We start from the raw sequence: 288,358 nt of genomic DNA on the forward strand, positions 1-288,358 counted from the left end.
GTGTGTCAGGTTGTCATAGCAACCTAAGCAGATATTAATGTCTCACTAAAAATAACATAAGCGATCAGATGTAACACTCAAGCATATGCTTGAGTGCATCACCAAATACTAACATATCTAATATCAAAATATAATTTAATAAAAACCTTTAAAACGTGTAAGCTCACTCAAACACTACTTTCTAATGACTGGACCGAAAGTTTGAACTGGCAAATTATAAACATGTGCATCCGTATCATGCCTATATATTATCTGTGGAACAATGGATATAGTGCATAAGTAAAAATTATCTAAATGCAGACCAAACACCCGATGATGCAAAAGATATGATGTAAAAGAGCTGGCTACAATAAATAATAACTGAACCTGCACCTACAAAGCTAAGACATTTACACTGTTGTAGAGATAATAATGCTGCACACCGGACAACTAAACTACAAACTACAAATTAATTCAACTAATTGCATTTTTTGTAAAGTAAGTGTAGTCGAAGTACATAAATAGAAAAGAATAAAACTGTCTAAACTAATTTTAAGAATGTTTAAACATTCTTTCTTTTCTATTTATGCTTTGATGTGCTTCGGCTTCACTTACATTATTTTTTTTTATTCGGTCCAACTGCCTGGGGTCAAACTGGTCGGGGGCGAATCGGCGGGGTCCAAACATCCTGTACCCATAGGAGAGACCCAGTGATTATTAATCTCTTGGATTACCACCTGAATAACATTTGTCCATCTCTTTTGCATTGTCTGCCTAACCATTTTCGACTCACTAGTTAGCCCATTGTGTTTCCTATCTATATATGATGATTAGTCAGGTTGATGTACCACATCTAACTTTTATACAATTTCTCATATTCTTGTAATTCTCATCAGATTTCTTTTATCCATAGCTCTCAACCTCTTAGCATGAAAAAACTGGACAAAACTAAAAATAATGAGGGGCCAAAGTACCATAAATAGGGGCACATTTTAAATACTCCTCTTATAATCTTAGAAGGTTACAAGAATAAAAGGTTTTGTGTTACCATGCATTTTCTGAAGGATATGAAGTCTGAAACTCAAATGCTTGTCATTATTTAGTGAATTCAATACCCACTGATTTGCCACAAATATCCAGAAAATCATAATTTTGTGAGGAACAGACCAAAAATATGAAGCAAAAATCTGGACAGTTGAGAGATATGCACCTGCTCTGATGTTAATTGCTGTGAGATCATTACTTATCTACTGAGGTATTTGACAAACTATGCCATTGTTATGTCGACTAAGTATGAGTCTATTACCTACTGGTCAGAGAGCTGGAAATGCTTTGCTGTTCCTGCAGCAGCCAAGAAATACTTGTGAAAAATGAGGTTACTTATGTAGGAGAGCTTATTACCTCCTATTCTCAGCTGTTTTTGTTTATTTGTTTTTTAAACTTGTGCTCCATTTTTAACTTCTGCCTTTTAAACACAATATTTTATTTTTCTTTAAGGTAGGTAGACTTGACCAGTTGTTCTTAGGTTATAACCTTATTACACAAAGAAAAAATGGAAATAATTATTGTGGTTTGAAGAGAACATACAGGAAACAGAGTAATAGATGTAAAAGTAATGCATAGTTTAGTATTAAAAACAATGAATTAATGCAATCACAAATTCAGTAATAGTAGTTGAGATACATCTTGATCAAGAAACTGAAGTCCTCCACTATATACAGCTAAACATCACATTTGCCAGGTGATAAGTGATCAGACTGGACTTAGAAGAAGGAGGCCATCTCCATATATTTAATAGTGTTCTATAGTTTGGGGACCACAGTAGGAGAAGGGTTTGGTGAAACATGTTAGTTTATAATTAAAGACAAGTAATCTCCGTTTTACACTGTTTTGTTTTATAATTAAAGACTAGCAAAATGAAAGGACTGGATATAGAAGAGAGACAGCACATGTTGAAGTTAAAGTTTTGCATTTGAGAAAATAGCCCAGGATTGGATAGTGCTCCAAATAACATTTTGTAGAGAAATGAGGTAGAGGTTGTGTTAGGTGTTAGCTCTATCAACTCTAGATAAAACTTTAGCAAAGGTAACACAAAGATACTCTGAACAAGGAGTCTGTACCATAGACCACATACAAGAGGGCTTGAATTCTGTTGCCGCTGGTATAAGAATCAGAAGTTATAAGTGGGTTACCCCACTATATGAAATAATGCACCTTTTTTGATGGTGCTAATGACTTTATGAGTTAGCAGATGTGTACTTTTGTGGTAGGCTGCCAACTCAGCCATAAATTCAGTTTCTGTGATGTCAGTATGTGTTTCAAAAGTATTTATGCTGTCAATGTGAAGACAACTATTTATAGATGAGGCTGTATTAAAGAGATGCAACTGATATGCTTGGCAGTACTGATGATTATAACTTTGTTGTTTTTTGTTTTTTTTTAAGTTAAGGCTATGTCCCATGGAAATGAACCAATTGTTGATTGCTCTGAGGTGGCCAGTAGGAAATGATGCATCAGAGGCCCATGTTGTCAAGGCATCAATGAACACAAGCAGAGGTAAGTTAAGAATGCTAATGCTGAAGGCATTTAAAAAAAGCAGAACAAAACCCAACAGGTTAAAGACAGCCCTAAACAAATCCTAATTAACCTGCTGTGAGTAGAAGCTGCCACTCAGTCCTTTGAGAAGCAAGGTATCTGTTAAAGTATTATGTCTCTTTCTAAAGCTATGATGAAAAGTTTCGGAGGCTGCATTTGTTTAAATGGGAGGTAAGATGTGATGGGATATGTCAATCTAGAATTGTGGACAATGGGGAGAGGGTGGATGGGATGGGAAAATGAGAGAAGTAACAGCTCCACCCTAGTTATGTGGGGTAATTACTGTACATGATTTCCACTTATCTGGGAACTGTTAACTTAATTATCTGCCCAAGTGACAGTGAAGAGAGGATGGCACAGGATTTTGGGAACTTTCGAATAAAGCTGTCACAGCCTTCAACCTTATAGTTGCAGCATTACATACTATTGTTTCATTCAAAAAATTGAGCATTAAGGAGCAAATGGCCAGATTACATGGTGTGTTGTCTTTTGCATTTGATTTTATTTCAGACATATCACATCTCTAGTGGTTGGCATGTTAACCAGGTAAGCCCACAGAATATACAGTTCATTTCAGGTGGGACCTGGGAGCAGTATCTGGTTAAGTGACTTGTACTATTCATGAGCATAGCATAGCATAGTATCTTACTTGGTACACATTGTTTTTAAAGCTTGTCCTAAATTAAAAATAATTTAAAAAAATCCTCATTTAGTACTGGTTTACACTTTACATTGCAAGGATGCTGGACAATAAAAATCTGATATTTTTTTCTGTACATCAGCCTAGGAATGTGTATAAAGCTATTAAGTGCAGTGCAGTCTTCTGCCTAGTGGAAACTGATGATAATAATATTAGAGTTTTTGAAATTAGGGTCTAATATTCTAGTTTGCCCATAACCTATATGATTAAACTTGCATTTTGCAGGGAGTATCTCATGCATAATGGAAGGATGTCAATTTCCTCTTTCGGCTTTTCCCAGTTAGGGGTTAGATCACCTGTCCACTCATGATTGGCAGTGGAGTTTTATGGTGTTGAGTTGCCAGCCCGGCACCCAACCTTCCACAGAAGGCACACACATGCACACACTCACACCTAGGGCCAATTTAGAGTGTTCAATCCACCTATAGCATGTCTTTGGGATGAAACCGGAGCACCCGGAGGAAACCCACGAGACCACAGGGAGGACATGCAGACTCCACACAGAAGGCACCCCAGCCGAGGATTGAACCAGAGAACCTCTTGCTGTGAGGCGGCAACACTAACAGCTGCACCACTGCGGCCGCCCAGAAGGATGTCACCTTAATACCTGGATTTAAGAAAGGATCTTATGTGAAATGAAACAATTACTTAATATCAATTTTTGTTTCAGTCTTATTTATTTAATGGTTTATTAACTTAAAAAAACAAAGAGAACAGTAAAGTAATATAAATTCAAAGCAGTAAGTATTTACATAGACCAAAGTATACACTAACTCTGAATATTATAGCAATTAAGTATGACTGTGTATCATTAAAAATAAAAACATAATCATATTTCCACCATAGTCAAGAAATCCTACCTGGTTTAGTTAATTTCCAGGAGAATATCTTCAAGATCCAAACACATCATCCTGACACTGTCTTTTTCTCTTATCAAACCCATCAATGAATGCAAGCCCCTTTTGGTTAAGTATAAATTGAAGCAATAATTGCTCTACTAGAAAGGCCCAAAAGATACCTTACCAAGAAAATTAAAGGCCACTAATCCTTCAACTATCCCACTAAATTATGACAAATCTCCTCATACTCAGTAGCCTACATGCTGCTCCAAGGTGACTTGTGTCTCAAACTTTATGCCATAAAAGACTGAGCTCCTGTTTCTTTGCATACCAGTAGCTCTATAAACACCAGCAACAGAGACATAAATCTACACCAACAAATGAACAAGACTTACTGGATAGAGAGGTTTTTAATTCTACGTGTTCCCAGCCAGTGGAATAATTACCACGTTGACTACCTTTAAAGATAGTCTTGAGGACTGGATGGGTGGATGCAAATTTACACCAAGACTGTCATGTACAACCCTGCTCATTTGGGAAGTTAGCATTAATAAATGCTTGAAAAGTGTGGAACAACCTTTTAGGTCTAGCTGCTTAAAGGTGTGTATGACTGGGCATCTAATGGTCCTCGTGATCACTTGCCTAGTTTTTTTTCCATGTTTTATCATTTGATGACTGCTGCAGTAGCCTTAGCTATATGGATTATATCCTGCATACAATATAACAGCCAGTCAGCTTCCAGAGCTTAAAGGTATCATCCACATTCCCAAAATGTTGGCAGCTCAAGCAGAGCTGAAAATAATCAGTGGTTTGGATGACAATGCCTTCAGAGCAAAAGAGTGCCACTATTACTGCTTCTGAGGATCAGCGGTCAGCTAACATTTCTCTGTTGCTAGGCAGATACATTCCCTTCATGGAAAAAACTTTCTGCATTAATACATTTTAACAGAAACAGAAACAGAAACTTAACATTTTCTGTAAAAGTAATTATTTTAAGCAAGGAAAAAGTATTTTATTGGACTGTCAACTGACTTTCAGTCCTTTTTTACAATGAAGTGAGACTTTTTACTTTTGTGTAAATAAGTTGTTAAAATTAGTTTTTTTTTCTGCTTAAATCTACTGTTAAATTATATTTGGTGACTGGGGTATATATGCTGAGCTTTTCTCAGTGCTTTTTGGTTGAAAAAAAAGACCTTTTTGTTATAGAGGAACATTCAGTAAAACAGGTAATTCTTACCAGGGTTTCAGGCTTCCTTTTCGGCTTCACCAAAAAAACAACTTACCAGTTCATCAGCTCTTCCTTTTTCTAGTCACAAAAAGAGGAAAAATTCTAGGTAGCCTCTGCCCCTTCAGCTAGCTATAAATTTGTCTCATTTGTGGGTGGGTAACTCTGCTGTGGCCATTACTGGTTTCTCAGACTATCTTCTGCCTTGGCTCCCTCTGGTGTAGTCCTTCAGCCATCATGAATGGGGGGTTAGGTACATCCTCTGTGGCTTTTGTAGTCCCCTTGGTGGGCAAGGAAGCATCACTTTTGTCTGTCTTAGAAGAAAGGGCAGGGAAATGCCTCCACTGAATGCATACCCCCTGCATGAAGTATCTAACAGGACTCAATCTGTTGTATGGAAATTTCTGTTAAAAAGAATCAGAAATTAAAATTAATCTTCACCTGTCTCTGTTATATTTATTGGGCTTAGTTCACGCACTTGATCTTTCTTATTCTGGTTTTACTAGTAAGAGAAAAATAAATTAATGTTCTGAAACTTCTCAGTATATGGAACAGAAGATAATTTTGAAGAGACAACTTCTGCCTTCTCAACTGAAATGACTCAGTTGAGAGTATTTCTTCTATTAGTTCCCTAGAAGACTTTTTTCAGAAACCATATCCAGAGTAAACCAATTGTTTTAATGGGAATATAGTGATATTTCAGTGTCCTGGAAAAATACTATTATGTATTACAACTGGAATTTCCTGAACCCACTCATGTTCCTCCAGCTTTGGAGGCTGTTTTAATTACAGCCTGTAACTTGCCTGACAGCCAGCCTGTTGCCCCTAAGAAAGCAAATAGATTGTATAAAGTTTTTCAGTCTCACAAATTCTTATTTTCTAGTCCCAGATCTCACCCTGCAATGATTTCCTTGGTAAATCCTGCTGCTGCTAAACATCTGGTAAATCCTAAGCCTTACCCCTCTAATAAGGATGGGAAAGCTTTTGATAGATTTCAGTAAAAAGTGTATACTTCTGTCACACTTATTTTTAAAATTCTTAATTGTCAAGCTCACATGTTAACGTTTTTGCTTGATAATATGACCAAACATTAAAATCACCTTTCCCTCTTTATTGCTTCTGTGATTCAAGTGACTAAGCACTCTTTGAAGTGTGTGCATGAGTCAGCTGATGCCTCTTGTAGAGTGACTCTACCTGAGGAAGTTCAAGCAAAAATGATTAATTCTCCTTTAAGATACACAGGTTTTTATGTCATCTGCTGCTGAGGTCCTGAAAAAGTGTGATGAGAAAGGGAAACTGATTCAGGGAGTTACTCAGATTTTTCAGCCTTTCACAAAATTTATTAAAGGTTTCACTCTACAGCTTTTATAAAAAGCAAAATAAGCAGATGCAGCAAGCTTCTGGCAAGGAGGCTATAAAAAGAGGAGCCCTCCAGAAACAAGGGCAGTCCAAAAGACTGGATGAATATCTGTAGAGTCCCTCCATCCTTCTCACACTGGCAAGGCTTTATATCTCCCCCAAAATCCATCTCTCCCCCATTCCCACCTTGGCAAGCCTTTAAATCTCCCCTAAAATCTGACTCTCCATCTATCTTTCGCTCTCTCTGGCAACTGATAATCTCAGACAAATGGTTTCCAAAAGTGATGCATCAGGGATACAGATGGCAGTGGAAGTCCCTTCTTCCTTTTCAGGGGATTCTTCCACATCCATCAGATCAAACTTTGTTTTTCCCTGTAGTCATTCAACATCTTCTGACTTGGGGGGGGGGGGTAACCGAAGATGACCTTCTTTCTCTGAAAGGAAAACATTTTTTATTCTAGAATGTTTCTGGTACCAAAGAAAGATGCCTCTTGGATACCATTCTTAGAGCTTTCTTTTTTTAAACAAGTTTGTGAAAGTACCAAAGTTCAAAATTATGTCTCTTCTGAAATTGTTACCCTGATTCCCCCTTTTACGTTTTTTGGTGGATACACGTTGACTTACTGACAGCAGTTTCTGTGAAAGCATATAGACTGAGAGGTTTCTGCAGAAACTAATCCCATCAAACCTTGCAGGCACACCTTTCTGCAAAGGGGCAACCCCTCCATGCTTCCTCCATGTGGAGGGACACCACCACACTCATTAATGTATATACATCAATTCCAAGGTCATACAACATTGTAGAAAGATGAAAACTCCACTGCTGCTCAAAGTAGTTTTGGTGAATAGCTCTCAATCTATCTACCTTCACTGAAACTAACTACTCTTGATGACTTGATATGAACCCATTTTAGAAACCCTAGATTGAAAAGATACTTAACACATTCCTATAGCCTTAGATTTCAGATGTTTGTTAAGGTTTTCTGTGTCTAGATTACAATTTCAGTTGTTTGCATTAGCCTTTGGGTTATCCACCTCTCCAATGGTATTTAAAAGTCTCTAGTCCCTTATAGCATATTGCAGACTGCAAAGTATCCACATTGTCCTCATTTAAATGACTTGCTATTCTTTGCAGAGTATTTTTCAAAGCGTCAGGAATATCTTACTTGGGTGAGGGATCACCTTCACAGACTGAGATTTCAAGAGAACAGACAAAAATCTTGTTTTCCTAGGGGTTATCCTAGATACCCAAGTTCAAAGAGTGTTTCTTTCACAGGAAAAAAAAGTAGATCTATCCATTCAATCCAAAACTTTCTCATGATACTAAGATTCATAGCATCTATGATTCTCATGATTTCAGTAGTCAGACTCCAGATGAGAAATATTCAATGGTACCTAAAACCTGTATGCTGTGGTTGCTACCCTTTGGTGGAGAGACCAGCTTCATCTGAATCCGCATCTCCCATTTTTTTTCCAGCTCCAGTACAGTCTGTAACTGCCTCAGACTTTGCTTGTTAAGAACAGACAAAAATCTTGTTTTCCTAGGGGGTATCCTAGATACCCAAGTTCAAAGAGTGTTTCTTTCACAGGAAAAAAAAGTAGATCTATCCATTCAATCCAAAACTTTCTCATGATACTAAGATTCATAGCATCTATGATTCTCATGATTTCAGTAGTCAGACTCCAGATGAGAAATATTCAATGGTACCTAAAACCTGTATGCTGTGGTTGCTACCCTTTGGTGGAGAGACCAGCTTCATCTGAATCCGCATCTCTCATTTTTTTTCCAGCTCCAGTACAGTCTGTAACTGCCTCAGACTTTGCTTGTTAAGTGGTGACTATGGGAGTAAAGGTACAGGATCTTTGGAACAAAAAGGACTGATGAAAACACATAAACGTGAAAGAGATGACAGTGATAAATGGTCTTAAATCTCTCTATTATCTGTGGTCCAATGGACCTTTAACAAGTGATTACAGACAACATCACAGTGAAGTGGCACATAAAACAAACAGCAGAGAAATCAGGTCTTACCCTCTGGACAGATTAGCCATGGCAGTCAGGAATAAAGCTTTTCAGCACAGTCTCACAATACAGGCATCTGACATCCATTCAGACAAAAATATTATGGCAGACAAACTGGGCAGGACAAAGGCAGACTCTCATATATGGAAACTGAATTGGGGATCTTCCAGGAATTTATCCAGCTGGAAGAAACACTTCAGATAGATAATATTGCCTCCATTCACAACAAACAAATGGCAAAATTCTACTCCAGAACTCCTTGCAAGTAGGCCCAGAAAAGAGATGCATTTTCATTTCCTCTGACAGGAATGTTTCCCTTTGCTTCTCTACCCTTTCCACTGATGTTCAGGGTCATTCTGAAAATGCAGAAGAATTCTCCAAAGATTGTTGCGGTGACTCCTTTTTGACCTTGGCAACAGTGGTTCTCCCTTATTTTGAAAATGGTAATTACCACAAGACCTCCTCACAGACTGCACTTTCTTACACAAGATGGGTTGTTTGATACTCAAACAACTTTAGTTAACTGCTTGGATGATAGAATTTTAATACCTTTTATGGGTTTCTTATTGAAATGCTGAGTGCCAACAACCCCCCCCCCCCGAAAACACAGAATCACTCTTCTCCTTTAAACTTCTTTTGCGGGGGGGAGGGCAAGCCACCCTGGACCCCCACACACCCAGAACTTATATATATCAACACCAAGATTGCTATACCTTGGAGGAAAGGTAATATTCCGAGAAATTGTATCTTGGACTTATATACAAGCCCATTCTTTCAGCCATTCAGTCACCATATTTCAGGACTCACTTAAGCGGGTCCCAACATTTCAAATTGTTACCCCTTTTAGACGCCTGTTTCCTGAGGATATGCAGCAGATATTAATGGAGGCAAAGAAGCTGCTATTAGGAAATCATATATTAGCAGACAGAAAAGATTTGTTAGTTGGTGCCAAAAAAGATCCAGGACCCTTTTAAGACTAGTATTTCTCTAGTTCTGCATTATTTGTTTGAGTTGTCATCCTCTGGCCTTTCTTATTCTGCTGTCAAGTGTTCATTTATTGGCTGTTTCAGCATGTCTGTCCAGGGTGCCTCACCTTCAGTGCATTCTCATGTTAAATGATTTTGAAAGAGGTGCTGTATACCCATCCTCCTAGACCACAGTTGTAACCTCATTCGGATCTTAGCTTTGAACAAGGCTGTCAGGCTGATTTGAGATTCATAACATAGAAACATTTTTTTTTCCCTAATTGCTCTTACTTTTGCTCTTGTTCTGGGTCAGACGTATCTCATTTTCTACAAGGATAGGGTTTCTTTGAGAACTAATCTGTTTTAAAATGGTATCTGAGTTTACTCTGAGACAAGCTATCCCTCTCACTCGCTTCTTTACAGAACCTAAAAATAAGGGAGAACTGATTCTTCATACTTTGGAAGTCCACAGACAACTCAGATATTATCTTGAAAGAACTAAAACTTGCAGAAACTTTGATCAGTTATTCATTTCTTATGAAGGTAAGAAAAAAGTACAACCTGTGTCAAAGCAGACTGTCACCAAACAGTTGCCTCATGCAATATATATGCATAGATTGTTGATATACCCACCACAACAGGGCAGTTCCAAGCAGGTCAAGGCACACTCTTACAGGATCTTGGCTTCATCAGTGGGTTTTTGGAAAGGGGGGTTCTAGAAGTAATCTAGAAGCAGCAGCTTGCTTCTTTGTACATACCTTTACAAAGCACTACAAACTAAATTTACAAAGCACTATAAACTGGATTCCTTTTCCAGGTCTAGAACAGGCTTTGCTAAGCCCATTGTCCAGGGGCTTTTGGACCTTCATCCTTCCTCCTCCTAATCATTTTAAGCTATGGTAATGTACCCATCTAACCTAGGCTACTGCAGCAGTGATCAAATAATAAACATAGTACAGATGTGTAAGTAAACTTCTCATAAGAGTAAATATTCAAATGATCACTGCTGCAGTAGCTGCTTTCTCCATCTCCCATATTTTTGTATATTTTTTTATTGCCACTGTGAATACTTTGTGTTTTATGTCCCTAACACTGACCTTTCTTAGGGCTTAGCCTACTTTTCTCAGTTGGTGTGAAAGTTCTGAAGGGCATGGCACCCAAATCGTTGATTTTTTTTTTCAGCTCTGCTGTAGCTGATAATGGCTTGGGCATATGAAGGTGCCCTTAAGTTGTGGAAGCTGCCTGGCTGTTATATCCTGGGTAGGATATAACCTATACAGCTACCGAAGCAGTGACCATTCAAACATTTACTGTTATGGTAAGTTTACTTAGTGTACACTTTTTTATTTTAATGTGACAATGGTATGAACTACCAGCATTTGATCTGCCAATATTAGGAACTGTCAGTATTTTGAGGGTCTGCATTTTGAACTGTTTGTTTGTTTGTGTCTTTCGGCTTTTTCCCGGTTAGGGGTCGCCACAGCGGAACTCCATTCCGCTAATGATTGGTAGTGGATTTTTACGTAGTATTTTGAAAAACCGGGATGGGAGGTTGGCATAATGGTTAAGGTGTTTACCTTGTAGACACAAGGTGCAGGGTTTGATTCTCACATGGGGTAATTGGCTAGGCTTAAAATGGCCCACAAGGGCAATTAGCCTAGTACTAAGCTATGAATCTATGAACCAATGCTATATATGTATATGTATGTATATATGTAGCACTTAAAGAAAGAGATCTCTAAATGTGTAATGCAGTATATCTTTAAGTATCTCTTAAGGCTGGAGTGCATGCGGGATGTCACGTGATAGCGTTTTGATTTCTTCAGTTTTTGCTATGTCAGTAAACAGGATAGTGACACACAGGCTGTCTCCTAGATATCTGTATCTGGTCATGCAGTGGTAAAGGAATACACTGTGAAACTAAGCTGAATCCACTATACTGGAAGCGTACAACAACATAGAAAGAGTAAGTTAAAACTCACCTCTAAATTATGCCTACTGGAAACAGAAATATGTGAGTCCTAGTAGTTTATACTTTAAGTTGCTAAAATATATGAGAAGTTTTTTTCAGCAAGAACTGGAAACTATCATTCTGTGGATTTTTTTTTGTCAGTCTTGCTAATCCAGTTATATATAATTTACATTTGACCTTGGCACCCTTTGCTAGATGTCTTTGTTGGAACACAAGATGTGTGACTGGGTAAGAAGTTGCTGTGTTTAGTAGCATTTTTCACATTTTTTAGCATTTAATAGTTTCGTGTCACACAAACTTTGGTCTGCAGGCAGTATTGCTGAAAACAAGCAGATACCGTGAGCTAAAGATGATACTCTTTTGGTGAAAGACTTCATTTCACTTACAGATACTTATGTTAACAGGTATTCATTTGAAAAGAAAAAGGAAATCCAGTTAGTTTGAGACAAAACATATATAACTCAGCTGATATTTCATACTTTCTTGCATACTATAAAGCTTTCATCTGTTCCGGAAAACAATTCCAGTACCATTTAATTCATACAAAGTTCATATTATTAGTTTAAATGGTGTATGAACAATCTATTACCACAATCCAGGACTATTTTTGTACAGTAAATGTTTAGCAGATTTAGCTTGTACTTCCTCTCATTGACTCATTCTCTGTCTGCAGTATGTTTTTGACTATAGTCACATACTGTTGTTGCATATTTATGATATTTAGGTAAAATGACAGTGTTGTGTTTTCGTATCATGGGACACCCTAACTTTCTACATGGATCCACAAATCTCTTTGGGTTTATAACAAAGACTTCCTGTAGAACTTCTGTTACTGCTCACAGACAGTATGTTCAGTTTTATATACTCTGTATGAATGGCTATAGGTTGCACTGGGCAAACCTTTCAGTGTTGGATGCTGGAGCATCTCTTCTGGAAACTGGAAACCATAAAAGTAGATCTGCACCCTGAAACTTTAAGTTTCATGAATAGACATGTTCATATAGTAGTATTGTGTAGTAGATATGAAGCAAATAGCTATAAGCCTTTACAGCAAGTCTCATTTAGAAAAAAAAATTAGATGTATGAAATTAGAGTCTCTCAGTATCTTAGAAATGTATTATTTTTGTAGGAGGTAAAGTCAGTCATAGTTTTGTAGTGTGAGGCTCCCCCTAGGGAGAAATTCAAAAATACTTGCTCGCTGTGTAAGTGACACACTCCGATGTAAGCCTGACCTGATTCCAAAGACTTTCAATGTAAATGACTTACTCTAGTGTAAGGCGTCTCTATACAGCAGGCTTATACAGTGAACAAGTCTTTGGAATGGGGTCAGGCTTATATTGGAATATGTCACATTGAGAGCAAGTGTTTTGAAATTGGACCCCTAATCTCATTGTAATCAAATTTGGGGTTGCTACATCTTCAGGATCAGGAGATATTTCTCTTTGCAGTGACATTTTTGAGGAAATAGCTTCTTCATAATGGTCAAAAACAGCTATTTTTTTTTTAAAGAGCAACATTTTGTTTTATATATTTTCATTTTTAAATACTATGCAATCCCTATGCATGGTACACTTGTTATTTCACCACAGATTCTTGGCACAGACGTTTTATAAGTACATGTTTATATAGTAATAAACTAGTTTTATGTCAGACAATTAGTGCTTACATTTAACTTTCATTAAGTTGCCATTGTTAATCCTGCAAATCCATGTGTTAGAAACAATTATTTTATCTAGTCATGATCCCCAGATTAATTTAACATTGCTCCATAAACATCACTGTACTATAAATCTTCTGACAAAAACACAATAGGTTGAGGTATTAGCTTGGTGGGAGCAGAACACAGTTTTTTTCTGAAAATCCGTTTGTGTCATCCATCAAATACTATAAGTGATTTATGGATGGCATATTTTTGCTATAGAGTGGCTCTCTGGAAAGACTACATGACTTTATTGATGATCTTGGGAACAGTACCACTTATTTAAAGTTTACTGTGACTTTTTCTAGAGAATCAGTAGATTGTTTTGGATGTCAATATTAGTAAAAATAGTAAAAGTGCAATTGTGACAAATTTGTATCATAAACCCTGTAGGAGAAACAATTTACTCCACAGATCTAGTACGCACCCTTCATATGTTTATAGGAATGTCTTGAAAACTCAGTTTATGAGGGCTTATAGGATTGTGAGTGATGAAACAGTCTTAAAGAAGACCTTTGATAATTTATGTGAAGAGATTTTAGAAAGAGGTTACAAGGCCAGTGAGATCAACAGAGTTAGATTTGAAGTTCAATCTAAGAGACAAAATGAAGCTAAGCCATACATTTATAATTCCTTCCCTGTTATGGTAAATGGTAGTATTAGTGATCGACAATCTAGTGTAGTACATGTCCCTTTAAAATACACAGAAGATGTGAGTAAGGTATGCAAAGTAATTAAAAGAAACTGGCCAATTTAATGACAATGAAAGGATAAAATCTGCTGCTGGTAGTAAACCGAGCTTCACTTTTAGAAATGAACAATCACTCAAGAGACAGCTCTGTTATAGAAGTTTATATACTCAATATAATCAGTGTGATGATATATGATGTAAAGGGTACTGTTGCCTGTGGGTCATGTAGATCTTGTTAGGAAACAAAAAGATAGGAACATTTAAATGTGGTACCTGTGCTCAGTACCCTTACATTTTGAATAGTGATTTGGTTCTTATTATGGGCAGGGATAGACACATAGAAACTAAAACATATTTATTTATTTTTATTTATTTTATTTTATTTTACATTTGTTAACCGGGAAAATTTAACTGGACTGGGTCCATTTTCAGTGGAGGCCCAGGGAGAAAAGAACGATAACAAATTACAAGAAGTACATGAAAACAGTCACATTTTCAAACTAGAATACAGAAGTTGAGATGATTAATAATAACCTGCTATGAGAGGACAAGTCAAAGAATTTACATAATAGGCTAAATCATAGATAGCTGAAATGGTTATGAGACTAAAATACTTGACATAGTAGATAAGGTGTAAATGAATCAAGGCCTATGTTGTGAGTTGGTTCAGTTGTGATTGGAGAAGTCTAGTGACAGTAGAACGTGAGTTACGTTATACATGGGCAGATCCAAGTTTCCAGGAGATGTGATTTAAGTATTTTTTGAATTGTATAACATTTGTGGTAGAGGTAATGGGGGGAGGTTGTTCCAGGCCTTAGCTATGATATGAGAGTAGAGAGATTTTCCTGCAGTGTTATTAGCCCTTGTGGTACAGAGAAGAGATTTAATGGTAGAGCAGAGGGGGCGAGTGGTAGAGTAGTGAGTGAGCAGTTGTTGTAGGGCAGGTGTTTTTTCACGGTTGATGAGGATATTAAATGCAGTAGTCAGCTGTTGGTAGGTGAATAATTGGGGTATTTCAAGCCATTTAAGATGTCTTAGTAGTTGGCAGTGATGGGTTCTGAATGTAGAGTTATTTGCAAATTTTGCAATTTTGTTACAGCATGATTCAATTTTATCAAGATTGTTTTTTCTAATGTGGGTTAATATTGGGGCTGCGTATGTAAGAGTAGACAGAAGGTTAGTTTGGGCTAAGGTGATTCTTGCTTTATCAGTGAGAAAATTCTTGTGCCTATAAAGAGCACCCATTTTTTGTGAACTTTTTGGATAGTTTGGGCTATGTGAACATCAAAGTAGAGTTTTTTGTCTATTTCTGCACAAGGAGTTTGGTATGGATTGAAGGAGTGATTGGAGTGCCATTTTTGGATGAGACAGAAAAGTTAGGGGAGTGGATTTGGATTTATTTGGAGTGAATAAAAGTAATTTGGTCTTGTTGGGGATAAGGATGAGCTGGATACCAGTAAAACAATTTTCAACAGCCGAGAAGGATTCTTGGACCAGTTGCTGTAGGGTAGAGAGAGATGGGGCTGCACAGATGAGTGTTGAGTGATCAGCGTACTGTACAAGAGTGGCTTGTTGTGTGGCAGTGTGCAGGTTATTTGTGAATATGGAGATGGAGAAGAGAAGTGGACCCAGTATTAAGCCTTAAGGTATGCCTATGGAATTGGGAAGTAGAAGAGATAGTACATCTTGCCATTGGACAGACTGCTGTCTATCACAGAGGTAGCTGTTAAAGCAGAATATGGTAGGGGAAGCAAAGGATAAGGATGTGAGGGCATCTGTGACACCATGTCAAATGCCTTAGAAAGGTCCAAGAAGGTAGCACATACAAAATTGTTATTGTTCCTATGGTGATTAATTTTATTTGAGAAAGAGAGAGGTGCAGTAATTGTACTGAGATGTGGACGAAAACCTTGTTGGGTGGAGGAAAGAAGATTATATGTGTTCATGTATTGCATGACTTGAAAATGAATACATTTTTTGAGGAGTTTAGATAATGGAGGAAGTATGGCTATTGGGCGGTAGTTGGAGTAATCATAGGAGTGGGCACCTTTATGTAGGGGTATGATGTAGGATGTTTTCCATATTTGAGGGACACAGGCTTCCTGAATGGGCCGGTTGATGAGGATTGAGACTGGATAAGCCAGTGAGTCAGCTGCCATTTTTAGAAAGGTAGCAGGTATACCATCTGCAGCTAAGGTGGTAGGTTTCAAGGTTAGGAGGAATTTTTTAATTTTAGTTGTTGGAACAGGTGAGAGAGTGAAGGGGTGTATAGTATTTAGTGTTGTGGTACAGTTACTTGGAGAATTCTCATTTTTACTTGTAGGTGTGGGATTTGTCTTGGATAACTGGGTGGATAGAGTCTGGATTGAGTTTATAAAATGATGATTAAATTGGGAAGCAATATCATACTTATCATTATTTGGGGAGGTGGGGGGCAGGGGTTGTTGTTTTACCAGGTTTTAAGAGGGAGTTGATGGAGTGCCAAAATTTTGGGGTTTTTTTTGAATGTTTGTTTTGGAGACTTAAAAAGTAGTTTTGTTTATCTAGTTTGGTCTGTTTTTTGGCTAGATTCCTAAGCTGTTTATAGTTTTGCATGGCTTGGTTAGAAATGTCTTTTTTCCATGCCTTCCAGGCTTTATCTCTAGATTTAAGTAGGGCTCTAGTATCCCTATGTAGTCATGAAGAGTAATTTGCTTTGGCCCTTATTTTCCTAATAGGAGTGACAGAATTGAGAACACTGATAAACATGTTGTTGAAGTAGTCAATTGCTTTGTCTAGACCTAGGGTTAGTAGATGTTTCCAATTGCATTGTTTTAAGATGTCATTTAGGCCCTGTTGGTCTACCTTATGGTCATCCCTGATCTGTCTGTAAATGATGGGGTTTGACTTCACGGTATGTTTCCTTAGAAGGAAGGTGGGGTGACGGTCACTTAGTCCATCTGGAAGGCATCCTGTCTGTTAGTTTTGTCTGGGGTTGTTCACTAGTGTGCAATCAATTATGGATTGTTTATGGCATTTGTTATCTGTTCTGGTGGGTTCACGAATAAGATGAGTAAATCCATAAGGGTTGATTTGGCTAGAGGGGTTAATGGAGCTACATGTTAACCAGTCTGTGTTTAGGTCCCCAGTACAATAGTTTCTTGTGGTAGGTTATGGTTAAGCCATTGAAGCATTTCTTCTGTAGTGGAGGAGTCATTACATGGAGGGATGTAACTGCAAAGAATGTTGATTTTTTTCACTGTTTAGGGTCAGGACAGAACCTAAGGTTTCAGCATTTTGAAATATGGGTATAGGGTTATGAAGGGGTTTGAGGTTAAGTGCGCTCTTAAAAAGAATAGTGATACCACCTCCTTTCCTGCCAGATCTAACCGCAGAACATTGTAACCTGGAGGGAGGATTTCTTTATTGAGGGTGTTGGGTTTTAACCAGGTCTCAGTTATGATTAGTATGTCAGGGGAGTATTGACTAATGAAGGCACGCAGGTTGGGGAGTTTGTTAGAGATACTTCTGGTATTTATGTTTATGATGAGTAAATCAGATTTTCCTTTATTAGCAAATACGTTGTGAAATGAAACACAAACGATTTGCCTCACACCCTCACACGGGACGAAACTAGCACAAAAATAACACACTAAACAGAAAAATTAAAAAACAAGGAAATAACCGCACAGTGGTGTAGAGGAGTTCAATGCTTTAATGGTGACTTTCATCTCTCAGTTTTAGGCTTCATCAGAGTCACAGAAAAAATACATCACTTCCTATATATATACACAAAAAAAATCTCCTGACATCACACTTGATGAGACTGAATCAGTTCATTCATAAATAAATGTATAAATAAACATTTGAATTCATATACTATGTTGTACATTCCATGAAAACATTGAATGTTAAATGCAATCAAACCAGTTAAAACAATATAACTATGAGCCAGCCACTGTACAAATGTATATGTTTGTAGCTTTCAATTTTAAAAGAGGGGCAATAGATATGTTGTCATTAATACCAGGAACATTTTTTTGTATTTAGTCTTAGTTGCCATTTGGTCTCTCTTAATTTCAGAACAACTTGAATGTTGCCACCCCTATTGTTTTTTTCTACTTTATCAATAATGAAAAATGAAAATCTCTTAAAATTATGGCATGCAGCCGAAAGCTGATAGAGGGCACTACTGGTCTTCCTATTCTTAGTATCTCTTACATGCTTGGCAATTCTATCCCTCAATTTGTGTATAGTTTTACCAACACAGAATGCCGAGCATGTAATGCAGGTTGCAATATAGACAACATTCATTGTTGTACACGTTCCTCTACCAGGGCACTCCAATGTGCGGGGATAACCATCCACCGCCACATATGGCCCATCGTTAATAAAGTTGCAGTGGTTACAAGAACCACACTTGTACATTCTAGAAACATGCCTGCTACCTTTAGACATCCCTTTTACTTCTAGGGCTTCTTTTATATTCCTACCTCTACTATAGACAACTATGGGTTTGTCCCCTAGTCTCTGTTTAAGTTCCATGTCAAAGATTTTGTCCCAAGCAGTGTTTAAAATGTTCACCAATCAGAGACAATCATGATTATATTTCAACACCATGACTTTGTTGTTTGACACATGAGTCTTCCTAGAATTAGTCATATCAGCCACTGAATGTAAAATTGGGAAATAAACTGTAGATCTTTTCATCCAGATCTCCTTGGGCTTGAGCAACAATTTGAGTGGGTAGCCTCTGTTCATAAACATCCCGATAAGTGTGTACATTTCCCTAGCAAAATCATCATTCTGGCTAATCAACCTAGATAGCCTACACATGTGGCCCTTCACAACTCCATGCTTTTGATGTGGGGGATGGCAACTTTCATAGTGTAAGAAATCATTGAAATAAGTTGGTTTCCTAAAAATAGTGGAAATCAACTTGCCATCCCTTTTCTTCAAGAGTATATCCAAATAGTCAATCTCACTGTTGTGGTATCTATGAGTGAAAAACAAAAAATCAGTACTAGTGTTCAAAACGAAGACAAACTCTTCGATTTCTTCCTCAGGTCTAGTCCACAAAATCAAAATATCATCCAAAAATCTTAGATATTTATTGAGTTTGGACATAAACCTGGATTTTAACACAATTTCCTTCTCCCATTCAAGCAAAACAACATTTGCAAATACTGGAGCGCATTTCGCACCCATTGCAACACCTATAGTTTGTCGATAGTATTCGCCTTCAAAAAATAGGAAATTACTATTCAGTACGATTTCCATCAACCTGGTTAAAAAATTAACCTTATCATTAGGGAGAATGCCTGATCCAAATAAACATTCCTCAAATGCATTCATCCATTTATCATGTGGGAGGACAGAAAACAAGTTGACCACATCAATAGCCAAAAAAAATCACATTGTTGACTGACGAAAGGTCATGTAACATCTCTAAACAATGCCAAGAATCTCTCATAATGTGATCTGTTGTGTTGATGATGGGCTTGATGTGATAGTTGATGTAAGCAGCCAGGGGTTCTGTCTTTGAATTCTAAAAAAAACATCATCTCTAGCATCTCTAGTATCAGAAATATTTCAAGAATTAGGTCTAACAAACTCATCTGTTACACAGTTAGGCATGTGAAATGAACCTAGATTAGGATGTATTTCTCCTGAAGTCAGAAGTATTGTAGTGATGTGTAAAATATGTTTTATTATGTGTGAAAGATTTATTATGAATATATGTGATGTCTTACAAGTGTAAGGATGAGGTGTCTGGGTCTTATTGGAGTGTGGTATAATGCTTTCCTTAAGTAATGTGGAGAAAATGGTGAAATATGTGTGAGTTTTCCTATGCGTTATAGTATGAGTAGTGTGATAGCTTGTAGCATGTAGGACTATGGAGGTGCTTATTGATGTGTCATAGGTTAAGGCAGTGAGGGTTAGTACGAGCAGTGGGAGGAAGACTAGCATTGTGAGGAGTGATTAAATAAGATACGTGTAATGTTAGATTGTAGAGGCAGGTGGGGTGTGGCCACAATTTGTACTATTGAGTGTTATTTAGGGGTTTAATTTGGAGGTGTGGTGTCAGGTAGGTAACTGGTTGGGGCTGGGGTCCGGTGACAGTGGGGGTGAATAAATGTAGATGCCGTGGGGGTGGGTGGAAACTGGGGGCAGGGTAGGGGAGTGGAGTGAGTCGAGAGAAGCAAGATGATCAGAGTGGGTTCAGCATGACCAGAGAACAGTCATGCAAGTTGATTAGGGTAAGTGAGACACAGTAAAAGTAAGCACTTTAACACACTTTCCTAGTTTTCTACAGCTGTTTGTAATAAAAGGACTAGGGAAGGTTCGTGCTATTTGGTAGCTAGTCCTGCGGTTCTCGTGCAGGCTGTAACAAGCACTAAAAGTCCTTATTAGGTAGGGTACTTGTAAATAGAATTATTAACCTTACATTTCTAGCTGAGAATTACTTGTTTTTTGTGAAAAAAAAACACTGTTATAACTGCCACAGGGTATCAACAATTGTAGCAGGCTTCTAGCATTGCAAGCCATTCACTGGATGGGCTGGGGAGGGTGGAATAAGGACCGACGAGTTAGTCCTTATATTTCTAACTGAGAAGTACTTGTTTTTGTGAAAAAAAACACTGTCATAGCTGCCACAGGGTATCAGCAATTGTAGTACCCTTCTAGCATTGAGAGCCCTTCACTGGGTGGGTTGGGTAGGGAGGAAAGAGGACCGATGAGTTAGTCCTAGGGAGGGAGAAGGAGAGGACAGATATCAGTTCAGAGTCTCTTGTGTTAAAAAAACCTACAGCATTGCAACATTTAGGCATTAGCCAAACAGTTGTATAGCAGAAAACAAATTAAATTAACACACTACAGGTCCGTGCATACATTAGTACATAGCATTGCATACATTTCTCAGTTCCACCTTAAACACATCTGCCTCATCCCTTTTAAGCTCTTTAACTCTGCATATAATAGGGAATACTGTTCGTCCAAAGTCTATAACATACAATTAGTCCTATGAGGCAGTATAGACAAAACACACATACCTAGGCTATGTTCTAGTAATTAGCCTTAGCCTCCATTATAAGCAGTTGCGGCATTAACGCTAAAGCACTATCATGCCCTTGTAATATTATGTACAAATATTCTGTACATTCTGTACAAGTTACATTAATGGCATACAGTCACTGGCACATTTAAGAATAAAGTAGAATAATTACAACAGGGTATTCTTACCGCTGCCAACGGGTCTGTAAGCACTAGCATGTTTGTTTTACAATGGCTAGAAATGGCGTGAAGTGAGGGTTTTTAAAACTTCAGCTTCAATTTCCTGGTTGCTAGGCAATATAATACAGTGACTATAGTGCCTGCTATCATGATGTTCTCGTCCCGACCACAGACTACAGCAGAGATAATCTGTTTGTGTTGGTCAGGGAAGAACAGTCATGCAGGTTGATTAGGCTAAGTGAGACACAGTAAAAGTAAGTACTTTAACACACTTTCCCAGTTTTCTACAGCTGTTTGTAATAAAAGGACTAGGGGAGGTTCGTGCTACTTGGTAGCTAGTGCTGCGGTTCCAGTGCAAGCTGTAACAAGCACTATAAGTCCTTATTAGGTAGAATACTTGTAAATAGAATTATTAACCTTACATTTCTAACTGAGAAGTACTTGCTTTTATGAAAAAAAACACTGTTATTGCTGCCGCCGGGTATCAGCAATTGTAGCAGCCTTCTAGCATTGTCCACCTTTCACTGGGTGGGCTGGGTAGGGAGGAAAGAGAACCAATGACTTAGTCGTCCTTATATTTCTAGCTAAGAAGTACTTGTTTTTGTGAAAAAAAAACACTGTTATTGCTGCCACAGGGTATCAGCAATTGTAGCAGCCTTCTAGCATTGCGAGCCTTTCACTTGGGGGGCTGGGTAGGGAGGAAAGAGGACCAATGAGTTATTCCTTACATTTCTAGCTGAGAAGTACTTGTTTTTGTGAAAAAAAACACTGTTATAGCTGCAGACGGGTATCAGCAATTGTAGTAGCTTTGTAGCATTGCGAGCCTTTCACTGGTTGGGCTGGGTAGGGAGGAGAGAGGACCGATGAGTAAGTCCTTATATTTCTAGCTGAGAAGTACTTGTTTTTGTGAAAAAAAACACTGTTATTGCTGCTACAGGGTATCAGCAATTGTAGCAGCCTTCTAGCATTGCGAGACTTTCACTGGATGGGCTGAGTAGGGAGGAATGAGGACCGACAAGTTAGTCCTTATATTTCTAGCTGAGAAGTACTTGTTTTTGTGAAAAAAAAAACACTGTTATAGCTGCCGCCAGGTATCAGCAATTGTAGTACCATTCTAGCATTGTGAGCCCTTCACTGGGTGGGCTGGGTAGGGAGGAAAGAGGACCGATGAGTTAGTCCTTATTTTTCTAGCTAAGAAGTACTTGTTTTTGTGAAAAAAAAAACACTGTTATAGCTGCCACAGGGTATCAGCAATTGTAGTACCCTTCTAGCATTGCGAGCCTTTCATTTAGTGGGCTGGGTAGGGAGGAAAGAGGACCGATGAGTTAGTCCTTATATTTCTAGCTGAGAAGTACTTGTTTTTGTGAAATAAAAACACTTATAGCTGCTGCAGGATATCAGCAATTGTAGCAGCCTTCTAGCATTGCGAGCCTTTCACTGGATGGGCTGGGTAGGGAGGAAAGAGGACCAATGAGTTAGTCCTTATATTTCTAGCTGAGAAGTACTTGTTTTTGTGAAAACAAACACTTATAGCTGCTGCAGGGTATCAGCAATTGTAGCAGCCTTCTAGCATTGCAATCCTTTCACTGGGTGGGCTGGGTAGGGAGGAAAGAGGTAATATGCTAATTATAACAGTCTGGGGGTGATTTATTTAGCTTTGTGTCAAGAATGTGATGCTTTCTATGTAGGGAAGACTGAGCATAGTCTTAATAAAAGGATATACAAACATTTGTACGATATTAGGACTAAGGAGGAAAGAAATACTTTATTATAAACACACCCTTAGTTGTATCCAAGCCAGTTATAGATTTTTCGTTCTGGTGGTAGTAGATCAAGATCTTAGGGCAGGACCATGGGAGATGAGGACTGAATACAGGGAGATTTATTGGCAATTAATATTGGAAGCCAATAGACCACCTGGTCTGAATGAAAATATTACCCGAGCAAAAGGAAAATATTGCCCGTATTAAAACTCAGAGTGACTAGGCTATGAATGCTTTATATATGTTTAATCGGATCGAACTACGCAGAGTTTTTTACTAGTTGTGGTATTATTCTGGTGCTTCTTTTATAATGTTTATGTTTCTGCACCTGAAGTGTTCCAAGTCTTAACTTGTTTTCATCCCCCTTATGTTCAAACACAGGATAATTACTTATTTTGCACATTTGCACTTTTTACACTAGATGGTGCTATTTATTAAGTTTTATACAAAATTTTATGTTGTTGAAATGAAATTTTATTTATTAAAGATTTTCACCATGTCTATATATATATATATATATATATATATATATATATATATATATATATATATATATATATATATATATATATATTTTTTTTTTTTTTATGCTCTGAGTTTGCATATTCTCTGTTTGAAATGCTTGGATACTTCAAGTTGGGGCTGACGATCTTTTTAAGTTAATGGATACGTATTTCCCCACAGTGTAAAGGTACTCTGTTTTATGTTTTTATTTTGTACAGTGACTTGGTGTCATGCTTTGTTTCATTTGCAGCTATTCCAGTTGATTTAATAGTTATGGAATTAATTGTTTTTAAGATTTCTTAATGTTTGTTTTGTCGACATTATTAATTTATATGACGTGAATGTTCAATTATCCAATCTATTTGGTGGGGTTTATGGGTATTTAAACCTGGGGGTTTTATGCTAATGTAATCTGATGAAGTCCTACTGTTGGGACGAAAATGAGTGATAAAGTTAATCCGTTAATATGGTCTTCATGTTTCATCAATAAACTTGTTGGTTTTAACTTGTACACCTCCTCGTTTTTCCTGGTACCTTCCAGTGCCTTTTTTGTAGATTTATAAATTTATAATTATCAGCTTCATTTTGTTCTGGTTTTAGATATGAATACAGCAGTCTGACACTTAAATTTGTAATGTCTAACAATGTATCCTCATCACTACTTCTAAGCCCCATATTGACAAAATCTACTACAAAAAATACACTTTTTACACCTTCCACATTCTATTTTATGTTTTCACAATGCATTATTCACATTGCATGTCTTAGCATAAAGATGTTCATAAATGCCACTTTTTTTACCACTCTATATGTCTTACCAACCTAGAACTCTTAACAATATGAGCATTGGACAAAATAAACTACATTGTTAGAGGAGCAATCACAATAACCACTATTGCCATTAGACTTTTTAGTAAAATGATAATAAATAGGTGGCCTATCAGCAGTGAAGCTACAGTGAGAACAACCGTAACATTTGATTGGGAGTTGGCATAATGGTTAAGATACTTGTTACTTCACTGACATGAGGAACAGGGTTTGATTCTCAGCTTTGAGGGAAAATGGCACAGAAGCTAGCCTAGTACTAACCTATGAACCTGCATTCTTCTTCTTGTTTCTACACTGCCCTGGACTGTGTTTTTAAATTAGGAAATCTTTGGTCTGCTCCCTAGTGGCAGTAGAGGGTCCAGGCCACTATTGAGCTGGGATACACTGTATTGAAACCTCCAAGTGCCTACTTGCTGTTGGCCAAAGGGCAAATGTGTTTGAACTTTGTTTCTGCCTGTATAAAGTCATTGCATTTGCGCAATATTGCTCATCATGCAGTGGCATTGGGCTGTGGATGGAGACACATAGAACTGAAAATTTTCATATACAGCCATCTCTCTAATATCCCAAATCCCTAGCTGTGCACTAAGCCTACATCCAGAAGGCCAGCTGCAGAGATAGCATGGAAGTGCAAGTCCATGGCTTTGGATCCTTGTTCATATCATACAGGGGGATAGTGCAAGGTAGGTTCACAGCTAACTAGCTTGGTTGCTGTAGGAGTGTAGATTACTAACAAGACTGTGTAGTGGCAAGCTCAAGAGCACGAAACTAGCTGCTTGGTGCATAAACTAGTTGCTTAGTGCACAGCTAAGGCTTAACAGTTGCAATCCTCCATTCATTAGGCATAATTTGGAGAGCATGCATGCTTGGATATTATCAGGACTTATCGATGCAGTGTTCTTGCCTTGGAGAGCACCTTGAGGACCTTTTCTATAGAAATGTTTGGGAAAGATTGGTGTTAGAATTTCCTAAGGAATATCTGGGGGAATAGGGGAGGTAGTTTGAATCAGGTGATTAGCTATATCTTCTGTTCTGTGTAGGTGGCATCATTTACAATTAATTCTGTACATTGCTGTGTGTTGCCTTTTGAGGTTTTGGACCTCGCTGAAGAAAGCCTTATGGTTGTCTTTTTTTTTTTTAGCATCTTTATTGAATTATCACTTGTGATATAGGCAAACTTAGATTTATATAAAAGTAATCAAACCATATTAACATGCAAACAATAACAAACATTATACATCACATATATTGTATACCATATAATCTAGGCAACATTACATAAATTATTCAGTTCCTGCCTTCTTTTAACCATATTTCTCCTTCAAAATATTCCCCACTCAGGTATTATAGAGTAGTTCTCTCAAATGGGCATAAACCCCCACGTCATCAGTTGGATAGCCAAATGGCTCACTGACAGGACTCATACTGTCAAAGTGGGTGAATTCACCTCTAGCAAGAAAGCAGTCACTAGTAGTGTGCCACAGCGTTCTGTGCTATGTCCTCTCCTATTTCAAATTTATTTCTAAATATATATGTGAGGCAGAGCACCTCGCTGGCCTTGTTCAAGAGAAATCTTGACCAATGGATGGGAGATCGCAGATATACCCCAGGGATTACCTCAGTGTCACTGCTCAACAGAGGCACAGCAAAATAATGGGTATAGTTCCCCATACTAAAGGGGTGGCGTAAGCCACAAAACTATGGGCTAGGCTTGTAAATGCCCTCGGGCAGATAGCCTAGTATGAACCTATGAACCTAAATCAAGGCCAACATAGATGGCCTTTGGCTGACCAAGTTTGCAGATGACTGCAAATTGGAGGCAGTCACTGAATCCCTGAATGATACTGATATACTGCAGAAAAGATTAACCCAGACAAATTATTAGTGCCAGAGCCATGGATTGAAACTAAATGCAAAAAAATGCATAATTATACCCTTTAGGAAAGCAAACAATCCAGCTAATTACAACATAGACAGCACCCCCCCCCCCCCCCAAGAATAGATCTAGTGGTAAGTGATCTAGGTACTCAGGTTGATAGTAATTTGAACTTCTACCAACATGTGTCCACAGTGGTGATGAAGTCCTTCTATGTGACACAGCTCATAAGCAGGAGCATGGCATCCAGATCAAAGGACATTATAATTCCATTGTACTCGGCCATCATCAAACCAGTAAATGAGTACAATGCACCCTTTTCCATGTACCTCACCAAACATCTGCAACAGCTGTAGCAACCCCAGAGATTTCTCACCAGAAAGATACAGGGTATAAAAAACAAGTCCTACATGGAAAAACTGAAAGCCCTATCTCTGTGTTCTGTCTCCTATAGACTACAAAGGGGTGATCTATGTCTGCCTACAGGGCAGTCTGTGATCTGGCCCTGATGGAAATGTTACACATTCATAAATCAAACTGCACATGGTCACTCATGTAAGGGATCTTAACCTAGCCTCTGATGTGAATAAATCATGTTGGAGAGATAGATGTCTCTCAGAGACTACCCCTTCTCTGGAACAAGTTTCCCATTCATGTGAAGTAAAGCTGTTCCCTGTCACTTTTCAAGCACAACCTTGATCAATGGATGGTAATCATATATTTATTCCTGGGGTGGTGACCATGTCCCTCATGGATAGAGGCAGTCTGTATTAGATAACATAGCATAGGTTTATTCCTCTGTGGCTTTTGTTCACCTAGCTATTGAAAATTGGGAAACTTGGGTTAAATATGGCTAGGCTTGTAAGGGATCTTGAGCTATTAGCCTAGCTATCTCCTATGAACCTGTGAGTCATGCATTAAAGAAACATTTCATTATTCAATGCAAGTGTGCTACTTGGTAATATAAACCTTGCATGTTGTGTTTCTGCATATGATGTACCTAATTAAAGCAAGTTTTCTGTTAACTACATATTTTGAATATTTGCTTATTAGTAAGTACCTAATGAAGTGAATTAGCTTAGCTAGTTTCATGCTGCAACTGTATATCTGCAACCATTTATTTGTTGCTTATTAGCAAATAGAGTTAAACTCGTATTACCTTAGGCACGATTGTTTTACAGCTATATATTATATTGTAAAATTTAATTCCTTTTCTAAAGCTTATCTGTATGCATACATGCTCCCATATGGATATATCTATTTATGCTGTTGTGTATTTTTTTATATGTTGAAGTTTTTCTCCTCAGGACACAACTGAAAATAGGAATCCCCCCAGATGGACTTTCCCAGTCAACAAATATAAAGGAAAATAAATAAATACATACATACATACATCAACAAATAAATAAACTGATGAGTAATAAATATAATCTCCCTTAATGATTGTTTGATATAATCTCCCTTAATGATTATTTGGATGATATTTTCATGGTAGATTTCTGATCCTCTCTTCACACCTTTGCAAAGCATAGGGTATGACATCTAGGTTCTGGTCTTCCTTCAGTGCCATGATGATTCACTGCATGTTCCCAAAATGCTCACACCTAGCCGGAGCTCTTCCAATTCAGATATAAAAGTGACAGGTACTCACCATAATGCTGATCTTTGGCTGCAAGATACAACCCACCCTCTTTCACCCTTCTAGAGCTTTTCTTCTTTTTTATTCTATGATTTTTTTTCTAAATTTTATTTTATATACTTTCACATGGTAAAGAGCTAGACATTTCTGAAAAGGCTACACGTCATGGAAATGTTAATGACAAACTTTACAGCCTTGAACATTTCAAATGCTGAGATGTCCTAATGCCAAAGTATTACTCATACAAGTCCTGGAACCAGAGCTTCTTTGCATAAATCAACAATTCAGGAATTGGCAGGAAAGAAATCTGCAGATGGACAGAAAGACTGTAGAAAAAAACTCACTTGTGCTTATAAATGGAGGTATTTGTGATTCCTTTAAAACACTATTTGAAGAATTTGAATCCTTGTTTTGAAGCATTAGCTCCATAGCTTTCAGTCTTAATTTTCCCTAAAGATTTCTGCTACGAATTCTTATTAAATGGTCTCTCAGTGTGATAAAATTCTACTACTATGCATCTAATGAGTTTTGACACCTTAAAGAATAGCGTCTGCTTGTTATGGGTAATCAAACCATATAGTATCTGGTTTAATTTTTCATCCTGTTAGCTATTATTAACTGGTAATTTACTAGTGCATTTGATTTATATTTGATGCACGAGATTTTCAACATGCTAATGTATTGCCACGAGGTTTGATTATTATGTCTCTTTTGAGAAGAAAAAAAATATATATGCTCTTGTTTGGAAAGTGGAACTACACAACCTGACAATATCACCATACATATAATAAACAAATAAAAATGCAGGTTAAGTAAGTATCACTAAATAAAACAAACAGCCTTCTAAAAAGTCACCCATTGATGATCAGCCAGGCTCAGATGGCCTTCATTTTAAATTACTTAAGTAATGCGGCACTTTTATATCAACTCAATTACAGCATCTCAGTGAGCTTGTTTCTTTAGCGCTGGAAGAGTGCAGTAAATCATCCCCCGTCCCAAACAGGATTAATCCCATAATATATATAATTGCTGGTTATTTTGAGGCATGGCTTTAACTAAATCAGACACACACCTATTTTATACTGATAAGTACACTCTGTTAGGGATAAACAGTTCAAGGAAAAATGAGTCACCTATACATACATGGTAAAACGTAAGCACACACACCTCTGAAGAAACTGCATGCCCAAATGTTCCTATGGAGTTTGTGTTTGTGGGGAAGCCTGTTTAGGTTACACATCACAGTGCAACATGAATTGCATGTAATATATGAACAGTAAGTTAAATTTAGCCTTTACTTTATTTTTGCTGGAAATAAAAATGAGCGATTACAAAAACTATATGTGTATGCTTTCCACTGTGCTCGTATATTTGTAGGCATAATCTTACTTTGCCGTGTCACGTGTGAGTGAGGTGTATGTAGCCCAGTTTCCAAACTTTATTAACTGCGTAATTGAGGAAAAGTATGCGTGAAAGTCCACAACGTTTTAAAAATAAAACAGAGCTACATGCATTAATAACTCAATATAATCATTGCAAGAAATAAAAACAGTCCAACTCAAAACTGTGCTTCACTAGTTAACATCATACTGTATAATACATTATTCTATGTCTGTTTATCTGACTAAAAAAAAAAAAAAAAGGTTTTTAACATTCAGAAAGAAAAAAAAGAACGATCTTAAGTGTGACTAGTAGACCTGTCCTGTTAGGTAGGATTTTTAAACACTGCGTTGAGTGTTATGTTCTGCGGGCAGTTTAAAGGTTCAGGGTCTACAAGCTAACAGAATCTGTGTCGCTGCTTGTGCGCGATATTCGGGGATATGGAGCACTGTTAGTACAGGTGGGCATAGGTGGGTACAAAGATTCAGAAAGTTTTTTTTTTTTATGTTATATCAATGTGTAGTTCATATTGGGTTTAGCACACAGGTTAAGAGATCTCACCCACCTGAATAAGACAAACTGAATACAGCTTTTATCACAGATTTAACTACTAAGAGCTTATTAGGATAAACATAACAAATTTCTTTTTTACAGTCTTATGTGACATGGAAGCATCCAGCGACATTGTTACCCACATATTTTTATATCTGGTTTTAGTTCTGTATATTGAATTTAAGTAGGGCGGTGCAGGGTGTAGCCGTTAGTATCGTTGCCTCACAGCAAGAGTTCGGCTGGATTGCTTTCTGTGCGAAGTATGCATGCCCTCCATACGTTCGCGTGGCTTTCCGCCAGGTGCTTCGGTTTCCTCCTACATTCCAAAGACATGCAGTAGTTATACTGAACACTCTAAATTGGCCCTAGGTGTGAGTGTTCGGACCTTGAGCCACCACCCCCAGCCCGTAAAACGAAACAACGAGCGCTGGAACGTGCTCGTTGTCCGATGTAGCACATGGTGCATTACCGCCGGAAAGACATATACTGGATTTAAATGATTTAGGCAAATTCAGGCTCAACTTGGAACATGTAAATATCCACAAATCACTAAGAACAAAATGCATACATAACATGAGGCAGGATAAGCGTGGCAGTAAAGTAAATTATATTACATGTTAGTGACAGCTAGTGTAATTTATGGGTAGTGTAGCCTTTTGATTACTGTTGGGATACATAAACTCTTACCTTTCCAACAGATTTGCCATGGGTGGTAAGCCTGAATAAGCCTTATTTCACAGGTTTCCATTAGGCAACAGGTGAGGACATTCTAAACTTTTGAGTCATCCAAGGAGAAATATCTTTTTTGTCCACCTTGAATTTACTTCCATGTGTTGATAGGGTTGCCACATTTTCATATGGCCATAGTGGGACATTTTCGGGACACACATCAGATTTTACAGGTCGACAAAAACCTACGGTCAGTACAAGGGATAGAACTTTCCTTTCTTGCCTAAATATAAGCTTATTATTGTAGCAGTTTAGTTGCTTATTCTGTTTCTTGTAACATGTAGGTATTTTAGATACAGAAAGAACTATTGTATGCAAGTATTACATTACATATGGGACATAATTATGTCTTACAATCTCAGGACATTTGCACGTTTAATATATTTGGTCAGGACAAAACCGCCCAAAGAGGGACTGTCCCTTATTATTTATTTATTTTACATTTGTTAACCGGGCTAGTCCAGCTGGATACATGTCCATTTTCAGTGGAGGCCCGAGGAGAAAAGCTCCGCTACAGTACTAAATAAACATATTAAAAAAGACTAGTATATTTTTAAAATATTTAGAATTAAGCTAAAGTAAAATGAAACATAAAAATGACCAAGGTATGATAGAGGAAACATGCAAATTGAAACTACTGCAGTTAAGTATGGGATAAAGCTACATTTCTAGCATGGACAGAGATTAAGTTAATGTTACATACACAGTTGCAATATAAGGAAGGTTAAAGAATAAGTTCTTTTTGTGAGTGAAAAAGAGCAGTCAAGCTAGGAAAGGAGGTAAATTTGCTAGAGTGAGGGAGTAAGAAGAAATGGGTTTAGAGGGAAAAGATAGTATGGGAATAAAGGAAAGGAAAAGAAAGAAGAAGAAAAAGGATTAGTCAGGGGTATGGCAAGAGCATAGCCAGTGGTTTGAAAGGAATAGTTTTAGGTTAGTTTTGAATAGTGGGAGAGATGTAAGGGAAGTAAGGTCATTTGGTAGTTGGTTCCATATTTTACCCACTGAGTTGGAAAATAAGGTGTCACCTGCTAAGTTTTTAGATGATGTAGTATGAATCAATATTTTGTTGGATGAGCGTAGGCTGCTCAGATTGTTGTAGGGCTTAATTAGGGTGGAGAGCATAGGAGTGTTATCGGGGTGGTAAAGGGCGTTGTGGGCAATAGTAAGTTGGTTAAATGTTATTAGTTGAGGTAGTTCTAGCCAGCCTAGTTTTTTTAGGTTTAGACAGTGGTGAGTCCTATATGGAGAGTTTTGGGCAAATCTGGCAATATTGTTATAGGCTGTGGATAGTTTGTTGAGATTATATTTGGAGAAATTAGTATAAATAGGGGAAGCATATAATAGGGTAGATATTAAGTGGGTTCTAGCTATAGTAGTTCTTGCTTCAGGAGTGAGGAAAGTTTTGATTCTGTAGAGAGAACCTAGTTTTCTGTTAGTAGATTTGATTGTAGCGTTTATGTGGTTATCAAATTTCAGTTGATTGTCAATTGTAATACCTAAGAGTTTGGTGGTAGGTTCTGGACTGATAAGGGTACCATTATTGGATGTAAGTGTGAAGTAAAGGGAGGGAGACAAATGAGTGGGTGTAAAAAGTAGGAGTTTGGTTTTCTTAGGGTTGAGGAGGAGACAATGGTTAGAGAACCAATGCTCAATAGTTGTGAAGGTCTTTTGTGTAATAGAATGAAGTTCAGATTGTGTTGAGGCAGAGCAGATAATGGTGGTGTCATCTGCATATTGAATGCAAGTTGATAGAGGGGTGGCTAGATGGAGGTTGTTAATAAAAATGGAGAACAGAAGAGGGCCTAGAATAGACCCCTGTGGAACCCCTATAGAGGTGGGAAGGAGGTCAGAGAGATGGTTATGCCAGAGCACGGCCTGTTTTCGGTTATCAAGGTAGGATGTGAACCAGTTTATGGCAGGACTGTCAAGAGAGAGAGATTTTAAACGATGGAGGAGCAGTTGATGATTGACCATGTCAAATGCTTTGGACAGGTCAACAAAGAATGCTGAGGAGAGAATATTTTTATTGCGGTTGATGTTGATAGAGTCAATGAAGGATAGTAAGGCTGTGGAAGTACTATGGAATGGCCGAAAGCCATGTTGACAGTTAGCTAGGAGGTTATGCTGTAATAAGTGATTTAGTAGCTGCTTGTGGATACATTTCTCCATTATTTTTGCAAGAGGGGATAGTAATGCTATAGGGCGGAAGTTGGAGTATTCCAGAGTGCAAAGTGGGACAGGTGGTAACCCTATGTGTTGAGAGCAGAACTGTGAATTGAGTTAATCTCAGGAGCCTGGGTTCCTGTTTAAACTGCAGTCTGCTTCCCATGAGTGGAGAGTCTTTAGCGGCATTTATAGATAGGGGTGTTCATAGGTTCATAGGTAGATACTAGGCTATCTGCCCTAGGGCATTTATAAGCCTAGCCAGAGTGTATTTGGCTTCTGCCTCCCTATTAGATTAGCCTACTGTGCCTCTGTAAAGTAGGTCACAGAAGGTACCCTTTTAAGATTAGTTTACTGTGCCACTGTCTAGCAGGGACACAGAAGAGATCCCAGGGGTGAATTTGCGATTTCCCATCCACGCGTCCAGATTTCGCTTGAAGAGGGTCAGCGAGTGGCTATGTCTAATATGAATTGGGATTCTATTCCAGAGTGAGGGGAGCCTCTGGGAAATGAATCTGTCCCTCCAACATGTCCTATTTATTTTTGTGCTGAGGTTTAGGTCCCTGGAGCGTGTAGCTCTAAGGGACTTGGATTTGTTGAGGTGGAGCATGTCCATTAAGTCTGGGTTTGACATGGCTTTGTACGTCAGGCATAGATCGCCTCTGAGTAGGCGGTAAGCAACTGAGTAGAGCTGGAGTTTCTTTAGTCGAGCTGCATAAGACATCTGTTTGTAGCCCATGATCCTCTTGGTGAGGTACTTTTGAGGTCTCTCCAGTTGCTGCAGGTGTCGGGTAAGGTACATCCCAAAAGGGGCATTGTATTCAATTATGGGCCTGATGAGTAACGAGTAGAGGGGCACAATGACCTCTCTTGATCTAGATGCGAACCTTTTCGTGATAAGGTGGGCAATATAGAAGGTCTTTCTAACCACTTTGGCAACGTGATTATAAAAGGAGAGATTACTATCTACGTTCGTCCCCAAAAATAATTACTTCTTCCGTACTTAATGGATTACCACCTATGTGGTAATTTGTGGGCACCTTGTTTTTCCCAAAGGGGGTGACTATGCACTTTTTAGCATTTAGCTTGAGGACGTGGCTCTGGCACCAAGCATCTGTCTCTGTGAGACCCTTTTGGAGGATGCTTGTGTCAGCTGGAGATTCGATTATGGCCCCCAGTTTGCAGTCATCTGCGAACTTTGTCAGCCATAATCCCTCCATGTTAGCCTGAACCTCAGAGAAGTATATACCAAAAAGAGAGGTCCCAGAACTGAGCCCTATGGGACGCCACTTGTAACTGGTTTGGATTCGGACATGGCACCTGCGAGTCTGACCATGTGGGTTCTATCTCTGAGCCAGTTTGCAACCCATCTTGTGATATAGGGGTTGATATTTAAGCTGGTAAGCTTATTTATGATGCCCGAGTGAGGTATTGTGTCGAAGGCTTTTGCGAGGTCCAGGTAGGCTGTGTGGGCTACCTTGCCCTCATCTATGGCTTTGGTAACTGTTTCAAAGATTTAAGAGGCAAGATCTTCCCTTAACAAAGCCAAATTGGGTAGGGTCCAGTGTCTGGAGGCTCCCAATATCTTTGTGTATGAGTTCCATGATAATACGCTCCATAGCTTTACAGACCAGACTAGTCAGGCTTATGGGGCGATAGTTTCCAGGGTCCGTTGTGGCACCACCTTTGTGGAGTGGGACCACTGTAGCTGTACACCATTCTTTGGGTACTTATCCTGTAGTAAGGCTAAGTTTGAACAGTGACTTAATGTGAGGGTTCAGTTCTTCTTGGAGCTCGTGTAAGACACAGCCTGGGACACCGTCCGGTCCCATAGATGCTGTGTTTTTTGCTTTGGAGAGGGCAGCTTTCACCTGTGCATCTGTGATGTCAGGGAGGTTACATTCAGTTGGGATAGGCATTTGCTCCTTTGGGGGGGAGGGGGGGAGAAGTTTGCACTGAATCTGTCTGCCAGGATGGTGGCTATGTCTGTAGGTTCGGTATATTTTGTACCGTTATGCAACAATTCAGAGCATATCTGGGAGTTTCCGCCCATGTTCCTGACATAACTAAAGAAGGCATTGTGATTATCTTTAGTGTCTAGGGCAATTTTTCTTTCGAAACTGGCCTTTGATGATTTTATGAGGGATCGAAGTTTCTTGCTAATACTGATCAGAGATGCCTTCCCTTTTTGGGATTTTGCTCTGTCATGTAGTAGCTTCCTCCTTCTGTTGTATAGCTTATTTATGGAGGGGTCCACCAGACCGGTCTCCTGTTTTTGGAGGAGTGAGTCTTGGTTTTATTTGGGATAGCACGATCCATGCATTCCTGCAGGTGCTCATAGAATGCATTTGTAAAGGATTCTGCGAATTGGGCTGTATTATCCTCTGGCCCAGGGGCTTTGAAGGATTCCACCTCAGTCTTGAGAAGTGCAAAGTTGGCTTTTGAGAAATTCTTTACAGTGATTTCCTTGGCTGGGGGTGGGGACGGGATATGGATGTCCAGGGAAATTTGTTTATGGTCTGATCTTACCAATGAGGGATTTATCTCAGGTGTGGAACATAGAGTCCCCATGTTGGTGATGACCAGTTCCAATATGTTGTTCCCTCTTGTGGGAGTGGTGACCAGTTGTTCCATTGCGTTAGAGTTTATAAATTCAAGGAACCGTTGGGCGAGGGTGTTTGGGCTTGAGTAGTTTTCCCAGTCAATGTTTGGGTAGTTGAAGTCACTCAATAACATAGTGTTTGGAGAGACCTTCATATTCTCCAGTGTTCTCAGGAATGCCAAGTGGGGTTCCTGTAATAGGGAGGGTGTTCTGTAGCAGGCTACAAACCGAAAGGCAGTTTTGCCCGCTGTTAGTTATATATAGATGGAGTATCTGGATTTTACTCAGAGGTATTGCAGCAGTGAAGTTGGTTTATTTTGGTTGCAGTGATATGAGCGGCACCAGTGACAGACCCAGCAGTTACTCAGATGGGGGATCTGTTATGACTTATGAAAAACAAATCATCACAGCAGAATCTATCTGGCTGCTGTCATAATATGAACTGCTCGTCTCACTATATTGTTACCCTTCTTATTCGAGTATTTATTTATATTTGTTTATGTACATTTGTTTACTAGAATAGGCTGACTGGGTCAGCAACATCAAATACATTTTTAGAGGAGGGCTGGGGAAAAAACCTCCATATCAATATAAAAAAGGCTAAATACGCAAAAGAGGAAAAAAGTTATAGTAATTTTCTTAATAAGGTAAAATAATACAAACTAAGCCTAACAAGTAGTATCAACAGCAGGAGATAATCCTACAGATTTACAATTGCAGTAATTGTTAGAATTGAATATACAAAGCAGATTTGTGTCAGAACAGGTTTAAACATTAGTCATGGTCATATACAGTTGCATAGTAGTATCACAGCACAGAACTAATAGTAGCTGCAATGCAGTACAGAGCATAAATAGGAGCAGACGAGAGGAATTCTCACTTAATAGCCAGATAGATTGTGTAGAGAGTAGATAAGGAGAAAAGGGCAAAACCTGATTTCTTGGAAACTGTAGAAGCTCTTTTATCTTCATTTCATTCTAGGCTGCTACCAACATCCATGACTTTAGTACATAGCTGATCGCTTACTATAGGGTTGCAGACTTTGAAACACAACTAGATAAAGTTCCTAGTGAGACTGCAGTTAAATCTGGACTGGTTTATTCCCCTAAATCCACTTCTGCTATCTGTGGAGTAACCAAAGAAGCCTTTTGCATTTCCGGGGGATTTTAGAACGATCTGACAATGTTTTAGAAGAATGTTAATCTGGAGAAGTTTTTTTTTTCAGCTGAATATGGCAATTGCTCCATATTCCAGCCCCCTCTTCATTTGCATCTCATTGTTACATATTTTTATTTTGACTTTGCTGTTGTCCATGAGCAATCTGGTTATTATCTAGCCTTTATGGCATGCTCTGTTGCCTAAGAAAATACCTGCTGTACTAATTGATTACTGTTGCATACTTAGTATTTCATACTAACAGTATGTTATCAAATTTAACTATGAAATACATTAGCATCCTAAATACTAAAACAAACATAAATGCTAGTGTTACTTATGTTCATATTTTGTTACCAGACAATTTGTTTGTTTGTGTCTTTCGGCTTTTCCCGGTTAGGGGTCGCCACAGCGGAACTCCGGTCCGCTAATGATTGGCAGTAGATTTTTACGTGCCGAGTTGCCAGCCCTGACGTACAACGTTCAACGAAGGTATGCCCAGTCATGCATGTCTCCACACAGAAGACGCTCTAGCTAAGAATCGAACAGGACAACGTCTTACTGTGAGGCGACAATGCTACCGCAGCACCACCACCGCAGACAATACACCATTTAAATTTTTTGAAACCTTTCTACTGCAGTCCCACTGGCACACCCAACTATTTACTCCTCTTGTCTGTATGGGATAGGGGAATAAGGTCTAATGTAAATTTGCAGTATTATTCTATCTATTTAACATAGTAAGATGTGAAGATAGTCAGGTATGTATTTTGCTTTACAGGCAGCAGTTGTTTGTTCCAGAGATGATTATTTAGGAGTAATACCTGTCATGCTAACAAGTCCTGTTTATGTTGCAATATAGATTTAGTTGCCTTGGTCCTATATTTGTGTTGCTCCTGCCAGCCTTGTGGGTCTGCAGTAGGTCAAGCAGGAGCAGGTCATTTACAACTTTGTAGGACAGGCATAAATCACACCATAAGAGTGTGCAGGAGAGAGTAAAAAGAGACAGGGTGTTTAGATGTTCTGAGTAACAAACAGATCTCATACCAGAGGATTTTTTTTTTTTTGATGAGGAACCTCTGGAGTTTTTCAAGTTGGCTTATTCTGTTAAGGCCTGATGAAAGATGCATAGAAGAGAGTGATGACCTATTTAGTCTAAGAGGAGGAGACGCCCTCAATAATCAGTTGGGAGAGTTATAAGTCTTTCCTAACAATAGTGGATACACAGTAGGCAGAAGAGAGTTAATTGTACATGAAGGTCCCTATGTCTGTAATGACTGTTTCTATTATAAAAGGGGCATCATATATGTGGTGGGCATGAGAGAGTTCCTGTTTGCCAAAGTGTATGATGCTACATTTTTTTTGGCATTCAGTTTTAGACTGTGATCCTGACATCACAGGATTGTTTGATTTGGGCTGTCTAATGGATCCTGGTGACTTCAAGGGAATTGATGATGGCTCCATGTTTGCAGTCATCAATGAACTCGGTCAGCCAGAGACCTTTAATGTCAGATTTGACATCAGATATATGATTCTGTTAGAGTTGGTGGTATACTATCAATTAACCACTTGGTAATCTGACGACTTACAAAAGGTTACATATTGAGTTTACGAGTCTGTCAATGATGCCAGATTGGAATGTAGTGTCAAAAGTGTTGGCTAAATTGAGGTGAGATGTATGCACAGTTACCCCCTAACTACTATTTCTGTGACTCTTTCAAAGAAATCAACTTGGTTTAGTTAGCATGACCTATCTTCTACAAAACCAAATTGTTCAGAGTCTAGGGACAAAGGTTCCCTAAGTCTCTGTTTATGAGGTCCAAAATGATGTTTTCCAGTTCTTGCAAATGATGCTGGTTAGCATGATAGGTGTATAGTTGCCAGGGTCCTTGTTGGGGTCTTCCTTGTGGAGGGAAACTACTACAGTTACTCTCCAGGCTTCCAGTACAAATCCAGTGAATAGGCTGCCATTGAATAATTTAAGGAAGATGTCTAATAGGGAGTATTTTATACTGACTAGAAAACAGCTCATTATGATGTCAGAACCCATATATCTATAAGTTTGGACTTGGACAGCACTTTCAATATTTCTGCAGAGGAACTGTTTGGAGTGGGGGTATAGACAGGATACCTTGGACTGGGAAGTTTAGAGGTAACAGAGTGTTAAGAAGGAGCTGAATTCTATCTGCAAGGATGTTAGCTATATCCTGATTGAATGGGTGATGCCATTAAAGATAAACTCAATATATTGCTGACCGTTATTTCTGAGCTACTTTGCAAAATTAAATAATGTCTTATGGTTATCATTGTTAGTTCATAATTAGCTCTGCAGGATTTGATCTTGTTCTTAAGTTCTTTGTTAATCCTTTTGAGATTACTTATAACATGCTGGGTTTTTGTACTTTTCTTTAAGGATATGAGCTTTTTCCTTTTATTTTAGAGTTTTCATACAATTCCTCCAGAAGGGTTTGCTTCTAAACTTACCATTGCATTGTTGGTTTGTAGGAACATTGGTCTCTATGCAGCAGTTGAGAGGGGACTGCAAATGTTGGATAAAAGCAACGGTACTTGTTGTAGGGTTATTAAAGTGTTCCAAATTATCATTGATCATGAGGAAATTGACCTTGGAGACATCTCTACAGAAGGTTGTGTTGATATTTGACCGTTATTGGGAATATATGATGAACAAAATATCTTGGTGATCTGACTTGACCAATGAAAATATGACACTGAGTGAAAAGCCGAAATGGACTGTGTGACAAGGAGATCAAGTATGACGGTGCTTTGAATTAGGGAGGGTACTGTTTGATCGAGGGGGTTTGCTAAGATAATCAAGGCAATGTTAAACATATTTATTTGTAGATGCCTAGGTGTATCGGTTTATGGAGGGTAGTTGAATTCTACTAATAAGATGGTGTTTGGGTTAATGGGGAGTGACTCTAGCTTAGTAAGATATATTTTATGTTTTGGGGGTATCACGGGCAGGGCTCTGCAGCTGGCCAGAATGTGGTATTATGTTTGTTTACTGATATTAGGATATGAAGGTGTTCAGGCCATTGTCCTTGTCAGGTAGTTTAGAGGCAATAGTGTTTTGGAATGCCTGTCCTTATCCTGGATGTAACTAATTTCTATCTATTGCTAGTTTAATTAAGTCACGGTCATACTGTGTCTGACACACACAGATGTTTTAACACTTTTTTATTTTGATTTAGGGTATATTACTGTTTAGGTAGATTTTAACATTTTTTTATATGGTGTTAGTAGCTTTTTAAATTTGACTACATGTTTTATTGGTTGTTACAGATCATGTAATTTAGGGAGGAAGTAAGGCTGCGTCCTACATGAGCTACAAAACAAAACTGGCACCACATCTGTGTGCCATGTTCAATCACAGCCTTACCTCAGGCTATATCCCTAATGAATGGCACACTGCTACAGTCATCCCACTCCATAAAGGGGGAGTAACTACAGATCCTGGGAACTATCGCCCCATTAGCCCGACAAGTCTGGTATGCAAAGCTATGTAGCACATCATTATGGACCTGCTTAACAAAGATATAGGCAATCTCCAAACTCTTGACCCCACACAATTTGGCTTTGTTATGGGGTGATCCTGCCTGCTGAACCTGGTCGACTTCTTCAAGGCAGTCACCAAGGCCGTGGATGAGGGTAAGGCAGTGGATACAGCCTACCTCGACATGGCCACGTCCTTTGATACCATTCCCCACTCAGGTATCATTGATAAACTCACCAAACAAGGCATCAGTCCTTACATTACAATGTGAGTTGCAAATTGGCTCACAGACAGGACCCACAGAGTGAAAGTTGCAGATTCCAAATCAGACTGTTGACCAGTCACGACTGGAGTCCCACAGGGCTCGGTCTTGGGCCTTCTCCTGTTTGGCGTCTACTTCTCAGACGTCCAGGCCAACACAGAAGGACTCTGGGTGACCAAGTTCGCTGATGACTGCAAGCTAGGAGTCATTATCAACTCCCCAAGTGATGCAGACATCCTACAAAAGGGCCTCTCTGAGACCAATGACTGGTGTCAGAACCATGCCTGAAGCTTAATGCCAAAAAATGCATTATCATCCCCTTTGGAAAAAACTCAATTCCCGCGAATTAACATGTTGATGGCAGCCCACAGAACATTGAAGGGACCATAAGAGATCTGGGCACCCAGGTCGACAGCCACCTCACCTTCGACCACCACATTGTCACTGTGGTCAGAAAGTCCTTCTATGTGGCACATCTTATAACCAAAAGTTTTGCATCTTGGAAGAAAGAGGTCATCATCCCTGTCTATTCATCCCTCATTAGACCAATCATCGAATATAACTCCCCGTTTGGCGTGTAGCTTACCAAACACCTACAACAGCTGGAGAGGCCACAAAACTACCTCACAAAAAGGATCCTAGGCCTTAAACACATGTCCTACATGGCCAGACTCAAGAAACTACAGCTGTTCTCTTATCGTCTACTTAGAGCTGATCTCTGCTTGACTTACAAAGCCATGTCCGACCCAGCCCTACTTGAAATACTACACCTAAAGGAATCCCAATCCCCCCGCGTCATACACTCCAGTGGTCACAACCTCATTACCACAGTTAACAGAACATGCTAAAGAGACAGGTTCATCTCCCAAAGACTGCCCATACTCTGGAATAAGCTTCCCATTTATGTCAAGCAGAGCACCTTGTTGGCCCTCTTTAAGAGAAATCTTGATGAGTGGATGGGTAACAGAAGGTTCACCCCGGGGATCACTTCAGTTGCCCTACTGGATAGGGGCACTGTGAACTAACATCAGGTGGCATGGTGCCTGGGCATTTATTTTTGGGTTAGGCTTGTAAAGGTTCCAGGGCCATTAGCCTTGTACACACCTATGAACCTATTCACCTGTGATTGTTATTCTTGAGAAGTCTTTGGATATACTCTTATGAAAGCGCTCAATAAACTTTTTGTTGTAATCCAGTGTTTTACTCTGTGTGCATTGACCGCTGATTTGGTTATGGGTGTTGTTTTTCAACAAGTTTACATTTTCAACACTGGTAAAACACACCACCACCATTGTTACTGCCATCTACACTTGCAGGTCTAGATGAGAGGTACTTAGAGAAATCAAAGAATAGTGGAGTACTGTCACTGCTGTGGAACCAGGTTTAAATGACAACACAAATATCCACATTGTTCATCGTTAGGAAGGCATAGATGGGAGGGCATGGTTTTATTTAGACTGGAGAACTCTTTCTATGGCTAACTCAGAAAAATGGTCTAGCTATTCTCAGTCTATAAACAACTCAGTTTCCAAAATGTAAGAAGAAAAAGAAGGATGGGATGAAGGAAGTGAGAACATGAAGGGAGAGGAGGCATGGGGATCTCTGTCTGTCATGAACAGATGTGGAGATTCTGATCCCAAGAGTAGAGATGTTACTTGATTGAACCATAAGGAGTTCAGCCAATTGGTACAGGAAAGTATCAGAAACCATAATGTCCTGGATGCCATCCTAATAAATGCAGAGGGTGCTATGGATATCCAGGTTAAGGTACCACCAACCAACACTGATCATGCCACTGGGTGGTTTGTGGAGCTTGGGGAAGAGCATGACTATTAAAGACAGTAAGTAGTGTGGGGTTTTAGAAGAGTGCATTATGTTATTGTGGGGGAAGGTGGTCAAGGATGAGTTAGTAGGAGGGAGCAAACTAAGGGAGTAATCAACATTTGGGAGTGGGACAGGCATGGAATATTCAGGACAGTGGCCAAGAGTGCAAGAAAGAGGCAGGCAAAAAACAAAGGCCAGTGTGGCTACATAGGAATTTGAGGCCAGCAATTAGGACAAAAGTCAGGAACTACAGGAAGCTGAAAGAAGGGGAAATAGAGAAAGGGTAGTAGAAGAAGACCAGTAAAATGGGCAAAAAAATATTTTAAGAGCAGCGACAGCCAAAGCTGAAAGGGAATTAGCAGAAGGGATCGAGAAGAGAAGCTGTGGGGTTTTAGGTGCAGCATAGATAAAAGTATTGGAGGGACAAATATGGTGAGGCCCAAGAAAGATGGGAGGGAGATCACAGAACACAGGGGAAAAGGCAGAGGGGTGTACTGCTGGGAGAGAAAAAGACCAGTATAGAGATGGAGGAGGTTCAGCAAAAACTAGCTGTGCTTAGGAAGGCTAAAGCACAAATACTAGATGGGCTGCCTATTACAGTTCCTAAGAACTCTAGTAGTTGTGTTGGCAGACTGCCTGAAGAACTTCAAGAGATCTCTGGCAAGTACAGAAGAATCTATAAGGACTGGAAGAGAGCAACTGTGATACTCTTGTACAGTGTAGAAGAGCAGAAAATCCAGGAAGCTATAGGCCTGTTAACTTAACAGTACTTAAATGAAAGGTCACAAGGAAGTTCTGAAGGAAAGGTTAGTAGCAGTTCTAGAGGGCAGCATTCTCCAGAACAGTAACGGACATGGGTAATGGACAGCAGAGCTGTCAGTCAGACATTATCCAGTTGTACTTTTATGAAGGGGTTGCAAGTAAAGTTGACTGTGGAGTACCAATAGACAATCTAACTGAACGTTGGAAAGGCCTTTGGTTCTGCAAAGGAAGCTGATAGGAAAGTCAGAGGGCTTGGAGACATGACCAAGAGTGAAGAACTGGGAGCTGCATGGTACACAGAGTGAGAGGGACAGTGCTGATACAAAGAAACGATTAGTGGAGTGTATAATGGGTCTGTCCCTGGCCCAGTATTCTTTACAGTGTTTGTTGCTAATGAGAACATGATCATCTCCTTTGCTGATGACCCAAAGAGCAGTGCAACATTGCTGGATGGGGCGAGACAAGTTTAGCAAAGGATTTAGAAAAAGTGACCAATTGTGCGGAAAGGTGGTAACTGATGTTTAGTGGAGACAGACAGACACATGTAGGCCACAACAACACTGCTGAAAAGTATCAACTGGGGGGAGTGTAACTGTTGCCAACAGAATTTATTTTATTTATTTATTTTATTTTATTTTACATTTGTTGACCGGGACTAGTCTAGCTGGATATATGTCCATTTTCAGTAGAGGCCCAGGGAGAAAAGCTCCAGTAATTATTACAAGGTTTAAGAAGGCATTACAATAGAAGTTATAACAAATTTAATGCTAACAGCAAACCAAAAAGTATATATATATATATATATATATATATATATATATATATATATATATATATATATATATATCTTTATATATATATATATTTTTTTTCCTGAAATGTGCAAATTACTGTCTTAAAACCAAAACATATCACGCTACTCATTACAATACAAAGAATCTAAAAACATAAGTTTTATAAGAAGATGATAAAGTGTAATGAGAGGTAAAGAAAAGCTTAAAAGGGTGTAGGGAGAAAATATAGGTAAAAAGAAAAGTAAAGAAAAGAAACAGAGTTAGTCTAGTTAGTGCAAGGACATAGCCAATTTTATTGAGGTACAGTTTAGATGCCTTTAAAAAGTGGGAGAGAAGTCAGAGGTGGGATATCTAAGGGTTGTTTATTCCATATTTTCCAACAAAGTTGGAGAACAGGCAGTCCCCTGCTGAGTTATAAGGTATGGTAGGGAAAAAAATAGGGAAGAAGACAAGAAAAGAAACAGAGTTAGTCTGGGTTACTACAGGGGCATAGCCATTTTTTATTGAAATACAGTTTTAGATTCCTTGTAAAAAGTGGGAGAGAAGTCAGAGATGAGATATCCGAGGGTAGTTTATTCCATATTTTTCCAACAGAGTTTGAGAACAGGCAGTCCCCTTCAGTGTTATTGGGTATGGTAGTTTTGATCAATAGTTTGTTTGAAGAGCATAGATGTTTCTGATTATAGTAAGGTGTGATGTGGCTAGAGAGTACTGGAGTTTTGGTGGGTTGGTACAGGGTTTTGTGGGCTATTATGAGTTGTTGAAGTTTGAGCTGATTAGGAAGTTCTAGCCAACCTAGTTGTTTTAGGTTCAGGCAGTGATGGGTTCTAAAAGGGGATCCTGTAGCAAATCTAGCAATATTATTGCAAGATGTTACTAGTTTATTGAGGTTTTTTTTTTGATAGATTGGTGTATATGGGGGAAGCATAGAGTAAGGTAGAGATTAGGTGAGTTCTGTCTAACGTGATTCTTGCAAGTGGAGTAAGAAAGGGTTTGATTCTGTATAGGGTTCCTATTTTTCTGTTCACTGATTTTATTGTAGTGTTGATATGATTGTCAAAGTTTAGATTGTTGTCTATTGTTATTCCTAATAATTTTGTGGTAGCGTCAGGAGAAATGATAGTACCGTTATTGGAAGTGATAGTGAAGTAAGAGGATGTGCTTTCGGGTTGGTGGGAAGAGAAGCAATTTAGTTTTTTTGGGGTGGAGTAATAGGCAGTGATGAGAGAACCATTGTTCTACAGTGTTAAAGGCTTTTTAGGTAAGAGACTGGAGTTCCATTTGAGAGGTAGATGTACAGATTATAGTAGAATCGTCTGCATATTGAATACAGATAGTATTTGGGATAGCTGATTGCAGGTCATTGATAAAGATGGAAAAAAGAAGTTGACCTAAGATGGAGCCTTGCGGCACCCCTAGAGAGATAGGAATATGGTCAGATAGTGAATTTTTCCAGAGTACCGCCTGCTGTCGGTTTTCTAGGTAAGATTTAAACCAAGTTATGGAAGGAGGATCAAGTGAAAGAGAATTCTGAATGTGCAGAAGTAGTTGGTGATTAGCCATGTCAAAGGCTTTAGATAAGTCGATGAAGAGAGCAGATGAAAGACTATTTTTGTTGCGATTAAAGTTGATGGAGTTTGTGAATGAGAGCAGTGCAGTGGTGGTACTGTGGGAAGGTCTAAAACCGTGCTGACAATTAGCAAGTAGGTTGTTTTGGAGAAAGTGGTTTAGTAGTTTATGGATACATTTTTCCATAATTTTAGCAATAGGGGATAGTAGTGTTATGGGACGATAGTTAGAGAAGTCACTGGAGTTTCCCCCTTTATGTAATGGGATGATATGAGATATCTTCCAGACTGAAGGGATAGTTCCTTCCTTTATAGATCTGTTTATCAGAATAGAAATGGGATAGGCAATGGCTTTAGCTCCTATTTGCAGGAACTCAGCAGGAAGTTTGAATGCAGAGGTGGTGGTAGGTTTAAGTTTTTGGAGCAAGGATGAGATAAAGGAAGTAGAAATTGGTAGTAAACGAAATGAGGGGGGTGGATTTACAGAAGATGGAAGTAGCTTAGAGGTATCAGGAGATAGGTGACTAGCAAGAGTTTGGATAGTATTTGTGAAGAAAGAATTGAAGGCATTAGCTGTTTGTGTGGGATTGTCAGGGTTAGAGTCTTGTGGGTTGGGTGTGATAGATTGGCCTGGGGATAGGAGATTATTAATGCTGGTCCAGAATTTTTTAGGTTCCTTGTTGGATGTTTGTTGTAGATGAAGGTAGTAGTTCTTTTTGTCTATTAGGATGGCTTTTTTTGTGCTGTTTCTACGTTCTCTAAAGATTTGACGGTCGGCCAAGTTCTTAGTGGTACGCCATTTTGCCCAGGATTTGTTTCTGATAATGATTTTTTGTCTAGTATTGTTGGTCAGCCATGGGGCTGGTTTGGCTTTGGTTCTGATAGTGCGAATTGGTACGTGCTGGTCTAGAATAGATAAGAATGTGGAGTTGAAGTATTGTACTGCATCATTAAGAGGGAGAAATTTTAGAGGAGACCAATTACATTGTTTTAGTTCTGTTTGAAAACGTTCTGAGTTAAATTGCTTTTTTGAACATAATGTTTTGAATGAGTTTGGAAAAATTATGTTGGTTTTATGTCTAATAATATATGTTAATGAGTGGTCACTTAGATCGTCTGGAAGGGAGCCAGTTTTCTAGGTTTGTTGGGGGGGTGTTAGTAAGTATCCAGTCTAAAATGGTGTCATTGTTATTGATTTTATTAGTTCTGGTAGGGCAGGTAATTAGTTGTGAGAAGCCATGTAGGTTTATGTGGGAGGTGGGGTTTGAATTATTACAGGAATTCCAATTAATATTTAGGTCACCTAAGATTAATGTTTCTTGTGGGAGATTAGTGGAGAGCCAACTAAGGATGCACTCAAGAGCATTAATGTTATTTCCTGGGGGAAGATATATACAAATTATATATATGGCTTTACTTTTGTTGACTTGAAGTTTAGAGCAAATTGTTTCTGCACTATTGACTAGGGGAAGGTTCAGATTTATAGTGCTGATTTGTAGTTGTGTTTTATAGAGAATTGCTACACCTCCTCCCTTTTTTGTTGAGCGGTCAAGTCTAATGATGTCATACCCAGGTGGGGTGATTTCATTGTCTTTGATGATAGGTTTTAGCCATGTTTCTGATAGGCATAGGATGTCGAATTGGTTGACATTTAGGAGGACATGGACTTGAGAAATTTTATTACAAATAGTACGTATGTTGAGATGAGCTATAGTGAGTGAGTTGGTAGATTTGGTAGGTAGTGCAGTCCTAGGTTTGTCATTGTTGAAGTTTCCTATGGTCTGGGTATGGTGTGGGCCAGGGTTTGGATGAATGAGCCAGAGTTAAGGGATCTGGGGTGCTGACACACCTAGAGAGGATAGTGGCAGTAATAAACAGAATGTCAGTATGTATCATTATTTTTTTGTGCTCTTGCCAAGCCAGAATTTCACAATACTGGAAATTTCCTACAGAGTTTGCTAAAGTTAGAAAGCAGGTTCATTTTGAAATTTAGTACTTTAAAACCTAGGGGCATGAATTTAGAAGTTAATCTTACAATATAACTTCATATTATGTATTCAACGTTTTCCTGGGTGTATTATTAGACGCAATCTTAGATGTTGTGTATTTAAATTTGTTATTTATGTATTCATGTATAGAATCTTGCACACAATTTTGCACTTTTTCATAGCATGTGTTTTTTTTATATATACACATGCTTCAGTTTATGTCTCTTTAAATTCTTTGGGTCAATTAAGGTGTTTGTCAATTATATTAATTGATATCTTAAAGTATATAAGGTGCAACAAGCATCAATGCATTTATTCCTTTGAAGGCATCTAGCCGAGGTACCAGAATAAAGTGTTGCAGCCTTCTCCAGTCTCTGTGTTGGTTTGTCTACATTCGTTCGTTGTTTGCTGTCTGGTTGGCTTTGTCAGTATGTATCCTCAGGTGGGTTGAGGGACCAGAAACAAAGAGGTACTAGTTTCATTCTAGAGTGTTTGATCTGTTCTGGAGGCCATATATGAGGGCATCAGGCAGTTTTAAGGAATCTGGAGGAAAGCTACCATTAAAAGATCCATGGGATGGGAGTTGGAAGAAATATGATCAGAGGCTAGAGTAGCTGGTGATCTTTTCACTTGAGATGAGAAGAGATGAGGGACATTATACTGGTGCATAAGATCATGTCAGGGAGTTGTGAAGGGGTCATTCAGAACAGGAGGGATAGAGTGAGCAGGAGAATTCACAGGCAGAAGATTGTAGGGACTAGTTACTCCATGGATCAATGAAAGTACTTTTTCACAGTGTGGTGTGGACATAAATAATGAACAGCCATAAGTGATGGGAGTAGAGAGAATCCAGAGATGCATTCAAGAGGTAATGAGACAGGTGGAGAAAGGGTAATGGGAAGGTAGAGATAGACGATATAATGTTAAGGCACTTAAAAGGGCAGACTAGATATGCTTATTTCTCATTCTGCCATTTACAAAATGTAATGTAATTTTACAAACTTTGCAACAGCTTATGTGTTTGTGGCATGAAAGATTAGTAAAGAGTCCTAGCAAAATGTCAAATTACTTATAAGAAGCTGTTTTTTTTCAGTACCACAGTCCTTTGGCATTTTGACATATCAATGTAACTTTATGTATGTATCTATCTATCGATATATATATATATATATATATATATATATATATATATATTTATTTCCAGTTTGATAACCGGGGATGTCCACTGGGCCCGAAAGCCCGTTTTCAGTGGAGGCCCGGGGAGAAAAGCTCCATATTACAAACACATTGCACACTTAAAGCTCCATATTACAAACACATTGCACACTTAAACAATTTACAAACAAGTAAAAATAAAATTTTTATACAATTGTATTGTTAGCCCAGCAAAAATACGCATACATATGAAATGCAAATGAAGTAAATCAGAAGAGAAGTGTGGGAAAAAGGAGGTGCACAGAAATAAAGGAGAAGAAATGCCAGGAGGAGGAAAAAAAAAAAAGAACAGTTAGACAAAGATTCCTTTTATGTTTGTGGTGAAAGATACATTTTATGGTAATGGTCAAATATACAGTTGCAAGAAGAGGCATTATAGGCAGTGGGGAAGTGAAGATATAAAAAGTATTTACATAGAGTTTATACAGGGGGGAAAATGATAAAGAAGTTGAGGGTGGGGAGCTGAAGAAAGAGTTGGAAGAAGAGGGGCAGGAGGGAGAATAATGAAAAGGGACGTAATAGGATCTGGGTAGGAAGTTTACAATTACATTTCCAGTTTTGGGAGAGGTGAGAATGAATTGTTCAGGGCTTGTAGTGATTCTTAGCAGGGGAGGGAGCAAGTTCCATTTCTTTGCTATAGTGTAAGAGAGTAGTAGGTGGCCAGGGGGTCGTTTAGGTTTGTGCACTGAAAGAAGATTTTGGTGGGCTGATCTTAGTGGCCTGAGAGGAGTGTAGAAAGGCAAGATATTAGATAGTGCAGGGCAAGCAGTGGGTTTAAAAATTAGTTTGTGGGCAGTAGTAAGTTGGAGGTAGTCAAGATGATTAGGGAGTTCTAGCCATTGAAGACTATGGAGGGAGAAGCAATGGTGTGTAGAATGAGTTGAGTTTTATATATATATATATATATATATATATATATATATATATATATATATATATATATATTGTACAAAATGGAGGGACAAAGCCCCAAAAATAAGGACAGATTTTAAATATTGCTCTTATAAACTTAGAAAGTTGATAGAATAACAGGATTTGTCTTGACATGCATTTTTCTGAAGAATATATCTGCAACTCAAATGTTGGCTATTATGTAGTGACTTTGATCCTCAGATCATCCCAGTGATTTGCTAGAAAACCACAGATTTTATGAGAAACTGACCAAAAGTATTAGGCAAAAATCTGGACATTCGAGAGGTATGATCTGTGTATATATTTGGCTACGCTAACTTGCATCCCGTTTCTAATTAGCTAGGTGCTTGTCTTACAGACAACCTTTTCAAGCTGCATCACGATGCCTTTTTCTGTTGGCAGATTACATAATCATGACCATAAGTGATGGTCTTTAGGCAAGCGTCCTCTGGCATCAAGTCACTCTGGAACATTAAGAAAAGCGAGGAGTTGACCACTGAACTTTATGGTACCCCAGAAACAATGATGCCTGGATGGCTGACGTGCTGCACCTGTCAAGAGAGACCTTGAACACAGTACCATTGTGGTGACCAGTTAGTGATTGCAGTACACTATCCCTGAGATGAAAATTCCAAAACTTGCTGGAAAGGAGGCATTAAATGACAAAATGGGGGGGGGGGGGCATGTGTAAAATTAGTAAACTACCCTGGTTGACTGGTCATGTATGGCTCCTATGATGGTAAACATGTCATTATCATACTAGTGCTGGACTGAACTCTAATGTTGTTCTTTGCTTGCGTTAGAAGGTGCTTAAATTATGTGGCTTACCAAATGTGTGTGTATGTTTGTGTGTGTGTGTCCGTGCGTGTGTGCAAGTGCCTGTGTGTGTGTTTGTGTGTGAAAGAGAGAGACAGTGAGAAACAGAACAAAGAAACTATTTCACTTACCAGAGCACCTCTAGGCTGACTGAAGGCTAATCTGTATTTTTTCCATATGTATTTTAATTAAAGCTTTTTTAACGTATAATCATGCAAATCAGGTCAATCACATCTCACTGTTTTTCAACACATTCCAAACATAACTTATGCTGATGTAACTGTCTTTTAACTTACATGACAAGAAAAAGGCTTCCCAAACCTGCTTGGACCTTGAACACCTAAAATAATAAAAATGGAAGTTGTAGGACAGCCACTGTAACATCTGCTGCTTATAGTGTTCCTTCATTTCGTAAAAGTAAGCATACAGAGAAAATTATTCAAAAATGATTTAATCCACACCTTCAGGGCATTAAATTGTCTGTGTCTGTAAACACCTGCACCACTTACTGCTGTGAAATGCTGTTCACCTAAACAGTGTCTCCACACAGCTTCTTTTGGACCCGATATCGCAAGTGCAACTCAGGCTTGCTCATACAGTCCAAATACAGTAAGCTGTCAGTTAACTGGCACCCGTGGGGATTGGTAGATGCTGGATAACTGTAGTTTCTGGTTAATTGAGAGTTACTATTAAAAATAGGCCTGACTAATACTATACCCTATACCATACCATACCATACCATACCATACCAGAAACACTGCATTGATTTAATTTCAATATTGAAATACAGTAATTAAAAGCCTGGCTGGGGGGAAACAGAAAGTGCAACACATGAAAACTGAATTGAATTGTTCATACTGTACTGTATGTCTTTGATATTTTTTGCTGGTTGCTTGATAGTGCCGGTTGCTTGAGTTCCACTTAACTGAGTGTTTATCGTAGCTGTTTTCTTCCTCATATATCCCTGCCAGATTATTCAGACAGGATTACTTCAATAGAACATCTCTTGAGGGTTTAGGATAGGAGATCACTCCACCTCAGACATGTATGGACACATGTCTTCAGTGCCTGATTCCCAGATGTCTGCACCCTTCTGTAGTTGTGGCCTACTGCTGCACCATTGTCTAGTAACTGGTACCTGGGATTCAGACACCTAAGGCTGTGGCTGTTGGAATCCTGGGTGTCACCGTGGCTCCACTTACTATATTTGGATTTAACTAAGGACAATTTGCCAAATGATATTTTTTCTTTATTAAATATTTAAAACCTCCTACACAGTTTACCTATGTATCTAGTAGATCTGAAGAGACCTGTAGGATGCCGTCCTCTTCTACTAGGAAGCTTACAGCTCCCTAGTAGGATTCCATTCTCCAGAATTGCACTAACTCCACAGCTCACCTCCTAGTGGAAACTTAAAATATTTTGGAGCATTTCTGTTACAGTATAGTGGTCGGACATACATTGTGCTTCATCAATACTTGTCAAAACCTAATATACTGGTACTATAACCCAACCAGGTGATCACACACTGACATATAAATATGGACTGTATTGGATAACTCATTCTGAGGTCCTTGCTGGCCTGGCCTGGAGGTCTCCAGGATCTGCAAAGAACCAAGGTGACTGAGATACTTTGCCTATATTTCATTATGTGTACAATTGAATTGTTAACTGTTTATTTCCTAATGCTGAAGAATCTGCTATAACTATCTTGTTTTCTTCTCTGTCATGCTGACTTAAACATTAAAATTATGAAATAAGGTATAGACTTTGAGTTTGATAGAGCGTTAAGGACATTATAATCATAGGTATATGTCACAAAGAGTCAGCGGTGGCTGTTTATCTGGAGCACAGAGTCAAGGTATCTGTGCTGTTTGTGACCCAGGTTCAGAAACAGACCCAGGAGCCTGGAGGGGTCAGCTGGGAGAAATACAGGGAAGTGGCTGATGGCCAGCTGTCCATCCCAGAATAAGAGGGAGGGATGCATTACCGCCTGCATGACCTCTGTTAGAGCCCAAGTACCTCACAGGCTAACTGTGGTTCATTGGAGAATTGTGGACCTTTAGTGCATATTATATGGGTGCATGCATTGTGCTTATTGACATCACTGCATATCATTTCCCAGGTTATGGTCTTTGACTAGCCATCTTCAATATGCTGGTTCCCTACAGTTGTCTAGATCACCAGGGTGAGTTCTCATTCCCTGGAACCTTATGACTTGGTTAGACATTCCATTCAGGCCCTCCCAATAACAAGTCAGGAGACCAGCGTGGTGAAGGGTAATGTGTGGGACTGTCCTGAAAGGAAGTGTTGGGGTTACTCAAGGGAAGGTCAGAGATTGTCAAGGGTAAAGCCAGAAATCAGCAGGTGAGAAACAGGGAAGCAATACATAAAATGAGCCAGAAGTAATCTTATTGAATATATAACATAAAGACATGGTTTGTGTGTATTCAAGTCACAAAGCAAGCAGCCATCTGTATTATTTGTGAAGAATAGTTATATGTAGGTGACTGAAGCTAGTTGTAGAGCTCTAGTATGGTGCCAAAGTATTTGTCTTATAAAATATCTGTACAAATTACAACAGGAAATAAAATATATTTTGCATATTTCTCAGTTGTAGACTTTTGACATGTATTCTGTAATGTTTGCAGCAACTTTAGTGCAGTCATACACATGCATGATATTTTTTAGTGACCTTTTGTAATGTTTATTTCATAACCCAAAAACCTCTGATGGACTATCTAATCTAGAGTAAAAGGCAGTCACCCTTCTTTCCAGAGCACTCTTCATGTAATGTTTGCAGCAACTTTAGTGCAGTCATACACATGCATGATATTTTTACAGTGACCTCTTGTAATGTTTATTTCATAACCCAAAAACCTCTGATGGACTATCTTATCTAGAGTAAAAGGCAGTCACCCTTCTTTCCAGAGCACTCTTTAAGCAGTTGTTAACTTGTAAATATTCTGCTGTAGACACAGAAAATAATCATTACTGAGTATGCATGTAAAATTAATTGCAACTTAACGGCTTATTGCTAAATTCTGTGAGAACTCCAACTGTCAATGTAGGATCCTTGTTCTTTAAGGTTTTACTGCAGATCACTGTTTATACTGTTAAACTGGTTTCTTGTATTTATTTTTCTACTCTGCTCCCCAGAGGATATTTTTGCTTATACAATGCACTCTAGGAGACGTGCAAATTAATTTCAGCACCAATGTATGAAGTGGGCAGTATTAACCGCCAACGGAGAATCCAAGTGGTCAACTTGATCATATAAAACCATACAACAGTGAATTTCACAGCAAAACGTTTATTTAGCACAGTGTGTATACAAACACACACACACACACACACACACACACACACACACACACACACACACACACACACACACACACACACACACACACACACACACACACACAGTAACTGGAAAAAAGTTAAGCACAATATCCAATTCATGCACCTTCCTGCCAAGAGCAGGACTTCATTAGAACTAACAACCTTCATTAACAATCCAAACATATACAAAAATAAGTTAATTAGTATAATACCATAACTGAAAAAAACTGGTTCGCCTAATTGTGTCCTATTAAAGTAAAACAAAACTAAATAGGCAGGTTGTTTAAATACAAAAAACTCCAGAATCTGGTTTTGGGAAGTGAAAATGTTGTGCCGGCAAGTGGAAAAGTTACATAGCAGAAGATTATATAACTTTGTATTTGTTTATTTGTATGTCTATTTTTACATTAGAATGGATTTTGAATTACTTTTTATGGATATGTTTTATTAAATAATTTAACATGCAATATAAATTACAAAAATTATTTGTAATATATAATTATATTGGTACTTATTTCTGTCTCAAGTGGGGAGTATTCCTGAAGATAGAGGGAAATTATGTCTTACATAATACTGTTTGTGTAGTAATAAATGCTTTGCACATTTTTTGCTTTCATGTGTGAAGACTGACTGTAGGTTCCTTGGAACACCTGTGAGGTAGTTTTGCATTCACTTGCCCCAATTCTAAATATGTTTGAACAGTGTGCTCAGCCTCTTCCACCTGGTCACCATGCACCTTATTTTCAGTTTAATATTATTGGGTATGCCTTTCCTCTGTCAATATTCGGTAAGAAATCCAAGTGTCATTACAGATTACCCATTGTCACTATATCCCTTTAACTTCTGCATGAAAAAAAATGAAACCCTGAAACGCTAATTCCATCTAAATTGCGGCTTTTCAGCGCTTCTGTGGATCCCTAGTGATATCTGCATTGCTTACTGTACTTATTTCCTTGTTTCACTTGAATGAAAGTTACTGTTTGTCGTTTTTGCATTTAAGTTACCTGTAGCACATTGCATTTAAGTTACCTGGCACTTGCTCACTAAAGCAATTATATAAGTCAGCACTAAAAAATTAAAAGCACTACACCCTCACAAACTCCCCTTGAGTACCTTGTTCCACATTGGCCCTTTTTTTCAATTATAAAGGAATTCCCAATACTATTCTAGCATGTCCAAAGGTCAGTTGTCAATCTCCTCTCCGGTCCAGCTGGTGAATCTGGGAATCTTGAGGCAATGTTACAACTGCCTCATGTACACAGACAATCCTCTCCTCCCAACAAATTCCAACACATGTGAGAGATGCAACCATATAGCCAAACTGGAGGCTAAGCTCTCTCAACTCAGTACTGGCGTAACCAGTCAGGAGGAAAAGGAAACCACACTCACTACAATTCCAGTCTCACATAGACCTACCACTACAGCAAACCAAACACATAAACACACAAAAACATACTCGGAGGCTCTAAATAAAAATCTGCCTAAGCAGCAGAGACCTCCAAAGCAGACACCCAAGCAACTGCTACCCCAAAACAAAACACGTGCAACACATAGCCCACAAAGCCAGTGTGCCGAACAGTCACAGCCCTTAAGGCTAAACAACACACCTGATACACTTGTAATAGGTGATTCTATCGTCAGGCACACTTGACGTCCCACTCACCAGGCTGAACAAGGAGAAGGTCACAGTGAGCTGCCTGGCGGGCGCTAGGATCCGCCACATAACACAAGCACTGAGGTCACTCCAAGGCAAGTACAAATATGACTCAGTCATTGTCCATGCTGGTGTGAATGACCTGAGACGTACCTCCCTGGACTACATGAAAAGAGACGTAGAGGAGCTCTCTGAGCATGTAGCCCAGGCCGGTATGACCCTGATCTTGAGTAGCATCTTACCCTCACCAAGAATGATGCCACAATATGAAGACAAGATGATCAATTTCAACAATTGGCTTAAGTATTGGTGTCATTCAAAGGGGATCCAATGCCTGCCAGCCTGGGATGACATGCTTGACAAGCCACGATGCTTCGCTAGGAACGGCTTGCACCTATCATCCCTGGGCTTTCGGATACTGGCAAAGGCTCTTGCTACCCCCATAGTGCCTTTTTTAGGCAAGGCTCAAAAGACAAACCCACCTCCATAGGTATTAACAAGGGATAAGAAACTAAGAGTAGTGCTACTCAACGCCAGAAGTGTAAACCTCAAGATGCATGCACTCGAAACTCTCCTTAGCATGGAGAACATCGATATCTGTGCAGTAACAGAAACCTGTTTCAAGGCTCCCGAGAGCACCCCAGCACTACCAGGTTATACCTCATACCATGCTTTTTGGCTCCAAAACTTGGACCGAACCACAAAAGGAGGGGGAGTATCAATAATCGTCAAAGATACCCACACCTCCAGGTTGGTGGCACAGCACGAAGCATCAGAGACTATCCATGTGCAACTAACAGTGGGTAAAACTGCCTTCCAGTTTATAGCCTGCTACAGACAACCCTCCCAAACCCAGGAACTCCACTCGGCCTTCCTGAGAACACTGGAAAATATGAAGGTCTCTCCAAACACCAATATATTGGGCGACTTCAACTACCCAAACATAGACTGGGAGCATTACTCTAGCTCCAACACCCTAGCCCAAAGGTTCCTAGAATTTATAAACTCAAATGCTATGGAACAACTTGTTACCACTCCCACAAGAGGGGAAAACATGCTGGACCTGATCATCACCAACATGGGGACTCTATGCTCCAGACCAGAAGTGTATCCCTCACTGGTAAGATCAGACCATAAACTAATCTCACTGGATATTCACATCCCGACCCCACCCCCTGCCCAGAAAACCACAGTGAAAAACTTCTCTAAAGCAAATTTCACACTCCTCAAAACCGAGGTGGAATCCTTCAAAGCCCTCGGGCCTGTGGAAAATACGCCCCAGACCGCAGAATCCTTTATAAACGCATTCTATGAACACCTTCAGGAATGCATGGATCATGCAATCCCAAATAAAACCAAGACCCAATCCTCCAAAGGCAGACGTCCTGTCTGGTGGACCCCAGCCATAAACAAACTATACAATAGAAGGAGGAAGCTACTACATGATAGAGCAAAGTCCCAAAAGGGAAGGCATCTCTGATCAGTATTAGCAAAAACTAAGGGCACTCATAAAATCGTCTAAGGCCAGCTTCGAGAGAAAAATTGCACAGGACACTAAGGATAATCACAAGGCTTTCTTTAGTTATGTTAGGAACCTGGGTGGGAATTCCCAGATATGCTCAGAATTAGTCCAAAATGACAAAAATACACCGAACCCACAGACATTGCCAACATCCTAGCTGACAGGTTCAGCGCAACCCCCCCCCCCACCAAAAGGGCAAATATCTATCCCAGCAGAGTGCTGCCCTCCTGACATCTCAGATGCTCAGGTAAGAGCCGCCCTCTCCAAAGCAAAAAACACAGCATCAATGGGACCAGACGGTGTCCCACGCTGCGTCCTACATGAACTCCAAGAAGAGCTAAACCCAAACATAAAACTACTGTTCAGTCTCAGCCTTACTACAGGATATGTACCCAAAGAGTGGCGTACAGCAACGGTGGTCTCTCTCCACAAAGGTGGTGCCTCAACGGATCCTGGAAACTATCGCCCCATAAGTCTGACTAGCTTGGTCTGCAAAGCTATGGAAAGGACCATCATGGACCTTATAAATAAAGATATTGGGGACCTACAGACACTGGATCCTACCCAGTTCGGCTTTGTTAAGGGCAGATCCTGCCTCTTAAACCTGGTCGCTTTCTTTGAAACAGTCACCAAGGCCATTGACGAGGGGAAGGTGGTCCACACAGCCTACCTGGACCTCGCAAAAGCCTTCGATACATTACCCCACTCGGGCATTATAGATAAGCTCACCAGCTTAAATATAAACCCCTATGTCACTAGATGGGTTGCAAACTGGCTCAAGGACAGAACCCACATGGTTGGAATTGCTGGAGCCATGTCAGACTCCAAACCAGTTACAAGTGGCGTCCCACAAGGCTCAGTCCTGGGACCTCTCTTGTTCGGTATATATTTCTCAGAGGTACAGGCCAACACGGAAGGACTGCGGCTGACCAAGTTCGCAGATGACTGCAAACTGGGCACCATAATCGACTCTCCAGCCGACACAAGCATCCTCCAAAAGGGCCTCATAGAAATAGACAACTGGTGCCAGAGCCATGGCCTCAAGCTAAATGCCAAAAAGTGTATAGCCATCCCCTTTGGCAAAAACAAAGTGCCCACAAATTGCCACATAGGTGGTAATCCATTAAGTACGGAAGAAGTAATTAGGGACCTGGGGATCCAAGTTGATAGCAATCTCTCATTTGACAACCACGTGCCCAAAGTGGTTAGAAAAACATTTTATATAGCCCACCTAATCATGAAGGGATTCACATCTAGATCAGGGGAGGTCATTGTGCCTCTTTACTCATCCCTCATCAGGCCCATAATTGAGTACAATGCCCCTTTTGGGATGTATCTTACCAGACACCTGCAGCAACTGGAAAGACCCCAAAAGTACCTCACCAAGAGGATCAAAGTGCTCAAACAGATGCCATATGCTGCCCGGTTAAAGAAACTCCAGCTCTACTCAGTGGCGTACCGCCTGCTCAGAGGCGATCTGTGCCTGACGTATAAAGCCATGTCCAACCTGGAATTAATGGACATGCTGCACCTCAGAAAATCCAAATCCCATCGAGCTATGCGCTCGAGAGACTTGAACCTCAGCACTGAAATAAATAGGACATGCTGGAGGGACAGATTCATAACCCAGAGGCTCCCTTCACTCTGGAATAAAATCCCAGTCCAGGTTAGGTAGAGTCCCTCATTGACTCTCTTCAAGAGGAATCTTGATGAGTGGATGGGGGATCGTAGGTTTACCCCGGGTATCACTTCTGTGTCACTGTTAGACAGAGGCACAGTATACTAACCTCGAAAAAGGGCATAGCAAAATTAATTTAAAATGGGTGGCTAAAGCCAAACACACTCTGGCTAGGCTTATAAATGCCCTAGGGCAGATAGCCTAGTATGAACCTATGAAAGGAAAGCCTTACTAATAAAATATCCCCTTATATTTTTTTTTAGTTACATTGCCCTGTTGTTATCCATCTCATCATTTTAGCTTCAAGAGAATCTAAAACAGAGCGAACATAGAATAAAAACAAGCATATGAGAGAGTAGAACTCTTACATTGATTTGAATTACAAGCACAGCTGTGCATGAAATAAATCTCACATATAATTATTATCGCTACTCTGTTGGTTTTCTCTGTGTTCATCTTCACAGCCAATTGGCATTCCATTGGATTACATTAGCATTAATCCTGGGCTCACTGTGTATGGGATGGTGTCAGATGTTTTTGCAAAGGTCAAGCCATGTGCTCTGACAGCTCCTTATCCATTTCAACTGCAACTGTGAAGATGACAAGTTTAAAGGCATGATCTAACTGCCATAAAACTATACTGGTTTATACTGAGGGAAAGTAAACTCTTCTTGTTCTTTTGAACCAGTTCCATCAATATTTTTACATAACCTCATAGATGATACAGGTAAGACTGCTGGATTGGCTGCGGATACTCCCTTAATGATAAAGATCACTGCACACACTGCAGTCTTCTGCCATGTATTGAAGACAAAGCATGTGAGGAGACATTTGTTAAGTAAGATTTTTTTATTCTGGGGGGGGGGGGGTGTTACAAAGGTTTACGTCATACTGGTGAGGAAACAATTTGGGATGTTTTTCTGACCCATAGAGCTGGTCTTTCTGACCTTATTTGATTATGAGTTGTAACCTATGGTGTCCCCACAGAGAGTGCATATGCAGCTGGTTATTGAAATGAATGATAAATTAACTCAGAAAGATACTGACAGTACCTAACAGTTCAGAACATACTGTACCATTGTGCAAAATGTATTTGAAATTTCTTTTTGCTTTAGTTTTCTTTTTAAGATGAAGGGAGACTTCTGTATTTTGAGTGCAGTGTTTTTTAATTATTCTAGAATTTGTTTATTTTAGAACTGTACCAATGAGGTGTGCTTTTGAACTCAAGAACCTGTTTGAATTTTATTGAGACATAGCAGATGATTCATGTATCAAGGGTGTACCTATATCTGTACCTGGAGGTAACCATTTGAAATGTCGGGACCCACTAGAGTGAGTCCCAAAACATGGAGACTGAATGGCCAAAAGATAGGTCTAGATGCCATTTCTCAGAATATTCCCTTTTCTCTGAGGTATAGTAATCTCGGAGTTGGTATATATAAGTTTGGGGTGTCCGGGGGGCTTGCCTCTCACATGGGCAGGTGTGCAGGTGGTTTTAAGGAGGAGAATAATTTTTAAGATTTAATCTTCTCCGGGTTTTCAGTCTTTTAGTCTTTTTTTTGCTTTTTGGCACTTGGCATTTTGAGTGCCAACATTTAATAGGGCCTTACCGATGTTTCTATAGCTATGTGTTTCTATTGCAATTCATATTAAAACTGCATGTCTAAATCATCACATGGGTAGTCAAGGAGATACATGTATGTGTAACTAACTATACTTCTCCAATTCATACTATCATTAATTGTCTTTAATTTAAACCAGATAAGCACACTTACAATTATTTATACTTACTTTTATACTTATTGTGGATGGAACTGCAGTTACCTAGTACTAAATATTGCCCGTTTTGTAGTCATTAAAGTAACTGAGTATACAAATAGGTAATCTTGTAGAGCAGACAGACAGGACATCTTATGTTTGCATTTACTGTATCAGTCTTTTAAGCATTTTATGTTTTACACACACACACACACACACACACACACACACACACACACACACACACACACACACACACACACACACACACACACACACACGTACATAAATGTATGTATGTAACACTTTTTTACATTCACTGGTAATGTAGCAATGTAATGAAACACATTATTTGGCCACACCCAATGATAATGTCTTACAGTTTGCCACATCTCTTGTGACATCATCATTTTGGCCACTTTGCTGTTCTAACTGGACATCAAAAGAGTGTCATTCCCAGATGGCTGGGTCTAAGCAAACTTAGAATATGTTAGATCATGCATGCAACAATCTTTCTTCTTGGATATTTGAAAGAGAAAGCATTTGGTAGATTTTTCAAGTGTTTATGTGATCACAGGATTCCAGTAAGCAATTGATAGCTAGATGCTTATAGTAAGTGCATAATACCTTATGCTGCTTGCTTACGGTTGCCACTTTTCCAAATGCATTATGGGGAGCCTATATTACTGAAACGTCAGCATTTCCGGACAAATTCCACCTTAAGTCAACACAAAAAAATGTTAAATTTTATTACAAAAAATAAGAGCCTCTGTTTGTAGAGATTTGTCTGTTGCTGTTGACATAATATATCAAGACATTTGAGATATGGGGGAATTCATAAAGGTCACCATGAGGTAACCTTTCTGAACTGATAGATAGCCCTACCACAGTGCTTTTCCTGTCTTTTCATTCACAAAGGTTACTCAAAGGGTACACATCTTACATACCTCATGGTAATACTTATGAATCCCCCTCCCCTGTAGTGTAATTTCCTACAGTATGTATAAGAAAGTACAACATATTTTCTTAAAAATATCAGTACGTTTGCAGTTTTCCATTCCCAGTTCAGTATGGTCTTGCAGAAAGTGTAACAGGTGGCAACCCTTTTCCAGTTTATTATAAGTTTGTTCAAAGCTGGAAGCAGAAAGTTCTTCATTTTAGTTATTGTAGGCAACTGCAGTAGCTATGCAACAAGTAAAAACTCTGTAGAAAGGATTGCTGGACTGCTCAAGCAGTGGGAAAAAGCTGAAGACAGTCCATAGAGCAGTGTGATAAAACAGTGGCAAAAGGATCAGTCATTCAAGCATAACCAGTCCTTTCAGTAACTTTCCATATCACATTGCAGTCAGAATTGATTTACTTAAACAGTCCTAAGAAAATTTACTCGGATGTAAACAGAGATGCCAGGAAGAGACTGTGGACTCATTATATTTGGAGGGTGAAGCCTGGAAAAAAGACCTAATGCTTAGTACTCGCTGAAATTAACAGTTCTTAACTAATGTACTTCACTGGCACCTGTTGGGGCATAAGTGTTATTTGGGCTATGAAGCAGGATAAATACATCTGTCTTCAATTATGTGGTAAAAAGAAATTCACTGTCAACTTTTGGGGGACATAAGTATTATTTGGACTTTGTATATTTGAAGCAGGATAAATACATATGTCTTCAGCCATGTGGTGAAAAGAGACAGTAAGTTCAAATAAACAGTTGAAGTTCTTCTACCTAAATATGGTAACTTAGTTTTAGCTGTTGCTTATTGGAGAAGAATGTCGAACGGCTGGATATTTAACTGAGTTTTCTTTTTGAGCAATGGGTCATCAAGATCATTTGTTTTAGATGAAAGTTAAGGGAATTTTGTTCCTTTTTCAAAATGTGTTTTATTCCTAGATGTCATCCTGTATGAAGAGTATCATGTTGTCTTGGATGATCACTGTCTGGGCTAAAAGACAGAATAAAAAGTCATCAGTAAGCAAACATAAAACTTATTTAAAGCTGTCCAATTCAGCTTTCTTAGTGAATGAGGGCAAAAGGGTTTAAGTCTGTGTGTCCTAGGTAAAAGAAAAAGAGTAAAGGGGACAAGACAGCCCTATCTTGTGCCTCTAGTGAGGGTAATGGATACAAACAATGCAATTCACAGTTTTAATCATGTCTTTGGTCTCTCTGTAAAGATTTGACAAAAGATGTATCACCTGTTTTGATACTTTAAACTTGGCCAAGACCTGATATTGACAAATCCATTGTGTGTGTGTGTGTGTGTGTGTGTGTGTGTGTGTGTGTGTGTGTGTGTGTAACCATGTATACAGCTTACCAACCTTCTGTGCATCTAAGTTAATAATCATGGGGTGTAACCATGTATACAGCTTACCAACCTTCTGTGCATCTAAGTTAATAATCATGGGGTGTAACCATGTATGCAGCTTACCAACCTTCTGTGCATCTAAGTTAATAATCATGGGGTGAGGGGTATTTAAGTCTGGAAGGCTAGGCTTTTGAATCAACTATAATGCCTTTATAATGTTATCCTGGGCATGTCTTTTTGATATAAATCTGTATTGATCATTGTTGATCAGTTTGAGAGATCCTAGATTTTCTTGTTTGTTTTTAACAATAATATGGGCCTAAACATCTGGGTTGCTTTGCTCTTTAATGTGTAACTAAATCAGAAATTATTTTCAGCACTGGTGAGGTCCCTTATCAGTCAGGACCTCATGTATAACCCACTGAATTGGGAAGGGTTTGACAGAGCTCTAAAAGCCGGTTATCTGATCCTGGGGCCGGGGGTTTTCTCCACAGGGCCCCTGTGAATTGCTTTCTTTATATTCTCTTCAGAACTGGGGGTTAGAATAAATTCTTAGTTTTGAGAGGCAATACTTTGGGTGGTATTTTGGATAGCATCTCTGCCCCTGAGTGTTTCTTTGAAGTACACCATTCAAAATCTTCCAGAGCAGGCTGTAGGTTGTTAGCCATTTGACCACTTTTAATATTTTGCCTTTAACTGAGAGATTGCAGACAAACTGCTTATGCAGCCTGACAGTCAGACCTCTAACTGTATCATTCCTTTATCAAAATGCTTAACCTGTAAGCCTGCCAAACAAAGGCCAGTTTTTGTTTTAGCCAGCAGATTCAGCTTGGATTTGGCATGGTCACTTAAAGGGAGCCTGACCCAGAGATTTCCTCTTTCATTGAGCCTAAATCATGCCAACCAGTCCTGTTTGGTAGGATATTTTTGCCTTTTTTGATTTGATTTGTGTAGGGGAATACTCCACCAGTCTGTTTTTGTGGACATTTTGGCGAAAATACAAATTAAACTGCCAGGTCCTAAGGACAGTATTGAACCTGTGGTGTGTTCTTTAAAAGCAGGGGTGAAGTATAATCACTGAACATTGTAGTTAGGATTATTAAATTGCTAGTCTAAAGGATACATTATTTTAGAATGAGTGTTCTGTCAGTTTTTGGTAGAAACCATATGGTAGTGAAGGTAATATAAATCTTAGAGGAGGAGATGGAGCATAATAAAAGGCATCATCTCACCCCATGTTTTTAGAGAAAGCCTAGTGAACTCATGTGCTTGGAAAATATGCTGGATATGCCTGCAGTTAGACAAATCAGGGGAGGAGAAAAGGTGATTCCAGTCATATAGCAGACTGAATGATCCCTTCTGAGAGATGATTCATTTTTGCTAATAAACCCCTAACTTCCTGGATGCTGGAACCCAATGGGATTAGGAGATAGAGGATTACTACTGTTTTGTTTTTGTTACACTGGTTTAATTCTTTAATGACTGCAAACCTGACCTAGTGAACTGAGAATGTGCCCGTCAGGAGAATGGGTAATGCAAACACCTCTTTTCCTTTCCTTAGCACAAGCAGGAAAATAAATTGAGAAAACTTTATTTTGATGAACTTAAGTTTCTTTTCATGTAGCAAATGGGTCTCATGGAGATATTTAAAATCAGGCACATATTATTTGAAATGTTTAAAAAGTATTTGATCTTTTCAAAGGTAGCAGAGTCCATTAATTTGTCTGGGTAGGAGCCTACGTTTAGCTATAATAAAGGATGTGACTCATCAAATATGGAGACATACATTGCACCATTACACATGATTGACATAGCCAAGCAAAATCCATATGAATGGATATGATGTGGAAATGACTAAAAGTATGCAATAGGGGCATGACACAGTGGGAGAGGCTTTTTGTCCCCATAAAATAATGGCTCACATGCTCACACGCCAGTGTCCCCTCTATTGAATATTTTATACTGCTCCTCCTAGTGGACCAGGTCCTGGATGCTGTTACCAAAAGCTCCATGGTGTTAGACAGTGTGGCAAGCTACCTTGTTAACACAAAGCATGTTATTACTCAGCATCTCCTTACACTTCTTTAATTACAGCCCCTCCATAAACTATGTGGCTGAGTTGTGGAAAACGGTGGTTGTGGTGCCTGTACGTAAGGGTGGTGCTATAACTGACCCCCTGAAATTATCATCCCATTATTCTCACTAGTATTATCTGTAAAATCTTGGATCAGTTCCTAGTCAGCCACATTAACAGAGAAATTGGTAACTTATAAACATTCAGTCCTAGTCACTGTGGTTTTGTGAAGGTTAGGTTTTGTTTGCTTAACTTGATTAACTTTTTAAAGTTGTGATTGATGCCAATGATGGGGGTCATTCTCTCCATGCCACTTATTTCAATCTTACTATGTCATTTTGTATTATAACCTATGGTGGCATTGTTAAACTTACACTGGAGGAAAACTGAGTAGTAATGGACTTTTAACAAGTACTGATGTGGTGTCATTCTACATGGTGATTCACAAGACATAGATAATGAATGGGTTTGTAACATGCTATTAAAATACAGTCAATATTTGTTAAAAGAAATTAGAATTATAGATGAATGTATAGATTTCACACTGAAACACAGTTATTCTTAGTTTGGAGGCCAGTATTGTCAGCAGATTACTGGTGTGGCCATGGAGACCACGTCGGCACCCAATTATGCCAATTTGTTACATGAACAGTGGGGAAAATATTTTAATTAAAACAGCAGACACTTCAGTAGAGTCACATTTTATTGTCGTTTTATAGATGACATTTTTTTTTCCTGTGGAATGGGACAAAAGAAGAACTAGAGGAATTTATTTCTTATATTAATCTTACTACCACCTTCTTGGAAATTCAGAAGTACCTTCGATTCCAACTAAATTAATTTTTGGACACTTTAGTATGTAGGAATTAAGACCAGATGAGTATTAGAAGTCATGCGAGTTATAAAGTGGTAGCAATCAACTTCCAAGGTGCACCAAGTAAACCTGAAAGATAATGTGTTTAAAAGCATGAAGACTGGGGTTATTAATTTAACTACCGGGGAACAGCATGAAGAAAGAAATTATTAATTATTGAAAGGCTAAAAATTAGATTTAGACAGAGGGGGTACGCTAAGAGATTTTTTCAAGTTCCAGTTTAGTGTTTGTTAATGACAGAAGCAGGGCTGGTAATATTAAGAGCAAAATGACAAGGACTGACTGGAATTGCTATGGGTTTATCCTATACTGTTGACAGTCTCAGCTTTAAGAATATTATATGTGATAATTGGAAGATTTTCAGTGCGGATTAGAATATTTTTCATTTATCTGGGGTCCCAGCTGAGGTTTTATTAACACAATGCATACAAATATCAAAGAAATCTTGGAGAATCATGGAATGTTCATAGGTTTATAGGTATTTACTAGGCTGATGATCTCAAGGGCCTTTTTAAGCCTAGCCATGTATCCAAATATTTGACAGGTTCTGATAAGTATAAGCAGCGGCTTGTGAGATGAAGCATTTACAAGCAGGGCCCTGGGAGATTAACCATTTACAGGTTGCCTGTGTCCATTACAGACATAAGTGCCAAACCAGGAATTAATTTCTTGTTCCCCATCCAGTTGTCTGCTTCAAATGGATGGGGAGTCTTTTCCAGAGAAGGGGTAGTCTCTGGGATACATACCTGTCTTTTCAGCAGGTCCTATTTAAATCACAGGCAACATTTAAGTCTTTAGAACAGGTAATTCTGGTGATGTTTGTTTTGCAGATATGCAAGAAGTTCATCAGAGTGGAGTCTGACAACTCCTTGTATGCCAGGCATAGATCTCCCCCCTCAACAGCTTGTAGGAGACAGAACACAGGGATGGGGCCTTGAGATGGTCTGCATAGGACATATTACTTATGCCCTGTATTTTTTTTTTTTTTTTAGCGAGGGACCTCTCTGAACATTCCAATTTTTGGATATGCCTGGTTAGGTACCTACCAAAGGGAGCATTGTACTCAATGACACGTCTAATGAATGCTGAGTTCAGTGGAAGAATGATGTCTTTGGACCTAAACACCATACATTTGTTTATAAATTGCATAACATAGAATGATCTCCTGACTACTGTAGACACGTGATATTCAAAGGCTAGATTCCTATTTGTATCCCCAAATCCCTGACTACTGGGTCAAGTCTTAGAGGTATGTTGGCAATATGATAGTTACCAGGGGTGGATGACTACCCAAAAGACACTGTTATGTATTTCTTGGCATTTAGTTTTAGTTCGTGGGTCTGATACTAGTTGTTTGTCTGTATCTTCCCTTCCTGGAGAACATTTGTGTCAGTGGGGGATTCAATGACAGTTCTTAATTTGCAAATTTAATCAGCCAGAGGCTGTTGGCTTTGACCTTGAATTCAGAGAAGTAAATGCCAAAAAGGAACAGTCCCAGGACTGATCCCTGAGGGACTCTGCTTGTGACTGGCCTCTTTGTAGAGGTGGAATCCCCAATTCTAACTTCCTGGTTTCTGCCTGTGAGCCAGCTGGCTATCCACTAGGTGACGTAAGGGTTTGTACCTAACCTCTTGAGTTTTTCAACAATGCCCAAGTGAGGTGTTGTGTCACATGCCTTACCCAGGTCAAGGTAGGCAGTATGAACCATTTTGCCCTCATCCATTGCTTTGGTGACCTTCACAAAGATGTCCACCAGGTTGAGTAAGCATGACCTGCCCTTGCCGAAACCAAATTGGGTTGGGTCCAGTGTTTTGAGGTTTCCTATGTTATCATTGATCATTTCCATTATAATTCTTTCCATGGCTTTACATATGAGACTAGTGAGACTTATGGGTCTGCAGTTTCCAGGGTCTGCATATGGCCCACCTTTGTGCAGAGGGATGACTGTTGCTTTTCTCCATTCATGATGCATGAAGCCTGTTTGGAGGCTACAGTAAAATAGCAATTCCAGAGGGCATGATAGGTCATTTATATGCTGTTTAGATATTGTTTGGGCCCATTGATGCAGTGCTCCTGACCTTAGAGAGAGAGCATTGAGGACCTGTTCCTTTGTGATATCAAGGGGAGTTGTATTTGATAGTATTTCTTGAGGGAAGGTTGAGGGGGAAAGAGGGATAAAGTTGGAGCTGAATTTTTCAGCCAGTGGGTTTGCTATATCTTCTGGCTCAGTTTGGGTGGCTCCATTAACAATGAGCTCTGTTGATGTGGAAGCTTCAAATAATTTAAGAGGAAGGGGAATATGCACAGGTTGTAAGTACAGAATGAAGGTCCAGATGTGTATCGTATTAGTAATGCAGTGACATATGCCCCTCCAGGGCACTTCAGTTGTGAATCTAGTTATGAGTTATGGAATGCTACATGCACCACATGTGAGTCATTCTATATAGGAAAGACTAATATGAAATTGAAAAGCAGGGTGTATGAGTACATTTATGCCATCAGATAGACTATTTAAATGCACTCTCAAGGCCTTACAAAAATGCTTGAAATTGAAAAAAAAATGAAGTTTTGGATTATGTTGTGGAAAATGAGAGAGGTGTTAATATGGAATAGGAGGATGACCTTGAATAATATGAATATTACTAACAATTTTTATTAGGTACTTGCAACAAGTTGAAAGGTATTGGTTATTAAGAGTGTTTTAAGTAAAACACAGAAGCATTGTGTTTTTTCATATGACTGATCACACGATTTTTAACTTTTTGTAAAAAGAAGTACTTTAAGATGGATTAAAGTCTGTTTAAGTCTCGGTACATTTTGAGTGATTGCAAGAGATGGAATTACTTACTTTTAATTTGATTTTAACTTGCGCGGCTGATATAAAGAGGTGCCCAGGCAACAAGGTTCCATGGCACTCCCTGCTGTCTAACCAATTCCTACTTTTTCACACTAAGTTATTTTTTCTTCCTTTTTCACACAGTTTGGTTAACTCTTCAATTTTTTCCTGCAGTTATTCTTTTTTTTTCAATCAACATGTTCTGTCTAAGCAAAAACTGTGCTAACTGTGGAGGAAAGAACTGTGTTAAGCTGGGGGCTTGGGGGCCACAAGCCCCTCAGAAGTCTTGGTGGTTCTAAGTGCTCTGAGGTACATGTTAGAGTCTTTTAAACAATCCTTTTCACCCAGTGATTGCCTGAACAAAAATTGTGATCAAAGACAGAAATTTAGTCATACTCTAACTTTTGTTTTCCCCGGTATCCTTTTAAGTACATCCTAACTAACCAAGACTACATTGTAATAACCGCAGTGGAAATAATTGCATTAAGCTTGGGAGTCTGTGGGCCACTAGGCCTCTAGAAGCACAAGGTTTCTAGATACTTTGAGATGCATTTTAGAGTTTTATAAACAAACTTTTCATCGTATGAATGAAAACAACAATTAAGGAAAGAAATTTGGTATTACTCTTCAACTTTTCTTTTTTTTGCATCCTTTCAACACATCCTAACTGACCAAGACTATCCTGTAATAAATAAATTAAACTGGTGGTCGGGGGGGGGGTGCTACTCACTCAGAAGCCATGGGATTATAGATGCTGGGAGGAACATTTTAGAACTTTTTTCCCCAACAAACACCAGTTCAAAATAAAATGAGAAGACAAATGCTTGTGAGGATGCATAGATCATATCTGGGAATAGTACCTGCCTGACCTGCCCCATTTGAACTTAGGTAGTTGCTTTCTGTGTATCCTCCTTGGGTGTTAAATTAGCATTAAAATTAAGGCATAAATGCCCACAGTCATATTTAAGCTACTGCTGCTGGCTGTTACTGTCATATGTATATACAGTATACTCTACCTTCAAATGACAGGCACCGTCTGTGTACCCTTCTGATGTTAGAATGGAACAGTACTGAGAAAAACAAATCGAGCACAAGATATTTGCTGTCAGGCTCATAAAAGCGGGGTCTATATTAAATCAACAAATGCTTAAAAAAGCAAACGCTGATTTATCGACCCCATGTAAGTGAAAGCTTACAATCCCGAACACTTAGAAATCGCTGTTCTAAAAAAGAAAAAAAATGTAAATCATTAAATAAAGTGGGGAGGGGGGCTGTGCCCCCCACACCCCCCTACTTAAATATACCAACTCCGAGATCGCACTACAATGACAAAAATGGCAAAATGACGAAGGCGGCCAAATGATTTCTTATCCAGGGAAAGAATTCACTTATATTCTGTTTCGGTATTTTGCTATTTCATGCTTTCAAGTTCGATCAAGACGCATTTGAAAGAATGCGTCTTCGATCATATAATAGGGAACCTATAAGCAGGATGCTTTTTTATTCTCCCACAAAAGATAGCAATCTCTATATACATCAAATGTTTGACTGTGAAGAAAATGGAAAAAAGATTATTATAATAGTATTTCCAACTTGTTACATCTAGAGACAGTACAATTTATTTATTTATTTTATATTTGATTACCACGTTGGTCTGACTGGGCAATCAGGTGCCCGTTTCCAGCAGAGACCTTGCGAGAAAAGCTCCACATACATGACAATCATAAAAATAAAAAATAGAAAAACTCCACATACATGATAAAAATACAAAAGTCAGAGATGAGTACAAATTAACAGAGCAACCAAACAACAGAGCAAACAATAGTATATCATGGCATAGTATGATGAAAAATTACAAAAGTGTACGATATATAGACTGTACAGTAGTAAAGCAGAAAATACAACGTATTTGAGTAAGAAAGCGCAGTAATACTATATACAGTTACATACATTCATTTAAAAATACAGTTCAGTATGGTAATTTTTTATTTTATGTGTTTAACCTTTCAGTAGTGCCAGAGGAAGATTTATCTGAATGGTGGTAGTAGGGCTAGCCATGGTCAGTACAGCTACATTGCCAGATGAGACTGAGGTGGACTTTTAATTGGGTTTTAAAGGTGGGACTGCCGTTTTGCAATCTGCTATCTGCTGGAAGAGAATTACAGATTTTAGCAACTGTGTAGGAGTAGATGGATACTCCAGTAGTGTGTCATAGGTTCATAGGTTGGTACTAGGCTGTTGACCCTAGGTGCCATACAAGCCTAGCCATAACAATTCCCTGGCTATTTCTTCCCACAATATTTACTTCCCTGGACCCCTGCCTAGCAGGGCGATTGACGTGATCCCCGGGGTGAATTTCCTATCTCCCATCCAATCGTCAAGGTTCCTTTTGAAAAGGGCCAAAGAGGCGCTCTGCTTGACATGTATGGGCAGTCTATTCCAGAGTCAGGGGAGTCTCTGGGTCAGGAACCTATCCCTCCAGCATGTTTTGTTCATTGCGATGACAAGGTTTAGATTCCTGGAGCGTGTGGCACTGAGGGATTGGGATTTCTTTAAGTATAGCATGTCCAACAGCTCTGGGTTTGACATGGCCTTGTATGTTAAGCAGGTACCGCCTCTGAGTAGACGATATGCGACAGAGTATAGCTGGAGTTTTTTTAGATGGTCAGCACAGGGCATCTGCTTTAGGCCTATGATTCTTTTAGTGAGGTATTTCTGCGGAATTTCCAGTTGTTGCAGATGTCTTGAGAGGTACATACCAAACGGGGTGTTGTATTCTATAATGGGTCTAATAAGGGATGAGTACAATTGGACAATGACCTCTTTTTTCTGGATGAAAAGCCCTTAGTGATGAGGTGTGCCACGTAGAAGGATTTCCTGACTGTTGTGGCGATGTGGTTATTGAAGGTGAGACCACTGTCCACCTGTGTCCCTAAGTCTCTTATCACACTTTTGGCGTTTAGTGTACTGCCACCTATGTGGTAATTCATGGGTACGTGTTTTTTCACAAAGGGGATAACTATATATTTCTTGGCATTGAGCTTGAGCCCATGGCTCTGGCACCAAGTATCTGTTTCTGTAAGGCCCTTTTGTAGAATATTCATATAATCTGGGGATTCAATAATGGTTCTCAGTTTGCAGTCATCTGCGAACTTTGTTAGCCAGAGTCCCTTAGTATTGGCCTGTACTTCACAGTAGTAGATGCCAAACAAGAGCGGCCCCAGGACTGAACCCTGAGGTACTCCACTTGTCACTTGTCTGGAGCTGGATTTGGAGTCGGCTACTTTTACAGTTTGGGTTCTGTCAGTAAGTCAGTTGGCAACCCATCAAGTGACTTGGGGATTAATGCCCAGGTTAGTAAGTTTATCTATGATTCCAGAGTGGGGGATGCTGTCGAAGGCCTTGGCGAGGTCCAGATAGCCTGTGTGGACCGCCTTACCCTTTTCCACAGCTCTGGAGACTGATTTGAAGAAGTCAGTCAGGTTCATGAACCCAAACTGGGTGGGGTCCAGTGCTTGAAGGTTGCCTATGTCTTTGTTTATAAGTTCCATGATAATACGTTCCATGGCCTTGCAGATCAGGCTTGTCAGACTGATGGGGTGGTAGTTCCCAGGATCCGAGGTGGTTCCCCCCTTGTGGAGTGGGATAACTGTAGCTGTGCGCCACTCAGTGGGCATAAAGCCTGAGTGTCTACACTTAGCTACTTCAAGAAGGGCTTTTTTTGTGGATCTTAGTTGGCAAGCAGAATTGTGAAAGTTGAGTAAGCCTGAGAGATCAGGAATCTTGCTTTGGTGGTACAGCAAGTAATAACCCATGGTGAGTTCATTACAGTTTAGTAAGCTGGGGAGTTCTAGCCATCCTACTTGTTTTAGTGAGTGACAGTGGTAGGAGTGGAAATTAGAGGTGGTTGCGAATCTAGCTATTTTATTGTAGCACATGGACAATTTGTGTAGGTCTGTCTTGTTAAGGTTTGTTAATACAGGGAATGCATAGAGCAATGCAGAGAGAAGGTGAGTTCTGGATATAGTAATTTTGGTGTCTTTGGTTAGTTTTTGCAGTGGTATAGGGCTCCAAGTTTTTTATGGATTTTGGATATGGTTTGTGCTATATGTTTGTCAGACTTTAGGTTTTGGTCAAGTATTACACCAAGAAGTTTAGCTTGTGATACTGGGGAGATTTGGGTGTTATTGGCAGAACTGAGAGAGAAAAGAGCAGAAGAATCAATAGTTTTGGTAGGCCGGAAAAGCATAAGTGGAGCCTTTCTGGGGTTAAGTATTAGTTGTGTTTTTTAACCATTTTTTCAATATTGGAGAAGGCCTCTTGGGTTTTAGTCTGGAGTGTGGGGCTGAGCAGATCATTGTAGTATCATCTGCATATTGGTCTATTGTAGCTTACTTGATGGCGGTGTGGAGGGTGTTTGTAAAGATATTAAATAGTAGGGGTCCCAGAATGGATCCCTGTGGTACACCTACTGTTATTGGGAGAAAGGGGGATAGGGAATTATGCCACTTAACTGCTTGTTGGCAGTTGGATAAGTAGTCTTGAAATGAGAGAATGAGAGCAATGAGGGGTTGTTCAGGGTGAGTTTGGCTAGGATAGTAAGTAGTTTGCTGTAGGATGCTGTACTGAATGCTTTGGACAGATCAAGGAAGGTGGCAGACACTAGGTTTCCTTGATTCCTATATTGATTGATAGTGTTGGTGAAGGATATGAGTGCTGTAGTGGTGCTATGGGGTGGGCGGAAGCCATGTTGGTGAGGAGACTATTTGTAAGTAAATGTTTCATCAGCTGAGAATGGATACATTTCCAAGGATGTTTGATACGGGGATAAGATTGATATGGGGTGGTAGTTGGTAAGTAAGGGACCACCTTTGTGCAAGGGTATTAAGTAGGAGATTTTCCAAAGGGCTGGAATTGTATGCTCCTCTACAAACTATGGTGACCCTCTGTGCACCTTTCTGAAGTTTGGGAGGAAAGTTAAAGAAATAATGACAGCACTGCCTCAAGCCCAACACAACATACAGTGACATCTGAAGTTTGGGCAGAATGTTAAAGAAATAATGACATTGGCCCAGCCCCTCCCCCCAAGTACAAAGGCATCTGTGTACACCTATGAACAGGGCAGGTTTTACGCTACATGGGGTTCATGGTAGAGATGATTACTAAGTCTTCATACTGAGTCTTTGTTCCAGGCAGATTGTTGCTGCACATTAAAATATTGCATGTTGCTTCAAATAATCACATTAGTCCTGCAAAAGCAAAATAATAAATGAACAACAGTGGGTACCTAGACATTTTCCTTCACGGAAGTCAGCCAAAGCAATTATACCTCCTCTGTCTGTCCATAGCAGGTGTCCAGTGAAGTAGTTCATCTTGCTTCTCACGAATGCACAGCAGTCCTGCTTTGTCAGACATTGACAGTTTAAAATGAGCAAATGACGAGAGGGTTAGTAACTTTCATTCTGCCAACCCCCCAAACCCCCACCCAGCAGTTACAGTCATGATGTCTGATGGCTATGTAATATTTAATATGCACTGTCTACACAAACAAGTTGTCAGGCATTAAAGTATTCCAATCCAAATTGCTCCACACCGGTCACGAAGCCAGATTAATATCGCCAAAAATGCCTGGTTGGTCACTGCCAACATTATTGTGAAAACTGTAATAACACTCATCTCATAGTGCCATTCCTCTCATTTCAACTGTCTGCACAAGTCACAAAGTCTGAAATAATGCCCTAAACATATCTGTCTGATCACTGCTAGTATTATTGTAAAAACTGCAATAACACTCATCTCATAGCACCATTCCTGTCATTTCACTGTCCACACAAACCATAAAAGCCTGAAATACTGTCCAAAAATATATCATCACTGCCAGCATTATTGTAACAACTGTGATACCACTTATTTCACCCCTCCATTCCTCTCATCGCATTGCCAAACAAATCACAAAGTCTGAAATATTGCCTAAAAATATCTGGTTGATTACTATGAGCATTATTTACAAATAGTAATAGCACTTTCCCCATACCTCTCAAGTATACTCCTTATGATGAATGTTCATCATTTTGAGTCTTAAAAAGTCCATGTTCTTTGTCATTCAACATCAAAAGAGTCCCTCGCACATTTAACCACTCTCTGAACTTCCTTGTTTAAGTTGTTAGTGTAAACGAAATTGATAGGTAGTGTTCTACATTTATGAATTCTCACCCACACTGCACCATTCCCCTCCTGTCTGTCCATCTTAAAATAACAGAGAGCAGAAAAAAAATTACTTCAGCTTCCTGAGTCTTTGCACCTATATTTGAATGTTGTGAGGTCTGTACAAGGTCATGGGAGTACAGACAGACCTCAGTATATGCACGTTACAATATTTGAGTCAAGTCACTGAGCAATGCCCCCATGGAGAGCTCGCTCTGTTGTGGGTGTATTGTTTTCTGTTGGAGTGCTTTATTTAATTATTTTTTAGAATAAAGAAACATTGCTCTAAAAAACTAAATAAGTAAATGGGAAAAGCACCCCCTTACAAGAATGGTGGCCTAGGCCCTAGGTGATTTGCCTACGTGTAAAGCCAGCCCTGCTTGGGTTTTTTATTTTCCAAATAGTGTGGTGACTTAGTGGCAAATTTTTGTTTTTTATTGACTCAGAGAAGCATACTCTGATTTTTGAGGTATTGTTGATAAACTTACTAACTTAAATATTAAACTCCTGAATTACTTGATGAATTGTTAATTGGGTCTCTGGTCATTAAAACAGGGAGAGTTGGTAGTACCTTCTCATCTAATAGGTTGGTCATGCTGTATGCTGGATCCCCATTTCTTTGGCATATACTTTTCTGATGAGAAGACACATTTCCAAGGTTTTCAGTTGACCAGGTTTGCAGGTGACTTGCAAACTGGGTGCCATCACTGATTCCCTCACAGACTCTTATATTCTAATAGAAGGGTTAGACAGAGTCAGTACCTTGTGTTCTGACCATGTCCCTAGGTTTAATGCAAAAAACAAAACAAAAGAAAGCAGTGTAGCTGTATTTGGGAAACACGTTGTTACCATTGATCCATTGATAATCACATAAATGAAACCCTGCTTAAGGTAAATGCAGCTGTTAAGACATTTAGGCATTTTTACTGACAATGAGCTGACTTTTCATTAAAAAGCATGAGTTACAGTAAGGAAATCTTTTTTCATTACTAAAGTAATTATCAAAGATTGAAAATCCATAGAAATCTTATCTTTGTATTGCTCCCTTATTAGACTGATCATTGAGTGTAGTACTGTGAGTGGTACGTATCTTACCAAATATATGGCAGTTTGAAAGACCTTGATTTCTACCAAGATAATCAAAGGGACAGGCTCCTTTAGCCAAAAGCTTAGCTGGCGTAACCAGGGCCCTGTGCCAGTACCATGAACCACTGCCCTACTCCCTCAGCTCTTCAAGAGGAAAAATAGAAAAGCACTTTACTGTACTAAGCTGATCAGCGTATTACAGTCGGATCCACGTGCACCCCCCAGCTCTTCCACTGAAGAGCTGAAAAAGTGTAAATGTAAAGCAATTCCTGATAATAGCCACTGTGCCATCTAACCGCCACCTGCCATGGAAACTAGTATTACTCTACAGTCAGAGTCTAAAGTTAGGGTTCCCAGGTTTGTCACCTGGGGAGAAGATGTAGTGCTCGTCAACAGCAGGACCACACAGGTGGGGAAACCCCACAAACAGGACTAGTACAGCAGCATTGTTTACTAAAGAGCTAGGCCGAACCAATGTTTTCTGAGGCATAAAGGAGAAACAAAAGGAAAGAAAATTAGTAATCCCTTCCCGCCCACAGACCTTTCTATTACCCAGACCTCCCAACTATTGTTTATATAAAAATATGTTTGATTGCACATGATAAAGACAGCAACAAACATTAATATTCAAGAGCTGCTGTGGGATTAAAGTACCATATAAGTTACCTTATAACTGTACTGATAAAGAAAGATGTGGAAGACAGTGGTTTATTTTAATACCCCTAAGTGCTTTAGAGGTTTCCTTCAACTGTGAAGGTTAGAGGTAGACATTAACAGTTTTATGTAATGGCCACCTACTTTAAAGATTTCTTTAAATACAGGAGTTTAGGCCAGATAATATAAAAGCCTAACAGCCAGGGTGTTATTTAAGAAAAGTAATTTTACCCCATCTTATCGAATAGGGATTTATGTTTAAGGCTGTCAACTTGTAAATCATTCCATCATGGGGTTTGGTATCAAATGTCTTGCTCAGATCAAGGTGGGCAGCATGGATGGTATAACTACTGACAGACACTTGACTGACCTTCTCGATGAAGCTGACAAAATTCAGCAGGTCGAACCTGGCTTTTACAAAGCATAATTACAGCAAGTCTAGCTTAATCAAATGTTTGATGTCTTGAGTTATGAGGTTGCTGATAATGTACTCAAGTGGCTTTATAGATAAGACTTGTAAGGCTGGTGGGTCTATAGTTAGCTGGTCTGTGGTGGGTCCATTCTTGTGAAGGGGCATTATTATAGCAGTGTACCAGGATTACGAGAAATAGCTTGTGGCAAGGCTTAGGTTAAACAGTTTGAGGAGGAGATCAAAGCATAGATGGTTAACACTGTTTTTTTTTTTAGGTAACCCAATGTGTTGGCCACTCATGGATAAAGTGTTCTTTGTCTTTGAGAGTACTTTAAGAATGTGTTCTTTAGTGAACACAGGGAAGGGAAGTGACTCCAAGAAGGTTTGAGAAAGGACTGTAGTTTCCGGAGACAAATTTACTGCACTAGCTTTTGAGTTTGAATGGGAGACTCCATTACAGAGAAGCTTGGAGCAGAACTGAGAGTTATTTCTTACTTTTCTGATGTAAATGGAACAGGACCTTTGAATGTGTGCAAGGTAGCTCCTATAAGGTTGTATTTTTTATTGGTGGAGGCAGTGAAGTCAAACAGATTCTTGTTTATTTTCTGGAGCTCATTCATTAGTGGACCAAACTAAAGTGCTCAGTAAGTATTATCAAGCAGCCCTGCATTCCAACTGACTCAGTCTCCTTTGTAAAGCCTGAGATTATGTAGCAATAAACAGAATGGCCAGATTGGCTTTTTAAGATAGGAATTGATTTCTTTCATTGTTTTCCCATTACATTTTTTGTCCAGTGATTGCATTCGAACAGAGTACCTTTAAAGATACTCTGGTTCTCTTTGAAAAAATAATCCCCACCACAGGTCTTAGTTTAAAGAGATAGGTACTAGAAGAGGGGCTGAACCAATGTAAAAGGCTAATGTCATAGGTGGATGCCTGAGCAGAAATATCTCCCATTTTATTATAAGTATTTATAAGTACACATTAAGTCCCCAGAGGCTATTCTCCTCGCATTCCAACTTCAGACTGTTACCTCTGTCTCTCTCTATCCCTTTACTTAGATGTGGTGATATTTTTCTGTTTTAGGTCATCTTGTACATTTGGTACAGAATAGTCATTAGTATGCTATGAATATTCTACTAGCTACCCAAGACCTAAACCCTGACCCTTTTTAAAATCTACCGAAGCATGTCTTAGCATTTACAGTTTAACACTTTAATCATCCTGAGGTTTACCTTAGGTCCCAGGTCCCTTTGCACCTCTGTTATCCAGTGTTTGTTTTAATATCCTTGCTAACAAGCAATAGGTTTGGTATTAATCCATTCTGAGTTGGTTCACTGATTAGATTTCTGTAGAAACTCACATTTAGACAGTCCACGTTGGTCTTGTTTTTATTTGAAGCCATAGCTCATATAAATTTACATTTAGAGTTTAGTAGCAGCAGTAACTCACCTTGTTCATTGTTTTTACAATTTTTCCATTTGTTTTATATTTTAAAGTTGCTTCTATAAAAGAAAGCTATACAGAAATATTGTAATGTTTAACCACCAGTAGTTACTTCAGTCTGTGGCATTTTTCTCCACTGTTTGTAAAAAGTAGTAGGAGATGGTTATTGCTGGAGCCTGTTAATCTGTTATCTTTCCACCTTGTTAAACTTCAGTATTTGAGATATAATGTTTCTTGTGAAATTCTTAAGAGAGCAGATAGAACAGATCACATACCTTATGCAGAATTCAGTCTGTGTGTGTGTGTGTGTGTGTGTGTGTGTGTGTGTGTGTGTGTGTGTGTGTGTGTGTGTGTGTGTGTGTGCGCGCATGCTGGTATGTGTACTTTGCTAATGGCTTGATACTATACTGTTAAAAGTTTTTCAGATGTGTACATTCCCATGTTCTTAAATTTTTCATGTCAGTTGTTAGAAAAGTCTGAAAATAGATTTAGCTTTCTAACCCTAGTTTACCTTTTCAGAATTGTATTTTCATACAGTCAGAATGGATTTTGAGACAGATGCTGCACTGTCAAAGTCATCTCTTAACTGTGCTCAAGTTACCCAGCTGATTGAACAGATTTATGGCCTGCACGTTCTTGAAGTCAGAGCTCTTGCTAGTTACTGTGATCAAAACTTCTGTGTTCGAGTGCAAAAGAATGAAATAGCTCAGGCTGAAACCATGGAGTATGTGCTGAAGGTAATGAACTCTGCAGGCAGTCAGAAAAATGCTGACCTATTTGAAGTCCAGACACAAGCTATGAAGTTCCTGAATCTTAGAGGATTTTCTTCACCCATGCCATTTCCAGCTAAAAATGGTAGACTGTTGCCATTGGAATCAATTGGTAAGCAAGGCTCATATTGTTTCTTTTCAAGAAAAGCAAATGGTCGCTGGTTAGGTTATGGTGTAATTTTAATCCCTGTTCCTGAATCAGCATTTGCTGACTATGCTCTATTTGTGAATTAATTGATTAAATTATTTGACTTATTTCACTGGGACTGGAAAAAACATGACCTACTAATTAACTATACTGAAATGATTGCTGTACAGATAGAAATATAGATAAAATGATGCAGCAATGCAAAAGAGCTGCTGCAGAGGAAGAGTAAAGCAGTAATCACAGTTAATGTTTTTTCACTCTGTACATACAGACATACATGTTACAGTAGTGGAGAAGAATTCAGAAGCTGTATAGGAAAGAGTAGTGGGAGGGTAAACATTCCAGTTTTGATTCTAGATATTCCCCGGGATTCATGAAGCTTGCGCCAGGCGCAGGCATAGCGTAGGCGGTATAACGCCAAATATGGCCGTCGAGTGTTTCAGGTACGATCCAATTCCACGTGCACTACCGGCGTATGCCAGAACTGCGCAGCCCCCAGCTTAGGTACGCTAATCACCCCATGTGCAGTGTCGCACCATGCAAATGAAGGCATATAGTGATTCATGAAGTGGTGCAGGCGTAGCGTAAGCCCATGGAAATGTAAACCAAAAAACACGGTTTACATTTTCCCAAACAGAACATCGGAGCTATGGAAGAGGGCCAGACCCAGGTATCACAACGTTAACATATGCCAGTGGCGAAATACACAGCCAATGGCATAAGAAAAGATGCACAACACGTAAATAACAACATTTAATGTCATGTCCACAGTAACGCACAGCACAACCGTAGGGCATGTGTGCGGAAGCTGTAACATAAAGAAATAATATAAAAATGTCATAAAATCGTAACATAATAGAAATCAGGTTTACAGCATAATACACAATGGTAGGCATGGAACACCACAACCAAGGTGCAAGGGTTGCTAAGGGCCTGCGATAGTGTTCGGCGCGGTAACTATGAATTAGTAGTCAATGCCATGCAAATGAGGCAGATAATACTGAATCGCAAATGTCCCACCGGATAAAGGTTGTACCATACGGTGCAGTGGTATAACACCGAGGAGTGGCTCAGAGGAGATACATGACATCAGCATAGGAGTGTGCCACCGTAGCAGTAAGCACATTGGGGCAATGCAAATCTGGCCTGTCCGTTGCTAAGCAAAGCTGCAGGACAGGGGTGGGGAGGAAGGTATAGAATCGTTTAGCTGAGAGCACACATGGTGCCCAAAAGCGCATGTGTACGGGGATGAAAACGTGCCCGAAACCCAGTAATCAGACGCACGCACCACAAACAATAGCACAAACAGGAAGGTCAGGGGAAGAAAAGAAGGAAATGCGGAAGTAGGGTAATTGGAGTACTAATGAGCAATCAACACCAATCAACCCACGATGGCCAATTGACGGCAGCTGACAAGTCTGCTTGCAGAAACCTGCAAAACAAGATAGAGGGGAGGCATTCGAATGCAAAGAAAGGAGGGGAGGTATTGGATTGCAAAGATAAGAGACCTGACACAGCAGAGCAAAGCAAACCGACAGCAGACTGGCAGTAGCACACATAACGCAAGATACGCCAGGTCCAGGAAAGTACAAATGAAAGTAGGCTGCAGGATGCACACCAGAAAATAGTAGGTGTAACGTGCAGAAATGTAAAGGGAAGGTCAAGAGGTAATCCACGGCAGGCAAATGTAATTCAACACCAAAGGCACCACAATAGTAGTTCCGGCAGTAAAACACATAAGATACCCTGTAGCTACGATCGTACATACACACCCTATGACATCATCGGTGTTCACAGCACAATAGTATAAAGTGTGAAAGCACCCAACACACACCTGTGTATTCCCAAACACCGCACCATAGGTGTAAACACACGGGGAACTTTTAAAATGTACATGTTGGGAGCTGCCATAGCTGTGATTCATCAGCATGTGTTAGAGACTGACGGTGTTGTGGAGGATGATGCCGACAACCACCGCAGGCCTTGGAGGAGAAGGAGAGTGTTCAGACCAAGGGTAACCTACCAGGGGCTACATGACTTGGAGATAGTAGAGCATTACAGGGTGGACAGGGACATCTTACAGCAAATAGTGGAGCTGTGCCGGCCACGCCTGAGAACCAGAAACAACAGAGGGGAACCCATCCCAGTGGACATGAAGGTATGTGTAAGCCTGCGAATACTGGCCACAGGTACCTTTCAAAGGCCAACTGGAGATATAATGGGTATCTCACAGGCATCAGCATCCAGGGTACTACACCAGTTCCTGGATGCCATGTTACCACATGCCATTGAGCAGATATACTTCCCTGAACTCAGGAGGAGTTGGTCAGCAATATGCGCCACTTCCACCGTGTGGCACACTACCCGGAGGTACTGGGTGCGATAGACTGCACTTTATACAAATCAAGTCACCACCCAGTGAGCATGGTAGGCGCTACATAAACCGCAAGGGATTCCACTCCATCAACTGCCAGGTCGTGTGCAATGCCCAGGGCATTATCATGGATGTGTGTGCTGGCAGCCCTGGAAGCTACCATGACTCCCATATCTGGCATGCCTCACAGCTGTATCAGGTATTTGTCAGGGGGGACATCCCACATGGCCATCTTGTGGGGGATGCTGGCTATGCACTGGAGCCGTGGATGATGACTCCCATCAGAAATGCACACACACCCATGCAAGAATGCCATAATGAGGCACACGCACAAACCAGAATCATCATAGAGCATGTGTTCGGGATGCTGAAATCACTGTTCCGGTGCTTGGATACATCTGGTGGAGCCTTGCAGTACTCTCCAGGCACGTGTGCCCACATCGTCATAGTATGTGCCATGATACATAATATGATCCTGTGGAAGCAGCTGCAGCAGGGACAAAATGGTGAAGGCCCTCATAGCCCACCGCAATTGCCAAGGCCATTACAGGCACAGAGGGATTCAGACCATGAACACACTGTGCCAGCCCCAGTAGGCAGACGGAGGCGTGCCCAATATGCCTACGCCTTGGCAAAGAGGGAACATATAGCACATACTCTGACAGTGTAGGCCCCTACGGACTGACACCTCTCCACCTGCACACACAGTAAAATGGATGGCACACAAACATGACCACCTGTAAATTGTAATGTATAGGTGGCCCAATGTGTGGCTCCTACATAGGCAGCCCTCAAACATTGTAAACACAACAGCTAGTGGAACACGGAATGCCAACACCTGAACAGTACATGAGCCTTACAGCATATGGTGGTGCTGTGTGCCTGTCACGTTCCCCGCCATATATATATATATATAGATATATATATATATATATATATATATATATATATATATATATATATATATATATAGATATATAGATATATATATATATATATATATATATATATATATATGTACACATATGCATATATATAATACAGATAGAAAGGGCAATAGAGTGATATATGGTGACATAGATGGATTCAGCGATATCTGCAAATATAATAGATAGTACAATGACATTCATAACACCTTGGAGGTACAAATAAATAGGATACCGCCAACCATGGAATGTGTAACATACCGACATGCGTAACCATGAGGCTGAAAGACCGATAGAACACAGTACCGGAACAGTACAGCCGCGAGTAATAGTATGATGATATGAAGGGACATTTAGTCACTGCTGCCGGTGTTGCAGTCCACGTAGGTACTGTTTTCAACTGTGTCTGTGAGTGCCGTAGTCTGTGTAAGTGTGCGTTGAGGGTGCCGTGTGCGTCTCTGTGTGACTGTAATGTGTGTGTGTGTCCGCAACATGTGTTTGTTAGTGCCAAGTCAGAGGCAGATCAGTACGGTAGGTGTGGGTATAGCTAGCCGTAGGCATACGGTTACTACCTGTCCCACAGTAGGAGGGACAGCCCCACCCTGGGCAGGTGTGTCCTGACATAAAACAGTACAAAGGGCAAATGTCCGAGATGGTAGGACATAAATATGTCCCATATATAATGTAACAGTCGTATTTAATAGTTATGCCTGTATGTAAGAAACGTAAATGTTACATGCAATATGATAAGTAGCCAAAGTCACACAACAATAGGTATGTATTGAGGATAAAAGTATGTGCTAACCTGTGTACTGACCATGGCTACGTGTTGGCCTGTAAACACCGCTGTGTGTCCATAAGTGTCCAACAATGACCATATGAAAAGGTGGCAACCCATGGCAAACAGGCTCTTTTACCAACACAACCACAATGACTGCAAATATCTGGGACAGAAATACAAGGGATAGCTGTCACTTACACATATCCCTTGATATATCGCTGCAATTACGGAGGTATACAAGTAGCAAGCTCACCTGCAGACGATATAGAAACCAATTAACAACGGCCCAACGTACAATCCCGTAACATAAGTCTACTAACTGTCAGCTCTCTAATTAGGGATGGAGCCCACACACATATATACGGATTATGTAGAAATGCAAGCCCCACAAACCTGTATATGCTACGTACACCCACCGACATCCCCCACACTAGAAACTAAAGCAATACAGATTGTAATAGCAGCACAAACATCCAGTCAGTCAATAACATCTGCAGAACCCTCAACATACCGTGTGAGAGACACAATTAAAGGCGTCATGCAAAATTGCAGGCGTTGTATAATGGAACAAACAGCCATGTTACAGGTTTTGTTTGCAATACTCCGTTATCAGACGTTGGGATGACAAGTACACCCACATGTTGAACCAAATACTCTACCTGTCACACACAATCCACGGGGGACATGAATCCAAAGTATACTTGTCTCCATGCATAGCAGTTGCAATTACACATAACAAAACACAATACAGACCGTCTCCTCGAAGGTAGGGCAAATAGGCAACGCTCAAGTGGAGAATTCAATTATACCCCACTGTTGCCGCGTAATTGGCGAATGGAGTAGCTGCACAGCTGATATGCAAGTAATTAGTCACTCAGGAACACCAATTGGCGGGATGAATCCACATGTTACAGGTATCGACGTATATAAGGATGACTTGCCAGACATTCAAACCGTATGCTCATACCAAATACCAGTTGAAACACTGTGAGAGAGATAGAAACGAAGCGTGAACGATAACAAGGTATGTAGAACACCCGATATGTAAGGTTATGTATAGCATGATCTGTATTAATTAGTTTTACTGTATGTATATCCTGGTTTGCATTAATTAAATGTGTCCGCAATGCATAAAGTGGGGAAAGGTATTTATGTAGTGATGTCTTGCTGAGCATACTAACGCTTGTAAAAACTGTGCGTCCAGCAGTGGGACACAAGGTACACAACACAGACACCACAAGGGATGCTACATGAGGGCGTTAAACAGAACAATTCCATACAACCCGCCGTCAGTGGTAGGGTATGTCCAACAAGGACGTGCCATAGCAGGGGATAGTATATGTTGATATACTATCACAGCACGCATGTGTATGGGCATATAACGTTAATGACATATCTAAGGCGGTCCCACTGTGCAAGTATGCTTTGCATTATGGGATACTATGTGAAATATGTGTAATGTATAGTATTATAGGTAGATATGACAGATATTCTACACAACATAACAGGCATAGCATGCATACCACAGGTATCGTCTATTGGCATGTACAATAACAGGATACATATGGCTTGTAGGCATGGGACATTGTAATAGCATGATAGCTAATCTAAATGGAAGGGCTACCAAGTAACCATGCACAAAGGACATGTAATAGCTTCACAGGTGCATAGTGGGGTACTATGCAGTCTGGCAAGTCCATGTGTAAGCACAACTACAGTATTCACACTAGTGGCACCTCTCTAGGATAGTGTCCTGTGAACAGCAGAGCCATGAGTCACCTGCACCTCTGCACAGTACAGCCACTGCAGTGATCCCAGGAATACATGTATCTCCCAACCACCAAGGGAGGTATCACATGAACAGTGCTACTGAGTGTCCCTGCGTGATGTACATAGGACTTATGTTCCAAAGCATGGTGAGTGTCCGGTTTGGGAATGTAACCCACAAGCACATCCCACTCATTGTGCCGTGTGTGCACATATCCATGAGCATGTTGCTCACAGTGGCCTCTGCTTATGTCGCGTATGAGGAGTATATCTATTAATAATGTTGTGGACATGGGCCCTGTCTGATCAGCAGAGGTCACCCCTGAGTATGTAGTATGCAAATGTGTACAGATGTGGTGTCCGTAGTGCAGCCGCATACTTAAACTGTCGGAGCTCAGTAAACGTCATGGCGTGTTAATGTTGTGGTATGTAAAGCTGTAGCTGTTGTGTAAGGTACACCCTAAATGGGGTGGTGTACCCTTGAATGTGTGTAGATGTCTTGAGTTCAGAGGTACAATGGGTACCTATATACCAGCTACACACCCAGTACAGATAGGTGTGGCCACGTAGAAGGATATCCACGCCACAGTGTCAATACATTAACCACAGGAGTGGGTGCGACATATGTGTGTAGTGCAAACATGTACAATGTGATATGTATGTAGGGGACTACCATCCATGTGATAGTCAGTGGGTGAATGGTGTAATGCAAAGGTGATGTTCATGCACCTTGTGTCATGCAGCTTGATGCCATGATAGTCATATCATGTATCTGTCACAGCGACACCCGTATGGATGGAGTCAGTATCAGCTGGTGGAGCAATCATGGCACTTTGTATGCAGGGGTTTGAAAGCTAGGCAGGGAAAGTCCCCTGTGCTAGCCTGTACCGCAGGGAAGCATATACTGAACATGAGGGGCCCTATGACTGAGGAATGTGGTATGCCAAATGTACCTGACATGTAGTAGGTACTATGGTATGCTGGCCTCACTGTGTGTGTCCTGTCCATGAGCCACATTGCATAACATCCTGAGACATAGGGTATGATGTGCAGGTGGATGTGTATGTTGTCAATACCAGAATGGAGAATGGTGCTGAAAGGCAATGAGAGGACAATGTAGGATGTGTGGACTCCCGTACCATCAGCAACTGCCCTGGTAACTGTATGTAAGGAGTCCACCATGTGTAGGGGCCATGCTCTGGCCCTAACAAGCCCAACCCGGGTGGCAGCAAAGGACGGGAGACCAACAATGTCTCTGTGAATGACGTCCTTGATGATGTGCCCCATAGCCATGCAGAACAGTCCAGTCAGGTGTGTAGGACTATAGTCCCACTCGTGCATTGTGGTGCCACCTGTGTGTAGTGTGATAAATGCTGCTGTGTGCCATTCAGGGGCTACAATGTCTGAAACAAGGCTATTACTGAATATGGTTGCCTAGTGGGGAGACATGTCATTCAGAGGTTGGTGGACATCACAGCCTGGGACGTTGGAAGGTGACATGGGGCCAGTGTCCCAGGACATATAGAGTGCAGGTCAGTACTGTGTAGGTGTGACCACAGGGACACCACAATGTTCCTGTATGAATTGTGGCCCTGTAGTGAGTGAGAGGGTGTAATGTTAGCATTGAATCCATCCTCCAGCATGTTGCCAACATCACCTGGGTCTGTAATGTTCCTGAGTGACTGTTGTATGTGACAGCAGATGTGGGTGTTGCCATCGACTACTGACATACCACCATAATGCCTGGTGGTACACCTCGGAATGTGTCACAGTCATGTTTACGTAGCTAGTCTTGGAGTATGTGATGAGGGACCCTGTGGCCCTACCACGGCTGACCAGTGAGCCACCCCACCTATGGGAATGTACACCACTGTGCAACAGCCTACACCTGTTGTTGTACATCATATGTCCATTGAACATGACCACCAGAGTGGCGTCTGTTATCTGGTGTGTGCCATCATGGCTCTGTGTGGAATAGCATGATCCATGCAGTTGTGTACATGCTAATGAAGTGCACTGGGGTATGTGTCAGCATTTGTATGGGCATTGTCCATCTGCACGGGTGTCATGACGTTAACAACCGCTGTCAGCAGACGACTGTAGTAGGTGTTGTAGTACTCATGTACTGTGTATGCTGTGATGGATGTGGTGCCGGGATGTGGCTAACAAGGTTGATTAGCATATGTTCGGAATCCACCAATGAGGGGATAACCCCAGGTGTGTGACACCAGTTACGTGGTGGTAGTGTTCATGTCAAGGTTAATGTAGGTCTTGGAGGTGGTGTGTATGGGTTGATCCAGCAGAGCGGAGGTTATGACTCATGGATGTGTCGGTACATGAGTGGCTATCCCAGTTAAGTGTGGGGTAGTGTCAGTCACACATCAGTAGTAGCTGTCTGAGGCCCACTGTCCAATATACCAACAAATAAGGTATGTTAACCGTGGGGTATTATGTTGACTCTGTAGCTTGTTACAATGTGTATAGCGGTCCCAGACACAGTTAGTTGCACATGGAGCACATCTGATGCATTGTGCTAAGTAACTAGCCAGGATGTGTGCACAACATAGTGGGATATGGGAACTCCTCAGCTGTGGGTGTGCCGGTCCAGGTATGTGCCTGAAAGGTATGGTCCGTCTATAACCTGTCATTGCAGGTGTGCTCTGCAGAGCCTAGAGGCAGGTCCCAGTCACTGCAGAGATGTTTGAGTGGTGCATTATAAGGTGTGCCTTGTCTGCGTGTGTCACAGAGGAAGATGCAAGCATTGTGTCACATGACCCCATGTCGTGCTTGCCAGTTCCCGTTCTGCCGGTGACAGTTATTGGAAATTGTGCAAGACAGGCAGTATAGAAGCAGCAAGAGCCTTACATGTGAGCTGTACTCCCAGGGCTGACAGGTGCAAGTCATCTGTGCCACAGCATTGTGTTTGACCAGGTCAGTCAAAGCGGACAGATACCAGATGCCTGTGGAATGACAATAGGAGCATAGGCAACTGTTGAAGTGACACAGTCGGTCATTGTACAGTGGTATCGTGTCCGGATGAATGCAAAATGCTCCCCAGGGCTTGGCCCACACCCTCAGGGCTATAAGACTGGTGAGCTATTGCATGTCCCTGCACACGTAGTCTGTGAAGTGGAATCACAGGGCAGTCACACTAACATGGAGAATGACAGTCACATCATACCTGGTGAGGTGTGGCATGGGTGCATAGGTTTTGTTGCAGAAGCAGTTACCCGACAGCAAGATGTAAGCGACTATCGCCTTGTGTAGCCTGCTGTGTGGAACTGCAGTGTGACTCCCAACAGAGTCACCTATGACTGGTGTGTTGTGAATGTTATAACTCCCTATTGGCTGTATGTGATGGGCACACATGAGTCTGTGGGCTATAAGCTGGTGATGTTGTCTTCCATGATGGGGCTACCTCTGGTGCCTACACTGAGTATGGAGACGTACTGCACAAGTTGTCCTCGTAGGTGTGGCCAGTGGTGTAGATCATGTGAGACTATGTGATGGGTGGGGTGTGTTGCGAATGTTACACATCCCCAAATGACTGTCAGGTGCAGTCAGGGTTGGTGACAGCATTACCCCCAGCCATAGCTGTCAACCTCCTGTCCCCAAAATGAGGAACATTAGCCCTCATACTGTGTGACAAATGGGCAAAACGTTGAACACGTACAACTGGCTTACTAACAGCTTCAACTAGGAAGGGCATATGATGGCTAAAATAGGCTGGTTTTACGTATAAAAAAGATATTCTAATGAATTAATATGATTCCCATCTATTTAGCCATGGCTAGCAGGTAAACAATTTCCAACAATGAATGTGTGACAGACCCTTTCAATGTGGAACCTTGAGGAACATGCACCTTTTAGAACCCCAAATGAGGTACGTTCCTCGTAATGAGGTACACTTGAGAGCTATGCCCCCAGCATGGCTGCAGAAGTGCATCCCCCACAGGCTGTAGTGTCGCATGTTGGGAGGTGAGCATTGAATGTGTACATGAGACAATTGCTCTATTGCCACATGTACGACATATCCCTCATATAGACAGACAGTAGCACTGGTACGTGACAGTTGGACATGCCTGTATATACAACCATGTCCCACAGGATATGTGCGTTACGTGTGTACAACAGCTGTTGTACCATAAGCAGGCTGGGAAGTGTAGGACAGCCAGTGTACCTGCGGGAAATGGTGTGGAATGGGTGCTATAGTAATCAGTAGCGCATGACATGCTCACAAGTTCTGAACATGTGCCTAGCATGACCATACAATACAGATAGGGTGTTGGATAATATCAACCCACAAGTGGTGATGACAGTCATTTTGGGTGGCACTGCACTATAACCCTGCAGAGTATGATGTGCATGTCCATGAACCTTTATCACTGTAGATGTTAGCAGTACAGATGTACAAGACAGCATGGATATTTGATTACAAATACCTTTGCATGTCACAGGAGTGTTCCACCAGTGGCCTGTTGACAGACTCACAACTACAAAAGGTGCAAGAGTGACATGTGCACATCATACCAGTGCCAGCTACAGTAGAACAGGGTTAATGTGTTGTACCCCACCCTCATTGTAGCCCATACCACACAGACAAATGTTAGGCATCTGTGTATGTAAGGCTGTGCATGGCCATGACCTATCAGTATAGCTGTGTCAGTGTTGTGAACAACATACAGAATGGGCTGTGTGGGTGAGGTGTGTGACATATGTGCACAGTCTGATGGATGATACCAGCATTGTCACCGCTAGGTGAACATCCCTGTACCCATAAACTACTACCTAGGCTGTGGTCAACATTATGGACACTGTGTAAGGGATGGTGCTGTGCAGTGCACCCCCTGACTTGGTGACATCTACAGGCCCCTTAAGTAGTCATATAAGGAACCCATGTCATGTCAGGGTGCCATCCATGAGCACTGAGATCACTGGACAGGCATATACAGCACTGTGGTGACCAATATTGGATCACATACCACCTTTAAGGGGTAATGGCTATGCATGGATGTGCGATACCAGCCTTCACAATCCTCACCTCCACTATGCAGCATGCTGTCTACCTTGCAGAAAGACATTTGCTACACCATGATGATGGACATGCTACATGTCCATACCCTGATCTATAAGACATATGTCATGGACAGCCACCGTCCTAATACTAGGATCGCCACAGGCTGGACAGATCCCTGTGCCATATATGTGACATACTCCCGCCATACCATGCAACCCTGTCCATCAAAGCTGCACATGTCATCCCAGTCATACATGGTGTGATGGCCACATGGTAGATGTACTATCAACTGGCCACATGGTAGATGTACTATCAACTGACTGGATCAGTAATGTGGCACTGATGCACCTTGCGGTGGCATAATGGCTGTCTGTTACAGCTTGGAAACCGTGCCCGCACATGCTATGGTTGATAACCATCCCTGCGAATGTCGTCTGACTAGCCATTGTCCCATGTCTATCACATGTGCAATACAGGCGATCCGTGGCAGGATGTTGAACAGTTGTACAGTGCTGTGTAGATGTATATGGCAAAACACATGCATGTACAGGTGTCCATGCGTATGTGTGCATTGTCACTGCTCAAGTCCATTACGGCTGTGTCTGTGTTGATATGTGACATATACACAGCATCCAGGTCAACAACATTACCGTGGACACATCCAGGCATGTGCAGATAGGTAAGAACACAAGTGCAGGCAAATAGACATGCCCACAGCAAGACAGCATTTACATGGAGTATGAACGCTGTAATGAGGTGACACACATATATGGTGATGATATCCAATGCATAATGGGTGTGACATGTGTGTGACACAAACACGTCAGTCGTGTCAGTGTCATGATGCTTTGCAAAGATAACTGTGCAGATGTAGTAGATGTCATAGAAATGTATGTGCAGCAGTATCTCTGTACATCTCTGAAACTGTGACCTGTCACCATCATTATGTCTTACAGATAATGTCCCGTACATGCCTCCCAGCATACAGCCGCTAGGAGGATGATGTCCTCATCCCACAGCTCCATGACAACTATGACTTGTTGTTCAGCCATGTGCCACAGCATGCCCAGCAGCGGGATGACCTGTGGCAGGATCTACGCAGGAGGGTGAACGATGTGGGTGGCCATAACCGCACCTACCAGCAGGTGCGCAGACACTGCACAGACTTGATACGACATGCAAAACAGCGTGCCACTGCAATCGCCAGGGAACAAGGTGGAACAGGTGGTGGGCCACCAACCCAGCCCCCACTCACACACACTGAGTAGCTACTGGCCAGTCTGGGGACACCCAGGGAACAGCATCCAGAAACACTAGGTGCCATTGTGGAGGTAGGTGTCTCCCAACCAATGAGCCTGGAGTTGCCTGGTAAGTCAGTACTGCACATATGGCTATTATATCCCATGTAGTTGCATGTGTCACTGTACATTATGTAAACTAACAACATATGCAAGGTATGTGGACACACATGCTGCATACTACAGTATGCTACGCTGTGTATGCACACATGTGCATACTATATGCTATTACATAGGTGAATGTGTTCACATGCACAGTGCAACCTGTGGGTGTCATACAGTCATGGATAATGTTCATACTGGTGTGTCACCCCTATACAGGTACCTCTGGCGTGCCGCACAGACATGAGTCCGTTGCAGGTGAGACTGTCATCAGTATCAGGCATGTTACAGGGTAGATCTATTTGCCATGTGGCCAGTTAACACTTGCACACCTGATGTTTGTTCCAGTCACGATATGTTGGTCGCATCACCCATCATTCACACAGGCCACCCATGTGCAATATATACAAACAAAATGATACACCAACTTGAAACCACAGTACTTGTTATTGCGACATGTGTGGTCAGCTGTGCATACAACGGTGGAGGTGTTCTACAATGGAGGCATATGTAGTATGCATTGGAACAACGTGTGTGGTACGCACACAGTACCACACAGTGAGCTGTGATATGGGCAGCCCACAGGTGTCACCATTGTGTCATATGCCCCTGCATTGGGTGCACACATTGTGATGTGCCACCTGACATGTCCCAGATATGTAGTGTTCTGTCTGCAATATTGTCACACTATCGCATGACCTATACCCCACATACCAAACATACAACCCGTTGTCTGCATAGCCCTGTGGATTGTGACATATCTGACATCTATGGGTGTATGTCATATGGGACAACGCAGACGTGAGATAGATGGCCATCACTCACAATTGGCCAACACATGTGCACACATGGCCATGGGGGATGGCCAGAGACATGTAGCCACACAGTACATGGGATGTGTATACACCCTGTTGCACATTGTCTACACATGGTCCAATTATAGCCTTAGTTGGCCAATTATACAGTTGATGTGGCACACTGGACAACCTAAAAGCCTGTGCACAGCTACTGGAGGTGTCACTAAAGTCTACCATATACAATCTGGTAAACATCACGACTGTGTTGCAGTTATGGCTATGCAATGTGTACATATGCATTCTACAGCAACATAGATGCCTCATGATGCCATGCAATGGCACAGTGTCTGTACTTCACACTGTATAGCAATGTAGACAGCTCACACTACCCTCCCATGCTCATGCACATTTGCTAAACATGCATTCTATCTGTAGGGCATACACACAACACTGCAATGTGAAGCCTATTATGATGCTGTACATGTGTCAGGACACCATTGTGTCAGACATGTATGCATGTTAATGCACATGTCAGCAGATGACATGTCAAGGTCACGTCAGCCATGTGTACTGTTATCCTGTTCTGGGCCACATGGTGTATCACGGGGATGCATGCATACTACCATGATTGTGTGAACTGCATGGCTACTGATATGACACCTGCTTGCTGTAGTGTGCACCCCAGGGAGGTATGCTTACTAACACTATTAATGTCTGAGCTGCATGCCGTCTGCTGTATCGCAGGCATGCTGCATGCCATCTGACAAATCACATGCATGGTGTGTTTGTGTGTGTGTGTGTCTGTGTTTGTGTGTGTGTGTGTCTGTGTTTGTGTGTGTGTGTGTCTGTATTTGTGTGTGTGTGTGTGTCTGTGTTTGTGTGTCTGTGTGTCTGTGTGTGTGTCTGTGTGTGTGTCTGTGTGTGTGTGTCTGTGTGTGTGTGTGTCTGTGTGTGTGTGTGTGTGTGTGTGTGTGTGTGTCTGTGTCTATTGTACTTTATAGTATTTCTTTGCATTCACAGGTGATGTAGGTGCGTTACCCTCCTGCTGTCCATCTGATGTTAGTGTCCCCACAGATACTAGCGGTGATGAACATATGCATGAGGTACAGGCAGGGTTGTCAGGGGCTGAATCTGTGCCAATGGTTACCATCCCAGCTATGTCCCCCTCTTCCCCGCACACAGTTCTGCTGCCAACACATACCACATCACCAGTGGCCATAGAGGAAGGACAGTCAGCGTCTGTTAGCATGGAACAGGAACGTGTGGTGGCTACAGAAGGTGTGTCTACACACCATGGTGTCAGTGTAATGACTGCAGATGTACCACACAGGCATGTGGCTGGTGCTGCTCGTAAGAGAACCTCTGGCAGAAATGCACCTGCAGGACAGCGCGCAGCAGCTGGTATCACCAGACACATGTTCCAGACTGTAATGGCGGCACAGGCACGTGCTGAATGGCAGAACAGAGAAGGGCAGAGGCTGCAGAGGGCTGCTATCCATACCTGAAATGACAACATACAGGCATTGGCAAATGCTCAACGGCAGATTGCTGATGTTCTGGATAGGCGACTGGGTGAAATGGTTGGAATCCTTGACCGAGGCATGGCAATCCGCGAGCGGGAGCTGTTTGTGCTGGAACATCTGGTAGGAGTGAGGCGTAGGCCACGTGGATGTAGGCCAGCAACACCACCTAGTGTAGATCGAAGTGAGCGTGCCACCTCACATGCCCGCTCCCATAGTGCCAGTAGCAGTAGCAGTGCAGCTGGTGCTGCGCTGTCAACACCAGGACACAGCAGGCCATGTGGACGTGGCCCTGGACATTCTCAGTGGGGACACGGTTCCAGCGGACATGTGTTGTCGGACAGTAGCCACTCTGTACCTCCACCTGGTAGTGCCAGTACAACCCGAGGCAGGCACAGGTCACGTGACCGTGGACGGACACAGTGAGCTGTACAACCTGCTCTGTACAATCTGGGGCTGTTAGTTATACCCCGTGTAGGCCTCGCAAATGGCAGAACTGTGTACACACATACACGCACACAGCAAACACAACTGTAGGGCTCCACAACATCCACATGCATTCTGAACAAACATGTCCAATCAACTCACCGGCCCTTACACACACACATGTTATCCATTGGTGCAGCCTATGCCCTGGTAAACATATCACCCTGTGCATATGATGAAGCCTGTGCCGCATCCCTGTCATCCACACCATCGGTGCAGGGTTATGCACAAATATTCTGATGCACAGGGTGAACAGAATAATGAGAGGTGTATGTAATCTTACCTGTGTATGCATAGTGAGGGATGTGTATGTTGCAGTGGTTGTGTGTGAATACTGAGCGATGTGTATGTGACATAGGTTGTGTACTGCTGGCATGCACCGGTCATACCATGTAGTGCAGGTACAGCATGCATTGTGATGTGTTCAAGGTATGTGTCTCGGTTACATCTGTAGCACCATGTTGGTTGTGATACCCTGGTTCCCTCCTATGGTGTACTTGCATGTGCCTACAGGTAGCACTGTTTGCAGTCCCCCACGTGTAACTGTGGATTACTCAGGCACGTCTGGCAATATCAGCATGCTACATGTACCCTCAACCTGACTGTTGGAAACACCAACATGACACAGATGTCCGCACATATACTGCACCTGACGCATGTGGTCAGTGCCACAGGCTACACTGGACAGAGATGTGACATACATAGCAGGACACATTACAGGTATGGTGACATGGTGCAGGGGTTGTACACAGCGGTCTGGCCAATGATAATGTGAGGTGTCACTTGGTAGCTGGAGGCCACACTGTGCAGCAGTAGGACCCTGTAACAGTACGGGAACATGGCCACATTCACGGGGTGTACACCACTATAATGCACACCCCATAGTGTGCAGGTGGGGACCCTTGCCTATGTGATCATCACCCTCACAGTACTATGCACCCACACGACGTGTCACAGAGAAGGAACATGCACAGGTAGCCAGTATGACTGGTACCTATGGCATCAACAGGGTAGTGCACTGCATCACCATTACGGATTAGTCACCACGTGGGGTTAGTGATCATTTCTCACCATATATTAGCATACACCCTCACACCAAGCACCAGACATACATACAGACACACACACACTGTGGTGACCACACATGTGTATACGGACAGCCGACGTGTGTGATGCACCACACCGGCCGACTTAATGCTTCCCACACTGACGTATGTACAGATCTCTTCAACGGTGTACAGGGATGTGTAACAACTGGGACATATTCCCCACGATATGTGGAATCTCTGGTCACACATTCGGACACACATGGCAATGCTGGGAATGATACACCTGCCATATGATGACACGTTTGATAGACATGCAGCAGTATTGATTGCATTATGTGTACCAACGCTATATCTGGCAAATGTGCTGCTATATGCACACGGGAGGTTGTAGGTGTTACAGGTGCCATGTGACATATAGTTGGTAACACCTGACCGCTGTGTATGCATCATATCAGCACCGTCACGTAACAGCGACATAGCGTACTGTTTGTACATGGCATGATAGGATGGTGTGTGACACAACTGTGAGCCACCCCCTGCACACATACATCTACACAGGTGGTTCACCACATTATGTACGCACATCCCTCCATACATGCTGTTTGTATGTCACCGTATACAGGTGTCAATGATGGGTCTGCATTGCAACTGCATGTCGTAGTTAGGTGCAACTATGTTACGGACATCGGCCACTGCACATGCATGGTTGCTGCATGCACAGTACAGATGTCACATGTGTCTCCTGTTGCCATGTTTGTATGCATTGCTATTGTTGGACATGTGTGTTGACATACATAACACATGGACTGTGGTATGATATCACGGGTGTCACAGGTGACCAGTACAAGGGTATGTGTCCCGGTCAACATTGCTACCCCCTGTAGTGTGAGCATTCAACAGACATGGACCCACCTTCCATTCGCGTGTGTAGCATTGGTTAGGCCACTGTTATGCACGAGGTACATCAAAGGCTATGTATGTATGTGTTGTGTGTGCAGTCCATGCACACATCCACACAATCACATGTATGACATATCCAGACGTGTTCATTGGTGTACAGCAACAGTCAGGTGTCACAGCTGTGTAAGGGCCGTGGTATGTCTTGAGCCAACCTGTTCATGTATACTGGTATCATTGCAATGCATAACACCTGTTGGATCCCTGTTGGTACATGTGTACTCTGCACAGCTGGTGTACACCTCTGTACAGCCCAGTGGTCATGTGTTACATGGTGTTGTGGTACTGTAAGGCTGTGTAATCCTACACCGACGACATGGTGCTGACTTGACAGCTACAGTGTACACTGCAGTGTGTACGTGTGTGACCTGCACCTGTGACAGCTGTGATGGCAGCTGTGTGTGTACAGGTCTCTGCATGTGTGACCGCCCTGTGCGTGAGGACAGTTATACCTTACTGTGCCCTTCTGTATTGTGCCCTTCTGTGTGTACACTCCATCTGCATGCATGACAGGCCTTTGCAACAGCTAAGTGTGTGAGCATGCCCAGTATGCTGTTGTGTAGATGGACACACAGTACAGTCCATGTACGCAGTTGTGTAGATGGACACACGGTACAGTCCAATCTGAGACCTTCCATGTTTACACTCCATCTGCATGCAAGACGGCCCTTTGCAACAGCTAAGTGTGTGAGCATGCCCAGTATGCTGTTGTGTAGATGGACACACAGTACAGTCCATGTACGCAGTTGTGTAGATGGACACACGGTACATTCCACACTGCGCCCTTCCGTGATTAGACTCCATGTGCATGCAAGATGGCCCTTTGCAACTGCTAAGTGTGTGAGCATGCCCAGTATGCCGTTGTGTAGATGGACACACAGTACATTCCAAACTGTGCCCGTCCATGATTAGAATTCGTGTGCATGCAAGACGGCCCTTTGCAACTGCTGTGTGAGCATGCCCAGTACGCCATTGTGTAGATGGACACACAGTACATTCCAAAAAGACGTGTGATACTAAGCGTGTGGGCATGGCCATTGACATCCTGTATAGCCATGGTGGTCATCCAGGCAACAGATGTCCATTTTCAATATCACTATGGATGCCTACATTGAACACACTGGTTGTTGTCTCGAAGGGTGTACTGTCTGTGGTGCATCCCGTATCTATTTAGTGTTGTAGTGCTCCGTAGATATTTAGTTGCCCCGATGACAGCACTGCCGTGTGTTTGTCTACGTCTACCTTGGGACAGTAATATGCTTTCAGACTGCTCACTCTCTAAACATTCCCTATCGGCATCTTTGCCTTTGCGGATGATGTCACCCACCTAGAAGTATGCCTCTGGGAATGCTGTGTTCAGTAATCTCGATAGCGTGTTCTGTAAATGCGTAATGCTGTAGTGTGATAAGGTAGTTAGGTGTATGTTCAACTCCCGGCCCTGCCAAGTGTGTGTGTGTGTGTGTGTGTGTGTGTGTGTGTGTGTGTGTTTCCAGCTGCCTGGGGACACAGTAATGCTTTTAGATGCCTCACAACACATGCATTCCCTATCGGCGTCTTTGCCTTTGCGGATGATGTCACCCACCTAGAAGTATGCCTCTGGGAGTGCTGTGTTCAGTAATCTCGGTAGTGCGTTCTGTAAATGCGTAATGCTGTAGTGTGATAAGGTAGTTAGGTATATGTTCAACTCCCAGTCCTGCCAAGTGTGTGTGTGTGTGTGTGTGTGTGTGTGTGTGTGTGTGTGTGTGTGTGTGTGTGTGTGTGTTTCCAGCTGCCTGGGGACACAGTAATGCTTTTAGATGTCTCACAACACATACATTTCCTATTAGCGTCTTTGCCTTTGCGGATGATGTCACCCACCTAGAAGTATGCCTCTGGGAGTGCTGTGTTCAGTAATCTCGGTAGCGTGTTCTGTAAATGCGTAATGCTGTAGTGTGATAAGGTAGTTAGGTGTATGTTCAACTCTCGGCCCTGCCAAGTGTGTGTGTGTGTGTGTGTGTGTGTGTGTGTGTGTGTGTGTGTGTGTGTGTGTTTCCAGCTGCCTAGGAACACAGTAATGCTTTTAGATGCCTCACAACACATACATTCCCTATCGGCATCTTTGCCTTTGCGGATGATGTCACCCACCTAGAAGTATGCCTCTGGGAGTGCTGTGTTCAATAATCTCAGTAGCGTATTCTGTAAATGTGTAATGCTGTAGTGTGATAAGGTAGTTAGGTGTATGTTCAACTCCCGGCCCTGCCAAGTGTGTGTGTGTGTGTGTGTGTGTGTGTGTGTGTGTGTGTGTGTGTGTGTGTGTGTGTGTTTCCAGCTGCCTGGGGACACAGTAATGCTTTTAGATGCCTCACAACATACATTCCCTATCGGCGTCTTTGCCTTTGCGGATTATGTCACCCACCTAGAAGTATGCATCTGGGAGTGCTGTGTTCAGTAATCTTGGTAGAGCGTTCTGTAAATGTGTAATGCTGTAGTGTGATAAGGTAGTTAGGTGTATGTTCAACTCCCAGTCCTGCCAAGTGTGTGTGTGTGTGTGTGTGTGTGTGTGTGTGTGTGTGTGTGTGTGTGTGTGTGTGTTTCCAGCTGCCTGGGGACACAGTAATGCTTTTAGATGCCTCACAACACATACATTCCCTATCGGCGTCTTTGCCTTTGCGGATGATGTCACCGACCTAGAAGTATGCCTCTGGGAGTGCTGTGTTCAGTAATCTCGGTAGCGTGTTCTGTAAATGCATAATGCTGTAGTGTGATAAGGTAGTTAGGTGTATGTTCAACTCCCAGTCCTGCCAAGTGTGTGTGTGTGTGTGTGTGTGTGTGTGTGTGTTTCCAGCTGCCTGGGGACACAGTAATGCTTTTAGATGTCTCACAGCACATACATTCCCTATTGGCTTCTTTGCCTTTGCGGATGATGTCACCCACCTAGAAGTATGCCTCTGGGAGTGCTGTGTTCAGTAATCTCGGTAGCGCATTCTGTAAATGCGTAATGCTGTAGTGTGATAAGGTAGTTAGGTGTGTATTCAACTCCCAGTCCTGCCAAGTGTGTGTGTGTGTGTGTGTGTGTGTTTCCAGCTGCCTGGGGACACAGTAATGCTTTTAGATGCCTCACAACACATACATTCCCTATCGGTGTCTTTGCCTTTGCGGATGATGTCACCCACCTAGAAGTATGCCTCTGGGAGTGCTGTGTTCAGTAATCTCGGTAGCACGTTCTGTAAATGCGTAATGCTGTAGTATGTTAAGGTAGTTAGGTGTATGTTCAACTCCCAGTCCTGCCAAGTGTGTGTGTGTGTGTGTGTGTGTGTGTGTGTGTGTGTGTGTGTGTGTGTGTGTGTGTGTGTGTGTGTGTGTTTCCAGCTGCCTGGGGACACAGTAATGCTTTTAGATGCCTCACAACACATACATTCCCTATCGGCGTCTTTGCCTTTGCGGATGATGTCACCCACCTAAAAGTATGCCTCTGGGAGTGCTGTGTTCAGTAATCTTGGTAGCGCGTTCTGTAAATGCGTAATGCTGTAGTGTGATAAGGTAGTTAGGTGTATGTTCAACTCCCAGTCCTGCCAAGTGTGTGTGTGTGTGTGTGTGTGTGTGTGTGTGTGTGTGTGTGTGTGTGAGAGTGTGTTTCCAGCTGCCTGGGGACACAGTAATGCTTTTAGATGCCTCACAACACATACATTCCCTATCGGTGTCTTTGCCTTTGCGTATGATGTCACCCACCTAGAAGTATGCCTCTGGGAGTGCTGTGTTCAGTAATCTCGGTAGCGTGTTCTGTAAATGCGTAATGCTGTAGTGTGATAAGGTAGTTAGTTTTATGTTCAACTCCCAGCCCTGCGAAGTGTGTGTGTGTGTGTGTGTGTGTGTGTGTGTGTGTATATATATATATATATATATATATATATATATATATATATATATATATATCTATATATATATTTGTAATATGTATGTGGATATTAGCACTATTGAATGTGCTGCATTATCTGTACATGATCACCTTGGATGTATCTGAATGTGCTATGGCTCTGTGATAGTGCACATACTGTGTGCTGTAGTGATCCTGGGTTATAGTTGTGTAGTGACCAGTTATTTTGTTGCTGGGTATTACAAGGGACATTGAAAACAATGATAGTACAGCACCTTTAAGCGGTCATGTGCACATCTCAGCAGCAGTCAGCAGTGGTTATTACTTTGGAGGATGAGTATGGCTCATATAACTATGTATTAAATGACAATACTATGCAAATCAGGTTAACACTACTGACACCTGTTTATCCACAGGTTGTGATACAGATCCCAAGAATGTATGTGTATACATTGCCAGGTGCAGGACTGGAATATGGTTGAATGCATGGAGGGGTGTCCATGGCCAGGAATGGCGATCTGTACAGCCTGGCAGGTACAGTCTGTGACTGTCCCACAACCTCCAGTATATGGCTGACACATGCTGAAACAGTGTACATGCAGAGACACACATAAAACAAACAGCTAGGGATAACACTTACACACACACATTGCATCAACATTGGGCCATGCAAAACTTGTTGTCCCTCACACACACACACACAAATGCATACATGTTGATTGGATGGTTCAATGACAGGCTCTGGAAAAGAAACTACATACCCTGTGCATATGATGACACGTGTGCCACCTCTTGTAATGTGTAACATTGATGCAGGTACAGACTAACATGGTGCTGATGCACAGGGTGGCTTCATAGCACTGTAATAATATTACAGTGTTGTTAACACAAAGTGTGATTTCCTTCTAGGTGTATGTAAGCAGGCATGATACATTACAGCTATGATCATCAATGTAGTATAGTGTACAGCACTGTTAATTATGAAGATGTATTATCCATCCATGTGCCATTTGACTGACGTGTGTAGTATTGGCAGCATGTGTTTCAGAGTGTGCAGTATGTGTGTGATGTGTGTAGTACAGATTTTCATGTATTTATATGTGAACGTGGTGAAGGTGCACTGTCTGCATGTACATGTATAGTGGACACATTGGAATGTTGACATGCCCTGTATTACACACTGTTAACACTTCATAGTTTCTTTTGGTGGCCAGTATGCATTATACTACACATATTGTTGTACTTGTCTACACATGTGTGATTGCTATGGTTTTACACGGTGCTGTGGGTGATATTGTTACTATCTGTGATTGTTTTGCATTATGGTAGTAGACACGACCTCAACAGTCTGAATAACCAATTGTTATATGATATCTTCACAACTGACCCACACATGTAGGACACACAGTAGCATGTGGATCCTACATGTACTATACTATACCAGTATGCACTGGTATTGACCGCCACACATTGCTGGGGCCATTACTGTTTGACATATAGCCATGTTAGTTACAAGCAAAGACAATAGGGATATTCATGTCCACATCTGGGAATTCATACTGTGGCCTAGATTGCATTCTGCACATGACACAGTTATTCTACACAAGGGTATCATACAGACAGATACGTGTTATCTAACCCATGCTGTAAACCTATAAGGCTAAAAAGAGTCAGTTATCCACATTTACTACACATACTTTACCAACAGTAACACATAGGTATTACACCCCAATATGTATAATGGGTAACAATGTGTACATATAGATAAGTGCTATGTCATTTGTCATTTGATATTTGCATTTACAATGGTATTTTGAAGTACATCACTGTATCACATATGCAATGAGAGTTCTGCATGCATATCCTCCAAGGTGGTTGTACAACTATGATGAATGTCCATTATTGACATACTTTGCTGTATTTGAACTGTTCTGCAGTAATACACATACATGAACAGTCACTCACACTATGTATATAAACTGTCATGTGTGTGTGTGTGTGTGTGTGCATATGTGTGTGTGTGTGTGTGTGTGTGTGTGTGTGTGTGTGTGACACAGATGACCTAGGCCACAGACAATTCTGGTACATGTAGTTGACAAGTGCTTTAATGCTCCACCAGATGTGTCCAGGCACCAGAACTGTGACTTGAGCGACACAAACACATGCTAGAGTAAAGTTTCTGCATGTGCCTGTGCCTCATTATGGCATTCCTGTTCATGTGTGTGTGCATTTCTGATGTGTGTCATCAGCCACAGTTGAACTGCACATCCAGCATCCCCCACTAGGTGACCATGAGGGTTGTCCCCATTGCCAAATGTTTTGTACAGCTGTGTCAGATGCCACATATCGGAAGCATTGCAGCTTCCAGGGCATCCAGCACACACATTCATTATTATGGGCTGGCAATCACACACAAACCGCTACTTCATGGAGGGGAAGCCCTTGTGGATGATGTAGGCCCTACCACACTCACTGGCTGGTGCTTTGATGCATATGTGCGTGCAGTGTATTGCACACAGTACTTAGGGTATTCCACTATTGTGAGGAAAAGACACATATTGCTGCCCAATACCTTACAGGAATTGGGGATATATACATCATCACTGACATGTGCTGACATGGCATTCATGAACTGGTGCAGTACCCTGGATGCTGATGTTTGTAAAATCCACATCATATCACCAGTTGATCTCTGGAAGGTACCTGTTGCTGGTATCCTTAGGGCAACACATACCTTGGATGTTCTTCATCTCACATTGCTGCAGTCCTAACACTTGGGTAGTCCGCTGTCCCTCGGTCGGCCCGAATATCAGAGTATAAGGCTGACGTCGGTCAAGGCGCATTTGACTGACATCATAACGTCAGGGTACAAATGCGCATGACCGACGTCATATCCTCAGTCTTTTTTGCCGCATGGTCCGATGCAGAAGCAGTGTTGCAAGTGCCATTCGGCGTTCTGAAATTTTTCGAATTCGGAGTTTCAGACCGAAGTCAGAGTTGGTCAAGTACCCCGTTGGGGAATATTTTGTTTTTTTCTTGCCTCAGTGGTTTACGGATGTCAGAAAAAGTGAATAACTGTATTTCTTGTGGGAAACAGATACGCATAGGGATTACCATAATTTGTGTATACCTTGTTTGGGACCTGAGCACGGCGTTGTTGGGTGTCGCTTTTGTGCTAGGTTCAATAAGCACTATAAAGCGTGGTTGGATTGTGCCAGGTTGGTCTTTGGGAAGCGGTGCAATTACAATATGCCGTCGGATGCTCCGGCCGCTTCCTCAAAGAAGCGCAAGGACAAGGCAGTTAAACTTAGGTTAGAGGAGTCGTCGAACCGGACGCGGTTCTTTAGAGCGTCAGTGGAACCGGTGGTTCCGGAGGCCTCTATGGAGTCACAGGGAGAAACTGTGTTTTACAGGATGTGGCCTCCCAGGAGGCAGGTCAGGCTGTAGGGGCTTCTCAGGTAACTGTACTCCCCTCCCTTCCTAAGGTGTCTAGGCCCTCTCTTCGGCTTCCAAGGCTTCTCCTAGAGGCAGGTCTAGTTTTGCTTCTGTGGGTGTCACTCCTAGTTCTTCAGGTTCTGTGCCCAAAAGCACATGCTTAAAATGGCAGAAGATTTAATTACTTTAATTAGAGGCTCTATGCCCCTCCTGATAAGAGGCCTAGGATGGAACCTGTGTTGGGGATTATGAGCAGGCTTGGATGTGTCTGAGTCTTCAGCTGAAGACTTGCAGGAGTATTCTCATTATTCTGATTCTGATGTGGATGATTCTACTCCTTCTGCTTCTCCTCCTGAGGATTTTTCTTTTCAGAGACCCTTCACTCCATGAGAGAGCATTTTAAATGGGAAGGTCAGGATTTCTCTGATTCCAGGAAAAGGCTTAGGGAATTTTGTTTTACCCCAGCATAGGCCTTTAGCTATACCTCCTGTTCTGAATGTAGTGGAAGATGTGTTTGCAGAGGCTTCGCTTAATCCTGATTCTTTGCCTCCTGCTCCTGTTAAACCAGACAGGTATTACAGGGTGCCTGAAGCTCATAAGTATCTTTTTAAGAGTCCTAGGGCAGACCCAGAAACTGTTAGCCAGGGGCCTAAGGGTGTAAAGGCTTCTGTTGTCAAGAATCTGGTTCCTGCAGATAAAGAGGCCAGGGCCTTGGATAGATGGGGTAAGAAAGTTTATACTTCTTCCACTCTAGCCATGAGAGCTTTGAATTGCCAGTTTCACATGTTGAAATATCAAAATGATCTCCTTTCACAGTTGAAATCTAAGGTTGATGCTCTGGCGGAAGGTATTGATTGTAAAGAGTTACAAGATTTAGTGCATGTTTCTGAACAGGTGGGTAAGCATTCTTTGCAATGTGGTTTTGATGCTGTACAGGCCTCGTCTAGGGTGGCTGCCACTGGGTCAGTTCTTCGCAGGCATGCCTGGCTGAGGGATCAAAATTTATCTGACCATGTTAAAACTAGGATTTTGGATGCCCTTTGCAATCTGATGTCTTGTTTGGTTCTCCTGTTGAGGCAGTTTTAAAGAAAATGGAAGACAAGGCTAAGTCTATGCAGACTGTTAAAGATTTTTTGCAGGTTCAGCCTCCAAAGTTTAGTAGAAATTGGCCTACTAAAGGGTGGGCGTATCCTTCTTATGATTCCCAGTCTAGGGGTAGATCTAGACGTGGCAGGGGCAGAGGTCAGGGCTCTTTCAGGCCTAGGACAGGGAGTTCTCCTGCACAGTCTTCGGGTGAGGGCAGGGGTCAGTCCTTTCGTAAACAGACCCAATGACCTACCTTTTCAGCTGCCAGAACCTTCTCGACTGGCAGCACCTTTGGGAGGAAGGTTGGCACTTTTCAAAGAAAATTGGAGTTTGATTACCCAAGACAGATGGGTACTGGATATCATACATCACGGTTACAGGTTTTATTTCCATACCTTGCCTCCTTTCAGAGGCATGCCAGACATTCCTCCTCAACAAAGAATAGAGGCTCACAAGCAAATTTCTCTGTTACTCCAAATAGGGGCCATACAGCCGGTTCCTATGCCAGAAAGGGGCCTAGGATTTTATTCTCGCCTGTTCCTGGTGCCAAAAAAGGGGAACACGTGGAGACCAATTTTGGATTTATCTATCCTCAACACTTATCTGGACATTCCCAAGTTCAAAATGTTGACGTTACAACAGCTTTTACCTCTACTGGGCAAGGATCACTGGATGGTAACTTTGGATCTCAAGGAGGCTTACCTTCATGTTCCTATCAGGCTAAGTTGCAGGAAGTATCTGCGTTTTCGGACTGGGACTTCTCACTATCAGTTCTCTGCATTGCCCTTTGGCTTATCTACTGCCCAGAGTATTTACAAAAGTTCTGGCTCCAGTGATAGCTTTCTTCAGGCTAAAAGGAATACAAATCTATCCTTATTTGGACGATTGCCTGATACTGGCTCAAGGAAGGACGAGCTTCTTCGTCATTTGGAATATGTGATAGCAGTGCTAAGATGCCTGGGGTATTCTGTGAACGAAATAAAGTCCAGTCTAGTACCCTCTCAAGACATGTGCTTTCTGGGAGTAAGACTGAATACAGCATCCCAGATGGCCTTTCTAACCCCGGACAAACAAAAGAATCTTTCCCTTTACTTCCATCATCTATCTCTTCAGTCCGGGCTGACTGCAAGGACAGTCCTTCAAGCCTTAGGGTTCATGGCATCTTGTATTCTGGTGCTTCCCAATGCCAAACTGCATATGAGGAAGTTGCAATGGTATCTCAAAAATGTATGGACACAGCACTGCCAGCATCTGGACACTGTCATTCAAATAATACCTTGCATTCAAAAGGAATTTTTGTGGTGGGCTCAGGAATGTCACCTAAACAAGGGACTCTCTGTGACCCGGCCAGAGGCGAGTCAAATTTTAACGACAGATGCCTCAGACAAAGCTTGGAGAGCTCATCTAAATGGAAAGTGGATACAAGACAAGTGGCCTGTCAGACTACAGCATCTACATATCAACTTGAAGGAGATGTTAGCAGTCCAGTTTGCATTAATAGCTTTCAAGGATTTACTTCTTCCAGGGCAGGTGTTGATTCTAACAGACAACACAACTGTCATGTGGTACATCAACAAGCAAGGGGGAACACATTCTTATCCTCTATGCAGGCAAGCAATGATTTTGTGGGAGACTGCTCTCAGTTTACAACTAAGTCTTCAGGCAAGGTTTCTGCCGGAGCACAGAACTCCTTAGCAGATGTGTTAAGCAGACAAATCATGGATCCCCACGAGTGGAAACTGGATCTTCATGTATTTCAGAAATTGACAGTGTCCTGGGGAACTCCAGACATAGATCTGTTCGCTTCTCCACTAAACCACCAGCTGCCAAAGTTTTGCACAAAGCGGTTTCATCCCACAGCTTGGAAAGTGGATGCTCTTTCTTTCAGTTGGAAAAATCTTCATGTGTATGCCTTTCCACCTCTGCCTCTCCTCCCAAAGGTACTTCTGAAGGTCAGACAGGACAAGCCAAGGATGATTTTGTTAGCTCCAGATTGGCCTCGACAGCACTGGTACCCATTACTGAGAAGTCTGGTACGGAAGCCTCCATGGCCTTTGCCTTTGATTCCTCATCTGTTGTCCCAGGAGGACAGTCATTTGCTCAATGTCAAGCTTCACTCTCTTCACCTAACAGCATGGCATATTCTGTTTTAAACCATAAAGGGTCTCAACTTCCACAACAAGTTTTGAATGTGATTTTGGAAGCTAGAAGGCCTAGTACAAGGAAAGTGTACTCAGATAAATGGAAGAGATTTTTATTTTGGAGTGCAGCTAAGGATTTGGATGTTTCTGAGCCTAATTTAAGTGTGGCTCTTCAATATCTTACTGAGTTATTGGACAAAGGTTTGTCCTTCTCTTCTATTAAGATTCATGCTGCAGCAATTTCAGCTCACTACGACTGTGACCCACCATTGTTTTCTCATCCTTTGTTCAAGCAATTTCTTAGAGGGGCAAAGAATATAAGACCCCATGAGCTCCTACTCCTGCTTGGGATCTCAATTTTGTGTTGGAGAAACTCACTCTACAACCTTTTGAGCCTGCAGCTACTGCTGAGTTGAAATATTTGTCATGGAAGACTGCTTTTTGTTGGCCATTACCTCTGCAAGAAGGGTTTCTGAATTGCAGGCCCTTATGGCAGTTGAGCCTTTCTTAATTTTCCATAAGGATAGGGTATCTTTACGTACTAATCCTTCCTTTATGCCTAAAGTGGTTTCTAGTGTGGCTTTAAACCAAACTATTCATTTGCCTACTTTTATGCAAATCCCCAAACTAAAGGGGAAAGGATTTTGCACACTTTAGATGTACACAGGCAGTTGCGATATTATTTGGACAGAACTAAAGGGTTCAGACAATCTCAGCAGTTATTAGTTTCTTTTGCTTTGTGCTCTCAGGGCAAGCCCATGTCAAAACAAACTATTTCTAAGTGGATTGGATTTTGCATTGCTTTCTGTTATTCCCATCATGGCAAAGAGATTCCAGCTGGGATTAGGCCTCATTCCACTAGGGCTACTGCCACTTCAACAGCTTTTTGAGGGGTGGCTACTAAGGATATTTTGGAGGCAGCCACTTGGAGTTCAGTGCATACCTTCTCTAGGCATTACCACCTTCCTCTGTACTCTAAATCCAGGGCTGGTTTTGCCACTGCTGTGTTGCAGGGCATTTTGGCAGCCCCTGCTTCATTATAGTTTAGCCATCCTCCCTTACCTCTGCTTTGGGATTCTACCCAAGTGTTAGGACTGCAGCAATGTGAGATGAAGAACATAGTACAGTTTTGTACCTACCATAAATGTAGATGTTCGAAGATCCACATTGCTGCAGTCCAATTTACCCTCCCTCCTTCCCCTCTGTAGTTTGTGGTGGTTGTGTGGGCTGGGTTATCCCTCTGAGGTATAGTGTATATATTGTATATATTGTACATATTTTTGGTGTTAGGCTGGTTGGTTGTTTAGTTGTTGTCTATGGGTTTTGACCTTTCTTTTTAGGGTCTTCTGACATCTGGGGCAAGAAAAGACTGAGGATATGACGTCGGTCATGCGCATTTGTACCCTGACGTTATGATGTCAGTCAAATGCGCCTTGACCGACGTCAGCCTTATACTCTGATATTCGGGCCGACCGAGGGACAGCGGACTACCCAAGTGTTAGGACTGCAGCAATGTGGATCTTCGAACATCTACATTTATGGTAGGTACAAAACTGTACTTTTCCACTGGGATAGGTTTCCCTCTGTTGGTTCTGTGTGTGAGACATGGCCTGCACAGCTCCACAATCTTCTGCAGGAGGTCTCTGTCCACTCTATAGCACTCTACTATCTCCAGCTCATGTAGCCCCTGGTAGGTTACCCTGTGCCTGCATACTCCTCTCCGTCTACTCACTGTGTGATGCTGAGCAGCATTCACATTGGCACAACCCTCCACATGTTGCATATGTTGACGTATAATAGCAATGGCAGCCCCTAACATTATGTTGTCTCAGTTAAGCTTTTACAGTTTTCACTTCTCTTAGTATACTACAGTGTTGCAGTGTGTCTGAGAAAAACATGGTGGAATGCTGTTTGTAGAGTTGTATGTGCTGTGCTGTGCTGGCCTACTGTACTGGCTGTGCAATATACTCAGTCTGATTGTTTTCACCTGCCAGCTGTGGTAGTTCTCCTTGGTTAACTTACTGCTATTTGTTTACCTTCCTTTTCACTGTTTGTGTCCACAGTGAGCGGCGCCGCGCTTAGGAGCACAGTGAAGTGCACATCCACTTCCACATGTGCACACAGGCTTATACATACGTACACACACTTACACTGGCTTACACAACATTACACGGGCTTCAACAATCTTACAGTAGCTTACTCGTTCTTCAGCTTGCGCACGCGGGCAGACACACATGCACACATGCTTACTTGGGCTTACAGGCTTGCACGGGCGCAAGAACACTTCACCAGGTTTGCAAGGAACTTCAGTGATATCCATGGCGTACACTGTAAGTTTACTGACTTTACCTAGGATAAATCATAACACGCCTCTTCCACTGATGAGTCACTGACAGCAAACATGTGACATACTGCTCCAATAAGATTACAGTGCTTTATACATACACACTCATGATGTCACCTATCTTCTACGCTGATAGTCCCATTAACCTACTCTTACACTGTAGAGGCTTGGCCCATATGGCATGACAAATTGTGCTTCACTATCCTCAGCCTCAATTGCATAGGATTGCCTACTAATGCTTGGTTACATCTCTGAGAGTGCGCTTCCACACATAGCAACCACTACTCAATAGCCATGTTGTCTTCGGCTTGCCATTCACCTGCATGATGAACTAACTTTTAACTGACATTACAATTTGTATGTATATTGTACATATTTGTCTTGTTTTGTATGCACAGCACGTATTCGTGCCGCTGCGCTACGCTTAAACACTGGAGATCGGGGGAGGACAACTAGAGTTTTATTAATTTCCAATGGAAAAACATGCCACTGGCCTTATATTTGGCCATTGGCATGCTTCTTCAACTAAATCCATCCTTTATTTGCAGATGACATTAATCCGTTTAGCTACTTGCAGAACGTTACTCGGTAAACATCCGTGTACATTTCTGCACATAACTCTACTCTTGCACGGACAGCTTACTGTTTCATGTATCTTATGTATTTTACATCATTTGCATAGCTTTCACCTACAAATGGGGTAATTTGCATATCCTAACATTGTCCGTGCAACGTTCATTTTAGGGGCTGTGTTACATGCCCCTACAGGATATTGCTGAATAGCTTGGCAGACATCTTGCCTTGCTGTACTCTTACTCTACTCGTACACGCCGACCAAAGCTTTGTGAATCCTGGCCTAAGCTTTGCTGTGTGCTAATATGTCTATTTGTGGAGTAAGCATGGCTTTAGGTATGTTTTGACCTGCTACGTCTGTCATTTCTACAGAGCAGCTCCCACTTTCATCATTTGTAGAGGTGACAGCCCTATAGGAACTATATGTACAGCTGTGACATTTGACAAGTCAACACATACCTGCGGTCAATACTAAACTGACTACTTCAGCACTTTTCATACCTTCAGATTTGTCTTGTAGTGGTATAGTCGATAATACTGTTTCCTATAACATGTATCTGTTTCTGATACAAGATATGTCATTTTATTACGCCACTACACACAATATATGAAGAAATCACAGGCCAGATGCCATTACATTCCTTTTGTAGGACACACCCACCCAGAGTGTTGTGTTCCTCACAAAAGTCAACAGGTACTAATCAAAACATATTCTGCTATCATCTACCTTATGTGTTCGCCGGTATTTGCGCTTTCCGTCAGTGGCAGAACTCACATGCGAGTGTGGGAGACTGAACACTGTATCAGGGACACTACATAGCACCCTGAGGGACACATTTATGTTGTTTCTATTAACCTTCAACATTGACTATCACAAGGCATAAGTATTCATCAAAATTATCGAGGTACATGCTTTTGACTTATACATGTTTTGTCATTTGTCATCACGTCTTTCTTCACACCTGTCCACCTAATCTCACTAGTTCTGTACATTTATTTAGGTCAGGGTTACCTTCGTACCTCTCAACTGTACACATTTTGGGTAAATGTCCCGAACTTAGACTTCTGATTTTGTTCCTTTTTTAATAATATTGTGCCTTTCTGGTAATTTAGTGGCAAGTCATTAGGGACTGTGGGGTTAGACAATAATGACAGACATTAGTAGTTTACAATTAATAACCCTCAAAACATTCATACTAATGAATGATCCATTATTCTATCAACGTTCTGACTTTGTAAGAGGAATATTTGAAATATTCCCTATTTGTACTTATTTTAAAATGCCTTTGTCCAGATGTCTTATTCTGATGGGTTGAGAGGTATGGTTACCATCTTAATCGTACGCATGTACGTCCATGATAATCGCTTACACGACACTAATATAAGTCCCTACGTCTTCCCCCAATAGTTTACACAATATCCAGTAGATGGGTTCTTCATTTTTGGAAGTTAGAGGCGTCTGCTATACCCACATAGGAATATTAATCACTCCCATGGGGCGGACCTCATAAATCTGTGCCAGCCAACACCTAGGCACCTAGGACCATTATTGCATAACCATGATTCCCAGACCTGACACCCCTCCACAGTAGTCATAACACATATTTAATGTGAGCGATAATAAAGTATGAAGACACTTCTAAGCACTATCCACTCTCCGCATGTTGGTACATATGTCATACATTCTGTCAACCCATGTGTTATTACACTTGCACAAGCTACTGTTGCATGTACAGCTATATTGTAGTTGCGGATGACACTTCTTTGCAGCAATCATTACAGGACAGTGCATGTATAGATTCACAATTTTTGGCGTCCTGCAAAGGACACCTATATCCATGTTTAAAGAGTAGAACTTGCAGATCTGGCACACTGATACTTTCCGGGCAATAGTTTTGAGAGCAGCAGTGTATTTACCTTAATTGCATGTCTGTATGTCTATCCATACTAGCTATGATGTAACCTATTTATGTACATGTGTTATATCTATGAGGACATTTGTTTATATGTTTGTTAGGTATATATCAATTAATGTTGTATGTGTTTGTGTGTGTGTGTGTGTGTGTGTGTATATATATATATATATATATATATATATATATATATATATATATATGTCTGTACATTCTTTATTTTATATATTTATTTAGTTTAAGTCTGTGGATATATATCTATACACAAATGTATATACCCATGTATAGACATTACGTGTAGAAACCAGCATTCATTTGCTGTGCTGTGAGCGGATTACACACGCACAGGCGCACTTGCATTTCCTTATTGTGGGTTACGCGCAGGCGTACATGCATATCCTTATTGTGGGTTACATATGTTTACTAAGTCTTTGTGCTTATGTGGGCTTTATTACTTGTGACAGTACCAGTAAAATATCTGTAATCCGGTTAACGGACATATGCGAAACACACGTTCACCTTTACATATTTAAATGTCTGTACAGCACAGATGCATTCATTACACTTTAACATTATATGTGCTGTAGTCGTGTTTGAACCGGGACTGCATTCACATTGGCCGGATGCTGTAACCACTATACGTTTGGTGCTCTGACTCATTTATATGCATACCCATAGTACATAGCTACATTAACATATGCCTCACCACTTCACTTACGACACAGGCATCCATTCTCCTGCTGGGAAAAATGCGGTACTACATATTACACATTCCCTATTCCCTACTGCTCTGGACTCAAGCTGCATATTTAATCACTGCAGGGATATTCAGAACCCCAAGGCTTATAGTCCTGACACATACAAGTCTTTAATTGTCAGGGTGTTCATGTGGTGATCTGGGTTTAGGCTTGTCTGCCTGGTGAACGGAACTGCCCTGACCATGTTCAAATGTCAGACAAAGCACATGGACAGAGTTTGTCCATTTTAAACATTTTATCTGTGTTTACAGACACAGGTGTTTGGGCACCTGTCAGCAGCTTATGATGTTAGCAATATATACTATGGGTGGGGGTGGTTACAATACATAATCCACGGTGAGTGGTGTTCCCATTCACATTATTTTACCTGTGTTTACAGACACAGGTGTTTGGGTACCTGTCAGCAGCTTATAATGTTGGCAATACATAATATGGGTGGGGGTGGTTACAATACATAATCCACGGTGAGTGGTGTTCCCATTTACATTTGACTATTTCCTGTATTCATTCATACGAGGATTATTATTTTGGATATGAATTAACTATGAATTAACTACAGGTATGCAGTAGTACAGTAAACATATGTGAAGGTTTGTTACAGTAAAAATGTACAGACCTCTGTAATACTCAGGGATTACCCCACATCCTTCACAACATTTCATGCTAATGTACATACTATTATTCTGTGAACTTTCGAAGTTTGTGAGAGCAGTATTTACATCTGTCCCTATTTGTCCACCCATCATTTTAGGCTTTGTCCAGATTTTGTTGCTGTAATAGGTTGAGAGGTGGTGTCGGTATGTGATTGAGTTGAATATATACTGTCGATAATTCAGTGGAGAGTAGGGTTACCACCTCTTCCTCTTTGCGAGGGGAAGTCCCACTTTGGACAGTTGTGTCCTGCGACGAAACCTAAGACATGGCAAATGTCCTGTGATTTTAAGACAAAAGTATATTTCTTATTTTCTTTAATAGTTGCATGATACAGGTATTTTGTATCTGAAACATAACTGTTATTTGGGATAGCATAAGCAATTCAAATGCTATGAAATAAGCTTTTATTTTGGCAAACAAGTGTAATTCTGTCATTTGCACTGGCTGGGGGTATGTTTTATCCTGCAAATTCTCACATTTCTACAAAAGATGTCCCACCTTGGGCATCTGAACAGGTGGCAACCCTAGTGGGGAGACCTGCATGGTGGACAGGTGTTCCATCCTGCGTAGTATGTTTTGCATGTCTGTCTAGAAACTGAACAGTACCGTGACTACACATACATGTTTTGTCCAGATGTGTACAGTACTAGACACCGTGGCGTGTAAACAACTCTGATGTTTCAACAGGTTACTTATCCCACGCGGGACGTATACACATTTTGCCAAAACAGGAACGCGCGGCCATTTGGATTTACGTAACTGTGATGGGATGTTTACAAACGTGGGATACATATTTGCAATCCTGACACTGCCTAGGACGATACTTCCTACTACATATGGGGAATACTCGCTATGTGTAGGTGTACGGCTGTGCAAGGCTGGTAGCTGGATTTGGTGGACATTCGGACATAGGTGTGGGTTATGTGCTATACAGGGAATGTTGCGTATTGCATTTGCATGCATGGGTTCTGCATTTGGATGTCCCGGTTCCACATATAGCATCCTATGTGTATGTGCCGGTTACGTTCCTGTTCATGTGTGTAGCACATTTTAATATTCATATGTTTGTGTGAGTTTGGTATACAATATGGACTGTCAGGTTTCTTTACGGTTGTTATATGTCCACAACTGCCCAGCTGTGTACTATCACTACCACTGTGGGACTGCTGGTGACCCTGCCCATGGGGCTAGATGTGTGTATTGGCGGCGCGCTGACATGATGCGCTTCACTTCCACTGGGTATAACTACTTACAGTGCAGTAAATTACGGACACACGATTTTAAATATCATTTGTTCCATGGACGGAAAATCATATTGTGTTGCGTGCATTTCTGTTTGGTTCTCAATTTTGTGTGGCCGGGAACTGTCTTGCATGCTTTGCATACGTTTCATTATCCACGGACACTGATAGGTGCGATTACTATTGCGGGCAGACTATAATATTCAGCAGTTTAGGTTGCTCATCGACAGCCGACATTGACACGCCTCCGGGCGCAGCTTAGTGATGCCCCATGCACTTGCGCACATGTCCTATGCACATGGATGTGGTGGCAGCGCACCTTCATTAATATGCATATGGTGCTACTACACCATATATACGCCGCACGGCCGGCGCAGGCCTTACACCAGCCTTGCACCGAGCTTCATGAATCCGGGGGACTATTATTATTTTTTTAATATTAAATTTGAAGTGATTGCTTTCTAATACAGAAACAGATTACTGCTGCTTGTCTACACCTCATGGTAACACACTTTGTAAATTAACCAATGTATATTAACTGAATTAATTTAATGAAAGAGCAACAAAAGTAGCTTACTTAAATAAAATAAATACAACATGTATATAAAAGGGGCCTGCCCACCAGCAGTGTTTCAATAACAGTACAGCAGGCACCATTGCACATTTTTTCATTTGCCTTTTTTTTCTCTTTGTAGTCTACTCAGTACCTTAAAATAAAATTGTCACACTGCTAAGAAAGCATCCAGCTCATGAGGATGATGCACGTATTCCTGAGGAAGGCCCTATATCTCAGTTGAAGTACATAGCTTTAAATGTTAATGAGGTACCTAAAGGAATTGCATGCTGGATGGTGCACTTTTCTTCTGTCGTGTTCCATGTGCTTAAACACCTCATAGTGGCAATAGTTACAAATCCTTAGTCTCTGTGTTGTTTACCTACCATCCATACAATCAACAGAAACCATATATTGTCAGAAATGGGTAATCCCATATGATGTAGACTTCATCATTACCTATGATCCTTGTGGCTCATGTTTCCAGTGTTTTTCAGCTACTTCAGTATTATAATGTTTGCACAATCCCCAGTGCAACAATCTTGCCACATTATTATGCCTTTCAGTATACAGTTCTTCTGCTATTAGTATATCACAACCAGCAACAAGGTGTGTGACTGTTTCCAATTCTATTTTACAAAACCTACATTTGTCTGTTTCTCCCACATGTTCAATGGACTTTGTAAACCAACGTGTACGTAGCCCACACTGTCTTGGGCCGCCAATATTAACCTTTTACCCATTACCAACAGTTCAAAAGATAGATGCGAGGAAAACCAGATATAGTGGTCCATAAAAAGAAGACAAAAGTAGCATTGATCATTGCAATTGCTACACCCACTGACTACACTGTCTTGCATAAATAGAGACACAAAGTCATAAAATATTAGGATTTGCAGGCAGAAACGAGAGCAATGTGGAAGAAAGATACCCAGACAGTTCCAATAGTACTAGGAGCAACAGGCCTTATAAAAAAGAATCTACAATCATATTTAGATATGTTACCCGTGGCAGTGGTGCTGCGGTAGCATTGTCACCTCACAGCAAGACGTTGTCACGTTTGATTCTCAGCTAGAGCGTCTTGTGTGTGGAGGCATGCATGAATGGGCGTGCCTTCATTGAAAGTTGTGTGTCAGGGCTGGTAACTCGGCACGTAAAAATCCACTACCAAACATTAGCGGACCGGAGTTCCACTGTGGCGACCCCTAACCGGGATAAGCCGAAAGACACAACAACAACCAGTACATGTAACTCCATAAGAACTGCAGAAGGAGTCGTTACTTGGCACACTGGGGGCACTACAAAGAGCACTTCTGGCTGACATGAAAGATTGAAACAATACTAATTTCACGAACTTTAATTATACTTTAACATAGGAATGGGGTCCATTCCCGTCATGGTATTTATTAGAAACCCAAATGATTTGGAGAAATTAAAAATCAGAAATGGAGAAATATATGTTGCAGAAGGTGGAAAAATGTATTTGCTTTCAAGATGTTACATGTTCTGAAGTACAGAAGTACAATTTTAAGTAGGAAAAAATCTAGATGCCGCTGCCAGGAATCCTGTCACTTAAGGAAATTTAACAGATAGCTTGAAAGTTTGGATCCAAAAATATAATTTATTTTTCACTGTGAATAGATTAGCAAGGAAGCCTGGAAATGTGATAGAACATTACATTCTTGTATGTAACTCAGGAAGATAATACTTTATTCGCTTATTTTTCTTGAAGAGAAATGCAAAAATAGCAGCAGTTAGGCAGAAATTCAAGAAGAATTACTCAGAGCCAAGAATGAACTTGCCATTTTTTGCCTACTGTTTTTTACAGGAACACATGGCACTATAGAGACTGTTGATGCATATGTTGGTGAGCTGAAGAGCAGTGCCAGGTAACTTTGGTGAGGTGTACGATTCATTAATAAGAGCTGGTGCAGTTTGTGGCCTACAAAACAATGAAACAAGGTACAGGCTAATAAGAGAAGCAGACATGGTTTTATCAAAAAGCTCAGATATATACAGAGCAAGTGAATTGCTAGTGCAGAACTAAACAATTAAACCAGGAAATGGATGTCTGCAAGAGGAAAGGTTAGTCAGATAGTCATAATAATGGATTGCAGAAGTAATGATTACGAAAGAGAGATGTGCAACAATGTGCTGTAACACTAACTGATACTTATGAAAAGCTTGAAATTCAAGCCCCACATAGTAACTGTAGATATAAATAAGAAATATAATAAATAAAAAAAGAATTTGCATGTTGATGAAATATACAAGTGAACATTGCCAACAAAGAGTTCTGGTAGGCACTGTTGAAATGAAAGAGTTGATTCCATGAAGTCTGAAAATGCCTATGAAGTATTTAAAAAGAATGAATGCCAGACTGCTGGAAAGAAAGGCAGATTATTAAAAATCAGAATGCTGACTATAACTTAGGTGTAGGTATAGAGTGTAATGTACCATGTGAAGATAATTTTAAAGCAATGGAATGAAGAAATCACTGAACAGAAAGCTGTGTACACATTGTTAGCAGATTCTGGCCACGCTGTGGAGCTATTGTGTGAAAATGTATTGATGTTGGTATACAAAGGACAAGAACTTTTTCAAGTTGTAGCACTTAAGGAAGTGAATTCTGCTAACATTTGGTTGTTAAGCTTATGAAAAACTAGGAATTGTAAAACAAATTTGCAGAGTAAAAGCAAACATGCTTGCATACAGCAACAATCAAACAATTGCACAAGCACTGTGAGATACTTAATAAGTATGCTGATTTATTTACAGGCATCAGACGTTTGCCAGGAGAATATCACATAAACCCGATTCTATGCCAGTAATACAGGCTTCTAGGAAAGAACGACTAGCTTCTGGGAGTAGGACACTGTTGGAAATGAAGCAAATGGAAGTATTAGGCATCATTAAGAAGCAATTAAAAGACAAATAAAGAATGAATAGCATGGTTGCCACTTTGAATAAGGGTAAGATCTGAATGTGTATTACTCCACAAGATCCGAGCCCAGTTCTTAAAGGAGAGCAACAGACCAGACATTGCTGACACTTGAGGATGTAATCTTATTAATGCTGATTTGTAAGCTCTCCTTTAGGAACAGATGCAACCCAGGATTTCAGTTAAAGTTGTATGAACAAAACTCCAAAATGTGCACATGTAATACACCGTTGCATAGTACTATGTAAGGTATGAGTGATAACTCATGTGAAATGGATCATATTCTAACATTATTGGGACTCAGCCTTGTTAAGGACAAAGTCAGAGCATCTGTGTACATGCCAAATCCAGAAGACAAGTAGAAATGACAGAGACATCTAGGATTAATGTAATATTTTACAAAGTATGTATCCCTAATATGACTGAGATTATGTAGCTTCTAAGAAACCTGCTAGGCAAAATGTAACTGGGAATGGAGGTATAACAGGAAGAGTTCTGAAGTGCTCAAGGAACTACTTACAGATGCATGAACAAAAAGACTTATGATACAAATAAGCCAGTTGTGTTACAAGTAGGTGTGAGTCAGAATTGGATGGGACCTGTGAATCCTACAGGAGAAAAGACTTATTGCTTATGAGTCAAGCGCATGTACAGATGCACAAAAAGGATATGTGCGTATAGAAATGGAGCTGTTAACAGTATCTTATGGATGTGTCTTTGTATGGTAAATAAATTAAAATGCAAACAGTGCACAAACACTTGCAAAGTATATTCAGAGTATTTTGTACAAAACAACTCTAGAACTGCAAAACATTTACATGATCTATAGAAGTATGATCTGAAATTGAATTTGCATAAGCAAAGAAATGCAGATATGTTGAGTAGAGGACATTTTGTAGAAAAGAATGAAGAATTGTTATAAGAAGACCTCACAATTTTTTCAGAGATACTGTAGTTGTCAGTGGAAGAAAAAGGTAAACTAATTCTATGGATATACTGACACAGAAATTAATTTATTGAAATATAATGTAATGAAACTGGCCAGAGCAAACCTCACTAGTAAGGAAGGAAATCCAGTCTTACTATTCTTTTAAGGAAGAAATAAGCTGTACCAAGGGCTTACTTTGTTTAGAGCTGAGAAATGTAGTGAGGGACAAACTAAGTTGTCCCAGTCTGACTAGCAAAGGAGTAAAAGGGGGGTGTATTAGTTATTAATGGGCGACTTTGCATGTAGGTTAGTTAGTGTGATGTGGGGATGAAAGAGTTAAAGGGAATGGGAGAAGTTAAAGGAAGTGAGGTAAGGGGAGGGAGGGACTAGTAGTAGGCTTAAGTTGTAAGGATTAGGGAAAGTAGATACATTTTGGCGTGAGTTGCAGAGCTTGTTAATAAAGTTTTCTTTTACAGGAGTGTATGTGCCTGGTGTGAGGAATGATATTGCTGATAGCTTGTCCCGATTTCAGTTTCACAGATTTTGTGGGTTGGCCCCGTGGGTGGAGGATGCATCAGAAACCCTGTCGGAGGAGGTGTGGAATCTTGGGACAAGATAGCCAGGAGGTTGGTGCGGCATTCTTGGGCTCCTTCAACGAGAAAGGGTTAAAGTAGGGCTCTTTCTGGTTTTAATCAGTTTGTTTTGCAGTTGCCGGAAGAGAAGGGGGTGTGGTCGGAGGAATTATTATTGCGATATGTTGTTCATGCTTGGGGGATAGGCAAGGCTTTGCAGACGGTCAAGGTGGATTTGGCTGCTATTAGCATTTTTGCTAAGGTAGTGGGGTTGCAAGATTTCCCAAAGTCCTGGGCATTAGGGTGGGTGTTGAGGGGCTGGGGGAGAGTGGTGGTGGGATGTAGGGACACTCGCTGGCCGCTTATGAGGGAAGTATTGAAAGTTTTGTTGAAAGTGTTACGGTTATTACAGGGTGAGTCTTTGGATTACTTCATGTAGGGCACGCTATGTACATGGTTATATTTTGGCGCCTTCCGTGTTTTAGAGTTGTTAGGTTTGTTATGATGGAAGAATGTTATAGTAGCTGAGGGAGAGGTTGCTATTGCATTAAGGAGGAGTAAGACAGATCAAATGGGTAGGGGAGCCATGGTGGTGATCAAGCCTGACAGGAATTCTAGCCTTTGCCCAGTAACATGGGCTAAAGAATTCCAGAGGAGGCAGAGGGGGAACGCTGATGAGTTAGTTTTCTGTTCGGTGGATGGGAACGTGGTTTCGAGTAGTAGACTTTTATAGGTTTGGTTAGGAGAGTTCTGGAATGCATGGGATTTCCGGCAGATAGGTTTGCAGGCCACTCTTTTAGAATCGACAGGGCCTCAGATTTAGCTAGATAGGGTAGTTCAATTGAAGTTATTAAGAGACTGGGGAGGTGGTCTTCAAATGCAATTTTATCATGTATTAGATAGTCATTGTCTTGATCAATAAACTTCTTTTCTTTTATTTCAGGAAAGCATATCATCATTTTGGGGTATTTGTATATCCACTGGGTGGAGAAGTGTGCTTTAATCATGGAAGATGGAAAAAATCTGGGTTTGTCACATTTAGGGTGGGCAGTGTCCTGGCATGGGGTTAGGGGTATTCAGTGAGATAGGTTGTTGCCTGAATTTGAGAAGGTTAAATTGAAGGCAGGGTGTCCTGGCATATTAGTAATTCATTTGGGGGGGGGGGGCAATGATTTGGGCATTCTTTCTAAGAAGCATTTAGTGGATAGTATCATACAGGACTTGTTGGGGTTACAGGGGTTGTATCCAGGTATGGAAATTGTTTGGTCAGTGTTGATTCCTCGTTTGTGTTGGAGGAATGCATATAGTTATAGGGCGATTGAAAAGGCCAGGAGTTTCATTAATCACAGATTGGCTAGGCAGTTAAAAATTCTGGGGATGCATACCATTGAACACAGAGATTTTGGGGATGGAGAGGAGGGTTGGTATCGAACAGATGGGGTTCATCTTAATGAGCTGGGTTTGGATCTGTTTAATCTGCATTTGAAGCTGTTTTTGGAGGGTATGGTTGAGGCTAGGATTTAGGAGGGGAAACAGCCTGGGGAACAGGCTGGTGGTGGAGAAGAGGGACAGGATTGTCCTCTTCTGTTCCCCCTCTAAAGAAGGTGCTTATTCATTGGTTGTTTGGTCAGGAGGTGAGCAGGTACGCTGCCTAGTAATTGTGGTGGGTGAGCAGGCACGCTGCCCCAGTGGAGGAGGTATCAGGGTGAGCAGGTATGCTGCCCTGCGGTATAATCATCCTGAGTGAGCAGTTACACTTCTCTAGGGATCGTTTTTGATGAAGATAATTGATGTTGTTTTGTGTGTCTAAAGTTTATTATGTGATAATATTCAATAAAGGTTGTCAAATGGCTTTATTTGTGTGGTTTATTTATAGTGGGGCCGGGACAAATAATAGTTTCCAGTCATTTGAGATGACAGTACTTAAAGAATACATAAATCATGACTAGGAGTAGAGAAAGAGCAAGAGTTTCAAATTATTGGCCAAGTATGTAGACTCAGATAGAATAAGTATTTCATAGGTGTGCTATCTGCAAGGCATATCATGACAACAAACCAGAGAAAGAGATGCAAACAAACCTAGTGTCAGCTTGTCCATGGATTTAAAGAGGGGACTCATTTCTTTCATTTTTTATGTTTGTTGAGTATTCTTACATGTGCCTGGAATTAAACTCGTAAATGTAACAAGTGCAGATATTAGTGTCTTAAGGTTTATATTCTCAAGACAGAGGATTCCTGATGTTGCATCTGACAGTGGTCTAGAATGCAGAAATCAGGAAGTCAGAAAATTTTTGCATGAGTGGGAAGTCAAACATATGACATCTGATTCATACTTTCTGAAGTCAGATGGAAAAGTAGAGAGAACAATAGCAATCACACGAAAAAAGGCTGAAGCCTAAGCTATTAGGCTTATCCTCTCACAATTTTGGAATAAAGGAATACTTTGCTGCAGGGAATCAGTCTTTTTCTAACTCAGCTGTTAATGGGCAAAACGTTAAAAAGCAAATGCCTATTTAGCTACATTGCTGATGTCTGAAAACAAGAGAAAGTAAAAGTAATTGTGTACAAAATCCAGAGTCCAAAACACTGTCACAATAGAAACTACAAAAAATTAAAATATTTGAAAGTAGGTGACAAAGTAAGAATACAGATATAATGTGAATGTTTGTAGCCTAACATTGAAACAGGTGATCAAGCAGCCAAACCAAGATCTGGGTTGTCCGTGGAAAAGATTGAACACTGCATATGACAAATCATACACATTTGTATTAGAGAAATGCATCAAAATCCAAGGAAGAAGAGCAGCCTGACATTTCACAACCAGTCCTGCTGCAAGAAAACAGACTATGAGAATGATGCTAGAGAAGAGCCGCAGAGAAAGAAGCTCCTTAATTTGTGTCACAAAAAATTTTTTAGTACATTAGAAAACATCTCGAAAAGCAGACTTGCCATCCAGAGTGAATAGTCCTGTGAAATGTAATTCCAGACGTGAAAGGCTGGAGAACTAAATCACGCAGCTATATGGACCGTTCAAGATTATTAATATGAAGCTAAGGACTGAAAAGTTGAACTTGTTGACTTTTGAATGTTTACAGAAAATTTTTTCTTGATATAAAAGTCCATTTGGGTTGAGGGGACTTCTGTCAGGGGACTGCCTATGGTGACAGATGAGCTAGCTACACCTCTTGGCAACTGGGATTGTTTTGGGACAATATTTACAGATGTTAGAGCTCTATATCATGAAGCCCATGAGGTCCTATAAATGGTATTTTGCAAACCAAGTATATGATGTTAATTTTTAGTAAAGTTACAAGTAAGTATTCAGTAGAGTAAGCAAAAGACATTAGTGAGTAAATACAGTCTGGGAATAAAACTTTCAGTGTTTCTATTTTCCTTTCAGTTTTGTGATACTTAAACCCCGTGTTTTAACAGGTTTGCATTTGTTTGCTTGTTGCACACTACTGCTGTGCTGTTTTAACCCTTTGTGAGGTATCTCAGCTGCATTTTTTCCCTTAACAGCACTCCTGTGTAAGTGAGGCTCTCCATTGCAGCTACTGTATTGATTTTATCCAGCCATACTCACACCTATAGTACCCACTCTACTATCCCTGACCTCTCTTCCACAGATTCTGACAACCATGTACAAACAATTTCCTATGGTTTCTCCTGCTAGTGTGGTTTATATCAGCATTCTGAGACAGTGTAGCAACTGCCTGATGTACACAGACAACCCTCTACTACTACCACCTAGGGACACAGTATGTGAGAGATGCAATTACATTAAGAACCTAGAATCCTTGCTGTCTCAATCACAAGCCAGTATGTTTGGCACTGAGAAGTTTGTCTGCTCATACACTACAGACACTACACCTCTAACTCCACCCATGCCTGTACTACACACTCCCACATATATGGATGTTCTCAACAAAAACATACCTAAAATAAAGAGACCTCTGAGGCAAAAACACACATGAACATTACAACCCACAGCACCAAACACCATACATAGTACACATGCCTATGTCTCACAGCCTCTAAGGCTGAGCCACAAACCGAACATATTAGTCATAGGAGACTCTATTGTGAGACACACAGATGTGCCCCTCACCAGGCTAGACAAAGAGAAAGTCATGGTAAATTGCTTGCCAGGTGTTAGAATTCACCATATCATGCACAATTTCAGGTCTTTCAACAACAGGTACTGTTATGACTTTGTCATAGTCCATGTTGGTGTGAATGACTTGAGACATATCTCTCCAGACTATATGAAGAGAGACATGATTGAGCTTGCTGAATATGTGTCCAAGGCAGGTATGTCCTTAGCCTTAAGCAGCATGCTACAGTCATCCAGAATGATTCCTCAATACAAACAGAAAATGATTGATTTTAACAATTGGCTTAGTTTCTGGTCTCATTCCAAGGCGATCTAGTACCTGACAGCCTGGGAGGACATGGCTTACAGACCACGATGCTTTGCCAGAGATAGCCTTCATCTGTCTCCCCTAGGCTTCAGGCTTTTGGTAAAGACTCTTGCCTCCCTCATAGTGCCTTTTAAGGCAAAGTCATGAGGACAAAATTACCAATATGAAAAATTCTTCTAAATGAAATTTAAAGGTAATGCTGCTAAATGCTAGGAGTCTTAACATGAAACTGCACTCATTGCAAGCATTCCTCACCCTGGAAGATGCTGACATTTGTGCAGTCACTGAAACCTGGTTCAAAGCTGCAGAGAGCACCCCAGCCTTATCAGATTATTTGTCCTCCCATACTTTCAGACCCCAAATGGTGGGCTACAAATCCAAAGGAGATAGAGTTTCAATATTTATCAAAGACATACACACCCCCAGGCTGGTCCAACAGTATGATGCACAGGAGACACTCCAGGTGCAGTTAACTGTTGACAAAACACCTATTCAAATAATAGCTAGCTACAGACCACCATCCATGACTCAAGACAACCACTCCACCTATCTGGACTTACTTGAATCCATCAAGATTCAAATCTTTATCCTGATCCTGGGTGACTTTAACTACCCAACCATGGAGTGGAAGGCCTGTTTTAGCACAAACACAAATGCCTAGAGATTCCTCAACTTCTTCAGTGTCAATGCATTGGATCAGCTGGTTGACACCCCCACGCGAGGTGAAAATATCCTGGACCTGGTACTAACCTACATGAGTAACCAGTGTAGCACCCCTACAGAGTCATCCTCCTTAGAAAGATCCGGCCATAAAGTGATCACTTTTGAAGTCACCATCTTCCCTGAACCCTCCTTGCCAGGGTCAAGCAAAAAAACTTTTCCAAAGCTTACTACAACCTCCTGAGAGCAGGTATAAGCAGCTTCACAGCCACCATCCCTTCAGTTGGAACTAGCACTAATGTCAAAGCCTACACCAAAAAACTATATGAGTACCTACATAGCTGCATGAAGTCAGCAATGCCTGACAGGACCAAATCATCTTCCTCAAGGAAGAGTCAACCTGTCTGGTGGACAGCAGCAATAAACAAACTATATAATAAAAGGAAAAACTTGCTGTCCAGGACCAAGAAGGAGCAGATGCCAAGCTGGAAGCAATTTCTGCTTTGTCTGAACAAGCAAATAGGGTCACTGATGAAATTCTGTAAGGCTAACTTTGAGTACAAATTGGCCACATCCACTAAGGACCATCACAAGGATTCTTCACATACATCTGCAGTCTCAAAGGTAACACTTAAATCTGCTCTAAACAGGTGGTCAAGAACACCATATACACAAACGCTGTAGATATAGCCAACCTGCTGGCAGACAGATTCAGTGAAAAATTCAACCCCCTTGTACCCCCATCAGTAAACCAGGACATCCCCAGCACCTGCCCCCCTCCCCTCATCACCAGGGAGCAGGTCTTTAGTCCATCTCAAAGGCAAAAAAATACAGCCTCCATGGGAACCGACAACATCCCTGTCTGCATCCTACATGAACTCAGGCAAGAGCTCTCAGCACCAATAGGCACCCTATTCAACCAAAGCCTGAGCACCGGCTTCATCCCAGCTGAATGGAGGAAGGCCACTGTCATCCCTCCACACAAAGATGGAATATCCACCGACCCTGGCAATTATAGGCCCATCAGCCTAACTAACCTGATCTTTAATGCCATAGAACGCATTATCATGGACCTTATAAACATAACGTGACCTAGCCAAAGCCTTCAACAATAGTCTCCACTCGGGCATAATAGATAAACTCTTCCAGCTAGGCATTAACCCGTATGTTATCAGATGGGTAGTTAAATGACTGACTGATGGAACCCACTCAGTCAAAATAGGGGAGGCCACCTCTAGTAGTAGACCAGTAATGAGTGAAGTACCCCAAGGATCAGTCTTGGGGCCTCTACTGTTTAGGCTATACTTTTCTGAGGTGCAAGCTAAAACCAGTGGTCTGTAGCTGACCAAGTTTGCAGTTGACTACAAGCTGAGCATTGTCTTAAATTCCCCTAGTGATGTGAACATCCTCCAAGAGGGCCTTACCCAGACTAATGACTGGTGCCAGAAGCATGGCCTCAAACTGAATGCCAAGAAATGCATCATTATCCCCTTTGGGGAAAATGGCATCCCCACTAATTATCACATTAATAACGTACTAAGCACACAGTCAGTCGTGAGGGACATGGGCACCCAGTTTGATAGTAACCTGACTTTTGACCACCACGTTGCCTCCGTTGTACAGAAGACTTTCGCTATGACCCACCTCATAAGTAATGGTATTTCATCCAAGAACAAGGAGGTCACAATATCCCTGTACTCCTCCCTTATCAGACACATTATTGAGTACATTGCTCCCTTCAGCATGTACCTTGCCAAGCACATGCAGCAGCTGGAGAGACCACAGAGGTTTCTGACCAGGAACATCCAGGGTCTCAAACACCTGTCCTATACAAATAGGCTAAAAGCCCTGTCCCTCTACTCAGTCTCATACAGACTGCTCAGAGGTGAGCTCTGTCTGGCATACAATCCCATCTCAGACCCAGCCTTGATGGAGTTGCTCCATATCTGTAAGTCAAACTCCACTTGTGCACCCCACACACAAGGCCTCAACCTAGTCTGTAACATTAATATAAGTTGTTGGGTGGATAGATTTGTGTCCTAAAGACTCCCCTGTATGTGGAATAAACTCCCTGTCCATGTCAAGCAGAGTACCTCCCTAGCTGTCTTTAACGGGAACCTGGACAACTGGATGGGAAACAGAAAATACACCCCTGGGATCCCACCTGTGCCCCTGCTGGACAGGGGAAACAGGTGCTGACTTTGTGGGAATATGGGCAAAATTGTTGGCTAGGCTTATAAGGGCCTCCTGCCCAATAGCTTAGTATTGTCCTATGAACTCATTGTATACGTCTGGGTCATGAATTCTTGTATGTTATTGTGTGATTCCATGTTAAAACCTGATTTTACAGTCATTGTATAAGGTAACATCTCCTATCTGAAATTTTGTTTTCGGATAAAAAATTGCATGTTTAATGCAGTTGTACATGATATGAGATCTCATACATGGCATTTTATAAATTTGCTGTCAAAAATGTTAAACTTTGTTAAGGCGTGAGGAAATGTCTGTATTAAGAGCAGACTCATATCTTCTACAGTTAGCAATATTTTCAGATTAAGTATTCACAGTAGTCACACAAGACTAAAGGACATGAAATCTGAGGTGTCTTTGTTCAGTTGCACCTTAAAAGGTGATTTTTTTAGTTGTTCCAGGAAAAGCCATTTTCCAACAAAACTGATGTGTAATTCACAAGGGGAAGAACTATGGATGCTGTACTGAAAATCTGAGCTTAGAATGTTAAGAAATGGTGAGGCTGTGGCCATTTGTTCAATACAACAGAAACAATAAGAAAAAATCAGTTTCATCACTAAACAGTTAGCTGCCAAAAGAGAGAGAGGGGAGGTATCTGTTCTAGAAAGGCTGCAGGTATGTATATGTGAGTATGGGGTTGGCAGAGGCTGCTAATTGGCAGGTTTGCATTAGGAAGGTCAAAGTCATCCATCAATGAGGACATTTTCTGTACTTAGGAAAAATGTGGACACAAACTAAGGAACATGAATCATTCATTCATGTTAAATATTACTCCTCTGACCTGTTTATCATCACTAAAACCTGACTAAAAAGAGAAATAATGAACAAATACTGCTACCTAGCTATAATATCCTTAGGCTAGACAGAATACTATGAAGAGTGGTAGGAGTTGCCATTATAGCTGGGAATACATTAGATATAAGACCATATCCCCATTAGGAACCACTGTTCCATAAGGCAGAACTTCTATTATCACTACTCATATTAAACAGTCACACAACTTTATGTATTACTGCCCTCTACATTCCTCCAGGCAGTAACACTATAGTTGTGGAAGAAAACTAAATTGGTTTAACAACAACATTCCTTATGAAACTTTTATACTAGAAGACCTTAACTTTGACTGGATAACTTGCAACTCAAAACAAAATGTCTACCCTGTCATCCTCTATGGCCTCTCATAAGTCATAGCCACTCCTACCAGAACTGATAAATGTAGTAGCAGATAATCATTTAACAAACATAGGCAGCCAGAGGTGCAAATGTTGCTATTTCACATCATAAGTGATCACCTGTCCACTTTTGCCCTTAGACACTATAAAAGCTACAAAAATTACTTATAACAAATTCTGCATCTTAACTTCTTTCAGTAAAGACATATTCATTGAGACACTACCAAAATGTAGTTGGACACCTCTAAAATCACTACCTGTAAACAAAGCAGCCTCATATTTTAACCCTACATTCCTAAATATTTAAATCAGCAAGACTGTCTCTGGACAAAAAGAATAAAATCCAAACCTCACCCTGGCTCAAGAAAGACAAAAACAATTTATGCTACAGAGAGACAGAACATGGAAGACCTCTCTTCAAACAAAATCCCATTCTGCTTTAGAAAATTTCAGACAGCTAACAAAACTTATTTGCTTTAGAAAATTTCAGACAGCTAAGAAAACATATTGAGTGCCAAGTAAAAAAACGATAATCAAAAGTAGTACTTTAACCTTCAGAACTGCCAACATAATAATTCTAGATTTTTCTGGAAATCTATTAATAACCTGCTCAAACCAGAACAATCTCTTTACCAACCCCACAAAATACCACTCACCCATAGCTGACCGATTTAACTCTCATTTCATCAATACTGTCCTAAAACTACTAAAAATAACTCTACAAGCCTGCCTCTGCCATCCAACCCTGCAACCCACTAAATGTTTTTCTTCCAACCTATCCCCACATCAACTATAAAAAAATATTTACAAAAATTAAAGCCTACAACCGTTGCTGTTGACAACTTACTAGCATAACACCTTTACCAGTATATCCTATAACTATACTCATTAATCATGCCATAAAAAAGTAAAATTCCTAACCCTTGGAAAACTTCCTATATTAGTCCCTTACATGAAGGTGGTACTTCCACAGATGTCTCTAATTATAGGTCCATTGCCATTCTCTCCCCATTAGCCAAGATCCTAGAAAGATGCAGACACACTGAACTTTTGAATTACCTAACTACTAACAACATTTTCAGAAACACCTGGCATGGTTTCAGACTCAATCATAACACAACTACAACCATCCTTAGCTTCACAAACAACATAAACTCAGAACAAAATAAAGGCCACCTTGTATTCTCCATCTTCTTAGACTTGCCCAAAGCATTCAGCACTGTTTCACATCAACTACTAACTGATCTCACTCCATTTATCCTCTCTCTACTACCTCTGTGACAGACAACAGACAGTAAAGTGGCAACAAACTTATTCCCCCTTTCTTCCCATAACTATAGGAGTACTACAGGGGTCCATTCTTTGCCCATTACTCTTTAATATCTGCACCAACTCCTTATACAAAGCATCCAACAATCAACAATAATTCCACATGCTGATGACTCTGCTGTCATCAGCTCGGCCCCTACCATCCAATCACTGCAAAAAAATTGCACAAGACTCCTTCACTTCGATTGAAACATGGCTATTCAACTCCCACCTCCTTCTTAACCCAAATAAAACAAAACTCGTACTCTTCACCTTTAAAAAGGGTAATGAACAAACCGTCACATATGCTGCTTCTTATTTACATTTAGCTGTTATGTAATAACCTGGGTTTTTTTACTTTTCTCCTTGAATGTATGGGTAATTCTTTATGTCTGTTATGTCGAAAGCTGTTCTTGTATTTGTAAATGAAAATACTGATGGAACTTTTCTTCCCGCGGCTCCACTAAAAAGCAGTACGCTTGTCATCCCAGATGGGCTATCCTGATAATCAAATGCTAAATAAAATGAAATAAAATAAATTGCTGATGGATGGCATAAGGTATTGGATAGGGAGTGGTGAGTGAGGAGATTTTTAAGTTTTTAATTACAGTTGCAGTTTTTGTAGAACCACATTTATGGTTGGAGCGATACAGCTCAGCAACAAGTGTGGTTTTATTGTTCTGATAATTACTGTTGTACATTAATGTATTATGTATATACTACATAAGGGTACTGGGCAGGGAAGTTAAATATAGAAAGTGCATGAAGAGTTTTTTTGTAATTTTATTTTACTGTTGTTTATCTTTTTATAGACTGTAAATAGTTTATTAATTATAATAAATGTGGTCATTGTTCTTGCTGTAATGATACGTGTGTGTGTGTGTGTGTGTGTGTGTGTGTGTGTGTGTGTGTGTGTGTGTGTGTGTGTGTGTGTGTGTGTGTGTGTGTGTGTATGTGTATATATATATATATATATATATATATATATATATATACATATATATATATATATATATATATATATATATATATATATATATATATATATATATATATATATATATATATAATGTCTACCTGACAACACCGACAACGAAATCACCGACATCACATAACCGAAAGTTCATACTCACGAAACCTCACATGCCCGACACACCACAATGTTGACAATCAACAAACAAAACAAATCCCCTGTCCAAAAAGCACACACACAACACAAGCACAAGCACACCAAAATCCTTACAAACCCACACTAAACCTTACATACACAACTATCTATAACCTTAATCCAAACCCTAACCCTAAGATCCGTCACTATCGCACACTCACCTAACCCGCCCCTAACCCTAAACACTGTCACTATCGCACACTCACCTAACCCGCACCCTAACCCTAACTCACTTAACCCGCCCCTAACCCTAAAGACTGTCACTATCGCACACTCACCTAACCCGCGCCCTAACCCTAACTCACTTAACCCACCCCTAACCCTAAAGACTGTCACACACTCACCTAACCCGCACCCTAACACTAACTCACTTAACCCACCCCTATCCCTAGAGTCCGTCAATATCGCACACTTACCTTACTCGCACCCTAACCCTAACATCCGTCACTGCCGCATACTTACACAGCCTTTTCACATGTCGGTGTTCTCAGCATCGGGGTTTTCATCCGTCGGTCATCTCAGTTTTCGATCTTTTGGTGTCGGTGTTCTCATCGTCGGCGTTGTCAGCTTTTGGTGTTGTCAGGTATATATATATATATATATATATATATATATATATATATATATATATATATATATATATAAAACAAAAATCCCAAAACAAACTCCAGCACTGAAAAATTTATTTATTATTATATTTTATTATTATATTATATTATATATTTTATTATTATATTTAATTATTATAAACTATTACATCCATTTTTTATCATTATTTTTTTGCCTTTTTTTGCTTTTTTAATTTAGCATGTTAAATCTTAGAGTAAAAAAACTTTGTGCAGTATGTTTAGATAATATTTATTATTTTTTTGTTTTTACTATTTTCAAACATTTTTCTATTGATGCGTTTTTAATACTAGATATTATATAAATAATTATATAAATGTTTATATATTTATGGATATATTAACACAACACATTAGTTGATTTATAATGAATTCAAGAGAGATCAATCATGATTTTATATGTGCATCTAGCCGTGACTGAGATTTTATACAGTTATGCACTTTACATCTTTACATGTATAATTTTGTCAGCACACTTTGCTAAAATGAAGTAAAATACTAGTAATAACTTAGTACTATTGCACTTTAAGATGTGATTGTTCCTTTTCAATTAATTAACAATTTAACAGCTTAATTGGCCGATTATCAAATGTATAAATACTGACTGGCCATAATAGTTTTTTAACCTTGAAAAAGCCTGGAAGTGTCCAGGCGAAAGCGCTTGGTGTTTTGCATCTGTTCATTAAAGCTTTTTGTGGTGAATTCATCGTTTCTACCATCGTTTATTTAAGGAAGGACTTTGTATTTCTAAGCTGGAACTCCACTTTCTTTATGGTATAAGTGCCTACATCGTTTATAGCTGGTTTGCAGATTCACTGCTTCTTCATTCAAGATTTTCATCCAGCTTTGTGTTGCTTTGGGACCAGGTTAAGTGCCTACATCGTTTATAGCTGGTTTGCAGATTTACTGCCTCTTCATTCAAGATTTTTACACAGCTTTGTGTTGCTTTGGGACCAGGTCTGGTGTGTTGTTCCGGTTTTTGTTTTTCTTGTTCCAATCCGCTTCGTTAGTTACTTGTTCGCTATGGCGGAAGAACCACCAGTTACGGATCTACTCAACACACCCCTTATTTTAAGGGAAGATAATGATGACACTCCGGTCACTCGTTCGGAGTTCAATCAGGTACTTGTTTTATTAACTAACATCAACAAGACACTATCAGGGCAGTTGAACCCTGAAGTTTCGGATTCCTTATTTCCTCCGGGTAATCAGCAACAATCATCACTGTTGCAACAGAGACCGCGTAGAGCGCAGGAGCCGAATGGCAACGCTAGCACAAGCGGTTCTTTAAGAACAGGCACAGCTTATGAAAAAGGAGAAAACTACAACAACAGGGCACCGAATGGTGAAGCACCGGACAATTTATTTAATTTCAAAAAATGGACTGAACTCCGACCGGAGTTTAAAAAAGGTACTTTCCAGCACAACGTTCAGCAACTAGACGTTGATTTTGATTCTTTTAGCAACAAATTATATGCATATAAAAATTGTCAACTTGAAATTAGTTACTTAAAGGAATGTATTGATGTTAAAAGAGTGCCGAAAGGCCTTAGATGCTTTAAATTCCCTAACAATGCTACTGTTGGTTCGACTTTGCATACGCAATTAATTGAATTATTTAATCAGACTGGTTTAGAAATGTTGGATATGATGGTTAAGGATTATCAGCATAAATGCAATGTTTTCTTAGATGAACTTACTACTCTTAATGATAGCATTGTGCAGCATAAAAACTTTCTTAGACATAAAAAGAAATACGATGAAGTATTTCTTGAGGTGGACCAACATTGTCAGAAGGTCATTGATAGAAAAATTAAAAAGTTAGATAGAGACCTCCTAGAATACAGAGAAGGGAGAGCTTACCCACTGGGGTTTAAACAGAATCAAGTTATACGAACTAGTGATGTTGAACATGAAAGTAGAAATGAAGGTCAGAATGTCAGAAGTTTGCAAAATTCAGAACCTTTAAGGAGAAGTGAAAGAATAGCACAAAGAGAGAACAACAATACCCCACAGGGTTTTCACTTTCCCCAGGGGAGACCAATGGGGAGGAATATGAATGCCCCATACCAGCAAGCATGGGGGAGGATGCGCAATTAGATGTCATTATGGACAATGAAATCTTTTTAAATTCTACTCATAACACTAATTGCACTGTTGTTTCATCAAATAACTTCAGTATTTACAACTACACTGACTTGGAAATAACTCCGGTATATTTTGAATTATTTACTAAAGGATTGAATTATGTACCAGCTAGACCAGCTTACATCCCCAAATTGTTGATAGAACTTAAATTGTTTATTAGAAATCTTAACCTTTCATTATTCTTTAAGGGACAGCAAACTACGAATGACAACATTACCAGGTCTAGTCTTTTTAACCCACCCCTACATCCGAGTTTAAAAATTTTTGAAGAACTAATTGAAAATACATTGAGGTTTAATTTATCAAACAGGCAGGATATTTCACCCAACTTCAACACGAATTTAATAGAAGTTATGAATCAGTTAAAACAACAGAAGATCAGGGTCATGAAACCGGACAAAGGGGGTGGGATGGTCCTTATGACCATTTTGGACTATGACATGGCTATGCATGATATTTTGCAGGATTACAATACTTATGAACAAGCTTCTATTAATGAACTCAATGTCGCTCAAGCTAACATTAAATATATTTTGAAAGATCATTTACTCCAGGGGGTATTTAATGAAGAACTGTTTAATTACTTGAATGTTCCACACCCTAAAACTCCGATATTATTTGGGATACCTAAGGTCCATAAAGGAACTGTTCCATTGAAATTCAGGCCAATTGTGGCAGGAGCTAATGGCATCACTGAACCCTTAGGTAAATTTGTGGAATACAAAGTCAAGCCTTTAATGTCTAAGCTTCCCTATGTATGTAAGGACTCCTGGGAATTCCTGGCCAGCATCCCACCTAATGTTTGTAACAAGGACGTCTTGATGATTACTATAGATGTAATAGAACTTTTTCCAAGCATACCTCATGACATAGGATTAGATTGGTTTTCTGAAGTATTAATAAATTTAAGTGGGCTAAGTAACAACCAGATTAATCTGCTGACAGAATTTATGGGAATTATTCTCAATAATAATTATATATTTTACAATGGAGAATATTTCAGGCAAAAAAGGGGGGTAGCCATGGGCTCCCCTTGTGCTTCATCCTATGCCAATATTGTTTTACACAAATGGGAGGCAACTTACATCCATTCTTCTAAATGGAAACAACATATTCTTTTTTACAAGCGTTACCTTGACGACATTTGTTTACTATGGGATGGATCTGAAGAACATTTTAAGGAATTCTTTAAATACATCAACACTACTACTGATTTTCTTTCATTTACATACGAACTTAGCACAGTTTCACTTCATTATTTAGACATCTTGCTCACAAAAGACAGTAAAGGAGAACATTTTGAGTCTACTGTTTATAGGAAACCCTTATATTCCAACACATTTTTACACTTTGAGAGCTCTCATCCCATTTATACTAAAAAGGGAATTATAAGGAGCCAGTTGATTCGTGCATCAAGAATTTGTAGTACCGTGGAAACCTTTTTGATGGAAGTAGCTACTTTAACCACTATGTTTACAGAAAGGGGATATCCTATACACCTAATTAACACCATTAGAGAAGAAGTCACAGAAAAAAGAGACTCCAAGTTTCCACCTTTACTCAGTAAAGGTCCGTTGTCCTTTAACAACAACAGTATAACTAAGTATGACACACACAAAAGTTTCAGTTATACTTACACTCAGGATGCAACATTTATTGAAAAGACTTTACAGGCATTTTGGCCTACGCTCACAATACAGGAGGACATTAAAGATTATATACCCAGTACACTAACTTTTATTAGAAAACGGGATATTAACTTAAAAGGTATGCTTGAACAACACTTTAGTACTAAGAATGTTCTTGGAACTGTGGCCCCCTACAGGAAGAAAGGGACCTTTAAATGTGGTGCTTGCAGACAATGCAAGTACTTATTAAACGCTGAAAAAATTTTCATTCCGGCCAGGAACTGTACCATGAGAGCACTGGGGCATTATAATTGTAATACAACGGGTATAATTTATTTAGGTATATGTACTTCCTGTCATGGTTTTTATATTGGAAAAACCATTAGATCACTTAGAAAACGAATATATGAGCACATATACGAAATTGAAAAAAGGAAGAATACAAACGCTTTCTTTAAACATTCTCTCATTTGTAACAATATGAGTTTAAAATTCTTTGTCTTAGAACAAGTTACCAGTGACCCCAGGGGAGGTGACTGGGAAACTTACTTAGAGACCAGAGAGTTAACCTGGCAAATTAAATTAGATGCTTCAAGGAAGCCAGGTATGAATGAGACCATTAGTATAAACAGCATATTGAAAATGAGAAGAAACAAATTATGAATTCACTGTCATTTTTTAATGAAATGCATATGTACAAAATTTTTTATGATAATGTGAGCATAGTTACATTCATTTTTATGATACAATATATATTTTTTACTTGTTTAACATAAAAAAATTTTTTCATATATTTGCACAAATTAGATGTGAAAAAATTATTATTATATTTTATTATTATATTTAATTATTACAAACTATTACTTTCATTTTTTATTATTATTTTTTGCCTTTTTTTTGCTTTTTTTAATTTAGCATGTTAAATCTTAGAGTAAAAAAACTTTGTGCAGTATGTTTAGATAATATTTATTATTTTTTTGTTTTTACTATTTTCAAACATTTTTCTATTTGATGCGTTTTTAATATTAGATATTATATAAATAATTATATAAATGTTTATATATTTATGGATATATTAACACAACACATTAGTTGATTTATAATGAATTCAAGAGAGATCAATCATGATTTTATATGTGCATCTAGCCGTGACTGAGATTTTATACAGTTATGCACTTTACATCTTTACATGTATAATTTTGTCAGCACACTTTGCTAAAATGAAGTAAAACACTAGTAATAACTTAGTACTATTGCACTTTAAGAGGTGATTGTTCCTTTTTAATTAATTAACAATTTAACAGCTTAATTGGCCGATTATCAAATGTATAAATACTGACTGGCCATAATAGTTTTTTAACCTTGAAAAAGCCTGGAAGTGTCCAGGCGAAAGCGCTTGGTGTTTTGCATCTGTTCATTAAAGCTTTTTGTGGTGAATTCATCGTTTCTACCATCGTTTATTTAAGGAAGGACTTTGTATTTCTAAGCTGGAACTCCACTTTTTTTATGGTATAAGTGCCTACATCGTTTATAGCTGGTTTGCAGATTCACTGCTTCTTCATTCAAGATTTTCATCCAGCTTTGTGTTGCTTTGGGACCAGGTTAAGTGCCTACATCGTTTATAGCTGGTTTGCAGATTTACTGCCTCTTCATTCAAGATTTTTACACAGCTTTGTGTTGCTTTGGGACCAGGTCTGGTGTGTTGTTCCGGTTTTTGTTTTTCATATATATATATATATATATATATATATATATATAAAACAAAAATCCCAAAACAAACTCCAGCACTGAAAAATACAAAACATAGTAGCAAATAAATCTCAGAAGTCACTATATACTCATTCCTCAGTATTTATTAATCTCCACAGTCAAAACCACAGACTGGTTTCGCATACTAGCATTATCAGTGTAATAAACCCATAAAGCAAACCTGCAGATAAATAGTGCTACCCTTAAAGACACTGTACATACATATCAAACATTAATACTTAATCACTTTTTACAATATAATAATATAAACACTTATAATACATATTCAACATTAAAAGCAATTTACTTTAGTTCATAAAAACACATATATAGTTGTACTATTCATTATACACTCAACCTATATACTACCCCACACCTCTTATTAGTGTTACATAAAGAAACTTGAAAATCAAAAAATGTTCACCAGTGGTCATTAAAATCAGGTTTATAAAGGCCCCCCAAATTAATATTCCAATGACGCTCCTTACTAGTTAGTATTTTAAGTCTTATATTATCATTTGTAACAGATAAATCAACTTTATCAATACCAAGAAACACAAAATGGGCCCCTTTGTGTATACGTTTGTGTTTAAATAATGTACTTCTGGTCCTCTGACAATTAATGTCACTAAGATGTAATGCTATCCTCTGTTTGAGGGTACAAGAAGTTTGTCCTACATAAAATGCACCACATTGACACACGGCCATATAAATAACCCATGTGCTGGTGCATGTTATCAAACTTCTAATGTCATAAACTTTTGCGGTATTAACCAAAGTGAATGACTGCATTTTTGAAATAAGCTTACAGTACTTACAACATCCACAATAAGTACTACTCCCTCTTGATTGATAAGTGTGCCTTGGTACAGGTTGACCTTTCTTAAAAGAAGCAATATATTGGCCCAGAGATTTTCCTTTCCTGTATTCAAATTGGCAAGTATTACCTAACCAGTTGGAGAAAAAAGGATCTGTATTTAACACATGCCAATATTTGTTAATAACAGTCCTAACCCTATATGTATTACTACCATAGGTGGTGATAAATCTTGGGGTATTCGATGAGAAGTTCCCTTGTTATCAGCCTCCATTAATAAATTGGTTCTTGTTTTCTTTTTAGCCTGTTCATATGCCTGACATATTCTAGTTTTTGCATAGCCCCTATTAATAAATCTAGATTGTAAACTTGAAGCTTGCACTTCAAAATCTCTTTCTTTTGAACAAATTTTCCTGACTCTTTGAAACTGGGCCAACAGGATGTTATGGATGGTGTGGGGAGGGTGACAACTCTCTGCATGTAAAATAGAATTCTTGGAAAAAGGCTTTCGGTACAAACTAGTAATAATAGTACCGTCAATAGCCTTAGTTAACTGTAACATCCAAAAACTCAATCGTAAAAAGCTCCAGTTTACCTGTAAACTGTAAGCCATATGCATTACTATTGAGATACACCTGAACTTGATGCCACTCTGTGTTCGACCCTCCCCACACCACCCAACAATCATCTAAATATCTGCGCCACATTAATAACTGGGTACGGAACTCATGTTCACCATAAATATACTGATCTTCAAAAAAACCCATAAAGAGATCAGCATAAATAGGGGCAAAAGTTGCCCCCATCACTGTCCCTTTCATTTGTAAATACCAATGACCTTCAAATGTGAATGCATTATGTTCCAGAACCAACCTCAATAGTGACAACAGAAATTCCATCTCCGTATCCATGTAAATGCCCGACTGCTGCATCCAATATTGTACTGCTATAATACCCCCCTCATGAGATATAGTAGTATACAAGGACTGAATGTCCAAAGTGCCCAAATAAGCTGTATTTGAAACCTGTAAATCCACCATGAGTACTAAAAATTGTTTGGTATCTCTTATCCTGGCCCTGGGGGCAACTTATGCTGATCTCTTTATGGGTTTTTTTTGAAGATCAGTGTATTTATGGTGAACATGAGTTCCATACCCAGTTATTAATGTGGCGCAGATATTTAGATGATTGTTGGGTGGTGTGGGGAAGGTCGAAGACAGAGTGGTATCAATTTCAGGTGTATCTCAATAGTAATGCATATGGCTTACAGTTTACAGGTAAACTGGAGCATTTACGATTGAGTTTTTGGATGTTACAGTTAACTAAGGCTATTGACGGTACTATTATTACTAGTTTGTACCGAAAGCCTTTTTCCAAGAATTCTATTTTACATGCAGAGAGTTGTCACCCTCCCCACACCATCCATAACATCCTGTTGGCCCAGTTTCAAAGAGTCAGGAAAACTTGTTCGGAAGAAAGAGATTTTGAAGTGCAAGCTTCAAGTTTACAATCTAGATTTATTAATAGGGGCTATGCAAAAACTAGAATATGTCAGGCATATGAACAAGCTAAAAAGAAAACGAGAACCAATTTATTAATGGAGGCTGATAACAAGGGAACCTCTCATCGAATACCCCAAGATTTATCACCACCTATGGTAGTAATACTTATAGGGTTAGGACTGTTATTAACAAATATTGGCATGTGTTAAATACAGATCCTTTTTTCTCCAACTGGTTAGGTAATACTTGCCAGTTTGGATACAGGAAAGGAAAATCTCTGGGCCAACATTTTGCTTCTTTTAAGAAAGGTCAACCTGTACCAAGGCACACTTATCAATCAAGAGGGAGTAGTACTTATTGTGGATGTTGTAAGTACTGTAAGCTTATTTCAAAAATGCAGTCATTCACTTCGGTTAATACCGCAAAAGTTTATGACATTAGAAGTTTGAGAACATGCACCAGCACATGGGTTATTTATATGGCCGTGTGTCAATGTGGTGCATTTTATGTAGGACAAACTTTCTGTACCCTCAAACAGAGGATAGAATTACATCTTAGTGACATTAATTGTCAGAGGGCCAGAAGTGCATTATTTAAGCACAAACTTATACACAAAGGGGCCCATTTTGTTTTCTTGGTATTGATAAAGCTGATTTATCTGTTACAAATGATAATATAAGACATAAAATACTAACTAGTAAGGAGCGTCGGTGTATCATTAATTTGGGGGCCCTTCATAAACCTGGTCTTAATGACCATTGGTGAACATTTTTTGATTTTCAAGTTTTTTTTGATTTTCAAGTTTCTTTATGTTAACACTCATAAGAGGTGTGGGGTAGTATATAGGTTGAGTGTATAATGAATAGTACAACTATATATGTGTTTTTATGAACCAAAGTAAATTGCTTTTAATGTTGAATATGTATTATAGGAGTTTATATTATTAGATTGTTAAAAGTGATTAAGTATTAATGTTTGATATGTATGTAATGTGTCTTTAAGGGTAGCACTATTTATCAGGAGGTTTGGTTTATGGGTTTATTACACTGATGAAGCTAGTATGCGAAACCAGTCTGTGGTTTTGACTGTGGAGATTAATAAATACTGAGGAATGAGTATATAGTGACTTCCGAGATTTATTTATCTATATATATATATATATATATATATATATATATATATATATATATATATTTTTTTTTTCTTTTCTTTTGATAAAATTAACGGAGTACCCATTTACCCATTCATGTGGGAGATACATTTTCTTCTTATTCTGAGAAGGCTATATATGCTTTAAAATATTCTTAAAACCTTTGCTGTATTGGTAAAGATAAATGAAAATTTAGGCAGAGGTTAAGGAAACATCTTAGGTATGTGAAAGTAGGTAAGTTGGAAAGTCATGTGGTTGATTATTATGTGCTAATTTTCATAATAAGGATGTTCACTGTTTGCTAGAAACTGTATTGTTGCAAATTAATTTAAATAAGGTTGAGTCCTGCCAAGTACAGAGTATGATTTTATATAAGTAAATCCGTGTATACTGATGTACAGAACGTCGGTACCTCATAGGTTAAATAAACAGATTAACTAGAAGTGTTTGATTTAATTGTTTTAATCTTTTTATTCTTGAATTAATTTTTTAATTGTTAACTCTCTCTCTATTTTTTTCTGTATCTCACTTCCACCTCAGCTGTTTGCAGAGGTGGCATAAGTGAGTGTGAATAGAATTTGATTTATTGCTACCATTGTTGCTTTTATTATTTATTAAGTTATTAATTACCACATTTCCATTTTTACATACTGTTCAATTCACATGCATGGTGCACTTTCTGTTCTGGCACTTATTCCTGATACAGTTATTTTATAGTAATTTGTTTATATAATACTAATAAACTAGCCTTATGCCAGACAATTGGTGCATACATTTAAGCTTCAATAAGTTGTCATTGTTAAGAATGTAAATCTAAATATTACAATCAACTAATCTGGCTAGTTTTAATCTCAGGTTCATTTAACATTGCTTCTTAAACAAAACAATCAAACACACAAGTTAACTATTTACAACATAATTTGAGATCGGGACTCAGCTGACGAGTGTATTGTTTTAGTTTCACTATATTACAAATCTTAAAAATTGGACCAGAAGCTTCATATCTTGTATTATTTATTAAAACAGATATGCATCTTGCATGCTTTGACCAATACTAGTGTCCTTTTCAAACTCAGTTCCCATTATGGAATCTCAGTTTAATTGATATAGGTCTTGGATGCTTTCTCAGTCTCAGATTGGAAATGCTGTGTCTTCTCCTTCTATTTTAACATTAGCAATAAAAAGTCCAGTCCATGTGTGGAGATATTTTCTCATAAAGTCTTCAGTCTGTTCTGGTACTACTGTAAACCTTAAGTTGTCTCTATGTGACTTATCCTTGCATTCAGTCAGTTTCTGTACCATTTGTTCCTATTTTAATTGCTGTCCCACCATTTTTCTTTCATCTCCTTTTCAGCAGTTTGCATACCAGTTATTTCCTATGAATGCTTGGTTAAAACATCTTCTACTTCCTTTGGCCCTCTGTTATTTGTCTCAATACATTCCAACAAGGGACTACGTATCTTAAAAATCTGAATGCATTTGATCAGTTTTTCTTGCTGTGGTGACTGAAAATGTTCTCCTTCAGCTGCCCTTTCTGTGTACTTTTCCTACCTCTGTTTTACCACACTGCTTTTAGTCCCCTTCTGAGTTTTCACATTTTCCTGCTCTCTGCTGTCATTCAGGTTGTCAGATACTTTAGTCACCAATTTCTGCTAGCAGTCTACAGTAATTTGCAGGTTTTTCTGCTTTAAGCTGTTCAATGTCCATATCTCTGCTTACAGTAATACCACCATCTTGCAATCATACTGTTGCTTAATTTTAGAACTTCACTTACTGTGTATATGTTACAGACAGCACATTTAGTTTTATAATGAAACAACCTATCAACATGTACATGATGTAGAAACAAAGTCAGTAAAAGAAACATCCATTGATGCACAACCCATCAAATTATGTGAAAATGCTTTAGTACATATAAATGTGATGTATATAGCAATACAGTGCATCATCAAAACACATAACAGTACAGTAGTTAAATGTAAAATTTAAAGGTAATATTCCTCAAGAAATGCAACAGTGAGGAAGTTGAGTTTGTTCTTAGCAAAATGCCTTATATTCTGTTCCTTCAGCAGATATTTATGTTTCTGATATGACAGTGCAGTACCAGAAATCCAGAGCAGCCTAAGATCTTGCACCATGTACTACTATATAATAAAGGCATTTGTAACGTCCCAGAGATTCTCAACACATCCTTCTGTCCCAGGACCATATAAAGATTTGTGTATGAGGAAGATCAGAGACATCTAAACTGGAAGCTGCCCAAAAAGACAAAGGAGAAATTTGACATTCACTTCATATATATCTACATGTATTTGGTATCTACTTCGCTGATGTCCAGGCCAACATGAAGGGGCTCTGGCTGACAAAGTTCACAGACGATTGCAAGTTGGGAGCTATTATTAACTCCCCAAGTGTTGTGGACATCCCACAGAAAGGCCTCAATGGCACCAATGACTGGTGTCAGAACCATGTCCTTAAGCTTAGTGCCAAAAAATGTGACGTCATCCCCCTTGGGAAAAACCTGGTTCCCTTGAATTACCACATTGATGGATGTCCACTGAACACAGAAGGCATTATAAGAGATCTGGGAACACAGGTTGACAGCGACCTCTCTTTTGACCACCACATTGCCACTGTGGTCAGAAAGTCCTTCTATGTGGCACATCTCATTACTAAGGGTTTTGCATCCAGGAAAAAAGAGGTCATTGTCTCCCGCTACTGTTCCCTCATTAGGCCAGTCATCGAGTACAATGCCCCATTTGGCATGTACCTCACTAGACACCTGCAACAATTGGAGAGGCCGCAAAAGTACCTCACAAAGAGGATCCTAGGCCTTAAACACTTGTCCTATATGGGCAGACTCAAAAAACTCCAACTATTCTCTGTCTCATATCGCCTACTTAGAGCCGATCTCTGCTTGACTTACAAAGCCAGGGTAATCCTATGGGTTAGGCTTGTAAAGGCTCCAGGGCCATTAGCCTAGTACACACATATGAACCTATAAACCTATGTCTTGGAGGTGACCTATTTTTCTAGATATAAAGGTGCCCTTGTATATTTAGCATAGCTTTCCTATGCTGTCTGGGAGCATTTTGATAGAAGGCACTAATAACACTTTGAACAGCAATAATTATATTATTTCCAGGATGATTCTTCCTTGAATCAGCTGAGTATCTATCCTTATATTTAATTACACCCAGCCATTTTCCCTTTTAAGGAGAGTACAGAATTTATCTGCTAATTCTTGGTGTGTACTTTGTTCAAACATAGTACAAAGACAAGCCTTGCATTTTCCAGCCATGGAGCATCACTGTCTGTCAAAAGGTGCACAATAAGCTGATGCAGATGTAGTGTGACAACCATTTTTAGTGCTGCCTCTCCACTGACCATGGGAAAGAAATGTGTTTCCCCCATGGGTGGTGTTCCTTATTTTCTCAAGTTGATCTTATTTGGCTTTAGATATGAATGTTAATGTGCCTATCAGATAAAAACTCAAGAAATATTCTATCGTGCACCTCAAGCAGTAGCCACACTCTTAAAGATAAGAATTTGGGCTTAGTCTGGTTAAATAAGACCTAAAATGGCTGCAGAGCCGGCCAGTAGACTCTCCAATTCCCACACTGCAACTGGTAGATCTAAGGTGAATGCTGATATTTGGTGGTATCATATCTATACTCCTTGACCCCCTTCCCCACCTTCAGCAGTTTACAATGTAGGGACCCCAAGGAAAACACAGACAGGATTTTCGAACAGGGGTCTCCTGTTTAGTGTCTCACTGAATGACAAAACTGGAGAATCTAACAGAGTTGACAGCTATCGTCTGTCTTTGCCCTTTCTCATGCAACACTTTCAGCCGTTTGCTGAAAATGGCTCCAAAAACCAAAACATGCAATGATAGTAAACATATAGTCTGAATCAAAGGTGCAGGGTGCCTTATTAAAATAAATCTGCAGCACCATGGTTGTCACATTGTCCCAGCACTACCAGCACCAACACATCAAGTATATTTTGAACCTAGTCTGTGCTTTGGTTACCCTTTATAAACCCACCAATCCAGTGAGGAGTTCTACTCTCACTGCCAAAATTCTGGCAAACAACTTCATCTTTGTATTGATTAAAGCCATTAAGTAATAACATTTAGGAAGAGCCGTGCCTTTCCTGGTTTCAGCAAGAGTGTAGTTATCATATGTATGAACTTCACAGGGAAAGCTTCAGTTCTGAGATGTGCTCTATAGAAGCCATATGATACTGGTATTTAATGTACAGGAGAGCCATCAGCATTCACAATTTTGTTAGAAGACAAGGCATACATTGCTTGATGATTTCATCTGATGTCAGCTGAGTACGTGGAATGTCTTGCGTTTCCTTTGTCGCATGCAGCAGACTTCTGTGCCAGTGGATAATGCCATAGTGCCTCTGAAGAATGGGTTTTATCTGATTAGGCCAAATGAAGTACAGTGCAGAAAAATATTTCTCAAATTCTTTTCTGATGGAGACTTGGTCATACAACAATACCCACTCCTGTTTTCCTCATGTCACTAATCAGCCTTTACTCTTCTTCCTTCTGAGTTGATATGACAGCAGCTTTATTGTTTTGCCACGTGGATATAGCAGAAATGCTCGAAGTGGAAAAAAATACGCTTTTCCTTATCATTGGCCTGATGCACAGGCACTGCCTTTAGCTACGTTTTTATCATTACTCATCCAACATTTTTTGCTGTAGTCTTAAGTGGATGCCTTTGCAGCCAGTCCAGCTTCTCCTCTCACCTTTGTACATTTAATTTCCTGGCTTTGTTCATGTATACGTGGTATGATTTGGTCAGTAGTACCACCTTTATTGTACTTCAGTTAACTACGTAGGAAAAGGAGCTCCTTGGGTTTTCATCTAGAAGTTGTGACAAGCTGTGGCCTATCTTTTCTATGAATATGTAGCCACCAAGCTTTACCATGACCAAGTCTGAGGCTGAACCTATAGTTGCCTGGCTTTTAAGTTTTGAAGGGCAGCAGTCTTGCTGACACAAGAAGCCATTCCAAATGACTAACTGCTGCACACCCATGCTGAAGAAAAGTGAAACCCTTGCCCTGAGGATGATGCTTTTAGCCAATATCTGAAATTGCTCTTGTCTTCAGTATCCCCATAAGTGTTCCCTTGGCCTAATAGATGGCATTGGTTTCCCCCTCTACTCTGCCTCTTTCTGGACACTTGGTGACATTCCATTCCATTCTCCAATCCCAGATTACCTCCAAGGCTTGTTAATATTACTTACCACTTTCTTTTGATTTCCAGGGCCATAAGGAACCCATGTTACTGATAAAGTCAGGCAATGTTCTATTTGCATGCAGATGGACTTGTATGGTGCATTTTTCTTATAGAGCGTGGAACACATCATGATTTACAGAGCATTGCGGAGTCACATACTTGTGGCCTGCTAACAAGTGCTGTTGTACTTCTGATATTGCACTGATGTGGTTATCTAATGAAATAAAGTACACATTGCCACAACATCAGGTTTGTGTAACCATTGCAAGGAAAACTTATTTCTGCCACTCATGTACCAGCTGTGGAGTTGGACTTGTGTAATATTTGCTGAAGTGAGGAACTGTACTACTGCATAAGTTCTCTTTTCAGTAAAATGTGTCAGGTAGGGTCTGTCAGCATCAGGTTCTCAGAATAGATTCAGAATTACCTTACTGTGCTACTGCCCCCCACATACAACCCAAGGGTGCTAGTCACATGTATTATTACACTGTTTACTTAATACTGTACAGAACTATAGGAGTAAATTATGTGTGCCTGCATTCAAGCTCAGGTTTTTAATGTAGAGCATTGTTAAGTATATTTGTACTTGTTTTAACTCTATTGGACTATCAGTTTTTGAATAGTAAGGAAAATGATTGTGACATGAAGCTGTGTATTTATCTTCTGATAGCTGTATGGCCTGCACTGTAACTAACATGAAAGGCAGGCCTTCTTTCCTTCTTGTTTTGGGGCTGTATGTCACAGTTACTTTGTGATCTTTTTTTTTTTTTTTTTTTTTGAGGCGTTAAGAGGAAAATAGCTAGGCATACATGCAAGGTAGTTATGTGAGAATCAGTAAAAATGTGGGATATGAATCTGGGTACTACCTATGAACCACAGATAGGGTTGCAAACATACAGGGCTGAACATAGTAAGGCATACTGGCAAATTCTGTTTGTAATTGCATTAAAAGAAGAACATGTTTTAACAGTTGCAGTCTGATGTCAAACTTACCAAATATTTTAATATTTATTAGACTATGGTGTGGGAAACAGGAAGCATTTGCTGCGTCTTCTAACATTTCTACCTGGGACAGAACTAAAAAAAGTTCCTGTAACTTCCCAGATTTTATTTGAAATTGGAAAAACAGCAGCATTGATAGATAAAGTGTTGCAAGCGGTAAGTGTTTTCCTTGTTTCTTTTTTCTTAATGGTCTAGTAAATAAAGTCTTACAATGTAAGTGATTATTATCATGTGCTTGTTGCTCTGTATAGCCAAAGGTCCTTTGCTGGATCTGACTTACTTTTGCTGTTTCACATGCCCTTAGAAAATAGTTCTGAATGATGTATAGCGAAGAGATTTCATTCATATAGGAAGCATGACTTAACTCTACTGTTTCTAGAGTATTTAATGCTTTGCACAACTTTGTGATACAACGGTTCATCATTCATTTTACTGCATTACAGTACTGGTTGTTAAAGTCTTCTGTGTTGCTGAGGGTACTGTGAGCAAACAGCTGTATGCAGTATTTCCCCAAGCTTGGCATAAATTTGTTTTAAAAAAGGTGGTGTCTGATTATTTGTAGGTTTGCATTTACCCTTTATTACTGCTTAAATGCTTGACTGCATGTCTGTCAGAGGAATCCCTGCTTTTCAATGGAAATCATTAACAAAGATAATGGTGTTATGTGAGTTTCTGTACAGAAAGCAGAAAGCCTATTTTTCCTCCTGTATTTATTTTGAGCAAGTAGGTCGAATGGGCCATATGGAATCTTTTAAGCCGTGACTAGTTGCAAGAATGTGTAAACTTGAAAATACAAGTACTGCATTATGTACACGTGGTCTAAAAGTATAATCATATCTTGTGAATGGGAGAGTCAAGCAATGCATTCAAAGTGGGAAGCATGCCAGTTTAAAATAAATGAAATTTCAGATTATGAGTCCACACTAACATTAATAGACATAGCAAGTATGCAAATACCCATCCCCAATTAAGCATCAGTATTAAAGCAGTTATTTTAAGTCCTGCAGGATGTTTGTAGGAACACCATCAATGAAATGCAAATACACTAGTTAACTCTTCCAGCAGTAACAAATACAAAAGCAATACAAATACAAAAAGCAAGTCCATATAAGATAAAGCTTCAGTACCACCAACTTTATTTACTTCTGCTAACTACATAAGAAAAGAAGCCCCTTAGGTTTTCATCTAGAAGTTGTGACAACCCCTGGACTATCTTTTCTATGAATATATGGCCAACAAGCTCTGCCACGACCAAGTCTGAGGCTGAACCAATAGTTGCCTGGCTTGTGAAGGGCAGCAGTCCTGCTGAGACAAGAAGTACAAGAGATACATTAATGAGGTCAGACTTTGAATAACTACCTAGAGAATGCCAGTGATAGAAAGAATTATCATTAAAGAATTGACAGACTAAAAGCATTTTATATATTTTCTTCTGTGTGCTGTTTGCTCCCCTTGCCTACCTCAGTGTGAGAGATTCAGTCATTTAGAGGTGCTATCATTCAGGCAGTCATGAGGGTATTTTGTGCTCTTGCTGGCATCCTGCCAAAGATGGCATATAGTGCAGGCTGCAGCCCTTCCCATGGTTAGGAGGATAAAAAATCTACTTCACTGTAGGAGCCACTGTGCTCTTCTCAGGCAAATACATACCCATGTGGACTTGCGATCATGTCTACTGCATTGCAGCTTGATGGCCAAACGGCCACCTCAGAGCCTTTTTTGCTTTGCCACCCCTTCTCTTAGCGATTGTGGTATTACACAGTCCAAGTCTGCCCCCCTTACCTTGCAAGCTAGGGCAACTCATCCTGCCTATGCCAGCTAGAACAGATACCTGAGCTACTAACCATCCTTGAATCTTCCGGGCATAGTCACAGTTTTATTCCTGTATGACAACAGGGCTGTCAAAGCGTGTTATATTTTATTTATTCAGATTAAACAGTAAAACAGAAAAATATAAAAAGACTTTTTCAGAAATTATAGCTTGGTAAGAACCTCCAGCTCTATATGGAATAGCAGGATAAAGGTTTTAGTGTCTTGGATGCTGGAAGCTGGGTAGAGGGGGATAGGAGTGGATGGCCAAAGATGGCTTTCCCATCCTGGGAGACAGAGAGGGGGTTCTGGTTAGCTGGCCATCACCATGCAAACAAATATTCAGAAGGCACCAGAATAATAAGAAATGGGGATATGGGCTTTGCCACAAGGTGGTAAGGGGATTTTCATTAATATATGTGTGATAGCACACAGGTACATGCAAAAGGCCTTGTATATCCCCCTGGTGACAAAGCTGCTCACATCAGCCACATGTGGGTGGAGTTAGAGTTTACAGATTAGTGTGCTTGTGGAGCGATGAGCCATTTAATGGGGTTTATGGCTGCTGGAGTGGGAGTTGGTTCAGTAAAGATATAGTCTCTCTCCTGTGGACCCTCAGGCTGTTGCTCGGATAGTGTGTGAGGGGACTGGTGAGTGATTTCTTGGGAAGTAGATTGCAATGAAATTTGATGGTCTATGGATGGCTGGAGTGAAGAAATCTTTATGCCTGCCTGCCTAGATGGAGGCTCATTCTGGTTGACTATCTCCTAAGTCAGTGGCTATATTCTCACTGACAGTGGTGAAATGGGCTGAGATTAACTGGATAATGGCAGGTGGAAGGCAAAAAGCATACAGAAGAAAAATGCTAAAGACACCATGCACTAAACTGAACATACTAACAGTGATGGATTAATGAAATGCACCTGATCTGAAGTAGTTTACTTCATTTGGTCTTCAACCTGTGGGATACCAGATCCATATCGGATCCGAGCCGGAAATCTTACTAGCATCTGCTTTGAACTCCAAGCTCCTCCCCTTACCCATAACACACCTTCACTACCTTCCAACCCCCAGATTTCATTTGCCGTGGCTAGCTGAAGCATCGTGATCTCCATAGCTCTGGGTAGTAAGTGGTGGTTAAAGCTTTTAGAAAGCCTTTTTTCTCTAGGATAGTGATAGTGTAGGTTCCCCTTCTCTTCCCCTCGCTTGGTGCGTCATGTTTTCAAATTTTTAGAGTTGTTTAGCTTAGTTTAGTGTATTTAGTGTGTGGAATTGCTTCCCCTCCCCCCTCAGTGTGTTCTGTGTGCGAGTGTGGTGCGTGGTGTTTTTAGTGGAAAAATATATTTTTTTCTTGGTGTTTTTCCCTCTGATATAATGGCTGACAAGTCTGTGTTTAAACGATGCACTGAGTGTGGCCATAAGTTGTCCCCAGCAGATGGCCACATTATTTGTGTAATGTGCTTGGGTGTGGCCCATCTTAGTAGAGACTGCTCTATATGCGCGGGTTTTAACCCGCACGTAATCAAGGACAGGAAGGCTAAGTTGGCCCTGAAAGGCCTTCTTTCCTCTTCTGAGGCGGTGGCCTCGTCTTCAGCTTCGGTCACAGTGGCTGCTGTGGCCGTTTCTCCTTCTTCTCTTGCCTTTGCTTTTCCTCTCTCCCAGGCTAGGACTCAACCTCCTGTGTCAAAGTCTGCAGAAGTGGAGCAGAAAAGGGGCAGAGAGAAGGAGAGAGAGCCAAGACCTAGGTCAGAAAAATGCAAGAGGTCTCTGGACCTCCCTTCACTGGTTAAGACACATAGGATCCGTGACTCCCCTCGGCTCCAATCTATGAGGTTTTCCCGGGAGCCAGAGGAGACACACTGTACATCTAGAGCCTCAGTGCCCTGACCCGCAAAGTCAGAGTCCGTGGCCTCTTCAAGGTCCACTCAGTCCATATCTGAAGTCGACATGGATAAAATGTTGAGGAGATTCATTCGTACTCAGATCCAGATGGAGGTCTTGCCAGCCCCCTCTCCTTCAGGAGGGGGGAGCTCGCTTCCTTTTTTTTCAACTGATTTCTTCTTGTCTGATCCGTCCACCGGGTTCGGAGTACTCAGATCTGAGGATGGCTTTAGTCAGGGAGTCGGCGCTGATGGTACCTGCTTCCTCGACACTGACAGTTGCCTGGAGCATGTCGGATCTGACCAGCTCTAATCCGAGCCACTCTCTGAGCCGGAGCTTGGGTATCAGATCCAAAGGAGTGGAACTTTTTTCATCGGCTCCGCCTTTGTCGAGCCAAATTCCCTCCCTTGGAGCTCCGTCCACTTTGGGCCCGGCACCGATTCTGTCATCAGACCCGGGGAGACCGGCTTCCTTATTGGTTCCACAGGAGGTTCGTTCTCCCTCAGCCTTCAGCATGGTAGAAAGGTTTATCTCTGCTGGATCGAGATCCCTGACTATTCCCTTGGACTCTGCCCAGACCCCCTCGGCTCTTTCTACGATTCTCATCATTTTACCAGAGGGACAGCCCGTGCTCGAGGATCCCCAGACGGTTCCCCCTGAGAAACAAGTGGCTTGTGAATTCCCCTAGGAGAGCCCCACTGGGGATGTGCCTCACAAGCATATGTGCAAGAGGAGGCACTTGGACTCCCCCAAGTCCCTCACTGAGGATACAGACTTGGATGATGGGGAAGATTCCCCCGGGTCACCTCCCGAGGATGTCTCCTTTGGAGACATCTAGGAAATCCTCCGCCAATGGGGAGGTTGGTCTTCTGTCTTCCTTCTGATGACTCCGTGTTCCTGGAGGCTTTCGGCAGGGGCCCACCTACTTCCTGGGTGTCCCCTTCCGCAGATCCCTTGGTGGACCTGGTCACCTCATTGGCATGGAAGGAGCCGGCCGCCGTGGAACCAATTCCCAAAAGGCCTGACAATATTTTGAGTCCATCTTCGAATAGGCCAGCATGGAACAAGGGCGCCCCCGTAGAGGCTATGGTGGTAGCAGCAGCCACAAAAAAGGAACTAGCCCAGGAGGGTTTCTCTGTTCATCCTCCTGACCGAGAGTCGTGGATGATGGACCATTTAGGAAAGCGAGTTTACGCTTCAGCTATCTTTTCTATTATGACACTGAACTACCTGGCCCACGTCATGAGACTCCAACGCGACCTGGTCAAGGAGCTGGCAGAGTCTCCCCCTAAGACCATGTCGCAGGAGGACAGGGACTCGTTCTCCGTGAGGATGGCCACTTTCAAAGCAGTCTCCAACATGTCCATGCGACTCCTTTCACATGCTACTGAAGGAGTGGCTAGGGCAGCTGAGTCCGGCATGTCCATGAGGTGCTATGCCTGGCTTAGACTATGTTAATTCTTGGAACCTTTCAAGGAGTCCTTTGCCAATGCCCCTTATGACGGTTCTACTCTTTTTTTTAAGACCGTCAAAGAGACTTTAGTCCAAAGTGAGAAGGACAGGAAGATACTGTCTGCTGTCGGGATCTGCTTCTCGAACCCTCAAAGGTCCTTTTCCCGGAACCAGAGATGGCAAAAAAAGATGTGGTTCTGGTAGTCACATTATTCCCGGGACACTCAGGGCTCTTCTTCCCCCAGAGGAAGAGGGGGACAGAATGGGCACCGGTCCAGAGGCAGAGGGGGTCAGAGGAATTTTGGGTCTTGAGAACCTTTCTCGGACAAACCTGGACAGCAACCCTGAGGGGTGGCCCGATTGCTCTACTCTGTAGGCAGTCAGGGGACAATTGCCCTTGCACCTGGCAGCATGGGAGTCCATAACATCAGACCACTGGGTGCTTCACATCATATCCAGAGGATTCTCTATCCCCATTATGGGGCCTCCCAACTCCAAGTTGCTAGAAAAACGAGCAATCGAAACCATCCCCCAGGATCAGTCTGGATTGGGCTTCTACTCCAGGTTCTTTTTGGTGCCAAAGAAAATGGGGGACTTAAGGCCCATTCTTGACCTATCTTCCCTGAACCTGTCAGTTGCCAAAGAGAAGTTCCAGATGGTCACACTACAGTCCATCATGCCATACCTGCAAGAGATTGACTGGATATGCTCCTTAGACCTCCAGGATGTTTACTATCACATACAAATGCACAGAAGCTCCAAGAGGTTCCTCCTCTTCCACCTAGGAGTCGATCATTACCAATTTTGATCCCTACCCTTTGGTCTCACCACAGCCCCCAGGGTGTTCACCAAAGTGATGGCAGTGGTAGCGGCTCACCTGAGGCTTCAGGGGATTCAGGTCTATCCATACCTAGATGATTGGCTCCTCACTGCTCCCACCAGGTGTCTACTCTCTCAAACCAGGGATTATTTCTTAATCCCACGACTCCTATTTCTGCCATTTAGGGATCACAATCAACACATCCAGATCACTCCTAGATCCTGTCCAGGTGATAGACTACATTGGTGCAAGGATAGGTACATTACACTGCAAAATATTCCTGACCTCGGAGAGAGGAATAAGTGTTGAGGGCTTTAGGATCAATGGCGGCGACCCTAACACTTCTCCCGTGTGCCCGATTACATATGAGAATTTTACAGTGGACACTGGCTGTACAATGGTCCCTGTTGGAACTTCCATTGTCTTATCCAATACAACTCAGTCGAGTCTGTCGGTTGTCCCTCATATGGTGGATGTGTTCTCTGGAAATTTTGGAGGGACGACCCTTTGTTCCAGCCCCTGCCTAAGCCACAGTGACCACGGACACCTCCCAACTCTGGTGGGGTGGGCATTGTTCAGGCAGGACAGTCTAAGGTCTGTGGTCCCCTGTAGAGACCAACTTGCACATAAACATTCTAGAGATGAGGGTGGTCCTTTTAGCATTGCAGACCCTTCATGCCTTTCTTCCCCTGGGAACCATTGCAGTTCAGACAACATGTCAGTGGTCTGGTATATCAACAAACAGGGAGAGACCTGGTGTTACCCCCTTGAGGCCATGAGAATGTGGGAATGGGCGCTCTCCACCGGTTGCTTTCTCATCGCAACGCACATTCCGGGACAGTCCAACATTGTAGCGGACAGGTTAAGTCAGATTATTCTGATGCCTTACGAGTGGTCTCTGAATCTTTCAGTAGCAGAGCAGATTTTCCTGGAGTGGGGTCAGCCTTGCTGCGATCTCTTCGCATCTCTCAGAGTTTTACTCCCTGACCCCCCCCCCCCCGGCCGGGGGAGTCCCCCAGAGATGCTCTAGTCCATGCTTGGCCTCCCGGTCTTCTGTATGCTTACTATCCAGTACCTCTTATTCTGAGGTTTCTACAGAAAGTTCATTGACTGGGGAGCAAAGTGATCCTCATTGCCCCGTTTTGGCCTCACCAGGTAGGGTTTCCCTTCCTTTGGTCTCACCTTCAGGCATCATCTTGGATCTCATTCAGGATCTGATTTCACACCCATCGGGGATTCCTCATCCAAACCTGGACAGTTTGAAGCTCAGAGCTTGGCTGCTCCAGTTCCCATGACTGCTAGGACTCCTGGATTATCCTCCTCAGTTAGGTCTATTTTGGTGGCTTCTCATAAGTCTTCTGTCAGGAAGGTTTATCGCAGTAAATTGGAATGTTTTTCCTTTTGGGCATCTCAAAGGAGTTTAGACCCATTCACGGCTCCTATTTCTGGCATTCTTGATTTTTCTAGCTGATATTTTTCAACACGGAGCTAGTTCTACTGTCAAGGTTCAACTGGCTGCTATTTCTCATTTTCATGTGGGTGAGAATTCTGCCTCTCTAGCCTCCCGAGGCTGTGTAAAGCCTTTATCAAAGGGACTTTTCTGTTACCCCCCGGTCAAGGATCCTGTTCCTCCATGGGACCTTACAAGTTCTAGTTGCTCCGCCTTTTGAACCTGCTGCAACCACAGATCTAAAATTCTTATCTTGGAAAACAGCATTTCTGGTGGCTATTACCTCTGCAGAAAGGATTTCAGAACTGCAGGCTTTGTCCGTCAAAGTTCCTTATATGATTTTCCACAAAGATAGGGGTTTCCCTTCAGACCAATCCATCCTTTCTTCCCAAGGTGGCGTCAACAGTTAATATCAAGCAAACCATCAATTTACTAGTTTTCTTTCCTAATTTTGCTAACAAGATGGAATACAAACTCCACTTGCTGGATGTTCATAGACAGTTATGATTCTGTTTACACAGGAAAGGAAAACAAATTTCCATAAATCCGATCAATTGTTTGTATCCTTCTATAAACCCTTTTTGGGTAAACCAAGGTCACTATTGCTAGGTGGATTTCTTCATGCATCCTTCAGGTCTATAAGAACAGAGCCATGTCTCCTCTGGGTCAGGTGAAAGCTCATTCCACTAGGTCCATGGCTATGTCTGCGGCCTTTTCGTCTAGAGTCTCTTTGGATGACATTTGTTCTGCAGCTACTTGGTTCTCATCTCATACATTTATTTTTCATCACAAATTGGATTTGACTTCCAGAAGGAGAGCATCCTTTGGTTCCGCGGTGCTCCGGAATATCCTCCATGAGGGCCACCCAGGAGTTTAGTAGCTGGATATTCTGTTCCACAGGTTGAAGACCAAATGAAGTAAACTACTTCAGATAAAGAAGTTATGTACTCACCATAACGTTCCACTTGAGTAGTTCTACTTCATTTGTCTTCAACTGTCCTCCCCTCCTTCCCCCGGACCTTATCATATGAACAGCCTACAGGCTGCAGTTATAGGTCACAAGTATTTTCTCAGGTTGGGTTATCAGTATAAGAATCAGCAAACTCGATCTGGGGGTTGGAAGGTAGTGGAGGTGTATTATGGGTAAGGGGAGGAGCTTGGAGCTCGGAGCAGAAGCTAGTAAGATTGCCAGCTCAGATCTGGTACGGATCCGGTATCCCACAGGTTGAAGACAAATGAAGTAGAGCTACTCAGATGAAACGTTATGGTGAGTACATAACTTCTTTTTAATAGTCAATACCTCAAGCCCCTTAAGTTCAAAAGGGGATTTTCTTTCATTCACTTTAGTGCATTTTTTTTTACACAAACTCATTAAGAATGAGTCTATATTGAGGTTTAAATTATTTTTCAAGTATAAGACTTATCAGATTGTTCAGTTCATTTTTGTACTGAAGCTACTCAGTGCATTCCCAAAATATATGTTCCCAAGAATGTCTTTCTGAACCATCACATCTCCAACATATGCCTTTTGTTTGTGGAAACATTTTATCAAGTCTTGTAGGGGTATGAAAATATTTGTACAAGTATTTCCATGCAAAAAAAAATATTAACTCAATTTAGTTGCATATCTAGGTATAAGATAGGTATAAGACATATTTCCATTAAATGATCATCTCTTTTTAATAATTCATGATCATCTCTTTTTAATAATTCACCCCACACTATTTTTAATTGTATACTATACTGCCTTCTAAAATCTAATATTGCCATCTATGCTTCTGGATTGCCATTTCTGTTCTGGCATCATTTATAAAATCTACTATTTGTGGATTCATACATTTACTATACAGCCTCAACATATCTTTCCTCACCACTAACATAAGACTTGTATATGGAAGTTAATCTGAGTTCTATAACCCAAATGTTTGTGTAGCCTAATCCCATCTTTATTACCTCATGTCTTCTTATCATCTGTTTACCCAAAATCTTGGTTCTTTTTTCTTTCTTTTTCAAATTCTCATTACATTTTTCTATGCCTTTCCTATTACTATATATAGTATGATCTATTAGTGGGGTCTAGTTCATGTTGTCGTAAGCTGACAATATCGAATACGATATTGTCGGCACGACAGTGTCAAAAGTTCAGAACATCACGCAGATAAACGGAAATCTCCGTAAGGGGGGGATTTCTGTTTATGTCAAAGTAGTGCGGTCTCGGAGTTGGTACATTTAAGTAGGGGGGTGTGGGGGGTGCAGGGGGGCTTGTCCCCTGCCTATGTTAGTTTTTTTTTTTTTACTGATTTATTTTTTTTTATGTTATTCGATATTTTACTACTTCGATCAATAAAGTTTGACCTTTATTGATTCCATGTAGTAAAATTTCGATAACGTGATATAGACGCTATTAGTGTTATTCTGTTTTTTTTTCCAAGGTCTAACTTCCTTTAAAGTATGGCTTGTGTAATAGTTTTATGTATATAATACTGTACATAAACGTGTTTATATTATATTTCATTCCTAAATATGGCTGAATGCCCACATGTGATCCTGAATCATTGCCTTATTAGACACTTTGCCTATCATATCCTTTTATATGGCCATATATTCCAAGTCTTGAATCAATTATATTAATCTAAGCTGTATCACCTCCAAATATGGAAGTGCAAAACCTCCATGTTCCTTTGTCAGTATTAGTTTTTTCTCCATTGCACTAAAAAAAATCTTAATTTCCTTTTCAGATCCTTTCATATCTGATCTCTCAGTTTATATATATATATATATATATATATATATATATATATATATATATATATATATAAACTTGACCTAAATGATTAGCAGGACCAAAAACATCTTATAATTGATAATGTCCATAAATAATTGTTAAAGTCTTATCATGGTTATAGTTTTTTTAAGGAATTAATTCCTTTATTTCTTTCGCTGTTCCTCAACATCCCATTTCATCCATATTCTAAAGCATTTCAACTTGTCATGATCTCACAAAAAGTAGAAGTTCTTTACCAAATCATGAGTCAAGGCATAATTCATTACTATAGCATTTGGTTTTGCTTCATTTACTTTATAACTTGCTATACTAACAAAATATTTCAGTTTAACAAATATTATTTTATATCATACTCTGGATTAGTAATGTATAATATCATATTGCCAGTAAAAAAGGACCTTTTTCATCTGTATTTGTGTAGTTATATCTGATTATCTTATGTCTATGGTGAATGGCTCTAAATAAAAAAGCAAAGGGTGATAGTGAAAGTGGACAGCACTGCCCAGTTTGTCTTGCAAGATTAAATGCTGGCAGTTCACCACCAAACTTCACCCTAGCATGAGCTCACCTGTAGGTAATAAATATTTATGTTGTCAGTGTTGTGGAAACTCAGATGCCTCAAATGATCTCATCATAAATTCCCAACTCACCCTTTTCATACTCGCAATTTGCAATTTTCATATTTTGGACTTGACATTCAGAAGTTAACCATTTTGAATTTGACTTGTACACCTGACCCCAATAACAGATGTGGTCAGGTGTGTCATGAAAGGAGATACTGCCAGCACAGCTATCTGGAATTTTGTAAATAATTATATGTCATTGGTGAATATAAAAATTATTTGTGTAAGATGCTTGTGTTACAACTGTATTAGAACTGCATGTTATGTGTATATCCAACTTGTTTGCACAGACATATGTGTTGAAAAGGGTTTGCAAAATGCTTATGTTTAAAATGGAGCCACAGTGTACCTTACTGGAAAAGAACAGAAATGTACATGCACTATTGTAACTGTGTAAATGTATATATTTTAACAGTGAAAACTGGGATACAGGAGGTTAACCTCAGTCTAGTAAATTTCAGAAAAATAGCTGAAATTAATTTACTTTATGACAGCAAGGAGACACATTGGGCCAGATTCAGGAAGCCTCCGTGTAAGAGTTATAACTCTTACACGGAGGCTGCAGTTAAACGGTGTGATGTCAGCTTGTCATGCATATGCATGAGGTGCATGAGGCATGCTGAATCACACTGTAAGTCTTACACGGTCCGTGTAAGACAGTAGGGGGCGTGTCCGTAGGCTAAGCCCTGCAAGCGGACACGCCCCCGGAAGTCTAGAATGGCTGAAAGTAAACAGCCATGAGAAAGGCCATGGAAATGTGAATAAACACACTACACAACACATGCCCCCACAGACCAGCAATGTAAAAAGTGAACAGATGTTATAAAATGAAAATAAAAACGGTTTTATTTTTTTTAAACCCCGTAAATGTTTGCCACTGTGTGTGCTCGTGTGCACGGGTGTGCTACTAGCGCAACTGCAGTTAGCAATCAGTGGAAAAGGATATAAGAACTAAATATGCAAAGTAAGCCAAGAAGTAATAGCATAGCGGTAGAGTTGTCGGCTGAAGAGCAGGCAGGCAAGGTTCGAGCCCACACAACAACCTTTTTTGTTTTTGTAAATAAGCACTAAAAAGGCCCCTGACAGTATTGTACAAATGTAAAAGTATTTCCTTATGTAAAATGGAATGAAATGGAGCATATATTTCAAGTAATACAATAATAAAATTATTTAGAAATGTAGTGATAGCTAAGCTGCTGTGAGACAGAGTGCACGTAGCTGAGTAGTTTTTCAAAGGCTGCAAATTGCTTGCCCGTAGCTAAGCACCGGTTTAACAGGCTCAAACTGTGTGCAACTAGCTGTGCTTAGCTGAACATGTGTGTTACTAGCCAATTAAGGTTTAACCCAGCGCACACCGTTTGCGTGGAGGTGCGCGTCGTGCCCACAAGCTAACCGCCGGTGCGCATGCGTTAGCTCCGCGCAAACAAGCGCAGACCTGGATTTAAGTGCTTAAAAGTGCTTTTGGCATGTTTGATTGACAGGTCCTGAACTCATTTCTAGACAGTCATGAAAATTAAAAATCAGTGGTCAGATTCGAACCCAGGATACCATACACTAGAGTCAAGGTACTAAACCACTAAGCCATGACAGCAGTACTTAGAAATGCAGAAATAGCATATATATAGGATATAATCCAAAATGGAGCATGATAAAGCAGTTTCTGTGAAGTAGATACAATTCCAAAACGGCCAATCAGAGCAATGTGTGGGAAAATCGGCATATATAAGCCCCATAGGCGGGAATACACAGCATAAACGATTGTAGAATACACCTGCAGGCAGAATGAGTGGAGTAGGTGAGGGACGTTGCTTTCGAGCACAGCGGTGGGGCGTTGAGGAGTCCAAATACATGGCCTGGCTCCTAGTTCACTATCATGAGGCCCAACTCATGCAGGGCCAGGTCTCATGGGGAGCATACAGGGCGGAGGCATGGGACCAGTTGGCTCATGATCTCACTAGTGCTACTGGGATTCCACGTACTGGTGAGCAGGTCCGTCACCACCATGCGGACCTGAAGTGACGGAAAGAAGACCAGTTGACCCAATGGATCCAGGAGGCCCGGGATATGCCCAACGCCCCACTTCTGAGTAAGTTACATTTTACTTATGTATGAAAGGAATTCAACTAGCTGATACCATGGAGATGTGTAGTCCAATATTACTCGTTTTGTATTACAGCTGCAGGTGTCCGCTCTATGAATCGACGGGCATATGACCGCAGGCTGGCGCGGCTGCGCCACTATGCAGGTTAGTAACCCCACCTAGTACTTGTAAATAAATATTATAGTGTAGCATGTAGCAGAACACTGCAGTGTATTGATTAAAAGTAATATAATGTGCAAGCAACAAGTGAAAGTCTGCAGGTATGGCTGCAACAAGTTCATCAGTATGCAAGTGTAACTGGAAATATAATTGATAGAAATAAATAGTGCTGTAATACAGATGTCCCACCATTAATTAAATGTAGTATAACCTGCAGTAGTCTCAAGAGTACAGCTTCAGAATCTGAGGTAATCACATGTGAGATATATCCCCTGTTGAAATGCTGAATCATGACAGAAGTGAGGCTGCTGGAAAGTGTTGGAATCACTACAGGTCTAATATGTGAACAAAGCCTAGAAGTAGCAACCTGAACTGTGAAATTGCAGGATGTGTGAGAGTGACAGAAAGGGTCATGTATCAATGAATAAAGTAGTAATAACTCCTGAATATATAGGCTTCAGTGTGGTTCTACAGAACTAAATGCATGTGGGAATTAAAACTTAACATCCCAAATGATTTCAGTGTGTCTGAATCTTGAATGTACAGGCCAAAATCTGTATATGGTGATGACAGTCAACAATTTGCAGATAGAATGAATGATTGTCTGACATACTAAACATCCATAGTTGTCCTCTGCTCTGTCATCAAAGTTAGCAGGATGATGTATCTGATCAAATTCAAAATAACTAGAATAGGGATGTATCTGTAACAGGTCTAGCATGACTTTCAATTAAAAATCATTTTGAAACTATCACCCACAAGTTAATAGTGTTTCTATTACAAATGTATATCAATGTATAATTTATGAATGTGTCATCATTTTCTTTCTCCACCCCACCCTATAATTGCAAATTAAAACACTCACTAAATATTGGTATGTGAACATTTCATTAACCATGGACATTTGTCCTGTTTCAAAAATATATGCATGTCTGTTGTTGCATGTGCCCTGTTCATACCTGCAAACCTGATGGCCTGTTGCCATTAATCAACCCTGCATGTTGTTTGATTGTGTATTTCTGTTCAAATAATGCATGTGATATTGATATGCCCGTTGTTCAATGGTGTTAATATCTGGGTGTTTGTTTAATGGGAATACCAATGCATGCTGTTACAACTAATTTTAATGGAATAATATGCCACTAACCCAAACTAACATAACATACTCACAAACCTAGAACGCTTGGGAAGGCAGGTCCCAGCGGACCCACCTCTCCCACCTCAGCTGGCGACTGCACCTGGCACTAGTGCCCAGGCTGGACCCTCCTCCGGTGGCCCTGTGCCACCTTCGGGTGGAAGCGCTGCAGGGGATGGGGCCCATCCCACCTCTGCAAGCGTGGCCGGAGGAGCTCATCCACTCACCCTTCAAGGTGTCCGGTCTGTGGTGCAAAGGGAGATCCAAGACTCTGTTCTTGGGCCCCTACGCCAGCTTGAGGCCCGGGTGGCACAGCTTACGGGCATGCCCGTTGTCCCACCTGCACAGCCCCCAGCACAACCCTGTCCTGGGCTGTGAAGGAACAGTGGCAACTGCCTATGGGTGGGGATATCAGTTCCACTGTTGCCATCTGTGGGCTCATGTGCCCTGGATATCCCAACCTCCATCCCCGTCAATTGTGTAACCCCCCCCACATGTGTCATACACTGCCCCTGTATGCGTCTTGTCTGTCTTGTCTGTTAACCTACCCAACCTACCTCCCCAGCTATACCGACTACCTCACCTGACATACCACTCTCACCTGATAAAAAAAAAAAAAAGGGCACTCTGTACCCACAAAAAAATTACGCCCCATACATAGCTGTCCATGTTGCACACATGTCCGCTGGACATCGAAACTGTTAATTACAATTGGCTGTACAACAGGTATTAATGTTGTCCGGACACCTCTCTCAGGGGTGGAAGGTTCCAAATGTCACACCAAATTGCATACAAATGCACAGCTGTTGCTGAGAAAGACATGGGCAGCTATGGGCCTCACCTACATCCTTCCTGCAAATTCCAAGCTTGTTTCCCTACTGTTTTACCCTCTTTGTGACCCCTTTTTCACCACTTTCCTGTCATCCCTTTTTCTTTTCTTTCAAAGAAAATAGCGCGGGTGTGCGCTTGTGTGCGTGGAGCTAAACGCCAGTGCGCATGCGTGAGCTCCGCGCAAATGAGTGCAGACCTGATTTTAAGTGCTTAAAAGTGCCTTTGGCACTTTTGATTGACAGGTCCTGTACTCATTTCGAAAGAAAAATAAATTCCCACTGTCAGTCTCGAACCCAGGACCTCAGTAACACTAGCCTGTATGACCTACCACTAAGCCATGACTCTCATACAAGAACATAGTGCTAAAATAAATATAACATGTAATAGTAGGAATCAATATACAGGCAATATAGGATGTGTACTACCCAAAGCATGTCAGGTAGATTTTTAATGCCCGAATTACTGGATTCCCATACTAGTTTAGTGTTAACAGAAACAGCCCTGCTAATTGTTAGCTTGTACATAATAATGTAAGGTAATGTACATATATGAAGGTATGTATATGTACACACATATATATATATATATATATATATATATATATATATATATATATATATATATATATATATATATTAATACATATGAAATATAGTGGTAGGTGTCAGTATTCATACACACTCACTACAGGAAACAGTGAAGATAAATGCAGCAACCAGAATCTGCAACACAGCCTGACTCCTGTGAGACCTACTAACCCCTTTAACTGCTTAAAGGTGCCTCCCGCACTTTGATTGATAGGCCCTGTACTCAATTTGAAAGCAAAATAAAAGCATACTAGTAGGCCCTACCACAAGACCATTGTAACACTAGTCTGTATGACCTACCAGTAAGCCATGACTCTCATACAGGAATATAGTGCTAAATAAGTGGAACATGTAATAGTAGGAATGAAGATAAAGGCAATATAGGATGTGTACTACCCAAAGCATGTCAGGCAGACTTTTACTGTCCCAATTACTGGATTCCCACACTAGTTTAGTGTTAACAGAAACAGCCCTGCTAATTGTTAGCTTGTACATAATAATGTCAGCTAATGTACATATATGAAAGTATGTATATGTACACATATATACATATATATATATATATATATATATATATATATATATCAATACATATGAAATATAGTTGTAGGTGTCAGTATGCATACACACTCATTACAGGAACAGGTGAGAGAAATTTAGCAACCTGAATTTACAACACAGCATGAAGCATGAGAGACATACTAACCTTCACACTCACAGAACACTGTCGACAGCATACCAGCATGGTCCATGCCCTTACAATCTGAAAGGGCAACGCCTATCTCACATACCCTTTTATAGCACTGTCCTGAAATCACAGTGAGACATGCAATCAGTACACAACTGGCTGCATGCAATTAGCAAATGCTGCCTTACAATTGGTGCAGAGGCCATCACATGGACCTATGCAGATACCTACAAAAACATCCAGTACTCACACTCCACACATGCAATACATTCATTGCACAAAACCGACAGAGAAAGAGAGAGAGAGACAGAGAGAGAAAAAAAAAATAAAGACAGCCAGCAACAAAACCAGCAGCAGCAGCAAACAGCAAGTAGCACCACTGACACAGCAACAGCTGACACAAACACAGGTAATGCAAAGTAGCAGGTTAATACTGTGTTTACTGTGAAACCTCCAAATGTATCATAGTTCACTATCTATAGGTATGTCCATGAGATAGGTTGTGTGTACATAGTCCTGATATATATACATATGTAATATTGCTGTACATGTCGTCCATACTTAAAACTTCCATAGCTTAGAACACAATGCCAGTTATGCATATGATGCAGTAGTTCCCAGGGTCAGTAGAGGTTCCTCCTCATTGGTGTGGGACCACTGTGTATGTATGGCACTGTTCAGGTACATATCCTGTAGTATGGCCAGGGTTTAATATCAGTCTGTAATGTGGTGTTATGTCCTCTAGGGGTGAACGTATCACACATCCAGGGATACCATTTTGTAACAGTGATGCTGTGTGTTTTGCAATGTTGAGGGTGGCCCTCACCTGGACATGTGAGATGATAGGGAGGTTACAGTCATCTGTGATAACTAATTCCACTTGTGTAGGAGAATGGGGTGGGGATACCTGCACCTAAACTGTCTGCAACAATGTTGCCAATATCTGTGCATTTGGTGAATGTGAAGCATCTTACCACTGCTGACCACAGATGCCTTGCCGTCATGTGAATCTGCCCTGTGCTGCAGTAGCCTCCTGCTATTGTTATACAATGTGCCTGTATCTGTAGTCCACTGGATAGGATAAATAAGTGGTGTGCATGCGGTCTGGGTTAGATATGTGTGTGCACATTACATGCACTATGTGAGATGTCTGTGGTAAGCTTTTGCAAAGGGGCCAGCAGTGTGTGTTGTGGCTTCCACTGGCCCAGTGGGCTGCATGGATAGCATCATAGTCCTAACTAGTGAATAACTGTGTGATGACATACATACATAGCAAGGTAGTGTACTGTGCTTGTGGTGTTGTTGGGATATGTATATCCAGGCTGAGTAATGTGTGTCCACATCACAGGGTTGGATGGCAACACACATACAGTATGTAGGGATGAACACCCAGAGTGTTTCAGACGTGTTGCCTGTGCAGAAATATCTGGCCATTACCTGTGCATCCCCCACAACACACACACATGCAACATATGGCAGAAGTACTATAGCAGTACACATAGGTTCATAGGTTCATACTAGGCTATTTGCCCTAGGGCATTGATAAGCCTAGTAGAATGTGTTTGTCTTTTGCCACCCAATTAAAATTTATGTTGCTATGCCCTTTTCCAAGGTTAGTATACTGTACCTCTGACTAACAGTGACATAGATGTGATACCCGGGGTACAACTATGATCTCCATCCACTCATCCAGATTCCTATGGAAGAGAGTCAATGAGGGACTCTGCCTAACCTGTACTTTGAGTTCATTACAGAGTGAAGGGAGCCTCTGGGTTAGGAATGTGTCCCTCCAGCATGTCCTATTTATGTCAGTGCTAAGGTTCAGGTCTCCTGAGCGTGTGGCCGTATGGGAGTTTGATTTCCTGAGGTGCAGCATGTCCATTACTTCTGGGTTGGACATGGCTGTATATGGCAGGCACAGATTGCCTCTGAACAGGCAGTATGACACTGAGTCCAGCTGGATTTTCTTTAACTGGGCAGTATATGGCATCTGTTTGAGCCCTTTGATCCTCTTGATGAGGTACTGTTGGGGGTTTTCCAAACAGCACCAGCTTGCAGTGGCCGCGGACGACAACAGGCCAACTCACGCACCTCAAGTGCCAGCACCAGCCCCAGCAATGCTGGGTCAGTGCTGTCATCAGGACGCCCCAGGAGACCACGTGCACTTGGCTCTGGACAGTCCCAACAGGGAACTGTGTCCAGTCAACACACCCCCGCTTCCGATGACAGTACCCAGTCTGGGTTAGTACCGGATACGGTCCGTAGCACCCCTGCCAGGCACAGGTACCGTGTCCGTGCCCACAGACACTGATCTGGATGACCTGACAGGTGCAGTCTGTGGCTGTCCACAAAACCCTGTACATGGCAGCCATTATGTGGGACTGTGTGCGTGCTTACACACATGCAGAAATGTAACACCTAGGGCAAACACATACACACACACACACTGCACCAACACTGGTCCACCCTGTACTGTTGCCCCTCACAAACACACATACACACACATGTCAATTGGTGGTACCAGTGGCTGGCTTGGGCATACCTAACCCACACCCTGTGCATATGATGACACTGTGCCACCTCCTGCATACTACAACATCAGTGCAGGAAAAGGTAAACACGTTGCTGATGCACAGGGTGACTACATAGATGTGTATAAGTAGTAACATGTTGGTAACTGTTCACTGTTCCACTATGATTGTGTGTATATCCCAGCATTCCTGCTGCAGTAACTGTATGAATGTCCTGAATTGTTATCTGCACCCATACTACTTACCAAAGTGTACCAGCTGCACACCATCACATGCTACCATTGACTATGGGAATGTGCATCATGTGCTGTATTGTAGATTCAGCTATATGTATCTGTTCTGTCACACATGCATTTACACACACCCTGCTACCCCCACACATGCACACGCTCACCTGCCATTTCCATTATTTATTACCCTACATGAGTAGCTGTCGATACATGACAGGTACACATTTGAAAAGATTTCCTCCTCTCTACCTGTACTCACAGGGTGCAGGCAACCTCATTAGTTTAAAAGTGTAATGTGCATCAGGTACTGTGGTACCCTGATTGCCACATCAAACATGTTTTCCATACGGAAATGCACACACAGAAACATCCCACATCCACACACTTGCCACATTCAGGCTTCAAAACACTATCTAGGTATATTCTGGTACATGTGTGTGTTACAGTAGCATGTAGCACTATACTGAGTACTGGCAGTTGTCTGTTGTCATGTTGTTTGTATAGGGTGCTGTCAACATCACTGTTTGTTAAGGGAAATGTGCACCCTGCAGTGCATAGCCCCATTTGGCAAAAGCCACATCCCACCCCCAGCATTGTGCACACACACTAACCCCACCCACACTAAAACAAATACTTTCCATTTGCAAGATTCAAACCCCTACCTAACTGTGTTATGACACTAGAGACAGACACATTAGCAGAGTGTGCTATTTGCATTAGTGGGAGAAATCCTTTCTAATACTGTACTTAGTGGGTGCTGACATCATCTGTGTTTAGGAAGAGGGATGTGCACCCTGTAGTGTGTTCTCCCAGTTGGCAAAAGGCACTTTTCCCTCACAGCATTATGCACACACACAAACTCCACTCATACTAACACACATACATTTCCTTTGCAGGATTCAAACCCCTACCTAACTATGTTATGACACTGGAGAAAGACGCATTAGCAGAGCGTGCTATACAAATCACTGGAGAACTTTAATTCAGGTAATATAGTTATAGAGTGCTGACATCATCAGTGTTTCAAAAGGGGAATTTGCATCCTGTAGTGTACTGTCACAGTTGCTAATAGGGGCATTTCCCACACACACATCGATGTGTTTGAGGTTTGCATATGTGGGGGATCCAGTACTCCAGTGTGATTAGTATATGGTTCGATTGCAACAATGAGGGATATACTTCAAGTGGTGAGCATTTTTGTACTCATGTTTGTGATGATCAGGTCTAGTATATTTGCCCCTCTTGTGGGAATGTTGACTACCTGTTCCATAGCTAAAGAGTTTCTGAACTATGGGAATCCTAGAGCTTGGGTATTGTGGCTTGAGTAATGTTCACAGTCTATGTTTGGGTAGTTGACGTCACCCAGTATGATGGTGTTTGCAGAGAAATCTATACTCTCCTGTGTCGTCATGAAGGCTGTGTGGGATTCCTGAGTTTGAGAGGGTGATGTAAGAGCTCCTCTGTGTCTCTTTCCATGTGGTCCAGGGAGATACGTCTCAGGTTGTTCACACCAGCATGGACAATGACTGCCTCATACTTGTACTTGTGTGGAGTGACCTGAGTGCTTGTGTTATGTGCCACATTCTATCACCCAACAGGTAGCTAAATGTGACCCTCACCTTGCTCAGTCTGGAGGGCGGGACGTCAGTGTGTCTGACTATGGCATCACCTATTATAGGTGTGTCAGACATTGTGTTTGGCCTTATGGGCTGTGCCTGTTATGAACACTGACATTGTGAGGTCTGTGTTGCTTGAGATATGTGTTCATGTGGGATGCAGCGTGTCTGGCCATGTCATTTCTGTCCGTAGTCTGGTAAGTATCACCTTTGGTGACATAGGTATTCATATGTCAGCTGGTGAGCATTTGCAGTGTTACCTACTGATAGTGGTACAGCTTGTTTGTTGTACAATGGACTACATGCAGCCCTGGTTACAGTAGCTATGTTTGCATGCATGTTTCCTTGCAGTTACCCTGGAATACTGATCCGACCTGCCATGTAGAGTTACACAGATTCTGTGGACTCCTAGTGACATCTGCATAGCTTACTATATGTATGTTCATGTCTCACTTGACAGAATGTCACTGTTTCTCCTGTGCACATGTACGTTGCCTGTGACACTTTGCATATGACTTACCTGGCATCTGTCCACGGGAGCAGTCATATATGCCACTGCAGGACTCTAAACCTGATGATGCACACACTCAAAACATTCCTCAGCATGGAGAACATCACTATCTGTGCAGTAACAGATACCGGATTCAGGGCTACCAACAGCACTCCAGCACTGCCAAGTTATACCTCATACCATGCTTTTCAGGCCCAAAACTTGCACAAAACCACAAAAGGAGGGGGTGTATTGATATTCATCCAAGATACCCACACCTCCAGGTTGGTGACAAAGCACCAAACATCAGAGACTATCCATATGCAGGTAACAATGGGTAAAACTGCCTTCCAGGTTATAGCCTGCTACAGACCACCCTCACAAACACATGAACCGCACTTGGCCTTCCTGAAAACAGTTGGAAATATGTAGGTCTGTCCATACACCATTATATTGGGTGGGTTAAACTACCCAAACATAGACTGGGAGCATGACTGTAGCTCCAACACCCTAGCCCACAGATTACTGGTATTTATATACCAATATGCTATGGAACAACTTGTTACCACTCACGCAAGAGGGGAAAACATACTGAACCTGATCATCACCAACATGGGGACTCTATGCTCCAGACCAGAAGTGTATCCCTCACTGGTAAGATCAGACCATAAACTAATCTCACTGGATATTCACATCCCAAGGCCATCCCCTGCACAGAAGAATACAGTCAGCAACTCATGTCAAGCATGTTCACACTCCTCATAAATGATGTGGAAACCTTCAAAGCCCCCAGGCCTGTTGAAAATATGGACCAGACTGCAGATACCTGTATATAGGCATTCTATGGACACATTCAGGAATGCATGGATCATGCAATCCCAAATGAAAGCAAGACCCAATCCTCCAAAGGCAGACGTCCTGTGTGCTGGACACCAGCCATAAACAAACTATACAATAGAAGGATGAAGCTACTACATGATACAACAAACTCCCAAAATGTGAAGGCATCACTGATGAGTATTAGAAGACAACTACAGGCACTCATAAGATTGTCTAAGGCCATCTTTGAGAGAAGATTCCACAAGACACTGAGGATAATCACAAGGCTTTCTGTAGTTATGTTAGGAACCTGGGTGGTAATACCCAGATATGCTCAGAGGTAGTCCAAGATGTCACACGAAATACCAAACACACAGACATTGCCAACATCCTAGTGGACAGGTTCACTGCTACCTTCTCCCCCCCTCCACACCAAAAGGGCAAATATTTCTCCCAGCAGAGTGCTGCCCCCCTGACATCTCAGATGCTCAGGTAAGAGCTGCCCTCTCCAAAGCAATAAACACTGCATCAATGGGACCAGACAGTGTCCCAGGCTGTGTCCTACATGAACCCCAAGAAGAGCTACACCCAGACATAACACTACTGTTCAATCCCAGCCTTACTACATGATATGTGGCCAAAGAGTGGCGTACAGCAACAGTGGTCCCTCTACATTCAGGTGGTGCCTTAATGGATCCTGGACACTATTCGCCCCATATGTCTGAATAGCATGGTCTGCAAAGCTATGGCAAGGATCATCATGAACCTCATAAATATAGATATTGGGGACCTACAGACACGTCATCATACACAGTTTGGCTTTGTTAATGGCAGATCCTGCCTCTCAAACCTGTTTGATTTCTTTGAAACAGTCACCAAGGCCACTGTCAAGGGGAAGGTGGTCTACACAGCCTACCTGGACCTTGCATAAGCCTATGATACAATACCCCACTTGTGCATTCTAGGGAAGCTCACCAGTGTACATATTAACCCCTATGTCACTATGGTTATTGCACAGTGGCTCAAGGGCAGAACACACATGGTTAGAATTGCTGGAGCCATGTCAGCCTCAAAACCAGTTACAAGTGGTGTCCCACAAGGCTCAGCCCTGGGATCTGTTTTGTTCAGTATATATTTATCAGAGGTACAGGCCAACATGGAAGTACTGTGGCTGAGCAAGTCGCAGATGACTGCAAACCGGACGCCATAATCAACTCTCCAGCTAACACACGCATCCTCCAAAAGGGCCTCTTGGAAACACACGACTTGTGCCACAGCCATGGCCACAAGCTGAATGCCAAAAAGTGTATAGTCATCCCCTTTGTCAAAAACAAAGTGACCACAAAGTACCACATATGTGTTAATCCATTAAGTGCAGACGAAGGAATTATGGACCTTGGGGTACACAAGTTGATAGCATTCTCTCATTTGACAACAACATGACCAAAGTGGTTAGGAAAACATTTTACATAGGTCACATCATCATGAAGGGATTCACATGTAGATCAGGGGAGGACATTGTGCCTCTTTACTCATCCCTCATCATGCCCATAATTGACTACATTGCCCCTGTCGGCATGCACCTTACCAGACACCTGCAGCCACTGGAAAGACCACAAAAATACCTCAACAAGAGGATCAAAGGGCTCAAACAGATGCCACATACTGACTGGTTAAAGAAACAGCAGCTCTACTCAGTGGCATACTGCCTTTTCATAGGCAATCTGTGCCTGACATATAAAGCCATGTCAAACCCTGACTTAATGGCCATGCTGCACCTCAGAATATCCAGATCCCATCAGGCTACACGCTGGAAAGACTTGAACCTCAGGAGTGATATACATAGGACATGCTGGAGGGACACATTCATAACACAGAGGCTCCCTTCACTCTGGAATATTATCCCAATAGAGGTTAGGCAGAGTCACTCAGTGACTATCTTCAAGAGGGATATTAATGACTGGATGTGACATTGTAGGTTTACCCTGGGTATCACTTATGTGTCACTGTTAGATAGGGGCACAGTATACTAACCTTGGAAAAGGGCATAGCAAGATAGATTTACAATGCATGGTGAAAGCCACACACATTCTGGCTAGGTGTATAAATGCCCTAGGGCAGATAGCCTAGTATGAACCTATGGACCTATGTATCTCATTCACCATTGGCCCTATGTGCTGTTAATCACCAATGCAATCTCAATACTATGGTAGCATGTGCAAAGGTCAGTTGTCAGTCACCTCTATGGTACAGTTGTGGAATATGTGAGTCATGTAGTAATGTCACAGCTGCCACATGTACACAGTCAACCCTATCCCCTACCCATGGATGTACAACACATGTATGAGATGAAAACACATGGCCAAACTGTGGACTAAGCACTCTGAACCCAGTACTGGCATAACCTGTCAGGTGGCATGAAATACTACAGTGACTGCAATACCAGTCTGGTGTGGACCTACACTGACAGCAATACAAGCACGGAAACACACCGGGCCATTCGTGGAGCCTAAGGATAGCATCCTGCCTGAGTGGCAGACACCTCTGCAGCTGGCACACAGGCATACGTTAGGCCTGAACACAGCACGCATAACACATAGCACACAAATCCTGTGTGCCAAACAAGCACAGTCTGTACAGCTATACAACACTACTGCTGCAGTTGTGTTAGGTACATTTATTGTCCAGTACAGTGAGGTCATGCTCACCAGGCTGGACAAGGTGAAGGTCACAGTGATATGCTCATGGGGCACTATGGTCCACCACATAACACAAGCATACAGGTCAGTCAGATGCATGGACACATATGACTCAGTCATTGTCCATGCCACTACAGCTGATGTGTGATGTCCCTCACTGGGATACATGATAGGGAACATGGAAGGGCTCACTGAGCAAGTGACACAGGCTGGTAGAACCCTGACCTTGGTTGGCATCAGACCCTCACCAGGAATGCTGACATATTACTGAATGCTAATGAATTACTGTAGCTACAACACCCTAGCTGAACGGTTCTTAGCATGCGGTCACTGCATTGCTATGGAACAACTTCTTACCACTCCCACAACAGGTGAAAACATGCAGCACCTGTTCATCAACAACATGTAGACTATATGCCCCAGACCAGGTGTGTATCCCTCACTACTAGGTTGATAGCATCTACATCTCACACTGTATATACACATCCCACATGCAGCACCTGCACAGAAGACCACAGTCATAATGTTACCATATGCAAATACCATGTATTCACATGTGGCAGGCATCACACATGGTAACTATTGAAGGTCACAGGTACATATGTGTATTTGGCACACACATACATCATGTGTGCATTGCCATAACTGGTTTAATCGATGTCATGCATTATTGTGAGAAACAACCCGCACACATGGGCATTCTGTGTGAGCAAAATACACGTGCCATGTCTGGAATCAAAAGCCATAAATAATTGTGATATCGTTTAGAAAGGGGTATGTGCATCCTGTAGTGTTTTCCCAGTTGCCAAAAGGGATGTTATTTTCATACACACTTACCCCCCTTCACACACACTTGCTGGATTCAAACCCCTACCTAACTATGTTATGATACTAGAGACGGATGCATTAGCAGAGCGCGCTATTTGCATTACTGGGAGATTTCTTTTCCCCTGATATACTTATAGGGTGCTGACATCATCGGTGTTTAGAAAGGGGAATGGGCATCCTGTGGTGTGTTTTCACAGTTGCCAAAAGGGATGTTCCTTTCATACACACTTACACCCCTTTACACACACTTGCCGGATTCAAACTCCTACCTAAGTATGTTATGATATTAGAGACGGACGCATTAGCAGAGCGCGCTATTCGCATTACTGGGAGATTTCTTTTCCCCTGATATACTTATAGGGTGCTGACATCATCGGTGTTTAGAAAGGGGAATGGGCATCCTGTGGTGTGTTTTCACAGTTGCCAAAAGGGATGTTCCTTTCATACAAACTTACTTACCCCCCTTCACACACACTTGCCACTTGCTGGATTCAAACCCCTACCTAACTATGTTATGACACTAGAGACGGACGCATTAGCAGAGCGCGCTATTCGGATTGCTGGGGGATTCCTTTTCTCCTGATATAGGGTGCTGACCTCATCAGTGTTTAGAAAGGGGAATGAGCATCCTGTGGTGTGTTTTCACAGTTGCCAAAAGGGATGTTCCTTTCATACACACTTACCCCCTTCACACACACTTGCCACTTGCTGGATTCAAACCCCTACCTAACTATGTTATGACACTAGAGACAGACGCATTAGCAGAGCGCGCTATTCGGATTACTGGGAGATTGCTTTTCTCCTGATATACTTATAGGGTGCTGACATCATCAGTGTTTAGAAAGGGGAATGAGCATCCTGTGGTGTGTTTTCCCAGTTGCTAAGAGGAACATTTGGACTAAGTGTGTGAGCATGCCCAGTTCAGCCTTCCCATGGCATGTTGTGTGAAAGATGTCTCATTTATCAAAGTGTGTGAGCATGCCCAGTGTGAGCTTTCCATATGTTGAACTCTGCAGCCCATCACATTTGTGGATGAGTGTGACCTTCAACATATATCTCCAGTTTATGGTTGTGTGTTCTGTGCCATGTTGTGTAGTTACTGTCCAAATGCTTTTTGTGTGAACACAACAGGGATTATACTGTCCCTGCAGGTTTTGCATGGGATACTTTGCATACAATTGTCAACATCCGTTCATACTGACCTAACACTGTAGTACTGTATAGTGTAGTGGTTCAGTACTTTCACTGTGGTGGACAGTATCCTGGGCTTTAGTCCTGTCACTGCTTTACATTTCCATAGTGTGCACAACAGCCTGGTTAGGGTCCAGTTGTGCACATCTGCACAAAGGCGGTGCCTCTACGGACCCTGGTAATTACCGCCCCATAAGCTTAACAAGTCTAGTCTGCAAAGCTATGGAGCGGATCATAATGGAGCTCATAAACAAAGATATAGGGGACATGCAGACATTGGACCCGTCCCAGTTTGGCTTGGTCAAGGGCAGATCATGCCTTTTGAACTTGGTCGACTTCTTCAAAACAGTCACTAAGGCCATTGATGAGGGAAAGGCAGTCCATACAGCCTACCTTGACCTTGCAAAGGCTTTCGACACAATACCCCACTCAGGTATTGTAGAAAAACCTACCAACTTAAATGTAAACCCATATGTCACAAGATGGGTTGCAAACTGGCTTGAGGACAGGACCCACAGGGTTAGAGTTGCTGGCGCTATGTCAGACTCCAAGCCGGTCACAAGTGGTGTCCCACAGGGCTCGGTCCTTGGCCCCCTATTGTTCGTCATCTACTTCTTAGAAGTACAGGCCAACATGGGAGGACTTTGGCTGACAAAGTTTGCAGATGACTGCAAACTGGGCGCCATAGTGGACAGTGCATCAGACACGGATATCCTTCAGAAGGGACTCACGGAAACTGATAGCTGGTGCCAGAGCCATGGCCTGAAGTTAAATGCCAAAACATGTATAGTCATACCCTTCGGGAAAAGCAAGGTAACCCCAAGCTACCATATAGGTGGCAATCCTCTAAGCACAGAGTAGGTTATCATGGACCTGGGGACCCAGGTTGACAGTGGCCTTTCTTCTGACACTCACGTTGCTAAAGTGGTTAGAAAGACCTTCTACATTGCCCACCTGATCATGAAGGTATTCACATCCAGATCTAGTGAGGTCATTGTTCCCCTGTACTCTTCACTTATCAGACCAATGATCGAGTACAGTGCCCCATTCTGGATGTATCTCACCCGACATCTGCAGCAATTGGAGAGACCCCAAAAGTCCCCCACCAAAACGATAAAGGGACTCCAACATCTGTCATATGCTGCCAGATTGAAGACACTCCAGCTCTATTCAGTCACATACCGTCTGCTCAGAGGTGACATGTGCCTGACATGCAAGGCCATGTCCAACCAGGAAGTAATGGACATGCTCCACCTCAAAATCGCCAAATCCACCAGAACCACTAGGGCAAGTGACTTAAACCTTAGCAGGGATATAAGTAGGATATGTTGAAGGGATAGATTTATCACTCAGAGACTCCCTATGCTGTGGAATACAATCCCAGTCCATGTGAGGCAGAGCACCTCGCTGGCTCTGTTCAAGAGGAATCTTGACCTGTGGATGGGAGATCATAGGTTTACCCCGGGGATCGTCTCTGTGTCACTGCTGGACAGAGGCACGACAAACTAATGGGCACAGTATTGTTTCCATATAAGGGGTGGCGTACGCCACAAAACTCTGGGCTAGGCTTATAACTGCCTTAGGGCAGATAGCCTAGTATAAACCTATGAACCTATGAACCTATCTGACCATGTTGCATTATGTTCAGATATGAACTACTTACAACAGCCTCATCCAACATCAGTAGTGTATTCCACAACATAGGTGTACATTGGCAAACACTACCAATGTGCCCTAGGCCATTTCTAATGCTAGTCAGAGAGTGTGTTTATCCTTCGATACATTGTAAGTGTAGTTTGCCATGACATATGTCTTGTTTAGTATACTGTGCCTCTGTCTACCTGTGACATAACATTGATACCCAGGGTAAACCTACCATCTCCCATCCACTCATTAAGATTCCTGTTGAGGAGAATCAACGAGTGACTCTTTGGATAACCTGTACTGGTAGTTTACTCATGTGTGGGGGTGGCTTCTGTGTTATGGATAATGCAGTACAGCTTGTCCTATGTATGTCAGTGCTGGGGTTCAGGTCCCTCATGTGCATAGCTCACTGCCATTCAGATTGTACAAGGTGCAGCATGTTCATTGATTCCAGCTTGGACATGGCTTTCTACATCAGACACAGCTTGCGTCTGGGTGACCAGCATGGCAGTGTGTGGAGTTGCACTCTGTTTAATCAGGCAACATATTACATGTGTTCAAGCTCTTTGATACTCCTGGTGAGGTACTGTTGTGGACTTTACAGTTGATGGAGGTGTCTGCTGAGGTACACCCCACAGGGGCTGTTGTGGTCATTTGTAATGCTGATGAAGGATAACTGCAGAACCACAATGACCCCCCCTTATCTAGATGTCATAACCTTCATGATTAGGTTGGTATATGGATTGTTTCTGTTAACACTACAGCCACATGTTTGTCCAATGCAGGATATCTATCACCTTGTGTACCCAGGACTGTCATTACATGTTAAGTATGTAATGGGTTAACACCTATGTGGTAATTGGTGGTCACTTACTATATATCCACAGAGGTTGACTATACAGTTTTCTCCATTTAACATGCTGACATGGCTATGGCACCGGTTGTCTGTTTCTATGTGGCCCTTTTGTGGGATGCTTGTGTCAGCTGGAGTGTCAGATATGTTAGGCGGTTTGTAGTCCTCTGCAAACATGTTCAGGCACAGTCCTTACATGTTGGCCTGTACCTATGGGGCATATATACCAGTCGGGGAAGGTCCCAGGACCAAGCTTTGTGGGGTACCTGTTATATGTGGTTTGTAGTCTGACATGGCTGCAGCATGTCTGACCATGTCAGTTCTGTCGTTGGTCTTGGTTGCAACCCCTCTAGTGACATTGGGGTGTATATATAAGCTGGTGAGCATATCTATATTGAACACGTAGGGTATTGTATGGAAGGCTTTGCAAGGTCCAGCTACACTGTGTGGACCACATTGCCCTCATCAGTGACCTCAATTACTGTTTCAACTGAGTCACACATGTTTAGGGGCGGGGTCTGCACTTCATAAACCCACACTGGGTAGGGTCGGGTGTCAATAGATCCCCAATATCGTTATGTCTGCGGTACATGCTGATCCTTTCCATAGCTGTGCAGACCAAGCTTCTCAGGATTCTGTGGTGGTTTTTAGTATCCATTCAGGCGACACCTTTCTTGAGAACAACCACTGTTGTTGTACACTGCTCTTTGGGTACATATCCTGTGGTAAGGCTGACATTATGTCAGGGAGGCAGCAGTCTGCTGGGAAAGATATTTTGCATTATGAGGGGGGGGGGGTTTGCACTGCACCTGTCAGGATGTATGTTGGCAATACGTGTGTGTGTTTGGTATGTTGTTTGTAATATTTGTGTGATCCAGAGCATATCCAGGAATTCACAACACGCTTACTACCATCAGTTGCAGCAGCCTTGGGGTTATCCTTAGTGTCCTGTACAATTTGTAGCATAATAGGTTCATAGGTTCATACTAGGCTATCCACCCTAGGGCATTTGTAAGCCTAGCCACAGTGTGTGTGGTTTTTGCCACCCCTTGCTATGTGAATATTATGGCCATTTATGATTTACTTAGCTGTGCCTCTGTCTGGACATGACACAGTAAAGACCCCCAGTGTACATCTACAATTATCCATCCATTTTGCTAACTTCCTGTTGAAGAGTGTCAGTGAGGGGCTCTGCCTAACATGTAGTGGTATTCTGTTCCAGGGTGTGGAGAGACTCAGGGTTAGGTATCTGTCCCTCCAGCACATCCTGTCTGATTATGTGTTAAGGTTGACATCTCTGACTCACACAGCTCCGATGGCTTTGAGTTTTCTGGGGTGGAGCATGTCCATTACTTCTGTGTTGGACATGGACTTGTACAACAGACATACAATGCCTCTGTGTAGGCAGTATGTGACTGCATTCAGCTGTGGTGTCTACAGCCAGGCAGCATATGAGATATATTTGAGACCCTTTCTGACTCTTGCTGAGGTACCTTTGCGGTCTTTCTAACTGCTGCAGGTGCCAGGTAATGTACATCCCAAATGAGGCATTGTATTACAATATGGTCTGATAGGGGAACAGTATAGGGGCACAATGACCTTTGTTGACGTAGATGTGAATCCTTTTATGATACAGTGTCCAATATAGACAGTCTTCCTAGACAAATTGGCGATGTGACTGTCACATAACAGGTGACTGTCCACTTGTGTCACTAGGTCCCTGATTACTCCTTCCACACATAATGGTTTACCACCTATGTGGTAATTTGTGTGTACCTTGTTTTGTATTTGGTGGTACATTCATACTGTCCACTGTCTTCAGGACAGTGGGGTGGGGTTCCTGTGTGTGAGAGTTTGGTCTGTAGCATGCTACAGACTGTACAGCCGTCTTGCCTACAGTTAGTTGCACATGGGTGGACTGCAATGACATAAGCATTGTCAGTTAACTGGACGTATGGGTGTCTGTGCTGAATATGGATACTCACCCTCCTTTTATGTTTTGTTACAGGTTTTGTGGCCATAACACATGATATGTGGTATTACCTGGTAGTGCTGGTGTGCTGTCACGAGGCTTGCAGCAGGTTTCTATCACTGGACAGACATCAATGTTCTCCATACTGGTGAGGGCCTCAGGAGCATGCATATTGAGGTTTACACATCTGGCATTGATCAGCATTACCCTTCTGTTTCTTTCCAGTTTTGTTTTCTATGGTGGTGGGTTGGTCTTTTCAGCCTTGCCTACGAAAGGATCTCTGTAGGTTGCAAAAGCCTTAGGCAATATCCAGACGCTGATGGGTAACAGGTGCAAGCCATCCCTGGGACAGCAGCATGTCTCACTATGGTGTCACCTATTACAACTGTATCAGGCATGTTGTTTCTCCTTCTGTCCTGTGACTGTTTGGCACACCAGCTTTGTGTACTATTTGTTACATGTGCTATGTCTGGAGGTTGTTTTATTGGGTGTCTGCTTTGGAGGCCTGTGTTGGTGTTGTGTGTTTGTAATTAGGGCCTCTGGGAATGTTTTTGTGTTTATGTGTTTGGTTTACAGTCGTTGTAGGTCTATGTGGGACTGGGTTTGTGGTGTATGTGGTTACCTTGTCCTCCTGACTAGTTTTGACAGTACTGATTTGGGGGTGCTCAGGCTCCGGTTTGGCTACCTGGTTGCGTCTATCACATACATTTGTATGTATTGGGGTGAGTTGTTGTTGTGTGTGTACTTGGGACAGGTGTCACATTGCCACTGGATTCACAGATTCTACTTGTTTTGCCTGGCCTTAGTGGATTGTATGTGTGGACATATTTTATTGCCATACTAGTGATCACTGATTACTTCACTTTTTATGTTTGATCTATCATGTGGTAGCTTCCTCATTCTCTTCAATGGTTTAGTAATTGCTGGAGTCCAGCATGCCAGATGCGTGGGTGTATGGCATTGTGTCTTGTTGTTTGTGATTGCAGACTCCAAGCACTCTTGGCTGTGTTCATGGTATGCCTGTATAACATGTTCTGCAGTGTGTCCCATATTCTGGACCTGCACAGGGCTTTTCATGGATTCCACATTGGTTTGTAGGGGTGCAAGCTATGCTTTATACATGTGTTTCACTGTGGTAATCTGGCCAGGGACTGGGGTCGGGATGTGTAACTACAGTGTGATTACTCTATGGTCTGGTCTTACCAGTGAGGGATACACTTCTCATCTTGACATCCAGTACACATATTTCTGATTATCACATCCAGTATGCTTACCCCTCTTGTGGAAGTGTTACATTTTGCATGCCCATTTTCTTTGATGGATTCTGGGAAATTGTCTATACTTGTGTCAGTGCTAGTATAATACAAAGAGTATAGTGACAAACATCTCAAAAGCTGACTTCACACTTCTTCGGACTGAGATGGTATCCGTTAAGCCCACTGGGCCAGTGGAAACCACAACACACAATGGTGACTCCTTCACAGACGGTTTCTACGGACATCTCCGAGAAAGCATGGACCATGCAATCACAAATAAAAACAAGACCCTCTCCACCAAGGGAAAGTGGCCTGTCTGGTGGACCCCAGCCATAAACAAACTGTATAACAGATGAAGGATACTAATGCAAGACAGAGCTACATCTCCTAAAGGGAAGGCAGCTGTGATCAGCACTAGTAAAAAGCTACATTCTCTCATAAAGACATCCAAGGTCAACTTGGAGACATAAATCACCAAAGACAATGAAGATAACCACACTGCCTTCTTCAGTTATGTCAGAAACCTGAGTGGGAACCCTCAGATATGCTCAGAGTTGGTACACAACAACATATATTTCAGTGACCTGACAGATATTGGCAACATTCTGGCAGACAGGTTCAGTGCAAGTTTCCCCCTCCCTCACCCCCAAAAGAAGATAGTTATCACAGCTGAATGTAACCTCACTGTCATCTCGGATGTCCATGTGAGAGCCGCACTCAGCAAAGACAAGTACACAGCATCAATGGGACCTGATGTTATCCCCAGTTGCATGCTATGTGAACTCCAAAAGGAGCTAAACCCGTATATACAGATGCTATTTAACCTTAGCCTTGCTACAGGATATGTACCTGAACACTGGCGTACAGCAACAGTGGTCCCACTCCACAAAGGAGATGCCTCCACAGACCCTGGCAACTACCACCACACAAGCTTAACCAGCCTTGTCTGCAAAGCTATGGGAAGAGTCATTATGGAGCTCTTAAACAGAGACATTGGTGACCTACAGACCCTTGATCCCACCCAGTTCAGCTTTGTACAGGGCAGATCCTGCCTTTTGCACCTAGTTGACTATTTTGAAACTGTCAGTAGGGCCATTGATGTGGGCTACGCGGTCCACACAGCCTACCTGCGCTTGGCTAAGGCCTTTGACAATACCCCACTCAGGCATCATAGACAAGCTCAACAGCTGAAATATAACACCATATGTTACAGGATAGGTTGCAAAATGGCTAAGAAACAGAACCCATAAAGTCGACATAGCAGGTGCCTTGTCAGATTCAAAGCCAGTCACAAGTGGTGTCCCACAAGGATCTGTCCTGGGACCCCTCTTATTTGGCATTTACTTTTCAGATGTGAAAGCAAACATAGGAGGGTTGTGGCTGACAAAGTTTGCAGTTTGCAGATGACTGCAACCTAGGCACCATAGTGAATACATCAGCCGACACACACATCCTACAGAATGCCGTCACAAAGACAGATAGCTGGTGCCGGAATCATGGCCTGAAACTGAATGCAACTGATGTGTAGTCATCCCCTTTGGGAGGAACAAAGTACCCACAAATCAATACATAGACAGCAACCCACTGAGCACAGAAAACAAATCAGACACCTGGGGACACATGTAGATAGTGACATCTCGTTTGACACCCATGTTGCCTAAGTGGTTAGAAAGACTTTCTATCTTGCCCACCTTATCATGAAGGGTTTTCCATCCAGATCAAAGGAGGTCATTATACCACTATACTTCTCCCTTATCAGGCCCATGATTGAATACAAAGCCCCATTTGGTATGTACCTCACCCAGCACTTGCAACAGCTGGAGAGACCCCAAAAGTACCTTACCAAGAAGATCAGGGGTCTACAACACATGTCATATGCTTCCAGACTAAAGGAAATCCAGCTTTATTCAGTGGCATACCGCATACTTACAGGTGACCTATGCCTGACATGCAAGACCATGTCCAATCAGGATGTGGTGGACATGCTCCACTGCAAGCAATCCAAGTCCACCAGAACCATGAGAGCTAAAGATTTGAACCTCAGCACATACATGTATAGGACATGCTGGAGGGACAGAGTCATAACTCAGAGGCTTCTCACACTCTAGCAGAGTATCCCAGTTCATGTTAGACAGAGTCCCTCACTGACTCTCTTCAAGAGAAATCTGGACAACTGGATGTGAGATTGTAGGTCTACCCCAGGGGTCCTCCATGTGTCACTACTAGACAGAGGCACAGTCAAGTTATTCGATTACGTAAGGGGGTCATAATGTGTCACTACTAAGTCAGAGGCACAATATTCGGAATCTATTCTGTACACTTATTACCACTATAAGGGGTGGCAATAGCCACATCACTATGGCTAGGTTTATAAATGCACTAGGGCAGATAGCCTAGTAGTAAACTATGAAACTATGGTGTATGTGTAGGTATTGTCAGTAAAGCAATATAATGTGGTTTGGGGGGGCTTGATATCTTCCTGTATTCCAACATTTTTTGTCTATTCCTTCTAGCATGTCAAGGGATCAGTTGCTAGTGTCCTCTCCTGCTCAGCTGGTGAACCTGGGAATATTGAGGCAATGTTACAATTGCCTCATGTACACAGACAACCCTCTCCTTCTCCCACAAAACACAGATACATGCGAGAGATGCAACTATATAGCCAAACTGGAGGCTGAGCTCTCTCAACATAGGACTGGCAAGACCAGAGAGGAGGAGAAGGTAACCACACACACCACAAACCCAGTCTCACATAGCACTATCACAACTTCAAATCATACACATAAACACACAAAGACATACTCGGAGGCTCTGATCAGACATCTACCAAAACAGCAGAGGCCACCAAAGCAGACACCCAAACAACTGCCTCCACAGGGCACAGCACATGCAACACATAGACCACAGAGTCAGTGTGCCAAATAGTCACAGCCCTTAAGGCCAAACACAATGCCAGACACACTTGTCATGGGTGACTCCATAGTCAGACACACTGACATCCCGCTCACCAGACTGAGTAAGGAGAAGGTCACAGTAAGCTGCCTATGGGGTGCTGGAATCCACCACATAATGCAAGCACTCAGGTCACTCAACTGCAAGTACAAGTATGACTCAGTCATTGTCCATGCTGGTGTGAACGACCTGAGACATACCTCCCTGGACTACATGAAAAGAGACATAGAGGAGCTCTCTGATTATGTAGCCCAGGCAGGTATGACCCTGACCTTGAGCAGTATCCTACCTTCACCAAGAATGATGCCACAATACAGAGACAAGATGATCAGCTGTAATAATTGGCTTAAACTATGGTGTCATTCAAAGGGGATCCAATGTCTGTCTGCCTGGGATGACATGCTGGACAAGCCAAGCTGATTCGCAAGGGACGGCTTGCACCTGTCACCCCTGGGCATCCGGATTTTGGCTGAGGCTCTTGCCACCCCCATTGTGCCTTTTTTAGGCAAGGCTCAGATTCTAAACCTACCACCCTAGAACACAAAAAAAGAAAACAACTAAGGGTAATGCTGCCAGATCAATATCAGGTGTTACCTCATATCATGCGTTCCGGCCCCAAAATCCGGACAACACCAAGAAAGGAGGGTGGGTGTCCATATTCATCAAGGACACCCTCACCTCAAGGTTGGTGGCAACGCACGATGCATCGGAGACCATCCAGGTGCAATTAACCGTAGGCAAGACTGCTCTGCAGTTTGTAGCATGTTACAGGCTACCCTCTCAAACTCAGGAACCTCACACAGCTTTCCTGAAAACACTGGAGGGGATAAATGTATCTCCAAACACCATCATACTGGGTGATTTCAACTATCCAAATATAGACTGGGATCACTACTCAAGCCCCAACACTCTAGCCCAAAGTTTCCTAGAGTTCATAAACTCAAATGCCATGGAACAACTAGTCACCATCCCCACAAGAGGAGACAACATACTAGATCTCATCATCACGAACATGGGGTCACAATGTTCAACACCAGAAGTATACCCATCATTGGTGAGATCAGATCATAAACTAATCTCACTGGAAGTCCACATCCCACCCCCACCCCAGATAAAAAAGACCACAGTGAAGAACTTCTCAAAAGCTGACTTCACACTTCTAAAGACTGGTGTGGTCTCTTTCAAGGCCCCCAAGCCAGCGGAAACCATTACCCAAGCCACTGAATCACTTACAAATGCCTTCTACCAGCACCTCCAGGACTGCATGGATCAGGCAATCCCAAACAAAACAAAGACTCTTTGTACCAAAGGCAAGCATCCAGTCTGGTGGACCCCAGCCATAAACAAGCTCTACAACAAAGGAAGGAGCTACTACAAGATAGAGCAAAATCCGTAGAAGGGAAGACACCCCTGCTCATTATAAGTAAAAAACTGAGATCTCCCATAAAATCATCCAAGGCAAATTTTGAGAGAAAACTCGCTAAGGACTCAAAAGACAATCATAAGACCTTTTTTAGCTATGTTAGAAACCTGGGTGGAAACTCCTAGATATGCTCAGAATTAGTTCAAAACGATGTAAAAATCACTGAACCTACAGACATTGCCAACATACTGGCTGACAGGTTCAGTGTAGATTTCTCCCCCCCTCCCCCCCCAAAAGGAGAGATATCTATACCAGAGGATTGTAGCCCCCCAAACATCTCAAATGCTCATGTGAGAACTGCTCTATCCAAGGCGAAAAACACAGCATCCATGGGACCAGATGGTGTCCCCGGTTGTGTGTTCCACGAACTCAATGAGGAATTAAACCCGCAGTTAGGGCAGCTGTTTAATCTTAGCCTCACCTCAGGATACGTACCCAAGGAGTGGCGTATGGCAACGGTGGTCCCACTTCACAAAGGAGGTGCCTCCACCGACCCCGGAAACTACCGTCCATCAGCTTGACAAGCCTGGTCTGCAAAGCTATGGAGAGGATCATAATGGAACTCATAAATGAAGACATAGGGGACTTGCAGACTTTGGATCCAACCCAGTTTGGCTTTGTCAAGGTCAGATCATGCCTTTTAAACTTGGTTGACTTTTTCGAAACAGTCACCAAGGCCATTGACGCGGGCAAGGCAGTCCACACAGCCTACCTTGACCTGGCAAAGGCTTTCGACACAATACCCCACTCGAGTATCATTGAAAAACTCACCAGCTTAAATGTAAACCCATACGTCACAAGATGGGTTGCAAACTGGCTAAGTGACAGAACCCACAGGGTCAGAGTTGCTGGCGCCATGTCACACTCCAAGCCTGTCACAAGTGGTGTCCCACAGGGCTCAGTCCTGGGCCCACTTTTGTTCGGCATCTACTTTTCAGAAGTACAAGCAAACACAGGAGGATTATGGCTGACAAAGTTTGCAGATGACTGCAAACTGGGAACCATAGTTGAAAACCCATCTGACACAGACATCCTTCAGAAGGGTCTCATAGAAATGGATAACTGGTGCCAGAGCCATGGCCTAAAGTTAAACGCTAAACAATGCATAGTCATACCTTCGGGAAACACAAGGTTACCCCTAGTTACCATATAGGTGGCAATCCTCTAAGCACAGAAGAGGTTATCAGGGATCTGGGCACCCAGGTTGACAGTAACCTTTCGTTTGACACTCACGTTGCCAAAGTAGTTAGGAAGACCTTCTACATTGCCCACCTGATCATGCAGGGATTCACATCTAGATCAAGGGAGGTCATTGTTCCCCTGTACTCATCACTCATCAGACCAATGATTGAGTACAATGCCCCATTCGGAATGTATCTGACCCGACACCTGCAGCAATTGGAAAGGCCCCAAAAATTCCTCACCAGAAGGATAAAGGGTCTCAAAAATATGTCTTATGCTGCCCGACTGAAGGAACTCCAGCTCTATTCAGTCGCTTACCGTCTGCTCAGAGGTGACCTGTGCCTGACATACAAGGCCATGTCCAACCCGGAATTGATGAACATGCTTCACCTCAAAACCTCTAAATCCATCAGAACTACAAGGGCAAGAGACTTAAACCTCAACACAGCTATTAATAGGACATGCTGGAGGGACAGATTCATCACCCAGGGACTCCCTATGCTGTGGAACAACATCCTGGTACATGTGAGGCAGAGCACCTCGCTGGCTTTGTTCAAGAGAAATCTTGACCAATGGATGGGAGATCGCAGGTATACCCCAGGGATAACCTCAGTGTCACTGCTTGACAGAGGCACAGCAAAATAATGGGCATATTATCCTTCAAACTGAAGGGGTGGCGGAAGCCACAAAACTCTGGGCTAGGCTTATAAATGCCCTAGGGCAGATAGCCTAGTATGAACCTATGAACCTATGAACATAGGCCTGGTGCGGTTCCTGCTATTAGGACAGTGGTCTGCAGCAAGCTATATAGTAGTAGGCAGTTTTAGCCATTGGTATTTGACCATGGCTAATCCATGTTGCTTCTTGTTGTGGTACCAACATGGGGGTGTGGTTATCCATGACATTTATTGCTAGTCCCCCTCGTTTTGTACCTTGTTCCATGTTTTTTGCACATGTACATCACTGTATGAAGTGTGACCTGGTAGTGTTAGGGTGCTGATGTGGGCTTTGACCCAGTTTTCTATTACAGCACTGATATCTACATTCTCTGTACTGTGTGCGTTTACACTGCACGCATCTTGCTGTTTATACTTCTGGCATTGGGTAGCATTACATCTAGGTTCCTATCCCTTGTGGTACCTATGAAGGTGGGTTTGTGTTTTTGTGGTTTATGATTGGTGAGGGTGGATGTTAGTCAGGGTCCTCAGGTGTGCATATGGTACATGGTGTTACATTACTTAACACATGGCATTCATGCCTCAGGTGGTGCTGCAGGGCTGCCTCTGTCGGATGCACATACTACACTCCCTGTACATGTTTGGAAGCAGGTTGTGTCATGTTAGGCATCCCTGTTACTATATGAGTGAGTCAGAGCGGGTATCGGTCCCAGTGTTCCTACTGACCAAGTGTATGTGCTATGTGTTGCCTCTTTGCCAAGGCCAGGGCATACTGGGCATGCCTCCTTCTGCCTACTGGGGCAAGGTCAGGTTGTTCCTCCTCCGAGTCACCCTCTGCCTGTGGTGGCCTTGGCAATGGTGGGTATGTTTGCCCCGGCCCTATGCTGGTTTTGCTGCAGCTCGTTTCGCAGGATCATATTATGTAGCATAGCACATATCATGATCATTTGGGTACATGTAGTTGGTGTGTACTGCAAGGCTCCACCAGATGTGTCCAGACACCGGAACCGTGACTTGAGCAGCCCAAACACACGCTCTATGACATTACGTGTTTGTGCGTGTGCCTCATTATGGCGTTCCTGTTCAGGTGTGTGTGCATTTCTGATGGGTGTCATCAGCCACGGCTCAAGTGCATAACCTGCATCCCCCACTAGGTGTCCGTGTGGGAAGTCCCCACTGGCAAATGATTGGTACAGCTGCGTCAGATGCCAGATGTGGGAATCGTGGTAGCTCCCAGGGCAGCCAGCACACACATTCATTATTATGCCCTGGGCATCACACACGACCTGGCAGTTGATGGAGGGGAATCCCTTGCGGTTAATGTAGGCTCTACCCCACTCACCGACTGGTGCTTTGATGCGTATGTGCGTGCAGTCTATTGCACCCAGTACCTCAGGGTATCCCGCTATTTGCTGGAAGAGACGCATATTGCTGGCCAATACCTCACGGGCATTGGGGAAATATACATGATCACCGACATGTGCTGACATGGCATCCAGGAACTGGTGCAGTACCCTGGAGGCTGATGCCTGTGATATCCCCATCATATCACCAGTTGGTCTCTGGAAGGTACCTGTTGCTAGTATTCTTAGGCCAACACATACCTTGGTTTCCACTGGGATGGGTTCCCCTCTGTTGGTTCTGTGTGTGAGGCGTGGCCTGCACAGCTCAACAATTTGCTGCAGAAGGTCTCTGTTCACTCTGTAGCGCTCTACTATCTCCAGCTCATGTAACCCATGGTAGGTGACCCTGGGCCTGTATACTCTTCTCCTTCTCCTCACTCTGGGTTGTCTGTCAGCATCTGCATTGTCACCACCCTCAGCAATTCGCCTATGCCTGATTATAACAGCTATGGCAGCCCCTAGCATTTCTGCTCTGAGTTCAGCTTTTTTCAGTTTTCAATTCTGATAGCTTACTTTATTGCAGTATCTCTTGTGAGAAACACCCTGCACTACTGTTTGCAATGTTTTAAGTGCTGGGTTGGGCTTCTGGTCTGCCTGTGTAATTGCCTGCTTCCAGTTGTTCACACCAATTAATTTCAGCGAGTCTCCTCTAGCAGCTTCCCTGTATTCTGGTTGTTTCCTTTTTCCTCCCTGTTTCCTGAGGGGGAGCAATGTGCACACCAGCTTAAGCACGCTCACAGATGTCCTTCATGGATGCATCTGCAGTCATAACAAGTGGGTTGTCCTGTCGTCAGGCAGCCCCGCAGTCGGCCGGATTCCAAAGTCCGGGTCCGGCTTCGGCTGATGTCGCACTCCACCCGACGTCATCTTTGTTGGTCTTCGGGTATAAAAGCATCAGCCGACGCCATTTTCCTCAGTCTTTCTTGCCGCGTGGCGCCCGAAGCAGAAGCTGTTCGCAAGTGCCGGTCGGTCGGATCCAGAGATTACTTCTACCGAATACTACCAAGACTTCTAAAGCTAAGTACCCCGTTGGGGACTCTTTCTTGCCTCAGCCGATGTCAGAAAAAGTTAACAATTGTTTAACCTGTGGGAAACAAATACCTCATAAAGATTTCCACTCTTACTGTCTGCCTTGTTTAGGCCCAGCCCACGACGTAGCAGCCTGTTCGGCCTGTGCCTCTTTCAACCGACAACGCTTAGGCGTCGGTCGGAGTTTGCAGAACAGTTTTTCGGTTCTGATTTTGCGTACATTATGCCGTCGGATCCTCCGGCTACCCCCAAAAACGCAAAGATAAAGACTGACACTCGCGGTCCGCGGTTTCGGCCGAAACCACGGTAAAGCAAACATGCGAGTGTCTCGGTTTCGGCGAAACCGAGAAAACTGCTCAAAGTACAGCTGAACCTATTCTTACAACTGAGGCCCCTGCTACAACTCTTGAATCGACCTCAGAAATTTTACCCACTACGGTGGTTGACTTATCAGACACCATCCCCTTGGATGTCTCTACCCCAGCACGTGGTGCTGCTAGGCCTCCAGCTGCCATGTCCATTAAGGCCTTCGCCAGGGCTAAAGCAGCCAAAACTACTAAAACAGTGCCTGTTAAACCCCCACATCCAGGCCCTCTTCTAGTTCTCAAATGCTTTGGCAGAAGATTTAATTTCTTTAATTAGAGGATCTCAATCTCACCCAGACAGGGCCTCTCAGCCCCAGAGAAGAGACCTAGGGCAGAGCCCCCAGAGCCAGTGTCTTCTGATGATTCTGCTGATGAATCAGACATAACTGACCAGCCTGAGGCTCCCTTCTCCAATTTTGAAGATTCTGATGCTGAAGAATCCATTCCAGCTGCTTCCCCACCAGAAGAATTCTCCTTTGGGGAAACCTTGCATGCCATGAGAACAGTTCCAATGGCAGCAACAGGATTTTTCAGACTCCAGAAAAGACTTAGGACCTTTCTGCACCTCCCACAGCACAGGCCCTTAGCTATACCTCCTGTTCTCTCTGTGGTGGATGATGCTTTCAATGATGTTTGCTCCGCTCCAGATTCTTTACCCCAGCCCCTGCCAAACCAGACAGATTTTACAGGGTGCCAGATACTCATCACCACCTTTACAAGGCCCCACTTGCAGACCCAGAAACTATATCCCAGGGTCCCAAGGCAGTAGCAGCGACCACAGCTAAAAACCCTATTCCTTCTGAAAGGGAAGCAAGGTCACTAGACAGATGGGGTAAAAGGTCTACACTTCAGCTACTCTCTCAGCTAGAGCTTTAAACTGTCAGTTTCACATGATACAATACCAAGAGTTTATGCTTGATCAGTTAACTAAAAACTAACCACTGATGAATCTCTTGATAAGAAATATGTATTAGAGATGGTAAATAACATACAACAGGTTAGCAACCATTCCTTAAAATGTGGCTATGATGCACTGGAGGCTTCATTTAGATCAGCCATGACAGGCACAGTGATAAGAAGGCATGCATGGCTAAAGGAACAAGCTTTACGGATCATGTTAAAGCCAAGTTGCTAGATGCTCCTATGGACAAGACAAGTTTGTTTGGTACACCTGCCCAGCAGGTTATGAAGAAAATGGAAGAAAAGGCAAAATCTGTTCAAACTGTCAAAGATTTCTTGCAGGTTCAACCCCCAAGGTTTAGCAGGAACTGGCCTGCCAAAATTGGTCCTTTCCTGACTCCACAAAATTTCAAAGGGGCAGGAATAGACGTTCCAGAGGCAGAAACCAATCCAGAGGAGGTGCCTACAGAGGACGACAGTGACAAGGTAACAACAGAGGCACAGACACAGCCATTGCCACTACATCAGCACAACCACAGTGACTTAATCCTAAATCCGCCTACCAGGGAACAAATAGCAGCTCCTCTAAGCGGAAAGTTAACCTTATTTTCAAAGAACTGGCATTACATAACAAAAGACAAGTGGATTTTACAAACCATAGATCAAGGTTACCGGTTTCACTTCCACACTTTACCAGTCAAAAGAGGAATGCCAAATCTACCTCCAAATCAAAAAACAGAGGCTCTACGCCAGATAATGGAGTTAGCAAACATGAGAGCTGTGGAAAGAGTGCCAACAGCAGAACAAGGAAAGGGGTTCTACTCCAGACTATTCCTAGTTCCAAGAAAGGAAAAAAGTTGGAGACCAATTCTCGACCTGTCCACCTTAAATACATACATCATTGTCCCAAAATTCAAAATGCTGACCCTACAGCAGCTTCTTCCCATGCTGGGCAAGGAGTCTTGGCTGGTAACTCTAGATCTCAAGGAGGCATACCTGCACGTCCCCATTCGACCAATCTGCAGAAGATACCTCAGATTTCTTGCAGGATCAGAGCACTATCAATTCTCAGCATTGCCCTTTGGCTTATCTACTGCGCCCAGAGTATTCACAAAATGCCTGGCATCAGTAATCGCCCATTGCAGACTACAGGGAATTCAAATTTACCCATACCTGGACGACTGCCTGCTACAAGGGGACAACAAAAGCAAGCTGACAACAGATTTACAAAGGGTCATTTACTTGCTACAAGGACTGGGATACACAGTCAATTTACAAAAAGTCAAGGCTGATACCATCCCAAACAAGGACATTCTTGGGCTGAATTGGACACAGTACAACAAATGGCATTCCTGACTACAGAAAAACAAAAGAACTTCCTCTTTACTTCTTGGCACTAACAAAACTGAACAAGTTAACAGCAAGAAAAGTTCTGCAGGCCTTGGGCTTCATGGCATCATGCATAATCTTGGTCCCATTTGCCAGACTACATATGAGGAAACTACAGTGGTACCTAAAGAATTTATGGTCCCAACACAGACACAGTCTAGAAACAGAAATCCCACTAATTCCATGCTTAAAACAGGAGTTCCTATGGTGGGCTCAGGCATGCCAGTCAAACCCAGGCCTACCCTTTCGCAGATGTCAACCAAGCCAGACCATCACAACAGACGCTTCAGACCTAGGATGGGGGGCCCACATGCTGGACAAATGCGTGCAAGGATTGTGGACACAGGATCAACTTCACCTGCACATCAATCTAAAAGAAATGCTGGCAGTAAAACTGGCAATCCAAAAGTTCAAACCATTTCTCAAAGAGGGCCAGTTGATGATAAGGACAGACAACACCACAGTCATGTGGTACATCAACAAACAGGGAGGCACTCATTCATACCCTCTATGCAGAATGACCTTGGAGCTGTGGACCCTGGCACTCAGCTACAACATTCAGTTACAGGCAATATTTGTACCGGGAAAGACAATACTCTAGCAGACATATTAAGCAGAACCACTTCGGATGCCCACGAATGGAAGCTGCACCGGACATCTTCAAGACCATCTCAAGAAATGGGGAATGCCACAGATAGACCTATTCGCATCACCTCTCAATCACCAGCTCAAAAATTCTGCACAAGGACATTCCACCCACTAGCATGGAAAGTGGACTCACTCTCCTTCAACTGGAAAGGCCTAACAGCATATGCATTCCCACCTCTTCCTTTGATACACAAGGTACTACTAAAAATCAAGGAAGAACGTCCAAGGATAATCCTGATAGCTCCAAACTGGCCAAGACAACACTGGTACCCACTACTGAAGAGCATGTCTCGAACAATATGTGGCCAATACCCTGATGCCTTTGATGTTAACTCAGAACAACTACAGCATCATACATCCAAACCTAAAAGCGCTGCAACTGACTGCATGGAACATCACATAGCAGCAGCTAATCCAGAACTTTCCCAAAGAGTTAAAGACATTATTCTTGAAGCACGCAGACCTTCAACAAGAAGGAACTATGCTGGAAAATGGAAAAGGTTTGTCATTTGGAGTACGGAAAGAGGAAAAGATGTGTCAAACATAGATATGCCTAACATTCTGGAGTATCTGCCAGAACTTCTTCATTCCCGCCTGTCCTACTCCTCCATCAAGATACATGCATCAGCTATTACAGCGGAATACAGCTTTGATACACCTGTTTTTTCGCACCCTTTGCTCAGGCAGTTCCTCAGAGGAATCAAGAATGTAAAACCTCCAAGGAAACCACCATTACCAGCTTGGGATTTAAACTTTGTGCTAGAAAAGTTGACACTATCACCCTTTGAACCAGCAGCAACAGCAGACCTACAGCACCTGTCATGGAAAACTGCTTTCCTACTGGCAATTACTTCAGCAAGGAGGGTTTCAGAACTACAGGCCTTAATGGCAGTGCAACCCTTCCTAATCTTCCACCAAGATAGAGTGTCCATGAGGACTAATCCTACATTTATGCCCAAGGTGGTATCCAGAGTGTCTTTAAACCAGGCAATCCACCTACCTACCTTCTTTCCCAACCCACAAAACAGAAGGGAAAGAATACTGCATACCTTGGATGTACATAGACAGCTACGCTACTACTTGGACAGAACAAAAAATAGCAGAAAGACTGACCAACTTTTTGTAGCCTATGCAACAGGAAGGGAAGGAAAAGCTATTTCCAAACAGACAATCTCCAAATGGATAGGAAATTGCATACGATTCTGTTACTCCTTCCATGGAAAACCAATTCCACAGAACATAAGACCTCATTCTACAAGGGCAACAGCCACTACCACAGCCTTCTTACGAGGAGTGGCAACCAAAGACATTATTGAGGCGGCTACTTGGACCTCCGTGCATACATTTGCCAAGCATTATAATTTGCCTCTATATTCCAGATCCCGAGCAGGGTTTGCCACTGCTGTACTGCAAGGGATCCTAAACACACCATAATCTACTTTTTCCTCCTCCCTAGTTGGCTATGGTATTCTACCCACTTGTTATGACTGCAGATGCATCCATGAAGGACATAGTACAGTTTTGTACCTACCATAAATGTAGATGTCCGAACTGGATAGCATCTGCAGTCAGGATTACCCTCCCTCCTTCCCCTCTGTGGTACTCCTAGGGTGTTTACCCTCCTAATAGCTAGCTGTTGGGGGGGAGTCTTTTATGGTGTATTTGTTTGTATATATGTACATATATGCTTATTACTGTGTTTACCTTTATCCATTTGGAAACATTGGCATCTATCCAAATTTTTAGCCTGCAAGAGGGCTACTGGCATCTGGAGCAAGAAACACTGAGGAAAATGGCGTCGGCTGATGCTTTTATACCCGAAGACCAACAAAGATGACGTCGGGTGGAGTGCGACATCAGCCGAAGCCGGACCCGGACTTTGGAATCCGGCCGACTGCGGGGCTGCCTGACGACAGGACAACCCACTTGTTATGACTGCAGATGCTATCCAGTTCGGACATCTACATTTATGGTAGGTACAAAACTGTACTTTACTTAAACGCGCGCACACATCCTTACACGGTGTGAACTTGGCTGATTCATGGTAAAACGCGCGCACACTGCCTTACACACGTGCACGCCCGCACAAACCGTTGTAAACGGTTTGCAACACGCTCCCACATGTTGAACCTGCCTTACACGCGCACACGCGCACATGCACGTATATCAAGAAAGTTTGAGTGTAGGGATAGTGTGCACCCTCTGTTTCTTGACTTTCCTAGTGTTCTGTTGGGACACACCTCTCTCCCTGATGTCTGTCTGTCATCTGTCATGTTACACTGCCCTCCAATGTGTTACATTTATTTCTATCATTCCCCCCCCGTGATGTCACCTACCTCTTACTCTATTCCTCCCCCTTCTATAACTCTTACACTACTCAGAAAGTGCTCATTACCTATGTGGCAGTGTGATTCAGTATTGTAACCCTCATTTACATAGGATTGCCTAGTAATGCTTAGTTACATGTCTTACACGGAGCTTCCCCCCCTTGACAACCACTACACGGAGGCCATATTGTTTTTGGTCTGCTAGTCCCTGCATTGTCATTCCATGTAATACATAAATCCCACAGTTGTGGGCTTATAAGCTTCGGTTTTCACTTTTGAGCAGCGCACCCCGTTTGCGCGGGTGTGCGCTGCAGTTAAACATCAAAATCCCACGAAAAAAAAAAAGTTAGTTTAAATAATTTTGCAACACTTTTTAATGCCAATGGCCACATATTTGGCCATTGGCATGCTAAATGAAACTTATGCACCCTTTCTTTGGAGCTGACATAGCTCGGTTGTCAATTTTGCAGAAATATACTCAGTTGTCAGCTGAGTACATTTCTGCAGCTAACACGTCCGTTACACGGACTGGTTTAGGCTTCTTGGATCGCTCAAATACCTCATTTGCATATCTTTGAGCTGCAAATGAGTTATTGAGCATTTCCATGCCCAGTCCGTGTAAGAGACGTGTTAGCTGTCTCTTACACGGAGGTTTGGGCTGTTCCTGGATCGGGAGGCTTACACGGAGGCTTACACTACTCTTAAACTCCGTGTAAGCCTTCCTGAATCCTGCCCATCGTCTAAAACTAGAGATATTTATGTATTGTCTTGGAAGTATTTTATTGTTTTATGAGTTCCAGCACCTATCAAAGATCTGAGGAAAAGCCCTTGTCTGTGTATTTTCACAGGTAAATGCTAAATACTGCCAGACTCCAGCAGTGGGGGGTTTCAACTGGGATAGAGTCATATGACAAGAAATTATGTGATTCTGCAAGCTATCCCAGCAGTAATATTTGAGATATTAATTTAAGAAGTCTCTGAGTGAGACACAGCATTCTGTATTCTGTCTTTGACCTGACAACATCAGCTAGAAGATCCATTCACCACATCTACCTTGCTCTGTAAGTAAGTTAACTACGGTATAGTAATTTTCTTAGATTTAGTCAGGAATATAGTGAAGCATAGTTTATGTTACTATACCGTAATTAACTTACTTACAGAGCAAGGTAGATGTGGTGAATGGATCTTCTAGCTGATGTTGTCAGGTCAAAGACAGAATACAGAATGCTGTGTCTCACTCAGAGACTTCTTAAATTAATATCTCAAATATTACTGCTGGGATTTTATTTATTTTTTATTTGCATGCACCTGTTCGTTCAAAGAGAACCAAGGCAAAAACTGCACCATGGCTTTCTATAGAGTCTAAACTCAAAATTACCCTTAGAAACAAAGCATGGGCTTTATGGTGTTCTTCTAAAGACCCTCAAGATCACATTAAATACAGGCAATCCAGGAACGAAACCAAAAAATCAATTTTACAAGACAAAAAACAATACTACTGTAATTTACAGACGGTAAATCAAAATAACCCTCAGAAGTTTTGGGCAGGTTTAAATAATCTACTACATCCTGGACAAACTTCAACCCCAATCCCTGCTACAACTATTGATAAAACCTCTGAAGATGTTTCTGATAGTTTTAACCAATTCTTTACTGAGACAATTCAAGCCCTAGCTAGCCAACTACCTCCTAGCTCCCCTGGCCCTGAAAGTAGCCCCCCTAGAAACCTACTTGCGTTCAGCTTCCAACCAGTCGCCACTTCACTTATCCGTACCTTGATCAAAAAATTAAAACCCACTACACTTTCTGCTGATCAACTCTCTGCCGAGTACCTACAAAAATCAGCTGATGCTATTGCTTACCCCGTCTCAATACTAATCAATCGAACCATAGTAGAAGCTAAAATTCCCACCATCTGGAAAATATCCTATGTAATCCCACTTCACAAAGGAGGCAGCTCTACTGAATTCTCCAATTATAGGCCAATAGCTATACTCTCTCCACTTGCAAAGATTATGGAAAAATGTATTCATAGACAACTCATGCACCACCTAATCCAAAATTGCCTTATGGCAGACACTCAGCATGGCTTTCGTCCTCATCACAGCACTACTTCAGCCCTCCTAGCCTTTACTAACACCATAAACCATAATCACAACAATAATTATATATCTTCAGCCCTCTTTTTGGATCTTTCCAAGGCATTCGATATGGTTGATCACCAACTTTTAATCCACACCCTGCAAACATTCTGTCTAGATACTGGAGCCCTCCAATGGTTTCAATCAAACCTGAATGGTCGACAGCAGGCTGTCCACTGGCAGAACAAATTCTCTAACCTTCTACCTAACACCCTCGGAGTACCACAAGGCTCTATACTAGGGCCCTTGCTGTTCTCCATCTTCATTACTGACCTTTATACTGTCATCCCAAAAATCAGCTGTATCCAATATGCTGATGACTCTACTCTGATTTGCTCTGCCACATCTCCAGTAGAGTTATGGTCAGCTACCCAGACCACCTTTAATACAATAGAAAACTGGCTTTCTAAACATCGTCTAATCCTAAATCCCCAAAAAACTAAAATGCTGTTATTTTCACCAACACGTAGGTCTACCGCTTTCACCTTTACCATAAAATCAAATGATGGCACAATAATCTCCCCTGACCAATCTACAAAACTATTAGGTGTCATCATAGACAATAATCTCAAATTTGATCTACATGTTAACCAAACTATCAAAACCATCAATAAAAAACTAGGGTCACTTTACAGAATAAAAGCCTTCCTAACCCCTCCAGCTAAAATTGCCATAGCTCGCTCTCACCTTCTTTCAACCCTTCTGTATGCATCCCCTCTACTCTCGAATTTGAACAAGACTGTCCTTAACAAACTCTCAATTTGCTACAACCACATTGCCAGGTTTGCCACTGGGCTGCCTTTTAGGACACATCATTGCATCAATCTAAATCAGCTTGGTTGGCTTGAACTACCCAGCCTAATCCAGTATAACCAACTGATTATGGCCTATAAAATCCTCTATAATCCGGACAATACTCCTGCACTTAAAAATATTATCACCCCTTATAACAATCCTAGACCGCTTCGATCCTCTAACAAACTATTAATTCAGACTAGCAAAATTAATAACACAGCCGGTGACTCTCTCTTTGCAAACTCTGTAAGTAGATCCTGGAACTTTCTTCCAGCTGATATTACCTTACTTTCCACCTTAGGTCAATTTAAAACTAGACTCAAACAACATTTGTCACTTAACTGGCTATATCAATGTATCAAGCCTGGCTAACTCTCTCTAGAATGTGTAAAAATCTGTTAACCAGTTTACTGTGTAATTTAATTTAATCCTGACTTGTGCTCAGGATTAACTGTAACCTGTGGAACTTGTTTAACTTGCTTACTTATGTAATCTCTGTAAATAGTCTGTTTGTAATATGTAATGCTGGTATTATGTAATGCTGTATCTGCTTACCCTTGGAGTTTTTCTCCCCGGGCCTCCGCTGAAAATGGACATGCATCCAGTCGGACTATCCCAGTCAACAAATGTAAAATAAAAAAAAATAAAAATGTATTTTCTTCATTTATGTGAGACTGTCCTGCAATGTTGTTTTAATTATTTCCTGTGATTTTGAACTCTGATGTCACTGTAAATATATATTTGATATTGACTTGTTCTTTTATTATTTATTATTCAATATATATTTAAACCTTTCATTGTGGGTGATCTGTGTAGAGATATTGTAGAATAAGAAGTTGATACAGTGGTTACTGGAAACTCAAAAAACTAGAAAAAACAACAAATCCAAAGCCAAAGGATTTTATTACAACAAGCAAAGCTTTAGAGTAAACCACCCTTCTTCAGTGCTGGGAGGGTGGACTAATGGTTAAGGTGTTGTTTTTGCAAACAAAACACAAAAGAGTTGGGTCTGACAAGGGATATTTGGGCTGGCTAAAATGGCTGCAGCTAGGGCAGTTAGCCTAGTACTAATCTATGAACCTATGAATACTTCACAGTAAATAAGATACTCACTTTAAATAAGAGCAGATAAAAATCACATGATCACAGTCAGCCAATCTCATAACCCCTGCAATTATAAAATACACTTACTTAAAAACTTATTTATAATCATACTAAAACCTACAAGTATGCAACTGTAAAAGTTTATGACGTATATATTTATATCTGCTCTTATTTAAAGTGAGTACTGTTACTGTGAAGTATTAGCACTGAAGAAGGGTGGTTTACCCGAAAGGTTTGCTTGTTGTAATAAAATCCTTTGGCATTGGATTTGGTGTTTCTGTGTAGAGATATTGCCAGTGGTGACAATTGAAGTTTCTTGATTACTGGTCCAGTGGTGGGGCATCACAGTGTGAATGGCTGTTGTGATGAATTTTAAAATTTAATGTAATTTAATTTAAAACTATCTTTTCCATCAGTGAATCCAGTTTTGAACCCTTTACTAGGATTAAATGTTTATTATTTTATTTGTTTATTTAGTTAGTTTCTACCCGTTTTTTTCCAGTGCATGCGGCCACTCTCCCTAATAGGAAACATTCTTGAATATGAGTAGTTAGGTTTAACATGCAAGTACATCAGTGTGCTGTGCCCACATGGCACCCTTACTTTTATCTTTTTTCCCACCCATAGCTAGCTGTTGGCCTCTTCCATTGGAAATTCCTGTAGTTAACCTGCCATCTTTAAAACATTCAAGGTACAAGATGTTAAGAGGACACCGACCCTTCATGAAACGAATGGCACTAACAGTAAAATGAATTACTTGTGTGTGTGTGTGTGTGTGTGTGTGTGTGCGTGCGTGCGTGCGTGCGTGCGTGTGTGTGTGTGTGTGTGTGTGTGTGTGTGTGTGTGTGTGTGTACTTTATCACTGTATGTACCTGTCAGATGGTCTGTCTATCTACTTAGCAAACTGATTTATTAAGTAAAGTAATGGCCGGACCATATACACTGATAAATAGCACACTTGTGAGCATGACTGAATTTATGAAGTGACTGCTTTTATGTAACACCATTTATGTTGGATCAGGTATGCTTACAATTGTTGCTTTGATAAATTACAGTGTGGTTTTAAGTTAGAGAATGATTGCATAATAAGAGAGCTATGTCTCTAAAGGAAGAGCATATTGAAATGCTAATTCTTAGGTGGAGGCTTGTACTTTTCTGTTTGGGGTGTTGCACTCAATAATGGGTCTTATAAGGGAAGAATACAGGGATGTTATGACCTCCTTGTCCCTGGATGAGATATTTTTCTAAATAAGGTGGGTCATGTAGAAAGCTTTCCATACAATGGCGACAATATGGTGGTCAAAAGTCAGTTTGCTATCTACCTGGGTGCCCAAGTCCCTCATGACTGATTGCATGCTTAGGTCCTTGTTATTAATGTGGTAAATTTTGTGGACTTCACTCTCTCCAAAGGGGATGATGATTCATTTTTTGGCATTCAGTTTGAGGCCATGTTTCTGGCACCAAACATGTCTTTGGGTGAGACCCTCTTGCAGGATATTCACATCACTAGGGGAAATTGATGACAGCACCCAGCTTGCAGTCATCTGCGAACTTGGTCAGCCATAGCCCACTGGTTTTGGCCTGCACCTCCGAAAAGTATATCCCAAACAACAGAGGCCCCAAGACTGATCCTTGGAGTATACCACTCATTATGAGTCTACTGCTTGAGGTGGCTTCCCCAATTTTGACTAGGTGGGTTCTATTAGTCAGTAGCCAGTTTGCTACACATCTGGTAACATATGGATTGATGCCTAGTTGAGAGAGTTTATCTATTATACCTGAGTGGGGAGTAGTATCAAAGGCTTTGGCCAGATCAAGGTAGGTGGTGTGCAACATCTTCCCCTCGTCCATGGCTTTGGTGACTGTCTCAAAGAAGTCGACCAGATTTAACAGGTATGACATCTCCTCGACAAAACCAAACTGTGTGGGATTGAGTGGTTGGAGGTTGCCAATGTCTTTGTTAATGAAGTCCATGATAATCTGTTCCATGGCCTTGCAGATCAGGCTAGTTAGGCTGATGGGTCTATAATTACCTGGATCGGTGAACGCATCACCTTTGTGCAAAGGAATAAGAGTGGCTGTCCTCCACTCAGCTGGGATGAAGGCTTTGGTTGAATAGTGTGCCTAATGGTGTCAAAAGGTCCTGCCTGAGTTCATGTAGGATGCAGCCTGGGATGTTATTGAGACCCAGAGAGGCTGTACTTTTTGCCTTTGAGAGGGCAGTGATGATGTGCTCCCTAGAGATAGGGGGAGGGGGCAGGTGCCGGGGATGTCCTGATTTACTAATGGGGGGACAGAGGAGTGAAGTTTTTGCTGAACCTGTTTGCCAGCAGGTTGTTTATACCTTGACCACCAGTTCTGAGCAGATCTGAGTGCTTCCTTTGAGATTGCGGACATATGTGAAGAAGGTCTTATGATTGCCTTAAGTAGATGTGGCCAGTTTGATCCTGAAGTCTGCTTTGGAGGATTTCACTAGTGCTCTTATTTGCTTGTTCATGCTAAGGAGAGATTGCTTCCAATTAGGCACCTACTTCTTCTTTGTCCTGGACAGCAATTTTTTTCTTTTTAGTATAGAGTTTATTTATTGCAGATATCCACCAGACAGGTTTATTCTTTCTTGAGGAAGATGATTTTGTCCTGTTGGGTAATCCTGATTCCATGCAGCTATATAATGCTTGTATAGTACTTTGGTGTAGGTTTGGACATTTGTGCCCATTCCTACGGAGGGGGAGGGGCTGTGAAGCTGTTTATACCATCCCTCAGGAGGTTGTAATCAGCTTTGGAGAAGTTTTTGTGTTTGACTGTAGCAAGCGGGGAGGTGTCGGGGGAGATGGTGACTTCGAAAGTGACTGCTTTGTGGTCGGATCTTACCAAGGAGGATGACACTGTAGGGATGCTGCAGTGGTTACTCATGTTGGTTAATGTCAAGTCCAACATATTTATCACCTCTTGTGGGGGTGTCGACCAGCTAGTCCAAGGCATTTGCATTGATGAAATCAAGGAATCTCTGGGGATTTGTGTTTTGTCATGAGTAGTTCTTCCAGTCTGTGGTTGGATAGTTAAAGTCGCCCAGGATCAGGGTAAAGGGTTGAATCTTGATAGATTTGAAGAGATCCAGATAGGTGGAGTGGGCATCTCGAGTCAAAGTTGGGGGCCCATAGCTAGCTATGATTTGAATGGGGGTCTTGTCAATGGTTAACTGCACCTGGAGTGTCTCCTGTGCGTCAAACTGTTTGATCAGCTTGGAGGTGTGTATGTCTTTAATATATTGAAACTCCACCTCCTTTTGCTTTGCTGTCCACGCTTTGTCGTCTGAATGTATGATAGGATGAGTAACCTTGTAAGGCTGGGGTGCTCTCTGCAGCTTTGAACCAGGTTTCTGTGACTGCACAAATGTTAGCATCTTCCAGGGTTAAGAATGCTTGCAGTGAGTGCAGTTTCATGTTTAGACTCTTAGCATTTAGCAGCATGACCTTTAATTTGCATTTTGATGAACTTTTCACCTCATGGCATTACCTAAAACGGCACTATGGGGGTGGCAAGAGTCTTTGCCAGAAGCCTGAAGCCCAAGGGAGACAGTTGTAGACCAACTGTGGCAAAGCATCGTGGTCTGCCTATCATGTTTTCCCAGGCTATCAAGTACTGGATCCCCCTTGGAATGGCACCAGAAACTAAGCCAATTGTTAAAGTCAATTATTTTCTGTTTGTATTGAGGCATCATTGTGGGTGACGGTAGAATGCTGCTTAAGGCTAGGGACATACCTGCCTGGGACACATATTCAGAGAGCTCGATCATGTCTCTCTTTATATAGTCCAGGGAGGTATGTCTCAAGTCATTCACGGCAACATGGACTATGACAGAGTCATAGCAGTTCCTGTTGTTGACAGACTTGAGTGCATGTGTGATATGGCGGATTTTGCTACCTGGGAAACAACTGTGACTTTCTCCTTATCCAGCCTGGTAAGGGGCACATCTGTGTGTCTCACAATGGAGTCTCCTATGACTAATATGTTGGGTTTATGGTTAGACCTTAGTGGCTGTGAGACACAGGTGTGTGGACTGTGTGTGGTGTGTGATATGTGGTGTGGTGGGCAGTGGAGTTCACGTGTGTTTTTGCCTCAGAGGTCTGTTTTGTTTGGGTATGTTTTTGTTGAGGATCGCCACATATTTGGGTGTGTGTTGTGTAGGTGTGGGTGGTGTTTGAGGTGTGGTGTTTGTGTTGACAACCTTCTCAGTTACAGATATACTGGCTTGCGAGGGAGAGAGCATAGAGTCTAGGTTCTTAATGTAATTCCATCTCTCAAAAATTGTGTTCCATGGTGGTAGTAGTAGAGGGTTGCCCGTGCACATGAGGCAGTTGTTACACTGTCTCAGGATGCTCATATCAACCAGACTGGCAGGAGAAACCGTAGGAAATTGTACATCCATATTTGTCAGAATCTGAAAGAGAGAGAGGCCAGAGAGAGCTAAGGGGGTAAAGGGTGGAAGGTCTAAGATAAGTACTACTAGGTAATCACACAAGTGCTACTAAGGGAAAATTTGTAGCCAGAATACCTTGCAATGGGTTAAAACAGTGCACCTGTGGTGAGTGGCACACAAGCTGAAACCAACTCAAACATGGGGTTTAAATACTACAAAAATAGAAGATTCTAGTAACACAGAAATCAAGCCAATCCCGCTAGCCCTTACTCTCTTTACCAATCAGCTTGTGCCAGACAAGGTCCAGGCAGCCATGCTATTCTCATTAGCAGAAAAGATAGGCTCCTACCAACACAAGATGGCTGCCAGAAACAGTAATGAAATGCAGTAACATGCAGTTAAACAGTAATGAATTGCAGTAAATAGCAATAAAATACAGTTAAACAATAATGAAATGCAGTTACTCAGTAAATTGTTTTAAAACAATGCAAATCTGAAATGTTAGCTATAAGGCACAGATAAAAATGATAGGCAAGTGCAAATGCAATAAAATAAGTGAAAATACATGAAAAAGCACTTAGATTGGTCTTAGATCCTCAGGAATTTTGTAAAACATCCCAGAGATGATGCACCTCAGCAGAGCCTGGTTCAAATAAGCCCAAACCAGCTCAAATGCCGGGTTTAAATACCACAAAAATAGAAGATTCTAGTAGCACAGAAATCTAGCCAGTCCTGCTAGCTCCTGCTTTCTTTACCAATCAGCTTGTACCAGACAAAGTCCAGGCAGCACTGCTACTCTCACTAGTAGAGAATATAGGCCCCTACAAACACAAGATGGCTGCCAGAAACACAGAAGACAAACACAAGGTGGCTGCCAGAAACACAGAAGGCAAACACAAGATGGCTGCCAGAACCACAGAGGGCAAACACAAGATGGCTGCCAGAACCACAGAGGGCAAACACAAGATGGCTTCCAGAAACACAGAAGGCAAAAACAAAACAGCTCTGGATGCAGCAAACCTGTATCCAGACTATGTGCCTCAATTTAAGGGTTAAGAACACAGTAAAAATTACATAAATACCCAGATTAACCATTTACAGACAAAAACAGAACTCATAGTATGAAAAAATACAGTTAGACAGTAATTAAATTCACAGAAATGCAGTTAAACAGTAATGAATTGCAATAAATAGCAATGAAATACAGTTGAACAGTAATGAAATGCAGTTTATCAGTAAATTGCTCTAAAACAGTCCAAATGTGATAAATTAGCTATAAGGCGCAGATAAAAATGATAGGCAAGTGCAAATGCAATAAAATAAGTGAAAATAAACGAAAAAGTACTTAGATTGGACTTAGAGCCTCAGGAATTTTGTAAAACGTCCCAGAAATGATGCATCTCAGCAGACCCTGATTCAAACAAGCCTAAACCAGCTCAAACGCAGGGTTTAAATACCACAAAAAAATGGAAGATTCCATTAACTCAGAATTCTAGCCAATCCTGCTAGCCCCTGCTTTCTTTACCAGTCAGTTCGTGCCAGACAAGGTCTAGGCAGCCCTGCTACTCTCCTTAGCAGAGTAGATAGGCCCTACCAACCACTGAATTATCACATCTGTGAGCTAAGCACTCTTTTTCAGAGAAACAGGAAATACTAAATTGTCTGCTTGTTTTTTAGAATACAGTAACTAACTGTACTAGCTAAATAAGCACAATTATATAATGTTAAGTTAAAAAAATAACTTTCATACAATGCAGTTCAGCAGAGAATAATAATCTCATTTATTGCAGAGAACACATACACATGGAAGAATAGGAAGTCAAGGTCCTGGCTCCTCAAAGAATAGTACTTTAAATCATTTATACCAGTTTTGATCAAATACATCATTAGTGTAACAACTAAAATCTAGCTATTGACCCATGGAAAATGAACATTAGAGCATTAATTTTGCTAACTATGGCTAGGGCGGCTGCATTGGCGCAGTGGTTAGCATTGTCGCCTAACAGCAAGAAGTTCTTCTGTTCGATTCTCAGCTGAGAATTCTGTGTGGAGTTTGCATGTACTCCCTGTAGTTGCGTGTGTTTCCTTCGGGTGCTCTGGTTTCCTTCCACATTCCAAACACATGCAGTAGAAGAATTGGGCACTCTAAATTGACCATAGGTGAGAGTGAGTGGAACGGATGAATTACCATGGCAGGCCTAGCCACCTGGTGGTGTAAACCTTGACTCGAGATGATTGTCAGTGTTGAAATGACACCCAGACCACATGTGCAAAAAAAAAAAAGGGGTTGAGGATGGATGGATGGATGGATCTCCTGGCTCTGTTTCTCTGTATCTTTCCATATTAGGCACAAGTTCCAAATTCCAGAAAAGAACTTACTACACTTGGCAAGTTGGCACTTTCATGCTGGCAAGAAATAAATCAGAAGTAGACTAAAACACTCTGGAATCCATCTAGAAATTAACATTTATTTAAAGTAAAAGCACAGATGTTTTCCTTTATTTAGCTTATCTCTTCAGTCCCCTTTTTGATTCTGTGAAGCATTGATCATGTCTTATATTTTTTGTTATGACTGGGCAATGGCCACAGGTTTTCAAATGGGCTGATACCCTTTCAAGTGCTATCAGACATTTTTCACATGCAATTTTCTTCTGTCCTTGACATGTAAAATGCTTATACATTCATTTTACAAGTATGGTCTTGCTGACAATAAAAACACATCTGTGTATTGATGGAGTAAAAAGCCAGTTTGAATAATTTTGAGTCACACATTCACACTCAAACAAGTTGTCATGAAGCTTACCAAACTCTTGTAAAACTATATTTTCTTCATTTCCTCACTATAACTTCTAACTAATGAGGTCAACTGCAATGATGTGTTTGGATTCATTTGCACGCTTTGCAATTTGATGCTTTTTCTGGATTCTGTAAATTTTAAGATCAATGCCTTACACAGAAATAAAATAAGTCATAATAATAAAATGTAATAGCACTTAACAAAGAATTTCAAAATACCTCATCCCCAACCAGAAAAGAGATTGGTTACCCATGCCCACTGGGAACTGTCAGCTTCTTTAGCACGAGACAGTTCAGCATCTTTCTGAATAATTTCTAGGTGTCTGTGAATGGCACCAGTGTTATCAGGAATAAATGAGCAGCAGTCTGCTTTGATGAGCCTGCACATACCCCTTTTAGAAGCAAGGGTAAAATAGAAAGGTACTCTTGTAGCATCACACTGTGCATGGCTGTCAGTTCAAGACTGATCAGATCAAAAGTAGTATTGCTTAATATTTCTCAAAGCTTAGATCATATACACAGTTCCCAGATAGACTTTACTGACCTGTAAGCAGGTAAAATTCCTTCTCCAGAAATAACATCATCACCAAGATCCATGTGAGCTAGTACTTTAAAAGCAGTCTTTTGAACAGCATGGTGATAAACCCAAGAAGCATATATTTTCTTACCTGGATTTTCAATGTGTCTTTTTTCACTCCTGAGATGAGCATTATGAATCTATCCAGCAGGTAAGGTGTCTGTATGTTGCATAGCTGGAATAACATGGTTTATATAGCAACAACCCAACCAGTCTGTTGGTAGCCAGGGATATACTTGTTCTCCACAGATGTAATAGGATTCATGCAATCCAGCCACACCCAGCCTTCCTACCCCCATCATAAATTTTCCAAGTGAAATTGCAAATGCTGTTTACAACAAAAAGTGTGCCATTTTTACAATAGCAAATATGTCTTTATGTCCTTTTCACTGACAACTGAAGTGGTACTACTGAAAATGGGTAGAGATTTGTGTTTTTAGTGAGGAAAAATAGTGTGAAATTCCAAGTGAAGGTTTGCATCAGTTATTGGCATTGAAATGTGTGGAATACCCCCATCATGTGCAGTAGGTAAATGTGCAAAAACCCAACAGTCACTGACTTTAAGAGTCTTAGCATAGATGTATACGGCAGGAGAAAAAGTACTAAAGATGTCAATCAGGTGTTCTAGATACAATACCCTCCAAGTGCTTGTTCCTAGTTTCTGTGATATGTGTATCTCTAATAAGAAATTATTTGGTACTTACAGCTGTGATGGCTGCAGATGATGACGTACTCACAGTTCCAGATGAAAAAGTAGACAAAATAAAACAATGATGAAAATCAAAGTAACTGTTTCAATAATAGGCCCATATGAAAATCAGACATATTGGGGCTGGAGAGGGTTTTGAATAAACTGTAAACATGGATATTGAAGTGCTCATTTAGTGTCCATATAAAGTCGATTTCCAAATAAACTCCAACTGGAAGTGGTGGTTGTGTACAATCCCACAAATGATTGTTGGTTACTTGATGCATTCATTGCCAGAAGCATGATGAATCCTCAATGTTTGGGTTAGAAGGAAGAAAAAATAATGCTAATGTTGAAGAAAAATCATTAAGTTTTATCGTCAACCAAGTTGATGTTGCAGACTCACTCAATTTCACTTCCAGATTTGGTTTCGATTGCAAAGTGAAAATGCTTTTGGTCTTCATTTCTGGATGCAATGGTGACCCTTTTTTTTTATCTGGTATTATTTACTGTAGGCTCGGCTGTTTCACGAGGGATGATGTTGATTGTATCTTGACTGCACTTGTCACAAGGGATGGTCCTCTTGGTGTGTGACACATAGTTCTGTGCCTTGGATGGCAGTGGTGGTTGTAAGCAAAACCATATAGGATCATTTCCATCTGGGATATAAAAAATATTTTGTAGTGAAAGAGTTAATGTAGCTGAAATCTGGTTGCATGTCATGATAATCATAGGCTGTCTTAGAGCCTCTGAAACTCTCTTGTAGTAGTGCTGCAAAACACAAGAAAGACTCTTACAATACAGGAAAATATATTTATCAACATTTTGTAACCCCAAATGGTTAAGGAGAGGTTCTGCTCATGAATAATTCATGAGGGGACAACTTCCTAGTAGCACAAACTGTACTTTACACACTAAATAAAACTAAAGGTAAAGCTTCTGTCCATTGAAGTCCAGTTTCCTTGCACAGCTTAGCAAGGCTGGTCATAATAGTTTGATTTACATGCTCTACAATTCCTGAAGCCTATATGGACAGTGATATTGCATTTTGATATTCAATGTTTGACTGATCTGCGTATTACTTGACTAGTAAAATGAGTAACCTGATTAGACCAGATACAACAAGGAACACCGAATCTTGGTATAAAGTCCTGAATAAGCTTTTTAGCTACAGTTGCAGCATCATTTTTCACACAAGGATAAACTTCTACCCATCCAGAGAAGTAATCAATAATGACGAATACATACTTACATATTTATATTTGTGGGAGTTCAGTAAAGTCCTACTGAAAGGTACGAAATGGCCCCCATGATTTTTCCAAGGTTTTTGTGGGTGCTTGCACAGTCTTTGTCACATTAAGTTCTCAGCAGATTAGACAAAGTATTCACAAAGTGTTGAGTGATGTCCGAAAGATGAGGGAAATACCAATCATTTGAAATATGTATTATTAAGGAATTTTAACCTAAATGAAAAGGTTAGTGGTAAGCTTTAACCAACTAAGTTAAGAAATTTTGTGGCGCTACCAGCTACCCAGCCAGGTGATGCCTCAAAAAGCCTGGAAAACGGCTGCAACCATCATGGATCCACTGCACCAGTTCAGAATCCTCAGTCTGATTTTGGAAAGATAACAATTCCATTTAAGAAATATTTTTGTTAGTTTTATGAAGTTGCTGCAAAAAATGAAGCCTGAACAGGATAAGACAGTGCAGCTTGTCTAACCACCATATCTGCAAAGCTATTTCCTTTGGAAATTAAAGAATCTTAATTTTTATGTGCGGCAAACATGACCACAGCCAGTTCCTTTGGTAACAGTAATGTGTTCAATAGTTCATGAACAAAAATAGTGTTTTTACTGACTGCCCCTGCTGAAGTCAGATGCTCCCTTTCTCACCAAAGTGTCCCAAAACAATGAACTACCTGATAAGCATATCTTAAGTCTGTGAATGCATGAAGATAAAATCTGCTTAGAACCTTCTGAAGTAAGATGTCCTACATATTGAACTTGAGATTTCCAGAGCTGCAGTTTGTCCTTATTAACTTTTAATCCTAACTCTGCTAGTTTGGTTAAAAGAAAGATAATATCCAGTTTGCAGTCATGAGGAGATCTGAAAACTAACAGTAAATCATCTACATACTTAATTAGAGTAGAGCTACATGGAAATTCAATGTAATGTAACCGTTTCTTCATTTCCCTAGAGAAAGAGTAGGTGATTCAACATACCCTTGCCATATTCTAGCCCAAGCATACTGCAGTCCTAAACATTTAAATGCAAAGATATACTGGCTGTCTGGGTGTATAGGAGTAGAAAAAAAAACAGAAGAAATATCTATCACTGGGAAGGTAGCATCAGTTGATGGGACAGAACTCAGTACTGTACAGGGGTTAGGAACTACAAGAAAAGTTGGTACTACTACTATTGCATTAACTGCTCACAAATCTTGTACAAATCTATTAAGTGTTTTTTCCTGGTTTCTTGACTGGTATGATATGTGTGTTACATGGATTTCAAGTCAAAACTATTATAACTTGAGTAATGCAGAAATAACATGTTTGATTCCTTTCTCTACTTCACTGGACAAGGGCATAGGCAGGTGCTTGCAAGGTTTTATGATTATTTGCACAGCTTCTGCATCATTTAAGTGCTTTACCTAATTCTCATAGGTAGTCCAAAGTTGTGGATTACTTCTAAGCCTTCCAAACTAGTAGTGTCTGAAGTTTGTTTTGATTTTAAAACAGCAAAAAGGGTATCCACATCAGCAGAACTATGTGTTGAGTACAATCTTAAAGGCTTGTTTGGAATATCAAGAACAACACTGTCTGGGGAACAATAAACAGTACGTCTTAATTTGCATAGCAAATGTCTACCTAAAAGATTTAAAGGAGCAGTGTTTTCTACAATAAAAGCCTGGTGTTCTTTTTGCAGATGGATCTGAATTAGAACAGGTTGTCTTTCTGGGTAGTCTAAAGGAACTCTAGACACTCCCACTCCATGGACTATTTTGTGGCTAGTGGGTGATTTTCAGCATTTGATGAAGTAATCATAGATCTAGTTGCTCCTGTGTCATCAAGAAAAGGGAGATATAAAATTTTCCACTGTAACAATCACAAGAACAAACATCTTGGTCAACTGGTACCAAGGGATATAACTATGGTTCCTGCTCATTGCTTTCCTAATGAGTTTGTTGCCATGCTGGTGGCTACCAAAGACTACTCCACACAGGAGAATTTCTTTCTCCTTGCTGTGGCATTTGGACATTTGGCAAATTTGTCTGTTGTAGAGAAAGTGAGCATTCATTTCTCCAATGTCCAGGCTGGCCACAATTGAAACAATTAGTTAAATACGGTTCACCTTGTGGTGATCGTGGTGGCATAGGTGGGTAATACTTTCTTTGATACTGTCTTGGGGCTTGAGGTTGGAAGAACCTAACTCTGTATCTTCCTTTGTGCTTCCTTCTTCCCCTTTCCCATCCCTGTGAGTTGGTATTGAACTGTTGGAGCTGAACATCTAATAACGCTTTCTTTTGCTGCTTCTCTTCTCTGAGTATCTTTCCTGCTACATACTGTGCTTGATTAACAATTTCATGAATGCCTAAACTTAGCCAGTTTAAACAAACCCATTTAATTTGCTCTTGAATTGGGGATAAGAAGCCTTCTGTAAAAGCAGCTGACAACCCACTGGCTGCTGCTCGCTGTGTAGATTCTGGATATCCAGAAAAGCCTGGCACGAATCTATAATGTGTTGTAAATATGCTTCAATAAATGTGTTTTCTTTCTGTACAATGGACTTAATTCTTGCCAATTTAGGTGTTGGAAGGCATACTGTAGTAATAGCTTTTAATAAGTGTAATGCCCCTGCTGTGGGGCAGTAATCAAAGAGCCTCAATCCTCACCACAGACACTAGTGAGGGACATTCACTTGGAACAAAAATGGATGCACACATTATTTCCAGATGCAGCTCTCTGCACCAAGCTGAATTTTCATTAAGTGCACACAGGGAACACACTCCTGTCCTGGGGTTGGGTTTCCCTCTCTCTCTCTATCCAGACCCCAAATAAGACTCCCCAGTGACACAGCTATAAATTCAAGTTCTCAGCCAAATGCTCCAAAACAAGTACTCCACCACCCTCTCTGTGAAACCAGTGCTCTGTGTCCCTGCTCCAAGTAGCTGACACACACTCTTTGAGATTTGATTTTCACACACACACACGCACTTGAGAAAGGCTGGCACAGACTTACTGACTATGCTCCTTCTGCTCAGACTATAAAGTAGGTACTGCCACTAGAACACTCCAAAGCCAGCTACTCTAAGGCTCTTGCAAGGGTACCCAATTATACTGAGTAGAATTAATACTAATAAAAATGGTAGTGTTTGACCAATGCAGCAAGGCTTTCAGGGGTGGCCACAGTGTCACCAAATAGATATGAGCACTCTCAAAGGTTAAAATATTCTCTAAAAGCCCAGCCACAATGAAAAGTTTAAATATATTTAATAATAAATAATAAAAGAACATGAACATACTAAATATCTATTTACAATAAATACCAGAGTATCAATCACAGGAAATATTAAAATAACACTGATGGATAAATTCATACAGATACAGAAAAACAGTACTTAACTAATCTCACTATATTTTCCTGACTGATCTAAAGAATTACTGTTTCCTGGTTACTTACTAAAGCAAGGCAAGATGACATGGGTGAGTGGTCTTCCTTCTATGTCTGGTTTCACAAACAGAATGCCCTGAGACTTCTGATTCATCTAGTATTAAAACATCATTTCAGTGCTGGATTACAGAATGACATCACATACATCTGGTTATTTGACTTCTGGTTCCCACACTATCCCCCCCTTTACTAAAAACAGAACCAGAATTTAGCACATATGTGTTACCATACACACAGATAGAGCTTTACTGAGATGTGTTATAGCATCTGGAAGCTATAAAAATATTTCAGAGCTTCCACCCTTCCAGGGTAGCAATTAGTTCGCCCCTAAGGACAATACAATAGGGTCCCTAATCCTGGTTTTCACAGACATTTCATCTCTGGCTGCAATCAGAGCTGTGAGATACAATCTTTATGGCCTAAATCAAGTAATTTAATTTCAGACTGTCTTTCAAGGTTAGCTGGACTGAGATTAACCTCTTCTCTTACAGTATCATCTATTACAGTCTATTCATGTCAACAGTTACAATACAGTTTGATATACAGGTGAATTTCTTTTCTGTCCAGCAGGACCCACTGTTGGTACATTTGTAGCACAAACAGCTTTACAAATACATTTTCAACAGAAGCAGCTGTACAAATCAATTTGATATACAAATGACATTCTTTACAAAACTCCAGCTAGCTAGCTAGACTGGCATATGTTACACATCCCCTGCCCTACTTCTCCTGTTATAGCTGGCAATACCTCACACCATCACAATAAGTTAGTTATAGTGGCAAGAAATCCACCATCTGTGTACTTTGGAATATTATCTCCTATATTTTATTTTTCACATATTTTTCTTTAAATGTCAATCTGCGCTGAGGCTTTCAAAACTGCTCTCAGATCTCAATAGCTGGATTTTGTAACTGTACATGTCCTTCCAATATTTTGCTTAATTTAGCAGTGTATGTTTGAACTGGGTAGAGAGAATCTATAGTAGTTTAAAAATTCATTGCAGTCCACAGGTGTACTACCCTTATGGTTGGTTCTGATTCACTATTACAAATGGCTGCAGGATTAGATACTTCTTTCAAGGGGTGCATTTGTGTATTTGGTAATCAGTATTAGAGGAAGAATCAGTCTGTTTCTTCATCTGTGTTTTCTTTAAGAAGTGGGTCCACTGATATTTTTCTCCATCAATAACTATTGGAAACTGGGTAACCAATTGTTTGATCTTCTTTAAGGGATTAGTTTTTAGTGGAGACATTTTAGAATAAGTGTTTAGAAAGACAAATGACCCTTCTAAAATATACCGGCACCATCTAAATGTGCCACATTTGAACATACCCTTTGTTTTATCCGTGCTTAAATTCGTTGGAATATTTGTGGTATTTTCTTGTTGTAATAAATTTTTTAAAACTGTACCTGTTCTTATGTACAAAATTAGGTTCACTACCAACTACTTTGTATAATTCATTACTACCTGTTCGATTCTCGGCTGGAGTGCCTTCTGTGTGGAGTCTGCATGTCCTCCCCGTGGTCGAGTGGCCTCCGAAAGACATGCGTGAATGGGCGTGCCTTCGCTGAAGGTTGGGAGTCGGGACTCGGGCTGGCAACTCGGCATCATAAAAATCGACTGCCAATCATTAGCGGACCAGAGTTCCGCTGTGGCGACCCCTAACCGGGAAAAGCCAAAAAGACAAACAAACCTTCCAAAATTCTCCAGTTCTTCTGAATTATGTTTTTAATGTGTTTGTTGTCCACTGTCATATCAAGATTGATGGTTTACTTCCACCTATCATCGCTGGTTTTCTTGTCTACATGTTTAGTAAAACCATATTTAAGTATTGGGGGATACAACTCCTGTCTCCTAAGACTTATTTCCTGTGCAATTTCATCTAACCATTTTCTTTCATAACCTCTGTTTACAAACATATTATTGTTTCTTAAAAGATAGAAGGCTGTGTTTAAGCAAATAATGTGTGTTTCATTGTTAATTGAATGGTTGATTAATTTGTTTAAAAGCGTTAATTATTTTAAGTGAATGGTATAAAAGGCTACGTTTTTAGCATGGTTTTGTATTTGTTCTGAAGAAGTCTTTACAACGAAAGTGTTGAAATAAAGTGTTGTACGCTCAGCTAAAAAGTATTTTATCTGAATTTTTCATCTTTTCTTTGGCGTATTGCTGTTTTATTGCTGCTTCATTCTGTTGAGCCAGTATTATACATTAACTATTATGCCAACTGCCAATGAAATGCTGAGAATAATACTGTTTTCAAACACACAAAACACACACACACACACACACACACACACACACACACACACACACACACACACACACACACACACACACACACCAGAGCTGTTAACGTCTTGACTGCAAAGAGATCTTCCTTAAATGGGTTCAGATTTTCTAGTTAAAAATGGCTTTGGGAAAGAGTTAAGAAGCTATATCAAGTGGAAAAGGGAAACTTTAATAATGATTGAATGGCAGGTGAGTATTTACCAGTGTTGATTCTTACTAGGGCACCCCTCTGGATTATCAGCAACTAATGTTGCTTTTGCTACTAACAACTATGCATCAGCTAATCTCACCTTGTTTAGGATGTTAGTAATCTCTAAATGAAAGGGAGCAGTAAATGATTTTAGAAGGAACTCTTGAATGGACATTAAAAGAAAAAGAGACAGAGAAGCTGCTCTCCTGGTTTGTGGTGAGTTAATATTTGTATAATTCTGCCTGTAACTACTAAATAAATTTATGAGGTAAAAATATGTGGTTCTAGTAATCTTTTAGCTAGATGGTAAGTATAAGATGGGCTAGAAAGCTTCTGCAGCAGATATGCTGTTCTAGTTGATAATCCATCAGATGATCTCTTGTAAAAAGTAATTTATAAGCTACTATGCAGTGCATGACTTAGTGCCTACTTTTATTAAGGACGTGGTGAAGAGTTACCTGTCACCTAGAAATTTTCAGACAACAAGGTAAATAGTATAAAATGATATATAGTATTTTTCTGAAGATTAATGTTTAATAATTGTATTTGAATTTCTTTGTACAATTGTGTACATTTTCTGTATATTTAATTGTTTGAGTGCTTTGCAAAATTTTAAGTGTTTTCTTGTTCTACTGTAAAGACGTGTGGCTGTCTGATTATTCAAATGCAGAAGGGTAATTACACTGAACGGGTGGTGGAATGTAACTGTTTCTATCCATCCTATGAAAACAGAAAATCAACTTTTTGCTATAGCTGCTATAGAACTAATGACTGATTTATTTATGTTAAGAGTGTTCAGTAACTGCAATATTAGAAAGAGACAGACTGGACTAGCCGGGGGCAGTCTGGTTAAAGTTGATGATCAATCAGAGGACCTCCTATAAAGTATTAGATATGATCTGCCATATCCTACTTGATCTAGTACCAAATTTTATCAAGGACATGGCGAGAATTAACTGACCACCTAGGAGCCTTCAGTCAGCCAACTAAGAACTGTTGGAATTCTCTAAAGTATGACTTGCAGAGACAGTTTAAAAACATTATTTTATTTGGCTACAGAATCTTGATATTCTGTACCTTGTTGCTTGAGATCTTATATAATTTTACCATGCCTGCCATTAAGATTCATAAAAACTTAACATTATAAACAGGCATTTAAAGAGTTGATGCATACTTTATTGTTTACTGCATCTTTATTTTTATCTTATGTGGCATTTATTATTTATAAAGTGATACCCTGAACACTAGAAAAGTGACAGAATATTTCCTTTTCTGCTTTTTCAAAATGTAAATGTCAGATAGAGTATGTTCTCTTGAAATCTGTTGTGCACTTTAATAACAGTGAGTTTTTACAATAATTGTATTTTTACATACATATATTTTAATATATTATCTCTTATCTGTTTTTTTTGTATGTAGATAGCCTAAACTTTACAATTAATAATTGATTGATATACTACCATATAGTGGGTTTAAACTGTAATTATTTTTTTATCTACAAAAATGCCTTTTTAGACAGCTTGCCAGTGCCCTGTATATTTTTATTTCTTGCCAGGAGTTTCGTCATTCAAATATTGGATGTCTTAATCGTGGAGACTATATTTGGAACCTGACAAATGTTCCTTTACTTGAAAAATATGTTTATGTTCTGGGTCAAAGCAAAGAACGAGAAGTTGTGGAACAAGTCATTCAGCAATTCAAAGAGAAAATTCAGCCAAATTTAAACCAGTTCCGACCATGTGAGTATACATTTCAAGATACTTATGATGGTGTAGGTTAAGTCTATACAAATCACAAGCATACTTAAACGTGTATACAGTAGATGAGGCCCACTTAAGCAGGGTCAATCTGTCTGTCCTTCCCACTTATTGTGGTACAACAAACTGTTTTCAACACTATCCTAATTTTATTTTATTGTTTACCATGTATGTTTGGGCTATGTTATATTTTATGCTCTTATCATGTCTGCTGACAGTTTTTTCTGTGCATGGACCTTACCTTTAGTGGAAAATATTACCCCTACTCAACTTCATATTATAAACCATTATTTTTGCAGATGTTTTTCCTTGAAATGTTACACTTTCTACACTTTATTGTATTATAGGTATTTAAATAGTACAACATGCCATTATGTGTGATATTTTGTGTAACTCAATCAAAGTAAAGTTACTGTTCTTAAGCACTGCTCAAAGACTTGTCTGTTCTTCAGTCATTCTTTTTGACTCTGGGGGTATCCAGTGATCAGGTATATAGTACATGCACTTAGGCATAGTACTAGATATATCTACTTCTCTGCATGCTTACATTGATTCTTCAATCAGGAATGTACTAAGATTAAATTGTCTTATAAACCTACTCAGTATTTAAGAGTAATCATTGTGCAATTGCTAAAAATGTTCAAAACCCCCACTTTGATTGCTTACTTTTACTGGTTGCTTTGTGCTGCCCTCAGAATATCAGTATACTGCTGCTGGCCCTCAATAACATCTGATGGTTCATGAATCCTGCAGATAATACTATCAGTTCCTCTCAGGAGGAGATGCAAATAATCAGTAATGAAGAAGGCTGTGCCATTATCTGAAACAACAGTTTATAAACGGATGCACCTTAACGTTTGTCACATATGTTCAATTACACCCTCAGGCTGTAGCAATCAAGAATACTCACTCTGCACAAGCCTTATTTTTCTGTAATACAGAAAAAACATTATCCAAATTAACTCAACTAGTCTAGAATTCTTTGGTCCCTCATATAAGAAAACGTCATTCATGCTTATGATGTAGAACAAGTCTAGATAATCATCTCAAGATAGACTTTAAAGTCCTCTATTGTTAGTTATACACAACAAAGAAAAGAATATATTAAAGTACAAAAATAACTAGTTATAATTAATAATTATACATATCTACTGTTTGCCATTGAATACATTTAAAACATCAAGGGACTAGGAAATGGGGTAAATGACTGACAAAGTCTGCAGGGTACATTTCTTTTTTTCTAGGTACTTTCTTGCCACTGTGGCCTGCTGGTCATAGCCTCCCTGACTTTCTAGATTGATAGTCATTTTGAGAGAGAGCGAGAGGGATGCAGAGGATAGTCCATCCTTTGACAGCCATAATGGATGGATGTTTTTTTTGATGGCCTATTAGGACCCATTAGTCAGTCTGATATGCTTATGCTTCCACAGTGCCCTACTGTGATCTGTGCACATTTTCATGCATGGGCCTATTGGTGCCTAATGTGTATATTATGCTTGGTGAGTGTCTACATCTCAGTCTGTAATGTTGAATGCTGACCACTCAGCTTCACCAGGTGTCAGTCATGTATTGGGGTGGGCCACTCCAGGATGGGTGAGCTGGAGCTGCACAGTCATTGCCATCCTCCCCAGATGGCTCCTTGAGAACATGTACCATTTTTCAAGCCTAGGCCATCTCAGTCACAGTCAGAATTTTATCTCTCTACTTCTCGGTGGTAGCATGATCTATATTTCTAGATAAAGTAGTTTACAGAGAGAGTGACAAACTTGTAAATGGATAATCTGACAGCATAAAAGCAACCCTTAACTTTGTCAGTTTTGTCTGTATTTATTCAGCAATGTGGTCTTCCAAACTTTGCCCTAAACCTGCAGCAACAAAATTCAAATTAAAGCTGGGTTGTAATTAATCATATGTAGCATATCTAATATTCATGATCAATTGATTATCATTTAATGAGGCTCGCAATGCATGTTGCTTTCATATTGGGGCCAGTGATAAGAGATGATATGTAGATTTCATGGCAATTCACATTGAGAATGCATCTTGCACTGTAGTAGCATGGCACTGGAGAGTGTGTGTGTTTGGATGAATGTGGGGGTGTCTGTGTTAAACAAATGCATTGGCCACATGTGGTAATTACCACAAGGGCAGCAGAAAAGGGCCTGTTATCACATGTGGTAATTACCTAGCACTTCAGTGATATACACATTAATCAGTAATGAGATATTTCCTCATTGCAGCTAATTCATCTCTAAATCACTGGATTCCAATATCATTTTAAAAGGAACTTTTTGCCACAGCCTTACTGCTCACATCTGTGGTTATTGAATCTTGACCTTTTCTTATAAATTTTCAGGCTTTATTGCAAATAGTTTGACTTGCATCCTTGTTTCACTTCCTGTGATGTAGTTTCAGAGTTCATTGTATCAACTCTTTTCACTTCAATGCTGCCCACCAGAAGTATTTGTTGGTGCAACCCATTTTTGTGTTTCTGTTCAACAACATAAAAAGTCTTGCAAATTTTTTCCTTCGAGGTAAGCTAAGCATATCAGAATTCTGGCTTCCTGGAATGTAGGCACAGAGACAAGGGGCTATTCATACTTTTCTGCACCTATTCAGTTTTAATGCTGCTATGATCTTTGCTGTGGCCTTGCTGAACTTTATTTTATTTATATTTGTTTATTAGTGTGGTACACTGATCAAAACTGACAAATTAAAATGTACAGCCTGGGTGAAAGTCAATGCAGTTTCACATGTACAGTGCAGAACAGCTTTTTGTATGGAATGCAGTGAAAATTAATTCACCTTATTAATACAATGTTTAAGCAATACAACAGAATTTTTAAAGTTTAGACATAGATGGGTAGCTAACTATTATTTTTTAGATATTTATAGGTGAATGTAAATAACGCAAATGCTTTATAATCTAGCATCTACAGAAAACCTCAGTTTGTTAATATGTACTTTATGAAAGTAGCAGACATCCAGGATATCTTTTACAAAAGCGTTGTAATAGGGAAAGCAATTAAAAGTGTCCAAACTGATAAGTGAAGACATTGAAAACAGTATTTGGAAGTGAGGTGGTGGAATTACAAAAAGTTATTTATGACTAGAGATTGTGAAAAGGAATTTATGGGTAGTATTTTTGAAAATATACTTATTGAAAGAAGAAAAAAGGCATCCAGTTTTGAATAAAGAATCAGCTGTGGGGCAGAAAAATAGTAAAGGGTAGGCACTGTGTACTATAGTATAGCATGACCATGACCAAATATATAAGTGACTTAAAAAGTGCAGTTATAAAAAAAACTGGAGTATTATCTTTGAGCAATGTAAATACTTTATTAATAACATTATTAGTTTACTATGCAACCTCCAAGCATGGTACAATGCTGATACACCCATTTGTAATAATATATTTATACAATACAAATAAAGCAGCTTCGTGTCAGTCAGTGCTTATGTTCAGTTGTCAATAATTTGCTATTAGGCATGTAAATTCAAGTATCACAATTAGATATTCTTTTCAGTCTTATTCCCATATATGATTTAACTTTGCTTATTAAACAAAGAACAGTTAAATTAAGTCTTTACAGACTAATTTGAGACCTGGATTTAATTAGTGACCATATCATTTTATTTAGACTATACTACAAGTCCTAGCAACTGGACCAGTGACTTCTCACCTTGTTTTGAAATCTACCTTGTTAAATAGAGATAGATCTTAGGTACTTTGTTCCATGTTAGTATTCTCTTCAAGCTCAAATTCCAGTACAGCATTTCATATAATCTATGTTTTACTATAAAGTTCTGTTTCTGATCAGTAATATTTCTCATTTCTATATTTTAATGTGTGTAATTATTTTTCATCTCTCTTATTGATGGTCTGACTTTGGTTTTCTTATGTCTAGTTATTGCGTTCTTATCCACTGTCAACATTAAAGATAGAAATGCTTTCACTTCTTTTGTACATGCTATTTTACACCAGCTCATCAAAAAGATCTCTATACTGAAGTTAAATTCTCTTCCAAGTATAAGACTTAGCATATTATACAAGTCATTTTTTTTACTGAAGCAACTCCATACATTTCTATAATATATATTCCTAAGAATCTTTTTATGAATTATCACAGCTGTAACATATGCCTCCTGTCTGAGGGAACATAAGTCTCATAGGGATATAAAAATCTGTGCAAATATTTTCATGAAAGTTCTATTTTTTTATTTAGATGCATATCTAGAAGTAAAGGAAAACTCCACCCTAGATCTAAAAAAAACATATTTTTTTACTCTGTCTTTGTTTCCTGACCTATTTTAACACATCAGAATCACTCTAAGTGCCTTATTTGTAATTTTAGCCTGTTCACTACAACATGGCTACCAATGGGGCTTGATGTATCAACGTGATCTTGTACTCCCTCAACCCTTTCTCTTTTCCACAATACTTTGTATGACTCATGGCAGACATAAGGAAGTAACCTACCAATGGGGCTTGATGTACGAATGTGATCTTGTACTCCCTCAACCCTTTCTCATTCCCATAATACTTTGTATGACTCATGCCAGTCATAAGGAAGTAACTTTGAATTCCCATGCCAGTGATATATAATGGAATTTGTGAAGGTCACTGTTGTTTTCTTTACCCTCTGTAAAAGGACTGCTTCTTTTCTGTCTCTAATCATCTTCATCTATGTCTGGCTCAGGCCTTGTTTTACACCATACTTAGAAGTTATCCAGCTACAGCCAGAAAAGTAACTAAATTGCAAGTCTTTGTTCAGTGTTTTCTTTTGTAGTTCAAGAGGAATTGACAGTCCCCTCCCCCCCACACTACAGCAGATGTGTTAAAACTGTCACTGCACTGAGAGACTCTTGCAGAATCAGTTCCTCAGACTACAAAAGAAAACCGTGAACAAGGGCCTGCAGTGTAGTTATTTCCCTGGCTGTAGCTGGATAAGTTCTAAATATAGTGCAAAACAAGGTCCGAGCCAAACATAAATGAGGGTCAGAAGAGACAGAAAAGAAGCAGTCATTTTACAGAAAGTAAAGAAAATAACAGTGACCCTCCCAAATCCCATTATATGTCAATGGCATGGGAATTCAGTTACTTCGTTATGTCTGGCATGAGTCATACAAAGTATTATGGGAAAGAGGAAGGGTTGAGAGAGAACAAGATCACATTCATACATCAAGCCCCATTGGTAGCCATGTTGTAGAAAATAGGCTAAAATTACAAGTAAAGTGCTTAAGAGTGATTTTGAAGTGTTAAAATAAACCAGGAAACAAAGATATAGTGAAAAATATATTTTTTTTAGTTCTAGGGTAGAGTTTTCTTTTAAGTTATACTTCTTTCCACTGATCATCTGTAATATCTTTATTTGTTTACTCCATGCTATTTTTATCATTGTACTGTATTGTCTTCTCATATCTAATATTCTGTCACATGCCCTACTTAATATTCTTTTCTGTTTTGCCATCTTTGTTCTAGTCTCAGTTGTAAAACTTATTGTTTGTAGTTTAACAACAAAATTACTATCCAACCACTGCATATTTTGATTGAATTTTAATATTAGACTGTGATATGCAGGTTGATCTGAGTTCAGTAACCCAAAATTTGTCTGGTTTCATCCTATTATATTACCACATCTTCTTTTATCATCTGCTCCCAAAATCTCAGTTCTTTGATCTTTCCTCTCCAAATGTGTATGACCTTCTCTCCTGTGTTATTCTATTTTTTTCAAGATCTAACTTTATTTAACACAAAGACTTCCTTAATATTTTATGTATAAAATTATATTATATTCATCTCCTAGAGCTACCTACATGCCCAAATGTGGTCCTGTTATTACCTCATTGGACACAATGCCTATCATGTGCTTTCATTTGTTTATATATTTTGTATCCTGCTTCAAATATATTTATCCAAGCTGTGTGGCCTTATAGTATGACTCCAAATCTGGAAGCCCCAAACTAGCTTTTCCCATTGTCTCCCTTTTGTTTCCTCAGAGAAACTCCTTAATTTCCTTTTCATATTCTTCTATATCATCGTTTGGTTGATACATACAAGCATGACCCAAATAAAGAACCAATGAGTCCAAAAACATCTTCCATAAGCATACCACCTACTCAGAGGTGATCTGTGCCTGACGTACAAGGCCATGTCCAATCCTGAATTAATGGACATGCTCCACCTCAGAAAATCCAAATCCATCAGAGCCACGAGAACAAGTGACTTAAACCTCAACACAGAAATAAATAGAACGTGCTGGAGGGACAGATTCATAGCCCAGAGGCTCCCTACACTCTGGAACAGAATCCCAGTCCATGTTAGGCAGAGCCCCTCACTGACTCTATTCAAGAGAAATCTCGACGAGTGGATGGGAGATCGTAGGTTTACCCCGGGGGTCATCTCTGTGTCACTACTAGACAGGGGCATAGTAAACTAAACCCTAAAAGGGTGTAGTATTCTCATCCTAAGGGGTGGTGTAAGCCACATACACTCTGGCTAGGCTTATAAATGCCCTAGGGCAGATAGCCTAGTACGAACCTATGAACCTATAAATAACACTTTCCATTGCCTTATCTTACTTAGAATTTTTTGAGTAATTTATAGGTTCATAGGTTCATACTAGGCTATCTGCCCTAGGGCATTTATAAGCCTAGCCCAGAGTTTTTTTGGCTTACGCCACCCCATTAGATTGAAAGATATTATGCCCATTATTTTGCTGTGCCTCTGTCAAGCAGTGACACTGATGTAATCCCTGGGGTATACCTGCGGTCTCCCATCCATTGGTCAAGATTTCTCTTGAACAAGGCCAGCGAGGTGCTTCGCCTCACATGTACCGGGATTTTGTTCCACAGCATAGGGAGCCTCTGGGTGATGAATCTGTCCCTCCAGCACGTCCTGTTTATGGCCGTGTCAAGGTTTAAGTCTCGTGCTCTTGTGGATCTGATGGATTTAGATTTTTTGAGGTGAAGCATGTTCATTAATTCCGGGTTGGACATGGCCTTGTAGGTCAGGCACAGGTCACCTCTGAGCAGGCGATAAGCGACTGAGTAGAGCTGGAGCTTCTTCAGTCGGGCAGCATAGGACATATTTTTGAGACCCTTTATCCTTTTGGTGAGGAACTTTTGGGGCCTTTCCAATTGCTGCAGGTGTCGGGTCAGATACATTCCAAATGGGGCGTTATACTCAATCATCGGTCTGATGAGTGATGAGTACAGGGGGATGATGACTTCCCTTGACCTAGATGTGAAATCCTTCATGATCAGGTGGGCAATGTAGAAGGTCTTTCTAACTACTTTGGCTACATGAGTGTCAAATGAAAGATTACTGTCAACCTGAGTCCCCAGGTCCCTGATAACTTCTTCTGTGCTTAGTGGATTGCCACCTATATGGTAGCTAGGGGTAACCTTGTTTTTCCCAAAGGGTATGACTATGCATTTTTTAGCGTTTAACTTTAGGCCATGGCTTTGGCACCAGTTATCCGCTTCTATGAGACCCTTTTGAAGGATATCTGTGTCTGATGTGTTTTCAACCATGGCGCCCAGTTTGCAGTCATCTGCAAACTTTGTCAGCCATAATCCTCCTGTGTTTGCCTGAACTTCTGAAAAGTAGATGCCGAACAAGAGTGGACCCAGGACCGAGCCCTGTGGGACACCACTTGTGACAGGTTTGGAATCTGACATGGCGCCAGCAACTCTAACCCTGTGGGTTCTGTCACTTAGCCAGTTTGCAACCCATCTTGTGATGTATGGGTTTACATTTAAGCTGGTGAGTTTTTCTATGATGCCCGAGTGGGGTATCGTGTCGAAAGCCTTTGCCAGGTCAAGGTAGGCTGTGTGGACTGCCTTGCCCTCATCAATGGCCTTGGTGACTGTTTCGAAAAAGTCAACCAAGTTTAAAAGACATGATCTACCCTTGACAAAGCCAAATTGGGTTTGATCCAATGTCTGCAGGTCCCGTATGTCTTTATTTATGAGTTCCATAATGATCCTCTCCATAGCTTTGCAGACCAGACTTGTCAAGCTGATGGGACGGTAGTTTCCAGGGTCGGTGGAGGCACCACCTTTGTGCAATGGGACCACAGTAGCCGTATGCCATTCCTTGGGTACGTATCCTGAGGTGAGGCTGAGATTAAACAGCTGCCGTAACTGCGGGTTTAATTCCTCAATGAGCTCGTGGAGCACACAACCGGGGACACCATCTGGTCCCATGGATGCTGTGTTTTTTGCCTTGGAGAGAGCTGTTTTTACCTGAGCATTTGAGATGTTTGGGATGCTACAATCCTCTGGTATAGATATTTCTCCTTTTGGGGGGAGGGGGGGAGAAATTAGCACTGAACCTGTCAGCCAGTATGTTGGCAATGTCTGTGGATTCAGTGATCTTTACATCATTTTGTACCAGTTCTGAACATATCTGGGAGTTTCCTCCCAGGTTTCTAACATAACTGAAAAAAGCCTTGTGATTGTCTTTAGAGTCCGTGGCAATTTTTCTTTCAAAATTTGCCTTGGAGGATTTTATGAGAGATCTTATTTTTTTACTTACAATGATCATGGGTGTCTTCCCTTTTAAGGATTTTGCTCTATCATGTAGTAGCTTTCTCCTTTTGTTGTAGAGCTTGTTTATGGCTGGGGTCCACCAGACTGGACGCCTGCCTTTGGTACAAAGAGTCTTTGTTTTGTTTGGGATTGCCTGATCCATGCAGTCCTGGAGGTGCTGGTAGAAGGCATTTGTAAGTGATTCAGCGGTTTTAGTGGTGGTTTCCGCTGGCTCTGGGGCCTTGAAGGAGACCACACCAGTCCTAAGAAGTGTGAAGTCGGCTTTAGAGAAGTTCTTCACTGTGGTCTTTTTTGACTGGGGTGGGGGCGGGATGAGGACTTCTAGTGAGATTAGTTTATGATCTGATCTCACCAATGAAGGGTATACCTCCGGTGTTGAACATTGTGACCCTATGTTCGTGATGATGAGATCCAGTATGTTGTCACCTCTTGTGGGCATGGTGACTAGTTGTTCCATGGCATTGGAGTTTATGAACTCTAGGAACCTTTGGGCTAGGGTGTTGGGGCTTGAGTAGTGATCCCAGTCTATGTTCGGACAGTTGAAATCGCCTAGTATGATGGTGTTTGGGGTTACATTTATCCCCTCCAGAGTTTTCAGGAATGCCATGTGAGGTTCCTGAGTTTGAGAGGGTGGCCTGTAACATGCTACAAATTGTAGAGCAGTCTTGCCTATGGTTAGTTGCACCTGAATGGTCTCCGATGCATCGTGCGTTGTCACCAACCTGGAAGTGAGGGTGTCTTTGATGAATATGGACACCCCTCCTCCTTTCTTGGTGTTTTCCGGATTTTGGGGCCAGAACGCATGATATGAGGTAAAACCTGATAGTGCCGGGGTGCTCTCAGGAGCCTTGAACCAGGTTTCAGTCACAGCACAGACATTGATGTTCTCCATACTGAGAAGGGCTTCGAGTGCGTGCATCTTGAGGTTGAGACTTCTGGCGTTAAGCAGCATTACCCGTAGTTTTTTTCCTTTGTTATGTTCTAAGGTGGTAGGTTTAGAATTTGAGCCTGGCCTAAAAAAGGCACTATGGGGGTGGCAAGAGCCTTTGCCAATATCCGGAAACCTAGGGGTGACAGGTGCAAGCCGTCCCTTGCGAAGCAACGTGGCTTGTCCAGCATGTCATCCCAGGCAGACAGACATTGGATCCCCTTTGAATGACACCAGTGATTAAGCCAATTATTAAAGCTGATCATCTTGTCTCTGTACTGTGGTATCATTCTTGGTGAAGGTAGGATACTGCTCAAGGTCAGAGTCATACCTGCCTGGGCTACATAATCAGAAGGCTCCTCTATATCCCTTTTCATGAAGTCCAAGGAGGTACGTCTCAGGTCGTTCACACCAGCATGGACAATGACTGAGTCATACTTGTACTTGCTGTCGAGTGACCTGAGTGCTTGCGTTATGTGGCGGATTCTAGCGCCCGACAGGCAGCTCACTGTGACCTTCTCTTTACTCAATCTGGTGAGTGGAACGTCAGTGCGTCTGACTATGGAGTCACCTATGACAAGAGTGTCTGGCATTGTGTTTGACCTTAAGGGCTGTGACTGTTTGGCACACTGACTTTGTGGTCTATGTGTTGCATGTGTCTTGGTCTGTGGTGGTAGTTGTTTGAGTGTCTGCTTTGGTGGCCTCTGCTGTTTTGGTAGATTTTTGGTCAGAGCCTCCGAGTATGTTTTTATGTGTTTGTGTGTGTGATATGAGGTTGTGCTAGTGCTATGTGAGACTGGGTATGTGGTGTGTGTGGCTTCCTTCTCCTCCTGTCTGGTCCTGCCAGTGCTATGATGAGAGAGCTCAGCCTCCAGTTTGGCTATATTTCTAAATTTCTGAAGGTGATTGGTTAACATACTCTTTCAGCCAGGTCCCCAAGTATTTCATCCTATCATGACCCCAAAAAAGCAGAAACTCTTTACCAAGTCTTGTGTTGGGGCATAGTTAATTACTGTACCATTTGTTTTGCTTAATTTATTTTATACAGTATCCTGTTATATTAATACATATTTCAATTTATCAAATAGTTTTTATATTATGTTTTAGTTTGCTAATATATAATATTATATTGTCTGCATAAAGGGCAATTTTCTCATTAGTATTTATATCCAGTTATGTCTAATTATCTCATGTCTCTGGCTACTGGTTCTAAATATGAATAAAAAAGTAATGGTGAAAGTGGACAGCCCTACCTAATTCCCCTTGTACGGCTGAACACTTTAGATTGCTCACTACCACACTTCACCCTAGTTTGTGCTCTTCTATAGATGTTAAATATTAATGTTGTCTATGTTTATGAAAATCAAGGGAATTCTTCATAAATTCCCAACCCACTCTGTAAATGCTTTTTCAGCATCCAACCAAATAACATTAATATACTGCTATTGTCTAGAAAATCCTTTTGAATCATAAAGGTTGTGTTAATATTGTCAAATGTTTGCTTACCTTTAAACACATTGATCTAGGTAGTTTATTCTTGGGAATAAATTTGCCATTCTTTTTGCCAGAATTGTCATAAACACTTTGTAATCATGTTGTGTTTTACTTGTATTTTGCTTTTAACTGCATATTAAAACTTGAAAAGAGACCACAGCTCTGTATGTTGTGAGTCAGGCAGAATTTTTTCCCCACACTCCCACCCAGTTACTGTTGTGTTCTTAAACACCACTGTTTTTCTAGTTGCCTGCCCCTTATGTTAATTTGACAATATATCTCATTTCCTTTCTGCTTTTACTGGCTTGTGTGAGTAAGTGCAAAATTATCATTTTGTGAAATCACTCCCCTTCAACTATTTACATTTATTGGCCATCCTACTGTATTCCATAGTACCAGAATACAAAAGTGACCACCCCCCTTTCAGTCTATCTTGCTGTTTTAAAAATAGTGACTCTCCACTAAAGCATAACTTTTTAGACAGGTAAAACTTAAGTTACCTACTTTCACATCTAACTCCTGTAGTGCACATGGCAGTGTTTAGGATAAACCATTTTTTATCTTACGTTTAAGCATCCCTGTAACTAACACTTGCTCTAAAACCTGCTGGAAAGCTCTAGGAAGCCTTAAACTGATACAAGCACTCAACTCTCCTTGTTAATAAGGAGAAATTAATCGTGGGCACTAAACAGCCTATAATTGCAAAATACCTTGCTAAGGTAAGGGAAAACAGCTCTTGTACTTTGCAAAAAAAAAAGCACCAAACCAGGCATGTCCAAGGGTCAGCTTCCGGTGATTTCTCCTGTTCACCTGGTGAATCTGGGCATACTGGGGCAATGCAGCAATTGCCTCATGTACACAGACAACCCTCTCCTCCTACCACCGAATACTACAACCTGCAAGAGACGCACTTACATAGCCAAACTGGTAGAAAAGCTCTATAATCTAAGATTGTGCTAGACAGTCAAGAGGAGAGGGTTAACACCCGCACTACACCTCAAGCAAACATAGCCCTTCTAAACCCACACCACCAACACTCTCACATAGCAACACTAAACTATCATATGCAGAGGCCCTTAACAGTAACCTGTCTAAACAACGAGGACCTTCAAAGCTGAAACGCAAACAAACACCAATCACAACCAAAGTGTCACATAGCTTACAACATCAGTGTGCCACCCAACAACAGCCCCTAAGGCAAGACAACATACCCAACACTTTAGTCATAGATGACTCTATAGTCAGGCACACTGATGTCCCACTCACCAGCCTGAACAAGGAGAAAATTACAGTCAGCCGCCTGTCGGGTGCCAGGATCTGCCTCATAATGCATTCACTCAAGTCACTCTACAACAAGTACAAATATGACTCTGGCATTGTCCACGTTGGAGTGAATGACTTGAGACATCCCTCCCTGGACTACATGAAAAGAGACATGGAAGAGCTCTTGGATCATGTGGCCCAAGCAGGTATGACCCTAGCCCTGAGTAGCATCCTGCCTTCGCCCAGAATGATACCACAGTATAAGGACAAAATGATTGACTTCAACAATTGGCTAAGCTTCTGCTGTCATTCAAAGGGGATCCAGTATCTGTCTGCCTGGGACGACATGATCGACAGACCACGATGCTTTGCCAGAGATGGTCTACATCTGTTGCCTCTGGATTCAGGTTACTGGCTAAGGCTGTTGCCACCCCTATAGTGCCTTTTTTAGGCAAAGTTCAAAGGACAAAACCATCACCGTAACAGGTACAAGCATGCAAAATCTGAAGGTAATGCTACTCAGTGCTAGAAGTCTAAACCTCAAAATGCACTCTCTCGAGGCACTCCTAAAAATGGAGAACATCGATATCTGTGCATTAACTGAGACCTGGTTCAAGGCTCCATAGAGCACCCCTGCAATACCAGGCTACAACTCTTACCACACTTTATGGCCACCAAACCACAACCGAAACACTAAAGGTAGAGGAGTATCCATATTCACCAAGGATATTCACACCACCAGGCTAGTTGCCCAACACAATGCGTCTGAAATTCTCCAGGTGCAACTAACACTAGGTAAGACTGAAATCCAAATTGTAGCTTGCTACAGATCCCCCACCATGCCCCAAGATTCTCACTACACCTTTCTAAACGTACTGGAAAATATTAAGATGCAACCAAACACCCTAATACTGGGTGATTTCAACTACTCTGCCATTAACTGGGAAAACTACTCGTGTACCAACACCTTTGCCCAACGATTCTTGGAATTCATAAATTCCAATGGCCTGGATCAACTAAGCCATAGTCCCACCAGGGGCTCCAATATTCTAGACCTGGTCATTACCAACATGGGAAATCGATGCTCCACACCTATGGTCACCCTCTCCTTGGTCAGGTCTGACCATAAGCTAATCACCCTTGACATCCACATCCCTCCCCCAACCCCCAGTAAGGAAACCTCCATAAAAAACTTCTCCAAAGCCAACTTCCTGCTGCTCAAGTCAGAAGTGACAAACTTCATGACACTCATGCAGATGGGAACTGAAAGTTCGATTGCTGAATTCTACACTAAGGCACTGTACAAGCACATCCACTCATGCATGAATCGTGCCATCCCAAATAGAACCAAGATGCTCTCCTCCAAAAAAAGGAAGCCAATCTGGTGGTTCCCCTGCCATAAACAAACTTTACAACAAAAGGAAGAAACTGTTGCAGAAAAGAGGAAAATCCCAGGATGCAAAAAACTCCCTTACCATCCTCAGTAAGAAGCTGAGAGCCCTCATAAAATCCTTCAAAGCTAGTTACAAAAATAAAATTGCCACAGATTCCAAAGACAACCACAAGGCATTCTATAGCTATGTCAAGAATCTAAATTGCAATGCTCAGATCTGCTCTGAGCTAAAACAGAATGGCATTAAATATACTGATCCCAAGGATATTGCCAATATACTGGCAGATCGATTCAGTGCCAACTTCACCCCCCCATCCCCTAAAGGGCTCATCTCAATACTGAAAGATTGCCAAATTCTGGTAATAACAGCCACACAGGTAAAAGACACACTCTCCAAAGCTAAGAATACAGCATCCATGGGACCAGACAACATCCCTGGCTGTGTACTACATGAACTAATAAATGAACTGGCACCTCACCTAAGTGTCATGTTTAATCATAGCCTCACCTCAGGCTTCGTGCCCACTGAGTGGCGCACAGCTACAGTTATCCCACTCCACAAGGGGGAATTCACCTTGGATCCTGGGAACTACTGCCCCATCAGTCTGACGAGCCTGATCTGCAAGGCCATGGAACGTATTATCATGGAACTTATAAAAAAAAGACATTGGCAACCTTCAAACACTGGAGTCCTCCCAGTTTGGGTTCGTCAAGGGCCAATCTTGTCTCCTGAACCTGACTGACTTCTTCGAGTCAGTCTCCAGAGCTGTGGACGAGGGTAAGGTGGTCCACACAGCCTATCTGGACCTTGCCAAGGCCTTCAACACCATCCCCCACTCTGGAATCATAGAAAAACTTACTAAGCTGGGCATTAATCCCTACGTCACTCGATGGTTTGCCAGCTGGCTTACTGATAGAGCCCACACTGTAAAAGTAGCCGACTCCAAATCCAGCTCCAGACAAGTGACTAGTGGAGTACCTCAGGGTTCAGTCCTGGGATCGCTCTTGTTTGGCATTTATTTCTCTGAAGTACAGGCCAGCACTAAGGGACTCTGGCTAAAAAAGTTCGCAAGATGACTGCAAACTGGGAGCCATTATTGAATCCTCAAATGATGTGGATATTCTACAAAAGGGCCTTACAGAAACAGAATCTTGGTGCCAGAGCCATGGGCTCAAGCTCAATGCCAAGAAATGTATAGTTATCCCCTTTGGGAAAAAACATGTACCCGTGAATTACCACATAGGTGGCAGTACACTAAACACCGAAAGTGTGATAAGACACTTAGGGACACAGGTGGACAGTGGTCTCACCTTCGATAACCACATCACCACAACAGTCAGGAAATCCTTCTATGTGGTACACCTCATTACTAAGGGCTTTTCATCCAGAAAGAAGGACGTCATTGTCCCACTGTACTCATCCCTCGTTAGACCCATTATAGAATACAGTGTCCCATTTGGTATGTACCTCTCAAGACATCTGCAACAACTAGAAAGGCCGCAATACCTCACTATAAGAATCACAAGCCTAAAGCAGATGCTCTATGCTGACCGTCTAAAAAAAATCCAGCTATACTCTGTCGCATATCATCTACTCAGAGGTGATCTCTGCTTAACGTACAAGGCCATGTCAAACCCATAGCTGTTGGACATGCTACACTTAGTCCCAATCCCTCACATGCTTCAGGGATCTAAACCTTGTCATCACAATGATGTCATCACAGTGAACAAAACATGCTGGAGGGATAGGTTCCTGATCCAGAGACTCCCTAGACTCTGGAATAGACTGTCCATACATGTCAAGCAGAGCACCTCTTTGGCCCCTCTTCAAAAGGAACCTTGACAATTGGATGGGAGATAGGAAATTCACCCTGGGGATCACATCAGTCGCCCTGCTAGACAGGGGTTCAGGGAAGTAAATATTGTGGGAAGAAATAGCCACGGAATTGTTACGGCTAGGCTTGTGTAGGCCTAGGGCCGATAGACTAGTACCAACCTATGAATCTATGATCTAGAATCAAAATGGCTCTGTATAATTCTCGATGAACAGGATCTTTTCCCTCCTTTAGTATAATTATGACTACTGCTTCTTTCCAAGTCAAAGGCACATCTCCACCGAGAAAAATATTGTTAAAAAGCACCAACCAGGCAATTATCTCCTGTTATTTTTTTTTCCACACTTTCACTGGAATTCCATCACTATCGGGGGGGGGGGGGGTTCCCTGTATTCTGGTTTCTTCTTGCTTATTTAATTTCCTTTATTTTTGATATTAGTGTTCCTGTTTCTACTTCTGTTAACTGAGGAAATTAAAATTGCCATTTCATGTAATGTTATCATGTGGGCATTACTGTTGTAAATGTAGGTCAGTAATGTCTCTGTTTTTTCTTATCAACAAACCAATTTATATTACAAATCAATACGTCAGATTGTGGCACAATAAAGATTATATGGTATTCTAAGTAACTTTGTCTTATTACAAATTGGTCCTTCACAGTCGATTTTTACCACTTTTTGTGCCCCTTTATAGATTTTTTGTAGTATTTTCTTGATTGATCCCGCCCTCCCATTAAAACATAAAATTCCATCCCTACACCATGAATAAACAGCATATTTACTAAATGCATATTTTTGCAAACCCATAGAATTGATGCATTATAGAAACAGCAAGTAAAACAGCTACATGTATTTAGTAAATTTCCCTCAGCCAGTGCTTTCAGTGCATTTTTTTTGAGTATCTTTTTATCTAGCCTATTTTCAGTTAACATTCTTATCTCATTAACTTTGTATACATTCCTAGACCTAGTACATGTGCATTACCAGAACTATGTTTATAATGTCTATTGGTTTACATCATATAATATATTAATTTCTGGTACTTGCGTATTATCGCAACCAGATTTTAGCGATAATACCACTTGCTTCTCGATATTCAAAGTTGTCCGTTATTGTTGTAAAAATGTCAGGAAATGTCTTTTCTTTCATAGTAAAGGTTATTTTAAGAAGGGTTATCAAGAACTAGGGAGAAAGTTAGTGTTTTGCTGTGGCTATGTGCACTTTACTGGCAACATGTGTGGAGTTATCTCATTTGTGCATTAACGGTGCTTACAGCCACAGCGACAGTAACTTTTTCTAGTGTTCTTGCTAACCCTTCTTAAAACTACCTTCACTGTGAAATAAAAATCAATGTAAACATAACCATTCCTGTGCTGCTAATATTAAATCACCCTTCCCTCTCTAACTTTGCCTGATGTCCTGAATTGTTTCTCCCCAACACACCTTTTAGGTGTAATACCGTAGACAGATAACGGGAAAAGCAGACGTGATGGCAAAATCTTCACGCTTGAGACGTTTGTTGTGCTGTTTACAAAGTCAGATTTCACGTGTTGTACATCTTCAATTCCCCTTCAAAACAGCTCATTTGCTGTACTTGTAACATCAGTTACACATTCCCCTTAATATTTCATTAAGGACGCTGGAAATATCTGAACAGAAAGGTCAATGTGCCTAACTGCTGTCATGAACTTCAGAGGTCATGGTTGATTCAAATAGCTGCCATCGCTGAATGATAAAATGTCGTTAGGGGTCTTACAACAGTAATGGTTCACATACATAATTTGCTGGTCCTCCTGAAGGTAATCCACAGTTTGTACTGAGCAGTAAGGACTTTCAATAACACTGTACAGTGTTGCATGGGCTCCTTTGACTTGAAGTATGCTATTTTCGCAACCACGAAAATCTGGTTGTGATAATACGTAAGTACCTAATTTCTTTTTTCATTCATCAATCATTTATTTCCCTTCCCCTCCTATCCACAGTGTCATAGTGCTTAAAAGCAATATGTAGACAGTTTGCTATTTTAGACAGGGAGTTCTATCAGATAGCATGCAGTCTACCCCAGTCAGTAAAATATCAACTTTGATTTTTAACTAAAATTGACATATAATAGCTATATTATTACATTTATATCAATCAAGTATTTTTTACCTATTACTGATTTAGTGGACTTTAAAATGTCATTCAGAACACAATTCACAATTTAAGACTTGCCTTATAAAATGTATCTTTTTAAAATAGTGTATACATTCAGTGTTCCCAGTGCATTTGTTTTTACGGAGTCTTCCACTGTTTTTTTAACTGTTTCATATCCTTTGTTTTATACATCATTTGTTTTTGGAAAAAGGAAAGGCTTTGTAGGAAATCTTTCTGTTGAAGTGACTATTGATTGGTTGCTTGTACTCTTCCATCTTCTACCTCCAGCTGTTTTTTCTTTGCTAGTTCATCTTCTGCCCGTTAAGGCTCTGTGTAGGTTTTTAAGCCAATTGGATAGAAGATGTGAATTAAATCAGGATACAGTGACTTAAAATTAAGTTTAATTTTTCTTCCAGTTCTTATGGAAATAAGAAAAATATTTCTGTTTGTTCATGTTTGTAATGAAAAGTTATTATCTGCATAAACTCTTGTGTCTTCAACCTTTAGCTGGTGTGTCTACAGTTGAATCAGTACAACTCTTGGCTACTTTCTTAGCCTCACATTGGAAATAGTTGCTATAAATGTTTTCTCTATTTTAATATCATCAATAAAAATTCCGGCCCATGTGACGAGACATGTTCTCATAAAGTCATTACAATCCTTCCCTTCAGTTTGTTCTGGTACTGTTATAAATCTCAAGTTATCTCTGCTTGACCTGTCTTTACGTTCAGACAGTTTCTGTGCCAATTGTTTATGTTTTAATTGCTGTTCCACCATTTTTCTTTCATGTCATTTTCAGACGTTTGCACTGTTTGTTTTTGTACTCTATTCTGTAGCTTATCAGAGTATTCTAAACAAAATAACTATGTCAATATTTTTCTTGCTTACAGGCATAAATCATGGGGACCTCAATGAAGAGAATATTCTACTGGAGCCAACCAGTGCATCTGATATAACCAATACTCAGGAAGACTACAGAATCTCAGGAATTCTTGATTTTGATGATATGAGTTACGGTTACTATGTATTTGAAGTTGCCATTAATATCATGTTCATGATGACAGATTTTAAAAATCCTGTGAGTGCTGGGGGCTTTGTTCTTGCAGGATTTGAAAGTATTATTCCACTGACATCACAAGAGAGGGATGCTGTTTTTCTACTGGTAAACTGCAGATTTTCACAAATCATTGTTTTGAACAGATACCATGCTTTGCTATGTCCTGACAATAAAGACTATCTGCTTTCTTCTTCAAAAAAAGAAATAAGTAATTTGATACATTTGTGGAATATGGGCAAACAGTATGTGGAAAAGATTTGGTTTGGGATAGCAGATTCCTACAGCATCCCAAATAATTTATGAAGAGAAACTACAGTTTTACTGCAGGTGATCATGTGATAGCAGCTGCAGACACAACTGCTTGCTGCCACTTCCTTGAAAAAACAAGAGCATCAAGTCCTACTAGCCTGATCACAATATCTACTTTGCCTTCCCAACACCAGATCCTATAAAACTGTATAGCCCTGCCACAGCCCTAACTCTACCCCTAAAACTCTCATCCAGTTCCTAACTCCAGTCAGTGCTCCCTTACCCTAAAACTCAAGCTTCTCCGTAAATCTAAATTCCATTATTGCTTCCTAAACCTAACACTGCTCCTGCATTTTAAACTTAAGACTACTATCCCATTCCCTAACCCTAAAACTCTCTTCCTGCTCCTTAAAGCTAAGACTACCTTTGTACTCCCTAACCATAAAACTCCCTTCCTGCTCCTGAAACCTAAAACTCCCCTTCTGCTCTGCAAATCTAAAATTTCACTGCCCTATTCTATACTCACACCCCTACCCAGTTCCTCCCATGCCCTTTCCAGCTGCTTCCCTGAACTCCTATTCAAGTTTGAGTGTGTGCAGCAGCCTATTCGTGCTACAAGATGCTCAAGCCGCTGACTTTGAGACACTGCTTTAGGGCACCTGAGGCTCCAGCCCCATGTAGTAGACCAGAAACTACATCTGAGGTGTTCCATGATAGCAGCTTGAATGCAAAAATGAGACACCTAGGTGATTACTTATACCATGAAATTACTTTGTTAATTTACCTGTGTTGTATAGTATATAGACACTGGAAGTGTGTACACAGTACATTCCACAATGGTAAATCTTTATGTTCATTAAGCCCTAGATGATGTTCTGACCTTATTAGGTATGTACTTATCTGGCTTTTCTTATAAAAAGTTACTGATCAGAATTACTGCCTTGTATAATAAAGCATGTTAACTAACCGGAAGTACCCTTTTTTATTTTACATAAACATGAGAATGTTTCCTCATTTGCCAGACAGGAATAACTTTGGAAGGACGATCTCTCTAGAAATGACTTACCATCTGTTACTGGTTTCAGCAGTGTATAGAACTAACCACTGTTCTAATAACTTATATTGACCAATGATGCTGTATCTTGAAGCATGCTATTACCAGAACCATAATTATTTTCTTCTATCAACACCCTTTCCTCTTTCTGCGTGCATTTTCTCTATGGTTTATATTTTACATGTTGAGTGACAAGATACCTTGAAGTACACAGCACTTGAATGAGCTTGTCTCAGAATAATGGAGCTCCATGTACTACCTCACCAGGAATCACACAGTAGTTTGCCATGTGGTAACATATTTTACAGAGTCGTGCATCTCTATCGTTTCAGGCCGTTATTCTGCTCCTTCTGACTTCCCTCCCTGCTCTTCAGTAGTCCATTTCTTATGCCTGGATGTGACTGCCTTTGAGAATTACTTCCTTTATCTACTATCTCTATCACTGCCAATTTTTTATACTATATTCTTTCTCCACACGGGGGTTTAAATAATGACCGCAATGTACTTCACTTGCTGGAAAATAAGGATTACTTAAAGATATGGGCTCTGTCACACAAGTCATTTTAAAATGTGAGGAAATGGGACATACAGTCACTTTGCGTACAACTGCATGTAGCGTCAGGATTAATTTTATTTATTTCTCCTTTGTTGACAGGGTTATTCCCGCTAGGCTAGTGACCTCTTTTCGGAGACTCAAGATGGTATATACACAACTAGGGGGTTTGGTCACACTGGGGAAGTTCCCCTCCTGTTTACAGTAGGTGCCATGGAATCTTTTACAACCACTGGAGCTATCACCAAGTCAAGCAGATGGGACCTCAGTTTAACATCTCAAGCAATGGACAGCACACTGAGGAGTGCAGCACCATTCTGCTGCACCGCAGTAACAGTAACTTGAAAACTAATCCCATTATCTGAACTAGGAAATGTCTGTTACCTGTTTTTTGCTGATAGTCAGTTCAAAAAAGATGAATAATCCCTTTAATTTCCCATTGTTCTCTCTCAAGCTACTGTTTCATAAACCTAGGCTGTAATTGCACATGTAAGCACCTTGATTCTGCCATTCCTTTCATACTGACAAAATGAAGAATTAGCATGATATCTTTGTCTGGTACTCTGTTCTGAAGACTAATCTGTACTATTGTCTCCTTTATTCTTGAACAGAAATCTGTGTATCCGATGTATCAACGTTAAATGTATGATCTATAGTCTGAGTATAACAACATAATGCAAAAATAGGAGTTTGATGATCTGATAACATTATTCATACAGGCTATGTTCATTTTACAGATTTTTGATTCATTTGTTAAAAATCTACTGATTGTATATTATATTATCTACTTTTTTTTATCTCAAATTGTAATGATTTTGTATTCAATAAGTGAATTGTCATTAACCATGTTAATCCCTAAATTAGTCATTTGTACAAATGATGTTACATCAGAGCCTGAATTATTTCATAGTTTACTTTTGATATGACTGAATTCTGTAATTGCAATAATTATGAGCCATGCAAAAATAGAAGTCTGGGACCTTGTCAAAAAATATGAAAATACTAACACAAAATGATACTCCACACTGCTGTATTCACAGTAAGGACGGTTTACTGGATAAGGGAAACTGGTTCTCACAAATGAAGTCTTAAGTGATTGTGTATATTAAATGATGATAGATTAGGTGCTTATGAAGTAAATAAAGCTGCGTGTTGATTATGATGTTTATATCTCCATTTGCTAGAAGTTAAATTGTATATACATTTTAATGTGCTTGATGTATTTGTTTCAAGTCCTTTCTCTGGAATAATTGATGGGCAAATGTGTTACTGAGGTGACATTCCATTAAATTACACTCAGACTCTCAAAGAGCATTACCATAAATATAATGCAAAAACAAATGTGATTACCCAGCTGAAGTATTGGCAAGTGGTGTTGTCATCAAAGGTGTACAAGTCAAAAAAGTATTTTGTGACAGAGCAACACCTTTTCAGTGAGGAAATAGCAAGGTTAACAGTTTGTGACCGGCATTTGGATTGTTTTGATCCTTTTTTCAACCCCAGATACCTTTAAGCCACTTTTACTTACACAGATGTCGATGCAGTCCTCATAACTGCATCCTGACATACAACAGATGAGAACCATCCGCTGCAGAGCCAATTGAATAAGCTCATAGGAGCTTGTGCAGGTGACCAGTCAATGTCAATACTCATCTAGTGTATGAAGTGCTGGAATTACATTTTGAATTTGGTAAGACAACTTTGTTAACCACCTTTCCTGACCTCTTTTACTGTTTAAGTTTGTTACTGTGCTTTAGCCTTGCACTAGAGAATAAAAAAGTGTCATCTGCAGGTTTCTTACAATTTAAGAAGCTGTTATACACTTTTCTGTCATATAAAGAAATACAGTGTGGCAGAGTGACATGTTTAACAGGGTTTAAATCTCTCCATTCAATAGAAAGGCACCTTATTTCTACCCTATCTGTATTTGACTATAATTTTTTCTGTACCTGTCAGTACTAGCAGCAGATAAACCTTTTTGCACTAAAAAGAATTATGATTGTATTTTTTTCTGTCTTAACTGTGTATAATGCGTTATTAGCATGGATGTCAAGAGCCTATTCACAAGCTTTGCTTTGCTGTTGAGGTGACTTTTCTTGGAATCCATGTCTCATATACATTATAAGTGGTTATGGTGGGGGACCTATTATAATCCCCTCTGTTGTAGGCTGCCATAACAGTAGGTATCACTTTCCTTCCTTTTGCTATTCATTTCATTATGAAAAAGGTAGGAGTGGAACCTGCACACACTTTAATCTGAAATTCTTTTATTTTAATTTGCTAATGTTGATGTCATGAGTTAGTCATTTTTCTATGCCTCCCTTCTTTTTGTTTTGCAGTACACATGTGCCAATTAACTGGTCAGCAAACACTTTACATAGTCATTTGATTTTATTTCATCCATTTCAGAATTGTAGAGATTTGTATTTTGCTAAACATTCAGTATGGAAATAAAGCAATGTCAAGTTTTGAGAACTTAGACGGTCACCTTCAGTTATGAAGGATCTTCAGAGGAAAAATAAATTAGATGTTTTCTTTCCAGATTATCCCTTTTGCAGAAGAAGAGCAAGATAGTACAGTTCGGAAACTGGGGGGCTTTTAGTGGTTTTTTGCCAGCGCTGCTGCAGGACTAAGGATGCCCTGTGTATTCTTACAGACCTTATCTGTGGCCCTTTTGTTGTTAACAGTATATTACTGTACTGTGTTACTGTCCTTGATCTCACTACAATGTTTTCATCTTCTCCTTACTCTTCCATCATAATTCATATTTTCATTATGATGTGAGATGAGTTCTTATAGGTGGTGGCTGTTTCCCTGTGTGTTGGTTTTCTTTGCCAAAAGCCTTAAACCTCCAGTTATCTTAGGGCTTTTTACATCTCTTTGGGCTTCCACTCCTAGTAGGAATCATGCCTTCACTGACAACAAATACATTTACATTTCTACAACATAACTCTTTCTTTTCAGTGGAGGAGGTGTCCTTCAAAATAAGTAAGCTTTAGTGTGCCTTTGACTTTGTATATACTGAAAGAAAAAAAGTAATCACTGTAGTGCCACACTTGATAGAACTACTGTACAATTAGCACGCACACACACACACAAACTGGTGATAGATTAGGTCTTGTTGCCTTTTGTCATTTATTAATTGTATTCAGTGAAAAACCTTATCTGCAGTCAGGACTTGATCAGGCTATATAAAAAAGGCCATGGAGTCTTGTATTTAAACTTCTCAACGTTATCTTAACAAAAGAAACCAATGTACAGTAAAATGAATGCACCACTGCAAAGAAATTAAAATAGAATTAAAACAACTCATAGGAGGGCAGCCATAGGACTGATTCTACAAATGAGACTAGACAATGAAACATCTAATAAATGGTGGGTGGTAGCTTTAACCCAAGGCAGTAGGGAAATATTCCAGTCAGGCCAATCATGTGAGTCTGAGAAGATGTAGCTAACCAATCATAAATCAACCAGCAATAGTCAGGAGCTATTACTGCATGACCATTTAGGAGTGGGATGGGGATCTGACTAATGCTGGGGCATTAATACTAAGCATAAAGAATTAGTGATGATAGCACAACATAGAATAATGTAAAGGCTAACTCATTAATAAACAATATAATGCAGCTGTTAATCCCAAACGCAAACAGTCAAACATTGTGGATGCAAATATGTTTTATTTCAAAGTGTTGATACTTTGTATCTTTCCACCTATAGAAAGAGTCAGTTGTATACTCGGATGCAATTACTTTTATATTTTCAATTTAGAAAATAGAAAAGATTACTTCATACAAAGTTCAAAACTTTTTTTTAGCTTTGGATTACAATCATTGCACATGAATACACTTTCAAGGCTGGAAGGAATAACGAGATAAAAAGTTATGCATACAGGAGTGCCTTGCTTTCGACAGGTTAACGTGCTCCTTTTTAGCAGACCCAACTTTTTCTCAAGGCTAAATGAGTACAAGAAGCATTTTCCATCTGTTTGCTAAGCTCAATGAAATTTAACAATGTGAAGCTGTTGTAGTACTTTAAGCTAGCCGTGCATAAAAATATAAGCATTAATAGACATAAAAATAACGTATGCATATCAATAATATGTATGTGTAAAGAAAGTTTTAAGAATTTAATTACAAAATGAAAAAGTATACAAATATAATGACAAAATAAAAAGATGTCACAACATGCAGCCCCCCCCCCCCCCCCAGAATGGCATATCAAAAGATAACACAGATCCATACAAGCCCCACCCATAATAAAAATAGCATTCAAGTGTAATTAAGAACATTAAAAGAAAACATGGTCTAAAAATAACAAAATTTATAGTACTAAAATCAGTAGCACTGAAACCTAAAGGAACACAAAGTAATCCAAAAACCAGAATGCGTCACATACATCCAAAGTACAATATGTAAATAAAGTTGCTGTGGTATCTAGTGTGATTTAACTTTCTGAGAATGAGGGCACATTTCACAGAGATACTTTCAGTTAGTGCTAAGAAGTGACAGGCATTGAGATGAATCTGCTATGATAGCTCCTGTTCTGTAAGACTGAATTTAAGTCACTCACTAGAGGATTACTGGGGACTGCCTGAAGGGCATGAAAGACAAAGTGATCAAAGGAGAGACACAAAAGGCTATGCTTAGATAAACATTGCTTTTATCATCTGTTTTCTCACTGCAACATTTTCCCAATATAGAAATGAGCATTATGTACATTATACAATAAACACAAGTGAAGAAACTTGGCTATTACTTACAGAAGTGACTTCTTAAGTCTTGTTATCCCCAGGGTAGGTGAAACTGCCCTTGTGACTAAAAAAGAGGGGAAGGTTCAACAGCCACATGGGTAGGTACTGGCCAGTAGAGTTTAGGAGAATGGAACAACATAGGTGTTCATCTCAATATATGTTTCACACCTGTTTGTTAACAAATAGTGGTTGATTTAAAGGATGCTGTGGAGAGTTGTATTACCCATTATGACCTTTTATCTCTCTGCAAGTATAATTCTGATGGCACTTTCATCCAGGCTGGGGGGCACCATCATAGCTTCACGTGTATAATATTCACCCATACCTACCCTATAGGTTTCTATGGTATTGTTAGCTTTATTTATACGGGCAAGAATAGGGGGTCTGCAGCTTCTTTTTCTTGTTGCGCCTTAATGGGCCTTAAATGTTACAAATAAATGACTAATGGCTTATCATAGCCTCACTCCAAGAAGTGATGCTTTAACTTCTGGATTGTTTTGCTAAAATTATTCTAAGTCTAAAGTGTGTAACATGATCCTTAGCCTTTGGGTTTTGATGACATTTATTTTCTTGTATTTGTAATGCATTCTGTGGTCATGCAAGTAGCTGTTTATCCAGGCCAGCCTTTGGTAAAGATTCATTTGAAGTTACAGGCTGTTCAATTATTCACATCCAAAATGCTTGCTTTGCTGGGGTTCAGTTGGGCTGTGAACTTCAAAAAGTCTGTTGAATTGCTGATGTGCTAGATGAAGGCATCTATATTATTCAGATTAACTTTCCAGATGAAGATGATATCATCAATGCAATGTTAGAACCAAAGTATCCATTGTTGAAAAATTGAGATATTAGCATGGTTTTGTTTCCAGAATACCAGCACAGCACTTGCAAAATTGGGCATCATAGTTGCTCCATGCTCCTGTTCTTCGCACTTTTTTGTCTAAAGGGCTTAGAACAAAAGGCAAAAAAGTTATTGCTCAACACAAGGTCAAGTGAAATGCCTATGGTTTCTTATCCTGGGCAAAATACTCATGGGAGATACTAAATAGATTAGCTTCTTTTGTTATAAAAAGGTGTAAATATTTAAATTTAGTACCCAATGACCTCCTTTTTTATTATGATCTGATGAAGTTTTAACTGTTGGCAAAAGCCATACAGCCACTACAAGCCAGTAAGGCTTGTTCTATCACCTATGCTTGTGCTTTTATTTTTGTTAATTATTATAAGTAACTAAAATAAGGATGAACTTGTGGATAAACTTGCATCTTAGTATGCATCTGAGGCCTGTGACTAAGCTGTTATTTTTTGCTGTGGAGGATCTCTTGACTGTTGTAGAAGAAAAAGAAGGCCATTTTTTCCAGCATGAAGGAAGAAAACAATAAGATGTTTTATCTCCTATTTTCCAAGAAAGAGCATTTAGCTGTATTGTGTTTAAACTAAATTCCAGTATATCAAAATGCTACAAAGTGGATTGCAATAATTTTGAATGATGTAGTCATTGAGCTGTACTACTGAACTTAATGTATTAAGTATGGGAATACAAGCCCCTTTGTATATGCCAGTGTGACAACTGATGAGTCTTAAGGATGGTATGGTTATCCGTACTGATAAAGGTAATGCAGTAAGTATGGAGAGCACAGGAGGGCAGCATTCCCCCTGCCTACACATTCATATAACAATTGTCAGATCATAAAGAAGGAGCTAACACTATGGAGATGGAATATTGTAAGAAATACTAATCCATATGTACATTGTTCAGGCTCATCCCAGAAGCATTGTCTGGTTAATTGACTTGAAAGTTGAAATGGGATTATTAAGTTATAGAAATAGTGGTCTTGTTGCTGGAATAAATATATATGTGTGCTGTGTACATTTGCTTGCATTTTGGGATGTGGGCAAAGGGGTGTTCTGTGTGTAGATGTAGGATTAGACACAGCCTAGGCATTCATCACCTTTACAGCATCTGTGGACTTCCTGAAACATCAGTAACCTTAACTGTGAAGCCTTTGCTGCAAGAAGTGATCTCAGTCCACCTGTTAATGCTTTCATACTTGGGTGATTAGGCAGTATCTATACCCGTATTCTTCTGTAATGGAAGGAAAACATGGTGAATATATATGGTTACCTTTATATTGTGAAGAACTGTGCCATCTTCAAATCATATTGTGCATATTAATGAAACCAGTCTGATAGCTACAAAGGACATACTACTCAGGATGTTGAGAAAAGAGAGGAATTGACATAAAGTGGCACCAATTGTCATGCACCTGACAAAGGGAAACAACATGTTGCTGAAGTACTTCATTATCTTAGGAGAAGGGCAGGCTACAGCTTGCAGTGAAACCTGACAGTAACCACAAGAAGTTGTTGCCAATAAACCACCAAATGGTGTTCAGGGAGTACCTGCTAGACATTATATATTGAGGCAAGTGCATTGACTCTGTGCTTGGAAACTTAAAAATTAAACCTATTGTAAAGACATTTTTAATGCTCATCGTCAGGTATGTGATCAGTGATAATGAAATCTGGAGGTTCTTTATTGATCTGTGAAAGCTCATTCATTACCAGGGAAAATCATGATACAGCTGCATCTGATCCATGCTTTTGTAATTTTGGTGTTGCCTGTAAAAGTACTCCATTAATGTATTGCTTGATGAGTGAGAGGGCAATGATAACATATTATGCTGTGGGATACAGTAGTTGAGTCATTATTTGCAGTCTCCCTTCTGCTAGCATAAATTTTAAATGCTTTTTTGAAATAGCTTTAAAAGCCATTCAGCATTGTTTCCTAGTAGTAACAAAATGGTGCTTATTCAGCTAGTGGAGACCATGGAGAGGACAATGTAAAACACAGGCTTGCTCCTCCTTTTTCTCAAGAGTTAAAATTTGAACAGCTTGTAAAGTTTCTGGTTGCCTTGTCTTTTCTGCCTGTCAGTTAAGTAGCTGAGGGTTTTTATATATTCAATGTAAATTTGGTTGCTTCAGGTCAAGAGCAACACCATCAAGCAATATGTGTCTCGAGTTGCTGCCCTCAGTTTTTTATTTTACTGTGATTTTAGTCTGTAATTACTTAGATCATCATAGTTTAGTTATGGAATTAGTTACTGCACATAAAAGCTTGCATGTCAAAGAAAGAAAATTCAAAAATAAAACGAGGAATGTTATCTCCTAGCGGGCCCAGCATGTTCCAGGGGCACCCACAATATGTGGAACATCAGTAGAAAGCCCAATGTATAGCTGCTTTTTTGAACTGGATGAGATTAAAAAGAAATTTGACTTGATTGTGGCAGAAATGTAGAAGGCTGATAGCTCATTATTAGAATACATGGCTCCCAGAGACTTGAAGCTAAAGGACATTGAACAAGCTCTCACCTCTTTCTTTGATGCTTTATTGGAGGGCAGTGAAACTTTGTTGGCAACAAAGAACAGACTGGAGTAGGTAGAAGATAGAATTGAATATTTAAAAAGCAAAATGATAAATTTGAAAGAGAAATTGCTGAAAGATATGTGGCTGAATGGCACATATGAAGGGAGAGAACAGGGGTGATTGTGCTAGTTTTCTTCAGCAATTACTGTCTGAGTGAACTGTATATATATATATATATATATATATATATATATATATATATATATATATATATATATATATAGCAGACATTTAGTTAGAGAGAGATTACATTGGATATTTGCATCTATGGTAGATAGAAATAGATCTCTGAGACAGTTATAATCCTGTTTGGATCCTATTCTTTGAATGAAAAAAATATTTCACAGTTATTGTCACTGTGAAGAATTCTTAAGGTGAGAGAATCTTGTGTTTTTGTGGAAAATGACTATTGCCAGGATACATGGATCAAAATGTCAGCTGGTAGACTTGCAATAAAACTCCACTGCATAATCAAGGGGTGGTTTACATTGTTATATCCTGCAGCTTTAAATATTTGGCTCCTTGGGGATCAGCACACATTTATTTCGTTGGACGTCACATTAAAATTGCCTGCATTTTATTCAACCCTACATCTATTTCATGTATTAGCAACGCTGGCAGTTTAATACCCATTAATTTTTCACCCAGTAGAGCAGTGTGCCAGGACATAGCACCTTTTCCTGTCTTCAGACGCAGACTGGTGAATTGGCAGTGAATAGTTCAGGGGCATATTAATGTAACTTCTGCACCCAACCATTCAGTGAGTGGACTGAGTCATTTTCTTTCTGATGTGTCTGTGTGTGTGTGTGTGTGTATATATATATATATATATATATATATATATATATATATATATTAATTCTTTCAGCTTTTCCTGGTTTGGGGTCGCCACAGCAGAACTCCGGCCTGCTAATGATTGGCAGTGGAGTTTTACGGTGCCAAGTTGCCAGCCTGACACCCAACCTTCAAAGAAGGCACACCCATTCATGCACACACCTATCTGCATGTCTTTAAACATCACTCGACCATGGGGAGGGCATGCAGACTCCACACAATGAGACTGATTAATTTCATGGTATATTTGAACTGAATAAAATTTCGTGGTTGACAAAAGCTGACAAATATTTCCTGGAGGTGAAGGAAATGCAGACTTTAATATGAGCAGGGAATTCTCAATCAGCTATAATTTAAGATCCCAAGCAAGTATGACTACCCTGTCTGAAGCCTTTAATGAGGAGAAAATGATCTTTAAAGATATAGCCTCCTCCTTGGAAGTCAGCCATATGTAATTGCAAATATTGTATATAGTTTTGATTGATTGACTATGTAGTTATGCTGCTTTTTCTGATTTTATTTTCAATATGTGTGTTTAAATTTACGTCATATTATAAGAACATCAGCTGTTGTAGTCAAGTGTCATAAATTCTATGTATAAAAGGACTGTGCCTCTTAACCTCTTAGCACAAGAAAGCTGGAGAAAGCCTAAAATTATGGGGGACAAAGCACAAAAATAGATACAGATTTTTAAATAGTGCTCTTAGAAACTTAGAAATTTGCTAGAATAAAATGATTTGTAGTAGTATACATTCTCTGAAAGATATAAAGTCTGAAGCACAAATGCATGCCATTATTTAATTACTTCAATCCTCGGTGATTTGCCAGAAATCTACAAATTTTATGAGGAACAGAACAAAAATGTAAGGCAAAATTTAGACATTCTGTAAAAATGTGGACAGTTAAGAGGTATATGAGGGACATTTCTGGAGTAGTGGTTATATAACTTTGACAGGGTAATATTTTTTATAAATGGTACAAAATGTGAGGGGAGTGTTTTTTGGGAGGTTTGATTTTTATCTTCAAATTAGATCAGTCAAATATTTAAGTTGGCATATAAACAGGATCACTAATTCTGTTAAGTGGACTATGCTATTCACCTTTGTTAAGAATACGGGATCGGAGATAATAATGGAGCAGCAGATATACTTATCTGATTAGGATCATCAGAAACATTTGGGTACAAAGTATATTAGTACTTTCTCCTTGTATCCTTTGAGTAAATGGAGGATAAAGAAGTGTCTCCCCTTTGAAATTATAATTTAACATGCTACCTTGGAGGGTAGATATGTGATTATTAAAGGTCGCCTGGTGAGCATATTATGTACTCTGGTTTACACTTTATATCCTGCCTAGAATTTCAACTCAGCAAGCTTGGGATATGGTAAGAAAATGGATCAATAACTTGCAGGGGTTAACAGTAATTGTGAGGGGCTGGAACACTACTTTTACATGTCAGGACACACAGTTGGATCCTAGGTTTCTACAGGACCCTACCATGGGGAAAGCTGTCAAAAAATGTATGGAATCGATAAAAATGGAGGATTTGCGCATAGCTTTGGGGCTTTTGCCAGCAATATATACTTGTTTTTTTCGCCTAGATTTTACTCTTATTCTAGAACAGCTAAAGTAGTATTCTCAAAGAAACATACGTATTGTTTTCAGAATCAGGTTTATACTATTTAATGGCACTGTCAACAAACTTGAAGAACCACAAATCGGTGCAAAATGACAGAAACTGATAAACATTTGAACCAAAATTTTAATGAAAAATGAAAAACATCTATCAAACCTCCAAACAAATACTTATTAAGCAGTTTTGTCCCACACAGCAGACTTCATCAGAATGGAACATTCAGCCATGTTACTTCCTTTTATAACCTCAGTATTCATAAAAATTTAAAAAGAAGCATCTTCTTTCTGTGTAACAGAAAATGATGTCTTAAAAACAAAATTTAGATGCTTTACTTATATTAGAAAGTTGAATGTAACATTTTATTTTAATGGTGAGAGTAAATAAACTATTAGCATATTTTCAGATGGTATATTAAAAAGACCTTTCGGGGTTGTCTTTAATTTGTCTAATGCTTCACAATGTATGTAGAACTATTCTTTATTTGGTTATCTTTCATGTTCTTGTACACTTAGACATAAAAATTACCTAATGAACTATTCTGGTGTATTCCTTCAGCTGGAAGTCTTTTAAGCCCAGCTATATGCTTTGTAGAAGACTTTTTTACTTGCGTATCAAATGGCTCCATCTAAATGATAAATACAGTACAAAGAACCAAATTCAATGTAGATGGAACTCTTACTATGTAGGTTAAATGTTTTTTTTTTTTTTTTCTTTTTGCATTTTCCCTCATCATTGCAAACTATTAAGTGTAAGGCAATGAAATAAGAGCAAATACGAAGCTGTATCATATGTAGTGTAATTTTAAACAAGTTCATATTTATTCAGTTTACCAAAGTGTTTATTTATATCTTCAGAACATTAGGGCACTAGTTATAGGATGCTTGGGTGTACAAACTATTATTTGTAAGCTAATTAAGATCTTTGAGTCTCCTATCATTGCTGAGCTGCTCTCTTTCTGAGTGTTTTGCTCACATCAACCAACAATGTGACACTCCAGTAAATGGAAATGTATAAGACCACTGAGTGTAGTAATACATATGTACACACACACACATATATATATAATATATATATATATATATATATATATATATATATATACACATACACACACACACACATATAAATATTTCAGTCATGGGCAATAATACCCTTCCAGCCTGCCAATATATCTAGACAGTCATTCCCAAAGCAAGTGTCCATGTTGTAAAAACATCTAAATTAATGCTTGCTTTAATGTAATTGGGTAGTCTATTCCAGGCATAAACTACTCTCTCAGTGAGTCAGTTAGTACATCTCTCATTTCTGTATAATTCCCTGTGCAGGTTGACTGATGATCCTGTGCTACTGTTTGATAATCCCAAACATTCCATAAGATTGTTGTCTCTAAATGCGTTATATACCTGAATAAAGCATCCTCTAAAAACCTAGATGAGACACAGTACACACACAGCTATTTTAATCTTTCATATAACTTAAACTTTCATATCCACGAATGTCTTTGGTATATTTCTACTGTACTCTTTCTGATTTAGTCATGCTAATTTTCGTATATGGTATCCATATCATTATTCCATAGTCTAGTTTGCCTCTAATGTAACTTACAAGCAATGATTTCATTATTTCTGTTTTCCCAGACTTTATACATTTATTATACTATCTATATTTTCTAGCCACTCAATGGCGTAAAATATGACTCTAGGTGATTCGGTCATGTTGACTAATGTCGCCAAATGGCCATGGGTATTTGCTGGTGATAAGTGGGTTGAGGACCTGTCCTACTCTGATCCATGCCAGGCACCCATACTAATGATGGAGGGGTTGTACAAGCCCCTTTTTGGCAGTGTTTACATGCCATAAAGCTCAGCAGCCCTAGGTCAATAAGCTACTGGCCTGCTGGTGTCCAGTTGCCCAGCTTGGGTTACCTAGGATAGCTCTGTTGAGTGAAAGCTAGACATAAAACCAATCAACCTGCCAAACATGAATTAAAAATTGCTACACTCAGTGCAGGTTCACTGACAGGATGCATCTTGGAAGTAGATGACATGATGGTAAAGAGTACCAGGAGACAAAATGGAAAGGCAAATCAGCAAAGCCACTTGAATTGGGATCCAGAGTCTACTACTCAGGAAGAGGGAAACCTAGAAATGGTGTGGGAACTGTGGTGAGGAAGAAGCTTCAGAAGACAATGATGTCATCAGAATTAGTGACAAACTCATGGCAATCAGACTTCAGCCTAATGACAGTTCAATATTCATAATCTCAGTCTTTGCCTCATAGCATGGATATGATAGTGAGGAAAAGAGTGCATTCAAACAGCAATTTCTGAACATACTAGATAAAGCAAGACAACAGGAATTGGTGTTAATAATGGATGATTTGAATACACATATCAGAAAAGACAGAACAGGATATAAGGACTGCCTGGGTCCACATGGGTGATGCAAAAGGATTAAAGAAGGAGAGGCCATTTTAGACTTCTGTCCTGCAAATGGCTTGATAATGGCCAACACGTGGTCCAGAAAGAGAGACAGTCACAAGATCACATACAAAACTGGCCAACATGCAACTCAGGTAGACTTCCTTCTAGTAAGGAAAGGGCACTGGGGTCAAATCAGCAATTGCAAAGTCATCCCAAGTGAAACAGTCGACCCACAGCATAAACCACTGGTTGCCACAATAAGCTGCAAATAGTGGTCAGAGAAGATTCTAAGGTCAACAGAGACCATGCTGAAGATCTGGACATTGACAGGAAAGAAAGCACAGCAGTTTAAGGAATTACTCAGGGCTTTATCACCTCAAGAAGAAGAGGAAATAGGTGGAGTTGAAGAAGAATGGCAGCTCCTCAAAACAGCATGTATGAAGACTACAGAACAGACGTGGCTGAGCCAGGCATGGAAATAAGGTACATAAGGAAAACTGATGGTGGAGTGCAGAAGTCCTGGAAGTCATAAAAAAAAGAAGGAGTGGCTGAAGACATGGGAGATAGAAAAGACCAACCAGGCTATGAAGGAATATTGGTTGGCTAACAGAGAAGCTAAGAAAGGAGTTGCAATAGCAAAGAACAAGGCATCAGAGGCACTCTAAAAACTTCTACAAAGTAAGTAGATGACACAAATAAACTATATCAGGTTGCTAGGCAAATACTGAAATATAAAGAAGATAATCAGAGACCCTTCATAAGGGATGCCAGCAACAACCTGCTCCCCAGTCCACAGGGCATCAAATGCAGATGGAAGGAATACTTCCAGCAGCTTCTGAATGAAGAAAACCCAACATAAGCTGCACTGCCCAGACACAGCACCCGATGAGAGAAGAGGAGCCCACCACAGAAGAAGTAAGAACTGCACTAAGGAAATTTAAGTAAGGTAAAGCAGCAGGCTCAGATGAGGTCAAAGCAGATATGATAAAGATGCTGGGTGAAGATGAGGGTACTCACAGCATTGTGGAGAGAAAGGCATATCCCAGATGACTAGAGAATAAGCATACTAGTGCCAGTGTTCAAGAACAAAGGGGACATTCACAACTGTGAGCAGTAGAAATGTATCAAACTTCTATCACATTGCATGAAAGTTCTGGAGACAGTGATTGATAAATGACTATAGAGTAGTAGAAAGTAAGATGGGAGGTGAGCAGTTCGGATTCAGGTCAGGATAAAGCACAACTGATTTGATTTTTACAGTGAGACAGACAGTTGAGATAAAGTTGGAGATGAGGAAAGAGTCCAATTGCGCATTCCTAGGCTTGGAGAATGCATATGACAGAGTCCCAAGAAACTGTTTTGGGCAGTCCTGCAGTGGTTCAAAGTCTCAGAAACATTGGTTGAATTAGTGCAAGCTATGTACAAGGACCCAGTGACTCAAGTAAGAACAGTGTTCAGTCTCACAGAAGGGTTCCCACTGGGAGTGAGGTGTGCACCAAGGTTCAGCTCTGAGCCCACTGCTGTTCATACTGATGGCAGATTACATTAGCAAATAGGCAGAGAGAACAGATTAAGTTGCTGTATGTAGACAATGTGGCATTACAGGCAAACTCTGAGCAAGAACTTCAGTGAAGGATAGGGGAATGGATTGCAAAACTGAAGATGCATGGTATGAAACTGGGTATAGATAAGACAGTTGTAATGGCAGCAAATGAGGGAGTTCAGAAGTTGAAAACTGAGATGGAAGGGAAAATAGTGGAACATATTAAGAGCTTGAGTATCTGGGAGGGCTGGTTGAAGAAAATGGAAGTCTGAATGAAGAGGTCAAAACTAGAATCAGAGGTGCTGCAGCCAACTGACACAGCATGTCAGATGTAGTATATGACAGAGGAATGCCAAAGAAGCTGAAAAGTGAGGTGTACAAAACAGAGGTGCAACCAGTACAGCACACTGTGGGACAGACAAAGAAATGAGGATGTAAGGGCAGAAACCAAAGTAATTTCAATTGCAGAAAAGGTCAAAGAGAACAGATTACAGTGGCTTGGGCACATGCAGAAAAACAGAAGACAACCTGGTGAAAAAGGTTTGGGACTGACAAGAAGAAGGCAAGAGAGAGCAATGCATCCAGCAAAGAGGTGGGTGGATTGTGTGAGAGAATACCTGTGACAGTCAGGCATGAGTGTCAAAGAAAGCAGGACAATGCCATTGAACTGAGACAGATGGCGATAGCTGACATGACACCCCAGCCCCATGTAGAAAATGGGAAAAAGAGGCTCAATGACGATGATGATGATTAACCAATTGGTTCATATGATCAGAAGAACTCAAAACTGAGTCTACCCATATACCCAGGTCTTTAAGTGAATCCAAAGTCTCAATCACTGGGTGCTGTATTAAATATTCACCCCTCAATCTATGCCTCCCAAATCTTATATGTGAGAAAAAGATATGTGTGCATTTGCTGTGAAATTAATGTAGTTAATTGCAGGGTTTCATACTCTAGTCAATTAATAACTGCAATAATTGTGTTGCAAAACTCTAACAGTAAAATAAAGAAAACCATAATCCTATTCATTTCTTTTCTTTTAAATACCACAAAATAACAGTCTTAGTTCCTTTTATACACAGGCATTCCCACTGTAATTAACCCCTTTCTGACATTGTACACCTGACTGTGAAATGTTCCATAAATTATACATAGGTAAAGTTTGGGATGACTTTTTATTCTGAAAAGTATTTTCAGGTTTGAAAATAACATCATAGAAGTAGAGGTTAAACTACTGACATGGTGATTTAAGAGACAGAGGAAACAGTCTTGGATGAAAGTGGTAAAGAATGATTAAAGAATGATAAGACCATATGAGTAATAAAAGAACAAGAAACAGGAAGTCATTTGGGGAATTTTATGGCAGGCTGTTTAGGGCAATTGATGGAGACATGCAGGGATTTAAGAACTTTGAAAGGAAGAATCCCTTGAGGACAGTCCTACATAGGAAGATGGGGTGGGAGAAATAGCTGCTGTTATTAGACACATGAAATGTTGTCAGTCTTGAGGTCCTCGTGGCTTTCTAGTTGTTTTGTATAGAAAATAGGACTGGAAATAGGGTACAGTTTAACAGATGTATTTAAGAATATACTGAAGGACTGGAAGATTCCACAGTCAATAAAAGAAGCTAAGCTAGTAGCCTAACCCAAAGGAAAAGAGGACCCTAAAGACCCAGCACTTTCCCACCTATTTATCTGTGTAATGCTGATGCCAATAATTTCACAAGAGTATTAAAAAGGAGACTAGAGAGGAAACTTTCACGTGGGATATATTCAGCTCAGGTGAGTTTTATGAAAGGAAGGTCATCTACAGACTATTAGTGGCTACTCCTGATCTTTGTGGAATGGGCAGAGAGAAAGAGAATGAGAGAGAGAAAACGAGAGATGTGTAGTGTATTTCCATATCCAAAACACTTTCAGTACAGTCCATGTTAGTCAAACTGTGGAACAGGCATTAGGAGAAGGCCCTTTTCAATGCATCTTGGTGAACATGGGGCTATCTGATGAGGTAAAACTGGGTAGATGCACACGCAAATGTTGCTCTGTGTCCCTTTGTATTTTCATTATAGTAACAGACATTAGCACAAAGAGTTATGAGGGTGCTTAGTTAAAAGTAGAAATTTGATTATGTTTGAAGGTAACTACATGGTCCTGGTGACATATGTTTGGAAAACACTTCCAGAGCTGTTAGATATGTTCTAAGAATTGGAATGACATCAGGTCTAAGAATGTATTTCAAAAATCACCAGTAATGATGGTAAAAGGGGGGGGGGTGAGGTGGTATTTCCATGCTCATTGGGAGGGGAGAAGTTTATAGAAGTTAAAATGTACACAACAGTTAAGAATCAAAGAAAATAATTGGCCCACTTTAGTTTGAAAAAACTGGGGTATGCTAGACCGATGGCTAGATAAGGTGACTTTATTGGAGGAGATGACTGTTATCAGAACTCTGGCCTTACCACTGGTAATATGTCTTCTATGACATTTGAGTACCAGCCTGCAAGACAGAATATTATTTATTTATTTATTTATTTACTTGTATTTGTTTATTGGGAGGTCTACTGGGCCAGGGTGAGCCCATTTTCAGTAGATAGCTGGGGAGAAAATCTCCAAAAACATGATAAAGCTACAGAATCAAAATACAGAAATCAAGCAGTGATGGTACAGAACTTTACATTACAGAATAGGTGATACAATAAAATAGATAATACTAGTTATACAGATGTTAGATTTTAAGTATGTAAGCCAAACAAGAATACAGTTGAATGACATGGGATAACAGTGAATGTGAGAACAATACAGTATTGGAGTTCTGCAATAGAGAGGGAAAGATGGAGAGCAGCAGATTAAAGATACTGAGAGATAGGTATAGTCTTAGAGCTATTGCTATATAGGCATCAAGATTGATTAGAAGGTATGGTAGCAAGGGAGCCTGCAGGATTTTTTGCAGGGGGGTGCAAACCTAAGCCCCACCCACACAGCCCCACCCCTCTGCTGCCCCCGCCCAGACAGCCCCACCCCCACCCACGCAGCCATTCCAGTGTCCCATTACTTGGCTATTTTTCCCCATTTGTCATAGACACTGTTCAAATCTCTCAGTGTGCATACTGTTTTATGCTTTACTTCTACAATGATTACAGATATTTGGATTTCATTTACAGCTTTTATTTAAAATTTTATAGCACAAACACTGATAGACATTTACTAAACCTAAACAAAGCAAAACAATGATAAGAGGCTTAGCATTAAAACTTCTCTACCTTTGAAACCCACATTCACCGAAACAACATTGAAACCCTCATTCAAAGAAAATGCATCTGGCCAGTGGCAGGGTAAGTTTACCTTTGGGCTGTTTTCAAATCATAGGCTCCTTGCACACATTTTTAGAACCATGCAAAAGTTATTTGATTCACCTCCCTGACTGTATTAATTATACTATATAATAATTGAATTATATTCCTTGTATAATACAGCACCACTTGTTAGAGTGTGTTTTAAATTTATAGTTCTGAACATTTTTCCTTTAAGCAATGAAACAAATCATATGAACCAATAATGACAACCTGCCAAATTCAGAACATTTCAACCATAAAGGGCCACTCTACTCAAACTTCTGTCATACAATCCACCAATATCAATCAATATGTAGAATCTTTGCAGAAGTAAAACTCATCTGAATAATTCCACATTAAAGAGATCTGAAACCAGTGAAGAGGTTGTTGCTAGAAAACAACTTTATATTTCAGTGTTTCATCTACAAATTCAATGCCTGCTGCCCCTGAAGAATAAATTGCCTACGTTATATTAAAAAAATGGTAAGTTGGTATATTGCAGTAGGGAATGGGTGGCAAGCTGAAAAAAAAGTTCATAGTTATTTGGCATCTCATCCAAAGGAGGACATACACCCCCTTAAAATACAAATCTACATGTTGTGGGAGTAGAACCTATAGCCCTCTGTATCAAGATGCAAGTTTGCTACCTGCTGTGCTGCTTTAAAAATTCTATACCACAATAGTGATACCATTTGCTAAACAAAACAGTTGCACATTTTAAGCAGGCTTAGCATGAGCAGCAGTAAAATTCTCTTCCCTTTAAGCTCACAATTCCTTGAAAATGCACTTGAAAATAAATTCCACCTGCTAACTCTAGGACATTTCAATCTCTCTAACACACACCTCAACCTCTAAGTGCAAGAAATCTGGACAAAGCCTAAAATAAATAGGAGCAGATTATAAATATTGCTCTCGTGAACTTAGAACATTGCTAGAATAACAGGATTTATGTTCGTATGTATTCTTCTAAAGGATATGGCATCTAAAACTCAAATGTCTGTCATTATTTAGCAACTTCAATGCTTTTTAGGAAAAAGATGGGGCATAAATCTGGACATTTTCCAAAAACCTGGACAGCTGAGGGGTATGCTTCCTCCTTCTTATACATACATACAGAATAACATACACACCATACCTCTCAATCTGTTAACACAAGAAATATGGACAAAGCCTGTTATAATGTTAGAGATAAAGGCCCACAACTAGGGACAGATTAGAAAGTTGCTAGAATAAAAGGATTTGTGTTAGAATTAATTTTCTGAATGATATGAAGTCTGAAACTGAAATGCATGTCATTATTTATTAACCAACTATATTCAGATATAGTTGGTTGTCTCAGTACTCACCGTGGCTTGTATATTCTCCTCTCTTGAAAGGCCCACTCTGCTTAACTTGTGTATTATTTCCTCAGTCACTTCACCGTGGGTTGCAAGGCAGCTTTATCACTAGTGTGTGCACAAAATATAATGCCTTCAATGAGTCTTGCAAGAAATCACATGCAATCATCATGGCACAAAGGTTCTACTGAAGATGCTTCCAATTTTTCTCATACACAAACACGACAGAAGCCAGAAACAGCTGTTATTCCACAGCTAGATGCAGCAGTAGCAAAACAAATTGCAGAGAACCAAAATAAATTGGAACCAATTGTATCTACCATTATTTACTGTGCAACCTTGACATTCCTCTCTGTGGAAAAGAAGACTCTGGTGGAAATTTGTGTTACTTGTTAGATTTTAATATTGAAGCTGGTGACACAATACTGAAACAGCACAGTGAAACAGCTGCAGGAAATGCTTGGTACACACCCATAGGGTGCAAAATGAACTGTTGGCAGAATATGAAGACTGTGCAGTGAACAGGGCAGTTGGATTTAGTGTATTGGCAGATGAAACTGCAGATATCACAGACATTGAGCAGTTGTCATTGGACATTCCATTTGTTGATGATTGTATTCAAGAAGAGTTTACAGTTTTTGTTCCCATTGTTGTGAGAGATGCACTGTCTGTATCAAATGTCATTGTCAGTGAATGCATAAAGTACGGTCTAGACCTGGAAAAATTACTCTGACAAGGCTATGATGGCTGCTCCATAATGACAAGTATCCAGAATGGTGTTCAGGCAAAGATTTGTGAAAAATATCCAAAAGCAGCCTTTATCCACTGTGCATCTCACAGACTAAATCTTGTAGTCAATGATCTGAATGATGTTCTTGAAATACGTAGTGCTGTTGGTGTTATCAAGAAGATTATTACTTTTTGCTGTGACATTCCAAAATGACGAGCATTGGTACCAAATATATCTCTTTTGTGTGAGACATAATGAACCGAGTAATATAAATCCATTTGTGTGTTTAGTCAGAACTTTGAGAAAATATTTAACTACCTGGCTGATCTTCAGAAGAGCACTGCTGGTGAATCCAGACAAAATGCACTTATGTTACTGAGTGCTTGCTCTTCATGCACGTTTCTGATTTCTCAATTCATTATTGCAAATTACTCAGCAGTTCTTGAGCATGTTGCTCAGATGTTTCAGTCTGTTCAACTTGTATAGTAAAGGTTCAACAACATATCAACAGACTCATTTAAATATTCAAGGAGCACCGCAACCATGCTGAAGAACACTTTAGGAATGGCATTCTCAGTAAGGCAAGATCACTAGCAACTAAACTTGGTATTGAGTTAGTGTTGCCAAAGATTTGCAGTTGACCGAGCAAACACAGTAGCCGTGGATTTTGAGAGTTATTCCAGAACAAGTATTTATATTCCCTATCTTGACTCATTAGCTTCTTCACTGACGTTTGGCTTTTCCACCAGTAACACTGCTTAGTTCAACTTATTTTATCTGCATCCTAAAATGATGCAAAACCTACAACTTAAAGATTTCTGAAAACAAATTGGCGTCAGTAATGAACTATATCATATTGCTACTATATCTGAATGCTTGCTTCTTGTCTGATGCATTGGCTTTGAAGTTGTAAGACAACCTAAAGAATCCGATGGGCTACTACTACCTTTGTAGTCAATATCTTGCAGAGCTTCTGTGATGTTACTGAACAAAAAAAAAAAGTGTCAGGTATGGGATTAAAAAAAAAAATGTTCTGATTTGTTTCAGGTACACCAATGATAAGCATGTGCATCATGGTAGCCTGGACAACAACAAAAAATAATTACATAAAACTAGTTGATTTTTACTTTTGTACATGTTTATGCAAAGAAAACTTAATACTGCAGTAAGCACCATCATACCTCTCAACTGTAAAGATTTTCGCAGAATGTCCAGATTTTTGCCTCATATTTTTTGTGTGTTTCTCCTAAAATATGTACTTTTTCTGGCAAATACCTGAGGATTGAAGTAATTAAATAATGATAAACATTTAAGTTTAAGACTACACATTCTTCAGAAATTGTATGCTAATGCAAAAACTATTATTCTATCAACTTTCTAAGTTTGTAAGACCAATATTTAAAATCTGCCTCTACTTCTTCCCCCATCATTTTAGGCTTTGTCCAGATTTTTTGTTCTAAGAGGTTGAGACTGAGGTATGAATTCTGGATAGGAATATATGCTTTATGCACAGAACCAAGCGCTTTCACCCAGCCTCTGCCAGGCTTTCTCAAGGACTGAATGCTATTGCACTCCACAGCTCATCATTTAAATACCCCATTTCAACATCAGCTGGTCAACAATTAATTACTGTCAATCAACATAACCATAATCATTTAATTCAAATAAAACATGAACATTAAAAATCTAATTTATCATATTAAAACCATTTGAGTCAATTATATAGCCCCCTCCAGAATACCTTAAAGCCTAGCTTTCCTCAGTTTTAAAACTGGACCAATGTTTATGTTATCATTTAATCCTGGGGACCTAGTAGCATCTAGTTTGAGCTGCCAATAAAGTTTATGGTATTCCAACCGTGTCTCCCAGCTTCCTCCTCTTATTTCAGGGGTGATTTGTTCTAATACCATAAACTTTAACTTCATATCCTTGCACTTTTGGGAATGTTTAAAGAAAGCATTAGTTTCTTTACCTCTGGAAATGTCATAAAAATGTTCATACACTCTTCTTCTTAGGGGTCTTTCCATTTTGCCGATGTAAAAACCTAAGCAAACTGTACAGACCCCCAAGTACACCACTCCCTGTGATGCACAGTTATAATAATTATTAGATCTAACCGTGAATTTTCTCTGAGGTAAGTAAAGTGTACCCTGATTTAACATAGCAGCACATTGATTACAATGATTGCACTTATATGTACCCATTTTACTCTTATTGATCTTAACATTTTCCTTCCTTTCTAACAGTTTTTTTAAATTTGCCCCTCTTTTTCTTATAAAGTGGGGGTTCCCCAAAAATAATTAATTCAATTCTTCATTTACCCCCAAAATCGGCCAATACTTTAAAATAATAGCTTCTATTTCCTGTGCCTTACTAGAAAATGTATATACAAAATGTTTGTTTTCAGCCTCAAAATTCTTACTTTGTTCCTTATGGGTCGATGTATTACCTAACCCTAATAAGGTGGATATTTTGCTTCTCTATTATCCCTAACTTCTTGAATCATATTGTCAATTAAATATTCAGGATATCCTTTTTCCAGAAATAATCCTCTAAGGATGTCTGTTTCCTTATTAAAACTTTCCAACGAACTAGACATCCTTGAAGCTCTAATCAGCTGTCCTTTAATAATACCCTTTTTTTGATAGAAAGGGTGTCTTACTGTTAAAGTGTAAATATGCATTAGAAAAAGTAGGCTTCCTAAATATTTGTGATTGAAACCTAAAATGAGTGTAGTCTTTCATTAGTTTAATATCTAAATAATGCAATTCATTTAAATCAATGTCATAAGTGAATCTTAAAAAGTTGGTACTAGAGTTAATATACTGTATAAACATTTCAAATTCATCTTTTGTGCCGGCCCATAGTAGACATATATCATCCAAATACCGTCTATAAAATCTAATATTCGTCTTCCATGGGCTATTAAGCACATAATTTTGTTCCCAGTGGTGTAAAACTACATTAGCATAAACTGTAGCACAAGGGGTCCCCATCGCAACCCTTTTTCTCTGTCTGTAAAATTCACCATTGAATAACATAAAATTATTGTCCAGTATTATTTCCATAAACTCCACCATCAAATTAATATTCCTGCTGTCTAAACCTGCTTCCTTACTCAAAACCTCTCCAAACCATTCTAATCCTATTTGGTGTGGGATACTAGGGAACAATTGTACCACATCTATGGTCACCATCCAAAGTTGGGTATCAAACCATGCATGATCAATCTCTTAAAAATTCCCAAGAGTCCTTACAAATGTGTTCAATTGTGGACACAAATTCTTTCATCAATGAATTTAGGTAAAGGTTCTGTGATGCCACGCGAACCTGCCACTATTGGTCTGAACTTCAATTGTTCCACCCCTTTGTGCGTTTTCGGTATCCCGAAAATAACTGGGATCTTGGGCTTGTCCACATATAAAAAATTGTATAAACTCTCATTGATAACCCCTTGTAATAAATGGTCATACAACAAATAGTTAATCTTAGAGTGGGCTATGTTGATTTCATTCTTAGATGTTACTTCATATTGCTCCACATCTTGTAGCATTTCATAAATGTGAGCATCATAGTCTACTTCATACATTAACACCACCCCCCCTCCCTTATCTGGTTTCATAATTCTGCAATGTTCTTTTTTCAATAATTCCATCAAGTCCCATTCCTTTGGCTCTAAATGACTAAACTGGAGTAGTAAATTACTAAACTGTTTCCTAGTATCCCGCACCAAATAGGATTAGAATGGTTTGGAGAGGTTTTGAGTAAGGAAGCAGGTTTAGACAGCAGGAATATTAATTTGATGGTGGAGTTTATGGAAATAATACTGGACAATAATTTTATGTTATTCAATGGTGAATTTTACAGACAGAGAAAAGGAGTTGCGATGGGGACCCCTTGTGCTACAGTTTATGCTAATGTAGTTTTACACCACTGGGAACAAAATTATGTGCTTAATAGCCCATGGAAGAGGAGTATTAGATTTTATAGATGATATTTGGACGATATATGTCTACTATGGGCCGGCACAAAAGATGAATTTGAAATGTTTATACAGTATATTAACTCTAGTACCAACTTTTTAAAAGTCACTTATGACATTGATTTACATGAATTGCATTATTTAGATATTAAACTAATGAAAGGCCACACTCATTTTAGGTTTCAATCACAAATATTTAGGAAGCCTACTTTTTCTAATGCATATTTACACTTTAACAGTGGACACCCTTTCTATCAAAAAAAGGGTATTATTAAAGGACAGCTGATTAGAGCTTCAAGGATGTCTAGTTCATTGGAAAGTTTTAATAAGGAAACAGACATCCTTAGAGAATTATTTCTGGAAAAAGGATATCCTGAATATTTAATTGACAATATGATTCAAGAAGTTAGGGATAATAGAGAAGCAAAATATCCACCCTTTTTAGGGTTAGGTAATACATCGACCCATAAGGAACAAAGTAAGAATTTTGAGGCTGAAAACAATAATTTTGTATATACATTTTCTAGTAAGGCACAGGAAATAGATGCTATTATTTTAAAGTATTGGCCGATTTTGGGGGTAAATGAAGAACTGAATGAATTATTTTTGGGGAACCCCCACTTTATAAGAAAAAGAGGGGCAAATTTAAAAGAACTGTTTGAAAGGAAGGAAAATGTTAAGATCAATAAGAGTAAAATGGGTACATATAAGTGCAATCATTGTAATCAATGTGCTGCTATGTTAAATCAGGGTACACTTTACTTACCTCAGAGAAAATTCACAGTTAGATCTAATAATTATTATAACTGTGCATCACAGGGAGTGGTGTACTTGGGGGTCTGTACAGTTTGCTTAGGTTTTTACATCGGCAAAACGGAAAGACCCCTAAGAAGAAGAGTGTATGAACATTTTTATGACATTTCCAGAGGTAAAGAAACTAATGCTTTCTTTAAACATTCCCAAAAGTGCAAGGATATGAAGTTAAAGTTTATGGTATTAGAACAAATCACCCCTGAAATAAGAGGAGGAAGCTGGGAGACACGGTTGGAATACCATAAACTTTATTGGCAGCTCAAACTAGATGCTACTAGGTCCCCAGGATTAAATGATAACATAAACATTGGTCCAGTTTTAAAACTGAGGAAAGCTAGGCTTTAAGGTATTCTGGAGGGGGCTATATAATTGACTCGAATGGTTTTAATATGATAAATTAGATTTTTAATTTTCATGTTTTATTTGAATTAAATGATTATGGTTATGTTGATCGACAGTAATTAATTGTTGACCAGCTGATGTTGAAATGGGGTATTTAAATGATGAGCTATGGAGTGCAATAGTATTCAGTCCTTGAGAAAGCCTGGCAGAGGCCGGGTGAAAGCGCTTGGTTTTATGTATTTGTTGGTTGCAAAGTATTAAAGTTTACTTGGATTTTAACTTGGCTCTGGGTCCTGTGGCTTTTGGACATTTCTAAGTTATTGGTTTGTGCAGCTTCTTGGTTCGTGCTTTATGCACACTCTTCACAGTTTCCCTTAAAATGTCAATGAACCTCACATGAACTTGTCTATATTCTCCTGCTTTGACAATCTGGCTAGTGTTTTTTGTTTTTCCTTTCTTGTCTTATCTTTAGTACATCTTCAACGTTATCTCTACTAAACATACTGTATGAACAATCATATGTTACTACCTACTATACTTTTAATTGTATGTCTAAACCACTATGCTTATGTAAATATCTTATGCGATCATATGTTATCTGCTATATGTTATAACTGTGTAAACCACAATGCTCATGTAAATATTTCATGTATAGTATGTTAGGAATTGTTCTGGAGCTGTTCTCCCTGGGCCTCTGCTGAAAATGAGCATTCAGATCTAATGCAGCTCCGAGAGTAGGAAGTGCATTCTTTAATTTAGATTAAATATGGCTTACTCAAAATACTATTTTTTCTTTTTTTGTCTTGTAAGTGCAAGTGGTAGTGACCTTCAGTGTCTGTTTTTCTGGAGGTTGTCAAAAAGCAGTTTCAGTTTTGATTTTCCATGTTTTACCTCCCAATACTGTTGAAAAGGAATACAGTAAACTTTCAGTTTGGCAGCCATGGGGTGTAGTAGATGCTGGATAATTCTAGTTTCTAGTTGCTTGAGAGTTACTATTAAAAATAGACCTGATTAATACTGTACTCTATACTATTTGTTTGGTTTGACTTGTTCTCAGGTTGGGCAAAGAGGGAATTTATTCCTATCTTCCTTTTTAAAACTCTAAAACTGGAAGGTATGTTTCTGCGGGTGGAAAACGCCTTGCAAGACATGAAAATTGTACTGTTCCTTCGATTTTTTTTTTTTTGCCAGTTGCTTGTGTTCCAATTAACTGAGAGTTTACTGTGCTTCTTCTGTTATTCATAGAAAATTGCAACAGAAAAATATGCAATACAGATGTATTCATTGTTCTGCTTTACAAATAAAATACAAAAAAATACAGTTGTCATTTCTGTCATTGCAAGAAGCTGAAAAAATATACATTGGATATTATAATTTATTGTTATAGAATCAAAACTAGACTTACAAAAAGTTCATTAATATAAACAGCTTTCTTAAAGCAGCAGCTGTGGAAAACAAGAAAAGATGTGAAAGACTGCCTAAAAGAGATGCGGCTTCCAGTTCCAGATCACACCTGATGAGTAGTATTTGCTAAGGTTAACTGTTGCAAACTGAAGACACAACATCTGTTGCAAAAGCTCAGACAATCTTGCCTTTTCAACAACCTCCAAAAAAGTAGACAGTGAAGGCCTCTGTAACATACTGAATGCAGAGCACCTTTCTTCAAAATTTTGGGAGGCCTGTAGGAGAGTAAACAACAGGAATGAACCACTAACCAGCTTCAATGAACCTGGAGACTGCTTTAAATAAAAATAGCTAGCATTCTACTGCAGAGAATGTGCAGGACTCAAACAACAAATCAGCTTAACATGAGTTTAATAATGCCTTTATCTTGAAAAATTCAATTGTTTGTAATGGTAACTTAACCCAAGCAGTGTACAGATGGAAGACGACCAAAGCCATACCTTAGCCATAATGTATGATTCGGTGCGTGTATCTCATGATGAACAGTGGAGATCACGATACACCCCAAAAGAAAGGGATGACCAGTTTTATTTTCAATGATCATGTGGCTGCAGTAATGACACTCTAGAACCCCAGTCGAAATAAATGGAAGAGGAGTTAACTAATATGCTAAAATCAGCCAAGATTCCTAGCGAAATGGAGACAGGAAGCTTATTTTATCAGGTTATGACTACAACGGTCGGACACACACACAACCATATTACTTGTTATGTTATGCTAAATGCAATTAAACTTTTAAAGGGGTATCATGACAAGTACACAAACCTTTAATGGGGGTAATACAACCTCATTCTACCAAATCAGCCACAAAGCGTTTTTTGTAATAACTTGTACTTTAATCGCTATAAACACTGTTAAAGATATAAAGACACATGTAATATATACATTTCCAATGGACACCACTACAGCATTTTCCAAAGGGAGTAATGATTAGAAGAATGCTCAGAGTTCTCAATTTCAACTTAAAAAAAGCTCATGCCTGGTCTCAAACTGCACATTAAACTAGCCTGCTACAGCCTGGCAGCCGTGAGTCAACAGACTTTACACATACGCACATTTTAGTGCAGCATGCACAAAATTGGGCATATGTTAAGGAGAGTACAACCTTCAACCTTTATACAACACACTTAAGTGGAAACGAGCACACAACTTTTAATTACGTACACGTAAATTATGTCCAAAACACGTTTTACTAAACCTTTACGGTAAAGCAGCTGTATAGTGTTCTTGGTTTCCAATAAATGCAAACTTTAAAACTATTTACATGTAAAACATTACGCACGGCTGCTACTTAAAACAGTAAAATGACACACCTACTTCATTACTTACTATATATAATATAATCACATAGATACGAGTTTTCCCACAAGATACCTTACGACCCTTTTTAAGTACAACAGGACATGGTTCACCAGTGAACATACTTAGCACGGATTCTTCCTTTTATCAGCAGAAGCAACAGAGCATGTAGAAAATAAGATTTAAAGGGTCAAATCAGTCACACAGACGGAGAAGACAAAAACAGGTCGCAAACACCTGTTGCATCTGTACGACTGGACAGGATCCAAAGGGCATTCTTAAAGAGGAACACCCTTTAAAAAAAAACTTTTTTTAAATTAAAATACAATGACTTTCTCAGCCAGCCAGTTCCAGGGGGGTGCAAGTGCACCCCCTTGCACCTGCCTGCGGGCGCCCATGTATGGTAGGTAACTGATATAGTAGATTAGGTGTAGCTGGATGGCACATGTTGGACTTAGTAAGTTGGAAGCACTGAATGCATATATGAGGAGTTGAGCCGTGAGTGAGATGAGGAGGATTTTTTATAGTCAGTGCTGGTACATGCACATAGCCAATGAGAGAACAGGTGTTGTTTCAGCGAAGTCTTAAAGCATTCAGAGTTGCTAGTAGACCAAATTGAAGGAAGGAGAGCATTCCTTAGTTTTGCTGTAGCATATGGGTAATGCGTTTGACTGGAGGAAAGTTTAGGTTTTGCTACATTGAGGAGCATCTGACTGACTGCTCGCAGAGGTCTGTCTGGGTGATACATGATGAACAGAGAGGAGGGGGCAGGACAACTAGAAGGCTTACAGATTAGCTTATGAGCTGTGATTAGTTGCAGGTATGTTAGATGTTGGGGAAGTTCTAACCAGTTTAGATGTTGGAGTAATACGCAGTAGTGGGAGGGAGGAGTGTATGGCACTGGTTACAAATGTTGTGAATTTATTGTAGCATGAGTCCAGTTTGGATTTGAGAGGATTGTATATTAGTAAGGAGAGGTGCACCATATTGCAAGGATGGAAGTAGAAAGGAAGAGGCAAGGGATAGCCTTGCTGCATAGGTGAGGACGTGTTTGTGCCTGTATAGGATGCCTACTTTCTGATGTTTTTTTTTTTTTTTATGTTTGTGTTAATATTTCACACAAGCAGGGCAAGAAAATGCAAAAGTTTACAGTGGTGGTGAATGCCATATTTACAAAGCTAACCAGTCTCAATTAGCATGGCTCAATGGATACATGTTGGTCAATCAATCAACAGCACTATCATCGAGTGCTGAATGATCAAAAATAATGAGCGAAGTAGCTTTTGCATATCCTCAGAGGTCATTTTTTTTTCAGGAAGGACAACTCCCCCTGCATCCCCATGTGAATGGACACCCCCACACCCTCAAACTTAAATATAAATATACCTACTTTTAGGTCATACAATAATGAAGAAAAAAGAAAATTCCAGTGTCAGCAAAAATTGTTTCACTCATTTATCTTTGATCTTTCAGCAATTGATAATATCACTGTCAATCAAATGACAGGCAGCCAACTCAACAACCGAGAGGACTTGAGAATGATCAGATAACTGGGGTACATTGGAAAAATGAGGAGATGACTGATGGGGAATCATGGGCAGGGCTGTGAGAGATACACAACATTCAAAAGTGGTTGGGTGGATCTTCAGGGCATGTACCAATAACAAGGCAGACATTAGTCAAGTTCTAAGGAGAGAAATGAGAATGGCTTGTGGGTCTGTGTTCAGATATTATTATGTAAAAGGCCTGAAGTATGAGAATGACCTAAAGATAAAGATGGTATGCAGAGAATGCAAGAACTTCATTTCTTGATAAAACATTATAATTTAGAGCAAAGGTATAAGAAGCATGAATTATAGAGAAACGAGGAAAGGCAAGCCCTGGAGACACTAGAAGGTCTACAAATTCAATGGTGAAAGGAACGTGAGATTTGTGTGAGCGATAACATTTGGGATGAAGCATGGGGAATACGTTAAACATTTAAAAGTGGGCTCATTCTATAATCTGGAGTTCTGTTTGCTGCACTGGTGGAGCAGACCCCCTCCTATGAAAAGTAAAGCACAAAGAGAGGTATATAATGGCAAACATTTGCAGCTGTGGTGAACCAAAGGAGAACAGTTGACATAGGTGGTGGTACTGTGAAAAGGTGAAAGGAATGTGGAAGTGAATGATGGACTGGGCAAATGAAACCTATGGCAAGGAGGCTGAGGAAAATTGGCATTCCCGCTTGTTTAGGAAAACTGAGTGGATAAGGATTGGGATATTCAGGGCACAGGGCAATTCCACTTGGCAGCAGAGTGGGCAAAAAGAAAAATAGCCAGAAAATATAGGAAATAAAACTGGCCCGTAAAAGAAACAGTGTCCATAGAAAGTGGATTAAGGACATAATTAGACAGATGATGAGAGAGAGCCTTTGGGACAAATGTTAAAGTAAAAGTAGGATGGTGAAGGCCAAGACAGGAATGGGAAAGTACAACTGTGCAAGTAAACTTTCCATAACAGTAGTTATTCGAATAGATCACTATTGCTGCAGCCTAATCTATACAACTCATATCCTGCCAAGGGTAGGACAATCAGACAGTTTCTAAACTTCCGTGCTCCCTAACCACTGAACAGCTTGAAGAGAGGAATATAAAGCACCAAACCTTCAGAGCTTTCTTGCCTCAGAGTAAGGAAGGCTAGAGCCCTGCCAGTTAACTTTGTATAGTAGAAAGGGAAAAGTAAAAAAATATCCAAACCCTTGAAGAAAACATAATAAAGGAAGGTGGGATGGAGGGAGAGGGTTCCTACTAAAAGAGTTCACGATACACCCCAAAAGTAAGGGATGACCAGTTTTATTTTCAATGATCATGTGGCTACAGTTTACTTATACAACTATACTATGTTGCAGTATGCTAAGCTATAGGGGTCGAATACCAGAGTTTAGAAAGAAACGGAGGAGGAAGAAGTATCAGAGTTCAGGAGCTCTTGGAGAGCAGTCCTAACAAAGGCTGTTCTAAACCTGGAGAAAGACTCTTATTTGTAAAAGTATGCCTAGATGACCAAGTTGCTGCTTCTAATATATTTCTAGAGTCCATTCCTTTTAAAACAGTAAATGAAGTATTGTATCCAAAGCCCAGAAAAAGTGTGCCCTGACATTACCTGGAAGTGTCTTGCTATGGTAGGAGTATAAAATTGTCTAAGGCCAGCTTCGAGAGAAAAATTGCATAGGACACTAAGGATAATCACAAGGCTTTCTTTAGTTATGTTAGGAACCTGGGTGGTAATTCCCAGATATGCTCAGAATTAGTCCAAAATGACAAAAAATACACCGAACCCACAGACATTGCCAACATCCTAGCTGACAGGTTCAGCGCAAACTCCCCCCCCCCTCCCCACCAAAAGGGAAAATATCTATCCCAGCAGAGTGCTGCCCCCCTGACATCTCAGATGCTCAGGTAAGAGCCGCCTCTCCAAAGCAAAAAACACAGCATCAATGGGACCAGACGGTGTCCCGGGCTGCGTCCTACATGAACTTCAAGAAGAGCTAAACCCAAACATAAAACTACTGTTCAATCTCAGCCTTACTACAGGATATGTGCCCAAAGAGTGGAGTACAGCAACAGTGGTCCCTCTCCATAAAGGTGGTGCCTCAACGGATCCTGGAAACTATCGCCCCATAAGCCTGACTAGCTTGGTCTGCAAAGCTATGGAAAGGATCATCATGGACCTCATAAATAAAGATATTGGGGACCTACAAACACTGGAGCCTACCCAGTTCGGCTTTGTTAAGGGCAGATCCTGCCTCTTAAACCTGGTTGATTTCTTTGAAACAGTCACCAAGGCCATTGACGAGGGGAAGGTGGTCCACACAGCCTACCTGGACCTCGCAAAAGCCTTCGATACAATACCCCACTCGGGCATTATAGATAAACTCACCAGCTTAAATATAAACCCCTATGTCACTAAATGGATTGCAAATTGGCTCAAGGACAGAACCCACATGGTTGGAATTGCTGGAGCCATGTCAGACTCCAAACCAGTTACAAGTGGTGTCCCACAAGGCTCAGTCCTGGGACCTCTCTTGTTCAGTATATATTTCTCTGAGGTACAGGCCAACACGGAAGGACTGTGGCTGACCAAGTTCGCAGATGACTGCAAATTGGGCGCCATAATTGACTCTCCAGCTGACACAAGCATCCTCCAAAAGGGCCTCATAGAAACAGACAACTGGTGCCAGAGCCATGGCCTCAAGCTAAATGCCAAAAAGTGTATAGTCATCCCCTTTGGCAAAAACAAAGTGCCCACAAATTACCACATAGGTGGTAATCCATTAAGTACAGAAGAAGTAATTAGGGACCTGGGGACCCAAGTTGATAGCAATCTCTCATTTGACAACCACGTGGCCAAAGTGGTTAGAAAAACATTTTACATAGCCCAACTAATCATGAAGAGATTCACATCTAGATCAGAGGACGTCATCGTGCCTCTTTACTCATCCCTCATCAGACCCATAATTGAGTACAATGCCCCTTTTGGGATGTACCTTACCAGACACCTGCAGCAACTGGAAAGACCCCAAAAGTACCTCACCAAGAGGATCAAAGGGCTCAAACAGATGCCATATGCTGCCCGGTTAAAGAAACTCCAGCTCTACTCATTGGCATACCGCCTGTTCAGAGGCGATCTGTGCCTGATGTATAAAGCCATGTCCAACCCGGAATTAATGGACATGCTGCACCTCAGAAAATCCAAATCCCATCGAGCTACGAGCTCGAGAGACTTGAACCTCAGCACTGAAATAAATAGGATATGCTGGAGGGACAGATTCATAACCCAGAGGCTCCCTTCACTCTGGAATAAAATCCCAGTCCAGGTTAGGCAGAGTCCCTCATTGACTCTCTTCAAGAGGAATCTTGATGAGTGGATGGGAGATCGTAGGTTTACCCCGGGTATCACTTCTGTGTCACTGTTAGACAGAGGCACAGTATACTAACCTCGAAAAAGGGTATAGCAAAATAAATTTAAAATGGGTGGCGAAAGCCAAACACATTCTGGCTAGGCTTATAAATGCCCTAGGGCAGATAGCCTAGTATGAACCTATGAACCTATGAGAAAACTGTTTACAAGTTGCATGCTTGACACTGAGTGTCCCTTTTTCTTGACATCTTAGGAAAGAAACAGTTGATTAGAGTTCCTGAAGGTTATTGTCCTGTCAATGTAGTATCTGATTTGCCTGTGGACATCCAGAGTGTATAGAATTCTTTCTCCCCCATTTTTCAGTTCTGAGTAGAAAACAGGTAAATGAATAGCCTGGATCATAGCCTGGTTCAATGTAACCCCTGAAACCACTCTAGGCATGAAGGAAGGATTTGTTTTCAAAGTTAACCTGCTTTTCTGAAATATGAGATTGCAATGAATCACCCTAGGAGCTTGTTCATAGGTTCATAGGTTCATAGGTTTATACTAGGCTATCTGCCCTAAGGCATTTATAAGCCTAGCCCAAATTTTTGTGGCTTACGCCACCCCTTATATGAAAAAATACTGTGCCCATTAGTTTGTTGTGCTTCTGTCCAGCAGTGACACAGATATGATTCCCGGGGTAAACCTACGATCTCCCATCCACAGGTCTAGATTTCTCTTGAACAGAGTCAGCGAGGTGCTCTGCCTCACATGGACCGGGATTTTATTCCACAGCATAGGGAGTCTCTGAGTGATAAATCTATCCCTCCAGCACGTCCTATTTATAGCCGTGCTAAGGTTTAAGTCGCTTGCTCTAGTGGTTTTGGTGGATTTGGATTTTTTGAGGTGGAGCATGTCCATTAATTCCGGGTTGGACATGGCCTTGTATGTCAGGCACATGTCACCTCTGAGCAGACGGTATGCGACTGAATAGAGCTGGAGTTTCTTCAATCTGGCAGCATATGACAGATTTTGGAGTCCCTTTATCCTTTTGGTGAGGAACTTTTCTCTCCAATTGCTGCAGATGTCGGGTGAGATACATCCCGAATGGGGCATTGTACTCGATCATTGGTCTGATAAGTGAAGAGTACAGGGGAACAATGACCTCACTAGATCTGGATGTGAATCCCTTCATGATCAGGTGGGCAATGTAGAAGGTCTTTCTAACCACTTTAGCAGTGTGAGTGTCAAAAGAAAGGCCACTGTCAACCTGGGTCCCCAGGTCCCTGATAACCTCTTCTGTGCTTAGTGGATTGCCACCTATATGGTAGCTTGGGGTTACCTTGTTTTTCCCGAAGGGTATGACTATACATTTTTGGCGTGTAACCTCAGGCCATGGCTCTGGCACCAGCTATCTGTTTCCGTGAGTCCCTTCTGAAGGATATCCGTGTCCGATGCACTTTCCACTATGGCCCAGTTTGCAGTCGCCTGCAAACTTTGTCAGCCAAAGTCCTCCCATGTTGGCCTGTACTTCTGAGAAGTAGATGCCAAACAATAGGGGCCAAGGACCGAGCCCTGTGGGACACCACTTGTGACCGGCTTGGAGTCTGACACAGCGCCAGCAACTCTAACCCTGTGGGTTCTGTCCTTAAGCCAGTTTGCAACCCATCTTGTGACATATGGGTTTACATTTAAGCTGGTAAGTTTTTCTACAATACCCGAGTGGGGTATTGTGTCGAAAGCCTTGCAAGGTCAAGGTAGGCTGTATGGACTGCCTTTCCCTCATCAATGGCCTTGGTGACTGTTTCGAAGAAGTCGACCAAGTTCAAAAGGCATGATCTTCCCGTGACAAAGCCAAACTGGGTCGGGTCCAATGTCTGCAAGTCCCCTATATCTTTGTTTATGAGCTCCATTATGATCCTCTCCATAGCTTTGCAGACTAGACTTGTTAAGCTTATGGGGCGGTAATTACCAGGGTCCGTAGAGGCGCCGCCTTTGTGGAGTGGGACCACAGTTGCTGAGATACTCTTGTTGCAGCAGAGCAATGAGTAACACTGTTGTCCAAGACAAGAACTTCAAATCAGCTTCATGAGCAGGTTCAAAAGAAAAAAGTATAAGTTTCTCCATTAAAAAACTGACATCCTAAGAAGGAGCCACCTGTCTGCTTGGTGAATGGATATATAAAACTGCTTTCAAAAACCATTTAACTTGCAGCAGGGTAGAAAGGAGGGTTCCATGGGCAGACAAGCAGAAATGGCTGAGAAATAAAACTTAACAGAAAGGTAAAAAAGGCCAGAGGATAATAACTCACACAAGTACTGTAGAATCAGAGGCACTTGAGCCTTAAAATGATCCTGGTTATTTCTTTGGTGCAAAGTAGAAAATCTTTTGCACTTAGCCAAATATGATTTCCCAGTAGTAGGTTTCTTAATCTCCTTTAATACCTGCTGCATGTCCTCACAAAACAGGTGCCTAAAAGTTATTAAAAGTCTATCATTCAGGTAGGGAGTAGCAGGAAATTGATGGTTGGGGTGTATCAGACAACGTCTGTCTTGTGTGAGTAAGTCTACCCTTTGGTAATTGCCCTTCACCAATTTGAGAAGAAGGGAGGACCACTGTTGGCTAGGCCAAATGGGAATTACTATTATTACCCTGAGAAACTCCTACTGAATATTTAAAAGAACCCTGTTTATCATAGGAAAAGATGGAAAGACATACAGGATGATCCCTGGCCATGAGAATGAAAAGGCATCTGTCTTCCAGGCCTTTGTGCAAGGAATTCTGGAGTATAATTTCTTTAATTGTCTGTTGTGAATGGAGTCAAACAGGTCCCCCACAGCTGGACTGACTCCTGGAAGAACCCTGACTGTAACTTCCATTCATGGAGGACTGTCCAGGTATTGCTCAGGTTGTCTTCTATAACACTCTACTCCAGTGGCATTGTAAGTAGCCTGGAAAGTCAGATAGTGCTGAGTTTATAGTTCACAGGCTACCATCACTCGTCTACAAAGGGGGTAGGATCTGGATCCCAACTGTTTGTGTATATACTACATCACTGTGGTGTTGTCTGTGCCTGCAATCCAAAGATGGTTCAGAGATTTAAATATATGGGTTGGGATTAACATAATGGTTAAGGTGTTTACCTTACAGATACAAGGTACAGTTTAATTCTCATCTTTGAAAAAATATTGGCTAGAGGCTTAAAATTACTTGGAAAGGCAACTGGCCTAGCACTTACCTATGAGATCATATATTAGAGCCATAATTTGTCCTTTTTTTGCCATAGACTCCTTTGGATACAATTCCCCAAGCAAAGTCTGAGGCATCTGTGATTACAGAATAAGTAGGGTCTGGAAGGAAAAGAGACCTGGGTTGAGAGAGAGAAGTATTTACCCACAAACCCCAGCACTGGAAAAGATAGAGGGTGCTGGTGCTAGGTCTAAACTGGTTTGATGAACCATTGAATTGTCCTCCTGCAAAATCGGGTCAAAGGAATCATGAAAATTGCAGAGGCCATGAGACCTGGAATCCTGAGATATTCCTTGGCAGATGCCAGAGTCCAGTTGTAAAATGTCAGAAAATACTCTTTAAAACATTCTACTTTGTCCTGGGAGAGAAAGGCCATGATGAGGGATGTATCCTGGAGACATGCCAGAAACATCCCAGAAACACTACCCTCTGAGAGAAAATGTGCGATTTGTGTGTGTCTACCTGAAATCCCATAGTGAGAAAAATGTAAACTTTTTTCCCAAACCTATCATTGGCTATTCAATCTTTGTCAGAATGGTTAGCAGTCAAAAGATGTTTAGCAGAAGATGGCTTTGACAGAGAAATCACTGCAAGGTCTGATTTAGGTTTGAAAATACAAACGTATGTGTGTCTCAGGAACCTTACATAATTTTCAGACTTCCTGGGGGTAGGTGCTGACTGTTAGACAAACTGCTGGCTGCAAAGAAAGCATCCTCTACTACTAGCAAAAGAGGAGGATAAGTTGTCGATTCAGGAAAATCCACCTGTAATAAATCATAACATCTTAAGACGGAATTCTGACATTTCGTTTTGCTCCAGTTAAAATAATTCCATCACTCTGGCAATGGTATCAGAAAAGATCAGAAATCTGAAGAAAAACATTTCTCAGACTCAAATCCTCCATGGTCTGAAGTGGGAGCTTGAGAAACACAATCTCATTCGTATTCCTTTCCCTTAGACTGGAAGGCAGAATCTGAAAGATAGGAAATTATTTTTCTTTTTAAATTCAAAGACGTCTCAGAATGTAAAGACTGAAATGCTCAAAATAAAACCTTAGCAAAACCCGGACATTCCTCCTAGTCTGTGCTATGTGCTAAAGATGGAGAGAAATCCCTAACTTTATGTTTACATTTCCTGGGAGACCCTCCCCCCAAGAAAAAGAGCAACCTGATGAATTGTCCTTTTCCTGGAAATCAGTCTCTTCAGAGAGGCATTGCAAAAGAACATCTGCTCCTTCCTTCTATACCAAGTACGGTACTCTCTTGCTTGAAGAGGACAACCAAACAGCCACAGAGGATGTGCTTGTCTCTCAGTCCTTAGCATCTTTCTGAGCAGAAACACCAGAGGGACCAAGAGAACATAATGAGCTGTCCAAGGTACCCAAAATGGCCACAGCAGAGTCACTCATCAGTGGCTTAGGGAAAGAGAGAGCCAGATTTAAAACCAAAGCCCCTAATACAATATATTTTTTCTTTTCTTGCTGACTGGAGAGGGAAGAACTGAAGAGTTGAGAGCCTGGTCCATGTCTCTACCAAAACAAAGTGTGTTAAGCGAGTAGTGGAGCCTTGGAAACTATGTTTTACCTACTGACTAATTTTTTTTGATTTAAGTTAAAAATTTTAATGACATCCACCAAAAACACTAGCCCTAACCCTTAGCACTTAATTTTGGCTGAAAGGTTATACTTTTTCTCACAAAAAATGGTAAAATGGAAGGATATTCCTCAATCTGTCCAGCCTTTAAGAAGCACTAGCTGACTGTTGATCACCCAAATCCTGGATGGAAGAGTGCACTTTGACAGCAAGACAATTCTGAAGGTTTGGCAACTATCACTGACTTTACACCACCATCCTTGAGCTGTTTTGCAGATAGGGTGTGTAGTAGGTGCCACTATAAGAACAGAAAAGGTTAATCTACATTCTTACATATTCCATTAATGAGATAGCAGTCATCTAAGTGGGTGGGTTTAGTGTATGCAAAGTAATTAAAACTTATTCAGACAAAACAGAAGCCATGTCAGTGGGGTGTATAACTACAAAAAATAGTTTTTAAGTACACTTATAAAGGGTGTACAGAGTGACTGAAGATCAGATGTGGGGGGGGGGGTACGTACTGTGAAAACATTAAGAAAACTTTTATTCAGTACCCAATTATTTTACGACTGCTTATTAGGTCCTAGTATATCTTGTAATATTCTAACATTTTAACATAAGATTACTAATTCTCTTTATATTTTTAAATAAGAAGCTAAAGCATAAATGGGGCTCCCTTTACTGTTAACAACAGGGGATCACGTGACAGATGTGACATCATTTTATAGCTCTCTCTCCTTTTTTTTTTTTTTTTTTTTTTGAAAATGCATGTTACTTTGATTGTTGACAAATGCAACTGTTATTTGTTTGGGTGCACTCTTTGGGAGAAAGTGTCTTTAAATCAGTGAATCCAAGTTTTAATCTACAGTTTAATTTACTATAGATAAAGTAACATACCACACCAGCTTTAAAGCTGAAGTCTGAGTACATGTTTACCACACTGACACACCCACACAATACACAAACACCCACCCACATAAACACCCCCTTCCCAAACACACACACACACACACACACACACACACACACACACACACACACACACACACACACACACACACACACACACACCCACGCGCAAGCACTCACACATGTAGTGATGGTTTGAGCTGATAGCCACCAATTAAAAGGATTCTGTACATAAGACATCTGGTCAGTCAGCATTCAGCTAAAAGTTTCTCTAAAAGCATAATGTATTCTGATCTGCCTGGCTTTCTGAATGAACTTAGACCTGATGTCTGCTCATACTAAATGTAAAGACTGTAGTAGGCTGGTCTAGTCCAGCACCTTTAGTAAGGAACCCATCAAGAAGCTGCAAAGTAAGTTAATGTAAGCAAAAGGGACTGAAGTTTCACATGTAGCACCAGGTTAGTCACTAAATGAGGCTAGCAGTACAAGTGAGATAGACCTCCAGTTGGCTGGTTCTTGTTTCTAGTATCTCATTTTGACAAGTGCTCTTGGGGCACAAAAGTTAAAGCCTCTGTTATGTCAACACCATAGTAATGGTCATGCACTATCAGACAAGGCCACACCTTAAATACTTTGTGCAGCTTTGAAGACCATATAAAGACAGGGATATCAGGATGCTGGGAGGAGTCCAAAGAATCATTGGGTGGAGGAAAAATTATATGGCAAGTGACAAGCACTCTTCTCACTAGAGACCAGAAGATACAATAGGGAGATGATATGGACATACAAGATCATGCAAGTGAGAAATAAAACATAATAGTGTCACCTTGAAAAGGAACAACATAGTTGGGAGGAGGCACAGGAACAGACTGTACTGATCAAACTATTCACTGTCTATATGAAAGCCCTTCTTTTTAATGAAAGTCATGGATCCATGTAAAGGATTACAGGAAATGGGATAGGATAGGGAGGGAGTCCATGGAGATGCTCAAATGGGCATGAAACAGCTGGAGAAAGAAAAAGGAAAGGTGGGAATGTAGTGAGGTAGAATATTAAATGCACTTGAAGTGTAGATTAGATATCTGTTTTCTAATGTTATGAAGTAGATACAATGCTATGTACAAGGCTTACATTATCCTCATATTTGAGAAATAGATGCTTTGCTTCTGTAATGCATTAAAAGTGCAGCCACTGGAACCTAAATAAGAATTTTTGGTTTACATAATCAGATGAAAGCGACATCTCTTAAGCTTTATAAAGGAGCTTAAAAGAATGCAAGAAATTAGAGCATGACCATGTTTTCTAAACCTCCAATGTCAATTCACATTTAACATTGAATAGTGGGGAACCTCTGTATTAAGTATGATTCAAACAGTAGGCTTATTAGTCTGAAAATGGAACATAACTGTTGTGCAGAAAAAAGTCCTGCCTTATATAAATGTACAACAAATGCATTATGTTCAAGTCCTCTCTTTTCCAACAAGGCAAAGCTGGTAGATGTGTTTGCTGTATATTTTTAGTGAGTTCCCTCAGCTTGATTATCAATGCCACAGGTCACCTTTCTTAGACATGGGGAGTATTTGTTTTAATGTTAATGAGCTTTTCATAAACCTACAAGATTTGTGTGATAGTGGGAATTTAGGCATATTTATTTCATTTTACATTTGTTTACCAGGAGAGTCCGACTGGGCATAAAACCCTTTTTCAGCGGAGGCCCAGGGAAGCAAACTCCATTGTTAGTAAACTATTTTGTTAGTAGAAAGAAAATCGTATAATACAATAAAGAAAAAAAATAGTAACAGACATTCATAACGGTAAAGAGACTACAACAGAATAAATTAGTCAAGTGGGAGACCAATAATCTTGTATAACAATGCTTGTAGAAGACACTTCTTACAGTAGTAGCAGGTAGTGACATTGTATACAATAAGATTGCAATTATGATACTTAGTCTTATATACAGGTAGCACAGCAAACTGAAGACTTAAAATCTGGCAGATATTAACAGTGAGAAAGAAAAAAAAAAAAACAACATAAGGTAGTCATATGGCTTAAATTCAATGCTCATTACATATGCAATTAAAATGTTAAAATCAGCTAGTTCCACGTTTTGGGCTACCTATGCCCAGTACATGTACAAGTCCAGGAATTGGTGAGGTGGGCTTTAATGTGATGCTTGAAGTTTGTTAAGCTAGTTATAGTTCTAATTTCAAGTGGTAAGGCATTCCACAGTTTAGCAATGTAGTAGGAGTATAGAGAGTCACCTGAGCTATTTTTACTCCTGGTTACTTCAATTAAAGCTTTATTAATGGATCTTAGTGGATGTCTACATATATGGGGATTGAGGTGGCCTTGTAGAGCTGGTGTTTTATCGGGTTTATAGTACATTTGGTGGGCAGTGGAGAGTTGCGTGAGAATGAGTTGGTGGGGTAGGGTCTTACAGTAATGGGTTCTAGGAGGACAGCTAGTGGCAAATTTAGCTATCTTATTCATAGCAGGTATCTAGCTTGCTTAGGTCTGATTTGGACAGGTTGGCCAGGATGGGTGAGGCATATAGTAAAGTTGACAGAAGATGAGTTCTGACTGTGGTTATTCTGGAGTTTGATATCCAGTCTACACGGTCTGCAATTTAATGGACTTGCAGAGAGAAATATACAAGCAATGAAGAATCTCATGGGAAAGAACAGTAGCAAAAGCTATGAGAATTGTCATTTCACAATTTTTAGAATATAAGAATACTTCACTGCAGAGATTCAGTCACTCACTAGCTCAATCATTAATGGGCAGAAGATTGAAATGCAATTTAATTACTTCAACATTACTGATGCCCTGAAAATCAATGCAAAGTAACCACCAGCTTATGGCATTGATGGATAAAGCCTGACCATGTCATAGATGATCCATGTTCAGATAGAGGCTCAAGCACCTAGGAGCTGGGGAAGGATGATGGAGTGAGTGGCTGTTGCTGGGTCACTCATTCTCGGGAAGGAGGAGTGGCTCTCTGTCTTGTATGAGAGATACCTAAAGGGAACAATAGACATTAATCTCCTGAACCTTTAATTAGAGAGCTCATGCTACTGTGCGCATGTTGCACATTGGGAAAGTCAGCTTGCATCCCCTCAGAGGAAAGCTATAATGCCACAGAGTGAGGGGGTACTTGGCAAGGGGGTACTTGGCAAGGGGATACAGCATGTTATCACACTGGATCAGCAAGCTGGCCTGCTCTCTACCACCTTATATAACTGCAGAGTACAACAGCTGATTGAGAATTCCTAGGCAGGAGCAAGAGGGTCATGGGGTATGTGATATAGGGAAATATTGCCAGCCCAGCTATCTGGAATTTTGTAAATAATTCTATGTCTTTTGTGAATACTGATGTGATTTATACAGAACGGCATGTTATGTACTGAGTTAAAATGTAACCACGGCATGCCTTGCTGACTTAGAACAGAAATGCATATAAACTATATACCTATGCAAATGTATGTTTTAACAGTAGAAACTAGAACATAAAAGGGTTAACTTGCAAAACATCAAGAAAATAAGTTGAAATTAAGTTGCTTTACAATTGTGCTATAAAAGTTCTCTCTCAGTTTCAGTGTAGCAGGCACAATGTCTAGAGCTAGAAGTTTTTGTATTGTCTTGAAAGGGAAGTAATTACTAGGTTTAAAATGTAAAACTGCTTTATTGTTTTATGACTTTCAGGAGGGGAGATGGGTGGATTAACTTGGCCAGGAATTGAAACTTGCAAAACTGCTCCTTGTCAAAAGTCTTTTTTATCTCAGTAATTTGTTGACACTTTTGCAAGTTTCTTTCAGAAAGTGTGTAGTACATCAGTAGGAACAACATTTGTAAAACTCAATGCATATCAGTCAATGATACATGAGCTGCAGACCCTCAAACTTGGCAGTTTTTTTCAGGTGCTCCATTCTAAGTGAATGGAAGTCTAGTCTGACAACAAATTTGTTCTCACAGTCTGTGCATTATGAGACAGATTTAGCTTTCCAAAGGAATCACAATGTCCGCTCCCATGAGGCCAGACAAGAGTAAAAAAAAAAAAAATAAAATTAGGAATAAGTACTTATTTTGCTGTAGGCAGCTTTAGGAGATGTAATAAATCATGGCAAGATAAAAAATATATGTATTTTAATTGTTTGCCCGTTGTGGTCCTTTAAGTTCTTAGCATACTTGCATATGTATTTGATGAGTCTGTGCAGGCCACTCCTAAATAGCCTTGCAAGTCTTTGCATACCTCTCAACCTCTTAGAGCAAGAAATCTGGACAAAGCCATACATAAAAGTGGAACAAAGGCCCAAAAATAGGGACAATTTTTAAATATTGCTCTTACAAACTTAGAAAGTTAATAGAATAACAGGTTTTGCATTAGCATATATTTTTTGAAGGGTGTGAAGTCTGAAACCCAAATGTCTGTCATTATTTTCTAACTTCAGTCTTTAATGAGTTGCCATTAATTTGCCAGAAAACCACAATTTTATGAAAAATGAACCAAAAATATGAGGCAAAAATATGGACTTTCTGCGAAAATCTGTACAGTTGAGAGGTATGAGTCTTGGTTAGACTACCATTCGGATTAATAGTAACATTACACAGTAGGATTGAACACCCTTTGTTAAGGGCCTTACAGTAGCTGATAAGTAGTGGTTGCTGGCAGTGATAACTACCTTATAGTCTGGGCAGAAGGGGGCATAACTAATAAACATGTGCCAGCTTTTCCCAGGTGTTTGTTTGTGTACAAATCAAATCTCAGAGTGTGTGTGTGTGTGTGTGTGTGTGTGTGTGTGTGTGTGTGTGTGTGTGTGTGTGTGTGTGTGTGTGTGTGAGCTACTTGGGCAGGGGCATGAAGCACTGGTTGAACAGAGAGGGTGCTGGAGGCTTTGGCTTGGCCATTCAGCTGAGATCTCAACCCTATAGCTGTGCCAGTGGGGAGTCTTATTGGGGATCTGGAGAAAGAGGGAGAAACCAGCTCCAGACTGACTGTGGTCTCTCTGTGCTGTTAATGGAAATTGTACTTTGCTGTGTGTGTACTTGTCATCCTCCCAGTGTGTATGTCCTATAGCTGTTGCCAGTGGTAAGGACTAAGGCTCCTTGATTACTGGGCCAGTGCAGGGACGTCACAGGGTACACATAGAGGTGCTATTGGATTTAGTCTTGCAGGGAGCAAGAATCTAAAAAAAATCATCACAAAGTAAAGGTAATGGCTGAGGGAAATTAGCAGGGATAGAAATGCTACCAGGATAGAAACCTCAGAAGCCAGAGTTATAGGATAAAGATAAATTGCAAACAGAAAAGCTATGGGACAGTTACAGTCTGAAGATGACATACTTGGTAAATTAGTGACGTAAATATCTGCTGGTATGCATTCCTGTCAATTTTATTGCAGAGTGAAGCACTTAACAACTGTCAATTTGTGCTGTAAACCCATATTCTCCACCCTTCCCATCCCCATCTGCTGACTTTTCAGGTTCTAGTCTTGCACAGTTCATCTACAAACAAGGGTAATTGAGGGCTGCATTTTTGTTTTAACTATAGTTAGTCTGCAGTTATATACTCATACATTCAGGCAGGAAATCCATAATTTCCATGTTTGTTAATTGAGCACCATGGTATGAATCCTATTTGCATACCTATTCCATCCTTGAGTCATCCTAATAGATAGTAGAATATGATCATACCCTGTACTCCATTACAGTAGAATATGATCACACTCTGGGGTGCTACAGAGTGTTGTATAGTGCTGTGATTTGTTGTTTAACAATGTAACATCCCTTCACAGTTGTAAACTAGGTTTATGAATCCTAGCTAGACTTTTTATATGCTCCTGCTTTCAGTTTGTCTCCACTGCATTCATCACATACTCCATCAATACAATGCATGCATGCCCTAAAACTAAAATGATAATGATTTTAATTGTTTAGGGCATTTGCCTAAAATAGTACATAATAACCTTCCTAACAATTGTATTTTACCTGAAAATAAATTTGCCAGGTAATAAACTTTTACCAACAAGGTCAAAAAGATTAATAAAGAGACCTAATCACATAGACTATTATGCAGTATGATATAACAAGTGTTTATTTCTATGAGATTTTGGACAATAACGAATATATAAATCTAAAGATAAGTGTACTCAGCAACTGATTTTTAGATAGTAATGTTGTATTTTAAATACTTTAGATAAGATTTAAAATTTGTTTGCAAAGAGTATGATGTGAAAGTTTGTATAATGTTTTATTTATTCTGTAAAACAATATAAAGCTAATAAAGTGTCCTGGATCAAACTGTCAAAGAAAACTTCATAGAAGTTCTAGTCACATTAATTCAGTCATTTATCTTAAAAAACAATTGCTTCAGAAATATAGAGGTGCAACAGATGTCTGGTTGCAAGCGGTTATACGTTTTTACTGTTGTCAAGCTCACAAATGCAGATGTTTTAGGAGGTTATTTTCAGTGAAATTTGATTTTTCACAGACAAACAATGCAAGTCTGTTACTCTGAAGTGCCAACAGGTGGCCCGCGGGCCACTATCCAGCCCACTAAAGCACTGTATCCTTATAACATTAAAATTAATAATTAAATGTAGTCTAGCACACAATAACCGAGTCCTGTAACTTTAAATGTGAATTCAGGACTCAGGACTATCTAGGTAGTCAAACATCAGTACATGTGCATGCACATTCAGGAAATATATCCTAGAGGTCTTCTTGTTCAAGTGTTGGCATTATTTATGGCTTATGGATAAGTTAAATTTTGGTAACTATGTTATGTATGCATATGCGGCTGTGCATGTGTGTGTGTGTGTGTGTGTGTGTGTGTGTGTGTGTGTGTGTGTGTGTGTGTGTGTGTGTGTGTGTGTGTGTGTATTTATGTGTGTGAGATAAACCTCAACTGCCCTGATTTCATTTCATATTTGTGACCTGTTCCCAGCAGAATTTTTGGTTTCCTTGAAAATTATTCAGGATTTCAGTCTCTAAATAATGAAGGACATTCTAGTTTTAGACTTCATACACCTCAGAAAATACATTCAAATGCAATCTATGCTATTCTAACAATTTTCTATATAAGTAAAAGTAATATTTTTAATCTATCCTTGATTTTGAGAATTTCTCTCCTATTGTTTTTGGGGAATATGTGTGTGTGTGTGTGTGTGTGTGTGTGTGTGTGTGTGTGTGTGTGTGTGTGTGTGTGTGTGTGTGTGGCTCGTCTCTTAACTGTCCCTCATTTTATTCATTATTTTTTGGTGGAATTTGTGGTTTCCTGAAAAACTGTTGAGGATTTCAGTCACTAAATAATGACCGACATTTTAGTTTCAGACTCCACATCCTTCAGAAAATGTAATCAAATGCAATTCTTGATATTCTATTAATTTTCTGAGTATGTAAGGAGAAAAAATTTAAATACATCCATGATTTCAACAAGTTGTCCATCTTTTCTTTTTTTTTTATTCTTTTACTCAGAGGTTGACACCTCTTGGAGGATTACGTGTTATCTGTCCCTTATAGTTACAAATGTCTCTGTTTTTGCCTCGCTCTTTTAGTTTTTGCTTTACAGTAAATTGTTGAGGGCTAAAGTTACTAAATGTTAGACATTTGAGTTTCATTTCATAGCCTTCATAAAATGAATGCCTGTTATTCTAGCAACTTTCTAAGTATGTAAGAAGAGCGTTATAGTTGCTGTTGTTTGCTCATTATCTTGGTTTTATTCTCTTATTTCCTCTGCAGCTATTACTGAGCAGTCTTGGCCATTTATGGGGGGTTGAAATGCTGCATGAAAATGCAAAGTTGAAGACTAAGACAGAATTTGTTCTGTAGTGATTATTTTTGTTCAGGCCATCATTGGATCAAAATGTAGTGGAAAAAGCTTTAAAATATAGCTCACAGCATCTAAGAAACATGACTTCTGAGGCCTAGTGGACCCCAGACCACCCATTTTAGTGCACATATTTTCTACAAAATTGTTAGTATGCATCTTTATTGAAAGGATGCAGAGAGAAAGCAGAGTTGAAGAGCAAGAATAAATGTCTTCCTTTAGTCATTTTTGTCAGACCATCACTGGATCAAAATGTTGGGGAAAAACCTCTAAAATGCATCTCAGGTTATCTAGAACACCATTGCTTCTGAGGGGCTTGTGCCCCCCAGACCCACAGTATGATTCAGTTATTCTTTCCATATTTATTACAGTGCAGCCTTGGCCAGTGAGGCTGTGTGTTGACACAATCAAGGTAAAAGCTAAAGAATAACAGAGTAAGCAAAAAAGGAAGGGAAAAAGTAATCTAGGTGGCACAGAGAGGCCAGGATGTGGGGACAGCACTGGGGAATATGAAATGGAGAGGGCAGTGGGTAGCTGTTTGTGTAGGACACCATTCCTGCTAAAGCCAGTCCTGAATATGTGCTTCCTTCATTTATTGATCTGAGTGTATTGATAAGTATAGTGTACGTATGCTTACCTATTTTGGATATTATTTGAGAGAGATTTTATTTTAGCTATCCCTGTATTTTTGTGTTCTGGTATGTGTTTCATTTGCAAAGCTAGTTTTATTAAGTAGAGTAATTTCACTTCTATGAGTTATTCTGAGATTGAATATACATTTCTTTGAAGAGTGTGTGTGTGTGTGTGTGTGTGTGTGTGTGTGTGTGTGTGTGTGTGTGTTATAATTGCTGTGCATACTTAGCTGATTTGATGGAGGAGCCATTTTTTGAAAGTAGAAAATGTGATGCTTTTCTTCTGCAATTATGGCATAGTAATCAATAGTGTTTTGCTTGCAGTGATATTGTTTTTCTGACTGCACAAAAGCAGTAATTGAATTATCATTTAGTAATATAGTTAAGTTTGTCTTCCTACTGTGATGTATGGATATTCAGCCTGCATTTATCTTTCGGTTTTTCCTCTGTACTCACCACATGATGGTTTGTACACTTGTTGGTCATGGTGATGTGGTCCTCCAGATTTCTCCAAACATGATATGTGGTCTCTGAACCCAACAGCTCTAGTTTTAGTTGATCCCACTGCTGCTATGCACTTAGTTAATTCCAATCCTACTCTTTCTGATAAGAATGGGAAAATTATTCATAGGTATGGGGGTGTATACTTCTGCAACTTTGATATTCAGAATTTTGAATTGCCAGGTTTAAACATAAATGTTTCTTTTGTCAAATTGTGAACGCATGAGAAATGTTTTATCTACAGTTTCTTCTTGTAAGGAAAATCTGCATTAAACAACTACGTTTCTTATATTGCACAGATCACAACTCATTGCTTGCAGTATGTGTGTACTAGTGAGGACATTTGTTAGAAGAGAAATCATTTGGTGGCGACAACAGATACCCTTAAATCCAAGACTGTTTTTCTCCCTTCCTGCTCCAAAGCAGTCAGTCAGCACAGACACTTCAGACTTTGCTTGAAGAGCAGTTTCAGGAGTGATAAAAGTTCAGAGGGTGTGGGACATCAAGGACAGATGCAAGCACATAAATATCAGGGAGATTTGTTTTTCCCTGCACTCAACTTTCTGAACCATCTTTGGTCCTAGGGACCACTTCACATAGTTGCAGACAATACCACAGTTATGTAGTATATCAACAAGCAAGGAGGAAGCAGGTCATACTCCTTGTGCAGACTAGCCATGTTAGCTTAGGATATAGCTTCACAGCAGAATCTCACTCTACAGGCATCCTACATTCTGTCAGAGCAAAATTGTGTGGCAGACAAGTTGAGCAGGTCCAGGGCAGACCCTCACAAATGAAAATTAGATCAGTGGGTCTTTGATCCATCTATGTGGAGTTCCTTAAGTAGGTCCCTCTGCCTCTTCTCAAAAAAATCAACTGGCAAAATTCTTTTCCAGGACTCCATGCAAGAAGGCCTGGAAGACATGTTTTTTTCTTTTCTTAGGACAGGAATGTTCCTGTATGGTTTTCTACCCTTTTCAATAATATCCAGGGTACCTCTGAAGATTCAGAAGGAATCCCCAAGATTATTTTGGTAACTCCCTTTTGGCCCAGGCAACTGTGGTTCTCCCTTCTCTTTGAAATGGCCAGAGGAAACTACCACAAGTTTCCTCACAGACTGGATCTATTCACACAAGAACAAGGGTATTTGATGCACCCCAACATCAATCATCTCCAACTGACTGCCTGGATGATAGTCTTAAATCCTTTTGGGCACCAGTTTACTGAGGACATGCAGCAGGCACTAATTAAGACAAGAAAGCCTGCTAATAGAAAGTTGTATATTAGCAAGTGGAAAAGGTTTTCTAGTTGGTGTCACAATATAATTAGCACCCATTAAAGGGCTAGTTGTGCTGTTTTTACAATATTTGTGTATGTTCCTATCCTATGGCCTTTCATATTCCTCTGTAAGGATTAATTTATCAGTCATTTCAACATGTCTGCCCATAGATCCTCCTGTTTCAATGCAGTCTCATGTCAACATGTTCTTGAAAGATGTTTTGCATAAGAGTCCTCCAAGAAAACTGGGGGCCCCTCATTGGGATCTTAATTGTGTGTTAGAGAAATTAACACTTGCTCTTTCCGAACCAGATAATCTGGATGACTTGAAATTTTTAACAAGGAAAACAGTTTTACTGATTGCTCTGACCTCTGCAAGAAGGGAATCTGAGTTGTAAGGTTTTATGGTGAGTTAACCATCATTTTCCATAGTGACATGGTTTCTTTGAGAACTAATCCTTCTTTTATAAAGTGATATCCAAGTTTACTTAAGCCAAACCATCCGTCTTCCTGTTCTCTTTCCTGAACCTAAAAATGAGGGAGACAGGATACTCCATGCCTTGGATGTCCATAGACAACAAAGATACTATCTACTTACTATATTAAAAGGGGAGGTAACTAGACTCGTAGAACTGATAAGTCAGCCTAATGGATATCAGCAGGGTTTGATTAATTCCCTTACGTTACCACGTGTGAGTACAGGAAGTAGCAACAGTGGGAGCATTCCTAAGGGATAACGTTGTGATGGCATTTCTATCGCTGACGAACACGGAGCCTCTCATGGGATTGTGGCCGAGACAGAAGAAGGAACCGGGTTTGTTAAAGATATCTTAGTTGCTGGCAACAATTCGGAGGACCGCTGCTCTCTATTAGGGGCTAAACCCAAACGCAATGTACGGAAGAAAACATATTCTACTATAACAGGTCAGTCTCATTATGGCATCAACAGTGGACATATTATTTCTGACATTGGGGTGAATAATAATGGTAAAGTTAATCACCAGCATAAAGAACTTGACAATTTTTTAAATAGTAAATATGACTTTCAAACTATTAATGCTACCAGTAAAGAAGCAGAAAGTGATGGCAATAATTCAGGAAACTGGACATTAAAAGAACACATTTATTGTTTTGGTAAGAAACTTGGTAATATTAAAGGATTGCAAATGGACATTTTATATTTGAGAAAATGTATTGATAATAACATAGTGCTGATGGGATTACGCCTTTTCAAACAACCCATTAGGACTACTTATAGAGGCAATAACCACAAAAGTTTTGGGGAAGGTACTAGTAAATGCGGGCACTGCAATGAATGTCATGCAGTAATGAAAGATAATACCATGACACTGGGTAATGCCAACAAAACCAAGATAAGGTTCAGAAAGGGGAACTGCCAGACCCAACACGTGGTTTATTTAACTATGTGCACAAAGTGTACTAGTTTCTATGTAGGAAAAACTGATAGGAGACTTAGAAATCGTATATACGATCACCTGTATTGTATAAAAAAGAAGGATACGAATAACGCTTTATATAGACATCTGGAAGCTAGTAGTAGTTGTGAGACATTTAAATTTGTTATTTTAGAATGTGTTATGATGAGCTTGAGAGGAGGAAATTTTAAGGCCATACTGGGGGAGAAAGAAATTAAATGGCAAATTTTGCTAAACGCAAACACTCCCCCAGGGCTAAATGAATGTATCCCCACTAAACTTTTATTACTACCTTAACACTGTATATAAAATATTGCTGTTTAGTTTATTGGTATTTTTAAATATTTTTTAATGTTATACTTTTATCATATATTTATTATATTTATTATATTTAATCTATTATACATTACATTTTTTATTCAAGGTCTCTGTCCCATTAGAGTCTTCCATCTAATGTTTTATATGATTGTTTTTTTAAATACTCAGCATCTAAGAATGTATTTTTTTAAATATTCTGAGATTGCATATATAATAATGTGTATTTTTAATATTCATATATTTATTATTATACATTTTTATATTAATTATCTACATGTTAGTTTATGTTTAGGATGTTAGTTTTATCACAATCTCCCATTTGAAAGATTTGAAACTAATTCATGTTGAATTTTACAATTTTAATAGCAACACATCAACTGTTCATAATTAATGCAGGATGTTCACAAGTAATATATTATGTAAAAATATTCTGTAGAATTGTGAGCATTTGTAAACATAATAATGTGAAGATGAGAAGAGTATAACATTTCAAATATCTTATTAGAAGACTTAAATGTGTTTTAACAGTTACGTATGGATTCAGGATATTAGCTCATTAATATGTATTAGGTTATATTATTAGGGCATTGATTGGAGGGAATATTGTATTTAAATGGGCGTTTTTTCAACAGTAATTGTTCTGATAAAGTCTACAGTCTTGTAGATGAAAGTGCTTAACCTTGTTTTGGATGAATAAAGTATTTTACCGCTGAGTGAAGAATTTTGAGACCTGACACTATTTTCACCTGTGAAACTATCTTGTCGTTGATTTGTGTTTGGAAAAGTTGGGTTTCACTGGTTTTGTTTTTGGTAAAGATACTATCTTGACAGAACTAAATCTTTCAGATATTCAGATCAATTGTTTATTTCTTGTGAAGGTAAGAAGAAGAGACAACCTGTTTCAAAAAAGCATTTCATTTGCCACTAACTCAGTGGCATAAGTGTTCGAAGGGTTTGTTGGGCTAGACAACACCTGACTTCTGTGCTGTAATGAACCAGGGCCTTCATCTATGCCTTTTGGAAAGGGTTGGATTGTAGAAGTATTCTAGAAGCAGCTTTTTGGTCCTCTGTACATACTTTTGCAAAGCACTATAAGCTTCTTTTCATCTCTATGTCCAGAGCAGGCTTTGCTAGGACCATTCACTAGGAGTTTCAGGACCCTTCTCCTTCCGCCTCCCAAATGTAGTTAACTACAGTAATCTACCCATATAGTTAAGGCTGCTGCAGGAGTGATCAATGTGATGAACATTGTACAATCGTGTGAATTAAAGTTATCATAACAGTAGATGTTCCAGCAATGACTGTTGCAGTAACCACTCTTTCCCTCCATCCCCTTGTTTTTTGGTGTGGTTTTTATGCCAGGGTGTGACCACTTATTTTTTGTTGTTCCTGACATTGCCCTTTCAAGGCTCAGCCTCCCTCTCTCTCTGCTGGCAGGATAGCTATGAAGGGCTTTGCACCCAAATTTGCTTTTTAGTCAGCTCAGCTCAAGCTGCTTGATAGTTTGAGCTCATAGAAGGTGCCCAGAAGTTTTGGAAGCTGTCCGGCTGGGGTCTATATTACCAATTTGAAATCTAACATAACCGACAACCAGAATATTCGCAAATAAACACTGAACGTTAAGTAAGCCAAAACATGTAAAACCTGAAGTTTAAAATGTCGAATTGTCATAGTTGGCCACATCGTGTCCTGGATTGCTACTGAACAACTAAAGTAAATTAATTAACCCCTAATCGCCTAAATTGAATTACATGTAATGCAATATACTGAAAAGGACCACTAGTGCAATATATTAGGAATTAAACAAAAGAAAGTGTAAATATCCCAAAACAAACATATGTGGTGTAATTGATGCATTTCATATGCAGAGTAAATACCACAATTTCAAAAGCATAGCTATCACGGTCAAGAAATCATGTGAAGCATATTCATCCCTCTTGTCTAATGTTGTATTGGCTACATAAAATGTACCTTTATAAATTTTTTAATTTATTTTAAAATATACAATATTTTAGGTATTTTGTTTCTGTATTATTTGCGGACTTGTCAGCAATGACGACATGATGTAATACTTAAGTGAAGCAGAGTTTAGCCAACTATGATACTTTGATATTTTCCTTTTCGTACTTTAGCCGTTTCGAAGTTATAGCACTTCGATGTTTAGTTGTCAAGATTGTCGTTGTTGATTATTTCAAATTTTGATTTGGTAATATAGATCCATCTGGCTATTATATCCTTGGCAAGATATAACCCATGTAGTTAAGGCTACTGCAGCATTGATCATTATAACATATACTGCTATGGTATCTCAGTTACACAACTTTACATAATGTACAGCAGTTGAAAGGTTACAGACAAAATGTTCTAAAAAAAAAATGTAGACATGATTTTGAAAAAAAAGACACAATTTTCTTTTACAGTTTTTTTTTTATCTTGATGTAAGATGGCATGCCAGTTTGTGCTAAAACATGTAAATTACCTCATTCTAGCCTGTGCAGCCAAATTCACTGTGTACAGCTCAGTGCTGGGTAAGAGGACTGCTTGGGTATGCATCAAAAGCAGACCACACACAAAGCTTTTGAAACAATGTACTTAACAATAGAACTTTGTGGCATTTGGTACTGCAGTTAAAAACTTAAAAGTGAAAAAAATACATTTAAACTGAAAACGTAAAGCAAAAATCTGCTTCACATGTTTAATGCAAGGAATTTTTCTTTCATAGTTGAAAGCATCACGTGATTGTTGTCTAGTCTACAAGCATACAGGTGTTTTTAACTCATTAGCACAAATGCTTAGTGGGCACAAATCATGTTCAGTGATTCTGTTTTAAATAACATACAGCATGAAGAATTCATAGGCTCATTTTGCAAACTTATGGGTGATAGCCATGAGAGTGTTATTCAATTTTCTAATCTCTCTCTCCCTCTGTATGTGTATCTGTATATATATATATATATATATATATATATATATATATATATATATATATATATATAAACATATATATATATATATATATATAAGGAAATACAGAACAAGACAGCTACTGACTACCAAAATATTGAAAACTATTTTCCAACTATACACACATCTGATATTACATGCTGTCAATAACATTACAGAGTATAGATAAAATGATAAAATAATGTTTTAATGCAACTTAACATATGTCTGTAGCACAAAACCACAATACAATACATATGTAAAGCAACACTTCAAGAATGGAAAGCAACTGACAATAAATGTAGAAACTCTGTAGGATCATAAGAGCAAATGATAATACAATTTATATGTGGTCTTCTCCTCTCATTTACAAACTGATACTTGGGTGGAGTGAAAG

At 40.5% G+C, this 288,358-nt stretch overlaps 1 protein-coding gene across 1 annotated transcript; it reads left to right on the plus strand.

Annotated features, from left to right (window-relative positions):
- The first annotated feature begins 29,064 nt into the window (after positions 1-29,064).
- LOC122806879 (hydroxylysine kinase-like) lies at positions 29,065-235,644 on the plus strand. The gene is made up of 5 exons (XM_044077651.1): positions 29,065-29,145; positions 78,468-78,830; positions 145,807-145,949; positions 213,767-213,950; positions 232,463-235,644. Exons 1-5 carry the CDS (start codon positions 29,139-29,141, stop codon positions 232,930-232,932), a joined length of 1,167 nt encoding a protein of 388 aa, XP_043933586.1. The 5' UTR covers positions 29,065-29,138; the 3' UTR covers positions 232,933-235,644.
- Positions 235,645-288,358: the final 52,714 nt, after the last annotated feature.

Source organism: Protopterus annectens, chromosome 7.part0, assembly GCF_019279795.1.
Source record: "Protopterus annectens isolate FY-2018-M chromosome 7.part0, PAN1.0, whole genome shotgun sequence".
Taxonomy (NCBI): Eukaryota; Metazoa; Chordata; order Ceratodontiformes; family Protopteridae; genus Protopterus; species Protopterus annectens.

Coding starts and splice junctions, on each gene's coding strand:
- LOC122806879 (XM_044077651.1), top strand. Junction 78,831..145,806: donor GTTGCCATTGGAATCAATTG/GTAAGCAAGGCT, acceptor AATATTTATTAG/ACTATGGTGTGGGAAACAGG. Junction 213,951..232,462: donor TTTAAACCAGTTCCGACCAT/GTGAGTATACAT, acceptor TCTTGCTTACAG/GCATAAATCATGGGGACCTC.